Source organism: Megalops cyprinoides, chromosome 8, assembly GCF_013368585.1.
Source record: "Megalops cyprinoides isolate fMegCyp1 chromosome 8, fMegCyp1.pri, whole genome shotgun sequence".
Lineage (NCBI taxonomy): Eukaryota > Metazoa > Chordata > Actinopteri > Elopiformes > Megalopidae > Megalops > Megalops cyprinoides.
The window spans coordinates 31,698,407-31,918,255 of record NC_050590.1 but is presented as its reverse complement, the minus strand read 5'-3'; the positions used below and the strand labels follow the sequence as shown (position 1 = coordinate 31,918,255).

The 219,849-nt window shown below is 44.1% G+C and overlaps 1 protein-coding gene across 4 annotated transcripts; it reads left to right on the top strand.

The window, feature by feature from the left end:
* The first annotated feature begins 30,435 nt into the window (after positions 1-30,435).
* Positions 30,436-218,635, top strand: brsk2a (BR serine/threonine kinase 2a). Of its 4 annotated transcripts, XM_036535100.1 has the most exons (20): positions 30,436-30,846; positions 136,634-136,728; positions 160,301-160,386; positions 163,273-163,413; positions 173,752-173,868; positions 179,820-179,853; positions 185,426-185,494; positions 187,537-187,683; positions 191,870-191,901; positions 192,641-192,805; positions 193,711-193,808; positions 194,400-194,550; positions 202,955-203,015; positions 205,180-205,387; positions 206,099-206,147; positions 207,023-207,146; positions 208,193-208,373; positions 209,252-209,341; positions 211,901-211,948; positions 217,708-217,889. In XM_036535100.1, the coding sequence occupies exons 1-20, from the start codon at positions 30,534-30,536 to the stop codon at positions 217,887-217,889; spliced, it is 2,391 nt and encodes a 796-aa protein (XP_036390993.1). In that variant the 5' UTR covers positions 30,436-30,533. The 4 variants fall into 4 exon arrangements, with proteins under 4 accessions (XP_036390993.1, XP_036390992.1, XP_036390990.1 ...); XM_036535099.1 differs by lacking the exons at positions 211,901-211,948; positions 217,708-217,889 and adding an exon at positions 218,264-218,635; XM_036535097.1 differs by lacking the exons at positions 211,901-211,948; positions 217,708-217,889 and adding an exon at positions 218,264-218,635 and having other exon boundaries at positions 204,721-205,387.
* The last annotated feature ends 1,214 nt before the right edge of the window (positions 218,636-219,849 follow it).

Here is a 219,849-nt window from a genome sequence, read left to right as displayed (position 1 = left end):
CTTTGCTGATGCATTTTTTCTCTTACATGTGATGTACAAACCTACTGCTTAAGTAATGACATGTGTTGGGGTGTGGCAACGGAAGCACATCCATCTTGCAAAGTAAGGGTTAAGACCTACAACTGAAGTCTTTTGTTTCAATTCATACCTTACTTTGCACAGGTCATACCACCATTGCAACAATCCTCTGGGAGCCAAACTCATCAATTGTGTTGTCAATCACACCATCAGCCAAGTTAAAGTACACATCAAACCCATCACATTTGGCTTGTGCTGCTTTGCAAGGCATCACACTTGCAGTATAAATATTACAGCCACTATTCTATATACCTTTTCGTTTACCTTCCCTGACAACACTATTTAATTCTCATAGAAGCAGGTCTTAGATATGTTGGACAGGATTTCATTACATTTAGCCATACTGATATAATTTGTAGAACTCAATGAACAAGTTTTTTTCACCACTGACAAAATAAGACATACTATAAGCCAAATGCTACTGCCAGCCCATTACACACCACATCTTACCAACAAACCTTTAAAATAATCAGTCTTCGTTTTCAGAGAAGACACCTATGATGGGCAGGAGGTAAACGTACGTGGTGTTGATTACGTCCTGTTTTAAACCAAAAACTCTTGCTCACAAAATGACTTAATTTTGATTCGTACCGTCAATTCTGCCCTCCTGTGGTCAAGTGACACTGAAATGACTCATCGACGAGAGTTTTGTCTCAATGGGGTGGAGGGTTTCCAATGAAGCATGTCACGTGCGTTTTTATCCCTGACAGCAGGTGTGGACAGGAAATAGGCTCATCCATGATGCGCGCACCCCACACGTTTGCCATCCTCACAGGCAACCGCTGAGCTGCGGCTGGAGTAACCAAGGGGATTAATCAAACATTGTAATCTTAATCGAACACATTTCAAGTGTCACAATGTTTCTTTTCTATGCAAAGTGATAAACCCCTTCTATTATGAATGCCCTTTAGCTACTGCTGAACCTATGTCAATAGACGAACCCCCTGTATTTTATGTGTACCGCTTCAAATATATTGTGGTCTATTGTGCTCAGTGAATATGGACACCCCGGTCAAATTTACTGTAACTGTAAAATGCAGTTAAAATGGTTCGTATTACTGCATACGTCTTAACTGTTTTTGTTAGCATCATTCAATGATGGAATCCCACCAGTTCGCGGTAGTTAATCGTAATGGGTCTGAAATGTTTGTGTGTTTTTCACTGACACATTAATGATCTTTGTCAGGTAGCCTGATCTGGCTGCCATAAATTGTGACAACACCGCAAGTGTGACCAGTATACACTTGTATTAACATTTTGACTGCTAGACTGAAGGGCGAACTAAAGAAAGAGGAGGAAGTGGCAATAAAATAGAACCGATAAAGGCCGAGTGATGCTGATGCACTAACTTAGCGCTAGGAAGTAAAATTTAGCCAAGCACTAGCTCGCTTTCTGACCTGTCTTGTTTTCACTTGTAGCAACCACATTCTCGCCATCGCAGATTTTGGTCATAGGCCTACGCACGAACGTACTGGACAAGTATTGATCGGGGTGACGCTCTGAATCCGTACAATAATGTGATTATCATTTAATTAGGCTATACCCAGCAAGATCTGTGGTCTAATTTCTGTGGTTCAGCGCCAACATGTGAATTTTCAACGATTTTAATTTAAAATAACCCGCGACAAAGGATTGATCTCTAAAGGAAGGTAGTGATTGTCACTTTTTACTACGCGGTTGAAAAAGTAAATCAAGGGCCACCGGTGCGTAAGCCTATGTAAATGGTCATTTTGCAGAATAGCCTGTGTGATATTCAGACCGTTTTTCATTTTGTCTACCATCTAGTTTGCTTTGTATTTTTTCAGATCTGTATCGACTTTAGACAAGGGGAAGATAGGAAAACTGAATCACTTATGACCCACGACCACATCCTATGATTCAAAACGTAGCCTGAGTAATTTCAGGAAAACTGACATAGGCTTATTGGAATTTCCAGAACATCTTTCATAATGTCACATGAGAGTAAAGAGAAAAGGCGAATGCGTGAGATTGCACGACTTGAAACTGAACAATGAATTTTAGATAAAACTACAAAGCGCTACGTGAAGGGGGCATATGAATCTTTGGTTTATCTAAAACGGTCCTGGTTTTTAAACCCAAAATGTCGTTTCAAATACCTGGCTAACATTTCCTCATATAAATGAAATATGGATACAATAAAACGGAGTTTAATTAATCACGTCTCGCGTCAAAAGGCGACTCTCCCAACTCGAGCTCTGCAGCCTATCAGACTTGACGCTTAAAGAACTTAGAGCAGGATCCGCAAAGCAGCACCATAACCTGAGTTTTGCACAGCGCCGACTCAATTTCGGGCGTTAGGGCAGTGCTCCCGATCTCTCCAACAGCCTACCCAAGGCCGGGTGGCAGCATCCAATAATTAACAGGAGAATCGCCTTCGTACTCGCGACCTGTGAACACAAACCATTGGTCTCCTAACTTATCATGAAACACGTAAGGCTTGATAGAAATGTAAAGGAACACCACTGCAGCTTTCTAGCTGCCCTTATGTGAAGGAGAAAACTGTACCGCCGTGAAAACTCTTTAATTGTGTAATTGTTTAAATGTGTGCAATGATCCTTGTCTCTCAAAATCTCAAATTCACCTATAACTGACTAACATTTTAATCAACTGCATCCAATCAAGTCAAATTTTTAGTTGTTAAACGTCTGTAATTGTCACGGTCTCCTCTAAGGGTCAGCTAGCCTATTATTTAACGAGCCACACCTGCCTCGCTTCTACTAAGGGCTCACTTTTTTTCCAGCAGTTTAGCTGTGAGGTCAAGGGTGCATCTTGTTTTAAAACTTATTTTTAAAAATATTTTGTTAACTATTGTTAAGTATCAGACAGCTTCTCCACTCCTTCATTAGAAAGGCAATGTCATTTCGCTTCAGTTTTTTTAAATTCTCCCAGAACAGTCCCAGAAAACTGTCTCAAAACAGACACACTGCAATACAATTCAAACTTAGAGGTTTTGTAGGCTCCAGTCGCACATCAAAATACAAGGACAAGCAATCGTTACCTTATGAAGGAAGAAAAAAATCGCAACAGTACACAGCATGCTGTCTTGACAAACTGCAGATCCATGGTCTTCCTATTTAGTCATGGTGAAATAGCTCCATCTACTGTACTGATAACCACAGTTCATGCTATGTTGTTACATATTCATAAATGTGGTTATTGCATTATTATCTCACTACAAAATGATAATTTATACCACTAAAGCTAACGTTTAAAGCATTTCACATTCAGATATATAGGTAATATGAAAATTCTGCACGTGAAACAAGAATGCTTGAAATGGGACGATGGAGTGATGGAAATTAGATGTCGTTTTTGTATTTATAAAAGCGTTACAATTTTGGAATGCATCATGAAATAAACATGTATACAGGTAAAAGTATACAGGAAAAAGTATATCCAATAAAATAGACGAGATATTATTACAATAAAATAATTTCAGTATAGCGCAGGAAACACATTTGAATTATTTTCTAACCAATAGGGGGGGCATTGTAAAAGCTATAAAGAACCTGTAACCACTGCTTCGTGGAAATTCATCTTTAATGTTGCATTTACGTTGGACATAAATTTCGTTGTTCTTTCACTATTTTCTATTTATACCTCTATGTCTATTTATATCTCTCTATATCTCTGTTCTTACTATTCTCTGTTCTGTATATCTCTATTTATATCTCTCTATATCTCTGTTCTCACTATTTTCTGTTCTGTATATCTCTATTTATATCTCTCTATATCTCTATTCTTTTTTGTTTATTGTTTTTCTCAGAATAACAGCAGAGTGATTTTTTGTCTATTTTTTCCAAGCCAATCGCGTTAGAACAAAAATAATAGATTGGGTTCATCACATCGTCTCTCTCTACCAGAGCTACACTAAAAATGTAAATATTATTTTAAATGTGAACATGCGCCAGCTGTAATTTGAACCAGTTCCTGCAGTTTCAGGCTTATTACAACAAGGTGTTGTGACTGATGGCTTTTTGCTGGGCATTGCAATGTTATAAAATAGTACAGTTTTGAAACCCCTTCCTAGGCAAGTTAGCTCAGCAAAAATAATGTTCCCATCACCAAGGAACATGACGTTTAATTGCACTAATCAATTTTGCAATGACAACGTGTAGTTAACTGAACAAAAAAAACAACAACAACAACAAAAACATGCTTTATCTTACTGGTCTGGTCCTGTTGCTGCCATCCTGGTTGTTTCATAATCTGTGACACCAAATGAGGGCACTTTAACTGCAGTTCTATCATTTTAAGTCATAGATCATTTCTTGTTAGTGTTGTCTGAGGAGAGCTGTGTGAGGTAGCCACAGAAATGTCTGTGCTGCTTTGCCTTTGCCATGGGGCAGGTCTGTGGACAGCTGATGTGGAATTTACTGCATAAAGGAACACAGCCTGGTGAAATGAGATGAATATGTTCTGGCCCTCTCATAAACCTAAGGGTGAGTTCAGCGGGCGAATGTACAGTCAGATACTGCACAGAAGTGGATGGGAAGTGAAAGCCACATTCAGAGTTTGTGGAGTATTTTACACGAGCTCTGGAGCTCCTCATCAGCCCCTCTGTGAAATGTTGCGCAACATTTTTGTCCCATTTATCTCATGCCAGCTTTGATGACCGTTCCATCCGTCAGGGCCCAGCTCAAACGTGCTCTGGCGCCAGGCGGCCCCATCCCCTCCCGCTGAGTCTTGGCCTCATTACAAATCTCTAGATGGCCCCACAAATCATACAGAAGTTTGGGGGGAAGAGGAGGGCATTTGTGTTATAATGTAGCTGCAGAATTTCTTAACATACACAAAAAAGAAGAAGAAAAAGAGAGCACCCCAAACTGTTACTTACATGCTGGGGACCATGATTAATGTGCTGCCTGAAGGCCAGCAGGCCCAGCTGTCTGCCCTGGCCTCGCTTACAGTCAGTGCAGAGATGCCTGGCTCGTGTCCATGTGGGGAATAAAACTGCACAGTCAAGTATGCAGTCAGGGCAGAGATGCCTGGGTTGTGTCTGTCTGGGGAATGAAACTGTGCAGTTGACTGTGTCACTACGTGCTGACACACAACTGGGAGGGGGAGAGGACACATTGGGAGAGGTGGTGATGGTACACCTGCCATCGTGGGGCCTCAGGTGTCTTTGTAAATATATTTGCACTGCTCATTTTCACAGATCATACCAAAAGAAAAATCCTTCATGCGGCTATGCAAGGATGAAAAGTGTTACTTGCTCACTATTTTACACCCCGTGCTACTTTACCTCAACTTCCTATTTGCCTGTCCTCTGCATGCATTCAGAGCAAAGGGATCTTGCTAATTGCATCACCTCCTCCTCAGGACTATGTATTACTGTACAGTGGTGTGAGATGTCATCTCAAGATCTCATTCTCCCTCAAGTAGGCCAGCGGCTAATATCATGTTATTGTACAGAGCATTGGGACCTGAGCCCACTGCTGCACCTTATTGGGTTAAAAACAAATCACAACACAGGGCAAAAAAACCCTACCAGAAACAGAACGGAGCTGATGAGAGTCAGAACCCGAGTGCATTGGCCACCTGGAAAAGGCGGAGACACTCTTGATGTGCCTTTGCTGTCTCATGCCACCTGGGGAAAGACCCTTTGAAGTTTTTGCAAACCCTGTAGCTACTATCCTTGGCCAGTGAGTGTCTGTGTATCTGCGATTATGCAATAATGGTTCCTGGTCCATGTTCATTCATTGACTCACTTAGTGCATCTTATATTAAGCAATTATAGCCCAATGAAGCAATAATGGGCTATTTAGAGCCCAGCTGGGAGCAGAACCCAAAGATTCAGTGCCAGCACTCCAGGACCAGGAAGCACTGCTTCAGCTGAAGTTATCTGTGCTGACAGACCCTGAGGAGGCCTGGTTTTTTGGTCTTAATTCCCTGATCAGATTCATTATTTTAATCAGTGGTAAAATCAGTTATTCCCAGCACCTGCTCAGGTGGTAATGGAAAAGCACTGACATCACCAACAGAGGCCCTCTGCTGCCAGCTCCATGTGATGAAGTGACATTAACTTTTGCTTCACCATCATTTCCTGAGGGATAATACTAGACAGAATGGTGCCTGCTGTCCTGATGGCTCCTGACAGTTCCTGATAGGAGTATGAATATTATTTGCTGTATTAAACTTCAATTATTTAATTTCATTGTATTAATTAAATTTAATTCAGACTAATTGTACATTTTAAATGGTCATTGTAACTATATGAACTCTTCATGGCATTGATTTCCTTTGTCTTGTTCTAACTAGCAGACACTATTTTTTCCAATATTGCACAGTGCAGTGATGTAGAAAGGTTGACCATAACAAACATCTGTGTTTGAACAAAGAAAACTGTTTGGGAAAATGTTACATGCAAAGCCTCCAACAAATCTCAGCATTTGTTCTAAACAAATATTTCTGGTCCATAGAATTCTCTCTCTGGGAAATCCAAGCTCAAGTCGTGTACTTTTATTTAGCCATTATTTATTTAACCATTACCTCTCCTACCTCTGCAGTTTTCCCTGCAGCGTGCTAAAATGATAACTGCCTAGTTTTCTTCCCTGAAATAGCTAGAGAAAACAGATAAAAGGAAACTGCACGTGTCCCTTTGCCTGTGAGCTATGGCAGCTGAATGCAGAAAGCCTCTGTGGACAGCTGTGTGGATATAACCCATATTAATGACGAGACGGGTCTGGTATTTTCCCTCTTTTGTGTTTTTTGTTTGTGGATAGGGAACCCAGAGGGAGTTTACTGCGAAGCTGTTTGCCTGCTGGGAACACCCCTAAGCTCTCAATGTCATCTCAGCTTTTCCCAGTTTCTGGATGAGTGTAGAGGGGGTAGCTTGATCACCAACATGCTTTTGGAAGCATTTCTATTTGTGCCACATTTAATCTACCTTGGCCGACTTTAGGGATCACATTGGTGGCCATTTGCTGTTCTGTTAGAGATTAATGAACCCCCTTAAAATAAACCCTCCAATCACACAGGATTAGGGAATATGGATCTGAGCCCTGGAAATCTTTGGTTCTGACCCATATGCACCTCTTTGTTGCCTGCTCTGTTCCTCCAAATGTCACTGGGGATGGATATAGAGATTGTTTGATTAACTGATGAATTTTCTGATGCAGTTCCCATGAAATTGTGGTCAACGTGTTTTTTGGTAACTCTGAGGTCACTCTCTAGCATGACATGTGGAGACCAGACTGGCAGTGGCCCCCAAGTAAGGCACAGAGCCATGCCTAGGGGAAGGACAAATCCATTGGAATCTTCCTCTAAGGAATGTAGGAGCATCATACTTATCAGCATTCAGAACAATCTGCCTCATGATTTTATCTAGATTCTAGAATAACAGCAACGCACTTAAGAGAACCAATCTGCACTGGAAGCAGAGAGACCATACACAAACAGTGTATCCAGTCCAGTCATGCTGGGAAGATATAAGGTATAGTGGTTAGAGAGCTGGCCTTATAACCAGAAGGATGTTGGTTCTCTAGCAGGATATTGGGTAAATAAATCACTCTGCTTAAGGAGGTCTGTTAAGCAAATGAATAAATAAATGCTGGCCTGGTGGCATTTTCCTATATTGCAGCTGCATATTACAAGAGCATCATATCATAGCATGGCACAAACATCCTATCAAGAGTGTTTTGATATTATTTTCTGACAGAGATACTGCAGTAACCTGCTCCCAGGAGGTGAAATGAGTTTAACTGTTTTCTGGGGGCCAGTGCATCAAAATGTCTCACTCTGCACACACACAAGACTTGGAAATCAGTCTGTGCTTAATGACATTTCTCTGTTTGTTTTTTTTTTGGCACACCTGTGATTTTTCTTTGCATTCCTTTGGGAGGATTAGTGAATAGTTTATGGGCAGCGTGAATATTCCAGTGGAGTGTGGTTAAGGTTTCACTCCCCATCTGTGTCTGTGCCGCAGAGATCAAAAGGAGGGAAGTGGCAGAGAGCAAGGACCCCCCACCTTAAAGTTATTGCATGGCAAGCAAATGAAATATTCTCATATTTTGGTTTCCACTTTTCAGGTTTGGTTGCCATAAATTAAGCAGCAAACTCTCATGGTCCCACATTTAAAGTCATTTTATTTGCAAGCCTGGAATTCAAAATGAATTTAGAATTGTGGAGCCAAAAAAATGATCATTTGATGGGATTTTGATAAGTTGCACAAAAGGCTAAGCTAAGGTACTGAATGCCAAGCCTCTGCAAGGAAACATTAGGTATTATTATTCTTAGCAGGTTCTTTCGTCCCAATGTGGCTTCTACCTGAGCTATGTTACTGATGTTTGTCAACACTGCAAGATGGTCTCCCTTTGGTGCAGGCTTGAGTTATGAATGAGTTCTACCTTCACAGCCATGTGTTTCAAAAATGACTTTCTCACAATGATTGGGGCAAGACCCCCAGGGTGATTTGCAACAGTGGCAAAACTCACAGCAGCATTCATATGGATGTATATTGCTGTGCACACAACAGTATAAAAAGTCTCTAAATAACAGCCAATAAAAGTATTAAATTCAAAAACTATCACAGCTCATCATACCTTGAGCATGCTCATAGATCAGGCCTTTTTAAAGTGACCTTTTTTTCTTTTATTCCTTTTGTTAAATATACATAACATTGATGAACAGCAACAAGTTAAAAGTCTGTCAACATTACGACTGTAGTCAAACATGCAACATGGGTATCTCTGTCTTTTAAAGTTGGGTTTCTGCTGAGCCAGTAATGACTTATTTCCAAGGCTTGTGCCACACATTAAAGGGGTGTGCCACCATTTCGAGCCCCACAAACTCCCTCAGCTGCCAGCTTCAATTTTTTGCCTTGTGTCTGTGTCCTTTAATAATACATGTGCAAGCTCTGTGCCCTGATCCCTGCTTCGTTCTGGTGTGTGCACGTGCACTTCCTGGAATAGCTGTGTTTGGAAGGGCCAACATCCTTTGTGGATATGTAAAGCTAAATAAGACAATAAAGGAGAGGTCTTTGAGCCTCCCGTTGAGGGCAAATTGAGGGAGTCTCTTTTGAAGTGGTTCAGAAGCTACCTGAGCCTGATAGAACATTATGGAGGCTTGGATATGGATTACACAGCCTGTCCTTCTAAAGAGGCTTACCTCCTCCTAACGATCAGGCCCTCTTGGTTTGCATGTCATCATGTTGTACAGGGGGGATTTTTTTCTCTTCATTTAAGGACTAATGACACAAATGGTCTTCTAGTAGATTGATGTGATTAAAAATTAAATTGTGCAAAATGTGCAACTAGCCTGACTCAGGGGTAACTCCAATGAGCTGCAGCATCTAGCACCTGCACACATCACTTATTTTGCAGTGAAAAAAGAGGGAACCTGCTCTGTTGGAGAGGGATTAGACACAGGTTAATTGCAGCTGTGAGTATGTCTAGAGGACACCTGGCTGTTGCTGCAGAGGAATTGGGGGATGGGGCTGGGGTTTCAGGTAATGGTTTATTGGAACACCCCCCCCCCCCAATGATGCATGAGGAACAAGGATGGAAATGATTCATGTATAAAGGTGAAGTCCTGTCTCCCACCTCCTTCCATTGGCCCTCCCCCTCTGTCTTTTTGCTGTCCCCCTTTCTTGCCAACCCCGCTCATGTCCCCGCCTTTCCCAAACTTGATTTCACAGATGACAGGCCTCTGTATCTAATCCAGAAGCTGCCAGGGAGGGGAGGCCTGACCGACACAGGGGAAAATGACAGAAACTCATACAAGTCTAAGAACAATTGAAGATAAGTTTTTTGAATTGTGAGTGCTTTATTCCTTGTTTCAGAGTTCCACAGCAGCCATTTATTCATGCAATGCCCAGAAATATATGCTTGCTGCTCTCACCTGTCCCTGCCACCACTACCAGAACCTCTCTAGGTTGAGTTGTCTCTACTGAGTGCTTGTGTTTCTCAGATGTCAACACAAGAACAAGAACAACAGAAAGCCCATGGCCAGGAGTGACAAAGTGTAGCTTGGAGAGCTGAGGATCCCACATATACTCAAACTAACTGCTTTTGTGCTGTATGTCAGCATATTGACTCTGATCACAGAGGGTGCTTTGAGTGACGCATGTAGAGCCAGAGAAATGATTGCAGTGACCAATGGGGACTACTGACTGATCCCAACACCACACCCTCATCTTTTGTTAGCTAAATAGTTCAAATTGACGCTGACATTACAACATTGCATGGCGTTAAGTCAAATTCAGTGTCAATTGCTTCCATTCCAGTCTGCCCTCCAACTAAAATGTCTTGCTAAAACAGGTTTTTAAAAAAGTCACTGGTAAAATGGCAATTGTTCAGAAAGACTGCAGTGTTCCAGGCAATGAGATCAAGCTGGATTAGTTTTGCATGCTGGCCAGCTCTCTGTGTTTGTGTAGAGTGCTGTGGCTGTGGCTCCATTATTGGGAGCTTAGCTATGCTTAGAACAGCTTCGCTGGAGGGAGACATACACTTCCTATTCATGGCTTATTGTCATCATCTCACCTTCCCTGTACAAACCTGCAAAACTCCTAGCCTAATCATTGTTCACCTCTGACAAGAACGACAACTTGCTGTAGACATCTGATTGGATGAGGGCTGTGCCAGTCTGGGACAGGACCTAATGAGCTCAGAGAGAATAGAAAAGGGGGTGTTGCTGTGAAGTATGGAGGCACTGGGCCAGCCAAGGCAGAGACAAAACAGAGGGCAGTGAATCATGAAGTGCGGTGAATAATTACGGTGCCTGGTTAATGTAATTGAAGTGATTTTGTCAGGCTGCGGTTTTCAGCGCCACATTCTGCATTAGTGGCTCTGTAATTATTTAGGCACTGCAAACTTAATTATCCCTGCTAGCACCAAATTCTCCACTTGATTGCTAACAATTTGCATCTTATATGGCAATTATTTACATTATAATCACTGGGCTTTAATTACAAAGGAAACACTTGTTTTTGTTAGCACATGGAGTATATTTTTTCCTTTTCCTTTTACAAGTGCATTTTTATTGTGCTTTTAAACTTGTATCTGCCACCTCCTTTCTATGTCCCTCTGTGCACAGTGCCTAATTGTCATTAATAAAAAGCTTGGTAATATCTGATGCTTGTTCAAGCTGTTCTGTGCTGTGCCGGGCATCACTCCCATTTTCTGTCTCCTGCTGCACAGCGTGAAGGAAAAATCCCCTCCCCAGACACCAATTCTGCACTACATCATGTTTTTCTGTAACGATTAGTAGTGGCATACCTCCTCCAGAGCTGCTGTGAAAAACTGAAAATGCCATGGAAACGAAGAACACATCTGACCTTGGCGAAATGCGGAATGATCTGGGTTCGTCTAACAATTCTGCTTCTGACCCGTGGGTTCCATTCAGTGGCCTTTAACCTCTCCCGTTTCAGGAACTTTCTGCTCCTTGGTGGAGAAAAAACCAAAACCTGCAAAGAATACATTATGGTATGGGGTATGACAATGTCATTGAAATGTTTGTGAGACTATAACGGGACAATTCAGGATCTCTTAAATCAGGAAGGAGACCAAAAATATATCAGTGAGGGAGCCTTCCCTCCAGGAGAGGGTGAACGTTCTGGTGGAAAACTGTCCACATCTCACCACTCTCAATACACTTTCCCAGCCCCTGCCCTTCCATAATCACCCCCACAGACCCCCTGGTCCCTCATTATCCAGCCTGCTGAAGCTCATGCCATTCCAGCAGGCTCTCACTATGCAGTGCCTGCAGTAAGAATTATGAAAGGGTGTGGGGGTTAAAGACTGGCCCTTTGAAAACTGTCTTTCAAGGAATGTTAGTCAGAGCTTTTGGACAAATGCCCCCTCTGTCAAATATTTGAGCATCATCTCACACACACACTTACACACATGCGCATACACAGACAGATATGCACACGTATGCATGCATAAACACAGAGACACACGCAGATGCACACATGCATGCTTACACACATGCAGAGATGTGCATGTACGCACTCACACACAATACACACTAACTTATGCATACACATATTACATGCATACATATGCACATGTATACACCCACAAACACACACAGATACACACACACACACACACACACACTAACACACAGATATATGTGCACACCACACACTGCTGTAAAAGGGACAAGTTGTTCACCTGTTTTCTTTTAGATGTCCTCCAGAATGATTCATTGCAATGGAAATATTTGCTCCATGTCATCAAACTGATTTACTGCAAAGAGAGAGTAAATTTCCCAATTTACAAATAAGATTGGAAATTTAGCAGGAGCAGAATGTGTAAACAGATGAGACAAATGTCCTTGCTCCTTTGGCCATCACATTTCAGCCATTATAAGTATTGTGTTCACAGAAACAAATCCCTCTCTAACATTTACCACATTCAAGGCCCCCTATGTCACTCCCCCTTTTCTCTCCATTGAATCAGCTCCTGTGAGCGCAGTTCTACATCTTTCACCAGAGGGGGGCAATAGAACTACAGCAGCATTGCCCCCTCTGCCCTGCTCTCCATGATGAGTCTCAATGGGGGCCCTGTCAGCATGGCTGAGCTGGAGCTCAGTTAGCATACTCACAGAGCCTAGTGTCACGCACCTCACTGCAAAAGCTGCGCACCACTTTGTGAGACTAGCTAACATCCACCCATGTGTCTCTTTCCTCCACTTTGTCCCCAGATGTATCCTTCTCCGATCAGTGATTTGTAACAGTCACAAACCTGCTTTGATTTGCTGCACGTCACCCTCCTACTCTATCCCCATGAGAGTGTGATGTATGACACATTGTGCCAGGGGGCATTATCAGGCTGGAACACAGCTCCAGTAGTGCTGTGCGTTATTGGGAAATGCTCTATCAGTTGGAGAGGCCTGTGGAAATATCTCTGCTGTTGTATTTGCACAGGTTTTGGTCTTCTTGCTGCTCCTGAGCCCCCCCCCCCCCCCCCCCCCACACACACACACACACACACACCACAAACACACACACACATGCATACTCAGACACACACACACCCCCCAGCTCACATGCACTGAAACAGTTGCTGGAACTTACACCTGACCTCCCGAGACAACGTGGTCAATGGAAAATGCCTCTATCTTCATAAAAGGCAGTAAAAAAGGAGAGAATAAAAAAGCAAACCCTCAGGCGAACGGTAATTGGAACAGAAGCGAGGAACAACAGGCTCTCTGTGAGGCTGCTGTGTTTATCCAATACGCCTCTGCTTTCATTGCCCACTAATGTCCTCCCTCGCTGCCACTCTGCTAATATCTCTCCTCAGTCAGGTCGGACCGTGTGTCATCTCTGACGGCATGGTCTGCCCAATCCACTTCACCAAGCATTTCTTTTCATTATTGCCCCCTACCATGGACAACCTTCTGGAGCCCGGCACCTGACAGAGCAGCCACAGCTGTTTGGAGAGCTGGAGATGCCTACTACTGTTTTAGTGAATATACACAGGTGGCCATCTTTCCATTGCATGCCTGGGTTTTTCTGAGTAACCAATGAGAAACACGGAATGTATTGAAAGATGAGGAAAGGACATCCACCCCCTCCCCCTTTTTCGGTTTATGGACCCTAAAGGGTAATACAAGGTACTTTATGTATTGTTCCTGATAGGAGGCACATTTTAAGAGTTGCACAGATTTTCTGTATAAGTTAAAAGACCTGCAGAGTAAGAGGTTGATCAGAAGCAGACCTCTAGGGACCTCCAGGTAACAGCTAAAGATACCCAGGCTGGAATCAGAGAATGTTATACACATGTAAATGTAATAATCCTGCCCCTCCTGCCCATCAGATGAAGCATAATTGCCTGCAGTGGGGGAGAGTGTTTTAGTGGGAAAGTTGCACCCTGGAATTCATGGTTACTCCTGTGAAATAGTGGATAGGTGAGGGGCTGGATCCTGACAGACAGCGTCCAGCCCTCCATTGTGACATCACACCATGGGAACGGACTCCTGTTGTGGGTGGAGCCTGGCTGGAGCTTGGTGGGTTTTGGCAAGCTGGACAACACTCTGTGTTTCCCACATATTACTCACTCCGGATGGAGGAACCCCTATCAGGAGAGTTTGATAAGATGTTCCTGACAGGAATTGCATCTGGCTGGTGTTTAATGTGGATGAAGGTATTTGCAGTTTTGCTCTGTGTTGATCTATCCTTGAATTTGTGCTGTTGTGAGGGGAGATATTTCAGATTACCTCTGCTCATCTTTCCTTGTATGAGAAAGATAACTATTTTTATGCTGCCTACATGCTTCTTGATGATGGCATCAATGGGAGGCAAATGCTTTTTGTGTTTTGGACTCTAATGGGTTGTTCAAACGGGAATATATAAGGATATGAGGGGGAGAAAAAGAGAGAGAGGGAGGGAGGGAGAGAGAGGGGCTTTCTGAGAGTCAGGACATTCACTGCAAGTGAGGGAAAAACAATCCTCTAACAATATTGCCTATTGTGCTTTGCTTCAGTTAAGGCCTCCAAATGACTACCTGGCTGGGTTTACCTTGTGAGCACTGTAGGATTGCAACTGAGGAACTGGGGTAATAACCAGGAAGAAGTAGGTTCACTCTTTCACTCTGCATGAAGTCCCCTACATGAGCAACAATAGCAGTAGGCCTTAATGCCTTTGTGCATTTGTAACTATGTAATGGCAATAGGATTCCTGGAAGCTGCCTTTGCAATGAAGCATGAAACTCACTTGACTAAAAGTCTCAAAGGATTGTTTTGACTGGTCACATGCATATGATTAGGTATTTGGTGCTCCAAATGGAGGACAAGATCAGGGTAAAACCAATATCAGGTCATCACGTGGGGTTCCTACATGAGTAATGTGATTGGCTATTGATGACACCCATTCGTGGAAGCCAATTGAAAGTTGACAATGGAAACCCTGTTATATCCCTTGTCTAATGACAGATGCTGTTTGCCAGTGTGTTGTGACTGTTTTCACCTCAGTGCAGAGGTCTTGGCATCCACCCTTTTGTCTTCCAGCCCATAATCAGAGCGGCACCATGATTGTCCTCAAGGCACACTTCTGCTTGGTGCTCCCGGTTGCCAGAGAAAACAGACACACAGCCGGGAGACAGAAGTGAGGCAGCTCACGGCCCAACCAACAGTCCCTCCATCTCCTGCAGATCGACCATTATTGGTTCTGCTGTTTTGACAGATGATCACACATGATGTACCAATCAATCAGACTCATTATTCATCGGTCAAAGAATGACAACTGCATACTGTTGGGAGAGGCAGGTTGGGTGCAATATTTGTGAAAAGGAGCAATGCTGAAGTTGAAGTTGTCCTTCAACCACAGAAACGCAGGTGCCTGTACTGATTTGGATTTCTATGTATGCAGTACTTGAGAGTCTCACACCCATAAGTCTGACAACATTTCTCTAGTTGTGAGTTTGAGAGTGTTGGAGTGCACATAGTTCGCTTAACCCCCCTGATCCAACATCCACGGTGGGCAGGTGGCAAGCATGATAAACAGCAAAGGTGCCTGGGAAAGCATTCCTGAGCAAACTCTTCTCCTCCCCCTCCTTCACTTGCTCCCTCTCTCCTTCTTTCTCTCTTTCAGGTAGCAGGGCTTTTCCTGTCCTTCTGCCAGTCCTTGCAAAGTTGTAACAAAAAGTTACAACCTGACTCTACCTCTAAGCGGTCGTGGAACTCCCCTTGCTGTGAAACAATGTTCTGACAAATGAGAGAGGTGACCGTGCATGACAACACAATCCCAAGTCTGAGCCTAATGAGAGCTTGTCAGAGGGAGATAAAAATGGTTCATTCACAGGAAGGAATGCGACAGAATGAGGAAGTGGAGGAGTTCATAAAATGGGTAGACCATGACACAGGTGCAGTGCAGTTCCATATGCCTGATTCACAGAGAAGGCAGGCCGGTCAACGAGACACCATATGTGCTTCATGCTGATGTGTCTTTCCTGTGAGTTCATATGCTTTCTGTTCAGAGAGAACCATAGAGAAGGTCCCATCTCAATCTTCACAGTTTTGCTGAGATTGAATCAAAGGCAAAAATAGAGGTTATGGGACATGTAGTTCCAGGTATTTAAACTTACTGAATTGTTCTGATTAGAGGTGTCTTGCTCATGAGTTCTTAAGTGTTTAGCTGCCTCTCTTTGATTTTTGTCCTGGATTTAATACTGACAAGCTATTGCAGACTTGGTCCTGTAAATTCACTAAAAGGTACAGGGTACATGTGTCAAGAACATTTAGACCTCTATCTGCTGATGCGGGTACTCTGGCTTGTAACTGCAATTGCCAGTGACAATGGGACGTTCTTGATGTGGGCGTGTGATATCAATCTGAGGAGAGAGAACATGATTGATCTCACCAGAAGGTCACAGTTTGTGGTCAGGACAATAGAGGGAGGGTTGGGGGGTTGGATTCATTTCATTATGTGTTGTGAGTACTAAAAGGGAGCACTCAGTGTAAAAGCTCCCTAAGGTGATGTGTTTTCATGTGGAGATGTGCGTGGGGGGGGGGGGGGGGGGGGGGACTGGCCCCCACCCTCTTCCAGGGCTGGAACAAAAACACTGTGGTGGGACCTGGTACTGTTCATCGGTGGCTCCTCCTCTTCTATTGAATTTTTCTGTGGAGTCGAGCTAGAACCACAAAACACAGAATTGCTCTGCCTCGGCCACTAGGCAGACCAAGATTTGGACAGAATAATCACTGTGTCTGTGAACACAAAGAACTGAAGCTCAGGACAACAGCCCACCTTGCGCATGTCTCTTTGTCATAGGTAACAAATCATCAGACCCTCCTACTGAAGCTCCTCCCTGCTAATATTCTGATAAACGATGCATCATTGTAAGGTTTCTCCCCATGACCGGAATGCATGCCCGTTAACAGCTATGAGGTCACCAAGGTCCGGACCCCAGTAATTTTTTTAGAGCTAAAAATAAAATTTGAAGCTAAGTACAACTAGATAAAAAAATCAGTGGTTGAGAACTTCTCCTCCGAGACGAGTGCATGCTTAATTCAGTTTAGAATTGTTATTTAGTGTCTGCTGTGTGTGAGAGTTGTGAGAGAGGGCGTGAGTGCCCTTGCATCATCAACACTTACGGTTAACACAATTCCATTGTGTGAATAAAGAACAGCTTTTGTAGGCAATGGTATTAGTAATAGTAGGCCTACGAAACATTTCACAGCCAAATTTGGAAATGATTATAAGTGTATAATGATGTTAGCTTGTAATGGTGTTACTCACAAGCATTTTTCTTTTATTTTTATAGCTAGCTAAGGTTACAAATGACCTTAACTTAATTATCATGCTTCATACCGTAGACCTATGTATTTTGATGCTCTAGATAATGTTCTTATGATTTATTATTCATTCAGCAATGCATATTAATATGAAAGCTCCACACATGAGAGGTTATTCAGAACAATCCAATTCAGATGGTGTACCTTACAATTAAAACACAAATAAAATTTGTTTCTTGTAAATAGCAACAGGTTTCTTTTTATGTATGTGTCAGGAGTTCCTCCCGACATGACCGCGCTGCACTCCCTGGGAGAGCGAGGGGGCTCGGGATGGAATAATTGGTAATTGACGGTGTTCGCTGCCTGGTGTGTGCTCCGCACCTGTTGCCTGTCTGTGTGTAATTTTGCTGGGACTATTTAGGCAGGTGAGTGGGAGTAACACGCGAGAGACGCTAACGGAGGTTATCACACGGGATTTTAGCGTGGAGCCAGGTTTTTGATTTCTTTTTTTCCCTTTTGAACGTGCCGGCACGGCTGAGTTTAGGGTTTATTTTGGTTTGCTGTTTTTTTCTTTGAGCTCTGGGAGTCGCGACCCAGAGCGGGTTTTGAGTTTGCTTTGTTTAATTTCTTTTGGTTTTTGCTTTGGTGTGCGAGATGCGCGAGTGTGTTTGTGTGTTTTAGGCGGCTTCAGAAGAGCGGCGACCGAAGGGGCTCTAGCGGTGAATCCCTGAGGGAGCGGGGAAAACAACGCTTGGTTCCGGACGCAGCCGGGGTCGAAGGGAGCCCCCACCCCGTGGAAGCGCGTGCTGGGGAGGTGATCCCCTAGCTGGAAGGGAGGTGGCACCGCGAAACCTTCAGAGAGTGCGTGGGTCACCAGCACGGGGTGGAGAGGGAGGGCTGACCGGCTGCTGTTCTGTGTCTCCCTCAGTGCGATCCCGCGGAGCCGGCGGAGTTACTACCGGGGAGAAGACGTGGGTCGCCGCCGGAGCCGCCAGCCCCCGCAGGAGTGACGCGGGGGCCTTGTCTGGAGTTTATTTAATTTCTTTTGTTTTTTTGGGACGTAGGCGAAGCCCGGCAGTGTGGCGCGGGCTGAGCTACGTCCCCCCCTTATATTTTCGTTTCATTTTTGTACGTCTTGTGTGGTGTGCGTGCGTGTGCGTGCGTGTGAGAAGCCTCCCCCACAGCGGCAGCACTTCCCCCTCGGCAGTGAGATTGAGTAGTCTTCTCTCTCCCGGCGTCCAGGTGGGCGGGGACGCCAGATCACGGGTGTGTGCAGTGAGGCTAAGTGTGTGTGGGGATTCTGTTTTTTCTTTTTCTTCTTTTGGTGTGAGCGGCTGGGTAGCGTTCCCGCCTGTTTGTAGCCGGGGAGGGCAGACAGGGGTGGATAGAAGGATAGGGGGAAGGGCTTCGCTGGGAGAGGGATAGCGGCGTCTCAGATTTTATGAATTGCCTTAAATTTTGTGTTTTTTTTAAAAGAATAGTTGCTCCTACTCACCTTGTCCTGGCATTCTTGTGGCGGGCGGATCCCTAGGAGGGCGAACTACCTGGGCATAGTGTCACTCCTGACATATGTAGTGTTTATATGTGTATTTTTTAAAAAATTTTTTTCCATTTTCTCCCCAATTTGGAATGCCCAATTTGTCATCAATGTTCGGTCTCATTGCACAACCCCCACTGTCAATCTGGGAGAGCGTGGACAAGCATGTGCCCTCCTCCAAGACACGTGATGTCAGCCGCTGCTTCTTTTCGCATTGTGGTCCACAAGCTAAGCTAACACAGAGATGAGTCAGAGTAAGACATTTCATACGCAGCTTTGGCACATGGACCACAGGCTATATGTGTAATTTTGACAAAACCTAAGCCCTCCCTCCCCTGCACAACATTGACAAAACCTAAACACCAACGCACCCCGCCCGGACCTCACTATTTTTCAAACGCTGGTTACAGCCATGGCAAAATGTGAAGATAGGAGGTGTTTTTGTTGTTATTGAGGAAAATTTGAGGAAATGTTATTACAGTAGTTCCCGGTTTGCATCTCTAGTTCCCTCACCTCAAGCTCTGACAGTGGAAGTTGGACACAGGGGGAAGTTGGATGAGAGAGAGGAAGCTGCCTTTTTGCCTTGTTTGCATCAAAACAGCAATAAGCTCCTACTTTGGGATTTTCTTCAAGGTGGTTGCTCAAACAATATGAACTAAAAGAGTATCTCCTTCTGACTGTTAATCACTATGGTCATTCCATATGGCAGTTCAATATGATAGGTATAAAGGAACAACCAATCACCTGTCAGAGTTCACTGCTGATGGAGTCCCTGAAGGTGAGAAGTCTGTTTCCTCTTTTCTGCAATTCATTTTGTTTATGCATTAAATAAAGGGATCATCCTACTGATCGAGTGGCAGCCTTTTCACTTTTAATTAAATCACCCAAACAGGTGCTCCAATAAAGGTAGACATTTTTGAAAATTATAACAAGTGTGCAGTATTTTGGTCTTGTCAGTGCATGAAAGTTACATCATTATTTATAATGCTGTCTTGCCTTTTCACCGAACAGCAATGGCAACATTATTTACCCTGTTAATTTCTGAGGGCCTGTGGCTTTGCATACAGCTCCAGCCTCCAGGCATTTTTTAGACTCCGGAGCAGGAATAGACAAAGAGAGAGAGGAATTTCTTCACATCTTTACCCCCAACGTCAAACAACTTACAATTACAAATCTCTGTATTGCTTAACAAAGCAAAGAGCTTGTGGGGTGCTCACATCACAAATCAGCAAGTGCAAACCACACCCATTTCTTATAAGGAGTCTCTCCACAGAATCTGCAGAAAGGGAGCGAGAGAGGGAGAGAGAGAGAGAGAGAGAATTTATAACTGAAACTTTGTCACATCTTAACCCCAACTCCCTGGCAAGTCACAAATCAGTCAGTGTAAGAATCAACCATATTCCCTGAAAAAAACAGACAAGGAAAGAGAGAAAGAGAGGGAGAGGGAGAGGAAGAGGGAGGGGTGGGGTGTATGTGCACCACATGATTAGACACAGTAGGTACAGATGTTCCTGGTGACTTCAAAGTCCTGGAGTGGCTCTGAAGCAAGTGACCTGAGCATGCATTATTGAAACAGCGCCCACATGCTCACCCCCCCACGCCCCCCTAGCATCCCCACCCACTTGTGGGGGCGCGACATGCCCCATTCAGCTGCCTGATTGTGGAGGCCTGTGGAGGAATGCCCTCAACAGCTGACGCACCCAATCAGCAGGACCAAGTAGGACCGAGTGACAGCTGGGGGGAACCACCCCTCCTCACCTGGAGACATGGAGCCAGGCGGTGTGCTGACAGGATGTCCCAGTAAACAGGGGGCCATGGAATCAACTTCTGCTCAGGCTCCTTTCACAGACAGAGGATCATTTTTACTCTAACCTTTGACCTAATATGACAGTCTTGTTGATATCAACATGTGCAGAAGCATTCACTGATATGACATGGATGTAACTACACTAATACAGGGTTTGTTACAGATACACATGCTGGCCTCCTTGGTGATTAGATGCAGTACACTTTCAAAGGACAAGATCAGTCTTAGCGGTATAGAAGTGGGGTATAGAGTTATTTTCCTATCAGCCTCACTGTTTTGTTCTGCCAGAATTGTCTCTGTGACAAAAAAACCCCCAAGGCTCTTATTTCATTCATTTAGGGATGGAATACCGATTTCTCAAACAGCATGGAAAATGACACATTACACACAAGCATGTCACCACAAAATGGAAGATGTATTAGGGTAAGCTGATGAAGATGCATTCAGTGTGTGTTTGTATGTGTGTGTGTGTGTGTGGGGGGGGGGGGATTGTATAGAATTATCTTTTGGTGTGTCAGCCTAATTATAGTATACAAGTGTACTTATGGTACGTTACTCTCTCGTAAACTAAATATAATTTCAGGGAACTGAACAACTGAAATATATCCCAGCTAGTTTTTTGTTATTAGTTTGGTCCAGTTGTAGAATTCCCACAGTTCCGCACCAAACAGGTACCTACGTTATCCCACTACATCCTGCTTGTGGTCTGCTCCTAGTACTCACTTTACACACTCCGATTATTTTTGGGAGAGTCTTTATAGATGCGTGACGACTGCCACCATGCGCTACTGGAAGCAGTGATACTGTGGTGGAAAATTTTTGATAAAGTGTATACCCCATATGTAAATTATGAGTATTGCCACTTTCACCCCCCTCCCAGAGAAAAGCGGAGCTTGACGTGGTACGATTATACGCTTGTTACATGGTGGAAATAAGTTATTGCCAGCAAACACCATAAGCATTGCCAACAGATGTTAGCTTTTGATTTTAACCACAGTTATTGACATATTAACTGAAGTTATTGATATATTACATTAGCTATTTACTTTATCTTTACCGTACATGTGGAGGTCTAGAAGTGTATAAGGAAACCAGACAATCTAATATGTTAGCCTTAAATAATATGTATTCTATCATACTTTGTATAGTGGAAAATACTGTTTGCATTAAGCACTACTACTGAAAAGTAATATGATGTGATTCTATGCCTAAATAATGCTGGGGGTTACCCTAGGTTATAAACATTGCATGTAGGCCATTGTAAGACACCGCTAGGGAGGTAATCTTGGGGGCTATTACAGGACAGTGGGTGACCTTGGAGAAGGAACACTGCCTTCAGCATTGGCCCTCCCTGGAAGTCACCCAGAACCTTCATGCACTATGTTGCTGTTCTATAGTCATGCCAACTTCTATTGGTTCATGGTCTACGCTTATTGTATCTTTTTTGCCTTCACTTCTCCTATTGGTTTACGGTCTACACTTATTGTATCCTTTTTCTCTGACTCATAGTCATGCCACCTTCGCTTATTGTATCTTCTCCCCCTGACATACCCCTACAGCGTGTCAGCATTTTTTGCCTCCTTTTAACATATGCATCCCATTTTAGTTTTATATTTTCTTTTATGAGTTATACAGCTAGAAAATAAGAGCTGATTGCCTGCTTTGGCCTAGCTGACATCTACTGGCAAATGCTTGCGAACTGTATGTGGATTTACTGCAGTTTGTCATAGTTGCCCATTATAGTAGTGCTGAGCCAACGGCCCAACTTTGCGGGGTTTAATTCCTCTTTGTCTTGTTCCTGTGGCCCGTCTTCTGGGCCGTGTCCAGACGGGGCCTAGTTCTTACATTAACCCTTTGCTTTAAGGCCTAACCTTGTAGCTTATGGCACATAGATATCTGTGTGCCTTCTTACAGTCTGCAGCATCGCGGTCTGGCTAACTGAGTTACTTAACCTTTTTTATTATTTAAATGTGGGCCTGGAAATAATGGTAATATTCCAGGCATATATGCTGTGTATTATTTAATTGTGTTTAAAAATCATATAGGTGTGGAGTGGGAATAATGGGAAATTTCAGAAGTGTTATGTTTAAAAATAATATACAATTAATGACTATGGAGTTTATGGGACTTTCCAGGCGGGGTAAATGTGACAGCTTAAAAATTAAATAATGGTGTATTAAAATGGAAAATGGGATGATCTTGAAGGAGGAGCCTGGGAGGAGTTGGAAGTTGTGGTCTGGGATAGGAGGAGTGAGGAAAGGCATAAAGGATGGATGTAGGCTGAGGGGAAGGCGGAGTGATTGGGGAGTGTTTGTGAATGTATACACACCGCATATACACCTGTTGCTCCGCGGACCAACCCGGTTTACTGTATGTGATTGATCACCATATGCAATAAACCAAACAACCATGATTACATCAGACTCTGTGAGGACTTATTATTTTCTGGAAGGCATCAAAATGTGGAGGAAGACCCTCGGTCCATTTGGCCCAGACCAGGGGGATATCCACCACATTAATTGGCGACCCAGATGGGACAGGCTCGGGGCAGCCAAATGCCTGGATGGACGCGCTGATCCTTGGTGCAACAGCAGCCGCAAATAAAAAGTAAGCAGCGCTTTCTTCCAAAGTCTGCTAGTTTGTTGTATCCGAGAGCAGTGTCTCCACCCAGGCCAAGGCAGTGCTCGCCTCTCCTCAAAAGAACCTGAAGCAAAAGAAAACCTACTTTTATGGTAAGAGAAGTTAAAAACTAAATTTGTTAAATTGTTAAAAACTGGTGACCTAAATGTATATTAAGAGAAATTTAAAACTAAATTTGTAAATTGTTAAAAACTGGTGAAAAGAGTCTGATGTAATATTGTGTGCATGAGTAGCGTGGTGAAAGGGTATGTGAGAAGGCATGCTTGAGTGGGAGCTAAGAGAAAAAACAGTGTGTTGGTTTATTGCCTGTGTTGCCTTTGTAGGGGGTTTGGTTTATTTGTTATTGAGGCATCTCAGGCAAAAGTAAGGGATAGAACGGTAGAAGGGTGCACTGGTGCAGTTGTTAAAATGATCAGAGGAGTTGGTGTTCTATGTGAACTCAAAGGGGTTGGTGTTCTATGTGAGCAATACAAATTTTGGCAACTGTTTTGGGGTACTCTGAAGGGTGTTTTGGTGTGAAGTCCTGTGGATACCGCTCTCTCTCTGTGTTATGGTAACTGCCTTCTCTGTGTAAGGGAGGTGTATCAGGATGTGACAGCCTTTCCCTGTGTAAGGGAGGTGTATCAGGATGTGACATTGTCTTTCCCTGTGTAAGGAAGTGTATCAGGACGTGGCGTCGTCTTTCCCTGTGTAAGGAAGTGTATCAGAGAGAGGTAGTTGTGAAGTATATCAGAGGGAGAGGTCTGAATGGGCAGGCATTGTGTGTGTGCATGAAGTGTTAAAGAGAATAAAGAGAATAAAGAGTAAAAAGAAGTAAAGAGTAAAAAACAAAAGAAAAAAAAACGGGCAAATAAAAATAAAGAGCAAAGAATAAGAGTAATATTGGCCAAAAGTAGCGTATGAGTGTGCCGGCAATTATATGAATGGGTATGATTGAAGAATGAATGAGGAGACTTTGTTGTGTTGTCTGTCATATGTGTTAACTCAGCTGAGCAATTGGGCACTTGAAAACGAAAGACAAGAACCTGCATGGGTTTGGAGTCATAATTCAAATATAGAAGTGCATGCATGGGAATATTTTGAAATTGGAAATATCGTAATAATAAAATTAAGGGTTGAATTTGATCTAGATCTAGAAGTGTCGCTGAAGGTAGCGACGAGGAGAGCACACAGAGTAGACAGGGGACGTGTGATTAGGAGAACAATAAAGGTTGTAAAAATTTGTGTGGGGGATAGTGTAATTTGGAAAACCCATGGGAAAGAAGCAGAAAGGGAGCTGAGTTTACTGTCAACGGGTTATCCCAGCAAATTCTCATTTGAAACAGATAGTATACCTAAGTTACTGTTTGAACCATTTAGGTGTGCAGCACCAATAGACGGAAAGCTGTGCTTACCATGTGAACTAAAGTATCAGCAGTCTATCATTTAACCCCTCATGGACCCCTTTTTGGTAGACTGGGAAGGTGAGGGTTGGTATATGGCATAGAGGGGAGACAACAGTAGGATAAATGCTTTTTTGGGAATGGCAGGGTATTTAACCATGTTATTGAAAAGAGCAGTCGTAGCTGTATGCAAACTGCGCTTCAGCCTTGCCATCGAGGAATCTCTTTTGAACCATAAATTCCCTTTTAGTCTTTGTTAAGATTAGGTTGACATAAAAATACACAGTGATGGTTAGAAATAGGTGATTTGACTACTGAAACATTATTAATGTTTAACCCTATTGTTATTACTAAGTCTAGAATATTACCATGTTGATGAGTTTAAAGCTGTTCAGCAAATTTACTAGCTTTATAGCTTTGGAGTTATTCTTTTTGACGGTGGTTGATGTGCTTTGTAAATCATGTCCTGACCTTTCTGATGTTCCTCTACTTAACTCGGATCTTGACATGTTTGTGGATGGCTCTGCTCAGGGCTGTCAGGTGAGCGGGAGCGCTTTGGTGGCTTGTTCTGTCTGCACCGAACACACTGTGCTAGAAAGTGCTAAACTTTCCTCTTATCTGTTGACTTAGGAAACTGAACTATTTGCACTGACAAGAGCCTGCCACATAGCCAAAGATTAAGTTACTATATTTTCACTGACTTTAAGTATGCATTTGGTGTTTATGATTTTGGAACTCTATGGCATCAGAGGGGTTTCTTACTTCCTCTGGCAAACCTATTGCGCACCACACACTTGTGTTGAACTTATTGGATGCTATTTTACTACCTAAAGCTGTTTCTATTGTAAAATGTTAAGCTTACATGTTAAATACTGATTCTGTTTCCCTAGGTAATGCAATGGCAGATGAAGCTGCAAAAGTGGCCACAACCCCTCCAGCCTCCCCACAGATGGTGTCTTTTCCTGAACCGCTTAACCCCTTTTCTCTTAATGATGTTTCCGTTTTGCAGACGGCAGCCGAGGAACGAGATAAGACCTTGAGATGAAAGGACTGCATCTGAGATGAGGGCCATAAATTTTGGCCCAAAAGGCAAACCTGTTTTGCCGCGCGCTGCGTTTTCTTTCCTTGCTAGGTTTAGGCATGATCAGGACCATGTGTTAAAAGGGGGGTTTGTGTATAATATTGTAAATATGCATTGGTATGCATCAGGGTTTTTAAAATATGCTGAAAATTTCTCCTTATGATGTATGATATGTGTGACTAACAATGTGGGAAAGGGCATTTTTGTGCCTTTGTTGGTTCATCTAAGACCTGAGGGGCCTTTTGAACATTTAATGATGGACTTTATTGAGGTGACACCATGCTAGGGTAACTGTTATTGTTTGGTGATAGTAGACATGTTTTCTAAGCGGGCAGTGTTTTCCATGTAAAAGAGCTACAGCTTAGTCTGTGGCTAAAGCACTGATGAGACAAATCATACAGAGATGGGGCCTGCCCACAAAGTTGACAAGTGACAATAGCTTGCATTTTGTAAATACAGTCATACAGAGCCTTTCTGAAAGCCTTAAAATTGATTTGAAAGCCCACTGTGCTTCCCACCTGGCCAGTGGATGTACAGTGGAGCAGGCAAAACTAAACTTTGAAAATTAAAACTTACTCAGCTGATGGCAGAAACTGGACTGATTTAAGTGTTGCCTTTAGCACTGGTGTGCATGCGTGGGCAGCCCCATCGGATCACTGGATTAGTGCTACATGAAGTTCCTACAGGAAGACCGATGCGCATGATAAATACCCCTTTTCCCAGAACAGGTAAACGCAGACTGGACTGGATGACAAGATGGTACAGTATTGTAGTGCACTTAATGGTGTTTTGAATTAGGCTGGGTTGCTGATGTGGCTGGGGCCATACCAGGTGTTGCTGACGACCCCGACGGCTGTCCGGGTGGCCGAGAGAGATGCCTGGATACATGTTACTCACTGCAGGAAAGTCAGCTGTGAGGGGGCCACCTCGACAGACCCCCCTGAGAAGCAGTGAAAGGATGGGACCCTGGAGCCATGCGACAGGATTCCTGGTTGGGGCCCTCCTCCTATGGGCAATGCGAGCAGCGTCAGTCCAACAGCAGGACTTAAATAATAGCCGCTCAGTCCAACGGTGGGACTCTAAAGATAACCGCACAGTGATGAGTGCCCAGCCAACGGCACCACCGCAGGGTCGGAGTAGTACCCCAGAAGCAGATGAACCGAGGTGCACGGGCCTACTAAATGCAAACACACACACACACACACACACACACACACACACACTATGCTAAGTGGGAGAGAAGAGCCTTGAAGTCTCAACGTATATACTCACACACGGAAAATGACTGGTGGAACTGGTATAATCTGACTGCTCGAACATATCCTACAGTGAAAGACTCATGTTATGTGTGCACTTAGATGCCTCATTCAGCTCAGCAACTCTGACCTATGGCAGATAGTTAAATACCCACACATAGTTTTTTCCTGCACCGCTGCTGAGAAAAATCATGACCAGCAACGGCTGAGTGATGTGCTAGGAACTTCTCCTCTGTCCACTGGTCCAACGCCCCGGTGGGGCCTTGGAAGAAAAGATGATGTCACTCTGCTAAAGCTGTCTTATGTGATTTAATATTGTTTGCCTAGATTTAATGTTTAATACAATTACTCGGGTGATTTTACTACTGTGATTTGAAATGTGATTGATCAAAACTGATTACACCGTGGTTGGTCCCATTACTAATGTAACCATGCTTAGCAGGCGATTTATTTGATGTATTTTAGTATGTTTTTTGATAGCATTACAGTGCATGCAGGTCGGCCCACAAGCAAGCCTTGTTGAGTGGTACTGATGGCCATGATTTGCCCTGTTGCTGTTGTCCTGGGGGCCTCAGGTGGATGATGGCCAAGAGCCTGATGGCGGGGCGACAATTGCATCTGATATCCATGTGGAGGGGGGCCACATACAACATACTCTTTTAAGACACGGGGGCCATGCCCTGGCGGCACACAGCGGTAAAGCCTGCATCTGGCCTTGGTACTCCTGGGGGTCCTGGGTGACAACTGCTGGGCAAATCGGTTTACTGGTGGCCTATGTAAGTGGCAGGAAGGCCGATTAGGGAGTCTGCCTAGTTGTTTAACCCACTGGGGGTTGATTGGGGCTGACTATGTTTATGTTTTCATAGCTGACTGACTATATTTCAGGTTCTTATATCTGACTAAGTGTTATGTGCATTATGCCTTACTGACAATGATTTCTGTTCATTGATCTTATATGATTTAGCTTGTAATAACTCTTATTGATGATGATGTTGTGTAGGGACAGGTACACAGTGTGGTTTTTACCCGCGCCCCGCAGGGACGGGATGTTTTCCATTATGTGTTGCTTAGGGATAGTTTAATGGTGTGACTTATAAGTCACAAAGGGGGGAATGTGGTGGAAAATTTTTGATAAAGTGTATACCCCATATGTAAATTATGAGTATTGCCACTTTCACCCCCCCCAGAGAAAAGCGGAGCTTGACGTGGTACGATTAAGCTTGTTACATGGTGGAAATAAGTTATTGCCAGCAAACACCATAAGCATTGCCAACAGATGTTAGCTTTTGATTTTAACCACAGTTATTGACATATTAACTGAAGTTATTGATATATTACATTAGCTATTTACTTTATCTTTACTGTACATGTGGAGGTCTAGAAGTGTATAAGGAAACCAGACAATTTAATATGTTAGCCTTAAATAATATGTATTCTATCATACTTTGTATAGTGGAAAATACTGTTTGCATTAAGCACTACTACTGAAAAGTAATATGATGTGATTCTATGCCTAAATAATGCTGGGGGTTACCCTAGGTTATAAACATTGCATGTAGGCCATTGTAAGACACCGCTAGGGAGGTAATCTTGGGGGCTATTACAGGACAGTGGGTGACCTTGGAGAAGGAACACTGCCTTCAGCATTGGCCCTCCCTGGAAGTCACCCAGAACCTTCGTGCACTATGTTGCTGTTCTATAGTCATGCCAACTTCTATTGGTTCATGGTCTACGCTTATTGTATCTTTTTTGCCTTCACTTCTCCTATTGGTTTACGGTCTACGCTTATTGTATCCTTTTTCTCTGACTCATAGTCATGCCACCTTCGCTTATTGTATCTTCTCCCCCTGACATACCCCTACAGCGTGTCAGCATTTTTTGCCTCCTTTTAACATATGCATCCCATTTTAGTTTTATATTTTCTTTTATGAGTTATACAGCTAGAAAATAAGAGCTGATTGCCTGCTTTGGCCTAGCTGACATCTACTGGCAAATGCTTGCGAACTGTATGTGGATTTACTGCAGTTTGTCATAGTTGCCCATTATAGTAGTGCTGAGCCAACGGCCCAACTTTGCGGGGTTTAATTCCTCTTTGTCTTGTTCCTGTGGCCCGTCTTCTGGGCCGTGTCCAGACGGGGCCTAGTTCTTACATTAACCCTTTGCTTTAAGGCCTAACCTTGTAGCTTATGGCACATAGATATCTGTGTGCCTTCTTACAGTCTGCAGCATCGCGGTCTGGCTAACTGAGTTACTTAACCTTTTTTATTATTTAAATGTGGGCCTGGAAATAATGGTAATATTCCAGGCATATATGCTGTGTATTATTTAATTATGTTTAAAAATCATATAGGTGTGGAGTGGGAATAATGGGAAATTTCAGAAGTGTTATGTTTAAAAATAATATACAATTAATGACTATGGAGTTTATGGGACTTTCCAGGCGGGGTAAATGTGACAGCTTAAAAATTAAATAATGGTGTATTAAAATGGAAAATGGGATGATCTTGAAGGAGGAGCCTGGGAGGAGTTGGAAGTTGTGGTCTGGGATAGGAGGAGTGAGGAAAGGCATAAAGGATGGATGTAGGCTGAGGGGAAGGCGGAGTGATTGGGGAGTGTTTGTGAATGTATACACACCGCATATACACCTGTTGCTCCGCGGACCAACCCGGTTTACTGTATGTGATTGATCACCATATGCAATAAACCAAACAACCATGATTACATCAGACTCTGTGAGGACTTATTATTTTCTGGAAGGCATCAAAATGTGGAGGAAGACCCTCGGTCCATTTGGCCCAGACCAGGGGGATATCCACCACAATACTAGACCCAGCATGCGCTTCATTAATACTTAATCGATGTTCATAGTGTTTAATTGCCTACGATGACCAAACAAACAAATGGACCAGTTTGACAAACACTTACCAGTTTGACAAACACTTCAAAAAAGTAGGTCTGAGTCCAACGTAATGCTTAGGCTGCCCCAACTGCAGCTGTAGAGGAGAGCAGGGGACAACATGTCAAATTACATTTTACATTTCAAATTATAAATTGAAATTAAATATTTCGCGTTGTATTGCTCTGTGGTGTCGATGACCTTACATTAAGGTTGTGTAATTTCAATGGTTATATTTTGCTTACATGAAACGATTGTCTAAATATTCATAATTGCAACAATAGTAAAGCCCATATTTGCATAGACATGATATAACTTTATTTTAGAGACCTCGTATTCAGCGGTTGATTCCGCAGCATTTTTTAACATAGGATTTCAGCAACTGCTTTCTTAAATAGCCTACTCCAAACTCCAGGACCGAGCTGCAGCTTGCGGCACTCGTGGCGGGCTGTTGTTTGGTCGGATCCTACGTCAATCATTGTTTAGTACCGCGGACCCTCCTGTCTTATGTACACCGCGAATTCTGCGCACTGCCTGCTCCACAGCACCGACACAGGCGGAAAGAAGTCGCGCAGGTTCCCCAACCACAATGCTATTTGAATCCTAGAGCGCCCCTGTTCATCTGCAGCAAAAAGAGAAGAAATCGAGAGTGTGTGCATGAGAGTGAGGAGGGGGAGAAAACCCTACCTACTCATTCAGCGAGCGAGAGAGGGAGCGATAGATAGCTACAGGGGGAGAACGAGAGAGAGCGACCGGAGGACGAAACTGGGCTGGGGAATAAAAGAATTGTTGGACTTGAAAGAAAAGAGAGTTCTGCGTTATTCTCTGAATAACCGCAACTGCATTTTAGAACAGTCCTTATTGCGTGAAATAAAAATGTCATCGCCGGGTAAAGACAACAGCGGTGCTCAACATGCCAATTACGTGGGACCGTATCGCTTGGAAAAGACGCTCGGCAAAGGACAGACAGGTTGGTGTTTGTTGTAACGTATTTTCTGGCATGCTTATTGCGAAGTGGTGACACCGGTGTTGCGCTCTCTGACGAGGTAAAAACACGCCGGCTGGGTTGTGTAGTTTATCGCTCAGCGCATGTTGCCTTTGCGGGAGAATGTCTGCAGTTTTATCACGAATTTTTGGGAATTGGGATGTTGCGCTGTTGCTTGCTTGTAAACATGATTATTACTCGATTTTTCAGCGGGCCGAGGGGATTTGCATAATGTTTCACATTAATTGGTTTTTCTACAAGTGCTCGACTACCAGGGTGATCATTGCAAAATTAAACTGGCTATCCTTGCTAATGTGATTATTTTGAAGAAAATGAACTTTCGCCGTCCCCTGCTGTTGTGAATTGCTTGCTGCGTTCTATGGTTTGTATATAATTTTTAGAAATACTTTAAGCTACTCTTAGTGTAAGTTTCACTGTCTTTAGAGGCTCTTTATCGTTATTTTACCCTCAGAAGCAAAATGTTCACCGGCATGTTTCATTTGACAATGCAATCTTGCAGAAGTGGTTGTGTTGGAGTCGTAAGGCAATGTGGAGATAGCAGGTGCAGTTTCACTGATGTGCTGTACTCCTCAGTAGCGGTGATTATGATGTTACGATATGTATGAAAGCCGTTGCTGAACAGCCGTGTTGAAAGAGGAAAACAATACGAAATCTACCCAAGGCAAAAGGTAAAAGCTACATGCGTGGAACATTTGGTAGCTGGAATTTTGTGTCAGTGTTGCGATAGTTCTATGAAACACCAGTCAATGTTATATGAAAGACGTTTGGAAAAGTATTCTAATCTGTATTTACCGCTTGCCGTAGATGTTCTAAAAACCAGGATGTTCGTGGCGGCGTAGTGTAAAGAGTTAGTTCGTAGGAAGGCGCCCATTGCAGAGCAAAAAGGTGATGGAGCCCGCTTTATGCTGTTCCAAAAAGAGGTCCATACGCAGAGTGTGATTTCAGCCCATCTGTTGTCTAAAACGGCGACAATAGGCGTTAACTTCCCAGCCATTCCCAGCTGTCTCTGCTGAGCTAGCTGGCTGTATGAACACAAATTCTGCAGTCCGCCTTTTTATTCAGGGGATTTCGTGTGCGTGGTCTGACGCTGTGATATCCTCCGCCCAGACCATCGCCCCTTCTTAAAAAGGTAGCGAGTAGTAATAGTGCACGGGTGATGTAGACCTGTATCTGGCCGTAGTGCACCGGGCTCGCATTCGTCCCAGCTACAGATGGCCGTTTGCCGTTATTAGTCTGTCGTATAATGATGGTTTTTGGATGACATTGTTATGCCGCTCGATTTAGGACATGCTGTTAGGACACAGCGCCTGATTAATTGAATGCAGGACGTACAGGTAGGCCTGGAATTCGTATGCAGCCCTGAGGTAAACATCCCCTTAGGCCTCATTTAAAACAGGCAGAAACACACTGCAGGACTATAGTAAGCAAATCTGCTAGCTGTTCTTTCATTTGAATTTTTGCTTTTAGTTTGGAAAGTGTTACATGAAACATTTCAGGGTGATTATTAGCATATTAGGTTTTCTTGATCATGCTGTAGAGTTTCTGAAGTTAAGGGACCTTGCTCTACTGCCATAATAGAGACAGAAGACACTAAGCCTGGCTGTCTGCCTAACTGTCTGTCTGAAACCTTGTGATCTTCCAAAATAGCTCATACTCCCCTGTTCTCCCAGATCATGTCTGAGGATGAAAATATGGCATATTGAGTTAGCTGAGCTCTCCTCAGCACAATTGGAGTCATTTGAAAGGAATTAAGCCTCTCTTTTTTTCTGTCTCTCTCCCACTGTGTGTCTGTGTGTCTACCTGTCAGTTTAAACATCTCAGCACAACCGTCACTTCTGCAAGGCTTTTAATCTCCTCATTACTCTTCCTACTCTACAGCAGATATTTAATCACAAACACCTTTCAAGAAGGCATATGCAAACATTTGTCCTGGAGGGGCATGGTAGTCATTTTCTACTGCCTCTCTGTCTCTGTGTAGGACTGTGTGCATCAGTTCTTGTTGAGAAGGCTACACATTTGCCGGCTATACTGGCTGTTATGAGCAGGATTACAAAGAAGAAACCACCACAGAGAAGAACCAGACTTGATCAAGGCTAACTAGCTGTGATTATGTGCTAACTGCCATTCACTACCCTGTGGAAGCAAGTGCGGGTGAGTGGATCATGACCAATGGCTGCTCTTCCCGTGACCCTTCATGGCTGTGACGGGGCAGTTATTTATAGAGGGCAGTAGAAGGTCCCGGGTTGATCTGGTTGTCCGACGTGCGGCTGTGTTGATTATGGGATTAGGCAAACGCTCACACGCCGTGCTGCTGGCTGCAGCCATAATCCCTCCCTTCATGCGCTCATATGTGCCTGCAAGAGAGGGGAGGACGCAGTGGGGAGGAGAAATGAAATGATGAGTGCAGAGCCGCCTTGCATGGGCATCGGCAGCTCTGCCGGATGGGTCTTCATGGCCAGTCTTTTTTTAAACAAAGGTGTAAAGGAGGGACCTATTTAGGACAAACATTTAGGGGGCCCTTCAGAAGGCTTGGGCTGTTGTCCTGTTTGCATGGGCGTGTCAGGGCTGGGGATTCATAGGTGTGTACTCACTCTGTGACAGCTTGAGTGATGCCACTGATCTAAAAATTCCACCCTGACAATGGGGTAATTTGTGGGCTGACCTCTCAGATGCTAAGATGATGATTGGCTTGCAGTGGCAGCCGTCACATTCTCTGTCCTGCTGCTGGTTCATCTTCTCCTTTGTGGATGGATAGTGTACTGTCAGCAGTGCAGTCGCATGGTGCCAGGGAGAATATTAACCTTTGATTACGTAGTGGGGATAAGCCAAGGTCTTTGTTGTGCTAAACAGTCAACTATCGAAACTGTTCTCAGACCCCAGGTCCCTTGAGCGGAGATTAGGGATTTAGGGTGGCTGTAAGATGATATGTACCTTTTGAAAAATAAAGCATTTCATAACAAAAACATAGGTGTGTATTTGGTGATTTCTGGAACTGGTTTAGTGTAAAGACCCTAAAAGCTGTCAGGCAACTCCAGGCTACTGGCTGATGTAGTCATTCTGTTCCTGTGATGATATGGTTTCTGTTCTTTGATTTTTCATTTTACATACTCTCTGTCTGTCTCTCTCTGCTGAATCAACTCTGTGTTCTGTCCCACTGTGCTAAAAACTGCACAATATGCCTGTACCATTATTTGATATGCCAGACTGGAGTCTTTGAGTCATTGATGGAGATTCCTGATGGCAACTGGTCAGTTTGAAAGACAGCTTCTTTCTCCTCCCTCCTTTGCGTTAAGCTGAGTCATGACTGGGAGAATGTTAGACAGAGAGGACCCCAGATTGTGAAGCTCTACATCCAGAGCAGTGCTCTTTAACAGAGGGCAGGTTGACCAAGTGTGTAACAGATGTTGTAAGGAAGGGGACATGTCCCTAGAACTATGTAGGTTTCAGTGACAAGGTTGAGGCTCTCCCACTGCAGAGTGTTGTAAAATGAATAGTTTGTGCAGAGTGGGTTTCCTTGAATGTGGGTATCCACAGAGAAAATTGTGTAAAAATTATTTAAGGGGACAGTGTGCTGATGTAATAATATATTAAATACTCCTTTCTTGTTGCATGTGTCTCTTGCCTTTATGCTTTTTTTTTATTGAGAGAAAGAGAAATGTTTTCACATCGCTGATGCACTGGAGCATCCAAAGAAACATCCTTATCGTGAGATAAGTTTCAGCTGTTGTTGTGCCCTCAAGCTTGGTTGTTACTGTCTGAGTTGTGTTCTCAAGATGGACTTAACGTCTTGTTATTTATATATGATTCACCTGACAGTTGGATGCCTGAAGCGCTGCGCAATGGTATCCCCACTGCGACAACTATGATAGGTGGACTTTGATGTTAGGAGTAAGTATTGATATTGGCATGGCACTGGTCTGTCACGGTTTTTCTGCTTGGTGCTAATTGATTGAAAAGAAGCCAGCCTGCATAACTGGGGAAAAGTATTAATCTGGTTTTGATTGTTCAATGCTGATTCAAGTGTCAATTCAATACAAAGTTGAAAGATTTTGTTGTGACCTCATAGAGTATGTTGCACCCAATAGGATGGACTGTTTCTGATAATTATGTGTAAAAATCAGCAAAGCCTGGTTCATTTGTTGCCATGTTCATGGAAACTGACATCATATTGGCTGAGACTTCTATATTGACCGTGCACCTCTGACTTGAAGTTTATTTTGGTGCTTCTTGTTGAATGTGAAGTAGGTTGCTCTGAGTATTGTGTGTCTCACTGCTTATGAGTGACTGATGTTTCCCCCTGCATCTTGTAAACCTTTGATTTCTTTAGTGAAAGCCTGCATGCAGTTATTAGGTTGCCTTGGAAGTTTAGGCAAGGTCATTCTAAGGGAATACATGTCATAACAACATTGTACAAAGCAGCTGCTGTTTATTTTGTGATAAACCTGAAGATTGAGACCAGTGTAACTGAGGAATGGTGAGCTGTTAAGGCCAGATCAGTTGATGTAAGAGGTCAGATCTTAGCGATCCACAGCCCCGCATCATCCTGCCTGCCTGCCTGCCCGCCTGTCTTCTGCCTCTAAGTGGTAGTGATTGGCTCGCAGAGTCCCAGCATCACGTCTGAGCTCCCAGGCCCTGCGAGCATGCGTTTGGCCTCTTCTGCTCTGCTCCATCGCCTGGCCGTAGGGGGTCAGGGGTGGTGATGAACCGGCACTAAGCACTTGACTTTATGCTCTGAGAGGAATTCTGACTGCCGCGCTGGTGAGAGGGGGTCCTTGCGGCCAAGGTGTGTTGGGTGCTGTCCTTGTAGCTTCTGTGGGCAGGCCTGTGTGGTTGGCCGGGGGGCGCAGCGGTGGCTGGACTGCTGCACAATGAATAGGCTGCTATGCTGCTACTGTTGGAGTGAGCCCATATGTTGTGAGAGAACTTTATGTAGTAGAGGCGGGCGGGGGTGGGTAGAAAGGAGAGAGCCAGAACAGCCCCTACTCTTTATTCCATCAACCATATCCTATACAAAAGAAGCTCAGCCTCTTTCGTCACCCTCTCATCCACCTTAACTGCCTCTGTTCATCTTCCCCTGCATACTGTAAGGGCTGTAATGGCTTCACTCCAGTCAGCATTATTAATTTCTTGGTATGGGTTTGGCAGTGATGAACATATTCCCTCAAATGCATTTTTGGGGGAGGCAAATGGTTATTTCATGTTAACAAATGGGTGCAGTCAGTCCTCTTGCCATGTTAAACAATCCCAAGAGCGGGTGTTCACCTCTGCTGGAAGAGAGGTTGGTTCAAGCCTCACAAGCATTTCAGGCATTGAGGCCCACTATGGCTTCTCTCTTTGGTCTCACTGCTTCTGTTGTAAACACCCATAAGAGGAGAGGCTTGGAGGCTGCTAATAATGGCAGGTGTCAATTCAGGCATGCTGACCGTATGACATGCTGGTCAGTTGGGTGCCAAAGCATGGAAGTGTGGTGCCAATTATTACTACCTATTGCTGAGGAATACAGTGCCATCTCATCCCAAGAGAGCATGCCTGCCGTAGCTGGAAACTCAGGCACTTAGGCACTGACTTGTTTGAGTCATGTCATGCTGTTTTCATTGGGAAATCCCAGGGCACTTCCCTCAGATAGTTAATAGTGTGCCTCTTTCACTGAATACTCCTCCACCTACCCTAATTCTCCTCTTGCTTTTCTTGCCTCTGTCTACTTCTCTTTCCTCTTTCTCCATCCTGCCTGCCTAACCAATTGGGATGTCCCAAGGGTGACCCTCTATTGAAGCGCAGGAGTACCTGGGGTTTTCGGAGCACTGGGGCAATAGGCAGCAGCTGCATGGTGGAGAACATCCATGCGGAGAGACAGAGAGGCAGCGGTTGGTGGGAGTAGCGGGTGGCGGCACAGGTTGCTGGGAGCACAGTGGGGGGCCAACAACCAGCGCAGCTCATTGTGGTGTCAGTTTCCACCATATAATGAGATGCCATTCCACTGAAACATTCTGTAAAGCTCTGGAGTTTCAGCCCTCAACAAAATGTTGGTTAAATCATTCTTACGGAAATCTGCAGGGACCAGAACTGCTCAGAAGGTCTGTCTTGTGTTGGTGGCTGCCACAGCAGACTGGGATAGGTGTGTCACCTCTTCTTCCCTACTGCGGAACATACTGTAAAAGTGTCTCCCACTGACCACTGTCACCTCCCTGCAACTGCCTTTTTCTCCTATGCGATCAGTGATTTGTTAAATCGGTCAAGGGCCCCTCGTGGAACCACATTGACTGGGGAAAATACATTGTATCAAATCATTTTCAGAGGTTAATGATGAAGAAAGAGAGGGTGGGGATGAGCAATAGCACAAAAAACCCAAGACAGGCCTAGATCATCCTCAGTGCTGTTAATGACCCTCTGAATTTTTTTTAAACTTTTGCCACTTATTGGTCAATTAATATGTTCCTTTTCCTCCTGCAATTCCTGACCTAAAAAAGGAGAGACCAGGTCTCTGTCAGGGACAGATGTTGCAGTGCATGTATGTAGCTGTTCCCGTGTCTCACATTGTGCATGTTTCCCTCTCAGGCCCTGAGACAGACCCGTTTGTTATGGTAGGTATGCCCTGATGGGCTCTATTTGGGGTGTAACGTAGCGCATCCAAAATCGCGTTTCTCTCACTTTTTTGTATCGGTAAGAAGAGAAAATCATCCAGCATGATAGAACTGCCACGGTCAATTTTGCCTCAATTTCAGCCAATTTCAGACACTCCTGTATCCTCGCTTGTCACACTTTTGCCAGCGAGGCTTTTTTTTATTTTTCAGTTGTCTTTGTTTCTTTTTTTATTTAATGTTTTTCTCTCCTATTTTTCTTATGCAAGATAATGATGCCAGGTCATTTACTGTGATCCCTGGGATCATGCGAATGAATATGAGTGAATGTGCATGGCTGTCTCAGTAATATGTTGTGAACAATGGGAAACCCTCCTCTGAAAGACTGCCAGTACGTGGGTGTTACAAATGGCCGCAAATAATGGATGGTGTTTTTGTCTCAGTGCCACATTTAAGATATCCACCGCCTGGATATGTGGTCATGCTGGCTTTCTCAACAATTTGTCTCTGGGCCTTTTGAATGCTGGGTAAGAATGGATGGTTGTCATGGTTTCGCCTCCTTCCCAGTTCCCGCTCACATCAGAATGGCTGTGGCATTCCATCTCGGAGATCAGAGTGAGCCGGCGACAGCCAGGCCCTCAGATCCCTCTCGCTTACCCTCTCCTTGGCCATCAGACCAGCCCTTGGAGCTGTGCCCTCATTAAAAGCTCACAGATTAGTGGGAGCCGGGAAGGAACACTGCGCTCTTGTTGCTTTGCATTGTGCCAACCCAAACGAGTGTGCTTGCCATGGCCCACACCATGGCCAGTTGGTGGGACTAGAAACAGCAAGGTGAGGAGCTTTTTGATGATCTTTATTTCTTTGTTTTTTTTTTTTACATGCAGACATTCTTACCATATTGTTCCTTTATATACAATTATCTTGGGGGGGGGGGGGGGGGGGGCACAGCATTATTTGTAATTTGTACTTAAAAGGTATGGACACTGTTCAGTACCTGGAGTGCCACACTGCAAACCCAGGGCAGCAGCAGTTCTTCTGAGAGTCCCTAAATCTCTGGAGGACATCTGTAGTCAAAGATAAGTATGGCTTTTGAAGTTTTCATTTGCCGTTAATGTGAACACCCAGCAATTGGTGGAAATAATTGAGCTCCTACTCCCAACATGTCATATCCTATCCTGTGACTAGGAGAGAATGTACGGAGCTGTGATGGTTCATTTCTTGGTGCAGATAGTTTGGCAGGAGTAGAGCTGTAAACCTGATACTAATACAAGGCTTGCAATTCAGACTTCGTCTGGAGGAGCAGGCACTGATTCCTAGGCGATGAAACATTTTCATCTGTGTGTTTTCGCCTTTGCGCAGCTGAAATCCACCCGGGCCTCCTTCACTATCACTGTCACTGTCACTGTCGCTGATTATCTAGCCTTGGGGTGTGCCACTCAAACACACAATTACTGGGTCCACAAGCTCCAGGGTGGGGCTTCACTGCTTCAAGCTGTGTCACTCACTTGATCTGCAGGGCCACTCGCAGGTAAGGAGCTGTGTCCCATTACTCAGTAGTCGACCTTCCACGCGGTGAGCAGCGGCCTGCACTACAGAGACCAAATGGCAGAGAGAGGTCACAGTAGGGTCCCAATCCCCTCCTCCCCTGGCTGACACAGAGAGGCAGCTTGGGGATGGCTTCCTGACACATCAGCTCTGGAAGATGATGTTTCTTGCACTTTTCCAGAGGAGAAGGGCTTGATACCCTTTCACCCAGATGGGCAAGCATGTCCAGGAGGCCAAAGCTGGCTCTGGTGGAGCAGCAAGGTCGACTCGCCATTGTTCCTCTCATCTGCTCCGTGTCCTGCCCATAGCGGACTGCCATGACAGGGCATGCCAAGGAAGAGTTGCTCCCCTCCTCTCTGGGCAGGCTGCTACTTTCCTCGAGTAGCTCAGTCCACACAGAGACATGCATAACATGCATCGCATGAACATTTTTTTGTTTCTGTTACTCTGTTATATGTCCCTACAAAAATTACAGTAAACCCTAACAGATACTGCTGGTACCATCCTCTCTTTGTAGATAGGGTCAAAAGGTCAACACCTCTTTTGTGTGTGTTTGTGTCTGTGTTTAAACAGCGGGGTCATAAAGTTCAGAGTCATGGAAGCTGGACCCCAGGAGATGGAATGGCCTGTTTATTCACATTTTTTTCCACTTTTCTTTTTTCAATTGATCACTTTAAAGTGTGTGTATAGACTGAGAGAGAGAGTGAGAAAGATGAGAGCGACAGAGAGAGAACTCGAGACAGAAAGGGGAAAATTCTCTCCACAGATGGCCAGATTGTGTTCATCCCTGAAAGCTGATTAATTTTTGGTGGTGCTGCTGTTTCATGGATTCTCCCTCTTCAGCGGATTCAGCAGAAAAGAGTCATGCCTTTCAGCATGCAGCCAGGGAAATGACATCACCAGAAAGATGAAGAGGGAGAGAGAGATCAACTAATAAGAGAGGTAGAGAGGTAGGGAAGAGTTAGTGGGAGAGAGAGATGGGGGGGGGTCAGAAGGAGATTGTTGGTGAGTGAGCGAGATGGAGAGAGGGGGAGAGGGCTGAGTTCTCATGAGTGATGAAGATGGACTGAGAAAGAGAGAGAAGGATAGTGTTTGATAGTGTCTGAGTTAAAGAGAGAGGATGTCACAGCTCCTGGGGTCAGGCCCAACCTTATCATTTAAGTCCAGCATTTAGATCATCTCTCCTCACTACGCTTCACCACCCAGACTCCCCCACCCCCTGTCCCCCATCTTCTACTGCAGCTGAAATACGGCTTTCTTTGTGGCTTTAGTGCTATCTACTAGGGATGTAACGATACTAAAAACTCACAGTACGATAATATCAGAATAAAAAGTCCATGATACAATATTTATTGCGATATTAAAAAAGAAAAAAAAATGACTTGAAAATGTCCTTTATGAAATAATAAATCAGCATTTTTTGTTAGTATAAACTTTGTTTTTCCTTTTAACTTAAAGTGCTTCTGCTTTCCTTCTTTACTAAAATAAAATAAAGGTAGCCAGCCATAACCTAAGCACGTGCAAAAATTGGCATGAATTGTCTTTGTCAATGAATGATTGAACTATGTATGTACAATTCAGTGGCGGCTCCTGCCAAATCTCTCAGGGGGGGCAATTTTTGCAATGATGGCTAAGGTGACCCGTTCAATGGGTAAATTAACAGCTAGCTAGCTAGACATTGTCACATTGCATTGTGCAAATTAGTCAGCTAGCTAACTTGACATTGCCACATTGCCACATTGCAAACAAAGCCTGCTAGCCATGTTTTCCGCTTATACCAGCTCCCTGGTTATACGATTCCCTCCCCTTTGTAGATACTTGCTTGATGTTTAAATTTGGTCTGGGTGGTCCTAATTCTTTAGTTGCCAATTTATCCTGATTACTATGATGACTGAACGGTATTTCTCTTAATGACACGATTGAGTTCCTCAGAGTTGAGGTAACATTATCCCTGTTAACCTTGAATGTGACAAGATTGCTGGCTGCCTTGGTGATCCCTACACCAGGTTATGTATGACGAAAGCATGTTAGTGCAAGTCCACCTGGAACCCATACAGATATTGCATTGCAGTGCCTGCAGTTTGAAAAAAATTTCCTTAACATGAGAGTCTATCAGAGCGATCTGGGCGATTTTCAACCAGACTGAAATCGCCCAAAAGGGGCGGTACTCCACGGAACACGACTTGAAGCTGATTGGCAGGACAAACTGTCTAGAACAGTCCCAGCTAGGGTAACACTGTGGTAGAATGTGAAAAATTCCCTCCCTTTCCCCCTTTGGTGATGCGTCGCCTGACTGCCCTAAGCAAAAAACTGCCCCAGGTACAATTGCAAAAAAAAAAACAATACAATTTTCGACAAGGAGAGATAGTAGAACGCAGCTATACTAGCAAAATAACCTTGTAATATCCTGGTAGATTTCGTCACAGTGCCACGACGGTATCGAGACATTTTTTTATCGCAATATCACGAAATTCGATATATCGTTACATCCCTACTATCTACTCATTACCTTTACAAATGAGTTACGTAAGAAGTACAGGAGCGCCCTTTAAGAGAAGCAGGAGGTAATTCCCTCCAGTACAAACTGTGGGGGGGGGGGGTTGCAGGGGATAGTTCAAGTGTGTGTTGTGGTGTACCATCAGGGTTGCTGTAACAACAATAAATGCAGCTTGATGGACACTCTGTCCTTCCTCTCCTGGGAAATGGCGGGAAAACCGAGGTGTTTTCATGGAAAACTTGGATGCTTGTATGCAACCCATCCCCCTAGCTGAGGACATGTTGGGGATTTCCATGGTAACCCAAGGGGTGGCATCATCGTCGGTTGGGTGGATGCGTATGAGTACTGTGGTACATGTATGAGGGCCTGCCCAGAGGGCGTGTAAGCTACTGATCCCAGTGTTTTTCTGACTGAGCTGTGACAATCCTGAATGAGGACACCCTGCACCCCCCTCTCCTACCCCACCCCACTTTCCCTACCCATCAGCCCTCTCATGCAGACATAATGGTGTCTTTCAAGGGGCTGTCCTACAGAGGATTTTCTTCCTGAAAATTCAATGGATAATTTTGGTCAGGTAATTTCATAACGGGTGATTAGAGCTCACTTGCTACTAATGGGAATTTTAGAATTTTAGAGAATTTCTCTCAGCTCAATTCTCCTGCACAATGAAATGTGCTCCATTTTGCTAGCACTCCTTGTCCCTCCCCCAGCTCCTCCCAGCACACGCATGCACACACACACACACAAACTCTCTCCCTCTCTCTTTCTTTCTCTCTCTCTCTCTCCAAGCCTCAGTGCTATGGCACAGGTTCTCAATAATGGGTGTGAGATGGGGAACAGGGCAGGAGAGCTGACCAACCTCTCTGGTGTTGGCCAATTTGATGAGGGATGTGGAGATGACCTTAAACTCAGCGGGATGAGCTGGCTAGATGGCTTGGTTTAGTGACCCTCCGTGGGGTGCAGCACCCCATAGGATGAAGTTGTGGAGCCACAGTTAGAGTGACAGGTCATCATCAAAAGAACATAAGTGTAATGATAACAGGCCATTTAGCCCATCTAGTCTCATTATTTATCCAAAGAGCTGTTTGCTGGAAGAGACTCCTTGTGGTGTGTGGTAATCTGTCTGCAGTAGACCCTCTAGGGATTAAGCTTGGCAAGAGAAGACTGGTATTCAGGTACAGGGGGAAATGTCATTTTGGGTAGAGTTCTACAGGCATACATAGGGGTGGGTGATATATCGAATATACTCAATGTATCGTGGCTTCTTCTACGTGGGATGTAGTAAATTACTATATAGCAAACATCGAGTACAAATTGTCGCGTAATTTTTTTAAGCCGCCAGCTCCAGACTCGCTTTGGCGTTTCGCTTCTCTTGCTCTCTCCCTTTCATAGACACAAAAAGAAAAAAACTGTCACATACACTCTCCCCCCCATCCAGACCACTCTCCTGGGCGAGTGTGTGTGACGTATATAGGTGAGATGTATGTTTTTGTATCTGGAGGGAACAGGGAAAGAGCCTGGAGAGAGTGAAAGAAGTGAAGCGCCAAAGCAAGTTTATACGTGCTGAGTTCGGAAAGAGTAATAGAAGATGGAGATGGACAAATTGATTCCGAAAAGAAACAGCACTGGATCCATCGTCTGGCAGTGGTTTGGGTATCCAGGGCTCCAGACTGCGACCAAAATGGTCGCATATGCAACCATTTTTTGAGAGTGTGAGAGTTAAAATTTCACATAGAACTTTTTCTTCTTCACTGGCTCAGTCGGTCTCTCCCTACCTGCACTCCCCCTGCCTGTACACGCGCACTGATGATGAAACGTGTGAAACAATCCATTTAGCTGTTCCGTGTTCCAAAGATGAAGTGATCTGTAGCTGATTATTTTAACCCTTTTGCATGTAACTTATTTTATGCTATGTAGCGCGCATTACGTTACATGGTTCGTTATGTTTTCATTAGCATTATTAAGCTTCTCATAGTTTTCACCGCTGCATTTGCTATATTTTTTAATGTTAAATTGCTGTTTCCTCAAAGCTAGAATTAGCTAGATTTTTTCCAATCTATGCGCGAAAGGGTTAAAAACAAAATCAGGAGAGGGAGGAGGAGGCTGTTGGAGAGGGAGAGCCAAGGAGAGGTCCAGACTCAGACACAACTGATGATGAGAGTGCAGGTGCAGGTAGGGAGAGACTGACTGAGCCAGTGAAGAAGAAAAAGTACTACTTTCAACCACAATGGCTAACGTAGGACCCGTGATTGCGGTACGAAGGAAACTTAATGTTCAGATTAAAGTATTTTGCAAGTATCAAGTCTCGAGTCACTGTCAATCTTTACATCAATGCAAAACTAGGGTATGCAAATTAAGACAACTATTCATCAGCATGCAAGGTCATTGATTAATACCATGCTGTACCAAAAAAAAGGTGTGCAACCAAATCCTGTGCTGGTGTGACCCACTGAGGAAGTTGGTACCACCAGTGCTACCAGTGGAAAAGTTAGTCTGAAGCCCTGGTATCGCAAGGAAGATGTTGAAGAAACAACGATTATCTGCAAAATATGCAGCAAAACCAATGCCTGGTTTGAATATATACTGTTTTGTTAAATTTAACTTGGTTTAAAATTGTTCCAATAGAAACCACTAATGAATATAAACAAGAATGTTTTAATGCAGACATGTTGCAGGAACTACTAGAATCATCATACTGGTGTGATTGTATGCATCAAAGGGTTAAATCGAGCATTTATGAAGTGCTTTAGAGGAGATTTCAAAATATCGAGACATATATCGTGTATCGTGATATAGCCTAAAAATATTGTGATATTATTTATAGGCCATATCGCCCAGCCCTAGGCATACATCTTCAATGTTGCATGCAGTCTTGGCTTTGGCATGCAACACTGGGCATACCTTTGTGAATGAAATCAACTCACCTCTGAAAATGTTAAAGGCAGCTTTGGAACCAGTCAACATTACCCTGTACTTTGAATCCAGGCCTTACTGTGCATACCTGTGAAGAATCCTTTCTCTAAAGGAATAGTGTCACTTCCTCGTGTCGTAGTGTTAGGTGGATAGCCTGATCGGCAGTTTCTTAACATGGATCACATTATGCCATCTTCTTGTGAGAATGGCTGTACATGTGGAAGAGTCATCACCATAGAGACTGAACAAAAGTGGGCTGTGTGGTCACAGTGCCTTCATACCTCGTGTTTGCCATTGCCTATCATTGCTGATGAGGTGTCAGCGATGACCGATCATGGGGTTTGGGCTGGCATGCACACACGTAATCAGAAGATCATCTCCTGCAGTGACAGGAGGTTCGCAGATCACTGATCCCGTTACCTTACTAGCAGGAGAACCTTTCTACATCGAGATGTGCACCTCCACATAAATGGAATGCTCCCTCGTAAATGAAGAGGCGAAACTGCGGCCAAGAGGCTCCCCAGGTGGTCACTGAGATACTGGTGTCTTGCACTGAATTTTAAAAGGCAAAAGGCAATATTATACAGTAATCCTTCAATATGTAGTAAATAAAGGACACCAAACCTGAGAATGACATGAGAGGATAAGGTTCTGTTCTGTTTTGTTCTGCGTGGTAGCATGCCCCCCAGAATATGCAGTAGCTCTTTTTTCCAACCTGCTCCTTATCAAGGTGCTGTATTGTAAACACGGACATAAAGCAGCTGCCCTTTTCCTGCAAAGCATGGCAAATGCCTTGTCTGTGTAATTTCATGGTAATTTTTTGTTCAAATGGCATAATACATTAACTAATAAGCTGTAAATTACAGACATAAACATTTATTTAATGTTCCCATGTAACAATGGGTATTTCGTTTGGAGAGAACTACGAAAGTACATCTAATGGTTGTGCCTCTAGCTCATTTTATGGTGGAAATGGTAATTGCTTGTAAAAACTGATAGAAATGCATGAAGAATAGCAGCAGTTATACAATAGCTAAATGTTGCTGAATGCTAATAGCAGTGATTTTATGGCCATAAAGAGGCTCTTGGAATAAATCTGTACTATTTGTTGCTGTTTCAGTCTTGCTAACAGCATGCAGTGAAATTTTCTTTGTAACATGGGTGCAATGAAACTCAAAGCATGAACCAAAGTATGAATATCACACCTGACATTGTTTTCAGAAGTACTTAAACTGAGCACATCAAAAAAGAACAGGATGTAGAAAGGGGGGACAGAAGTTGTTCACCGGTACTATCTATAAAACCAAAGGTTTCTGTTCTAGATTTTTCCTCTCATGTATTTTTTTATTCATTCCAAGGGCTCAGCCAGTCACAAAGCCAATCTGTATTAGCTGTAGTATGTATTCACCCTCTCGCCTGTGGCTGTCTCATTAAATTTGAGACCCCCAAATCTTCTTGCTAATGAGATCCTAATGAAAAATTCAGACCTTTTCACTGGAGGTGAGTCTGGAGGTTTGTCATCCCTGCGTCCCATAGAGCTTCTGCTCCTGCTTAGTGCCTGCACATGGTTGATTCAACCATGCTTAAAACCAGCCAGCAGATTGCATGTTTGAAAGGCCCAGCTTATGAGGGCTTCTTCGGGGAGGAGTGGATGCAACATTATTAAAGCAATAAGGAATGTGTCACTCTATGCTTCCTGTTAAATATCTGTCCTGGCTACCCACTGTGTGGAACCTTTCTCAGTCTGTAGTGAAGAAGGCCAAAATCCCAGAGTTATGCAGTAAATCAACCTGCCTTTTTAATTAAGATGCATGTTTGTAAAGACTATGGACAATGCGTTACTGCCTAACTGACTGTTGTATGTGTCAGACTTCCAGTTGGGCCATTCTGTGTTTGTCCTTAACAGCTTCTGCAGAATATTGAAAAGGCCCCTGAATTGTAAGGAATGCATTTGCCCCAAAAGCACTTTCGAATGAGAGGTGCCGAGCCTAACCCTATGTAATGTACAGTGCAGCTACTTTTGACTCTTGACAGCGAACTTCCCCCAGTCCTCCATCTTTCCCCTACATTTCCTGATTAATTTGGTGAGCTCCTTGGTGTTCAGAGCCCCCCCACAATCCTGTTTTTTTAATGTAGTGTATGATGTGTATCTGTTGTCTGTGAAGGGAGTGCTCTCTTTCTCAAAGTGTTGGGCTCGCTACCAGATTAGAGAGGCCCCCGTCGCCTTGTTCTCGAGTGGAATATGAAAGTGTCTGTTTTGGCATGCTCTGTTTACTCTTCCCTGGCACTCCTCACGGTGTATCTCTCCTGGGGTGGCATGAAGAAGCAGAGGATGGCCTCTCCTGGTAGGTTCCCAGCTATCATTATGGTGATTTTGTCATTACTGCCAGTGAAGGCCCTTTGGAGGCGTCTGCCAATGAGTGGAATCATGGAGTGTCTTAATAAATGGAATTGGAGAGGTGGTGGTATGGTGGCGCACAGGGGAGCAGTACAACGCTGGTGTGCAGAATGCAGCAAGTACACCATCTTTGTATATAGAGAATCAGAATGATACAATTCTTAACACAATGGGGGCAAGCAGAAACCAAGGTTTAAACCCAGGCAATGGGGGCCAGATGTAAGGCATGCCCTTTCACTGATGGCAGCAGCAAGCTGCAGCATTAGCAGAACACTGAGACGACTGCAGGTCTAGCAAGCTAGATGGAAGTCTAAACCTCTATGCTATCACCTCAGGAGAAGATTAAAAAATATATCTGTTTGTCTTTATGATAAATAACAACGGATTTATTGTCTCTCCATGGTGGTGGGCATGATTGGCACTGTGGCTGTGTGATATTTTGTAATTTTTGTCTCCTCTTTGGCAACCACACCTTGTCAATTGCTCATTTTTTTTTTGTATTCCTTTAGGCTGTTTTTGGAGTATGATGGGAAAATGTGGGACACTCATTGTGCAAATTCAGCCATGGCTCTTTGCCCTTTCTCTCACAAGGGTGTTCCGTCAGAGAATGTTGAGTTTGCTTGCCGGGGGTGCCTCCTTCTCTGAAGCCCTCTACACAGATGTCTGCCAATGACATGGAACAGTAACAAAAAAGAAATAATAAAAAGGGAGTGATACATACTGAGTAACAGTCAGAAGGCTCCCCACATGCGCTGGTGGAGTGGTAGGAAGCTGGTTGTAATTAAAAAACGGGTGTGTTACAGGGATGGCTGACAGCAAGACGGCAGTGAAACGGCCTCCTGTAAGAGAAGGGAATCGCACAGGAACCTATAGGATGGGATGGTATGTCAGAAAAATAGTCTGTTTGTTTTTAATGCTTGCTTACTGTGGGTTCAGAGCTCCAGCGAGGCTTGGATCAGACTGATGAAGAGGTTTTGGTTTGCACATGCTAGAGAAGGTGTCGTACTCTTCACTAGCCTGCCCAGTAAACACATCCAAAGTACTATGATACCTCCTTCTCAGTCTGGAAATGGTCATCCTATTTGGGTTTGGCATTATGGTTCAACTCCTGGGCATTACTTATCTATGACAGGATTAACTTTTTCAGCTACTGTCCAATCATAACAGCTTAATTTCACCCTTTTCAGCTTCTTGTCCACCTTTACCCAGTGGTGTGTGTGGCAAAAACCAATCAGGCACCCACATGTAAAATAAAAGCAGAGAGTTTTGAAGGCCAAACAGCACAACCCTTTCCATTAAATAGGGTTGAATTGTCATATACTTTTGCAAAGTGGACAACCTTATTCATGTCCAGTTATAGTGAGTCACCTTCAGGGGCAACTTTGCTGAAAATCTAAAATTGAATAATGTTACCTTTGAGGTTAAGAAGTAGCCATTTTGAAAAGCTTGTATTAGTTTTAAGTACAAAGAACACACGCTAATTTGAAATGCTTGTATGGTTGACACACAAGGCTTCAGGCTATCTAACCCTCATGGTAATCCCAGAATCCTGTGATTCAGTTCTCCTTCTCTCTTAAAATCCTGCTGTTGTTACTCATTCTTTACAAAGACATTCTTGATCAATGAAATTCATATAGTAAGGAAGGAAATTGAGATTTCTCTCTTGTGAAGATAGTTCCTGGCTTTTCAATCTGCAGACTTACTTAACCTCTTAAATGCCTAACACTGCGCATAAGCTAACCACTGCCTAACATTTTGCATAGTCTTACAATGGCCTTGCACTTAATGGAGGCTAACTACTGCTCATAGGCTAACCATAGCCCTGTACTGCTGACAGGCTATCCACAGCCCTGTGAAGCACATAGGCTAACCACTACCTAACACTATGCATAGGCTAACCACGGCACCACTCTGCACATAGGCTACATCTACTCTCTACTGTCGGTATGTTAAAGGAGCTCAGCAATCTTTGGGCTCTATAAACAAAAGCATGACCGGTGAGTTTCTCCACCTATAATCTTCTCAGCATCTTTATCAGGAAGCACTTTGCCTTGCGGAGAAAGGCAGGATGATGCTAATCCTCTGATCCCAGGAGAGGTGTCATTATAGTAAAGACACAAAGAGCTCAAAGCTCTGCTCCCCCTATCCCCGTGTGCATGCAATGGGTGCTGGTGTATTCATGCATTTTATTCATTTATTTACTTTTTAGGTCAGTTATGTTCATTAAGAGGCAATAAGAGACTTAATGGATTGGATAAGGCTGAAGGTGTTATGCAGCACATGCTTCTCACTCTGAGTGGAAGAGCTGGGTGCGTGTGTGTAGTTGCGCAGCTGTGTGTGAGTGTGTGACCGTGTGTACTTGAGTGTGAGTATGTATGTGTGTGCATACACATGGGGGCTTGTGTTTAAATGAGCATGATTATGTGTGCATCATATGTGTGTGTCCTGTGTCTTTAATGACTCTGTTTGTGGAATGTTGGTAGTGTTCATTAAATCCTATGACCACAGCTGCATGTTCCCACCATTCCAAAAAAGCCCTAGAGACTAGAAGGCCTATTGTGCTCTTGGATTCCTATCTTTTCTGTTCAGTCACTTGGTTGTATAACATGGATATTGATACCCCAGTGAGAGCTGTTCACACTCAGGAACACAACTTCAGAGTGCTAAGGTGAATGGGTCAGCAGTGACTGTGCATCTCCCACTCTGTTAAAACGGTACAACTATCCGAACTTGCTGTCTGACAGCCTTCCCCCTTTGGCATTGGTGCCAACATTGCTGTGGTTTCCTGGATGTGTCCTTGTTTCCACAGCTCTTCGAGAGAGCTGAGGCTGGGCTGAATCCTCATGATGTTCTGTTCAACATGTGGAGTCCTTCTAGCCTTGAAGTGGAAGAGGGTGGGAGAGTGGAGGCAGGTAGGGGGGCTGGGGCCTTGAATGTGAATGCACAAGGTCACATATGAAGGTGATAAGGCGGGGGCAGAGACAGTGTAGGTGGAAACCATCCAAACCTCCCAATGAGGTTTGACCTTCACCTGTCCAACTCCCTAAGCCAGCCCACTGCATGGAGCGAGCCTGTTGCCGTGGTGAAGGTGTACAGATTCTGTTTGTACAAGAGTTCTACTCCACTTGCAGTGGACCGTGAAGGTGCACCTTGGCTGTTTTGACCTCTGACTCTTACTGACTCTCAGCTTATTGTTTTACATGACCCCACTTTCATGCAGTCTCATTCATTAACCTGACAAAATGTTCACTTTGGGTTCTGTCAGCAAAGCATGCCTTTGATGGTGGCTCTCGCATGTAGATACACAACTGGACACGATGCTTAATGCCGAAGGTGGCCATAGAGAGACGAGGCCAAAGACAGGGAATAGAGCACTAGTGATGAGCCTGAAATCTCCCCACACCCAGCGGAAATCTCACAGATGGATGTGCATAGCTTCTGTTCTAGCCTTTAGCCTGGGTGCAAACATCTAACCATGTGGCATGATCAGATTAAGGAGAGTCAGGAGAGAGGTGAAAAACTCCATTTATTTCCAGTTTGTTTGTCACAAAGGTGGGCATTGCAAGACGTGGAGAAGGGAGTAACTGAATGTCTCTCTGTGCCTAAGTGTGTGTGTGTGTGTATGTCACTGTGTGTCTAAATACGTATTTGTGTGTTTGGATAAGTACCTGCATGTTGTGTTTGTGTTTTTATGTGATTTCTGTTTATCATAGGCATTGCATTGTGGTTGTTTTTGTGTACAAGTGTGTTTTTTCTGTGTGCATATCTAGCAGTTGGTACACTAAGAGACCAAGGGTGTGGAGGCTGTTTGTGATCTGAGATGGTTATGAAATGCTGCTGGTTGACAGATGCCCTCTCAATCATGGTATAAAAAAACCAAAACATTAATTTCCTCTCTGTTCTCCCACAGGTCATGCCATAAACCCCTGTGGCTCTCAATAAAGTCCTGTCAGTCATCGCTAGTGCCTAATACCACTAGTCACCTGCATGGCAGCTGATATATACTCTACAGGCAGACATGTCCCCATATGTACATTGGATTGCATGTGTCTCCATACACAGTGCAGTATTGCATTAAGTTGTACTGTCTGTCTTGCCTTCATGGAAAAAAGAAAAGGGCATGTATTACAGAGCAGTGTTTGTAGGCATGTCCTTCTGTATTGGCTCCAGTCACCATGGTTACTTCTATCTATATATATATATATATATATACACACACATATATAATGTGTGAGAGAGAGTATGAGAGGGTGTGATGCAATTTGCTTCCAAGAGATGGAACAGGAGAGTGGGGTACACATCACAGGAGACATCCCATCAGGTAAACATCAAGTGATTCCTTTGTCAAATATCTTTTAGAATTGAATCCTCTCAAAGCTCTGGCCCTTTCAGAGGGCTGGGTTGTGGGGAAAAAAGATAATTTCACAGTGGCCATTAAGAGATAGCTGGTGGATATAGACATGAGCCCTTTCCTTGTTGAACAACATTGTCTTTAATCACACTGCGTTTAATTACTGAGCGCATACATTGATTGATTGGATTCATCATACGGGGACCTGGTGATAATTGAGCTGAATCACAGAGGTCCCTTCTTTACAGGTCTTTTGAGATTACTCTGAAGCGGAATTAAAAAAAGAATAAAACTCGATGGATGGCACAATGGGTTATGCTCGTGGGTGTGAGAGCCGTAAGGGAAACACCCTTGCATGGTCTTACCAAGCATTCCCGTATGGTGTGTCCTTCCAGCCCATGCTATGCAAACTGCTATTGGAAGGAATTCATCTCATGACTACTGTTAGCTATGGCCTTCTGTTTCTCTTCCTGCCTGTTGTGTAGAAATTTGTGATCATTAGCTCTCTTACATCAAGAAAGGTGCTGACTGTTCTTTCACCACCCTCAACCTTTCTCCCCTGATCTACCTGTGTTGCTCACACTCCCCTCACACTGTCTCCTAAAAGGTCTAGGCTTCCATCCACAGGTGGCGGAATCAACTCAGTCCGACTGTTCCCCCAAGGTAATGACAAAGACATAGGTCATGCAAAATAGCTGTTATCACGAGGGAGTGTCCTTTTTGTGGCAATGTACATATGCTGTAAGTTGTGCTATTTGGTGTCAGGCATTTCAAAGTCATACAATTAAAGTAGGCGCAGTCTTTTTGAGTAGATGAAATTAAAAGCTTTATGGGATTTAATTGGCTGTTAGGCTCGTAGGGAGTGTACTCTTCTTTCACTGGAGGAGCAGGTGAAAGCATGCGCACATATGTTTGTGGAATTTTGAAGGAGCAGGGCCTGGCGCTTTCTCTCTGCCGTGGCGTGTGTGTGTATGTGCATAGGAATTAGGCTCTGACTGGTAATGGAGATGCCAGAGGTGACCAGATGGCAGTCTGAGTTCATAGGCACCTCCTTCATCCTGCTAATCACCCCCCCACACACACTCACACATATATTCTTTCTGTCTGTCTTATGTCACATTGAGTTATGTACAATGCTTCCCAGAAGGTCTTCCCTCCATGTGTCCTAACGTCTCACCACATGCAACCAGGACTTACCATCAAAGTGCAGAGAGCAGACTTCATATGCACCCCCCCCCATTCATAAACAGTCTAGGTCTATGAAACAGCTGTACCATGCTATGCTATGCTACACAATACTGTGCTACCACATCACTGCAAAGCACCACAGTGCTGTGCTTGTCCTGTGCAATGCTTTGCTAAAATGAGAGTAGGATGTATGAGAACATGGCTGTTAGTTGTAGATAAGTACATGTGAAATGTATCTGGTGATCTGTATTATGACTGAACTGGAAATCTCTCAATTCTCCTGATGATGATGAGGATGATGCAGGCCTGTTTTCCTGATGCACAGGCGTAGTGGTCAGCAGGCCCTGTGACTGGGGACAGTGAGCAGACGGCTTGCCTGGTGTGACTTTGCCAGCGGCGTTTTGCCAGGCGAATCTGGGCAGAGGTGTGCCAGTGTCACAGACAGATGTCACCTCTGCACACCGGTGCCTGACTGATACACCTCCGTAAGGACAGAGAGCCCAGTAGCATTCCTGGCTTAGTTTGGCTGGAAGCCAGAGTGACATTGGCATTGCCCTCCCTCTGTGTGGATGATGCAGCAGTGACTACCTCTGCTGCATGAATAGCAACAACCGTAAGCACTGAAGATGTGCCTGTCTCAGACTTAACTCGTTCCTTGGGTGTGTTAGTCACACACTGGAATACTGTGCATAAAACACACACTATCACACTAATGAATCACCTGTGTCTATTGCTGATGACATTGTTGTTTGACTCCAGGTTTGGCTGAGACTCCCAAGTCCCCAAGCCAGCTCCCTTGAAATGGACGCAGTTGCAGTGCTCCGCCACTTCTGCTGCAGCCTGATGCATACCCAGAACCCCCCTCTCTCCATCTGCACAGCCAGGGTGCAGGAGTAAGAGGCAAGCTATGACTCGCATAACTACATTAAGTTTTTTTTCCATCATTGATTTACCTCTCTAGTGATTGTTTTCTGAGGGGTAGAGAGGAGACAATGCTCGTCTTATTACTTATTTATCCATACCTATCTCTATGCACATACATATTTATCCTTTGTTGAGATTAGCCATTGAAGCTGGCTCAAATTATGTTCTCTAGGGAAGGGCTGGGGAAGACAAAACCTTGAGGCAGTGGTGTGAGTGACATACGGGCTGGTGATGAGTTGATCACAGCTGTGATAATTGCTTTGGATTCCAGTGATTACCTGTGGGTCCCAACCATGTTTGGTCAGAATGATTTTGCATCATTACCGCAACCCCCTCCAGTACCTTTGTCTGTATATACCAAGGTTGGAGGGACAGGGGTACTATGACTAACCCTTTAACATAATGGAAACCCCCCCTGCCCCCCCCCGCCCCCCTCCATCTCTTTTTTTGACAGGTGAAAGACATGAGATGGGGGAGATGGAGGGGGTAGGGGGCATTAGCCTTTCAAAACAGGCTGTGGTCTTCCAGTTAGACATCTCATTTTCCTCATGGGCAGTTGTGGGGAAAGGAGACTTGACACACACTGCATCCTGTGGGTGCTGTGTGTTTTGCTGGTGGAACTGCACACTGCAGGAACCAAAATAGCCAATGACATTGGGCAGCATGTCCATGTGATCTCAGCAACATGACATTCATGAGGGTCCAGTAGGTGCCACAGAGGGAAGAGTGAGTGGCCTTCAGCAGAACAGTCAAATTAATCCAATCAGGGCAAAAGCTGAACAAGACTGATATGTACACACACACTTGCAGGCACAGAACGCACACAAACATGGATACACTCTCATGTGCACTTCCATATGTACGCAAGCACACAGAAAGCAGTAAAGGCTTAACTTTTCCTGGTGGCTCTCGGGATGATTCCCATCTTTGTACATCTTTATGCATTACCATGTGTGCTGTGCGGGACCCTGAATGCAGCAGCATGTTGCTGTGTAAATGAACAAAGGAGAGAGCAGGACTGGGATTGACAGAACAAATTTAACACAACCCTTATATCTGAAAACTGGAGGAGAAGTTTTTTCCTCCACATGTACTGTGTTCTGGTGTTTGAGTGGAATCCTCCACTGGGTGCATTTCCTTCTGCCGCAGCTCTGACTCCACTGTACTCACCAGATGTGTCATCAGGCAGTCAATAGTGAGGTGGTGTAAGACACCTCACATAGGAGTGGTAATATTGAACCAGCCTCAAAGTGTCTTAAGTGCTGGATTGATCAATGAGGATATGACAGTTTGAGGCATAGAGATGTCCTATTGGAACACCTTAGACTTACTTATAGTAAGATATCATATAAACAGTTAACTCCTGTGAGGGCAAAAACCCACAAAGAAACTCAACCTGAAGTGGAAGTGGAATTTTTCCCTTGTTTTTCCTGTTGAGTGATAAAGCTAGTGATAAAGCTTTAAGAACAAATCTGCTGTCTGTGTTGGTAGGCAACATAGTTGACCTTAGTTGAGAGGAAGCTAGGTGGTAACATGCCGGTGCCCATGGTATTATCAGTTATTAACAGCTTAATTTGAGTGGAGTGGAGTGGAGCGGGCCTGGGAGCCAGCATGGGGCCGAGTCCCAGCACCATTATTCCCCTCACCTGATACCCCAGAACAGAGTATTGAGCCTGATGGGGGTAGTGAAAAAGATAGCCAGGGGAATGAGATGCATGGGGAGGCTTATTCAAGTGCAAATTGCCATGACATTGCCTGCTCTCACTTTAGATTAAGGATTTGGGTCAACCTGTGTTGGTGTAGCTGCTGATTTTTGGATGTTCCATCTCTCTCTTTATATCATCCCGGTGCTAATAGCATAACCCCCTACTCCTCATCACCCACCCCCATCCCTGGGTAGTGTTTTTCATGACATAATGCTAATGACATAACCCAAATGCAAAGATGAAAGATGACTCATCTTTATACTGGTGTCTCAAGTTTGCGTAGGTCTTTGTCTGCTTTGTTAGGGTGATACTTGCATTTGGATAATTGAACTTTTGTTAAAAAAAAGAACAAACTTACAAAAAATGTTCACTCTAGAATTTAGTAAGCGCTTTAGGGTAACGTTGACCTGATTAAGTGTTGGTGTGGTGCCGTTTGGTAAGCAAGGAATATAATTGTATGCCAAGACACATCTGTTTCCTGAAGCATAGTTAGTAGAGTTTTGTTCATGGTAATGAATTGGGTGGGAATTGGACAATTTGTATGGCGCATGGAAAGACTAATGTGGTCACTGTGGTCTAAATCTGGGGGCTGACCCCACTCTAACCTATGATCCACCCTCCGAGTATAGCTGGGGTGTGTGTGCTTAGATAATTTTGCCTTCTTATTACCTGAGAAGCTAGGACTGCCTACAGAACTGCTGGTAGTTGATGGTGAGCTACACATAGGGTAGGCAGTGTACCTGTCTTTATTAGATAATGACACTCAACCTGTTTTTAATTTCTTTTGCATGACTACCTGGTATACCCATGTAAATAAAGATTATTCTTTAGCAGCTGATTCCTTTACCTTCCAGTACAGTTGCTTATCCAGAATGACTTGTATAGCTTACTATTTTCACATGTTGTCCATTTTATACAGCTGGATATTTACAGAGGCAGTTCAAGTTAAGTACCTTGCTGAAGGGTATAACAGGAGTGCCTCACTGGGTGATCAAACTGGCAACCTTTGGGTTACAAGCCCTTCTTTCTTACTTGACTGTGTTGTGGGTGGCCTCTGTGAACTTCACATGAGCTCATTTTAGCAAATTAAATTGAAGAAAAGCCTGATAATTTTTCCATCAAAAACTAATCTTCAGACTCTGTTATTAAGGTATTGCTACTATAATAGCTAGCTTAAAGTAAGAAAGCATCTGCCATTGATTGGTCATCCTCCTCCTTTAAAACAGTGAGTTAAGCTTGGTGCTTCTCCATTGTGACAGTGCTACAGGGCCAGTGCCTTTGTGCAGCAGTGAAGAGCAGTTTTTTGAGAGCTGCCTGGTGGGGGCCAGTTTGGGGTGGGTGGAGATTTTGGGGAGAGGGAGTTGCATTGCAAATAAGTGAAGTATGAATAGGTCTGAGGATTAGTGACTAGCAGCATTTGGGAAGGGGGGTTGTGAATAATATCCTCTGTGTAGAGAGTGACATAGATGGTGGCAGGGGGAGAGTGATGGAGGGGGCAGGAAGTGACAGAAGTGGCCTCATGGGTCACACAGCTCCCTGGGGGTAGAGCAGAGGAGCGGGGGTGGGGGCACTCTGTCACTCCAGCTGTGTGTGTGAGTGTGTGTTCTGTGCTCAGTGTGCTAGTCTTTACAGGTACAGGTCTTTGCAGTTTGAGAGTTGAGATCACTTTCTGAATTTCAACATCAGTATAGAGAGCACAGCATGCTTAGCTGAGTCCCGTCCCCTCCCTCTCACACTCTCAGGTCTCAGGTCCCCTCTGAAATATGCTAGCTGTCTAAGTGCGCTGTGCTGGGGCCTCTCACTCATGTCCCCTTCCGTTCTTGGAGGATGTCATTTGAGGCTGGCTCGTGCCATGGCCTGAAACACACCTGATGTTCCAAACGACCTGTGTTTCCCAGAGTGAAACAGCAGGACAAAATCATGGGTAAAGGGCAGTTCTATGTCAGGTTTTTCTCTTTTTTCCACCCCTCTTTGTTTCTCTGTGAGTCACAAACATCAAGCACTTCAAGGTCACAGTTCACCATTCTCTCCCTCCCTCTCTCCCTCTCTGTGGCTTTCTCTCTGCCCTTCCTTTCACTCCCATTGTCTCTCTCCCCCTGACCCTCCCTGGTGATGGATTAATCCAAGTTAAGCCTGGGGACTGTTTGTGGTGTGTTATGCCCCCTTCCCTCTCCCCTCTCCACATCACAAATCCACCACCTCTGACCAAACAGCACCGAGAAAGCAGAACGTTAGGGTCCCACTAAATTGGACAAATTACTTGCACAGCAGAACAATATTCATGCCAATTTAAGCAAAGTAACTGAATGTATGGCACCTGCAACACCTTGCCTGTGTTTTATAATGTCATAAATGAATGGAATTTACATTCATTCATTTGGCAGACACTTTTATCCAAAGTGACTTACATAGGTTACAGTTCTTTACAATGTTATCCATTTATACAGCTGGATATTTACTGAGGCAATTGTGGGTTAAGTACCTTGCTCAAGGGTACAGTAGCAGTGTCCCAGCGGGGATCGAACCGGTAACCTTTCGGTTACAAGTCCTGCTCCTTACCACTATGCTATACTGCTGCCCCAAATTGTACTGCATATTATGGATGCTGAAATACAAAGGCATTAATCCACCTGTGGTGCCCAGGAGCCAGGTCTCCAGCCCAGTCCTTCCCACATGCTGTTCTGCTGATCTGAGATCAGTACACTAGTACCATCTACACAGGATCATTTGCCTCACTGTTGCTCTGCAGAAATGGCCACATCCCTTGGATTGCTGTAAACTGATGCGTTTCCCCCCTCATCTGCTTCCAAGTTGTCACCCATACCTCCCCTCCGGCATCCCATATATTATGCCTTCATATGAAAAAGGGTGACTGGTGGCAGAAAGAGCAAGTGTGAAGTCTCTGGCACTTTAACACATGGATGTAAATCACCCACAAATGGGGGGAGGGGGGGTAGACGGGGCTTTTTTTTCTCTGTCTTCCTTTCGGTGAGCAAGAGGAAGAAAAAAAACACAGCCGAAATAGAGGTACCCGTATCGGCTAAGAAGAGTGGTGTGTTAAAATGTCACAGGTGTGAGTTACAGGCGCCCGTATTTCACACCACGCCCTCTATCGCTGAGGGCCTGCATTGCTGCTGCGAGCCATTGCTGAAGGAAAGAGACAGCTATAAGGGACTGTGCGGGGATAGCGTTTGTGGCTTTTCTGTACTGTGACTCTCATGATGGGCCAAACGGATCCCTTCCAGTAGGAGTCCCTGGAGGAGGAAAAAGAGAGTTATTTAGTGTTGGAAAATGGCTGTGAGGTGGAACGGGAAGGAGATCTTACTCACTTATTTACAAGGGCCTCTTCATTTCAGCGGCTGCATTGATTTCCATGGCCTTATTTATTTATTTCCCACTCCCCTGCCCTTTCCCTGGAAGTAAGGCCCTGGTGTTTATTGGTAGTCCTCCTGTCCCTGACTGAATGGAGGGCAGGTGTTCTTTGCAGGCAGTCCAAGGTGCGAATGGACGAGAAGGAGCAGGCCTTCTTTGGCTTAGAAATCATCCTCTCCAGCCTTCAGGGAATGGGGGTAGGTGCTGTTTCTTTGATATAATTTTGGTTGCTTGCTCTTTTCAAGAGGAAGTTTCAGGAGGTGCAGCTGGGAAAAATTAAAAAAGGAAAAAAATGGCAGGGCTGAGAAGTCTGACCTGGCACAGAGCACACTGAGTCGCTTCTGTAGCGTCGAGCCAGCGGGTAGATATTGATCCCCCCTCAAGGAGTGCTGGATCAAGACAGCCTTGGCTGGTGGGTTGTTTTTTTCTGATTTTAGAAAATCAGTCTCTTGTTCATGCCCATGGGTTGAGAGGGTTCAGGGTCTGGGGCCGAGTGAGAGCTGAGCTTCTCACATAACTCCTCCACATTCAGTGCCACACTGTGTGAACACTGAAGACATCCAGCAGCCTGCTCTGCAGGCGTTAACACTGGCTGACCAAATGCACTCAGGCAAAGCATTGGGGGGACTGTACACTGGCATGGGGACAGGTGGAGCTAAATGCTGCTGTGGAACGGCTTGAGCCTGAGTAGTGGAGGGGGGTGGTCGCGTGTGTGGATATGATCACCTTGCTGTAGGCTGGAGTATTCCCTTTGCTGTCCAGCAGGGGGCTGGTTGTCTTCCTCCCTCTCCCCATGCAGCCATGTCCGCCTATGCCGCCTCTGCCGCCCCTCCTTGTCCTTCACAATTGTCTGAGTGGATCTGCTAATGGGCCGATTGCAGAGCGCCAAGGTGTCCCTCTGCATCAGTGTCCTCTGGCAGTTTAAAAGCCTGTCACAGCAGCCGGAGAGCATGGGGACAGGCCCGGAGCACCACAGTGAACCTCTGAGAGAGAGTCAGAGTACGAGAGTCAGTGGGGGAAAGCCATAAGGAGATTGAGAGTGATAGAGTGAGTGAGAGTGGTAGTCACTGAGTGAAAGTGGTAGAGACTCTGAGTGAGTCTCTAGCCTGTGAGTCAGAGCAAGTGAGGGAGTCAGTGAGTGTGATGTTGAAAGAGGGAGACAGGTAAAGTGAGAGAGGGAAGGGAAAGAAACAATACTAATGTCTCAGTATACACTGACTGAGGATAATGTACATAATTACAGGGACCTGGGCCTGCTCTAGTCCTACTTGTTATCACTTTATTATTATGGTATAATGTCTACTCTATTCTATATTTTCTGATAATGGACAACAATGATTAGAGTAACGCTCCTGTATCACATATTAAGAACTAAGGGATCTGTGCTATGACTGCTCTTACCAGATCTCAATGAACAAGCTGGCTGACTCTCTCTCAAGGAGGCTGTTTACGGGGCAAATGATCTCAGGCATACAATTAAGGCAGGTTTGCTCAGTGTATGTGTCCCACAATCAGTGCAAGAAACAACTTTCTGAATTGAGAATGCCTTCTGTATTTCAACTGCAATGTTCATGTAGGTTGCACAACAGCATTCAAAAACAGCAGAGTAACTGCCATTCCATTATTTTTTAAGTCAACACATGCATACACATCAAAACCAGTAGGAGAAAGTATTTCATGCAAAACCCTCCCAGACTAATTTGACACTGTATTACAGTAAAACTGCTCCTGGATTTAATTGACATTGCCTCATTTATTTTCTTGTAATATGCTGCCAGACTAATCTGGAAAAGTTCATTTTTCTTGAAGAGCTTGAGATTCACTCTGTGATTTTTATTGAACCAGAGAGTAAGTATTCTTTCTGGGTGGAGTAGCTGCTCTGATGTGCACAATGCCCTGACCCACAGGTATATAGTAGGGATGTAACGATACCAAAAACTCACAGTATGATAATACCAGAATAAAAAGTCCATGATATGATATTTATCGCGATTTTAAAAACGAAGAAAAATGATAACTTGAAAAAATGTCCTTTAGGAAATAATAAATCAGCATTTTTTGTTAGTATAAACTTTTTTCGTTTTAACTTAAAGTGCTTCTGCTTTCCTTCTTTACTAAAATAAAATAAAATTAGCCAGCCATAACCTAAGCATGTGCAAAAATTGGCATGAATTGTCTTTGTCAATGAATGATTGAACTATGTATGTACAATTCAGTGGCGGCTCCTGCCAAATCTCTCAGGGGGGGCAATTTTTGCAATGATGGCTAAGGTGACCCGTTCAATGGGTAAATTAACAGTTAGCTAGCTAGACATTGTCACATTGCATTGTGCAAATTAGTCAGCTAGCTAACTTGACATTGCCACATTGCAAACAAAGCGTTAGCTACTTCGCAGCCTGCTAGCCATGTTTTCCGCTCATACCAGCTCCGCAAAAATCCCCGGTTATACGATTCCCCCCCTTTGTAGATACTTGCTTGATGTTTAAATTTGGCCTTGGTGGTCCTAATTCTTTAGTTGCCAATTTATCCTGATTACTATGATGACTGAACAGTATTTATCTTAACGACACGATTGAGTTGCTCGGAGGTGAGGTAACATTAGCCATGTTGACCTTGAATGTGACAAGATTGCTGGCTGTCCTGGTGATCCCTACACCAGACGAAAGCATGTTAGTGCAAGTCCACCCGGAACCCATACAGATATTGCATTGCAGTGCCTGCAGTTTGAAAAAAATTTCCTTAACATGAGAGTCTATCAGAGCGATCTGGGCGATCTTCAACCAGACTGAAATCGCCCAAAAGGGGCGGCACTCCACGGAACACAACTTGACGCTGATTGGATTGATATTCAGAGGCAGGACAAACTGTCTAGAACAGTCACAGCTAGGGTAACACTGTGGTAGAATGTGAAAAATTCCCTCCCTTTCCCCCTTTGGTGATGCATCGCCCGACCACCCTAAGCAACAAACCGTCCCGGTACAATTGCAAAACAAAAACAATACAATTTTCGACAAGGAGAGATAGTAGAATGCAGCTATACTAGCGAAATAACTGTGTAATATCCTGGTAGATTTTGTCACAGCCCCACAACGGTATGAAGACATTTTTTTTATCACGATATCGTAAAATTCGATATATCGTTACATCCCTAGTATATAGTGTTGTGTGTGTGGCATATAGCATTCCAGCATTACCCTCTCCTTATTTAGCTATTTGTCCAGACGTGCATTTCTGTTTGTAATCATTCAACATTGGATGAATAAACAAAGCAATTTAATGAAATTTAAAGCATTGATGGCCCCTTCTGTTTATCTCTTGAAAACACAAGGAGGAATAAATTTATTAACATTTCTCTCTGCTCTGAGAAGAATTTTCACTCGAAAAAATGAGGCCCACAGCCATGTGCAGTTGGTGAGAATGGAAGACTCCTTGAACAAGTATGTCTTGGAGTGGCAAGGAAATACAGACCTTTTTTCATTCCTCTTCGTCTTCATATCTTTCTGACCCAGATGTCAGCAGTGCAACGAAGAGGCAAAAACCTTCAGAACTTGGCAGCTGTTCATGTATCAGTATAACCCAGGATGTGTTGGATCACTATGTGTAATCTCACTCACTCACAATCAAAAAGGCCAGATCTGTCATTGGCTGAGTGGTGGTCTGTGCTTTCAGGACTATTAGTAAGAGTAAGATGCCATGATTTGATTCTGAAGTTGAGTTGTTTGTTTGTTTGTTTTTTTTTTTTTTTGGGGGGGGGGGGGGGGGGGGGGGGGGGGGTTGCTTTGTGTCCTGAACTAACATGGTTGACAATGTGAATGGTCTTTCTTCCTCTCCATATATATAGATGTCTGTTTCATTTATGTATGCAAATTGTGGCATAGCCTGCATTTACACAGGCCTATTTGTAGAGTCTCATAGACTCTTAATTTTGGTCACAGCTTAGCATATACTTGGGGCAGCTGGAACAGAAAAAGAGAGTGAACAGTGTGCTTTGAAGCTAACAAAATGAAGTGGATATGAATGGGTATTGCAGGCTTGTGGACGTTGTTGAGGAATGAGAGCATTTTGCTGGCACCTGTGACGGGCTTTGCTTCGGTCCTTTGGCTTAAAGAATGGGTCTGTTTCCTGGCAGACGCATGGCTACGCTACATCAACAAGACAGAAAGAGATTGTCAGAATTCATTGATTTTTTTTTTTTAGAGAAAGAGAAAACAACAACAGAACCATGACAAAGCCATTAACCCTTTCGGGAAAGCTGACAGTTTTTTGACAGGTGCAAATATGTCTGTTGACAGGAAAAATGGCTACTTTTGACACGATTTAGGAAGACCTGTAACTGGACAAATCAGAGTGCCTCTGAAAGCCCTCTAGCTTCACACTGCCTGTGAGATGGACATCTTGCCATGTTTGATGTCTTGCTAGTATCTGACAATCAAGTGGAGCAGTAGTAGAAACTATTGTGACAGGGAGGCTAAGATTTTAAAACAAAAATCGCACACAAAAATGATACCCTGCTACAGCACTAGAGTATTAATAAGACTTTGACTCTTCTGCACCTTACCCACAATACACTTCAATCCACAGCATGTTCAGCGGTCTTGTCTTATAGCATAAAATATACAGGATGAAGACAGTATTGATGAAAGAGTTTTTTGATAAATATATGGCCTGTGCTGAATAAGCACAGCTTGTTGGCAAAATTAAATTGTAATGAGTATTGTGCTGGTGGAATGAGAGATGTGTTTCCCCCTTTGTGTTTGGATGGAGTTGTCTGAACACAGTGCATGGTGACACAGAAGGATTTACAGTAGTTTACATTTCCCATTTGATAGAGGTATGTTTGGCCAGGGAAAAGAGTAATGCTTTTTTCCCTCTAGTCAGCAGAAGAATTAAGGCATGTGTAATGAAGCTGTGGCAGGAGATGGCCTCAGAGCTGTAAATTGAGCCCTGTTGTTACTGAGGAGCTGGTTAAATTGAAGTGGTTTCTGTCTGAAAATGGTCAGTTCTTCACTATCCATCCACCTCAGTGTTTTTGTTTTTTTTTTTGGATTTAGCGTCCCTTTGCTTTCTCCTTGTCATGTGTCAGAGAAAGTAATCCAGATGTCCTTTAAATTGAGCTAACCAGGAAGGTTGGGAACAGCAGAGTCTCCTGACTTAACTGGATGTGACTAAGGCAGAGGCAAGGACAGAGGAATGAGGAACATTGACACGGCATGCCCTTCTGAGCGATGAAAAAGCTTTTATTTTCTTTTTTTAAACTTCAGATCTATGTAGAACAGATTCTGTGTGGATTCACAGCTCTTTTAATCATCTGGATGGCTTGTCCTAGCCTCTGAGCCTATTCCATTAGCTGGTCTGCACACTGGAATGGTCATCAGATCTGTGCAAAGCTGATCCTGAAATATTGAAACAACAGAACAAAGTGTGGATCTCTCATGTGTACCCACCATGCACTGCTCTCTCTGATAACGTAACACCAATAGCTTCTCCAGGCCTCTCTTTCTTGGCCTGTGGGCCATGAAGCAGGGCTTTTAACCAAAAGGTTAAAGGTGGGATTCCCACAACACCACCATTGCATGCTTGTGAGGATTATTTACGCTGAGCTGCACTGGCAAATATCCAGCTCTGTGAAATTATTTCATGAAAATGTAAGCTATGTATAACTGTGTCTGCCACGCAGTTGAAGAATATGATGTCATGGCTGTGGGTAAACCTTTTTAGTAAATATTGAATCTATCTCTGGACCCTCCTGCCAGTGGATATTTGGCAAACTGCCTTCTCCCATGGTTCCTCTTCTTGTCGATCCCTGGTGCCTGTTTATCAGTCCAGCTCATATCCACGGCCCTTTGTTCCTCAGATAACTGCTGCTTCTATCAGCTAATTAAATCTCCACTGAGGTCCCCAAACAGGACAGATTAAGGCTGCTCAATGTTCTAATGTTGCTCTTCCCCCCCAAAAAAAAGTGTTGTTCTGGAATGCATGTTACATAACATCATAGAGTGCTAAAGCAATAACATGTTCTTAACACGGTGACTGCTTCCAACAGCTTTGAAGTCCTTAAGGTCCAGACTAAATGTTTTACCTAGATCTCTGCCTTATCCATGGTGGTGAATGTACCTCATTTTGTTCCATGTTACAATTTCTTTTTTTTTGATGTAGTGATGATTTTTATGATTTACAGTGAAGTTTTAAGTACCTTGTTCAAGGGTACGTACAAGGGTACTCCAGTTGGGTTTGGCTCCTATGACCCTCTCCTTAACCACAGCACTGCAAGTGTTAAATGTGCATAGTAAGACGTGTTTTCCCTTCGGTACAATTACAAGAGGATTGTGGATACTGTACTTTGTATGTATTGTGGAGTTTCAAACTAGGCTCATCTGTGTTTGTTAGTTTACATCCTCCATATATGGTTAGAGAAAAATGGTTATAGTTTAGATTTTATTGACAGAAAAGGAACAGATGTATTTTTTCTGACTCAACTGAGGGTTGGCAGTGACACTTCATATTGGTAAAGGTGAAGGTTACCACAGATATGAATGCCTGTGCGAGGTATAAAATATTTTATAGTTATATTTTATAGTTGTATATCCCAGTGTCAGCTGAATTGGTTTTTAATGTACACATATTAATGTCCCAGTCAGAAAGGAGGGGCAAGTGGCTATATGTAAAGCCTTCAGCTCCAACCAGTACAAACAGGCTGTTGAAAGGATTAGTTTATGTGGCACTTATATGGCACTTAATATGCCATCAAACAGGTAGTGAGGTTCCCTGATAATAGAAGTATCCCACAACATTAATTCTTGATTTTGATTTCCATTTCAAACAAAACCATGAATTTATTGATTGGCCCTTCATTTCTTTCACTCCATCCCTGGCTCCTCTCCATTCTGAAATCTCATTGACATGCCAGCCGTAGTGTTTCCAGTGTAAAAAAAAAAAAAGAGACAGTGGGAGAAAGAAATTAATGCAAGCAGAGCCTGTCTCCTAATGCGTCTTGTCTTTAACAGGTAAATGTTTCTGTGGAGGCCGGTTCCTCGTTCGCTGGCTCGACAAGCCCTTCCTCGATGGGAGTGATTTAAGATGAAACATTAGAAATTAAGCCTGGTTAATCTGTCTTTCAGAGTGAAGTCATAAAAGTTTCATTAGGCGATAGATCATGGGGTGAGCTGGAGAGGAGCTGGAGACGCTCCAGGAGTTTGGTCTGTGCCCCTGCGCCAGTGGATTCCCCATGCTCAAGGTCAACCGAGGTTCGCATGCCCGTTTGAAAGGAAAATGCTGACGAGGTGAAGGGAAGCGCTTAACACCCAGCCATCCCCTCTGTCAGGCTTTGTGTGCAACCAGCAATGGTGAAATTAGTGTTTTTCCCCCACTCAGCCTTCTCCTTCCTTGATTAAGCATTGAAGGATTCATTTATTTGCTCATTTGTTATTTTCTTCCCAGTTTTATTTCCTGCCAAGCGTTGAGAACCAAATTCAGATTATTCACTCTCTTAACAGTCTCTCTTGCTCTGTGCGCTAAATGACATCCAGCAAAGGGAAAAACTGTTCAATAAAAACACTTCACACACTATAAGGAATTATGAATCTCGTTCAGTTGGGGTTGCCACATGTACGTTACTGAGCTGGGGGCTTGTGCAATAACAGGAAACAGGCTGCATTAAAATTTCTTCCTTTAGGGCAAAAGTAAGAGGGGAAAAAATAATAATCAGCCTGGTGCATTGTGCATGACTTGAACATAGCAGCAGGCAAGCGTTGGAAATCCTCTCTGAGATTGCCCTCCTCATCCTGCAGCCTTTCTGCCTGGGGGAAAGGAGGCCCGGGGTTTTACGTAGAATTGCACTCCAGCTTTAGAGCTCATTCCGCCGCCGACTTCATCCACTGCCCAGCCTCCACAGGCAACGGGGGGAAAGATTAGTTAATCTACCCCTGCTTTGTTGGCTTTAGCTCACTGCAGCAATATATTTGCATTCTATCTGAGAGGGAAAAAATGAGTAGGGAAGGAAGGAGAGTAGGAACACTAATGGCCTCACTCTCATACTCATTTTCGACTCTGTTTCTGAACTGAATAACATACACCTGGGGAAGGAGACACCCCACCTCGGTCTCCTACCTACAAACGCCCACTGTTGGCATTGGGCCAGATAATTGCTTGAGAAAGCAGACTTGAGGGGTTAGAGTGTGGGGGAGGGGTGAAGTGCACCCCCCACCATACCCCCTTTCCTTAGTCACACTTACTCCACCCTCTTAACAGCACTGTATAGTGGAGGGGGGTTGGGGCACTGGACCGATTCTATACTGCAAATTGATTTGCCTGTGTGAGTGAATGCTTGCCGATTTGAAAACAAACACCCCCTTCACACACACACACACACACACACACACACACACACACACACACACACACAGCAACTCCATCTCCACATCTAGGACAATCAGACCATATTTCCCTAACTCTGACCCCAGCTTACAAACCACAGATCTGTAGAACAAAACCAGCTATCAGAACAGGACAAATGTGGTCTGAGGAAGCCACCTCAATGCTGCAAGACTGCTTTGTTGACACAGACTGGGATTTGTTTGCAGAAGGAACAGACCTTGAGGAATATGCTGGATCAGTCCTAGGATACATCAACTTTTGCACAGAAAATGTGTTAACACAAAAGACAATAAAGGTGTTTCCTAACCAAGGTCAGGTGACAAACAAGCCTACAGTGAAGCACGGGGGAAACTCAAGAGAGGCATCAGGGAGGCAAAGTGCAAATATAAACAGCACATTGATGATCAATTTGACAATAACAAACCCGCAGCATGTGGAACGACATCAAGGCACTGACTGACTACAAAACCAACAAGCTGCTGCCCAGTGATGACGCCAAACTGCCTGATGTCCTGAACCAGTTCCTTGCCCGTTTCGACACCTAGAGTGGATGGTCTGCTCCATGCGTCAACCCACCTGCCTGTCAGTTCTACAGCACCACCAGGTGAAGACCACCCTGAGGAAGGTCAATGCAAGCAAGGCAGCAGGCCCAGATGGAGTGCCCAGGTACTGAAAGCATGTGCCGATCATCTTACAGAGGTGTTTACCAAGATATTCAATCTCTCATTACAAGCTGCTGTTCCAACATGCCTTAAATCCTCCACCATCATTCCAGTGCCCAAAAAAAACATCTGTGAGGTGTCTGAATGGCCATCACTCAGTGGCGCTAACACCCATAGCCATGAAGTGTTTTGAGAAACTCATGCTTTCACACATCAGAACCATCATCCCACCTGATCTGGATAAGCACCAGTTTGCCTATCGGGTGCTCCACAGAGGACACCATTACAACAGCTCTCCACACCGCTCTGACACACTTAGAGGAACCCAACATTTATGTGATGGTGCTATTCATGGTCTTTAGCTCTGCATTAAGCACTGTTATCACCCACAAACTGGTCAGCAAACTGAACAACCTGGGCCTTGGTTCCTTGCTGTGTGCATGGGTCATGGACTTCCTCATGGACCGACCACAGCAAGTCAGTAAACACACCTCCTCCACCCTCATCCTAAACACAGGAACCCCACAAGACTGTGTGCTGAGCCCTATGCTCTTCACACTCATCCATTTGCCAGACCTCAGCGGTTTGAACTGCTGAGGTCTGGCAAATGGTTCAAGACAATAAAATCCTGCACCAAAAGACTGAGGAATAGCTTCTTTCCCAGAGCTGTGGCCTCCATCACATCCCTCCCTACTCAACTGCAGAACAGATACAGGAAGTGTGAGTGCACACACACACACACACACACACACACACACACACACACACACACATCAGGACTGTGAATGTATAAATATTATTTGTGACTTCTGTTTTTTTTAAACATTAAGCTGCTAATACCACTGTGTTCTTACATTAAGCTGCCATTACTGCTGTCTTTCTGGCACTGCTTTTATTTATTTGTTGTGTTTGTTTTATTTTAACTATATCGGGAGAAGCCATGCGAAATTTCATTGTACCGGAGTATAATGACGATAAAGATCATTCTATTCTATTCTATTCTATTGCAGGGCTTTGTGCATTGCCCTGAGTATTATTAACACAGGGAGTTGGTTAGCAGTAGTCTGTTGAGTAGTGGGGGGCAGGAGCTGAGGGACCTGTCACTAGCACCCCCAACTACCCCCTGTCCCCCCACCAACTTTGCCACCTCCCATCCAATCAATCTGGAAGCCCTCCCCTACCACCTCCACCCACCAAGAAGCTTGTTTTGCACTTACGATGTCTGTGCTTTCCCTACTGCACTTTCTTCATTGACTTTTAAGCACAGCTGCTTGTGCAACCATTCAGCATACCTCTAAAGAGGTCATGTGCATAAATGGTATCGGGTTAATTCATCATGGCTCAGCTATAATCATCTAGGCCTGAAACAAATTTACTGACAACTTACTGGTTGTACTCACAGCACTGCTGCGATTGGATGTTTCTTCATATAATTTGCTGTCTCTGTTGAATTTGGGTGCTTCAGAGTATGGTCCAAGGCTTCATTTGACTAGGGCAGTACACATCTTGAACTACTTATTAAGTACTGATGGATGCAGTCACCCATGCCCCACAGTGCACTTGTCTTTGTAGGCATCTGCCCTCTTATACCCTCTCTCTATGTTTCTGTCTTTCTCTCACTCCTTTCTTCAACCCCTCCTTCCCTGGGCCTGAAGTGGAGTGAAGTGAAGTGAAATGGGGAAGTGTGGGGGGTTTGAAGAATTGGGGCTGATTTGGCATGTCTCACAAATGCACTTCACACTTCATGTCCCTCACGGTGCAAGGCCTTCCGGGAAATTAAGCTCAGGCTGTTAGACTCCCTGCGATGCGAGGACTGGACAGGAGGGGAGCGGGCCCTGCGTCCCCCAGGAAATTCTGGAGGCAGGTTCTCAATTTCACTCTGTCACTGCATGACATCACAGTGACAGGAGGAAATCAATTCAGGGACTTGTAACACACTGTGTCCACCTTGCGCTGTTCAATTTGGCAGGTCCTGTGCCTGCAGGGGTAGCTGCCTCTTGACCACCCACAAGAGGTTGGATATATAAACTGCTGAAGCTCAAAACCATCTGCAAAATGATTTCTCAGGCTCAGAGGTCAGGTCCAATAATTCTGTTGGATTTACCTATCAGAATCTTTATCTATAAATGATTTGTTTGCAGTTGGAATTCGGTCACAATAAATTTAAGCCCCTAGTCTGAGCTCAAGTTCATTGGAGGGTAAAAAGACATGAGCATAGCATGGAATTGTTGGAGAGTCTGTGACTGCTTTACTGGTCTTTTTGCCTTCTAGTGGTAATCTGTAAATACTGCTGTTGATAGCTGAGGGAGTCGAGTGAGTATATCAGGATCTTTCTAGGGCTGCCAGTTGCAGCCACAGGCAATTACTATCTGTACAGAATTGGAGAGCCCCAGCTGGTGTCAGAGAAATCATCTTTAAAACAATGATACACCACTTTGAAACACACAGCTCAACGCATTTGTCATCCTACTCCAGCTGCATTTGTTTTTGTTTGTGGCCCAGGTGAAGGCTAGTTTATTTCTCAGAATGGGGCAGCATCAGGTTGGCGTCTATGAGCCTGTTGTTTCATAAGTGGCATTGAGGATTAGTTGCTGCAGGCACTTGCAGCCCAGACATAGTGGCTGTTGAATGGCGAAACATTTGGCGTGTGCAGTAGCATTGGGCTGCAGTAGCATCTTATGCCCACTCTTAATGGGCACTTCATGCTAAACTTTTAGCTGTGGGGCAATAATTTGAAAAGGTCCTTGTCTGTGCTATGCACTGTCACCTATGACATGAGGGTGAGAAAAAGGGTCTTGTGGAGTATTTGTCACCACCCCTCTTATCCTTTATCTGTTCTGTTACTTTTGGCTTGTCATGGTGGCCCATGTACTGCCAGGTCAGACCAGGGAATCAGGCTCACTAAAGTGGATAAAGTGTTGAATGAGTGTGTGAGGATGGTGGACAGCAGTGTGGCATTATGCTCATAAGGCTCATAACCGAAAGGTTGCTGGTTCGATTCCCTTTTGGGGCACTTCTGCTGGACCCTTGGGCAAGGTACTTAGCCCAGAATTGCCTCAGTAAATGTCCAGCTGTATAAATGGATAACCTGTAAAAATTGTAGCCTATGTAAATCGCTCTGGATAAGAGCATCTGCTTAATGACAAAAATGTAAAGTAATGTAATGGAGCGTGTTAGTGATGCAGGTACTCTGGAGCTTTGCCACAGTGAGTAACTGTGGAGGTGGTAGGAGGGGGGTGGAGGACCTGCCCAGGATTCAGTGGGGCGGGGACACTGAGACGGATAAGGATAAGTGCACAACATGAAGCAAAACATATGAAACCATATTTTATATCTATTTCATGTACGTATAATATTTTCATAGTCATAATTATTATTCATTTATTTTAACATGTTTTTAACATGTTATTTTCTGTTGAAAATAATGTGTGATGCTTGCTTTAATCATGTCCACTGTGACAATGAATTACATGTGCTGTGTATGAAGGACAAAACATTCCCACTGAGGAATGATAACATTTTTGACCCGACTGAGTAGGGATGGGACAATATAGTTATCTCACGATTCGATAGAGTCTAATAACGGTTCAGTGACAAAGTATGAATATTCAGAATTGATATTTAATTTTTAGCCATGCAAACTACAAAATAAATTCTCATTTGAGTAAAGTTCTTAACACATAAAGAGATCAAAGTAACAGAAATTCTCATACAAAAGTGTCATAAATACAGCAAATAAATGAATGAATACAAAAAAACAAGTACAAATAACAAAACAAAACAAGTAAAATAAACATTCAATAATAGTTGTGTACATTTAGGCTGATCCAGTGGATGGACACCAGTATCTCTCAACTATCTTCAAAGATAAAATTGTCCTGAAAAATATAAGCTTGCAGAGACCTCTGATATAACACACTTGGCAGCTTTGTTTGTTACATAATATGTAAACAATATGGAAACGTGATAAATACAGAAAACAGCAGAGAAAAGGCAACAGACAGGAGAGGAGATGCAAGAGCAGAAGAAGCCTAGGTTAGAAGGTTAGAATTCACACTAGGGGTCCAGCAGTCCCACAGAGCCTGAATTTTGTATGTTCAGTTGGAAGCTCTCACTCACACACTGTTATGTGCATGCATATCAGGGCTGGACAGTGCCATAGCTTTGCTTGCATTTGGGATTAAAAATTATTTCGTGCGAAATTAAACATTGATCACTCGCACTTCACTCACACCCTTGTGATTAGTTTCTGTAAGTGCCAGATTCATGTTGTTTGATATCAGAATATACGCATTTATTAAAATAAGTACTTACATGTAATTTGAACATAGTGTTCGTAAGTGACAGTGCTTATTGCAATACCCTTATATTTCGGTTGTTTACATGACTGGCGCATGTCACTTTAAGAGAAAGATGGATGTTGGTTGACGTGGTAATGCAATGTAGCAAATTTGTCAGTATTTTCTGTTTTGTTTACAGTGGAGCTGCACGGTTTTCTTACTCTGTCGAATTACAAGTTTAAGGAAGAAACAAGTAACAAAGTATAAATTTATTATATCTGTTTCTACTATGTAGTCTATTTGTTTTTGTATTTAAAAACAAATATTTAAAATATTTTAAAACCAAGTTTTATTTAAATCAATTATGCGTCAACCGGCGGCAGTGTAGCATAGTGGTTAAGGAGCAAGACTCGTAACCGAAAGGTTGCCGGTTCGATCCCTGCTGGGACACTGCTGCTGTACCCTTGGGCAAGGTACTTAACCCAGAATTGCCTCAGTAAATATCCAGCTGTATAAATGGATAACATTGTAAAGAACGGTAACCTATGTACGTCGCTTTGGATAAAAAGCATCTGCCAAATGAATAAATGTAAATGTAAACCTAAAGTTCATGGCTAGAAGTACATCATACAGTATCATTGCGATCTGCAAATTGGCGACAGAAATAAACATTAGCTACCTAGGCCTACTAGTCAAGGCGTTGTGGGGACATGTACAATGAGTGTCTTCTACACAACTTCATTAGCTACTAGTAAATACGTTGCCAAGGACGTGGTGGAGATACGGTCCAGTATGATAGGTAACGCAAAGACTATCTTTGGCTAAAGTTAACTCGGACCAAATGCAAAAATGAAAAGATATTTCTTGGTTGTGAATGGGCAACGAGAGACAAGTGAACTTGACATATGCAGGTAAAGCTCTACTTGCACTAAGTAGTTACTAGCGCATCATTGGGCAAGATTAGGGTACAATACAACGTAGCAAATATCGCGATATCATTTTCTGACTTACAAAATGGATCGTAATATTTTTCGATTGAGATATAAATTTCGATTTATTGTCCCATCCCTACGACTGAGTTATCGGTGGTCACATAATAGAATGTGAGGATGTTATGATAGTTAACTGGAAGGAACGATGATGTAAAATAAAAAATGGAACAGATGGAGACCAAGCATCCTTTATCATGATTACTATCTTTATTCCTCATAACATAGTTTTCCTGTAACTTGGGCTGGAGGCAGAAGCGCAGGGATTTTGCCTTGGGAAAACACAGACAGTAATTATATTCAGTTGGCCAATGGAAATGAGAAATATTCACAAGGGACACCTAGGACAAGGGATAGAGAGAAATATTGTCCATAAATAAATGATAAATGAAAAAAATAAACACTTCCAATTTCCCATTTTCGGTAACCCCCACCTGTATCCATCAAGCCTCAATCCCATAACCCAGTCCCGAGACTTGATTTCACACATGGCCTGTGGTGTTTTTTATTATTGCTGTTGTTTTAATCTTGTTACACCTACTGAGATTAGGTGGAATTAGAGTTGCCTCCTATGTGAGATAGGCAGTGTTTCAGTTATAAGGTCGTGGACCTGGTAGTCTGTCCACATCCCCCTCAGCACCCAATGACAAGAACGGATCATGCCAGCCAAAACACGTGGGGGGCATGCTTTTGGGGTTTCTGAAACAAGTAATGTTAGTAATATCAAGAGTAGCTTATACAGTATGTATAACCATGAGGTGAAGTAGATCAGCAGCTATGTATCCATTTACAAACACCTATGATAATTAAGAGAACACTGTCATGAAATGTGGCACAATAAACAACCCAAACTCACACCTTTTAAATGAAAGGAAAGTCATTATTGTTAGTGAATTGTTGCTGTATTTTAACCCTTTTTGTAAATAAATTAGCTCACTGTAGGGTTCTGTCTATCTTTCCTTTAGAGATTGATCAAGTGTTGCATTTTTAAAAGGATAGTTTATTCAGAATTCTAGTGTTGTGGTGCATTTGGTGCTATATGTAAGGTTAAGGAATGTGGAAGAGTGACTGAAGGAGGTCATTTGAGAATGTTAATGATAGACAACAGCGTAATTTAAGGTAAGACTTAGGTAAGATGTGATGAGTGTTTTTTCCATACTGCAGTTCTCTGCAGAAAGACAGACAAGACCGAGAAAGAAAAACATTTGGAGTCATTATGTGTGATCATGAGCCTAGTGTTTACCTCAGTGACAAACACAAACTGCACGTAGTGTGGGTGAAGTATGAGATTGATTGCATCTGGCAGTAATGGTTTCCATTTAACATGTACCTCAATAAAAATGTTTCTGGAACCATAGTCTTACTTTTCTGAGCTGAGCTGAGATGTGTATTAAATGAGCATCTTCAGCAGCATGGGGGGAAAGTCATGAGTCTGCACACCCTGAACTCCTGTATGTGAGCATGTGCCGGGAATGCTTGCTCTTAAATTTCTGATGAAGGAAAATGTTTTTGAGGTTATTACATTAAGCAGCAGGGGTGATATTAAACTATGCAGGCTGTGGAGCCCATGAGCTCGGTGAGGAGCATGTATTATGCTGGTTTGTTTTTAAAAGCGTCTTCATCAGCTTCGTTGTTTTGTTATTGCTTTGGTCCCCTGGAGAGTGTGAAGTGGAGAGTGCGTTGCTTCATTCCTGTTGGGCCCTGAACTGGGTTCATGTCTAACCCCCTCTTGGTGTGTGTGTGTTCATTCACTTTCCATTTGGGCAGTACTTTACAGTCATTATTTAGCAGTCACCCCAATCTAGGGCAAATTTCAGAGCTTAGATTTTTATTGCACAATATCTGTTCATACAGCTGCATGTATATACGCTGATGCAGTTATATGTTGGCACCAAGCTCAAGGTTACAACATCATTTCCCTGTGTTTTGGGGGGCATTGAACCTCCCTGTTGTTTCAAAACCAATCAGTTCATTACAAAGCCTCACTCAAAGTCGAAAACTGCATGGGAACCAAATAGTGTTGTGGCACATACATGCCATAATAAGGGTTTGGGCTAAGTCTTGTTTTCGAGAGATCACGAACAGCCTTTCATTTCTTGGGGGATTACAGTCTCCTTTTCTTTGTTTATATTTGGATGTATGGGATCCTTTTTTTCTTTGTGAGACAAGGGGTTGTTGGAACAAAATCAAAGCAGAATCACATAAAAAGGAAGCAATGTAAAGAATACGTTTTCCAGCTCTAAAAATAACTGTTTAATCCAGAGTCATTCCTCCTGTGAAGATCCCCTCAGCGTAAAGATGAGGGCATTTTCATGCCTTCCCCAGGGACATTCAGAAAATGCACTGGTTTGGGGAAGAGGGGGGTTCTATCCCTCATTTGTAGGGGGAATTTAGTATGTGTGCATGAGTGCACGCATCTGTGTGTGTGTGTGGGTAAGTGTATTTTATATATGTGTGTGCATGTTTGGAGGGGTGCTGCAAGTGTGTGTCATGATTGCAATGTATTATTTACTGCACAGTGGGCTAGACTCTCTAGATAGTAAATAAATAATTGTATGTAGTTTGTGGATTGTGTGTAGATTGTGTTTCATAGACGATCTGGCAACTTGGGTAACGTCAGACGAACATACAAAACTTATGGATGTATGACAATTATTCATAATAAAGTTTTCCATACAAATTACGGGAGTTTCCCGGGAGATTTATTTTGTGTTTACATCCCACTTTGTATGAAAAATAATGTCAGCCCTATGTTGGAGACAATGCAGAAATTTGCTGTGATTTCAAAACCGGATTACTCGACAACGCTTTGTTGCACAGAGAAACAACTAGTATCATCGGACAAGGGTAAGTTCTATTTATTTTGATATGCGGTACGTTGAAGCAATAGGGACTTTGTGACTTATTCAACCGAGAAACAGGAGTGTGAAAGTGGGTGAAGAAATTAGTAAAGATATTACTTTGCAGAAGTTTGATCTGTCTTCATAACGTGATTACTTCGGTATGTACAAATATGTGACTAGCATCATTACAAAGTTCCGGTTCTGCTCTTTCTTGTGATATGTGTTCCATTTCTATGCAACGATGAGTTCATGAGTGATTCAAACAAGATTAATGGGGTGGAGATAGCCGCAGAGCTGTATACAGATTACATAGATAGACAGACATATCTATGATTACATTTGATGTAAAAATTAGTTTTCTCGCCAATACTTTGTCGCATAGACAAGCAACTAGCATTTTTAGCGATGAATAGGCCTACTTCATGAGCAATTCAGCCGAGAAAAAGGGATGTGAATTTGGGCGCAGGCTGCATTTGTCGGGCTTTAACCCGTTTGGGCGTACGGTTAAACCAGTGTGATTAGCCGTTTAGCATGTATGCTAAAACCGGTGTGATTAGAACAGTAGATTGGAAAAAAAAAAAACTCTAGCTAATTTTGCTTTGAGGAAACAGCGATTTAACATTTAAAAATATAGAAAATGCTAACTGAAAACTATGAGAAGCTTAATAATGCTAATGAAAACATAAGGAACCATGTAAGGTAGCACACGCGCTACATAGCATAAAACATAAGTTACGTGCGAAAGGGTTAAGGGTTAAAAGACATTTTTAATGACAATTGCAAGTGACAAATAATTTTTCCAGAGACCCCCCCCCCCCACCCCCAAAATTTTTCTGTTGAGGCTTTCAGCGGGTCTCAAGTGTCAATCAAGGGATCTCAGGGGATCCCGTATTTAGCACCCTGCCATAACATCTCTGTCTCTGCTCTGTCCCTCTTTCTCTCTCGTCCTCCTTCTTTCTCTGGAATTTGTCTTGGGTCTCTCGCACAATGTTTATAAGATATGTTTGCAGAGTGTATGTTTGTCCCCTGCTTGAGTGTGCACTGTGTGCCTGCACACAGATTGGCTTCTGTGTGCACTTATCAACTCTGAGTTTTCCAGGAGAAATTGGAGTTGTGTGTGCACATGTGTGTGCTTGATGAGCTGGTGGCAGTTGGCTGTGATGTAGGTACGTGCAGCACAGGTTCACAAAATATGTGCATTCTAGTGTGTTTTTGGTGAAAGCAAATTCAAGCTTTAGCAACGTGCGGGTGCCTTTATATTGAATAATACTTATGAAGGAAATGCAATCAGTTGGGTAGATCTATATTATCCCTTTGACCCCTTCAATTGCCATGTGGGAAAATTTACAGGTAAGGACCTCTGTTAGTGGCTGACGTGCATGTCACCAGAAAGATGCCTTGCAGAAATGTCTGAGGCAAAATGTCTACAAAGGTTTTTTCAAAAATGACCAAATGTTTTGGAGAAAATACACTGAAAAAGAGATAGTGAGGAGAGCTGTGATGAGATTAAAGATGATTTGTTTGTCAATGTTCAACATCGATAGCAGGGTGTTGAAGAGGTGAGTGGCTCACCAAAGGAAAAAAAACCTCTTTTACCACCAGAATTAACAAATCCTACAGACCGTTTTTATGTTAATGCTGCTGAATGCAGTTCCCTAATCTCTTGTAATTCCCACGATGACCAGTATTACTGCTTAAGAACACCCTGATTACTTTCCAAATGCATATACATTAACTTTCACTCTTTCCATTAGTCAGCAGGGGGTAATGGTTTCTTCTGTGAAGGTAGGATGTGGAGTTAGAAAAAGGCGGAAGGGTTACTGTCCTATATGCCTCTGTAGGACTACCCTGAATTCCAACTGAATGTACACACACATCCCTAAAAAAAAGCAGGCTCTGAGAAAAAGGTGCATTTGAAATGAAGACTGAATCATGCCCATGCACTGGTGTAGCTCCCAAAACTCTACTTTAATATTGCACAGCAAAAAAAAACAAAAAAAACAAACAAGCACAGTCAAACAGCGGTTTAACCTACATGATTTTCAGGTGGAACAGTTGTGTTTGCCTGCTCTGCTCATCTGTAATACTAAAAGGCAAGCATTAGGGAGCTATGATATTGTGTGGGCACATTTTTTTTCTGCTGTGTAGGACTGCTTTACCTTCTTGTGTAACAAGGGACTTTCCACAAGGGATATTACAGACTTACTTGATTAGAGACTTTTTACAGTAGCTCTGTCTGATCTGCTGTGTACTTGTTCTCTCAGAAGATGCTGATGCGAAGAATTTGTGTTTGATTTTAAGAGCCAAGAGACTCTTGTTGTTGTGATGGCATGGTGTCTATTCGTGCCAGACCAACTCACGGAGAACATGGGCCGAGCTGTGGTAAGCGGGAGAGACATGGCTGCAGGGGTTGGGCAGGAAGTCATGCAGCCTGTGGAGACATCCTGATCTGGGGTGGCATTTCCTGTTCGAGCTGTCACTGCTTGGACTTCTCTGATGCAGTTCCTCACTACAGACCTCATTGGACTGTCCTTTGAAAGAACTACTGAATCATGTTTTATCTTTGCTTGTTTTTGTATACGCCGGAGATCTTACGTCGATTCCCATCAACAGACCTGAATGGGCGTCCACTTTGTCAGACTCACAGTCCCCATATTGTCTTTGTTGTGTTTAGCTTGGCATGACAAAATATTACACTTGACTTAGATGTCTAAACAGGTCCAAAAAGCAGTAAATCACAGACTGCTGTAAAAAATAAAACATAAATATGGGGCATTTGTTGCAGTACATTTCAGGAGACAACAACCCAAAAGAGGTGGTTGCTGAACTGATGTCTGTTATGGGGCTAGCCAGATAACTCTTATCTAATGACTTAATGAGCAGATGGAGAACACACACAAGTATAAGCGCAAAGGGCAGAGAAAGATTTGGCTGGAGAATTGGCAGCCCTGGCTGCTGCCTGTTCTGACAGGCCCATTTCGGGACCCGTCTGTGTAAGTGCTGGTTCTAAGAGTGGCTTTGATTTGGGGAGCAGACTCACAATGATCCCTACACAGACGTGCTGAAATGGCTGCTCTCACACAAAGAGAGGAACCCTACATGTTACCATTATTATGACAGTTACTGTACTTAATGTACACCCTTATTCAGGGCAACATGCACAGCTTTCATCCATATATTAATATCTCATGCCCATTGATCCTATACCCATTGATACAGATATTTACAGAGGCAGAGTAGGCTGATGGCCTTTCTCAGGTATCTGGTCCCACCCAAGATTTGAACCTGCAACCTTTTTTGCCCCCCCCCCCCCCGAAGTCCAAACATCCTTACCTTTTGTTCCCTCCTAAAGGTGCAGCCTTGTCTCTCCTTAGATCTAGACCCTAATTACCGCCCTAGTCCAGTCAGGTCCAGTCAGTACTGGAATGGACATTAGGCGTGGCCCTCCTCAGTATTGCAGTCAATCTGCAGTAGTGGGAAATGTGATCCCGGTGTCAGCCAGTGCCTTTTGTTCCCTCCATCTTCCTGTGGGATTCTTCTGAGAATGTGAGGTTGAGATGAGTGGAAGTGAAAGTCGTGGATGCGAGAGTGAGGGGCCAGGAGTGGTGACCTCTGTGTGCATGTGTATTTCCTGCCAGCAGCCAGTGCTGTTCCAGTCTTTCTCCACAATCACAAGAATCGAGTTGACATCCCCAGTGTTGACTGCCGTGACCATGGTGGCTGAGATCAGCAGTGTGCACACAGCTCTACCTCATAATGCTGTTTGTGTGTGTGTGTGTGTGTGTGTGTGCTGTTTATTCTCTATCACCTGAATCACTTCTGGTAATTCTTCATCTACAGTAACATTCAAAGAGAAACATACATAAGGGAAAATAGAGAATGCGGGCAGGAAGTTGCACCATACAAAAATCCCAGGGTGCAAAAACTGGATATCCCATTTGGGAAACGGGTTGGCATCTGCCAGCATGTGGCTATGATACAGATCTAAATGGGCTGTGTGAGGGAGAGAGAAAGGAAAAGAGGGAGGGAACAAGCTGTTTGAGATTTAAGGTTGTGGAGCTCGGGAGCTGTCTGAGGTTCTGAAACCGCTCAGCAGCCACAGCAGCTGCAGGGATCCACCTTGCCTAGGCTCCAGGGAAAGGTACATTTTGCAACATCACACAATATCACACCATCTCAGGCCATCGGCTGGGTCAACCCAAGGTTGACCCTGGGGTTAAGAAGGCAGCCCTGTAAAGTGTGCTGGGATCAATGGAATAGAGTGTTCTCGTCAAAATTAGTTGACAAACAAAAAATTCACAGAATAATCGACACCAATCACATAATTAGAATAAATGATTATGCTCATTAAACACTGCAAATTGCGAAAGCTACAGCATGATATTGTTAATTATTCAAATTGCCATCCTTGTTAATTAAAGTGGCAAGTAATTCCAAAGCTTTCTCTTAAATGTTTCACATTATAGCTTTCTTGTGTTACAAAATGCAAAATACAAAACGGAGCTAAATTTAGTTAGATCGATTTAAAGTACTGAGAATAAACTTTTAGGTTAGGCTGAGTGCAATGAACAATAACATGCAGAACACAGACCTCTCAAAAGCTGTGATGTGTCATGAGCATTTAACGTAATTTAAATCGATAAATACCATCCTTGTTAATTAAACAATCTCACGTTGCAGCTTTCGCAAGCACACAAACTACAGACAATCTGCGGTGTTTCGCGAGCATAATCATTTATTCTAATTATGCAATTGGTGTCGATTATTCTGTGAATTATGTGTTTTATTGTTAATCAAGGAGGATAAAGGGGAACAAGTGGAAAGTAATGATAGATTTAAAGGTAGTGTTTCCACTTCCCCTGTTTCTGCTCACCCGCCACCACTGTTCCGGGGCAGAAAAATATCACTTGTGTCTTTATGTTGGTTAACTTACCTATTAGCTTTGAAAAACACATAGCATATGTTTTCACTCTTTGTCGTTGTAGCCATGTGTTTGTATCTACCGCAGCATAGTGCTGTTGCTATGATATCAACATTGAATAGATACGAGTGGCGTTTTTTTCCCCTGGAAGCATTTCACATGGCCTTGGAAAACTGGAGGTGTGCTCCCGCATCAGGCATGAGTAAAGGGGAAACAATACGGGAAGAAACCTAACGCCACATACCGGGGATAGCTGTTATTGGGCTAAAAATAGCTATTTGATATACCGCAAAGGCTATACCGCCCAGCCCTACTTTTAACATGTCCTTATTCTGTGTGAGCCCTAAAATGGCACACCTGCCCTAATGTTAACATGGAGGCTAATAACTTTTTGAGTGTCATTTGATCACATTTTCCTGGTTTGAGATCAGGCAATTTGTTTGGACCTACATATAGGTCACTTCCCTTTGTCTTCACTCTCCGATGAGAGTTAAAATACTGCTGTGTTTGACAAAGAGGCCATGGACAGGACCTGTGTGGTAATGAAAAGCTTATATATGGGCCAGTGCTGAGCGGAGCCTGCCTGCTCATAAATAACCCTGCAGAAGGGCAATTAACACAGGCGAAGTGGGTCTGTGACCCTGCTGTGCCCTGGGTCCTACGCCTCTTCTGTTTGGCCCTCCCTCCCTCTCTCCCATGTGTGCTGAGTTTTGCTGCGTTTCCTAAAACACATGCCCCTCTCTTCTCATAGCTGTCCCCAGTCCCTTGCCACCTATCTGCCTGCTCCCCCTCCATTACACCCGTCTCCTCTCTGTCCTCATTAATTACAGCACAGTCGCTTTGGAAGGTGCCTGCTCAGGAGCTGTCATAGCCTGTGTCTGCACACACACGCACCCCGCACAGACTAGTACATACCTGCATAAGCACAAACACACACAAACTCTTACGCACCCATTCATGCACACATGCATGCTGTTTTGTCCCCAGTGCTCTCTCAGAACTTAAGCCAGATTCTTCGGCTCTGATGGGACAGCAGTATGAATCAGTCAGGCAGCGCCTATCACTCATTATTTTAATCATCGCTTTTGGCTGTCTCATGCAATTGACTTTGAGGACAAAAGGACAAGACTGAAGCCTCTGTTGATTTGCGTAAGTAGTGTTGGGCTGGGTGAGGGTTGGGTCTTGGTGCTTCGTCAACGACAGAGATGGGCGTCTCTCCACAAAACAGAGGGATGTTAGGGAGACAGAGGCTTATTAGAAACGCATCTAATGGCAGTGCTTTGAAGCTAATCAAGCTGACATTGCGGACTGCTCTCCCACAGTGAAGCATGAATGCTGTGTCTGAGAGCTCCACAGGGCAGCTGCTCTCCACCTTTGATCTGCTGCTGGCCAAGGGAGTCCCTCTGCCTCTCTGACTCTATGATTCTATGACTCTTAGTCTTTCAGCCTCTCTTACACTCAGTCTCTGTGCCTTTCTGCCTCCGTGGCTCTCAGTCTCTCTGCTTCTCTGACTCTCAGTCTTTGCCTCTCAGTCCCCCTGCCTCTGTGCCTCTCAGTATGCTTACCTCTCTGACTCTCAATCTCTGTCTATTTGCCTCTATGCCTCCCAAGCTCTCACTTCAGAAGGAGTAGAGCCTGGGAGGGGAGGGGAAGGAGAGCAGTGGGGATGATTTCAGGGAGAGAGGAGTAGTAATTGCAGTTAAAAGGCAGTTAAACACTCCCTTACACCCCACCCTCTCTTTCACACTTACACACACACTCTCTTTCTTTCTCATGCACATTCACACACACATACTTACACACATGCATTTTTTCTTGCTCACACACACACACATACACACACACACACACACACACACACACACACACACACACACACACTTACACACATGCATGCTCTCTCTCTTTCTCTCTCACACACTCATTCTCACACTCACACACTCATTCTCACACACACTCACACACACACACACACACACACACACACACACACACACACACACACACACACACACATACACACCACAGGCTAGCCCACTCATGTTTGCCCTCAGGCTGCAGTTTGTCTTCTGCCATATTTCCCCTTGAGATTATGGAGTTTATATAGATTATAGCTGGGAAAGTAGCTTTGGAGAGATGTCATTGCTCAGTGGTGATATCACCACCATTGGCTGCCGCTGGTTGTAATGGAGGAAGTTGTCATAGCCAGAGTGCTGAATAAGGAAAGGGGTGGAAAGAGAGATGAGATAGATGCATGTTGGTGTAAAAAGAACACATCAGAGCAGATGTTACTGATGGGACAGGGCTGTAGATTAGGGAATAGTTTACTCTTAGGAGGAGCTCACTGAATGGGTACCATTTGAAGGAGTTGGGAAGAATCATTGAATCGTGGGTGGGGAACAGACAGTACATTATGGCACACCTCACTGAACAGACGGCCAGGCAACGTCAGAGGTGCTTCTGCTCCTCTCTTTGTTCTTCCCTTGATGAAGGGTAAACATTTTATCATTTTCAGTGCACAAAATGTTTAGAAGTTAATTAACATCGACTAAGCCTTGTTTATGAAAGGCAGAATATAATTCATGTTGGTATTATTATCAGTGTTGCTATAACTGTTAATGTTGTGAATGTATATGCTATTACTATATCATGGAGCCCATATGGTCTATCTGTACTGTAAGTGTTCATTGAAAAAAGTCCTTGGTTTTACCAATGAAGGCAAACACTACGTCCTTTCCCAGCATCCTTTGTTTGGTCTTCAGTGTGATACAGCCCCTGGCGGAATAATTCCATTAACATGAGTGAAAGCCAAATGCACAAAACAGCAGCTTCACAAGTCAACATCTTTACATTTGCATCAAATAGCAACAACAAAGACATGCTCCCATTGACAAGCACACCATGTGGAGGCAGGAGAAATGTGTTATGTACTCATTTCCCAGAATGCTGCGTGCTGAGAGAAGCTGTCACTGCTTGAAGATGACCGACACAGCCTCTGTAAATGGCAGGAAGTGACAACATTTAATCAGTTGTTTTGATCTCCACCTACCTTTACCTCCTCTGACATGCTCCTGAAAGTGTTAACTCAGGATTTGGTGTTAATGTGCTTTAGACTTGTTCCAACGTTCATCTTAAGCATGTAGAGATACACCTACATCAGGCACATCTACCTCTCTGTGCTGGCCTATTTAATCTTTGAGGTGAATGACTGGTTACATGCCCCTGCCACACCCTCTACCTTAGCTCTGCCTTTAGGGGGACAGTGGACAACTGCGTTGGCAAATGTTCAAACGAGCAAGCTGGGATTCTTGACAGCTGGCGACACAGTGTGTGCAAGTGAGAACACAGTCGTGTTACTCAGCGTGTATGTGGGCATGTATGCACTACATGTGTGCAGAAGTTTGTGTGTGTGTGTGTGTGTGTGTGTGTGTGTGTGTGTGTGTGTGTGTGTGTGTGTTTATAAGTTTTCTTTATTCGGAATGTATCTAAGTAAAACGCACTTAAATGCAACTTGAACAAAGAGTATGTAAAATGATGATGTGATTGTTTAGAATGACAGGCAGAGAGTTGGGACAGCAATTGATCCTTTGAATAGGACAGAGGAATGACTGGGTGACCTTTTACAGATTTGCAGCTTCTAATACACAGTAAATACAGTTTTAGACACATACACTCGTAAATGCTTACTCACACACACACATGTACACACACAGACACACACCTGATAATACCAGTCATAATGGAACGCTTTATCTCCTAAAAGCCAACCTGATCGTCTGTCTTTGAATGACATTTCACATATGAAGTTTCCATTTTGAGCCCGTTGCTTAAGTGACTCCTGAGAAACTGGATGTTGTGGATGAGACCCTTAGTTCATTTCAGGTGTTAGCATGGGCTACATCGTTAACCGAGTGGTTGTATGGTCACGTCCTGCTGAAGCTGACCGTTTCTGCCATGACCCAGATGTCAGACAGCTGCAGGGATGTCAGCAGACCCTCCTGGGGGAGGTCCCCCTTTTAATAAATACACACCCAATAAGAATAGCAGGAAGAAGAGGAGCCCACTGCCCCGCATTATTCATACACCATAATAGAGGTTTGTGTACATTATTAAGAGCGGGGTTTCTTTAAAGCAGTTAACCTTGGACCTTTATCTTTAAAAATGTTTATGATGTGAATCTTTCACCTGGTTATCAGAGGTAGACAAACTTGGTGCAGTCTTTCAGGTGTTGGCATTTGTCTGCTGTTGTGTTGTGGATAGATGTACATTCTTTGATTCACATTGACTGTGGGCAGGTGTGTGTGCGTGCATGCGTGCTTGTGAGTGAGAGAGAGAGAGAGTTTTCATTCCCCTTTCTCTTTTACACACTCGTCCCTGTACACAGCCAAGCTACCCTGGGTCTTGTCTTTGCTCTCCCTCCAGCTGGGACCATCACCACACACACACATGCACGCGCACGCACAGTCCATCCAGCTGCATGTTGTCACTCCACACAAACACTATCCAAGAAGCTCCCCATTGTCACACCACATGTACTACACTGTCCAAAGTCATGCATCTTCCTTCCATCTCCTCTCATGCTCCAGTGCAGTGTTTCACTGTACAGACAAAGACGTGTATGGTCTGTCCACAGGGCCACCTCCCTCTGTTTATGGGTTGATGTCACCCATTTTTACATGGAGGGACATGGACACAATCTGTCATTTTTTTAACCACCTAATCAGTTACATAGATAGGGCCATCATGTGGGCCCTCAGTCCAAGACTGAGCCCTCATGGACAATTTCAGTCTAGTTACAGTTGCAAAACAGACTCATTATTATTCTCCAAGTGTCTCTCTCTGATTGTGTCCTTGTTCAGAATGACCCAGCCAAGCTTCAGCCTCTTAGTGCTGAGACCGGTAGGCTTTTATGAATGCATTTTTTAAATGACTGATTTGATGTCTCTGGAACACAAAAACTCTAGATGAGTTGTAGTTATCCGGGCAATATGAGCTTTGAGTCTGTCTGTCTTCGCTTATTGGTCGGTGCATAAAACGAGAAACACAAAATTACGACAAAATGAATAACAGAAAGTGGCCTCAACATTAAAGACCCAGTGCTGTCCGTTTCGTCAAGGGTAACAAAGAAACGATGGGCTGAGATGCTAGTTAGCAATCAGAGGCGTCTGAGCGGTTCAGTTTTATGGGTAGTGGGGGCTGTGAACTTGCCATTCTGTTGCTCCAGCTCTGGACAGCGAGGAGTCACAACTCTATAGGATCTTGGATGCATTTATGAGAGTGTCTGGGACTTCAGGAGAGGTCCTTGTTCAGAAACTCTCAGGTCTGCATGCAAACAGAGAAGCGGGATGGAGGTGTTGTGTACCTGGGAAATTCTTCTGCCTGGTCATGTGGCACTGGGGACATGGAGAGCTCCGCCCTACAGATGGCATGATGGACTCCCATCTGCTCACAGCGGGCCATCCACACTCCTACTCTGATCCCTTATTAGTTGTCCTGTATAGACTATCTCAGCATGCCTTTTAGACATTCCAGGCCATTCAAGTCATCACCTGGCCACACCCCTAGAGACTGAAGTCAACTGGCAGCCTCTCAGAAGCCGAGGCCCTGAGCAACGAATCTGATTGGCTGGCTAATGAGGCTGGGTGTGACTAATGAGTTGGCTGTGCAGTGATTTTTGTTGTTATTGTTGCTAAGGCCTGTGCAGATGGTGCTGAAGCAGCACAGTCAGAGAACTGCTGCTAATAAAATGGAGAGGCAAAGAGACAGATGTAGAACAATGAGTATGTCCCCCTCATTGCTTTGTGAATGTGTTTTACCCGATGTTGGGGCAGATCTAGCCGTTGGTTTGTCTCTCTGTGCATTTACATTGATCCGTATTAGAGGGGGATGCCTAATCTTCAGGGGTGATCCATGGTTGAAATGTCTGAAGTCACTCGTAAGGGGGCTGAGCCTCCAGCTTGCGGCTCTTGTTTCTCAGTCATAGTCCGCGCACTGATGCCTCCCATCCTGGGCTGGGCCTCTGGCTGTAAGCCTTCACGCTGTGTTCCTGGTATGTGCTAATATTATGCTAATCCTCTGCACACTGGCCAGAGAGTCAAAGGAGAGGTAGGTGTGTGCGTGTGTGTGTGTGTGTGTGCTTCCGTGCATGTGTGTGTGCGTACGTTAGGGTTAGGGTTAGCAGAAGAAAAAGTAAAAATTGTTCTAGGTGAGGGAAACATGGTGGCTTTGGCAGCAAGGTATGTGTCTGAAGTTGAGTAGATTGGTATACATATTATATTTGGCTTTGGCAATACTGTATGGTCATGCTAATAAAGGTTGTTTGAATTTGAATGAGAGTGACAGCCTCTCAATAGACGCATTCCCTCCTTTTTGTAGACTTAGGAACATTCTTTCCTCTGTGCTTCTGCCTTTGTTATTCCACACATTCTTATGGTCTCTCTAATTTTACTTCATCTACTCTGCTGTGCTTTCAATGTATTCAGTTAGTTTAGGCTACAGGTAACATACGAGCAGTTATCAGTATTTTGTCCTTTGCATGTGATGGCCTGTTGGGGCCATACAAAGGCTGTGGTGCTATGGTCTCCCCCTGTTAACGTCACATAGGGTTAAATTGAGTTTTTCATCTCCTAACTTTGTGGAGCAGTTAGGCTGGCAGCAAGCTTTCCTGTAGGTCTTTAACTGTGCATTGTTGCAAGTGTGTATATGTGTGTGTGAGAGAAAGAGAGACAGCATGTAGGCTTAGCAATGCTGTTGCTGCTGTGGTCCTCCAGGGAAATGCCATAACACACATATACAATGTTGCCTGTCTCACCACTGTGAACCAGTATAATGTCACAAAGGCCTAATCTGGAACCCAGACCTGCAGCTGGCTGCCTTTTTCTCTCTGTCTCTCTGTGCCTTTCTGCTCTCTCTGTATTAAAGCCCCATCCTGTAGCTCTTACATGTGTACAACAATGTTAAACTGTTGAACACCAGAGATATGAAGCATTTTTGTTTGTCTTGTACTCTGTAACTTATTGACCATTGCACCTTCCCTCTCTCTGACCACCCCCTCTCCGACTCATTATAACCTTGAATACACAATCATCTTCAAAACTCACCTGACATAAAGGAAAAAGAAAATTAATTCCAGTCAGTGATTGTTTCTCTGTGGCAAGAAATGTAAGCTGCAGAGGAGCTCCCCAGAAACTGAGGAAGTGTAAGAGAGAGATACAGGGAGAGAAATGAAAAAAAGACCAGGATCTGACATTAGAGAAACACCCATTTGCGCCCCCGTCACCACTGAACTGCTTTCCAGTTTGACAGCCAGAAAACTCCCTACCTGGACACCACGTAGTGGATGGCGTTTTGGTTTAAGCAGTCTGACCAGGAGGTTGCAGGTTCAGACCCTGAGTGGGGTACTCTGCTGTTGAGTCCTTGAGTAAGGCCTTCAGCCCCCTGCTACTTCAGTAAGCACACCCAGCCGTCCAAACAGATCACATTTAAAAATGTACATAGCCACTTTTACATAACATACGTACATACATACACTTTTACAAAGCCTCCCCCCCCACTTGCACTCAGCAAACACCTGTGTCTGTAGGGCTTCACAGTGTGCGTCTTCATCCCCTATCTTCCTGTAAGCCACATTAAAGATCTGGTGCGCATGAGTGGGAGGAATTTGTCTTGCCCCCCAGGTGTGAAATCGTACCACTGTATGGCCCTGGGAGATGTGAAAAGCCATACCTGCTTCAGTGCTGCCCCCATCTCACCACCCCCACCCAACTGTGGTGACATGCTCACGAAGATTAGCCCCGCCCGCTGGGGAAGCATTGGTGACGGGGCTCCATCTTTCCCTCAGCAGCTATGGAGGTAGTGTTGGTGTGTGCCCCCCAAATGTCACGCTGGATTTAGGCTCCCGGTTTTCTCATTAGGCCATTTGTGACGGTGTGGTGCAGAATGTGATGTGCCTCTGGAAGGAGATGTCTGAAAGTGCCTGGCTGTTGTCTTCATCTCTGCATCTTAACACAAGATCAAATGCAAGCCCAGAGATGTATATGCATGAAAACACATGCATACAAGCAGGCAAATACACACACACACACACGCACACACATGCGCATGCAAACACACATGCAAACACAGAAACACACATGCAGGACACACGCATGCATGCATGCATGCATTCATGCAGGTATGCACAGGTGGCACAGGTAAGAACAAACTAACAGTTGCCAGGGATGACACCCTTTTGGATTATTCCTGCACTTTGTTCATTTGCAAGGGCAGGTTGTTTCATGTACTGTTTTCCGGGGGGTTTGGGTTCCAATCTACATCACTCTGGAATTGGCAGGCTGATTGTTTGACAGTTTTTAACTCCACATCCCCTTTGTGACCTGATGGCAGTGATAAACTTGTACTGATCCATGAGCTCAGACCCTGAGAGTAAATATTCATTCTTGGAGCCCCAAGACCTCTAAATATGTTGGTAGAGGTACAGATGGGTCCTCGGAGCAAGTGTTACAGAGTTCTGAAATCATAGTCTTGGAATGCCTCAGTTCATCCACCAACTGAACTTTATGAAATGAACTGCTGCTACCATGGCTTTTGGGTGTTTATATTATCCATGAGATCTTCTAAGTATTAATGAGAAATCTTTGGTTTATTTACGAAAGTAAAAAAGTAACAGATTCTATACCAAGCTAGCAGACATGTTCACTAGATTGTAAAGAGATGACTTAAACTTTGACTGAAATCCCACAGGCAAGGGGTATGTGCTTACTGACACACATACACAGATACACACACACACACGCACACACACACCCTTGTAAGGTTTGGGAGCTCTTTGTCTCTCTCACTGGAGCATGAAGTGATTACACCACACCACAGCCCAAGCGCTCTGGAAACGTCTCTGCCAGAGACAAATTTATTCCCATTCTTTTTCCGCAGAGAGAGATATCAGAGCACATGAGGTGGATGTCCTGGTGTTTGATGAAGGCCTGAGGTGTGATAAGAGTAGATGGCTTTGAAGATCACATATTGGCACCACACAAAGGGCTTTCAAGGTGGCAAAAATCTCAAGTGGAAACCTTTGTGACAAATAAATAAGCCAATATATGAATATGTAGCGCAGAGCCCTTGACATTTGTTTGCTTAGATAGGCGTGAAGGAAGAGGTATGGTATGTTATTGGGGGGGGGGGTTAGTGTTGGAGAAAACAACCCATTTGTCTTGCAGTTTGTCTACAGTTGGGAGTCATGGGATGGCCCTGTTTGACTGCATTTGGTTTGTTTTTGCTCTTAACGAACATGAATCCCGCACTTGAATCAGGTAGTAACAGACAGGGTGCTCAGGCTGCTCTCTCATGTACAAAATAAAACTCTCTCTCCTTATTCTTCGTCACTGGAGCTGTGCTCCTTACCTCAGTGTTTGCTGATTCCAGAACAAGAGATGTAGGGCCCTCCCCCTGCCTCGCTTTAACAAACGATCTGTAACTACAGGATCTGCTTGGCCTCTTCCTTTCCTTCTTTCTCCTCTCTGACTTGTTCTCTTCTTTTTTCACCCCCCCCCCCCTCAGCCCTTCTGGAGTCCATGGGGATTTTGGAGGGAAATGAATGTGGGATAAAATAATTAAGTAGAATTCCACTGAGAGGGTGGGGGGGGGGTGTGTGCATGCAAATACTTGGATTTCAAAGCGGGTTGTACAGTGTTGACAGCAGACTGCTCAAGACAGCTTGACTGCAAGTGGCTTTTTTTTACTCTCTTTTTTACTTTTCTGTTTCCGTAAAAGTTTTATAGTTTTGAAAAAAGAGAAGAGGTGTGGAGGGCCTGATTGTGGAGCCAAGACTTCTTGGATCCCTCCTCCATCTGTTTCGTTCTCTCTCTGTCTCTCTCTCTCTCCCCCCTACTCTTTCTCCCTACATCATAATATGTCTGTTACCCAGCAGAAGTGTGTTTCTGTTGGCTGGGCACCTCAAGGGTGAAGTAATGCAACAAGCATTATGACCTTTCAAGGGCCACTAAGGTTGTTAGTCAATAAACATCAAACAACTGCAATAGAATCCACAGAGCACCCTTTGTAAATTGTGGAGTGAATCTGACTATAGCATTGCTAACCTTTTGTGTGGGTCGTTAAACTTGGTTGTAGAAACTGGTGTTGCTGTTTATTCTGTGCACTAATTTCTGCTCTCTGACTGAACACAATGTTTGTCACAAGCATTGCCGTGGCTACCTTTCTGCCAGGTCGAGGGTTAATTGGTGTTCTCTGCTTCATCCATGCATAATTGAACACAGGTGCTCCAATCAGATCACCTTTGTGTGTTTTGCTCCGCTTTGTTGACAGAGGCACTGCTGCTGAGTAGACTACTGCTACAAACGATTTAATTAATACCTCATCAGGTCTCATGTTGCATGTGCCAGCAGTCCTTTCATTATTTTTTCAGAGATTACAGTATGAACATTACTGAACATTCTCTGATGTGGAGGCTGTTCTTGTTCAGGATGGGGAAGGATTTATCCAGCTGTCAGTGTACGTAGATTAGAGGGGATGACTGAATCGATCTGTGCTGACCGGAGCGCTAGCAGAATAGAATGATGGAGTCAAAACCTTGGACTGGGAACAGAGAGGGGGGTTTAAGAGGACACATCAAACGTGGTAACATCAAAGGAGGTGGCCCCTGGAATGGGTCTCAACACATTGATTTGTTCACAGTCTCCATGGATGCTACCTGAGCTCAAGCATGGCTGTGCCTCGACCCACAATGAGCACAGCCACTTGAACACCGACACAGATGCAGCTTCTTTCATTGTTTTCCCCTTTGCCTGCTTGAAAGTACATTTAGTATTGCCATCGATAGATCGGTGCTTTTTAGTTTATCGGATTATGGATGGGATTTGGACACATGGAGCTGTCTGAAGAGAATGGGAAAATGGTTACATCATAGGAGTGCCTTTTAGATTGCTTTTGTCTTGCATTTCTCTAGGGACATTGGGCTGTTATGTAAGGCTACCTAATTACATGGGGTGTTGGGAGGACGTGTGGTTGATTGGCTGCTGCCAAAAGGGAAGAGTGGCTCTCATGAGGGTGAGAAGTCCCTCAGGGCAGGGATGGAGTTGGGTGTCACTGTAAGATTCGCAGATTCCATAAAAGTTGGAACTGAAATCTCCAGGATTTGTGTGACACCAGAGGAACAGTGTTGGTGTGCTGGCGACTAGGCTATTACAAAAGGGGGAGGGAAGGTGGGGTGATGTGGGGTTCATGGACAGGTGAAGCAACCAAGTGACATGTATGAAGATGTTTTTTTATCACAAATACATAGACAAACACACAAACACACACACTCACACACACAATTGTCTGTAATTCCATCCAAGCCGCAACACTCACCCCAAAGCACACTCACAAAGACACACACATACACCACCCCAGTCTTTCGTAAACACTCAAAAAATGGAGAAAATCCAGGTTGCAAGAGCTTAGAAACTCTAAGACACACAAATACTTCCACTCTCAGTTACGGTTCTTGCCACCCTGCTCACCTCTGCACTTAGAATTGAAAGCAGACTCTTCCCTCTGCTTTTGGGAGACACCTCTTTCCTGAAAGACAAACCTGCAGCCGATGGCTGCTTTCTTTAACATGATTTGTTGTCGTTGCAGACAGCCTCATCTTGGGAAACATATGTGGCTGACATCAGATGTATTTTATATCATACATTAGATATCAAAGGAATTAAGGTTAAACGCTGTGCTCAAGGCCAGAATAGTGACTTTCTGGCTACAAATCAACTTCCCTAACCAGTACTCCAGACTGCTGTGGAAATCATAATGAATCCTCTTCTACAGTATTAGTTCTAAGTGAATCCCACAGCAATTTATGTACCTTACATTACATTATTGTCATTTAGCAGAGGCTGTTATCCAGAGTGACTTACTAAGTGCATGTGATGCAAACTTGAAAGAGAACTATAGATGTATCATTATTAATGGTTCTTTTGACATACAAAGAACTGTATGAAGTAAGAACACTGTAAGAAGTTTTTAACTTGTGACTATTCAGCACAAGCGGCTCTGCAAGTGTAGTCTAAAGCTCACAAGGTTCAGTTCATTCAACATTTGTCATTAATTTTGACTGTTTGCACATGAATTCAAGTTTTACTTGTTTTTAATGAAAACACAATTTATTTCATTAATTCTTCCCACACAGAGCTGAGGGAGCTCAACAAGAAAGCCTAATGTAACCCTTGAATGTATGTGTGAGGTTTAGCACAAATGAGGCTTGGGTCTTGACTTCAAAATGACTCGAAAGCAGGATGCGACGACACCATTTAAAAGACCGTTTTTTTGGGAAACACAGCATTCATGCCATAACGTCTGTTCTTTAGATCTTCCGTTACAAGTCTGATCTGTTTATCTGAAAGAGAATTCCTAAACAGACTAGCTTGCTTTGTTGATTGACATTGCTGATGTGGGAATTTTGTGATGGCTACCTTAAGGAATGGTACAGTGGAGAGATGGGGTGTGTGGGCAGACATATTTTTTGGGTATCCTGTCAATGCAATAGGCCTCAGAGGGGGTGCACTGTGGTAATGATAAGGGTCTGCAGTGATTCACTCACTGATTCCTTTGCGATGGGAACTGCAGAGGAAGCTTGGTAAAAAATAATAATAATAAAAAAAACCATCAAATCAGCTTCTGACCTTGATCTCTTTGTACTTGAGAATACATCTGCAGGATCTGACACCTCATCCTCATGCTAAAGGGCTGTTTGGGCTGTTGTTGCTTCGTCACGATCAGTGTTACTGGCGTGCCATTGGGCGTCTATGGACTCAAGGCCAGAGCAATCGCTCACACAATGGCTGTGGAGTTGTCAGGTTGCTTTGTAACCAGGAAGTCTCAAAGTTTTGAACCTGAAGTACTCCTGTCAAAAATGAAAGGGCTGCTTATATCCTGATTCCTGCTTTCTCAGTCAAATTACAGACTTCCCTTAACATTTATTGACTTTTCCTTACAAATAACTTTATTGCAGTACAGTTCTTTACCCACTGTGGTTGTACATCAGTGTTAACTGTAAGGTAAATATCAGACAATGGCCCTAGGGCTTCTCTAACTCTAAGGCATTAAATGGATTAGCCCTGTGAAGGAGTGCTGCCATCAGGAGGGCCATGATCAGGCAATCAGCCAAGGACACAGTGTGGAACTGTGTGCTTTTAAGCAGAGTCTGTCAGGGTCAGAGGTCGAAGGTCAAGTGTTGATTTCCAGAGGCTGTGGGGCACAATGTACTGCATCTTTTTCCCTTCCAAGTGTGCAGCATGGCAACCCCCCATCCCCCAGAGGAAATGCTTAGGTGTTACAGATACTGATACCTCAGCTAATTAGAAGGGCATTATGTATTTAGACATGTCCCCGCCCACTTATTGTGAGAGGAAGAGGATGTGACTATCCCAGATCACCTAGAAACCTTCATCAGGCTCAGTCAGAGAGGGAAGCTGTGGGGGAGGATCAGAGGTCATTTGAGTGGCTGCCTATGATCTTCCCTCATCAGTGGGGGCCAGCGAGGGACACCAGGTGTTGTGGGGTGACTTGACAGCTTTGCAAAATTGCTACCCAACAACCTGTGTAAACCAGTTGCAAAGATTGACTTCAGTGAGGAGTGAATTTTGAAAAAAAAGGTTGTTTGAAACGCATACCACCAGTGCACATGTGCACTCTGATATGAGCAGCGGTGGTGATGTGAAGGCTGACAGCAAGCAGCAGCAGGGCTCTTTGGAGGTGAATGAAACTGGTGAATTTCCTAGACAGAGCAAAACACTACAGGTCAACTCTAAAAGCCGATCATTTTTCCAGCCTGTGTCCATGTAGCTGAGGAGTTATGCAATGCTCACTGCTGAGCGGGCGGTGCGACCTCGCCTTGCATTTTTGATGAATGAGAGAGCAAGGCCTGCTGGGTGCCCACACGCGCATTTGTGAATGTATGGATGGCTGGGGGAGGAATAGAGTGAGGAAAGGAAAGAGGGAGGAAGAAAGAACAGCAGGGATATAAAGAAGAAGGAGCAGGAGGAGGGAAGAAGGTGGAAAGGAGCGTGTGAAATAGAGTGCTAAAAATAGCACCTTGTCTCCTTCAGCTTTGTCACTCCAGCTTGCACTGCGCACCTCAGATTAGGAGCAGAGATTTTCTGTGTAGCGTCAGTGGAGAGTCAGAGATTATTTTCTTGTGTGTCTGTGTGTGTGTACGTGTGTTTGAGTTTACCTAGATAACTGCTTGGTGGGTATGTGTGTGCTGTATGTGTCTTTTGGCATGCATTTGCCTGTGGACATGTGAGTTATTAGTGTGTGTGTGTGTGTGTGTGTGTGTGTGTGTGCATTCCTACTGCATTTCCCCCAAGGTTTCTGTGTTTCTGTGCTTTAGTAAACATGACTCATCTTTACTGGTGGTGGTGGTGGTGGGGGGGGGGGGGGGGGGGGGGGTTGAGTGGTCTTTGAATACTCTCCCCAGCCTGTCTTTGCCCTTAGACTGGAGAATGAATGTGAACGTCACAGATGGGTCGGGGGGAGTCTGGGGGCATCTTTTCTGATAAAACATTTATGCGAGCCATTCATAAAACATGACATGCCGCTGTAGGGCCAGTGTGCTGATGCTGCTTCTGAGCACTTCTCAACCCAAACACGCAGGGGCAAAATTCAGTTAGAGTCTGTCAGCCCATCAGACAGCTGGGGCTCCCGTGGCCCTGCAGCCTGGCCCGACCATCTTCACACCAGCCTACAGAAACACAGAATTGCTGACTGGAGGTCAAACCTGCCATCCAATGCAGTTACAATAGTAATGACCACTTGCAGCCTGTTTGGGGTGTGAAAACAGCTCCCTATTTGAGGGCTTTGTCGATTATGCCATGTTGCGTTCTGTATCCCTCATTAAATATACAAGTGCCAGTTTTCAGTCTTGCTGAAAAACATATTTTGAAATAAAAGAATGAAAAATAATGCTGATTTGAAAGGCACTTTAGTGAAGAAGTTTGTTCAAAAGCAAAAAAACAATGCAGTTGTTGTGGTTAGGGTGTAAGGGTTAAACAGCCTTTCATATGCAGAGGGTTTATGGCCCATGTATGAAGGAGTAGCCCCACAAATCCAGCATGTAGCTTTGTCATCAGCCATCTCATTAGGCTAAGCTGAAGTCAAATTAAATAAAAGTGTAACTTAACATAAAGGCAGGATTTGAGATGTGCATACATACGTATCTGGGTTTGATGATCGGCTTTCACTCAGAATTTTGGTTAAGAAAGTGTATTTTTCATTTTTTATTCCTCTTTAGATCCATTGTTTCCTGTCATTGATAATTTCAGGTCAGTGATGCAGCAAAGCATTGATGTTGTTGTATTTTTCTGTCTTTTTTGCTTTTAATATCTTTTGCTTTTACTACCTGAGTCCTTATCTGTGGCATCCTGCTTAGAATGGAGTACATGACCCTGCATAGAGGGCATAATCGATTTGTTCATCAGCTGTTGAGTACTGCGTTGAATGCTCACACACACACACATTTGCACTGCAAGGCTGACAGCAGAATAGAGTTGAGCTGGAACGGGATACTCCCTAACAGAGCTTTACAGCTGAGCCCTCCATGCAGGATATTGATTTTTATGTATTTGGCTTTTGTGGCCTTGTTGTTTTGTCTGAGTGAAGCCGTGTGTGCAGTGTGTGGATTTTATGAATGGAAAGTCATGAAGGCAGCATAGCAGAATGCCCCTTTTACATAATGGTCCTTTCTCTGAATAGAGAAATTCAAACATTCATTCACAAGTATGTATAAGTATGTAAGTATGTACTGTATATGCATCTATATGCATACACAAACTTCAATGCACTCTATATACACACATACAAATCTCCATGCATAGGTACTGTACAGACATACACATGTATGTATATGTATGTGTGTGTGGGGGGATGTATTCTACATACATTGTACACATATATGTATTAATGTATTTCTTTTTTAAAATAAAATAAGCCAATAAGGCATATGTCTGCTGTGTAATTGCATTACAGTCCTATTTGATAAGACTTAGGGTCAGACTTATAGTAGCAACAGCATTATTGACAGTGATAGTATGACTCACTGCCCTTGTTGGTGGGCTGTTATAGTACCGTGGCTATATGTGTGATATGTATTCTAGACCTGCTCTGTGTTCACAGTAAGGCCGAGGGTGAGGTGGATGGTCATGGTCTTATCGTTTCAGGCTCTGTGGCTTCTCACAGCTGCCTGATACAGTGTGTCTGTGCCCCCTGGGGGGAGGGGGGAGGGGGGAGGGGGAGGGGCTGGAACACGTCTGTGTTACACCTCCTATCGGACCCTGAGAGAGAGCACAGGTAGGAAGGAGAGGGAGAGAGTGAGGTAGATATGTATACACACATGTCACAGTTATTTTTGGCATGCAGGCATGCACACTGTGTACTGTGTTTTGTAAGTTGGGTATGCTGTACAGACTGAATGAGCACACAAAGTGAGCTCTGGGCTGGAAGGTAAGCACATGATTGGGTCTGTATGGTAAAGTCAGATGGACATCTGGGACTTGTGTTTGGCATCTATTATGCAGCATTAGTAAGTCCTGATTGAATCAGGCACCAGGATATTTCCTTATATCTCTTCAACAACAGCAGGTCACTAGGAAATCTGTAATAAGAACAACAGATATGCATACATTTATGTAAATTTATGGAACAGATGTGGACATTTTCATGTCTAAACACATATGCCTACTCATATGCTTGCAATCATTGTATAACACACCCTACAGACACACACACACACACACACGCACACATATATATATAATTCACTGTCCTTTGTTGTATGTGTATTGTTTATGATGTGAAGTATGCTTTGGCAAGATAAATGCGAACCTTGTCATGCAGCATGTTGATTTAAATTCAGACAGAAAGTGAAAGGGAGAGACACACAGGAAGTGAGAAGAAGAGAGGGTAGGAGAGAGTAAGAGAAAGAGATTGAGATAATGAGAAAGGAGAGCAGGTGAGTTGAGTGGCAGTGACTGCGAGAGACCGGGCCAGTATGTGCTCACACCAGACTAAACTGTGAAACATTACATGTGACTTAGGTTGAAAGGCATCTATAGCCCCGTGTGAGTAGAAGGCCATCGAAACAGTGTTTTGTAATTTTTCCATTGTGCCCCTGCTGTTCTGCACACAAACCCAGTACTGTCAGTGCTCACAGTTTTGCTCTGCAGCTCCTTTCCAAAAGCATGGCTTGTGGGAAAAAAAATGGTTAAGCTGCTTTTGTGAAGCTGTGAAACACACAGGAGGAATAAAGAGGTGGGAGTTGGTAGTGCACTGAGAGTAGTCGTCAGGACAGGGCAGCGCAGATTCCCGGAGACGAGGCGGCCCCAAAAACCCATGCCACTACCCCGTGGAGGGCGGTAAAGCATTATGACCGCTGCTTCCCCTGCTGGCGGGAGTTGTGATAGCAAGCGGGAGCTGGTGGAACCCCTCTTGAGAGTCCACTCGAGCATGGTAGTTAGGAAATCTCTACTATGCTCCACGCTCTCCCTCACTCTCCCCACACTATAGTAAACACAAAAAAACAGTCTGCATGGGATTATGCGATTGAAATTGCACTGCTGCTGTGTAATGCCTTTTTCTCCCCACAGCTGAGCCCCTCCTCGCTCTCCCTACAATAGTCGCAATGCTTCTTGTATGACACTGTAGATTATGTCACTTTCACACTAGATTGTTGTTACACTTAAGATGACACTCATAATTATAACATTTTGTGACACATGTCCAGGCATGGTCTGTCATTTTCTGTATTTGTTGTTGATGTTGTTTTATGTACTTTTGTACATTTACTTTGTTAATTGCTCTGGATATAGGAGGGGCAGTAGGAACTGCAGGGGAGGTCTTTTGCCCTGTGGAGGCAATGGTGAGGTAGATGGGAGGCGTTGAGCTGGTCTGGAGAGGGTGTAAATGACAATGTGGCCTGAGGCAGCCCTACAGCGGGACCAAAGTGCTCCGCTGTGAAAAATACTGGCAGGTGGAAGAGGCTGCATCAATACCGCACTCATTCCATCCATAAAGATACTGCACTTCATCCAGGCATGGGAAACTCCACAGAGCACTGTTTGGCAGATCACTGAGCACTTTGCAGTTGTTGTTTATGTTTGTAGCTATGTTTGTAATGTTTATAATAATATTCAAGCTGAAATTCCCAGTAAGCACTGTGCAGATTTGCACTCTCAAATTAAGTATTACTTTGCAATGAGAGTGAGTAGGATATTGGTGTCATACTGTAGATCACAACCTGAGATCAGAAGAATAACAGTGTGTAATGTCTTGGTTGTGATGCAGTAGATCCAACTTCTAAAAAGACACAGGCTTGCAACCTGTTAGGAGACCCAAAGAAAAAAGAAACCAAGGCAGATGATTCAAAATAGACCATATTTAGGCACGTAAGAATTTTATGGTATATTTTTCTATGGTAATGTACCAGGGAGAGGAGGTTTTTTGCTCGCCAACTGCGTAAATGGATAAATTATTAAGTTGATGATGTGAAGAAAACTGTGTCTTTTTCGTCCCCCCTTACCCACCCACCCCCAGAGTTCCTCCAGCCAATAAGAGTGAGGCTTTGCTGTATTTGGGTCACAGCAGTGAGTGAGCAGAATGCATTGTGCTGTAATCTCCCCCAAAAAAGCAGACAGGGGAGGAGAGTGCTGCTTCCCGAATCTTCAGGCTATCACAGTTTTCTTCTGCTTTCATGGCATGATCCAGAAGTTCCATCTGCAGTTCTTACTGCACTCCACTGAATCAGCTGTAAAATATTTCCAACCACCACCACCACCATCACATGTGTCTTTGAGAAATGGAATTTAGTAACCATTGATTTTTTTATATACTATTAATATAATTGGTAATTACAAGACACTGGTGAGAAAAAAGCAGATGTCATTGGAAGTGGGCTTAGGGAGATATTGGGAGGGGAGCGTGCATTAACTGGGAGAGATAGAAACCGGGAGCGTTATCCTGTTTTTAATGGGGCAGAGTGACGTGTGAGGCAGGAACATGCATTTGAAGACTTCGCTTGATGTCTGTGACGCACTGTCACGGAGCAAATGATGGTGATGAGGGGATCGGGATAGGAATTCAGAGTTCAGAGTAGCGATCGGTGTTGACATATTCTCTGTGCTTCCTGTTGAGTGAAGCTGATATGTGTGTCTGCAGGGCCTAAAGAATCAAAATCAGAATCTGAGTCAGAATCGCTTTATTCACCAAATGTACAATGTACACCGGAATTTGACTTGGTGATACAGCACAGTGAACAAAAGAGTAAAAAGGAGAAACATAAGGGGGGTGGGATGAGGTGGGAGCTAGGATGAGTTGTTGAGGAGAGTGACGGCCTTAGGAAAAAAACTGTTCAGGTGTCTGGTGGTCCTGGTCCTGATGGAGCAGAACCTGCGGCTGGATGGGAGTTTTCTGAAGAGGCAGTGAGCCGGGTGCGATGGGTCCACCACTATCCTACTAGCCCGCTTCCTGGCTCTCACATCGTGCAGAACACTCACAGGCACCTGTTCCTGTCCTGTGAGCCGGCTGGCTGTTTGCACGATGCGTTCCAGTCTGTGTTTGGTGTGGGCAGAGGATGCGGGGTACCACACAGTGATGGAGAAGGTGAGGACACTCTCGATGGTGGCTCTGTAGCACTGGGTGCGGACTTTCAAGGAGATGTTCATCTTCTGTAGCAGTCTGAGGAAGAACATCCTCTGGTGAGCCCGCTTGATGACCTTAGATGAGTGTGTCTCCCATTTCAGGTTACTGGAGATGGTGGTACCCAGAAACTTAACAGACTCCACCACCTTTACGGCTGTGTTGTTGATGGGTAGTGGGGGATGTGGAAGTGGGTGTTTCTGGAAATCCATGACCATCTCAACTGTCTTGTTGACATTGAGCTCCAGGTTGTTTTCTGTACACCATGCTGCCAGCTGTGACACAGTGTTCCTGTTGGCCAACTCATACTAAAGGCATACATAGTCATATCATATGGGGGGCTTCATGAGGATAATGAATTGCGTTTATTCAGCACTTTTCATAGAATCAATTTATGTTGAGATTTGGGTGACTCATCTCAGCCACCACCGGCATGCACCGTCCACCTGGTTAATGCATAGCAAACACTCACCACACATCAGCTGAACAGGAAAGGGAGGCATTTATTTAGTCAATTAAGGAAATTGAGTAATTTTTTTTTTTTATTTAACCTTTATTTCACCAGGTTTGTCCCATTGAGATTAAAATCTCTTTTACAAGAGAGACCTGGCCAAGAAAAGCAGCACACCAAGTTTCAGACAAAACAAAAATTACATAAGCATTAAAAAATACACAAAAAGACAAAGGACAAGTAGAAAGTGCAAAGTGCTACAAGTGCAAAAGCAATCAATTTTTAAATATTTTAGTCCGTTAAATTAGAAGATAATTACAAGCAGGTGACTTTGTGCCTTGCCACAAGTGCTTTGGGACTAATGACAGCAGTGAGTTAGGACCTTGGGTTGACTACCTCCTGAAAGACAACAGTCTCCTATGACACAATGTCCACATCACTGCAGTAGTAAGTTGCTCGGTCGAGGAGGAAGAATGGGACCTGCCTGCCCACTTCTGTCTCAGCAGTGATTTTAGGAAATCCTCCCTAATCAACCATGGGTTTGGTTGCTCACCAAGTGGAGCCCCTCTTAGTTTCAGTCTCAGCAACTTTGTCATGCAGTACTTCTAATGTTGACTCTGTATGGTTTTTTGCTTGTGTTGTATTGTAACTCACTTGTAAGTCGCTTTGGATAAAAGCGTCTGCCAAATTAACAAATGTAAATGTAAACGATCTGCAAATCATAGTTAATCTAAGAAAATGTTCCCTGCTTTTGTTCCTCAGGTTATTTTTATCTCTCTTTATTTTAGACTCAAACTGTTTGTAAGTATTGGAAAAACACTTATGTGTCTGTACTAAATCTTTAAAACTCTGGGCCAAAGCCTCTTGCATCTGCATTAAACAGAGTCTGGACCTTCAATGACCAAGGGTGATTTCTCTGGTGCTCACTGGTCTAAGTTCAAAGCAGAATGTACTGCAGTGTACCGACAACGAAGTGAAGCATAATGGAATATCTATACACAATGTTATGTTTTATAGCTTGCTGATTTGCTGTTGCTTTTTTGCCATGTTTGAGGTGTATGTGGCTATTGCTGTATGTTCCATTAGAAATGAGTCAGTTACAAGAGGTTTCTCTGGGTGGTTATAAAGATGAGTCCCACTTTGACTTCCTCCACTCCAGGCAGGGACACAAAGACATGTCTTTTTTGCTTACAGCACTCTAGGAATGTGGGCTTTAAGAGCCCCCTCTGAATGTTCAAGTGCTGATTTCAAATCTCTTTCCTGCCCTCTCTCTTGCTCTTTCTGTGGTGTGTGTGTATGTGTGTATGTGTGTATGTGTGTATGTGTATGTGTATGTGTATGTGTATGTGTGTGTGTGTGTGTGTGTGTGTGTGTGTATATGTGTATGTGTATGTGTATGTGTATGTGTATGTGTATGTGTGTGTGTGTGTGTGTGTGTGTGTGTGTGTGTGTGTGTGTGTGTGTGTGTGTGTGTGCACGTCTCTCTACTCTCTCTCTGTGTTTGTACCTCTCACTCTCTCTCATTCTGCCTTCTTTCTCTTTCTCTCTCTCTCTCTCTTTTTCTCTATCCTCCTGTGCGGGTATCCATTCTGCCCCCCTCACCCCACCCCCACCCCTTCAACACATTTGTCACTCATCTCGTCTCATATTCATTACTCCACTTTCATCTACACTCGGCAGGGCACTTCATGTGTGGCCGGAATTAGCAAATGCTCTCATGGCAGTGATAATCATAATTTGACCGTTTGACAACAGCCACAGAAGAGTGAATATGTTATGGAGGAGGTGACAGCCTGTTATGTCCCTGCAGTAGTCACCCCCTACCCCAGCTCCCTGGAGTACCAGCAGGGTGGATGTCACAGTTTTTGCCTCCATGCATCATTGTGTGTGGGTAATTTTGGGGGTGTGTATTTGGGGTGGGGGGAAGGGTACATGAAGAAGTTGGGTTGTCACCTGACCCAGTCACCTATCCTGCCCGGCACTCCCAGTGCTGTTCATTGGACAGGCTTTCACGAATGTATTAATTCATAACATGTTCATTCAAGGGAAATGCTGTGTTGTCCAGGTGGTGTAATCTATCTAATGACGAAGCCTAGCGAGTTCTTAATCATTTGGTGTCATATCATTAATCATATTAATATATAATATTTTTGTTGTGATTTGGACCTTTGTCCTTGAGGTCCACTTAAAGATTATATCATCAGTTCTCAGGCCCATAGCTTGCACACTCCCGTGTGCGGTTAAGGTCCCGTGGCGAGGTTTTGGCTCCCATTTGAAATCCCTTAATCGTTCACTACATTTTGAACATCCCCCTCATTTAGTGTGTTTCAATCCAGGTCCTCAGTGACAGCTTGAAGTACCCCAAATGCCTTCTGATGGCCCCTCAGGATATGCCAACTCCAAAGTCAATCAAGAAGTGTTTGTTTCATGTTCCCTGTGAAAAACAATGCTGGGATACATTATTAAGATGGGAACAAACATCTTTAGATCTTATTGTGGAAACTGAGACAGTCGGCTCATTCTGGCTCCCATGTGACGGCGTGCGGAAGTGCCTGTGGCCAACTCTCCCTCCTCTCTCTCTGACGACTTGGGAGAAGTGGAACAGGCCACAGCTTTTGGGAATTAGCGTGCATTTTCCTTCTGCTCAGAAATCTCAGCACCTCCTCTCTGATCATGTCTGGCTGTGCTTCAGTTCCCACTCTGTTGGTTGGTGAAATCAGGTAGCCTTAGCCTGCCTGCTCATGCCCAGATCCAGATGATGGGGAAACTCATAAGGCAAGCCATCTGTTTAAAATAAAAAAAAAAAACTGGGGTCTTCACATGTTACGAGATGTTGTCTGTGGTCCGCTGTCGGGTGCTCAGACTCACTCCGCTTGTTGCTCCAACATGCCTGGGGGGGGGTGGGGCAGCCACAGAATCTCTGAATCTGCAAGTGGTTAAGTGCGAGCATGGGAGCTCATGAAGGGGGAATTGCTGAATGTCACTGTAATGTCACAGCAGAGACTTTTCTGCTCAAAGGGAGAGGGACAGCTCTCAAGCTGCCTTGCCCTTCAGCCACCCGCGCTAAAGTGGAGCTGTTTCCCTTTCATGTCTGGGGGCCTGACATTTTCCCCCTGCCCTTTGTCCGGCCTTCATATCTTCGGAGTTGGCAGACGGCGAGAAATTGTAAGCGCCGCCTGGAATCAAAACCCTCACAGTCCTTTTGTAAAAGAGCGCTTTCACATTTTTTTCTCTTGCATGTTGGAATGGAAAAAAAAAAACATAGATATAAAGATTGGATGTCCCCCAACAAAAGCTCGGATTTCTCTAATTAAATGGATTTTCATTTTAAAGACGGAATTAGAGGAGAGATCAGACACGTAATTTTCATTTAAAGATGTTATTGGGTCTGTTTTATCTGATCAGTGATGGTGATGAGACAAATTGCAGCCTACTACATTTTTTTGCTGCTTTCTAATCACCTGCACAGTGCAAGATAGCTTGTGGATGTTAACGGGGAGGCTGTATCTTATTATGCATCAGCGTGTGTTCCTTTGGTTTTGTTGAGGCGAGCAATGTAGAGAAAAAAATGAAAAAGAGTGAAAATGAGCTGAGCTCATCAGAACAAGTTCAGTGAGGGTACGGCCAGCGTTTTTGTTGAGTATCGCTGCATCATTAACAGCATCAGGTTGAAGTACCCTTGTCAAAATGTATTCACACAAACACACATTAGCACACACAAATGTAACAACAATGCTCCTATTAATGTGTTAGGGGCTGCAGTCCCACTATGCCTCCCACTCCCACCCATACCCTCATGTAGGGATTCCAGGCTTTCTGGCTGGTGGCAGTAAGGAGGTGGGGTGCTGGGGGAAGGGCAGAAGTGGGCATACGCTATGATGACTACACCACCCCACTCCATTGAGAAACTCCTCATGCAGATGACTGAATAGATGTGGACAGGGCTTCCCTGTGTGAGACCTGGAGGGGCAGCCCTACTGGTCTTCCCCCTACATTGTTGCTTCATGCTGCACCATACTGGGTTGCAGAGCCACAGATAATCTCTTGAACAGATAGACAGCTCTATGCACTTGATGCTGGACGATCTCACTTGTTGATGACGTAATAAGTGTTCTGGTTTTGCTTGCCATGAACATTGTTGAAGGGCACGGTCTAAAACAGAACACGCAAATGGAGCATGTAGCAATGGAGCTGCCTTCTGCTAGCCGGACCCCACTTGACAAGAAAGTACAGTTGATGAAAAAAATGCAGGCGGGGAATATCTGGTCATATTTGATAGTATCTGTGATTGCACCCACTAGAGAATGTAGAATGCCCTATAGAATGCCCTGGACATGCTGGAATGCCAATCCTGCTGGTTGAATGAGCCAAGGTTATGATTTCATGTTTAAGGAGGAGTTTTCTAGGTCATGGCCTATTCATTTCCAGTTGGCTGGCAAAGCAGGATGGCTTGGTTTCTACTTGGTTCATAGTGGTCAGACAACTGTCGAAATCTTGTCAATGCAAATAATTCCATTCATTTTTATAACCATTATACAGTGGTATTAAATATTCTTGCAGTGCAGGAAGAAAAAAAACACTGACATTCTGAAAATAACGAATACAACAATGTTGTGTGTTTACAGCTTATGTCAATGTGTTTTATAATAGAATATTTGTGTGAGACATGTTTGTATGTATTGTTTATTACTGTAGATGGTGTGTATGTTAATGTGTCTTAGTGTAGATGGCATGTGGGTTACTGTAACTGGTAGTTGTTAATGTGTGTTTGTGTAGACAGTGTATATGTTCATGTCTGTTTGTGTAGATGCCCTGTTTGTTTGGGTTTTTAAACACTGCTAAGGATTGTGCTTTGGGGCAGCAGTGTAACATGGGTAACATGTAAAAACTATAACCTATGTAAGTCACTATGGGTAAGCGCATCTGTATGTAAATAATGTAATGTAATGGATCAGAACTCTTATAGAGACTCTTACTGTGAACACCTGGGGACCAAAAAGTCCTCCTCCCCAGTAAACAGCTCTCCTACCCTTTCTCTGTAGGACTCATCTTGTGTACATATTCTCACGGCACCCTGCCGTTGGCCTGTAATTCATTATTACATGACTTCACATTACTCTGCATTGTGATACTGATGGCATTTCTTGTTGTGTGGAACAAACCTGTGTGACCCATTCAGGGCTCTGACAGAATGGTGGTGCCCCCCCCCAACCAAGAGGGGTGCAGTGTAATGATGGTTGTGTGTGTGTGTGTGTGTGTGTGTGTGTGCACGTGTGTGTGTGTGTGCACGTGTGTGTGCATGTGTGCGTGCATGCATGCATTCTCATGTATTACTTCAATTCATTCTTGCCTCCCAGTAAGAGCTGCAGTCATCAAGCAGAAAAGACGTCTTCCTTCATTAGAAGCAAAGAGCCTGACAGGCTAGTCAAGTTAAGGCTTGTAAAATGCAGGATTTACATAAAGCCAATATTAATTTGACCTATGTTCATGTGAAACTTCACCCTGACAACCTTTGTCTTTACTGAGGAGTGCTTGAATAATGGGCAGCTAGAAAAAAGGAATACAGTTCTAATCTGCAGTTTGTCCCCAGGTTATTAACGGTAAAGTGCTAGATTATTTGCTATCTAATGAATGGAATTGCTACACCGTTATGGGAGCTTGTCGATAACGCTACAAAGTTGAATACTGATTACACTCACAATTGCTACACCTCTCAGAGGGAAAACAATCACAGCGTGTGGTGTAACATTTTTTTATATGGTCTGTTATTTTCTGTCTTAAAAATGTACTAGCATTCCATGTTTTTATTTTTTCTGTTTTTTATTATTTATTGCATTTTCACTATATCCTTCACTTTGTGAGATAGTCACTGTTTTATTTTATTGTTACTATTATTATTAACAAACTGTCCGCTCCATGTCTGTTTAAATTCAGACTTCCGCAGATATTACTTGTGTTCCTCCATGATTCTCCACCAGCTAAAGTAAAGTTTACTCTCCTCTCTGTATGTTTTTTTTGTTGAGGCTGTGAGGTGCTTGTCTGTAGAAGGGTGTTGTGATGAACCTACATGGGAGCCAGTACTGGAGGGATGTTTGCCAAACCCTGCCTCTGGAGGAGGTGGCTTTTTTTCTCCCAGGTGGCGATTTCTTTGGGCAGCAGCCATAAAGAGTGCCAATCTAGAGTCAGAATGAAGGTCCCACAGGGTTCACTGTGAACTGGGACTGGGCCAAAAGAACTGACTCCAGACGTGAGGTGACTTCAGATGCATACATGTATCATGGTGTCCGGTGTCATCTTCCTCAAAGTGCATGTCGTACTGGTTTTGCCAGCAGTGGACAGAAGGGGAGAATGGTTTGGTCTGGTTTGACAAATTTAAGAAGATTATGTGCTCCCTAGGGGGATGACACAGTCATCCATGCATGTAGAGCACTTTCTTCATTACTTTTTCATTTTATTCTGAAGTGAAAGGAGCCTTCATTAATGATTAAGGCTGAACTTTGACCTGTGGCATCAGTGAAATATGTAGTTTTGTGCCTTGATGATTGAAGAAACATGTTGTGTGCTGGAATAAAGACAAATTTCTTTCTTATTTTCTATGCTCAGGGTGTATAGTGACTCTATAACCAGCCAGAACTATAATGCTGCATGTTTCTTTTTTTTTTTTTACTTAAATGAAAACCGAGTGGATTCATGGCCATACATCCAATTGGAGAGATTACTGGAACATGTGTCAACGATTTTATTCTAACCTTGTTATGTACTTACAGTCATAGGGACATCTGAAAAGGGTCAGTTGCCACATTGCTGCACATATTCAGTGGTTACACAAGGTTTGGTCTCTGTTCACTGCGTGCAAGCCACAGCTTCGGCTGACTGTGGTGTGGTTTGAACCTGCCAGGCCCTGGCAGTTTAACCTGCTTCTTCTATCATCCTGCACAGATCTTTGTTACAATATAGTTAATGGCAATAATCTTGCAGGGGGTGAAAGGAGATTGTATAAATTGGATTTCATATAAATCCCTTCGGTTCTTTCTCTTCACACTTGTTGGATTTGGGTTAAGAATTTGATGAATGAGCAATGGTTAAATGTGGAGCATAAATTGTGTGACAAAAGGCATTCATCTGTGGAAAATAAGAATTTGAGCTACTTTTTATTCTCTAAGTGGTGAATTAACACATTTGTTGAAGTGTATTTTAAGTAAAAATGCACTACAAGAGTACAGTATAATGAAAAGAAGACAAAAGTGTGGCTTTTACCTGAATTTACAGTGTCACAATGGGAACAGGTACGTTAGTTTGATAATGCCTTGTTCTCTTGCTTTGCATGATTATTCTCATCAAATCTACATACTGTAAAAGCATAGTCTGGGTGCAATTTAATCTGTCAAAATTATTAAAAGGAAAAAAATTGAGTTCCTCATTGGCTAGTCTGAAACCATAAATGTCACAAAATAAGATCAGCAAAGGAAGGGAGTCTCACACGTGTTAACTATGAAAGAGCCGTCACAGCTGGTAATGACTCCTGCCCCAGGTGATAGATGCTGAAGGTTGTTGTTATTATTGCTAACAGACTGGATCACAGATCCTAGGCCAATTCTGCTGCTGCAACGCAAGTCCATGACTCATCAATGACACACTTTGTGTTCGTCATGGCATTTGCCCATGCCCGCCAGACATTTAGATACTCTGAGGGCCGTCCTTGGGTTGAGGAGCCCTTCATTCTCAGCACACCACATTGACAGAAATCACCAATGCGCAGGGGAAACGTTCTGTTGGACAATAAGCATCTGAACTGAAATCAGCAGTGAGTCTGTACATTTTTTTGTTTTCATTATGCCTTTACCATTTTTTGCCAATTTGGAATAGGTAATCATATTACATCAAGTTTATCTCTTTGCCTTCCTGATACACACACGCAGAAGCACTCAAGTGAGGTGAATGCAGTCCTTCTTTGAAGATTGGTTTGATGCAGCTAGCAGCTGCTTTTTCACACTGAATGGACCATAGTGGACCAGGATGAGTGGATCCCCACTGACTGAAGGACTGCGTCAGCATTTCACAAGCTTTTAGAAGGCCCCCAGCAGAAAGAAAACAGAACCCTGGTGCACTGACATGGTCAGTTTTGAGCCCAGGCTGTAGGGCTGTGTCTGTGCTTGAAGCATGCTACAGCATCTCCTCTGCTCCTGTAGAGCAGTGGTCTCTGTACGTGTCATCCCAGCCAAACATTTAACCCTTTCTTTACAATACCAGTTTAATGTCCATCTCCAGTTCTGATAGTATTAGCAGTCTGAGGAGGGAGACGTAATGTTAAGCGCCCAGGAAAAAGAGCCGCCTGTTTTCTGTTCAGGTTCACACAGACATCAAAGAATGATGAGAGTCAATGTCTTACAAATTATCAGCATCAAAATATACATACTACCTCACATTACATCTTTAGACATGTTTTGCATTTGCAGTGCTGGCTATATACTGAACCTGTTCAGAACATGTACTTTGCTGAAGGGCATAGCAGCAGCACTGCTCCACCTTGTGAAAAGCTCAAGACCTTGGCCACTCCTTGGTTACCAGCCACTGCAAACCAATGAAAAGCATCTGAGTTTGCTGGTATGAGTCAGATCACATTGGATTGTGTGATTCCTACAACAGTGGATAGGGATGAATGTATGCTCATCCCTGGTCTTGACTCCACTGTCTGAGGTCATACTTAGGTCTGTGTGCTGGAAGCTAATAGGGTGTAGTGATGGATGGGTGGCACAAAGGTAACATAGTCTGTCTGAGTCTCATCGGACCACACTCTTTTACGTGAGTCTTCCTGTTGTCCAAGTGCGTGTGTGATGTGTCAATCTGAGAGAGGAGAGAACCTGTGTTTGTGAGAGTGACAATCTGTACAGTATGTGTGAGTGTGTGAGATTGTGTGGAAATGTGAGAATGTGTGTGTGAGTGTGCGTTGTAGTGATTGTAACAATGTGTGTATGTCAGTGCGTGTTTGGTCTGTAATGAACAGTCTCTGTGATCATTTACTTGTTGTGTACCAGACTTCCTTCGCCACTTATTCAGCTCAAGTTTAATCAGCACTGTATGTGTTGTGTTAGCAGTTGAATCGATTAGTGAGGAGGAAACTCACAAATTTGGTGCGATTAATATAAAGCCAAGGACAGAAAAAAAAATCAGTGTCATCATGGATGCTGGGCAATTTCTGAATTTTTTTATGAATGAATGGAAAATTTCCAGCTTCACAAAGCAAGAATTGCCCTTTAATACACGGTCTAGTAGGGGTAATCTACATTAGTGCGAGTCACTGGTTTACCCACTTTCCTCACTGCTTTCTCTCCAATTAAAACTATGCAGGTGTGATAATTCACTGTTATTGACGGAACACAGCCCAGATTGCTCTCCCCCCCCATCACCTATTTGCATTTAAGGGGAAGATTTTCACTGAAGACAAATGAATATGTAGATATTCATTCATTCAATATGAAATTGAATATAAAAACGATTACGCCAAAGAACAAATGCACGGTACGGGTGCTATTGCATGCACGAAGGCCCCTGTAAAAGCTGTTTAATTCACCATCTGTGAGGACAGAGAATGAGCTCTCTAATTTTTCACTTCACACCTCCCATTAGCACATCTCTTGCTGGTGGGTCTGAGACAATAGTCACCAATGAGTATTAGAGTCTGCTTGCTCCAGTATTTCATTATTGATTTTGTTTATGTGTGTGTGTGTCCCGGACAAAACACAAAAGAGTGAATATCTGAGACAAAAGCATCGCTGCTGAGATTCCAGAAGAAAAAGCTCTCAACTTTAATTTGGTGCTTGGGAATGCAGAGCACACACATGTACTCCAGTTTTATTACTCATGGTTTCCAGAAGAGGGAGGGGAAGAAAGCAAAACAAAGAACTCCCTCTATGCACTCACCCAACCCCCCCCCACACACACACACACACACACACACAGCTTGCTGAACCCTTGCTTGCACATAGCTGTTATAATGAAATTGTCATCATTGGTATACTTCTCATTACTGATGCACTTCAGTACACACACACACTATATATATATATATATATATATATATATAAACCTCATTCATAGTAAGGCTGCCCATCCCTCCTTACCCACTTATGTGCACAAGCATATGTGCATGCATATACTCACACACACTAGTGCACACATGTTCAGCTTCTATTCCAGAGCTATACGAGAACTGAACACTGACAAACACTGACACTGACTGTTTGGGACCTACCTCACCTCAGTACTTTAATACTTGCAGTTACATTCATAGTACACTGCACATATGTTTACATCTCAGATTGCACTACTTGAACATAGAGTCACTGCAGTTGCAATATTCATGCAATATTCCGATGCAATATTCCGATGTGCAATGTGATGTCTGCTGCTATTAAGTTTACCTACCGTACTGTTTTATATTTTGTTGTTTTATAGGTTCAGAAAATATATGCATTTTATATTTTATTGATATATCTAGCATTTCTTTAAAAATTAGTTTAGCTTGAACTCTTTTCTATTTTTCTTAATTGCTGTCTGTTATGTGTAAATGCATTGCCAGGATTTTGCTACACAATTTCGTTGTACTCTGTGCAATGACAATAAAGGAAACTTTATCTTTATCTTTATCTTCACACATAGACAGACTAATAGAGGGACATGTTCATGGACACAAATACAGAAACACAATACTCTGTGTCCCTCACATGCACATACACACACACACACACACACACACACACACACACACACACACACACATACTTGGACCATTGTTATCACACTCTTTTCCCAGTCAGGCCCTCTTTTTGGTGTGATGCTGAAAGCTTTTTTAATGAGTCCTTCCATAGGAGTGGCTTTTTGAGGACCTGCCTGATATCTAAGTAGAGGCTCCCTACTTTATTCCTTTGTCAGAAACCCATTAAAAACAATTAAGGAACAGTCAGTCCCCAGTTCCACCAGCACCACTGCCAGGAAAGGTCCTTACAGTGAAAGTGTGTCTTTACGTCCAGCTTTACTCACAAGGTGCTGAGATCTGGAAAGACATGAAATGCTGTATGCTTGGCTTGCTGATCCACAATTTGGTTGATGTAAACCTTGTTTCCACATTCAGCGCAATCCGAAGCACATTTGTACAAAGATTGAAAATATAATTTTTGAATAAGTTTTGACATTTCTTCAAAGCGAGGTGAGGATCACTGTGTCCCCCAGCTCTGAATAAGCATACAATATAAATTTCCCTCCACGCATTAGGTGCCACTTTCCCCTGCTCTCCACATGCTCCTGCAATTTTCCCGCTTGTTCTCCGTGGTTTGTGGAGATTCATCTTCTTGTGCGACTTTGTGTGCTGTCTGTACTGGATTAGCATGAGGCTGGTGAAATCTCATTTACCCAAATTCATTTCTGGACAGGGAGACCAAGAACAAAAATGTATTTACCAAGCTACACCCTTAATGTAATACAGGAAAAAAGAGAACTATTTCTGACTGTTATTTGAAATGAGATGGTTTTTTTGTGGATTGTTCATGCGGAGAAGTGGTATGGGATGCAGTGTGGGAACACAGAAAGTATTCCAAGGTACAGCCATTCTAATGGGGCCCCTCTCCCCTTGCAGCCGGCAGGAATATTTATACAGGTGCCTCAGCCATGATCTGATTTGTTCTCACCTCTTGTTGCGTGACAGAATCATATCAGACTTTGACAAAAGGAGAGCGAGAGACAGGTACTGGGTAAATGAATTGGAATAATGATGATAAAAGAGCGAAAAGGGAAGAAACGGAAAGAAAGAATTGCACTGTCCGATACTATAGCATTACTGTCAGGTGTAATTGAAATACAATCTGTGCGCAAAATGTGGCCAAGGCTCGTGCTTTATTCATACTTTAAAACTTTGGTGACAGAAGCTGGTGAGTTATGAGTAACTGAAAAGTACTGGCACATAAAGTTTGGTTTGTTAACCCCCCCCACCCCCTTTCCTCTCTCTTCAGGTAAAAGTTTTTGAAGCAGCTGTTTCAGGTTAATTAGATGTGAGCTGCACTATCTTTTCCTAATTGATTTATTTATTTATTTCTGGTGGTGAGATTAAAGGGGAAACGTTTGTGTTGGGTGTCTCTGTAACATAATGGAAAGTCCCACTGTGTCAGGTTAAAGCAGGGCCCCTGCATCACGACCCAGCCAAAGCTGATATGCCAACACTAGGTGGTATAAATCTTCCTGAAATCTGGAGCTTGGCGAGAGAGAGGGAGAGAGAAAGAGAGAGGGAGAGGGAGGGAGAGAGAGAAAGAGAGAGGGGGAGAGAGAGAGAGAGAGATGTTATGGGAGTCAGTGCTTTATTAATGGGGTGTCAGGAGACTCAATCCTAACAGATGGGGTGAAGATTGTGTGTGGTATACGGGAGCTGAACAGCGTTTGACAATGCAGAATGTTGCCAAAAACGAGTCTCTCCATGTATCATTTAAACCTGAGTGTACAGAATGGAAATGGCTGGGTAAAAAACTGAGTGGAAGGAGCTGGGTGGGGGGTGGTAGGGGAATGTATACCATGCCTGCTGCACAGCTGTGGAAAACAATGGAAGAAGGATTCTGGATCTAGAGTTGTTTGGACCCTTTAGAGAACAATTGAACAGTTCCTTTGAATGCTTGAACTTCTGCATGTAGGTCAAGCTTCAGGTTGAGCTGTAGTTTGCTGTGTGTGTGTGTGTGTGTGTGTGTGTGTGTGTCTGTAGCACAGCAGTGAGAGGAACCCCCTCTCTCAGTAGGCTGCTGTTTAGTTCAGTGGGATACAGTTGTTGCTGTGGAGGTATGAGCAACAGTGGCAGCAGCTGTATGTCAGCTGCGAGTCCCCACTTTTTTGTCTGCTGCACTACCCAGATGGATCCCTGAGTCGGCTCTCCCCCCACCCCTTGCCACCTTGCATAGGCTCCTTTCTAGTTGCACATGTGGCCCGTAGCCCCAGCTCTTTCCACAGCCCTGTGGATGACTTTGATACTGGCCACTTCAGAGAGACTGGAGTGGGAGGAAGGCCAGACACGCACACACCCAGCAGCCCCTCCACACAAAGCCGCAGTAGGCTAAATAGGGCACTTTCAGGGGTTTCAAGTGGCTGATGCACCTTCCAGGGAAGAGAGATACTCTGTGATAATCCTGGCACATAAATGGGGTGATTCACACATTTTTTGTGGGTTATGCATGGGTTTATATTTATCAGCACTTTAGTCACAGCGTGCAAGCTCTGAGCTAAGCTGACAGCTCGAAGCCAGCTTGTGTTTTTGTTGCAGCAGATTTTTGTTCCTGGTCATCCATATTTTGATGTGTGTGGTGGGGGTGGGGGGAGGCGAGGTAGAGGTGCCACTTTCATTCTTTTTGCACTTAGGAAGATGGAATGAAAGTGTACCATTAATGCAGCTCGGGAGTCTTTCATACGCCTGTTGTTTTTACATCAGATCAGATACACCAGAAATTGCCCACATCAGATTCGGGTATTACAATTAATCTCAGGCTGCTGTAGGAGAGCATGAGCTCCTTTGTTTTATTTGGTCTTTATTGAGTGTGGTGCCGTTTGGCAGCACTCTGTCTTTGTGGCGCTGAGGATGGTGGTGGAAGTAGGCTGATTCCAGACATTTCCTTGGTGAAGGATGGGTCTGTCCAGGGGTGGAAATATCACAGGGACTGGTGGGAAGGGGAACACATTCATCCGTGACAGAGACCATTAACTCAGTGCCTCCCTCTCTTGTGTAATGAATCTAGGTTAGACCTCTGAGCATGTGCTGGGTGCTTTTGTCATACCTTTAATAAGTGGGAGTGAGCCAGGCTCAGTATACTTAGTGATACAGATAAAATAATGATGTCTGGATGTCTGACTGTTATATTTAAATGCTAATGATATTGTTAGAAAGACAAAATGTGATAGAAATATACCACTGAAATCAGCGCTCTGCTAGACCTGTCCATTGCTGTGGACTCCTCTACATAACATTGGAATAGATTTTTGTGATATGAATGTTCCATTTGAACTAAATTGGTTTTGCTTTTGCATTGATTTTGTAGATTTAATATACTTTTAGTCATTGAACCTGGAAAAGCAGACCAACAACTGGCTACAAAGACCACAAACATTACTACTGCTCAGCAAAACTAAGTCATAATTTACATCAACGTCTACACACACTAATCGTAATAACAGTAATTTGTCAAGTCATTTGTGATAATGGAATAACACTTTTCTCTTCATCCTTTCACACTTTACCTATCCTGCTTCCTCTCCACCACAAGTTTCAGCAGTTGCTTTCTGAGTTTAATTCTCTCTGAGTTTAATTCAACTTGCTTTATTTGCATGATATTGCATTTGTTTTGCCAAAGCATACATACTACAACATAAACAATACATTAGCAAACCGACAACAAATAACAGTGAACAGATTTATATATACATATAAGTTCTATCTCAGTATATACCCTCTCTCTCCTCTACTCTCTGTTATCTCCTGTGCCATAGGAAGTTGTGTGGCAGCAGTAACAGTGATATGGTGATAGTCATATATAATCAAGGGGCATTGCTGATAATATATGAATATTATGTATATAAGTCCAAAGAAGTGTCTGAACTCATATTGATTATAGGTAGGTTTAAGTGCTGTCCATGGTGCTGAATGGTCAAAGAACTGCTTCTAGAGGTGAGACTGCTGGTGTTGCAATAGATGCTCACTTTAACAAGGAGGAGGGACCAGTTAAAAGCCAAAATCAGTCAAAAGCCCTTGCAGTTCCTATAAAGTGCTGGGTACTCCTTGGGCTGACACACTGTGTGCCTGCACTGTGAGGCATCTCTCATACTTCCCTCTCTTTTTTAATCACGTGGCAGATAAAATAGAGCACTCTTCCTCTAGTGAATTAATTAATTTCAAAGTCCTGGGACCCTGAACACTGTTATATAAAACCATAATTAAAAAAATACTTGGAACCTGTTCTTTTCTAATCAAGAGAGGCAGCACAGTGGCAAAGGATGCAGCTGTCTGAATTTTTGTTTTTCATTTTCTCTTCATGTGCTCATATTTATGTGGTACTTTTTCATGTGGAAATATTTTTCTATGACATGCTCCATAGGGTTGCAGGGAGCTGAACCGCACATGTTTCCCATAAGCCCCTGCTCTGGACTATAATCGGTTCCTTGTTGGGAATGGCTTGAGAGTAGTATCCTTCTTCACATTTTCTGAGGATTTCCATTGTGGTGTTTTCTGTGAAGTTTGGTTTGTCAGGATTAGCCACCCAGATCCCCCCCCCCACTTCTGTGCATTTGTTTTGTTTTACTCCACTGTGTGAGTGTGTGACCACCCTCTCAATCAGCAGTGTGAAAGATGGATTAATCTTTAAAAAGGAAATCCGGATTCCTCTTAATTGCAGAGATTTTGGCACCACACTCACTGCAAAACTCGAGAATGGATCTTTCTTCTCTTAATTATCTCTGCTGTTGTTTCTGGCCCTCTGCATCACTGTACCCCAGATTACAACCATTCCAATTAGTTCTTCCCAAAAATCATTGAAGGGGACTATTAAATGTCTTTGTTCCTTTCCTGGTTATATTTTGTGGCCCAGAGAAAAGTGCTGTTCACTGTTCATTTGCCTGGGGATCTCGTGGGCCTTTGTGCTGTGAAGAATTCCATTTAAGAAGAAGGGGATCAAAATCAAAGAAAGCTGAGTTTAATGTTGTGGCATTGCAATCACCAAATTAAATTCATATTCAGCTTCACTCTTCTGACAAAGTGCTCTAGTTTCACCAAGATGTGCTTCATTTGGCTTTCTCCCCTGCTATTTGTGTGCCCAGCTGATTATTTAACCTATAGTTTCTGGAGTACAGGAGTTAAAACACGTATGATCGACAGTACTGCAACATGTCACTCAAATGCATTCACCACTCTCAGCTATAGTACTCTTAACCATTACATCATACTCTTAACCAATGCACTATGTTTTGTCCTCAGCCTTCATATTATATGTTCCCTGCCTTATAGTTACCTCTCCAGTTAAGCAGTGAAATATCCATCCACCTCAGAGGGTGACTCTTGGAAGTGAGGGTAGTAAAAGTGAATTGCGTGCAGTGAGCAAGTGACCTTCTTGCTTGCGAAATAGCTCCACTCATGCATGCTGGGTCCAGAAACAGCCCCATTTGTCGTAATAAACCTCTTGATGGAGTGCACACTTTTTCAAGCTCCTTTTCATTTTATTGTCAGCTCGTTGAGGTGAATTAGGCTTGATGAAAAGCTGGCTCAGAAGCATCCCCCCTGACTCTACCTGGCTCTCTGTGTGGTCTCCCTGCCTAGTGCCAATCCTCACTCTGGCATTGATCGAGGAGCAGGCATGCTGACACACTTGCTTGTCCTCCACATCCAGCTGCTATCTCTGTACATCCGCCTCTATAAGGCTAATTGGAAAAAGGCTAAACAGTTTCCCTCCGTGCCTTCTCCATGATTGGTTTTCCTAGCTAATGTCTCTGAAAGCAATTAATACTGTGTCATTGGTCCACGGTGAAGGGGGCAGGGATGTAATGTGGACTTAAGTGCTCACTGTTGTTAAAGTTGATTTTGGGATGATACAGTTTCTGTTACAGACAGCCAGCCCTCACCTGGAGGCAGGGTATATCTTGAAATGGAGGGGTGTGTGCTCTGGGTTTTGTCCTAGGACCTCTTGCTGACTTGGATGTTGACCTCTATTCATCTTTCCTCCTCCTAAATGAAAATTTAATTTTAATTACCTGTTTAATAATGGCTCCTGCTCTCCCCTCAAGGACATGCTGTTGGGGGTAAATGGGGTGCAGGGCTCCAGGGAATGAAATAGAAGACACGTTTATCCATATCACAATATGTTTGTGTGTGTGTGTGGGCATGTGCAGTGCACGTATGTGTGTGTTCATGCTTATGCAACTGTATGTGTGCATTTCTGTATATGCATAGGTGTGTGGGTGTGTATGTCTGTGCATGTGTATTTGTGCATTTGAGTTTGTTAGTGTGTGCTGTAACACCAGAATCACAATGATGTACTGAGCTTGGTTTCATTGTTATTATGGATTGGCTATTTAATAAACATGGGTAAAGCATTACAAGTAAATGCTAATGCCATGGTGCGCAGGCATTTAAGTCTCTTAGAGTGTCTTGCGGGGATAGTGTATGAGAAGTAATTTTCAAAGTATGACTTTTTTCTTTAATTGTGCAGTTCTTTTCTCTGAACTCTCCCTGACAACAGCCTGTGAAGAATTTGGAAACTTTTAAGCCCTCTCTTTGTTTGTTGTTTTTGTCTGAATGCATCAGTTTTGACAAAAATGTGAAGCCATGTGGGTTGACTTTGCGATGGTAATTAGTCTGTTTTATTTGATGTTACGAATATGTTTTGTGTCCCACATGATGATTAATGAAAACTTCTGAAATTCTTGTACATGCAACACATTTTTGGGGGAATGGGTGGGGCGGGTGGGTGGGCAGGGGGGTAGAGGGGTTTTGAGTTGGGGAAAGCTGCCTTTCCCGTGGTGAAAGATTCTTCCTAACTAGTCTCTGTGTGAGGAGCATCAAACAGGCTTTGAAAGTCAAAAATCACTTTGCATTGGAATCTGCTGGTTGGTAAGCATTCCGAATTTAAGTCAGTCAGTCAGAATCAGAATCAACAGATGCATGAAGCTTGGTGGGCGGAGATAAATATGAGCGCGTTCCATCTTCACTCATAAACAAGGGCTACAAGGGTGGGTAGCGTGTAGGCCTGCTTTGAAGTGGTAGGGCATGCCAGACCACCAATACACAGCATTATAGATAGGGTGGGGGCAGGGGGGAGCCCTGGGCTCTTAGGGTTGTGAGGAATAATGTAGACGTTGTTGAATTTTTAAAAATTTTATAATGCAGTGAAGTTGATTCCAGTGGTATAATGTCCACCTTTCCCATTTACCACTTTCACAAAAAATTCCACCTTCCTGAATAGGAATCCACCAAATAAATATTTGTATTTTTTTAGCATATGGGGTGAAAGAAATGGAAGGATTGCATTCTGTCCCAAATTGATCAACTCTGCAATTACAACAGTTAAGGTTGCTGTTAGAGGGTATTGCTCAGCTCACAAATGAACAGTGACTGCCACTGATGCTGAGATGAAGCAATGTGTTCATATGTGTTCTGCTCTGTACCCATGGTAACTGCACAATCATTCCCAGCACAACACTCAGTCTTCCTTATGCACAGAAAGTGCTGACAAATCATCCTGAAAGCACCTTGTAGTAAGTATTGTTGGAGAGTTAAGAAACAGCTTTTTTAATGCAAGCTCTGAGCAAAGTGTTGATGGAAGATAAATTGCTGACCATGTCTATCTTTTCTTTTTCTCCTTTCCATGTCCTGCTTTCATTGGAATGATGCTGGTGATCTCCCCCCTACTCAAACTCAACTTCAGGTAGGGAACACTGCACCCCCCTGGAGGTGTATTTGGTGAAATGCACTTTCATTATACTTCATAAGGCCCTTATAAAACATACATGTCCCCCTCATTAGAATGACATTAGTACTTAAAACATTAAGCTGTAGCAGTGCTTTATGTCAACTAGAGAACAGTGATCTGGCCCATATAGTGTAAAAAAAAAAAAAAAACCATATGCTGAAACATGCTAGATAACTATACACTGTGATTTCTTATGAATGCAGTCATAATGTAGTGTCATTTAGATGGAAATTTATATATTTATGATTTATGAAGGTCTTGTTAGGCTGCATTTCAGTTCCTGCCATTAAAACTAAAAGGATCATTTACAGAATGGACCAGGGGCTTTTTGGAGCCCAAATCTCTTTTGCGTGTGACATTGCCTCAACAAGCCCAAAGGTTTTTTTCATTTCCAGTTTGTACTGCAAAGTGTGCTCATATGGTAACCTTACCTGTCTTTCATATAGTTCACGCTTCCAGGAGGCACTGGAGGCGCTGAGGTTTTTCTCCAGGCAGGGCAGCATGCGGAAGTAATCCTCCCCAGCCCTCAGGCTTAAATCCTGGTGATGAGCATTGCTGGTGACAGGGTGTTACTAGAAACGCGAGGCGTTACTCTCCGCTCTCTGTCACGTCGCTGTTCCACATCAGCAGGCCCTGAATGGTGCACACCTCAGGAAGCGACCAGGCTCATTTACCTGTGAGGTGACATTGTGTAAAATCACTGGCATTGCCGCGGTTTGTGCTGCTTTACCGGTGAACCATACTTGATAGAGTCTGGCAAAGCTCCCCCTCCCCTCCACATCTCCTCCTGCTAGAACCAGCTTCCCGCGGTTGATTGTGTTTGTGGGCTATGCGTGCCACGGCACAGATCTGCCCGTCCCTGCAGTTTGCTTCACCACTCTGTGCTTGCCTCATCTGGGCAGTATCTGCTGTTTATTCTTCTCTGTGTGTGTGTATGTGTGTGTGTGTGTGTTACTGCAGCAGAATTGCAGTGGCAGAGGGTGTAGAGAAGGGGTTCTGTAAGCTCAGTAAGTATGGGAGAGCCCCCTGCTGGCTGGAGATGGGACTGTCCCCTTCTAGGTTGATGCCATTGTACCTCTATCTGTTTTCCTCTCCCTGTGTAATCAGAGCTTTTGTGGTGGTCTTTTAGTGACTCTCGCACATCTCCCTACCATCTACACCAAAGCTGCACTCCTTGTAATGTATGTGTTTCCTCCTGATGAACATACATACGTTGTATATACACATGACCATCAGACACGAGAGTCGGGTTAACCACTCTGTTGAAGAAGGACATGTACCAGTCCCTGGAGATGCAGATCATGTTGTTCAGTAGCTGCAGGGTAACACAATACGTGTGAGGATCCCTACAGCCCAGCACGGGAAGACTACTCATTCCAGTGCAGAGTTCAGTGGGCATTCCCATGCAGCTGGCGATTTAATCTCAGGATTTTCTGAACATAGCCATGCGCTGGTGTTATACTAAACAAGTATACATGTGTGAGACTGGCGATTTGGCCGAGATCTCTGTCATTGTCCGCCTGTCTGTGGGGGCAGCCAAAGATAAAGGGAGGGGTGCATTGTGGAAAAGTCCGTATGCGTCACTGCGTGTGTGACTGAGACCTCCCGCCAGTGTTCCGCTGAGAGCGCTTCCTGATTGCACTCTGTAATTCCTCCCCCCGGAAGCGTGAATTCATGGGTGAGAGGCAACTGATCCCAAGCCAGCGTGACCGGAGGGTGGTCTGTCCATCTGCCTGCCCGCATTCCCTCCACTCTGCTTTTTCACCTGACTGTACCCGTGAAGCCTATCAAAGTGCCTGAATTCAGCTGCGTTTCAGCATGCAGTCATGGGAGAAGGAGTGAGAGAGGGAGGAAGGCAGACTGAGAGAGGGAAACAGATGGAAACATTGCTTTGGCCTTGCTGCATTTTTATGTACACTTCAATGAAGTCAGAGTTTATTCGGGGGGTTCTGACCGCTCACCAACCAGTCAAATATGACAAGAGTCTCACAGATATTGGTCACACATATTCACACGTGGTACTGTCTGTGCTGTAACACATGAAATGCAATGCAGACACTGGAATTACAAGCCCAAACAGTTTTTATTAGTTATCTGACAGCAGTTATTGAACATTACAGCACATTTGTTTCAAAGCCATATTGGTGTAGTACCTCATTGCTGGATTGATCAAGGTGTATCAGTTACAAAGCATTTTGATCTATCTTGCTCTTGTGTGGGGGATGCGTGGTTGCTAAAGTGGTATAATGAACATCCATTTAATTTATATCCATGAGGAGCTTTGTCCCATGCCGTATGTGGACTGGGTCTGATACCCATCTCCTGCGCTCTCCTGAATCTCATTCAAAACTTCGCAATTGCAGCCAATCAATACGAGCGTATTGGAAAAGTCATCAACGGAGGTCCATGATTGGGAGGGCCGTCAGAGCAATGCATGACTGTCACCGCATAAGCCCTAGAGGGGGGATGGCAGAGTGGTCGATCATGCCTCATCAGCAATTAGGGGTGCAAGGGTACGCAAAAGTCATGGTTCGGTACGTTTTCGGTACAGTGAAAAAAAAGACATGCAAAACATGAAATTTCTTTTCATGTTTTATGAATTTAACTTGTCAACATAAAAACTACAAACTTGTGAACAATGCCGGCACGCTGCCTTTGTCTTATCCACTTGTATTTGCCCATTGCTACTGTAGTTCACTGGAAAACCAAAATTTCCCAAACAGGTGACCTGAAGGATACGGAAGGGTCCTCAAGCTCTGGCCTTGCGGTGGCCATACTTACGAGGCTGCATCACTGAACATGTGCTAATTCAGTTGCTAAGTTACAGAGAGGAAACTGAGTTTTTAATTTTAGTTCCACACACAGAAATGTAGAAGAGAGGGCACACCGTATCTTGTTTCACTGCATTTGCTAATGTTTCGGTCGACTGACCATCAGAGCATGAAAAAGTTATGCATGTAACGTACGTGGTTAAAGCTAGACTATATTCACTCGGATCACAACGCGCACTGAACCGAACGTCCTGTTCCGAACGGTACGGTACAAATACCGTTACACCCCTATGGTGCCACTCTTCCTCCCTGGGTGTGTTTCTCGACTAACACCATGTGATGATCATGCAGATGTGTGACGTATGAACTGGTGTGTGAAGTGCATGATGGTCATATATTCATGTCCAAAGGCTGCGATGATACAATGGTGTGAGTCATGAGGTGGCCTTGTAGTGGTATCTGAAGTGTGAAGTGTAGTGATCAATGTGTGTGTGTGTCTGTGTGTGGTAAGTGATGGTCAGGTAGTTGTATGTGAGGTGTCTGAAGGTGACATAGCAGTATGTGAGGCATATGATGACCATGTACACTACAGTGTGTGGAGCGTACAATAGTCATATTACTGCCCATGTTACCTTACAGGGTATAGCATCATGCAGTTAATTAATTTGTGTAATATGTCCTGGCCGTTATGTTTGTGTGATCTTGAACAGATTCATACAGGGGTATTTTTATTGGGACAGTCGAGGTAAGGTACCCTGCCTAAGGGCCAGTAGCGGTGCGCAAAACACCACATGTGGTTGGCTGCCGCATGCAGGTTTTGACTCTGTCTAGCATGTGGGCTGCAGGGGACACAGAGCTGCAGCCACAGACTGAGCCCCTCTGTATGTGTGGATGTTGAGATTCACAGCATGTAATTATGCCTTAGGTCCTTTTCCATCTGACATTCAGACATCACAATAACAGGCCCCAGAAGTGCTGTAGAGCAGATGTCTCTGTTCCCTGGTGGTGGAGTGCTGGGGGATCTCTCTCTCCCTCCCTCCCTCCCTCCCTCTATCTCTGTCCCTGTCTTCTTTCTCCCAGAGCCATGTCAGATTAGGATACAGATGCAGCAGTGTTGCGACCCACAACCAGTGCATTGTGGGTAGGAGCGGGCCTTCCAGTGCACAGCAGATCTGAGCGGGGGAACGGCAATCGGCTGCTTTCCTCAAAAGCGAGGCAATCAGAGCCCTTTGGCGGCGCTCCAGAAACGCTGTCATCTCCATTCACCGCTGGGATATTATTCACTGGCAAGTGTGTCACACGCGGGACTGCCTCTGTCTACCTGGGAGGGGGAGGGAATACAGACCACGCCCCCATTGTTCCAAGTCTTTTTTGGAAAGGGCTTTTACTGTTTTTCCTTCCATCTTCCGTGCCGTGCTCTCATCTTCAGGCCTCCCTCCCTCTCATATATGCAGATAGAGACAAAGAGGGAAAGAGACATAGACAGGGAAAAAGAGAAACAAGGAGACAGAGACAGTGGCTATCAGAGAAAGAGAGACAGAATGAGAAAGACAGACAAAAGAGAGAGAGGTAGAGAGAGCATTTGCGATGCGATGCAGATGAGCTTTAAGGCAGGAATAGCTAATAGAAATTCCCTGGTCGGCCCATTAATATGCAGCAGACGGTGATATAATGAGCTTTCTGGCTCTGGTGGCTTGATTTAGCCAGGAGTTTCTGCTTCTTGAGAAAGACATCAACAGCCCCAACAGTGGCTGCTGAATTAATTACACTCCCTGTCGCTGCCCATCCCAACATAGACTTCCAGCCCCCCGCCCACTTGTCGCCCCCCTCCTCCCAAAGCTCATTGTGTTACTATGGCGGGGTAGTAATTGAGGGCAACAGTGTTTCATGCCAGGATTGGCTCTCAAGGAAGGTGGCATGGTGGCCGCACTCCAGAACAGTGTTGAATCTCACTAAAGAAAGAGAATGGGGTAAGAAAGGGAGGCATTTCACAGTCCAGTACTTTCCCGGGACTCTGCACCAGCTTCCCTACTACTGTTCTGATGGGGATTTTTCCTCATATTCAAGAATGTTTTCTTTTTTCCTGTCATTAAAGTCTATGACTTTAGTGCTTACTATATCACTATACTGCATCATTTATTCCCTAACCTGTAGCTTACCTGTATGTCAGCGATTTTGTACAGCTGAATTTTTACTGAAGAAATACAGGCTATCCTGAATGAATCCTACCTGAATCCTGCAGGATTCAGACCTGCAGTCTTTTTGTTTTTGATCCAGTCCCATAACTGTTATGCCACACTGCAGCATTGTATTCCCCTGTTACCCCAATAAAATGTATGACTGTTCATAGCTGCACATTGCATTGCCTGGGGTTCTTATGAGCTCTAAATGTTTTAGCTGCTTTGCCAGGGCTTTTGATTAAGGACACTAAACTCTGCTGTGATGCACATATTTTTTGGCATGTTGTGAAAAGCAGTTGACTCCAGTCCAAGATGCATGGGGGAGGGGAGAAAGCAGCATGTCACAGAGCAGCTCCTCGAAGGGATCTTGGCTTGGTCCTTTTCCTGGGCAAAGGCTAGCTCATTATTCAGAACTGCAGATTCCCGTATCCTGTGGTTCTGTCCACTTTAAAAAAACAGAGAGAAAGAAGGATCACAGGAATGAAGGAGAAAGTGTGCTTTTAAATCACAGCTAGGGGTATGAGGTCAAATTTAGCTATTAGCTCTCCTGGGCTACCTCTGGGACAGCGAAATTTTACAATTGGCTGTCGTAGACCTTTGAATTGTGCAGACCAAATTCATCAAGTATTCTGTTCATGCTGAGCTGAGGAGCCTGACCCATCATAATTAGGGGCCCTGCAGTCTAGTCGCACCTATTTCGGGTCCCGATCCTTGGAAATATGCCTTTTGATTTGAATGCATGTGGGATGTTTTGTACAAGGAGCTGCTGCAGCCTTGGGCAATATATAATGATCTACCTGTAATGGCTGCACCTCCGAGATGATTCTGAATTCATGCCCCTTTCTGCTTGCATTGTGCAGTCAATCCAGAAAACCTACCATGTGTTTTTACAGGAATTCAGCCCTCATGTGTTGGAATGCTTGGCCTCAGTGCATTAACCTCTCCTTTAGGACTCTGACCATTGCGGTGGTGTGGGCCACACACACAGATAGATAATGCACAGGAAAGAACATGCAGACAGCAGCGCAGTGCAAGTCTGTCTATTTTAAGCACTGTGCTTGGCCAGTCAACTTGGTGCATTAATGAATGACGGATGTGCCTGGAGCAAAAGAGTGAGGGATGGAGGGAGACAGAGAGATGTAGTGGGGGTTAGGCAATTGCAGACAACTTTGGGAGCATTTGCCTGTGAGTGTTTGGTGAGAGGTCACTGAGTAGCGTGGGCCTGGGTCCCTGGCAGAATGCTTGGGGCTTTTGGCCCGCCAGCCAGGTCTGTAGGCCAGCCCTGTTTTGCCTCCTCTCCAGTTCCTTTGTTAATTGTTTGCTAGTGGATTGCAAGACAGGGGAGAATAACCCAGATGCTTAGAAGACCTTATTCCACTGTGAAAGATTTACTCTACTCCACCGTCCTCTCTTGGGAGAAAGCTCAGAATCTCACTGAATTTTGTATGTCAAGCGTACATTTTAAAACAAACAAAGTAAAGCGAGAGAATAACGAATGCTGATGTGAGCCTCAAACAGCGTTTTTTTTGTTTTGCCCAGTCTGCCTACCGTACATTAAAAGATTTCATACTCTGAGCTTGAGATGACATTGCCCTTTTCCAGAAATTATTAACTTGATTGAACGTGTCTGACCTTCATGGCCGAGACAATGTCGTATGATGGTAAACGTGACACTCCTTTTGGTAAAGTAGAAGAAAGAGAGGGATGATGCCCCCTCTGCAGGGGGGCATGGCTGAAGGCCTCCTGATGGCTGTGGGTCCTGGCCATGTCCTTGTGTTATCCTTCAGCACCTCGCCCCTGCAGAGTACTCCCCACTGGGAGAGGGCAGACAGTTACTCTCCCCCACACACACATACACCTCTACTCAACAAGCAGCTGACATTTTTAGACATTCCCAAATCTGTGCCCAGTATGTGTCACACACAACCCAAGTCCAACCACCCCCAAATCTGTGATATCAGACACTGTTAGCCACCCCCCAAACAAATCTTCCTCCCCTGTCAAATCTGTGCTCATATTAGACACGGTTACCCAAAAGAGATGCATCTGTATTTACACCAAACAGTGTTAACCACAATAATACACACACACACACACACACACACACACACCTGTGCTTGAACATTTCTAAGTAATCTAATCAGATTTTTTATGTGTCTTATCCACATATGTGAAAAAATGACTACACCGCTTCCACACTCCACTTTCATTTCTGTGAAAACTCACAGTTTTGAAGAAGAGCTATACAACATTCACAGAGCGTTATCACATTAGTTCCTGTAGCCTATTGAGGGGTCTCCACTATATCTGGATTTTGAGCTGGATGTGACCATATTATGTGTGCAGGGAGTGTGACTTAGTGGGCTTATAACCAAATGGTTTTGCACGTTCAATCCAAGGGCAGCCACTATGGTTGCATCCTTTAACATTTGTTCAACTGTAGTAAATATGAGAGATGATGTGAGAAATGGATGCCATGTCAGTCATCCAGAATGACGACATCTGCCAAGAAAAGAAATATGTTATGTGCATGCAGGGTAATCAACGACCGAATCTGTGTTCTAGCTGTGGTTTTCAGGTTAGTCTCTTCACTTATTTTGAACAAGCCATTTATCTGGCATGGGGGGTGTTCATTGTGTTCTATTGCAACCTAAGTTGACCTCAGAGATTATTGTACCATTTTGCTTCAACTGGACATAATGTTTAGAAGTGCAGGATTTGAAAAATCATCTAATGTTTGACCTAGCCTTTAACCTATAACCTCTAACCTCTAAGTGTATATGTCTGTGCATTCATGTGGGTGTGTGATGGTGTGTTTATGTGTGTGTCTGTTCCCATGAGAGGCTTTCACAACGAAAGCAATGCTTCCTTCCGCTCCGTAGCCTGTTGTCTGTAAACCCAGCCTAAATTGAATCTCATGTTCGTTAATTAAATCGCAATCAGCCTCATGAAGACTGATTGAAAGTGCAGCGGTGAACGGGATCTCCTACATCACCTCGCATGGCATCTTCTTATCCCGGAAGCCACAGAGCCAGGGATGAGTTTCTCAACTGGGAGTGGAAAAAAACACCAAATGAGACTTGACTTCCTGGCTGTCTTGCTCTTGCGCTTGATGTGGTGCTTCTCATTTCATGGAGTCTCATCGCGCTCATCCCACATGAAAGGCATTAATGAGGCCTCACCTCGTTGAGTAGGTTTCGGCAGTTCCCTGCCGACTCCAAGACGTGATAAATAACTTATTTAAAACAAAGCGAAACACCATTAAAGAAACAAATAAATACGAATAGTGATGCGCCATGCTTGATTAATCTGCATGTCTAATGTGTGCGCTTTTGGGGTGGCATCAACCAGGGATATCATTCCTAATGCACCCCCCCCCACCCTTTGCCTTCGCATAAGCCCCCATTTATTTTCCCAGCATGCACGGGGCTAATTATTCACAATTAACAGTGCCCTCCTTTAAAGCGCAGCCTCCAAGCCTGAGCATAATTAAGGTGTTCTGTGTGGATCCGTTGTACCTTCAGCCAACACAGAGGATACTAAAGGATATCATAAATGCCTCATGTCTGGCACAGGCGGGGCTGGTGAGCAGAAGGACCATTGGCTTTGACTGGTGTCCCATTCCCCTGTCCAGCCTTTGCTCCTTGCCAGCTCCTGACATTACTGCCCACGCCAAGCCACTGCCTTGCCTGAACCCAAGCAGCTTCTTCTGTCTCCTGCGGTCCATGCTGGTGGGTGTAACAAGGGGGAGGGGGTGGTTTGATGTTGCCTGAGGGCTCCTCGCTGGGATAGCGTATTGTGTTTAGATGTTGATGTAAGCTGGTTTCTCATTTTATTCCACAGGCATGTTTGCTTGTTGCTAATTTAATGATCATTTGTAGCCGGCATAGATTGGAGGGCTAATGGTGGAGGGGAGCTGGAGATCCACAGCCGAGAGAGGCGGATACAGGGAGGTCATACGCCTGTCACCCAGGGGACCACACAGCTCCTTCTGAGTGGGTTTAACTCTGACCATCAAACCCAGCTGCACCCAGTATGTGCAGGGCAGCATGCAAGATCTACAACCAGCAGAAAAAGCCTGTGGGGCTTGATCACCTTGGTCTTCGGCGTAGCCGCTGCCTACACCTGCAACAACACAGGAGGCTGAAGCACACAGAGATTTGACTGATTTATGGGGACTCTGTCCTAAACCCACCACAGTCCCCACAGTCAATTGATACACTGACTTACAGTGAGTTTGTGTTTATCCCACTGCAGCTCTTGCAGCAAGCTGATACAGTGACATACTGGGACCCTGTTCAAATCCTGCTGAATCCCTTCCAGATGACTAATACATTGACATGTATGGACCTGTGCTTGTACATCTGTGGACTGACAGAACAGACTGATCTGACACATTTTAACAGTATCAACCCTTAGGACCTCCCAATTTCTCAGGTTATTGACAAATAAACAATAATATTCAAATATATATGTATGGATGGATTAGTAAGCTATTGTGTCATTGTCAAAAAAATTAAAATGATAAAGCACAAAATTAACAGATATCTGATAGAATATGTGGTATGTGCAGTATATTGTGTAATGGATGTAAAAACAGAAATTGCAAAGCATTGCAAAGCCAATTGCAAATCATTCTCAAAATGTGCAGAGCATGGAAAAAATTGAGCTTTTATGTTCCTTTTATCATTCAGAATTGATCTGAGTCAAGGCTTCTGAGCTAAGCCATCTCATTCGGTTTAGGAGAACTGGAAAAAAGATATCAGCTCAGAATTACTGTGAAATTATTTGGAACAGAAATCAAACTTATTCAATTTTCCAAATAAAATGACAATTCTGAATTTTAGGAGTTTTAATATATAGCTCCTGTATAACAATGGGATATTTTTCAGCTGTCTCTTTGCGGGTGTCATGTAGTCAAGACCGTCTCTGACAATAAAGACAGACTCTAACCATATGGTCTGATTAAGTCTAAAGTGGCTTAAAAAAGTGTTAAAAATAGCCCCCCAGAGTCATGCATGGCAGTGATAGCCACTCAGCAGCAGGCAAGAGATGGTTGAGTGGGTGGCAGCCTCCTAGCTAAAATAAGAAAAACAGGCTTAATTGAAAGGCTTCCTTCACTGAAAAAACACCATGAGAAAAACAATGGAAAAGTTGGTACTTGATATCTCCAGTGCTCTGCATGTGCTTCTGGGTCCGGCACTGCAGCGCCTGCACTCTTCTGAACCCAGTTGCCTCATACTGATGCTGTTGAAATGTTAAGGAAGACTGGAAACCAAAGACGCTTTTTGGCATGTTGTTAAAGTGCGATATGAAAACGATTTTTGTGATGTTACAGCTCTCACATAGTGGCAATGCTCGGATAACAGGACAGAAATTTCTGCCACTTTCATAACAGATGTTTGGAGGTAATTAATGCTAAAGTCACAATTCATTCATTTATTTTGAACAACTTTTATTTTGAACACTTTCACAGGTACGGTACACATCCAGATTGATGTGGGGATTGTTAAAAACCTAGATATACCCAGGAATCACAATGGCTTAATGCACAAAGAGGAAAATCACAAGAAATGGAACATAAAAGAAAGAATTTGAGATATGAATCGTTAAAAATAGTCTGTATAACATTGGACCGTGAAGCTGTTGCATTTACACTGACCCTATAATATTATCAAGGACTTCTCTAAAACATGTATATATAAATATTAAACCTCATTAGGTCACATCAGGTTAGCAGTAGCAAGGTTAACCTTCATCATCTGTGTAGACACACCTGGCGTGCCTCTTTAGAAGGAGAGTTGCTACAGAATGGAAGAACTGTGCTTTTCACAGTCACATCGGTGAATGGGGCTGAGCATACATGGAAAATCTGAACCAGGATGTCTCTGAAATTTAAAAATTTACTTCAAGTGAGAATCTCGTCTGAATAGACATTCTGTAATTATGCACTCTTAGTGCTGATGGAGAACTGAGGCATTAAAAATAGATCTGAGTGAAATGGCGGGTCCTAGCATGGCTTCTATATCAGGGTCTCTTCACACCCCCCAGTTACAAGCACTGCAGGGTGTGGGAATCCTGATCCAGATATTAGGAGAACATTGGTCTGACTGCCTGTCTCTGCATCTGTCCCAGTCCAATCTTAAGTGATCCCAGGGGTCAGAAGATTCCTACTGACACCCTGTTTGAGCTCCGTGCTGGCGATATCCATGATGGTAATTTAGATAATGGAGATACCCATGTGGTTAATTAAGATAATGGTGATGATGTCAAAGGAGTTGATCAGTGAAATATCCTTCTTCTACTACCTCATCCTGTGGCCCTCATGTCTGCATGAGAAAAGTTGCTGGAGTTTAGGAAACTGAAGTTAGTGAGATTTGTAAAAGTAATCTCAGCTGCTTTCCAACTTATTTTATGCTTAGCATAACATCAATAGTATGTGTGTTTTTGTGTGTGTAGGTTCATAGACATATCTTTGTTACCACTCCCTTGTGGAAGTGATGACATTTCAAGGAGTTGTGCGAAGACACTTGCATGTCAGTTAGAAAACACTGATGGCCATGCCTGTGTCCCCGCTCATTGGCACACCACTTCATGACTCAGCATCAAACGAGTGTTTTCCTGCAACTTCTGTTAATGGAACTCTGTTGATTTCTTCCTGTAGTGAATGGCTGTATTCTCTCTCTCCACATTGTGTCAGAAGCACTGAGATTTGAAACATTGGATGGAGCAAGGGTACAGGTCATGCTGTGTGTTATTCTCGTAACCAAGGGGGTGGTTTCCTGGATCTTCCTATGACCATCCCATCTATCACCACCCCCTGCTCTGTTTGTCTCTCTCCTCCTCTTCTTCCTGCATTCATTCTCTTTCTCATCCCCTCTCCCCTTCTTAAGCGAAGCGCTTGCTGAAAGAGAAAATGGAGGCAGATGCTGGGCAGATGCAGTTCCTCAGGGTGATGAGCTCTCCTTCAGTCCCAGGAGAGACCTCACTTTAACCCATTAACTCTCACTTACAAATCAGCAGAGCCATAACACTCCGGGGGTGGTGGTGGGGGGATGTAGACAAATGCATGAAAACAGATGTTCACAGCTGTGCAGATTAGTGAGAACTGTCCCCGAGGATTCCTGAGGTTGGTCACCGTGTTATGTAACCCCATCAACCGCCTCACGATTGAGACCCAGCGTGGGATGCCTGGCTGTCCCTTTCTCCTCCTCTGTTTCCCTAAACGCTGGGTCTCAAATACACACTGGTTCTTTTGCTCTCCTGTGTTATATTTCTGGCATCGGTGCCTTTTTCAATGTTTCCAAGAAAAGGAGTGGGGGTGGTGTGTGTGTGGGGCCGGGGGGGGGGGGGGGGGGTGGTGCTCGAAGGAGTCCATTGTGTTTCTTTCCCAGCCTTCCAGGACATGGTGGCCAGGCCACTGAGGGCAATTCCAGTTTTATAGAAAAATTCTACATAGTTCGCTATAGCACGATGCCACAGTAGACGGATCTCTTTTTCTTGTTTGCCAGCCCCTCCATCTTCCCACCTTTCCAGCACTGTCCCAGCTTTTCTGCGCAGCTCTGGACAGTTTAGGTTCTGCTGTAAGAGTGTGTAACATATAAAAGTATAAGCAAACAGGGGTGGGGGAACAATGCCACCCTTCTGTAATTTCACAGAGATAGAATTCAGACATATAAAATATGTATGAAAATCATCAAGTTCCCTAGGACTACTGTCAGTTCTAACATCAAGTATCAAGAGTGTTCTGTAGCTCATTTAAAGAGCATGCATTGCCTGTCTTATGATTCAGTTGAATAGCACTGTATAATTATTGAGAAACGGCCTAATGTTTTAACACTGAACACTTCCTAATCAAGAGCTGTGCGCATAGTTTTGCAGAGTTAGCAAGCAGGTGTAATTCTGTGAGGAAGGAGTGCTCGGACAGAAGAGAACTTTACTAGGGAGGCAGAGAGGTGCTGATGGGCGAAGAAGGGAGAGGGCGAGTTTGAGCTCCGAGGCAACATCAGCCTTTCTCTACTGCTCTCAGAGGGAGGTTCCTTGGGCTCTGTGAGGGGGCGTAATACATGCTCTGGATTTGCCAGGAGGGGGTGTGTGAAAATGAAAAAGAAAAAGAAGCAAGAAGGCATCACCATTTTTCACCTCATGGTTAAGTTTTTTGGGCTGAGGGCTGGGCTCTGTTTAGGTGAAAAGAAGCTATTGAATGGGGGTTCTTGCTGTGGGTGAGCAAGTGATTTCTGAAACTCTGGGCAGAGGCAGGCTTGTAATGTAAGCTATTTACTGGCCTAATGTGAGCTGTTTAGCATTGTCCTGTTAGGGTGGCAGTGTAGCATAGTGGTTAAGGAGCAGGATTTGTAATCAAAAGGTTGCTGGTTCGATTCCCCACTGGGGAACTGCTGCTGTACCCTTGGGCAAGGTACTTAACCCACAATTGCCTCAATAAAATACCCCACTGCATAAAATGGATAACATAGTAACATAATAATAAAAAAGAATAAACTGTAACTGATGTAAGTTGCTCTGGATAAGAGCATCTGCTAAATGCCAATAATGTAATGTAATGCCCTCAAGTAAACGGCGAGCACTGCCATTGGCATTGAAAGGATTACTGGGACACAGCGAGTGTGGCTACATGTGATTTGTGCTGCACTCTACTCATTCCCTGTTAATTCATTGGTGAACAAATAAGGTCCTGAGTGGCCTTTTGGGAGGTTTGAATATTTCCAGTCTGGTTCTCAAAGGTCACGCCCAGCCTGCCAGACTTCTTGGTATTTTTTAAAAAATGCAGGCTACTCCGCCTACATGGCCAACAACAGATCTACCCCTCTCACTTCATCAACAGCCCTCTGTGGCAGAGAAAAAGGCCTTGTATTGCTAAATGCCAGTCTAGGCTAATGGCAGCCCCGATGAGCCCTCAGTCATGAGAGTGAGTTGTTAGTGCAGCATCCATGACTCTAGTGCTAGGTGAAGGCCATTACGGGTAAACAGGTTTTTAAGCACAGATCAGTGTGCCCTCCATTTTTGTATTTTCATATACAGATTGCACTGTTAATATCAGCGGTTTTATGTACAGATCAGCATGCTGTAGACTGTCTGACTCCTTTCTCATGCTGTATCAGTGGAATGTGGAGGACAGGTGCCAGGAATGGGGCGAGGGATGGGGGTCACCCTTGTACATGCCCTGAGGGCCTTCCTCTGATCTGGGTTCTGAGCCTGAAGGGAAAACAAGACAGAAACCTGCACATACCTTATGCTTCAGCACTCTGTGTGTGTGTGTGCGTGCGTGTGTACGTGTGAGTGTGTGCGTGTGTGTGTGTGTTAGTAGTCCTTGACATGGAGAACACTCTGTGTTCTGGTTTAGCAAAGAGGGTCTGCTGACTACTGAAACTGGGGAGGATTTTAGGGAGTTCCTGTCTTGGAATGTTCAGTGGCCAGGACATGATTTTCTATGTAATTTATACAGAATTTGAGATCTTGTTACCTGTCTAGAGAACCTTTGGTAACACAGTGCACCCATCTGCAAAACACTGCATTGTGAGAAACTACAGACCACAATAAAAGATGGAAGTTCTGCTTTTGAACAGTGAAGATGTGGTTCCCCAGTTGTCTTAAAGCTCAGATCTGGGTTCAAGTTTGGCTGTCATTTGCTGTGTAATTTTCTAAAACTAACTGAGAGTCCATAATGACAGAACACAGTGAGCTTTGTTCCTCTGGGGTGAGGTGGGCTACATTGACCCAGGTTTTGCTCCACCCTGCTCGTGACATACTGTAGCTCCTCAGGCTCTTATCAGTTGCTCAGATGACATCAACAAGATATACCTCTCCTCTGTCCAGTGTTCCCTCTCCAGGTGAATTGTAGGATTTTTAGTGTGAATAAAGTCATTTTGGGCATGCGACTGTGCCGCAGTGCTGCTGTGTGCGTGGGGGGTTGCTGCAGTGAGATCAGCCTAATGTAGTTCTGACGATCACAAAAAGGCTGGGGGAGGGTGCATAAAAAAAGCAATGAAGGCACCCATCCACTTGCAAAGTGTCAGTTGCTTGGGCAACAGTGCTTTTGCCAGGTAACAGTTGACCTGATGGTAACCTCTGCAACCTGCAAGTCCCTGTCCCTGTGATTTTTTTCATACCATCTTTGATGGGTGAGTTTGTTATGCTATTGATTTAAAAAAAGGAGGGAGGAGGGGAAAGGGGATCAGTGCCATTGCTGGTTCACTAATGTGGCAAACACAGGTCAGCCATCCAAGAAGGATTTTGTGTGTGTGTGTGGGTACCTGTGCATGCATGTATGTGTGTCTGTGTGTATTCATATATCTGTGTCTGTGTATGTGCATGTGTATACATGTGTGTATTGTAAGAAAGACCTTACTCTGTCTGTGAGGGTTTTCCCAGCTTTTGGTGAAATGGCTAAAAAAGGAATATGCCCTGTACTCCACTTTCTGGGAATGCTAGATTCTAGTGTGCTTTTTGAGAGATTGGAACCATCCACTGTTCTGATGGATAGGGTACTTTCTAAAATTAATTCTTGTTAATAGGGAGTCTCTCCTGGGTCAGAGGAGGGGAAATAAGTAAATGGGCACTCACCTAAAGTAGTAATCTTTGCCATTCTGTTGTGCAGCACTCATCCCATGAACTTTAAGAGAGAGCAGCTTTGAACCCCTGTTTTAAAAAAAGGCTAGGCCTACATGGTATCAGATGTAGCCTATAGGCTACCAGGTAACATTTTATTTTCTCCTTTTTTTCATTGCGGCAAAGTCCTCTGCTGCCGACTTGAAATCAAACTTGTCCAATGTGTCTTTGCAGCCGCGTCAATCTCTCCTCCTCCAGACGACTTCGCAGCGCCGTCTTAATTCGATTCTGCTGAAAGAAGCCCCTTTCTGCTGGCACGCTTGACATGGGCAGAACACAGGCAATTTTAGCCAGTGTAGCCCAGTCGGGGTACAGCTCAGTGAACTCATAAATAAGCACGTTTCGCTGTCAAAACACAAATGTCCTGTTTAGGGATAGCCTTCATTATAGTTACGTTTTGTATGAGCATTATTACCAGACATTTTGACTGGCAAGTTTTTAATTTATTGGTTTTTTATAAATTTTACTCGGCAAAAACCGGTAATTACCGGCTAATGGAAACCCTGATATGTATGTGTCTGGGTGAGTGTGTGTGGGTGTGTGTGTGCATATTGCTGTGTGCCAGCGCAGTGATTGAGGACTCAGTATGCTGACTTGATTAACACGCCCACCTCTGCATGCTCTGAGAAAGGGGTCTCATTAGTGTACCAACACAAATGTATTCTTCTCATGCCACATTTCAAGGCAGAAATGACAATGGTATGGAAAAAAGAGGGGTGAGCAGACAGCAAATCAGCAATCAGTGTTGCTTTTTTGGGTGACATATATTTGTTCATCTGTGATCATTTACATGTCATGACCCTTTACATTCAAAGATGCTTGCCTTTACAGAGGGAACCCTTGTTTTCTGTTCACCCAAAGTCTCCATGTGTCTGCACCCTTTGGTCCTACACCTGGAATTGTAATTAGCTTTAATTATCTGTGCCCTGTGCTCTGAATAATTTGCTCTCTCCAGTGCCCCCTGGCTCTACTTAGCAAATGACGCCAACTCTTCTACGGACCCCCCATCCTTAAAGCTGTTGCCTTTGGCCTTTTGGCTCCATTCCACAACAGCGAAAGACAAGATCCTCTCACTTTTTATTTATTTTAAGCTGCAGGCTTTTGTACAAGTTCTGCCGCTGGTGTGGAGTCGCAGTTATGTCTTTCCTGCCATTACCGTTTCACACCACGTGTGCCTGTCTTAGGCAATTAGACTCAGATGAAATATTCATTTATCTTGTGTGATGCAAACAAGGAACTTCCAAATGAAAGCCTCTCCTAGTGCAGCAGTGACACGAACATAAACGATGCTGGGCCCGTCAGGAGATTATCCTGTTTTCAGTCAAACTACGCTCATAAAAGAGGAACAGGGACTGACAGGCCATTAAAGTGACAGTTTACTCCCCGCGTCCCAAAGGTTCACAGCATTACCAACCCTCCTGAGTAAACCTAGGGGTAAATCAACAGCAAAATACTCATATATGTTCCAGTGTAGAGATATGTATGTGTTTGTGTGTGCAATTGTGAGGCTTGAGCCAGGGATATGGAGTAGTAAGTAGGCTCGCTTTTCCCTGCGAATGGAGAGAGAGCAGAGATTTTCATTCAAGCTGTAATGACTAAAAACCTTCTGAGGGTTTGAACCATCGATTCTGTTTCGTGTTTGTGTTTATCTGTCTGATGACATTTACTTTGAAAGATGAAATTTTTGCCTTAGCCAATGCCAAGGGGAATGCTTCCATGTAGCGGTTTGCTGGGGAATTTGAAAAGAATGTTGTTTTTTTTCTCTCTTTTTTGCAACATGTCTAAAGTGAAACATGCTTCTTGCCTTATCAGGTTTTCATTTATCCTCTGCTGCTGTGAAGAGGAGTTGTGGTGCTTTGGGAACTAATGTGAAAGTAAACCCCTCTCTCACAGCCTCCCGCTGTCATAGAGAAGTGGGAGTGATTGATTGGATGAGCTGTGTTTGTATCATTTTGTTGAAGCCCCAGTCGGAATCATGGCTGTCTCAGTTAAGATCCTCTCTCTTCTTTTTTGTTTTTCAGGCCTGGTAAAACTGGGAGTCCACTGTGTCACCTGTCAGAAAGTTGCCATAAAAATCGTCAACAGAGAGAAGCTCAGTGAATCTGTGTTAATGAAGGTAAGACAGAATACCTCCTTGGTCCTCTCTCTTTATCTAGGTTCCAAACAAAGATGCCCGATACTGATCCTGTGTCTACGTGTCTGGGGTCTGTCTCTTACAGGGCAGTTTGGACCGGTTTTAACCATGGTATATGGGTTTTTTTCCATACAGAAGTGTTCTTTTTGCCCCTCTTGCCTCTTATATGTTCTCCAAAGCTATATTTGTCTGTGGAATCTTCATTTTTATAGCCCCAGAAACGATTTTTGATTACTGTGCCCACCCTAAGACATGTGGTTATGAAATACGACTTTGGTGTGAAACATACATCTTTGGTGCCTCCCTTTTTGAACAAAAATTAAGTTTACCTGTGTGAATCTACATACGGAGACAGAAATGCCACAGTCAAGATTCAATGCCCCAATTTGCAATTGAAAACCTGCCACCAGGATAGAGGAAGCTGTGGTAGTGGAAATGGATTACACTGATGCAGGCCCTTCCCTCTGAGAGCTGCAGGAGGAGAACAGCATTCCCACTTCCAGGATGGTCTTGGCTACTTGCATTGTGTGCAGCGCTTAGTACAACAGCGAAGGGGGAAGCAATCAATGCCACGATACAAGGAATCTGCAGAGGGATTGTTTTGTTACATAAAGCAGATTATCCGAGTTGTCTTTCATCTGTGATTATTACTTTTTCAATCAGCACCATCATTCGGATCGGCCTGCTTGTTGTACGTTTATGACATCCTTTTGATGACTGCGTCTTTAGAGGGTCATTTAAGGCAAAGGTGTTTATGGGGTGTGTTTAGGCTAGGCGTTTATGAGGTGTTTCCAGTTATGGTTATATTTATGATTTTTAGATTGAGTGCTTATAGGGTGTTTGTGGCCTTTTTACAGGTCAGTGGGAATGAAGTGTTTCTATCAAGATAAGTGTGGCTGAAGAGGCTTGGGATCCTCTGGTTTTGTTTTTCTCCTGAAACTGAATAATCGTATGGAGGGACTGAAAGCCTGTGCATGGATTTGACTTGCATTACAGCAGATATTGTACTCCCTTTCAGTCTGAGGTTCTATGGGAAGAGGGCACTGCAATCCGGGGTACTGTGAAACCAGCCTGCATGCAGATGTGGACCAAGAAGAAAAAGATGAAAGGACCAGTGTGTCTGCAGGGCAGCAATCAGTTTCATTACATAATATGCTCCTGATCTGGGATGAGGTGCAGGGGCCTGCAATGCTTTAGTAATGGTGAGAGTAGTGAAGGGGCTGTGACTGAATCTTTGATGATGTTCTGTGCTCCTCAGTGATAATAGATTTGCAGCAGGGACTGATGGATGTTTCGCTGGTCTCTGGTGCAGAAAGGGCAAGGTTACGCTGAGGTATTGCTGCACTGGAGACATAGTCTTGTTGCCCCAGGGTAGGAGTGGCTTGGGTACAGTCATATCATCAAAGTGTAACAATTGGAGGGGAGGGAATCCATTTAAGAGGCCACAGTTGCTTAGCTGTGGACCACAAAGCGATCATAAAAGCTTACTGAGAGTACAGTCCCTACTGAGACCACACAGAGACCACAAAGAAACTGAACTGCAACCATTTAGGGCCACTCAAAGACCACCCAGAGACCGCAAAGAGACCTTTCAGAAACAAAGAAATCATGCAGTGGATTGTCAGTCGGATCATGCCACTAGGATCATGTTTATGTCTCTGCAGTGTGGCTGTTCTCTGGTGTTATGTTCTGAAATGATCAGTGGATACAGGCTCAGATACACAGCTGTTTCATGGTGGATAGAGGGTTAGATGTGAATGAAGGGAAAGAATGAGGAGAGGATGGATGGACAGATGGACAGATAAATTCAAAAAAAGAGTTAGCATTACCGTCTTCTCAGTTAAACTATTTCCAAATGTTCTCCATAATTATACCCTCTGCTGAAGCATGCCTTGGGAATCATATGAAATTGAGTTGACTATAATCTGATGAAAGGTTATTGTCTTTCACGGGACACATGTAGTTAGATGAACCAATGTAATTTAATATACAGTCATAGCACTAATACATGATTGTTTGTGCGCCCTAGTAATTTTCAGCTTGCAAAAGTTGCTTTTTTAACACGTAATATTTAATGTGTTTTAGATTTGTTTTAGAACTCAATAGTGTATTGTGTTGGCACAGGGCAATGTGTGAAAAATGTTTGTTTCCTTATAAATCCTTATTAGGGATGCACAATGATATCGGTATCGGCTAATAAAAACTTAAGACGTTAATTATCGGCATCGGCAGCTATGAAAATTTCTGCCGATGTGCCTGGCCGAGAAGGTGACGAGTTAACTATGCGCACGTGATGACGCTAAATGTTTATTATGAGCACCAGCAACAAGCTTCAACATGTCAGCTGTATGGAAGTATTTCAAAGTATCTGAAACAGATAACAAAATGGCGATTTGCAATGCTTGTAAAGCTGTGTGCTGCTAAGCTTCTATTTGCTTCTGGAGGGGAGTGAGACCATTTTTAAATTACGCGGCATCTATATATGATATATATATATATATATATATATATATCCTTTACATTTCCATTTACATTAATTTATTTTGCAGACGCTTTTATCCAAAGTGACGTACAAAAGTGCATACAGTAAGTACAGCAATAGTACGGGGACAGGATGTGTACAGTTCTACAATGAGATAGTAGTTCTCAGCTGAGAGCAAGGTCTGTTTTAGGACACAGTACTATCCAATTTGTACAACTACAGGGTATAGGGCAACTAATAAGATACACCTTCAAACTTCAAACAGCAACTTCAACTTCAACAACTTCAAACAGCGCAATGAGTGCCAGAGTAAAGGCGGTGACAAGAAAACAATACACAAAAAGCACACAGCAATTTACAGCAGCAATGACCGGGGGGGGGCAACGATTGTGTGATGGGTCAGTCCAGGTAGAGTCTGAAGAGATGTGTCTTCAGACCACGTTTGAAGGAATGGGGTGATCAGTATTGGCATCGGCAATTGTCCAAAATGATTTTGAAAATATCGGCATGTCTAATATCGGAAAAAATCCAGTATCGTGCATCCCTAGTCCTTATGTATTAATTCTGTGTGATCTGTGGATATAAAGCTTATTGCTGCCATGATTGATGTCACTCTTTGCTACACTCCTTCCAAATTTCATTTGTGCAACCATTTGTGCTGTGGACAACAGCATCCCAGCATGCATTTGGTGTGAAAGAATGGCCCTGTTAAATAGCATGATTTACAACCTGAATGAAAGAAAACATCCTCAACTTCTAGTCCACCAGTGGGAAATGGTAATGGGTTTAACTGAACTCTGCACTCTCTCTTCACACTCGGAGGGTTACAGGAGACTGATTAAGGGGCATTGATTAAGCGGTGAAATGTGGGAACACGCTGGGAATCTCAGAAGACATAACAGAAAGAGGATGAGGGATTTCTGGTGGACCAAGCACACAGGAATGTTACACCCACCTGGTAGAGGCTGTTGTGCAAGGATGTGGTGTCATGGAGATATGTTGCTTTTCCTGGGGTGGGGTGTGTGTGTTGCAGGAGCTGTGAATTCAGCTGAGCATCCTCATGCCATTTCATTTTCCCAGTGTTTTGATCCTTAATGATCTTTGGTTGTGTTTGTTGAAGAAGAATACTTTAAAAAACTAACAGATCATGCTTTTCAGTTAATTATTTCCTAATTAATTGCCTGCTGGATTATTTCCTTCAGTCTGGCAATCAGAGTTTACTGCTGTGTGGTGGGAATTCTCCTCCATTATGTGATTTAGTTCTTCATTTTTGTTTATTTTTTTTGGTATGGGTGGAAGAACAATAAAGGGGGGAGAGGAATGTCTAGGAGGAGGAAGATGTACAGGAGGAGAATGACTGAGAGAAAGAGAGGAATTTCTGCTGGCTTCATGCAGTGCTGTCCCCATGGCGACAGTAGTCCTCTGTTGTCAGAGCTTTCATCTCCCTCTCTGGTTGCTGGGGCTCTTTTAGATTTATTTTGGCGGGGGGGTTGCAGTAACAGTGCAGAAGCCAAGCTGTCTCTCATCTGAAGTCTTCATAGGCATCACCATGTGTTGTCATTTTTCCAAGAGTACATATTGAATTAGGAGTAACCAAGTTCTCAGTCCTGGTGCTACATTAACTCTAATTTCCATTAAACTCAGAGAATGGGTTCCTGGGGGCAGATGCTCATTTCCAGAATGTTCACACGGCAGCTGTATCTAGGGCCAGCGCAGTGTGTGGGGAACTCCTCACAGCTGGGTGCAAGTCCTCTACCCCCTGGTCTCCTTCCCTGTTATTTTATATGTTCTGAGGGTATGTTGTCATGGGAACCAGATGAGACTGGAAGTGGTGATGAGAGTATAGAACAGGTCTGAGCAGCTGTGGAGTTACGGGCATGTGATGTTATCTTCAGCTAATGAAAATATGCTAAATAGGCAAAATGAGTATTTGACATATTTTCATTAGTGGCTTATCCCCATGGCTCCATCTCCACAGGTGCTCAGACAGCTTGTCTGTAAAACTATAGTTAAGTAAGTGTGTCAGTGAGAGAGAGAAGTAAAAGTGTTCTTTTATTTCTATATATTTAATAAATAAATAATATATAAATAAAATGACACTGACAGTCATTTAACATGTCTTGCTGCTGAGCTGCTCTCCTGGGTTAACTGATTCTGCATGCCTGTAATTCACATCCTGGCGTGTTTCTCCTCCAGAGCACTATTAGAACCATTTAGGTTGACAGAGAGAGCATGACAAGTAACAAGTGAGTTGTTCTGCCCTGTGCCAGCCTTTTCTTTTTCCCTGTTCCTTACCTCCCTACCTCCTCCAGTCAGTCTCTCGCTGTAGACTGTGGGTCTGGCCTGTCAGGCCTGATTTCCTCTCACCTTGAATGAATGGCACATTCCCTGCCTCTCTCTGGTGAGGGAGGTTTTCCTCCCCTGGATTTTGTTCATGAAGAGCAGCAGCCACTTATATTCTAGTTTCTTCTCATTTTTGTTCTGTTCTTGTGGCCTCTCGGTGAGTCGTCATTAGCAAACGGTCCTGGCATTTCCCTGGCGCGGTCCCCTCCCGCCGCCGTGTGCCATAGAAAGCGGGGAAAGGTGACTGCAAACGGCACGTGCGGATCAGAGCCCTGGCATTTTAAAACATGCTCCACGCAGAGCTCACCACCACTGGGCTTGACCCCTCCTGAGCTAATGAAGTCATCCCTGGCATTTAAGAAAAAAATCTCGTTGAACTTCCCTGGCTGCGGCACTAACGAGGGGCCCGTTGAGATTCCTGTCGTGTTTACTTTAAAGGAAAGAGCGGGAGCCCTCTGCTTCAGCAGTACCAGTGGCAGTGATCATTATTATTGAGACACAGGTGTGTTTAGTGGTCGCGGTGGACTGAAACGCTTCCTGTCAGCCTTTTGTTTTAGCTCCCCATCGTCCTCTTTATTCCCAAAAATGACTATCCACCTGTCAGGCTACCCACACACCTGGCATTCAGCCCTTCACGCTTGAAATGTCACCTTTTTAAATGCTAATGAGGAAGAGTCCCTGTTCAGTCATTAAGGGGTTTGTGTCACTCTTGGGCAGCTGACAGTGACAGCCCGAATAGGGTCATTCCAAAGACTGGCCCACAGGGCAGCGAGCAATCGCATATACGTGGAGTGCTCAGACCAGAATGAAGCTGGTCCACATTCTAATCTGCATGTCACAGTTAGTTGCACTTTGAATATCCTGCAGTGGAATAAATGTTTGAAAAACATGGCCCAAACAATGGAAGGCTCCTGTCTGTTGCTTTTGATAAGGCTGTTTGATAGTTTGCGTGGAACATTCTGGAGTGAAATGATAGCTCTATGGATGTGGAGTAGAGCCAAGTGAAGGCTCTCTTTGCTGGATTTGATTGGTTGAGAGGATTCAGAGGGCAGGGTGTGTTCTGGCTGTTCATGGAGAGTGATGGAGTGAAGGTTAGATGGCCTCATGTGATTTGGAGGGGGTATAGGACACGGTGATGTGAAGGAGCTCAGGGCTGCTGGGAGACAAGGCCTGCAGGAGGTGCACTGCAGAGAGGAAACAACAGAGCTGCTATGTACCATCTCCTCACAGTGATGTCACTGTGTATAAATGTGTGTGAGTATGTACTTCATATTCTCCAATATCTTAGTGGCACATAAAGTGACACAGAACTACAGTGTACAGTGTAACTACAGTGAGTCTTTGTCCAGTAGTCCTTGGTGTCCGTTCTCCATGATTCAGTCTTCATGCTTTGCGGTCCCGCCCCCTTCCACTGCTGATTCCAGAGAAACCCCACCCTGCGGGGTGGGGGACTAGCATCCTGGCACCTGGAGCACTTTCATCTGACGACCATGCAACACCGTCCCTCCTGCAACACCTGCTAGTTGCCATACCCAGGCAGAGCACAGTGCTCAGTATTCACCTTGACATTCATCCACCATTTGTTTCTGCAGGAAATCTGTAAAAGATTTACTGATGCTTGTTTGTTCCACAGTAGGAAACCATCTCCCTCCTTGCAGAAAAAACTCTGAATCTTGTCTCCAAATTGTTCTGAGTGCTGCTTTCATCTGTACATGCATTTGCTTGACTTGTGTATTTATAATCATCAGGTGTTTAATTTACCTTCATAAGGTATCCATAAGCATACATTACACCTTCATAAGCATGATATTACAGCTTTATACAGCATGTGCAGATTTGCAGGAAATTCAAAGGAGGAGACACTTCCACAAAGAGCAGTCAGAGTTCAATATCAACTGGCCAGCAGGGGAGCAGGCAAACAGAAATGGTTGTTTCTAGAGTCTGCAGTTCCTCCATATATACATAGAAGAGATGTCGAATGTCCTCAGACATCCCTAGACATGCCCATATCTCATTCCATGTGACACTGGCCTGGATGCCGTGATGTATCTATCAATGGTCATATATTCAGCAAGGCCTCTCTAACCATACTGCCTGGAATAACATCTACTCTTGGGACTCATTTTCTGCCACTCCTGCGACTTCTGCTGCTTTTGTGTGTGTGTGTGCGTGTGTGCGTGTGTGCGTGTGTGCGTGTGTGCGTGTGTGCGCGTGTGCGCGTGTGCGCGTGTGCGCGTGTGCGCGTGTGCGTGTGTGCGTGTGTGCGTGTGTGTGTGTGTGTGTGTGTGTGTGTGTGTGTGTGTGTGTGTTCATCCATGCTTGTATGTGTGCATGTGGCAGTCAGGCCTATTAGTATGTGTGCATCAGCCAAGCCTGTCTGTGTGCATGTGGGCATCAGTGTAACAGAATGTTCTTCAGGGCCTGCTCATTAGGCTGGCCCTCCAGACTGCTAACAGGCAACGGCATTTCAAAATCACAGTGATGTTCAACTTTATGCTGTCAGTTAACAAACTGTTACTATTAATTGGCATTGCATCATACTACCAATATTTGATTAATTGTGGTTTCTGTTTTCCCTACTACTGTAAGTTAGGTGTAAGGAAAAATTCTGTAGAAGATGAAAAATCACAGAAGAAAGCATGCCCTTAGGTGGCTCATGCCCCTAGGTGGTCACAAATCAGTGAATTTGCTTATTGATGCTTTATAAATTAGTAATGCCACATCACCATGTTACTGTAGATTTGTGATAGAGGCAGGTACCTTGGGACCAGCGCAAATGTTGACAGTAAAAGCAGGTGAACAGGTGCCCTCGTGAGAGGGAGCTGAAGTACGGCTGTCCTCGATAAACCAAGAGGTTGACTTCTCCCCAAGCCCTATCCCCTCAGCAGGTGTGACTCAGATCATAGGCTGATCTGCAGGCTGCAGGCTTGCATGCCGCCCAATGGGGACATTGCCTATTCATGAAACTGCTGCTTAGGATGCCAGTGACCCTCCCCCCTGGCCGCCTTGCCCTCCCGAGGTGATTGCTGCCAGAGGAGAAACCCAGTGACGTGACCCGGCCAGCGATTCGTTTGCTCATCCAGTCTGAAGATAATTAAAGTTAATTAACCGTGTCCTCTCTTCTCCCTCCAACCACAGCAAGCATCAACTGAGCCAGCGGTTCCCCCATAAGCTTCAGAGAGGGAAACCACATCATCACCTCCTGCGCCCTGCCCCCCTGGGTGTAGGGGACAACATTTGGGCATCATGTATCAACATCCTCTTGCTCTCCAGCAAGGCTTACATTGTATGCTGTAGTGAGGGTGTAGATCTTCTGTACCTCTGAGAATAGTTTTGAGCAGGGACATGACCTTGAAAAACAAATTTTGCTACATTCCCTTTTACGCATGTGCATGTGTGCGCACACATACACACAGACACACACACACACACACAATTTTAATGAAAGCATGCTCAGGCTCAACTTCAGCCAATTAATAGCAGGTCCTCTGTCTCTTTCACAGGTCATATAACATCTTGACATGCATACCAGGAGTGATGCAACAACATGCCGTCTTAACTATACAATAATTGCAACTGCTTATCATACCTGCCCTATAGTAAACTACAGTAGAACCAAAGCAGCAAGCTATATTGAATTTGGTTAAATCAAAGCAGACAAAGCGAGCCAAGACAGCAAAATTCACACATCGCAATCACTGTCAATAAAATGTGTTTGTACGGCGCATGAACATGTTTTAAAAAAATGCATAGACACTGTTTGAACCAGCATGCCATCAGTAATAGAAGGCTTTTTATAGAGCAGCATTGTTTGATCAGGGAGAAAAGCTTCTCTACCTTTTCTGTGTCAATGATAAGATTGATCTCAGATTTGCTTTGTCCTTTTTTATTTTTTTGTGGTTGACAGCTTAGCCTGACAGTTTGTTGTGGCGGGTTATGTGAGAAGAGGCACCAATTATCCCACCGTAATCTACCTCCATCAGGCTTGTCCTGAGTTTGCTGGGAGCCGTATTACACCTTCTCAGTTCTTCGTAACTCACCCATTATGCGCCCTCTTGCTTATCTGCTTTTGATCTCCAGCCCCTGGGTAATTGGTCTGAAAACCTATCATGGGAGCATCCAAACGGCCTGTGGAAGGTCTAGCCATAGAGGGAAGGATTATCACCTCTTGTTCGGTCAGTGCCTCATGGTAGATTCCTGCTCTGTAAATCTGCTCTTAATTAGATGGCTGTTTTTTGGTTTTGTATCACCCAATTTTAGTATTTGTTTGTTCCTTTTTTTCCAAAGTCGTTGGGTTTCTCTTGATCTATGAATCTCTTATCCTCAATGTTTTTTTATTCTTATGCTAATTGTGTTTTTGCACAATTGGTTTGGAGCCATTGGTCATTTTTGTCTGACCCTAGGTGGCACAATGTTGCATTCCTGTATTCCAAAACAGTTGTGTGTGTTTGTTTACTTGTTTGTATTGTGTGGGTGTACATGCATATCTGTGTGTACTGTATGTGTCTAAGGAACATCATCTTTCCATGGTAGGCCTTACCTGAATGGTACTGTTGAGCACAGACAGAGAAAATAAGGGAGGGTGGGAGGGAAAGAGAGGGTGGAGATTGTAATCCACCACAGAAGGAAATGTCTAAGCATCTAATGAGTCATGGCTGACCCTAATCTTGTTATCTTGACACTGTGATGACAGAGCTACCATTTTCTCCTGCTTTGATTTCTTTTGTTTCCCCCAAATGATTATGGATTGTGCATCCTTTCCTCAGCAGTCAGGAGGAAAGCAGTTGCATCGAGCTTCACCCCACCACCCCACCTCACTAACCCCCCCCCCCCCCCCAGCCATAGTTGGAGACACAGAATAAAATGAATTGCCCTCATACGCATAGGTTGTTCCATCCATCCATTTCTTATTCAGCTAAGATGGGGAGGCTCTGCTTAACACACACTTTGATCTCAAAGGGTTACTCCTTATGGCTGCTCACAAGCATGGAATTGCTGTCAGTCCATTTCTGTGTATTCAATGTATTTTTTACTTTCTGTCTTTCTGTCACCACTGCCCCTTGCTTCATGTTACTAGGAGTCATTGCTATCCCTCCCAAAGCACTGAATCAATAGATAGAAGTGTGGGGGGACCTGCAAGGTTAAAACTCCCAATTTCAATCCCAGTTTAATTTCCGATGGATGTTCCAAATCAATGCCAATTCATTTTATTTTTTTTCAACAGAGGTCATTAAAGTTAAAGCGTCAGTGTCGCCATATAGCAAGAAGGAATTGGGTGTGGATTTTCGTTAGCAGGAATCCCCCCCCCCCACTTCAACATGGACTCATTCATTCATGGACTCACTCTTCTTTCATACAGGTGTTTGCCGCAGTGTCCTGCCACAAATGCAACGTCTGATTGCAGCCATTTTCAATAATTTAAGGATGAAGGATTAGGTACGTAATTGGTTTAAGGTGCTTCTTAAAGGTTACTTCCAAAAAGGTGTCCAGTGCATCAAACAGTAACTGACCAGAATCAATGCATCCTGAGCTGGTTCTCAGTTCACATGCTGGGAATGTATGATACCATTTTTAATGAGCCTTGGAAGAACATATGACTTGCTGTATGCTGGCATGTCCAACTAATTACTTTCCCTGGGGTTCAACTTTTCCATAAATTGAAAATGTTGGCGCTTTTAATTGATAATAAGCTGATTTATTTGCAGAGGAAATTCATTGCGTTTTTTTCCAAAAAATGCCATCTATGGTGCAATATGCACCTACAGTAAAACACAATTTGTGTAACAGCCAGTAAAATAAAGGAAAAATAGTAGAGTGGCAAATTATATTTGGATAATTCTTAATAATATGCACACTGTTAAGACTGAAATCATGTCGCCTGCTGAAGCAAGAGAAGACACACATAATGTTATCAATGTACATATGGGCTGGTTAAAAAAAGAGTTCAGTGGTGCACTCTCTTGTGCTGTAATTTACATTTAATTCAACAGCAAACCAATGTTTTGCAATAAGTGGGGCCTTCATCATGTTACGCCTCAATGTTGGTTTCTTTTCCAAGCAAATGTAAGCTGGAGTGCAAGGGAGCATGTGACAGTCCTCATTTTTCTTTGTCATAACCCCATATAAAAGTGTATAAGAACAAATGGGGTGGCGTGTTGCTGGTCTTTGGCATTGTCCATGCAGCATGGTAAATTTGCAAAGTGAGGTGATGTATTGGTGCCCCAAATCACTAGAGAGTGAGATCTCTATGCAAAGGAGAAAATGCGTTGCAAAGGGAAGGCAGTTGCTGTGGAAACAGGCAGCTCCATCCATCACCTGGCTGACGAGACTTGTGTGGCCCACTCCCTTCCCTCCCTCATTTCAGAGTTCCTGGGATAGGAAGTCGTGAACGGACCACATGAAGTGATGCTGTTGCTGCATAGTGAAGCTGGGTGGAATGACAGAGAACAAGAGAGTAGCTGTAATTCCGTAGAGCCAGAGTAAGGGCATGATTTGTTTCCTCAGCTGGGTATGTAATAGTAAGGGTGTAATGTAACACCTTTGTGATGGTGTTGAGCCCGGTGAGCTAGTTGTCCCTCTTGATAAGTGAGCTGTGAGCATGGTGACGGATGCAGTACAAAACCAGTAACATGCCTACTGGTTTTGTACTGTAGACTGTACTGTAGCAATCTGTAGATCTCTGTCTGCAGGTGCCTCTGCTACCAACAGCGGCATCACACCCTCAGCCATTTGTGCCTCTTCCTGCACAAGTGAAAGAGCCACGGGTTCAGTTCCTAGTCTGGCTGCACCAGTGATACTGACACAGGCACTGTGCACCAAGCACAGTGGGGAGCACCTACGCATCTGTGAGCATGATGGACAAAGAGATGTATCCCACGAGACAGTGGGGCTGACAGCTCCTCTGTCTTCCTGACGAGCCAGAATTAAAAATAGAATAGTCCGAGCTGTAAGAGAGAGAGACTGGGTATTTATTTCTTTTGTACGTTCAAAGCTGCATCCTTGATAGGAGTGAGTGTTGGGCGAGAACATGAGACACTGCTGGAGCATTGGACATTGAGGAGTAAGGTTGTACAGGCAGGCCTGTGTGGGGTGCATTCAGAGGTTTTTGATACTTTATACTTCTTGTTTGTTTGTTTGTTGTGTGTTTGCTACTTTTATTGACTGCTTTTACATCTCTGATGTTCCTTTACCCTTTCTCTTCATCCCAACTGCTTTTGAAGAAGTGAAAGAATGCCTTTTGTCAGGTAGGCACATTGACTTGTGGGAATTTTCCTAGCAGAAAGCATAGGGACCTGGATGGTGAAAAATTACATGTAAAATACCATTAACCTGAGGTCTCCTTTTGTCTGTATCTTCTTTCTCATGTCTCAAATTCAAATTTGAATATGCTTTTCTGTTGGCATGACAATAAAAATAAAAATAAAACACAGTATTGCTAAAGCAGTGGATTTGGAATGAATGTAAGCAGTAACAATGCGGCTATGAATTATCTTTAAAAGGTAATACAGTGAACAGTCCCTTCAGTTTCTGTCTATACATGGAGACCCTGGCAGAGTGTATGCACACTTTTCCACAGACTGGTGGTCAGGCTTTTGCCCAGCCATGAGAGGTTCGGCCTGTTCCTCCTCTCCCAGCAGAACTGGAACTTAATGCCAGTCGGAATGGACAAGAAAGTCTCTTTCTCTCTCTGTATATCCCTTTGCATGTGTCTTTCCTTCTTCTCCGTCTCTGTCGGAGAGCTTGCATGTCACACAGAGACGGCGGTTCTGAGAGAGTCATCGCCTGTCACCCCGTACTGCCATTTGTCTTCTAAATCAGCTCAGCGCACCTGTGCCTCGAGTCCGCACTCATAGATTCAGTGTGTCCATGAGGGAGAAATGAGAGGGAGAGAGAAAGAGAGGGAGAGGCAGAAGGAAAAGTGCCAACATGGCGTGCCCACCAAACAGAGTGTTGTCTTGTCTCCAGTGTTTTTTTTTTGTTGTTGTTTTTTTTTATGAGCTGGACTGTGCTGTCATGGATGAACTGCTGGACCTCAACCTGTGAAATGATCAACCGAGCATAAGATACAAATGCCTTTGTAACTGACGGACCACAGAGTGCATAGGGTTAAAGGATGAGTGTAAATGTTACCTACTGCTCAGTTCACTGGTTCCTTTGCATTATGTTATTGCTCTCTTCTGAGCATGTATTGGCTTCCTAATTAGCAAATAGATTTGTCCCTGGAGACCCCCAGGATCTTGTGTAAAAAAACAAGGTAGTTCAATATCCCATGTATGAGTTCCCTTAGTAAAAATGAGTAACAGACTGGTTTCATTCAGAGCTACTTTCAGTTTTGCAGACATTCATTGTTCACAGACAGCTTTTGAAAAAAGTGTAAGACCTGCCACCTTAGGGATAATAATCCTTTTAGGGTGCACTTCAAATACTGACTCCAGTATATTGACCCAAGATTGTAGTGCTGCCTTTATATTCTAGGGAAGCATGTCCCCAAAGAATTTTTTGGTTGGTTTGTTTAAAAGGTAACCACAATGGATTTAGTACTCAGTAAAATGCAGGATGGGTTGTTGTGGGGCTTTGAGGTTTGTGGTGCCTCATCCCTTAAATTGTGCTAATAAGCAGGGCCAGCTGACACTCAACATGCAGATTGTTTGTGTGGGCATGTGTTCTCTGTGTCCCTGAGGAGAACCGTGCTTCTGTCTGTGGGATTATGACACTGCTGCTTTGAAGAAGACTACCATGAAAAAACGTAATACTTCAGACAGCCAGAGGTGCACAAGAGGACATTGCTGGGGGCAGTTTCCTCACCCCATGGTGTGAAATGTCAGTGTTGAATGGAAGCCCTACTCAGCTCACATCAGAGGTGACATCTCAGTGTAGTGGAGGCATATTTGCACAAATCTATGAACCTAAGTTAATAAAGATGTGCACTCCAGCATTTTGAATACTTTGCTGTGTTTCATGTGGAGATTGTGTTTTGCCATGTTGGGAGCAGAAAAGACCATCTTGCAGTATACCATATACATTCTTCTCTTGAAATCCACATCTAGCCTGATGAAAATCATGAGGGGGACAGATTGAGTATTTGTGTGTCAGTGTAACGGGCAGTGATGGCGAATGGCTGGTGTCGGTGTCGTGAGCGTGCCTGTGTGTCACAGTACGTGACAGCCTGCATGTGTGGGGGTGCCAGCGCTTGTGTCACATCCTGTGTGCATCTGGGTGTTATGCACTCTTGCAGATGCACAGCTCATGGCTTGCTGCTCCACGGAGAGGCAGTTCCTCAGCGTCAAACACTTTGATGCCACCTCTGTGTGACTCAGCCTGTGGGAACTTGATGATACCCAGGTGTAAATGTCACCACGGCTGTGAAGAAGCAGGCAGCTCACAGGAAACACTCATCCACTTTTGAGGAAACCATCTTCTCCAAGTGCATTCACAGGAACCTGTTGCCTGACAGCACACTTGGGAAAATCATCATCTCCCAGCACACTCACAGGAAACACATCTGCTGGCACACCCGCCTAAACTGTCATCCTCCAGGACATTCAAAGGAACCCATCTTTTCCGAGTGCACTTACAGCAACCTGTCATTCGCAAGCACACTTGTGAAAACTCTTACCTCCCAGCACACTCACAGGAAACTGCTATCTTCAGTCTATACTGGGTTCCCTTTCATTTGTGTTTGTGCAGGGTGAGGTTTTTATAGATTCAATGCACAGACAATTTCATGTCATTGGAAACCTTGCAGTAGAACCAACGGACCAGAGAGGAATCATAATTGTGTGTGTGTGTGTGTGTGTGTGTATAAACCGCAGTCCTATCAATGTACACTAGTCTATGAGTTTAATTTGAGGCTCAGCATCTTTGTAAATGATGCTAATGACAGGCTTGTGCAAAACCTGAGATTTATTTATATTGAGAGGTCAGTGATTGCAGCACTCAGGGCGTGACATTGAATGCTTTTAAATGATTCAATGCCAGTCACTTTGCCCTCCATGGAGAAATGGAATAACAATGTCCTCAAAAATCTCTGCAGTCTTGTCCTATGGGAGGACTTGAACGTTGTTTCCCAGACTGCACAACACATTTGTTCAGACGTGTTCAAGTGCTGGTGCTATAAAAGCAATTGAGCACCAATGCGATGGCTAGGGGGCTGCGTTACCACAGCAACAGGTGCCGCCTTGATTTAGAGACAGAGGTCACAAATAATTACCCTCCTCTCCACTCAACACATTTCAGAGTTTCAAGTGAATAAGGTTTTTTTTTGATGCTGCACGGTCCACAAATCAATACAGATCATTTTAAAACCAATTGATTCCCCATTAAAGGCAATTGATAAGGAAGTGTGTAGATGGCGTGGGTCAGCTTGTCTGTGCTTCGTTGCAGATGAAGTGTCTGTAATATATTGGGTTTTTATCTGAATGACTGAGATGTATCTTACTTTAAAGATTTTTTTCCTGCATGTCAACTCCCAGGTGAGGATGAGCTGGCTTCTGACCCCTTGGCTCTGTTGCTGGTATTGATGAACTGAATTCTGTGGTTTGCCAGTTGGCGAACAGAGGCCACAGAACTGTCAGAGAGGTGAGTGCATGGAACCCACGCATGAGTGGCCATGTGACTAATTGCCATAATTAGCACCTACAGTATGGCTACTATTGGTTTTCTCATTCTGTTCACTAGAGAGGACTCTCACCACACCACAACTCCAGGTTCCAACCAGGGGTTGTAGACCCTCACGAGCACCTGTTGCTGTGGAAACAAAGCAACTCCTGCTGCTGCTCCTCCAGCAGCAGAGATGGGCAGTGCAAGTGTGGGAATTGCCTGACTAAACTGGAAAAAAGAGATGAGCATCTTGAGTGATTTTCTTTTTTTTAAATATCCTGACTGGAATCAATGGAAAAACATAAGAAGGTGAATGAAATAAGTCAGGAAAGTGACATTTGTTTTCAAATCATGATGGATATATATGCAAGTATGTACTGTATACAAGTGTAAATTGCTGGAAGGTGCAATAAAACTCAGTGTTTAAAATGTTTCAGCCAAAGAAAGACATTAGTGCATCCCTTAAAAATTCACCAACCATATGTCTGTTATGATTTGCAGACAAGACAGATTTTGCTGTTATTATGTAGTTTCCTCCCTGCATCCAGAGCTGGAGTCTCTTTTTAGTCTTACGATGCTGGATCAAAGTTTATTTGCACGATTTGATGATACAGAACAATGATGCTGTTTCGTTCATTTGTTCTATTGATTTACCAAAGACAAAAATGTTTCTTAAAGAGGTTCTTGTGAATTACTGGGTGGTGACAGTTGGGATGATGACTGTGATAACTTTGTGACGAACCCAACCCACACCCCACCCCCAAAAGAATGAAGGATTGTGTGCAGCTTTCTTCGACAAAAAGAACAGAGGTGCCTCATTCTAAGAGAAATTGAATCTTGGCAGCAATAGTTTATAATTAAAAGACGATAAAATTAACAGACCATTCAAATCCCTAGTGCACACATTGAATAGGATAAAAAATAACCACAATCAGATCACATATTTATTTACAATAGGTGTCTCATGGGTGAAGCGTAGGCAAAGCAGATTACTAATTTGCATTATCATGTGTATAGTGATTATACTGCCAGCCAAATGGTGATTTTTTTTCTCTTGTTTTTTGGCATGATACGGCAGTCCAGCCACCTCAGGATTTAAGTAGGTTGCTAATTATCTTTCATTATGCAACACCTCAAGGAAAGTCTCATGCCTCAGTCAGGGAATGCTGAAAGTGCATGTTTTTGCACTATGTATGCAACTTGAGAGGGGGTGTATTACAATTCAAAATGGTCATGTTTTATTTGGTTGGTCTTGTTGATCACTGTTGTGGTCAGACCTTGGAATGAGGAAGCCCAAATGCATTTATGTCTCTTTAGTGAAGTCCTTTTTTGTTTTGGCTTTGCACCCATGGCCCAAGTTCAGCATTGCTTTGGACATAGGCTTTTTTCTTTTTTATTGGGTCCTTGGAATGACCCCTGACCCTTCCCCAACACCCGCCCCCCATTACATTACATTACATTAATTTAGTAGACGCTTTTTTCCAGAGCAACTTCCAGCACAAACAAACAGCAGTGTATCCATTCAGATTGAACGGGGTACAGTGTCAGATCAGACTAACAACACTCCCAGACCAGTGACTGTAAGGCTTACTACAAGTTAACTTGTGCAGCCTGACTAGACAAGGGAAGCTAAGTATACTACCATATATCACAGTCACTAGATCACAGAATCCAAAACACACCATGATACTACATGTAAAATAAACATCAAGTACTACAAGTAGCAGGTGTTTAGGGCGTGAGGATTGAAGTGGAACTGAGATAGAGTCTGAAGAGTGGGTCTTCATTCTGTGTCGGAAGATGGTGATTCCGCTGTCCTGACCCCTGTGGGGAGTTCATCCCACAACTGAGGGACCAGTACACACAGGGATCATGTCTGATTGGAGTGACCCCGTCTAGATGGGACAGTCAGTTGCCCCATGGTTGCAAAGCGCATGGTCTTGGTGGAATATATGATTTGAAGATAGGTTGTAGGTATGAGGGAGCTGTCCAATTCACTGACCTGTATGCCAGCAACGTAATAGAAATTGACACTTTTATGAGATCATGGAGCATTTTATTTTATACAGTGGAATCATGTTGTCTTACCTTAAACCATAACTGATTTCTTTCCAGCAAACGTAACAATTAAAGTGGAAATCAGGCATGTGATTGGTCATTCAAAGCAATCCACGGGGGGCTTATTAAAAACAAGTCAAGAAATCTGTTATTCTTTCCTGCAGTGGGATCTGAATTTCTCCATGATGGACTTAAATACCTCTAACCTCAACTTTACTAATCTTGGCTTAGTGCCAGCAGGACTGCCCAAATCTTATTGGTGCATTTAATGTTACGCAGATCTCAGAATCCTGTTTCTGTTTGCTGGAGTCACGTACAGCCTCTTAAGGGTGGGTTCAAGGTCTGGGGTAAAAACTCTGTTGTTGTTCCTGCAGGTTTTCTGCACGGGTAACCTCTCTGGCTTCGTCCAATGAATGTTCCCCATTTAAATGGTGGTAATCCATGGCCGCAGGCCCCCATTGCAGCCAATTTCGAAACCAATTTCAGCACTCCTCCCCCGAGACGACAAACCCTCTAGTCACGTGCACCCAGATTTTTTTCTGTCATGAAAGTCTGTCAGCCTTGCTGTCATAAATATTTAACCCCCAAGATGCAGAGGGCACTACAGAGGTTTAAACTATTCCTGTCACTCCCTTTACATATGTTGTGAGGCTGCTTTTTGATGATGGGAGGAGGGACAGTAGGGCATAGGACCAAACAGAATAAACATCTTGGGTTAAGGAGCAGCCCCTCTGCACTGCTGCTATCCAAACACTGCCTGTTTGCTGAAGGTGTGGGAGGGACAGATGCCTGAGTCAAGAGTGACACTGCACTGTAGGTGTCATCCTGTTCATACCTGGGGTCTCAAACCGTGAAGACCTCCTGAAACACTCTCAGACTCCTGTGCTCACCCTAGGGATTCTTTGAAGCGGGATTGGTCAGTTTACCATAGGACCAATCCTCAGAACATGGTCAGGACGGTCGCTGCTTGTGTCAAAAGAATCTTTGGGGTTTTTTTTTCAAATCTTAGGATCCCATAGGTGTGGTTTCATTTGGATTTTGCATTTGCACCCTACATGTTGCCTGCAATATGAATAGATACATCATTAATCACAGTGAGAATATGAATGGCAATTTAATGCAAAAGGTGAGGGACTAAGTCAGATTTGTGGTGTTAAATCTCAACTCCAGAAGTAGAAGCATAGTTTCTGGTTTGGCTGGGTATGGAACCATGCCTGTTTTAAAAGTCAATAGTTTAGTTACTACCCCTGCCATGCGCAGTCAATGATATTCGATTGCTGGCAAATTAAAGATTAAACTCTTATCCTGTCATGTTGCTGAAAGTATGAGGCGGAAATGACCTTGAGCAGAGAAAGTTGGGCTGTTTAAACAGGACTCTCCAGTGCACCCTGGGACCTGCAAAAGGTGCCTTTTCTTGATAATGTGATTAAGTCTGGAACGGAACAATCTTAGCATCCTGCGAACCCTTCAACCCCTTCAAGAGGTTGAAGATGAGTGTGTGTGTGTGTGTGTGTGTGATGAGAGAGTTAGAATGAGAGAGAGATTGAAACACGGGGCGGGGGGGTGATTTGTCTGTGCGCCAGCGGTGGACAGGCATCCCTGCTCTGAGACTGCTTATGTCACACCCCTGCCTTGTCACTGCCCCTCTGTGTTTGCCGTCATGTCTGCTGGTTCAGCCCTGTCTTCCGTGTGCCACTAAAAAGGTTGTGCTCCTTGCATGTTGTGTTAATTAGCTACAGAAACGCCGCTGGGCCCATGGGAGCTCCCTGGCCCAGACGCTTTCTTCATGAAAAGGGCGGATACAAGCAACCTGCCGCCAGTGTTTGCTTTGGCTTTTCTTCTTCTTGGTGATCTAACACGTGGCTGTGCCACATTTGAACTCTGGATGTACACAGTGAAAGAGGCCCTGTGGGTGGGAGTGCCCGGGTGGCCACTGGTGATGTTGCGCGTTCCCGCTCGGAGCCAGCCGCATCACAGGGCCATCTCTGGGCTCTGGCTGTCTCTGTGATGAGCCCAGGGGCTCATGTCCATGCAACCCCACCACATACATCTCAACCCTCCAGGCTATATAGAGTGACATCTGTCAGACACCACCTGGCCCTCCCATCATTCACCTCATACCTGGGCTGTGCAGAGAAAGCTGGCCAACCAAATGTGCTGTGATGCTTGCAGTCACTTGTGGACATGGCTAAGGCCATGTGTCATCATCCCCTCGCTAATGGACATCTTATCAAATTGTGTCAGGAAGCAAAACAAATGAGGCTAAAAAAAACTGAAGTCTCCACACTGTCACAGAGCGGAATGTCTTTGTCAAAGCTGGGGTAGTGACAGCGGGCTGTACTAGGGCTTTAAAAATTATTTTTAAAAAAATTCCCTCCTCCTTTTCCCCTCACAGCCATATTACTCCTTCCTCCCTGAGCCAGCTTGCAACAGCTGTGGTTACAGTAGACTGCCACGCTTAATTTATTTGAATGGGTTCTGTGACCATCCCTCCCGTGCACACCACATGTGACATTTTACTGGCCCATATTAACACACCATCTGTATCCTGAAATCGCACAATAATTGAGCATAATAAATTGTGTTAAATCCATTACCAAAAACTAAAGAAGAAGGGAAATTTTTGTTTACCTTGAACATGTGTTTAATTATATGCTGTTGCTTCCTGTGACAGACTGAGATGGGCTGGGAGTACAGGGTGAATATCCAGGCACTCTATACAGATGGTTGTCTCTGTGTTTTTGATGTGGAAAAGCAAGCTGTTACAGCTCATTCAGCTTCATTCATTGAGTTGGTCGGGATCGCCTAACATCGAAATTGGACATCTATGGACCAAGTGCAGCAGTTTCATACAGGGCACATATGAGCAGACCTTCAGAGTTTGATGATCACTGTTCAGCAATAACAACCAAGGTAATCTACAAAGCAAATTATCTTTCCATCAAATAACCAATTTGCATTAACGTCAGTCTGGCTTGGTCATGTGCCCTTCAATTTATGGCAAGCCAGCAGAGACTTTTTTTTTGGAAGGTTATTTCTCATCCCTCATGGGAAATGAGGTACATTTTCACTATCATTAGAAGGAAATGCTTTGCTACACTAATGGTAATTATCAGACAAGGAAACTCTGTGACCTGCATGAGGGGAAAAAAAGACTGGGACACAGTAGAGTGAACACCAAACAGGTCCTGGCTATTTCAGAACCTGGTCCCTTTTTCCCAATGCAGAGGAGGAGGTGAAGGATTTGCAAATGTAATGTTACAATCCCCCTAATTAAGCGTTACAAAGGAGGGAAGGACTAGTATGTTGAGTGCATTAATGTGAGTCTAGTCATAGGAGCAAGTGAGAGGGTCTGGCTCGTAGACAGCTGAGTAAGAGGGTCATAGCAGCACTGCACACAAGAGGTGGAGGGTTTCTACACACGTGGGGGAGATTCACTGTCTCCAGCTCTACACTGGTAACTGCCAACATGAGGGGGTAACCATGTTATAGCCTGGCCCATCTCCACCCTGGTGTTATTAATGAGATGGTAAAAAGGGTCACTTGTTTTTCCACTGGCACAGACCGATCTTGGCAGAATGATCCAAGGATATTCCAACAGACTGCATTAAAAAGAACGGCAAAACACATTGTAAAACACAATGTCTGGCTATGTACACTAAACCGCATACACACTACTGCTGTCCAAAGGTCACATCTGGCCTTGCTGGTGGAAAGAATTGTTCTCAAAAGAATGGCAGGCAATACATTGATATTTTTTTGTGTTGCACAGGGAGCAGACAGACCATGTTGTAGCACTGGTGGCAAATTGGTAGTGCCAATGTGTAAATGGGTGCCTCTGAGCTGAGTTATGAGCAGGGTTTCTCTGAGAACCGATTCAGTCTATTTACTGGTAGCTGGTGGGGGTGGACAGAGGGTGTGATTTTATACAAGTTTGTCTACCCCTGTGCAGAGCAGAGAGAATGACCAAAGGAACCCAGGGCTCGTCACCTTGCCTACATTAGCAACCCTGTCATCAACAGATAAACTATAAGAGCCATGCAGAGCTTTACAGAGCCGGACAACCATGTGCTTTTGAAGAAAAGAGGAAAAAAGGCACTTTTTCATTTAGATTTCAGCTGGAGACCTGAGTGGTGCTGAGAAAAGGAGAAGAGTGGGGAAAAAAGCAAGGAGAAAAATTGGCATGACTGAAGGCTGGGTCGGGCCACAACTGGGGTGAAGATTAAAGGGGAATGTTTCATTATTTATTTAGCTGTTAGTGTGTTTTTTTCCAGTGGCTGAAGTCTGGGTGACACAACTTTGAACATTCAGGGCTTTGATGGTAATGTTAATTTTTTTCCTGTTTCCACTGCCTTCTTACACTTTCCTTTCAGACAAGGGCAAAGAACATGGGCGTAGTTGTTGCCACAGAGATGGGGCATGGGCTGAGGAGAGTGCTGTCAGAGCATGATAAACATCACTTCACAGGCTTCCGATTGGCAGTCCTTTTGGCTTTTGACCTAGCCTCTTATTGGCGCTGCAAAGTGAAAAAATAAATGGTGAGCCATCTCAGTTGTGTGCATGGCTTGAGACTCACGCACTCCTCCCAGACAGAGATCACTTTGTGCTCACTTTAAGATGCATATGACCTGGCGTGGTGCGACTGAGACAGACTGAGAAATTAACACTTGGGAACGTCTGCTCCCAGAGTCAGTACTGAAGCAGCTTAGGCCTTCAGTGTGGGCTAGTGCCACATCAAGCACTGCTTACGTACTTGACACACAGGTAATAATGAGTGAGGTGTAGTGCTATCGATTGCTCTCATTAGGACAAGATTAACCTCATGCGCCCAACCTATAATTCTCACTGATATGATTCCACTACGGATTATTCCTATTAGCACACACCTGCAGCCAGTGAAAAGATAAGGCTTTCACAGCCTCATTCTGAAAGCAAAGGACTGCTCTCCTCTTCTCCCTGATTGGTCAACAGTGCAGGCTAGCCTACCACCTAGAAATTTAGGTGCATTCAATGTAGGCACATGGCAGTTTGTCCCCTGCTTTGAGTAATGTAGCAAAATTGTATAATGGCAAAATAATTTAACTTCAGTGATACTTGATATGCTATGTAAGGATTATAAGGTAAGTTTATTAACTCTTGCTTGAATTTGTTCACCCTAAAGTTAAGGACAAAGCAACCTGAAGGTTGATCGCCCCACCCCCACCCTGTTCGATTTTTGAGTGTTGTTCTTGACATCATGCATTCAGTAGTACAAATGTAATGTGACAGCAAAAGTACCATTAAGAAGCAGAATAACAGCATGCCATTTACAAAAAAAAGAGTCCTGCCGTGTTTGGCCTAGGTTTAGAAAGCGAGAGATGGTACAGGATGTTTGGGTCAGGGAGATAAGGAAACGTGGCCCCAGGCTCATTGCTCAGTGGTGATCTTCAGTGGCAGGTGTATGCACCAGGAACATCCAGTGCGGATGATGATGCATATTCGAGTTGAAGGCCTTTGTTACCACAGTCACAGACTTGACCCCGGATATGTTCAATGTAGCTGCTGGCCACTCATGAATGGAGGCTGTCCTGCACTGGCAAATGAGGAGCACCACTTGCGGTTGTGTTTACTGCTTTTAATTATGCCAGAATAAAACACATAACAGTCATTACTGTTATATTCAATATTTTCCCCATCTTTGCTGGAGAGTGGGGTGGTGAAGCTATAATGAGTCTGGGTGAGGCATGACAGGGAGCCTCCACACTGCGATTAATCAACGCTGCTACTGAAACATGCCCCTCCTACATACTGTGGCAAGAGGCAGGGCTTGGCACACCCGGAGAGCCTCTCTTCAAAAGTTTCCCAAGTGTGAGAAACATTCAAATGATGCTGTTAGAATGCTGAGGGTGCTCGGAGTGGTGGTGGGATACATTGAAAAGAGCAACATAGGTTTTAAGTGCTGAGATTGGTCTCATTTGAAATCTCTGGGCCTTGGTGGTTTCAGTGACTGAAGGTGATCCCTAAATAAATCAAGGCAGTAATCTTGAGTGATGGCACCTCACATGTTTTTCTCCCTTTCTTTCTCTCTTGTAGGTGGAGCGAGAGATAGCCATTCTGAAGTTGATAGAGCACCCTCACGTCCTAAAGTTGCACGACGTCTATGAAAATAAGAAATATTTGTAAGTATCTGCCTTAGTTCTCCTTTCAAGCAGTTCTGCATTCTGTTTGGGGGAGTGTTTACATTAGACATGGGGGGTTAGGGTCAGAGCAATAGGGCTATACTGCTGTAAGGTCAGTCTGTTGCCTCCAGGGCACAGTGCAGTGGAAAGATAGAATAGCACTCCTACCCATGAGAATACAGAGCTGTAGGCTTGTAAAACTGATAACTTGGAAGGGTTGAAAATTTATGGCCTCTGGGTGGTCACTCATAAAGACTCATTGACACTGATGGAGCTCAAATGCAGTATTAATGATTTCACAAAGCCCTTGTTTGGTCGTGCTTAATTGAAAACCATTAACGGAGCATGGAACGCTGTTGTGTGAACATGACAGTAATGTGCTTAACATTCGTCATCACAGTTAGATTTACAAATATTTGCAGTTGCAGACAGTATATCGGCATTAAATTAATCTGGTTTTAATGATGTGAGAAGTTGAGGGGTTGTTATTTCACTTGCATTCCCATTTCACTGGATTATTTGCTTTTTTTCAGACTCCTATCGCATCCTTTGCCTTCATCTGCAAATATTAAACTAGGATTTAATCACCTATGAGAGGTGATGCCTGCATCTTATATCAAGCGCTTTCACACAAACACCAAACACCACAACTCAAAATGCAGTGTATATGAGCTCTGTATACAGTCATAAATATGTCTACATGCATGCATTCATGCGTACACTGCCCAATATATTACCTTCTATGCTCTTCGTGCAGGTTTGCTCCGGAAATTGCGCTTGTCCTCAATAAATGATAAAGGCATTGAAGCCCAAGTCCCTTTTTAAAATATTCTAATGACAGACGGATCACCCCTCTGGCTGTATAAGTGTTTGGCTGTGAAAACGTTTCCACTCACAAATCATGTTTGACTCCCCTCACCTAATTTGAATAGTGTTGATGGGTAATCGCTTGAACATATCCCTTAATCTGCAAATGAATGAAAGGCTTGGGGGTGGTGGGGGTTTTATATATATATATATATATATATATATATATATATATATATATATATATATATATATATATAATGTGTGTGTGTGTGTGTGTGTGTGTGTGTGTTGGGGGGAGGAGTGGGATCTCCCATCCAACCATATGTGTGCCACCCATCTTCACCAATCCATCAGACGTAGCCCCGCCTTTTCCTTTGCGTTAGGTGTTAGGGACAGGTGGTACAACAAAGAGGACAGAGAGGAACTATAACCGACAGTCCCACACCCTTGTGTGAACCACACTACAAGCACAGCGGCAGCAGCTATAGTCAGAACTTCCGGAAGTGAAGCAGAATAACATTGTCTGGTAGCAAGGAGGATAGTAAACATTATTGCTGGAATGATGCTGTGTGACAAATTACAACCCTCTGCAGGTATAAAAATTCATGCCCCGCTTTAGGTTTTATGTGCGCTGTGAATAATTTAGGATGATTTCCACAAGTGCAGGCCAGGTGTGGGTCTTGTGCCGACTGTTTAATTGATATGGTTATTACTGCCAGAATTCTGTGGGGAAACATAGGAGTTCAACTGGCTTGAGATTCAATTTCACCAGTCCAGAGGAAGGAGGGAGCACAAGCAGCACTGGAGGATTGTACGTGGATGTACTGCTAGTGCCATTGTCATTATATACAGGTTGTCTACTTTGGAATGGTTGGATCCAAGGCTGACACAACTCACAGGTGTCAAAATCAGAGACTTGTAATATGTGTCACCACCTAAGGGTGCAGTTATGACTGCTACCAGACCTACTGTTTCTCCCAAGCTGGCCAGCTGTTTCTTTCTACTTATAATGTGTTTGTTGCGGTAGCTTGGTCTCTGCAGATGGAGCAACTAAACAGGTGCTATTTTCACCACAGGTCAATTACCTGCTCATGTTGCAGTTCTGCCCAGTGTGTTTGCCATTGTTTGTCTGTCTTCCACTTTTTTGCTGCTGCTTTCTTGCAGGAAAAGGCTTCTGGGCTTTTACATGGTTGATTTTTTTTTTCTGCTTGTGAAACCTGAAACAACGGAATTCTGGAGAAATTTTTCTGAACTGCCTGAAATTAATTCAGAGCTTATTGCAGCTTACAGGAGTTTTTATGTAAGCTTGTGAATACCTCACACCCAAGATCTATACTGCAAAGGCAATGTATGGTGTCAGTGTGCACATTTTGAATTTCAACCTGAATTCAACAGCTGTAGTAAAATCATAAGGGCTGTTGTCAATCTAGGCAAAATCAATGTGCAAGACTTTAAATTTCAGCTAGAACTTCTTAACTGGAACAAGCAGGAAGTGTGTAGCCTCCCTAGTGATTAACAGTTTTTGGACTTTCTGAAAACAAGTTGATAAGAGTCACGGAAGCAATTGTTTTTGAATCAGTGATACCATTCTGCGCTGCACTGCCTCAATGTCAGCAGCCTTAGCTTCTCAGCCTTTTTATGCTCTGCATCTTACTTACAAATCCCTCTGGGGTCACAGAGAAATGTTATACACAATGCCTTGTGCCTATGAAAAACTGCTGTGCTGCTGCTGGAGATCTCACTGGAGTATTGCTATAATTGTCAACACTGGAGTGTGGTAAGGGCTATTGCTCCATATCTTATGACTGTAGGGAATAGACAGGTCTTTAGGTGCACGGTTATCTGGGTCTGCTCATTTTAGTCAATATTTGAAGAGCTAGAAGCCAAAATGACTATCCTCTCCAAACATCCATGAGTGATACCCAGGAGGACAGTGTGAATCCTTCATGTGCATGCCAGCATGTGTGTATGTGTTTATCTGCAGGCGTGTGTGCTGGCATGTGTATGTCTCTATGTATGTATGTGTGTGCGTGTGTGTGTGTGTCTCAGCACCTTCTGCTCTGTCTCCCTCTGCAGGTATTTGGTTCTAGAACATGTGTCTGGGGGAGAGCTTTTTGACTACCTCGTGAAAAAGGGGCGGTTAACACCGAAGGAGGCTCGGAAGTTCTTTCGACAGATCATCTCTGCCCTGGACTTCTGCCACAGCCACTCAATATGGTGAGCAGAGTTCTCCCAATCACACTTCATCCCCCACCCCTTTACTGCATATTGACGTACCTGAGCCCCAACCCGTTTACTTCATATTAACCTACATGAGCCTTTTCTTTCTTCATCTCAACTCTACAGTCTCAGTAAAAACATCTGGAGGAATTTAGCACACTTTCATATCATTTACTGGGGCAAATAGTCTTTGATATCCCGGAATGTGTCTAAAATGGTCTAAATGAATTATTGTGAAAAACTGTCATTCATTACATTTGTGATATGTTGATGCAGGTGAAGTAACTGTAGCATTTGTGAGTATTTCAGGTTAAATGGTAAAATACCTTTGCTTGATGGAGGTCTCCCACCAGGATCTCAAACCTTTGATTATGAGACGAGACTTGTACCCACAGTGCTGCGATGCTGGCTTTTCAAGGCCTTACCTTAAATCTGACCTCAGACTGAGATATGGTTGCTTTGGCACTGGCTGTGAAAGCCTGCGCCCACCTCCCAGCAGCTTTTCAGCATTCTCTCCACATAACACTGAAGAGAACTTGATGGAAAACTAGCATAAACACTTTCCATCTGCTCTCTCTGGTAACATATTCACACCCTGAGGCTTTCAATTACAACCATATCAAGAAATCACGTTGCAGTTTCTCTAAAGAGGAGGCCTTCCCCCCACCCCCTCAACCTCAGTATCTAGATTTATCTTGGCTCAGAACCTTGTCAATGCTATTTTCCCATAGACTCAAAACCTTTTACATTTCATTATTGAGAAACTTATTATTTTAAAGTTTCACTTCAAAGTGTTTGTGTACATTTTAATTTGGAGGCAGCCTCATGGTTAACTCACCACTCTGGGTACACACATCTCAGCTCATCCATGTTGCAGCTATGGCTGTGAGTTAGCAGTGTTCAGGGAACTTTCAAGATTGCTGGTTTGAATCCCAGGTCTCCACTCTCAGTTTACCTTTTAGTAAGGTGCTAAATCTGAATTGCTTTAGTAACTTTGCAGCCACTGAAATGGATAAATGTGGTTATTGTGTAAAGTGTTATTTGTCCTAACATGTGCAGGTATTCTAATTAGTTTGTAGGAAAGGTGATCTGTGATGAGTGCTGTGACTAGGCATTTGTCAAGAGAGCTGATTCAAGTAAAGTCTGATGGTAGAAACAGGGTTGTCCCATTGACCTTTGATGAGGACATCTGCTAGGAAAAAGAAAATGATGTGATGCAACAAAATAATAATCTAAGAGATACAGAGCTGATGGAAATTTTGAGTAGGGTGGTGGCCGTGACCCTGTGGCTTGAGAGGGCAAAACAGCTGTGATGTAACATCCTATGTCTGCTGTAAACGAGCGTGCTTAGCCAGGCTAGGTGAACTGAGACAGGGCACAAGCTGCCACCTTCCTGAAAGCCACTGCCCTTGCCGTCAGGACAGGGACATCCCCACTTTGCTGTTTTTTAAGTGTGCATGTACTTATGGCCCTGGGAGTGAAGGGATGCCCGTTGCATGCATGTGGCAAAAGCTTGCAGGTACTTAGCTTCATGTGACCTTAAGCAGTATGCAGAGTAAATTTCCCAGTATGTTGGTATCACCAGCACCGCAGACTCAGCAACCATCACTCTTTATACAAGGCTTCTTTCTGCCCTCTGCCAGCATCTTCCAACAAGTGATGGATCACTTTTTGCCAGATAAAGCCCGCAAGCTAGAATCATTAGAATCATTTTACAATAGTATGCACTGTTAGGGATATAGTGTTCTTCTCCAACACATGTGAGGCAGTCAGTATCTGGTATATTCATATTGCTCACAGAACAGTTTATGTTTAATTCTCCTTACATGTAGTGACAGCATTGTTTGTGTGTTTTTTAGCAGATGGAGTTTATGGCAAGAATGTTTCAAACACAGCTGGCTTTAGTAGGCTTTTAAGCACAGGAAGTGCCTATATACCACTGCCAGATAGAGCCAGACAGTGCAGCAATGGGCATCTCTTGGCAACTCTCCTGTCAGCACCCCCCTTCTGTACCTATCACCTTCCCCTCCTACTCCTCCTCCTCCCCTTCTGGCAGGTTATTAGTGAGGGGTAATTCTGAGTGGGACACCAGGGGAAATTTGAACTCACCCCCCAGGCTAGTCTCTGGGTGGGTGGCAGACATTTCCGCAGGACTGCTGCAGCACAGATACCAGCTTCCAGCTGCCTGCCCCTTATACTGTGGGAGCATGTTCAACTGTGCCTCCTTGTGTGTATTTGTAGTCTTGTCTCTCCCATGTCTATGTCTGTGTGTGTGTGTCCGTGTGTATCCGTGTGTATGTGTGTGTGTGTGTGTGTGTGTCTGTGAGTGTGAGTGTTTGTGCATGTATGTGCACATATGCAAGCCATCCAAGTCACCCCTGACAAATGAAAGGAACCAGCTTACCTGAAGGCTGAATGTTATTAGGCTCTGTGGATAACAGATAATGGCAGTTAAGCCAAGCCCAGCACAGCTGACATTGAGCACACCCCTGCCACCACTACCGTCACCAACCCATGCACACATGCACACATGTACAGAAACAGCAGATGGATTTCATTTGAATATTGATGACTGGAGGAACCTTTGGTCATTAAAGTCAACACATGACAGCATTCACTTCTCAGGCAGGCAGACAGGGACCCCCATCCCTTGTTTCTCAGTTGCAAAGAGCACCACCACCCATCCACCCACCCAATAATCCATTAAGGACTCTGGGGCGACAAAAGCACCCGCTCCCTCTGCCTGTCCTCTCTCAGACCTCATGAGCTGGAAGGTGCTGCCCACTCTCCTTTGCACTTTGCACATCCCTTTTCTGTCAGAGACGCCAGAGCTGCCACAGCGTCCGCCACAGACCGGGGACCACCCCACTTGGCTCGTTTGCTTTGTTTTCTCGCCTCATTGTGGGTTTTCAATCCCCTCACAGCAGGTGATCTCATTTGGGGACTGTATGGTGAGGTTGGAGTGGTGGGTGGTATTTTTGGATCTCAGCAGCCTCCCGTCCATCTTTGTTCTTACAGATTAGAGGCATGTTGTGCCTGCACAGTCCCCTGTATAGAATCCATCAGCTGATTTGCTTTTAAAGTCAGACTGCTGTTGAGTTACTTTGTAGTGGCCTGATTGTCAGCACAAGAAAGGCAGGTCCATTCAGTCATCCAAAGGAGGGATACATTGTCATGTACAAAACAGTGTGAATGAGTTGCCAGATGTGATTTCAATGGGAAAATAAGTGGACAAATTGACTAAGGCTGCCCCCCACTGTCTTTACGATCATGTCCACCTGTTTCCTGAAAAGGCTGAAAATTTGTGTTAATGTGATGTTCAGTGGCCATTTTCTAACATCCTGTGCCCCACAAGTCTAAATCCCTTGTGGCATTCCCTGCTGTCAATGCAGAGATGTGTATACGTATGTATTTGTATATCTGTATACTATGCATGTGTGTGCATGTGTTTGCTTGTATGTACACTATATGGACAAAAATATTCGGACGCCTGATCATTACACCAACCGGGACTGTAATGACATTATATTCAAATACATATACTTTAATATGGAGTTGGTCCCCCTTTTGCAGCTGTAACAGCTTCCACTCTTCTTGGAAGGCTTTCCACAAGATTTTGGAGTGTTTCTGGGGGAATTTGTGCCCATTCATTCTGTAGAGCATTTATGAGGTCAGGCACTGATGTTGGACGAGAAGGCCTGGCTCGCAATCTCCATTGGAAGAATAGCATTGTCCACAATGTCTTGGTATGCTGAAGCATTAAGATTGCCCTTCGGTGGAGATAAGGGGCCTAGCTCAAACCCTGAAAAACAGGTGTGGCTAAAAACTTTTGTCCATATAGTGTATGTGTGTATATATGGTTGTGTGTGTGTGTGTTGTTATGGAGGTTGAGTGGAAGCCCAGTGCTGTTGAGAATATCGCTCTCCAGTGTGATTCAGACCTGACAGGGCCATCATCTCCACCTTTTATCGTAAGTGTGATGGCAGGAAGAATAATTTACAGGCTGTCGTCATTACCTGGTCCTGAGATGTGTGTATATATATGTGTGTGTGTGTGTGTGTGTGCGTGTGTGTGTGTGTGTGTGTGTGTGTGTGAGTGAGAGAGACAGAGTGCTGTCACTACGGTTGAGTATTGGCTCTGACTGGCATACCAACAAGCCTGGCTCTTTGGCGTTGCGGTCAAAGCTGCAGTTTGGTACCCCGTAGACCCTTGTTCGAGGCTGGGTGGGGTGACCGCTCTTGCCCTTTGCTACAGTGTGCCTGTGTATGTGTGTGTGTGCATTTCTGTGTATGAGAGACAGCCTGAGGCAGAGAAGGGAAAAGTGGCTCCAGCCACATTTTGGACAACCATCATTCTGTTCATAATTGCAGTGTTGCCCCCGCCGACACCTCTATGATGAAGGCAATTAGTAAATAAATGTTGCAGACAGTGAGGGGTAAATGTCTCCTTGTGTAAAAGAATGAAATAAAAAAAAAATTGTTTGTTGAGAACTTGTCAGGTTGGAGATTATTCTCCCTGAGAGTGTGAAGAGGTGAGTCTCCCCTGACTGTAAAGTCCATAGCTGTATAAAGGCAGTTTGTCACAATGCATTCAATGAGGTAAGTGGACTGAAAAGCCTGGAGGAGCTGAGTTTGAAAGATGCATTTGGGGTGCTCACCTTCAAAGTGTTCGGCCAGCAGCATACCATTTTGACCAACAGTCAAAATAGAGCTGCAGTCCACGTTCTTGCTCTTTTCTGGCTGGCTGACCTTCCAATGGAGCACCTGTGTGCACCAATGTGTGCTTGCTGAGCCAGTAAGACCATCCAATATCTACTGATTTACTCAACATATAACTTCATATTGTAAAAATGCATGCAGTATAGTATATGTTTTGTACCTGGAGTGAAAGTTTTGTCTCCAGTGTACTCATCTCTTTTCCATCCCAGATACTGCTTTGATTGACACAGCGGGATTAAGATTAGACTTGAAGGCTGTCAGGAGTCTGACTCTGACCTGCTGAGTAACCTCTGCTGACGAGGCTGCTCCCCATCTCACATTTGCGGTGCTGGAGTTGGGCTGTCTGCACTTTGCGTTTTCTGTTCTGCTTTGTGTTCAGCTAGCTCCCCCCACCCCCTTTGTACTGTGTTCCTCACACTAGGGACTGTTGGATTGAAAAGGGTCAGTGTGCATTATCAATTAGCAAGGAGCAAACCGATGCCCCCCAACAACATACAGGACACTAGCTGCTCCCACTCAATTAGCCACCAAACGCCATGCCACACTCACACGGTAACATTCACTGCATTCACCGTGGTACAGACAATGATCCACAGCGTATTCCTACTACTGCTCCCAGTGATGCTGCCATTACAGTTCTTTGCAGTGGGAAGGACATTCTTGTTTTGCACTGTATGCTGACCCACAGAGACACAGGGAACAGGCATGGGTGAAATGAATGCTGTTTGTCATGCTGTGCAACTCCCAGTGTGGACATTTGGAAGGGGTGAGGAGGGGGGGACACCTTCTGGAACTGAGTCATTGAACTCTTTACAAACAAATTAGCAGTGAAATTCTCTGGAACATTATCCCACCCCCACCCTTCTGCGCTCTTAAAACAGTAGAGCTCCTGGACCAATAAAGATCTCTAATGGAATCAAAGCAGGAGCCCTAACCCCATCTGCATCTTTATGGTCCCCCATCACCCTGTTTTGTGGCTTGCTGTCTGCTTTCTCCGTCATTCCCCACCCGGCTGTGATGGCGTACCCTACTCGTACCGCTCCAGGGAGGAAGGCTGTGGGGCTACGGGACTGTCACCATCATTATGAGCCGATTGTCTGAGAAAGCTGATAACAGAGGCTCCATTTCTTTTCTTTTCTCTGTCTTTTCTCAGAGCACATGCTAAAATGGTCTTTCTTCTCACCCAGGTGGTGTGTGTGTGTTGGGGTGGGTTAGGGGATCATGTGTACAGAGGGACAGGTTAAATTCCATCTGGGAAGGTTTTAGGCAAGGGCCACAGAGGCAATTGATGTGTGGGGGGTGGTGGGGGGAGCAGCTTCTCCATGGCTCCTCTGCAGTTGGTTGCAGCATTGCCTTGAGAGCAAAAATCAGCAGCTTACTGGGAAAACATTAGCTATAATCTAACGAAAAGAAGAAGTATGTAAACATGGCAACTGAGGATCTCTTTCCACCAGCTGGATGGCTGTTGTAGATGCCTCATTCTTATTTTGGAAAATTGATCTCATTTTCACTCCCTCCCAGTCCTTTGCCTCTCGCTTGCCTCTCCTATTGGCACAGTGCAAGATGGAGAATTCCATTCATATCCCTCCTTATTTTCCCAGTTATTCCCTGATTTATTCCCCAGGCTGCATGCAAATAAATACCGGACAATTGATAAGGCCAGTCACCTGCTGCTTTATGTGGAAAATGTGTGAGTTTCATGGGCAAATATCACATGGTGTGATTTGAAGAAGACAATGATAAGTCAAACTCTGGTCCTGTCATAGCACTAGATCATCAGAGCATTTATATGAATGCATTAATGTGAATGTGACAAAAGCAGCAGAAGTCAAAAGCATCCTTCTCATCATGTTACGGAACATTTATGAGGCAATCACCTGGACTAGATAATGAATTTTATCTTGTGCTCTCGTAAAGCACACAATTAGCTTGTTGAGTGAGTTCAGGTGGAGGCATAATGGAACAATTTCAGGTGCTTGTCCTGGGCCTTGATTGGGTCGACGAGATATCAAAGGTTTGAGAGGAAATGGACAACAAGAGGTGGAGCATAGTAAGGAAATATATCATTATTTAACTGTGGGAGTAAATGGCACTACTACATTTCATCTGCACTTCAGGTTTAACCCACTCCAGCAGCTGGCACAGCAAGCCATTTCTGCTCTGTGATCAAGTGTGGAGATTGCACTGTCGTTAGAGACAAGTAGGAGCCAGTAATACAGCCAGAGAGACACTTCACTCACAGTAATGTACTTTAAGAGCTTTTAAAGTCCATTGTACTTTAATTAACTACAACATGAAATGGCAGAAATCTCTGTTTCACATTGTGAAACTGCATGGTCTATTGTCAAAAAGGGAAAATATAGCAAGAATTTGACACATTTAAAAAGTGATATCTTTTAATGCAGTGCTGTTGGTACTAAAGGTGGGCAAAACAGCATCATCTGATAGAGAAACAGCATGAACTTATAATGATTTCATGCACTTCTGATATCGAGCCATTTTGAAAAAAATGTAGATGCTGAAAAAATACACCGATGAGCCAAAACATTATGATCACTCACAGGTGAACGGAATAACGTTGATCATCTCAAAACAAGGGTACATGTCAAGGTCTGTGTAGATTAGATGGTAAGCGAACAATCAGTTCTCGTAGTCAACGTGTTGGATGCAGGAGAAATGGGCAGGAGTAAAGATCTGAGCGACAAGGGCCAAATTGTTGTGGCCAGATGGCTGGGTCAGAGCATCTCTGAAACAGCAAGGCTTATGGAGTGCTCCTGGTCAGCAGTGGTGAGTACCTACTGACAGTGGTCCGAAGAGGGACAAACCACAAACCAGCGACAGGGTGTTGGGCGCCCAAGGTTCATCGATGTGCGAGGGGAACGAAGGCTATCCTGTCTGGTCCGAACTGACAGAAGGTCTGCTGTGGCACAAGTCACAGAAAATTTTAATGATGGTTACGGGAGGAATGTGTCACAACACACAGTGCATTGCACCTGGCTGCATATGGGGCTGCATAGCTGCAGACTGCTCAGAGTGCCCATATGACCCTACAAGCACCTACAATGGGCACACAAGCATCGGAACTGGACCTTGAAGCAGTGGAAGAAAGTCGTCTGGTCCGAAGAGTCCCGTTTTCTTTTAGATCACGTGGATGGCCATGTACATGTGCGCCATTTACCTGGGGAACTGATGGCACCAGGATGTACTGTGGGAAGACGACAAGCCAGTAGAGGGAGTGTGATGCTCTGGGCAATGTTCTGCTGGGAAACCCTGGGTACGGCCATTCATGTGGACATCAATTTGACATGTGCCACCTACCTAAACATTGTCGCAGACCAGGTACACCCCATCACCTTTTAGCAGGATAATGCGCTCTGCCACACTGCACACATTGTTCGGGAATGGTTTGAGGAACATGATGAAGTGTTCAGGGTGTTGCCCTGGCCTCCAAATTCTCCAGATCTCAATCCGATTGAGCATCTGTGGGACGTGCTGGACTGACAAGTCCAATCCATGGCAGCTCCACCTCGCAACTTACAGGACTTGAAGGATCTGCTGCTAATTTTTTGGTGCCAGATACCACAGGACACCTTCAGGGGTCTTGAAGACTCCATACCTTGGCGGGTTGGCACTGTTTTGGCGGCACACAGAGGACCAACAGCATTTTAGGCAGGTGGTCATAATGTTTTGGCTCATCGGTGTAACTTCAGTTCAGACAGCTTAGAACAGTGAAAGGTGCACATGAATGGCCCTTTGCTCTTGGTCTCTACTTCAGATCTCTGACATAGCCCAAAGTGGCCAACTGAGTGCCAGAGAGCTTCAAAAAGGACACTATATTCTGACTCAGAGCAGGGAACACATAAGAGGAAAGACTCATGGTTACAGACAGGATATCCTTTTAAAGCAAAATTACTGAATACAGCCAATTCTAATGGGTTTCAGAAGCTGTAATGACCTGTAACTGATGCGCTAGCCTTGAAATCTAATAAACCACTTCTGCAATTTGTCCCTGTTGTGTTTCTGAAGAACCAGTGTATCTGTTTTATTGCAGTCCCCTTGAGGTTTGTGATCATATTTGAGCATAATTTGTGAGCTGACCAACATAACCAGCTTGTGAGTGTCATTGCATTTTTTTTTGGGGGGGGGGGGGGGGGGTGACTATATTACATTAGCGTAACAGATGCTCTTATTAAAGCTCTTATTAAAGAGCAATATACATAGCATGTCATTTATGGGTTGGGTTAAGTCCCTTGCCCTTGCCCTTGGGTACAACAGCAGAGTCCTCACTGGGAATTATGATTTATGAGGAGTTATGAGTTATGATAGGAGTTATGAGCTGCCTGCTCCTCACCACTACAGCACTCCTTTGTCCAAAGCTACACTACTGTTGTGACAGTTTTTACCTCCTGAGCGATTGCATCAACTACTCACCTCTCCTTTTGTCCAGTAAGGCCTGGAATTGATTTTATGCTCCTCGAGCAGCGACCAAAATAGGATTAAAGTAACATCAAAGTCATCTGGGACACCGCCTTGTCCAGCGCTAAACCATCACACTTGGATTAGAGAAAGCTGCATGTATACTAGGTGTCCAGATTTGTCAGTCGATTTCCTGGAGGGTGTCTCACTGGAGGCGGGCAAAGACAGTCTCCCCCCCTCCTTCTGTCTACAGAGGTACAGTTTGACTCCCTATGAAAGTAGATTGTAATCTGCAGGTGACACTTCAGCATGGACGTATGAAAGGAAGTCAACATGCCCTGACTCCCGAGATCAAACGCCATGGGAATGTCACACTGGGGTGGCGTCTGCCTCACACAGGGATGCAGGGATTCTGGCTGGGGGGCTCCCTTTTTTAGGGGGTAGGGGCCCCTGAGAGACTCATGTCAAAGCGTGAGGGAGCAGGTCGGGGAAACAGTAAATTAGCTCGCCTGAACTAATGCAGGCAGGCCATGAATAATGCACGGGCCTCGACTGCAAATGCGGCACCGAGCGTCTGTGGCATGGGCGGAACTGCGCTTTTGGCAGGTAATCTGTTTGTATGTATTAGGACCATAGATGCAGAGAGGCAGGTCTTTCTCCCCAGGTGGCGCAGGGCCAGTTCTTCAGCAGAGCGAGCAGGCTTAGTGAACCTGCTGCATGCTTCCAGCTTTGCTCCACTCACACTAACTAAGAGGGGTAATCGCTTGGTGCAGGGCAGCATAACAGTGTTGACACAAAGGGACATCTTTTTTAATGCCCGGCTGCAGAGCATACACTGTACTGCAAATGCTTTAACTTAGGAAACGTTTGTTGTCCAACATAGGTTAGTTAAAGGACTAACATCAATAAATGTAAATTATTAAAAGTATTTTATTTGTGTGTGGACCCTGCTTTCTTTAGCACACAGCATCTCGTTGCAAAACTTTTGGGTAGGCACCACAGTAGGGATTCTCACAGCACTGAAATGTTGTGACTTAACCATTTTCTCTCTCTCTCTCTCCCTCTCTCTCTCTCCCCCCATTTCTTTTTCTTTTCTCTGTCTTCCTCTCTGTCTCCTCTCCCCTTCCCTCTGTGTCTCCTCCTTTCCCTCTCTGGCCAACTCTCTGTCCATCTCTCTCAATTTCTCTTTCCATCCCTGCAGCCACAGAGACCTGAAGCCAGAGAACCTGTTGCTAGATGAGAAGAATAACATCAGGATAGCAGACTTTGGCATGGCCTCTCTACAGGTCGGGGACAACCTCCTGGAGACCAGCTGTGGGTGAGTGGCACCTACCTCAGTTCAGACTGCACTCAAGAAAACCGGTGATTGAGTTTCAGTTAAGCCTGCAGCTGTGTACTACCCAAACCCCCTGCAGCCACCCTTCTCTGTTTGTTTCGAGGAGATGCCTTAAAGAGCACTATTTACAGCAGCTGTCTTGGATTATACATGCTGCCGGAGGACAAAGGAGTAGCCGGTTTTGTGTATCTCTGTTAGATAAAATATTGGTTTTACAGCTTTCCAAATCCTACTCCCAAGAAGTCTTTGTGTACTAACAGATAGCTTGCCAAAATGCATTCTGCTTCACAATCTTAAGGCGACACACAAAAGAAGGTTTTAACATTAAACATCAATCTGTTTGAATTCAGTGTGCATACTCTCATGATAACTTAATAATAAGCTTATTTACAATATTTTGGATCAGTTGCCTTATATCTCATGTCCAGCATTGGAATCACAATTATTGGTAACACATGGTGTAAACTCCAGAGACTACATTCAATTACCCTAATTGCTGCTAATCTGGAGGTTCCTGATGCTATCTCTGCTAACATAGTGCTTAATAGTCCCTACGCAATCAAGCAGTGGGAGATAATATGATATTGTAAAAGACCATTGCCACATGCAGATATTATTTTACATTTATTCATTTGGCAGACGCTTTTATCCAAAGCGACTTACATAGGTTACAGTTCTTAACAATGTTATCCATTTATACAGCTGGATATTTACTGAGGCAACTGTGGGTTAAGTCAGGAAGGAGTGATAGTCGATCTCAATATAAACAAATTAGTAAGCAGCTACTGCCTTAAGGGCAACTGTGAGCCCAAGGCAAAAACTGTGTATGGTGCAGCAGTAATGGAATGTAGTCAGCAACCTCTCTCTCTCCTTATTGCTCTCTACTTTATACTGTCCTCTCTCTAACACAGACACACAAAAGCACACATGTACATGCACACTTACTGTACCTCTCTCACACACAGGCATGGGCACAAACACACACCCGTGGACACAGAGGCACGCACGCACACACGCATGCATTCATGTGTGCACGCACCCATACACACACAGACATGGACATGCACTCCAGCATTTCAGAAGCAATAAAGTGGGCAGAGTGGAGTCTCATTATTCACTCATTGCCAAGGGCAATGGCTGATTCCAGAGGTGCTCAGTGGAGATGACAATAAACCTTGAATTGTGCCACGCAATATTACACTAAGGTTGCTGAATGGAAAACCAACCCAGAAGGGTACACAGTATGTTCTTTTCCTTTAAATGTGATTAGTCATCATTGAGGTGGGGTATCCCCTCCTCCCCTGCAGTCCAGACAAGAGGGAGGGGTAATGGGGTCACTGGTTGGTAAAGGAAAAGTGAAGATCAGTTTCTGTTGATCAATAGATTTTGAAGAAATGCCTTTTTTGATTGCAGTCCAGTTCTATCTGCAAATGAGAGTCATGGTCCAGCACTAACAGTCAGGGTGTCACTCTCACTCATTTTACAGGATTATGATATCTGCTGTGGGAAAAGCTGTCTTCTCGTAATTATACACATTAGAGTGTCAGAGCATGGATGTCCTCTCGTAACTTGTGGCCCAGCAGCATTCATTTTGAGAAGGTGCCATTTAGGGTGCTGAGTGGTTACAGAGATACAGGCATGCAGCGATTGAATCTGAGATCTGACATCACCTGCACTGCTCTGTGCACTGCTGCAGGAGCGACCCTCTCTCTACACGGTGACAGTGATGACAGGTGACCAGTGCCATGAAAACAGTCTGACCTGCTTCAAGGGCCATTCCATGTACAGTCATGTACTCCTCCTCACAGTCCTGTAGATTAAAGCTGAAGATTCTCATTCCATCATTCTGATGCTAACTTGGTTTAGGGATGGCTTGGTTCAGGCATTTTTAATCGTTCTATTTAATAATGTTTCCAGTTTAACTGGCTAAGTAATTCCAACTCTCTCCACCTTAGCTGATGTGTGGTTGGCATTCTGACGCCAAATGGCTGGCAGTCAAGGTGAGGTAACTCTCACTGTGGCATTGCCTCTCAGCAATGGATCAAATCTATGTAAACCACTGCCTGAAAAGGAGGTTTCCTAATTGCTAAAGGGATTTTGTTTTCAAACCAACCCAGAATGAAAAGAATGAACAAGTACATGCATTTTGCAGGTCTCAGTAATTCTATCATTTGCTTTCCACCCCAATGATTTTGGCTGGGTCTGTAGTTAATGTTCCCTTCCACAAAACCCCCATGGTCACTGTGTGGCTTTTCCCCTGTGTGATTGCCCTGCATTGGTAGGAATTCATCATTAGGCTTGTAGACCCACCCATTACGTTTCCCCAAAAAACAGGTGCTGTATGCAGACCTTGCAGCACATAGCAGCAGTCTTTAATGAATTATCACAGGGCAGCTTCAGTTTAGAAGTCCTCTGACAGCAAAATTCCATGTTGCTCACATGGAATGTTGCTGATGGAGATGCCCCTTGCTGGCAGGAAGATCTCTAGCTTGTATCCTGACCTCCAGTGGAGTACAGGCAGCAGCCAGGTAGATTACTGACCATAAATCTTTCCCTTTCCATGCACATTAGTGTGGGGAGGGGCTGCCATTCTGCCTTGTACTAAGGAGGTAAGTGAGGGAACTGAGCCATGGATAATAAGCAGGCATGTGGGCAGAGAGGTTTTCTCTAAGAAGTTTGTTCCAGGGCCCCTTTAAACGCTGGCTAAAAACTGGTGATGAGGTCTGAGCTTACCCTGTCATGTCCAACTACGCTCTGCTCTGTCACTGGCCCTTATCGCGGTCTGCCCAAAACTCTCAAGTACAGGGGATGCAGAGATAATGTGCCCACCATGGAAGCTGGGCACCCGGGGCCTTGTGACTCAGTACCATCAGGATCAGAGTGGAAGCATGCATGAACTCTTTCCCAGACCAACTTCTCACAATACTCCCTGGTGTAGGACGCCTTTTGACATGGAACATGGAAGTAACTTACTTCACTCACTCCATGTCATCTTGTCCCAGGAGCCACCATTGAGGGATCCACCCCCCCCCACCCCTTGCACTCCTGGCAACCCCACCTCTAAGCACAGATATGATACCCTATAATGAAACTCATTTGTCTCCTGCTCCCCTGGCCTCCAGTTGTGCGACATACAGTAAGAGTGTTCTAATAGCCCACGGCTAAATTAGAGGAACATTTTTTTTGCCCCCACTTGCTCAGAACTGAAAGCTGGAGAATACTCACCACCCTGTGGATGCAGAAAGCAGAAATGCATATGTAAACATCAATGATCATTTTTAACTACCAACAACACTAGTGGTGCATTGCATTAAGTCTCCATCCTTCGTTAGTGGTGAATATTAATAAGATTAATATTAATAATAATGAATAATATTAATATTGCACTGGGGAGCTGTGAAAGGATAAGATGATAGTCGGCTTTGATTCCACTCATGACAGACTCTGCACTGCTGCACTAAAGAAACTGGGTTTGGTCTCCAAAAGACACACTGAGCACATATCTCTATGGTACCTGTGGTACTATGTGTGTGTGTTTTTAGGGTACTGTACTGCCTCAGAAACCCCTACTTAAATTTGATAAAGTGGATGCATTTACATCTCTCACCAAACACCTGTAGATTACAAAATGAAAGAAGTCAGGGAAACTGTGTAACTTGATTTATCAATGTGTACTTCATCCAAACTTATTCCATGCTTGTGCATTTCCTGAAAATGGAAATGGCCAGTGTAAAGAGATAACATGGTATTATCAGCAACCTTTGTTTTACTAGGAAGTCGCTTTGAGATCTACAGGTGAGACCTAGGGCAAGGACAAAAATAGATATACAGATTCAACAAGAAACAAGAAACCATGCTATCAACACAGGTGGTCTGCTCCTTCATGGGTTAATGCAGTTATTTCTGTCCATCACAGTGCGTGGCAAGAGGCCACCAGTAGAACACTGCAATCTTCAGATCCTTCAGAAATGAATTTGTCCAGCATGTGGAACTGGCCCTGTTATGAAAGGTCTATGTTTCTTTCCACTTGCGGATCGACCTCAGAGCAGGCTCGCCTAAAGAGCAGGCTCGCCTCTCACACAAAAGCAGGGGCCCACGCGCGGCAGCATCTTCAGATGGTTTGAGCAGTTTGGTAGATGCAATAATGTCCCATCAACTCCCAACATTTCTCCCATCATTGATTTACTTTTTGCCGCGTTCCCCTTCCTGTGGTTGATGGGTTGCTGTGAAACGAGAGGGTAAATGAGCTCTAGCAAATAGCCCGCAGAGGATTGATAACACTCGTCTTGGCGCTCCAGGAGTTCCTCCCGATGAGCACATTTTTTTTTTTTTTTGGAAGGGGCGAGTGGGAGATTTGTCATTTTGTTTTTATTTACTTTTCAATTTTCCTTCATTACGCCATAAGCGGCATTGGTTTTACTTGTGTAATGCCTGGTTTTTCCCCTAAGCTCATTCAAAAAGAAAAAAGACCCACTGGTAGATTAACCTGAAAGCAGTTTTTCATGTCTGACTTGAACTCAGTTTCAGTTTATAAATTTTTCAGTGTAGGTGTATTTTTAATGGAGTGTGGAAGTGAGGGATTCAGTCTTCAAACTATGTTTGGCACAGTCTGTCCTGCAGTGTGAGCCAGCTGTCAATCCACACAGCAAGTCTTATACCAGAGTTCAGTGTCCAGAGAGGAAACTTGTGAAACTGTGCGTGTGTGTGTGTGTGTGTGTGTGTGTGTGTGTGTGTGTGTGCATGTGCATCTGTATGTAGAGGAAGCAGAATTAGAAGTAGCTTTATTTGTCACATGCATGTTGTACAGAATACCTCAGCTGTGAAATGTAATTGCAACACTCCAACTGTGCAAATAAGTGACACACAACACACCAGTAGAGAGATAAATAAAAATAGAAGAAATATAACAAAATATATATAAAAAATAGAAGAAAATATGAAAGAATAAGAAATATATACTATTTACACAACAGATACTATGTACAGAGCAGCTGAAGTGTCCTGAGGATATAACGTGACATTCATGTGCTGCAGAATAGGTTATAAAGCATTGTGCAGTGTCCATGCCAATGTTTGGTGCTCATGTACGAGAAGCAGTGGCTGTTAATAGCACTTGTGTTTGCTAGGTCTTGTTCAGATTCTTGCTCATGTGAGCTGTGAAGGTAGGAGATGGGCAGAATTTGACTAATGCAGAAAAACAAAGGCCTGGAAATCAGTTCAACATTGGCAGAGTACAGGTTCAGTGTTCAAAAAGCAAGAAACAATTAGGATTCAGAACAGGTGTCCTGGTGAGTTTGTAAATATGCTGTTTAAATTCAATTAGGTTCCTCCTGTGGTTTGTATGTTTTGACAGCTCATGGTTTTACTAGTGTAACTCATCCAGGATCGCATACATTTACATAATACAATACGACACCCACATTCAACAAACCTCCATTTGCAGAGGCATTTGTTTACATTATTTTGAGAATTCTGATGTGCCACCTAACCCTGATAGCGGATCACGTATCTCCATCAGTATTCATGTATATGCAAGACAACACAATGGCTAATAGGATGCTGTGTTTACAGGTCTTTAATAAGATGCCATTAAGATACAATATTTCAGGAGGAGATTATTCAGTGCAGAAACCAGGACAATAGATGGGGGTCTCATTGTAAGCCCAGAATGCATTGCATGCATTAGTTCCGCTCTCACCAGCATTCAGTGTCATTTCATTCCTGTGATGTGGAGTCCATAAAATCCATTGTGCTCTGTCTTCACATTTTCTGTTGCCTTTTCTCAGCCGATGTAGAGCAATGTCCATGGCTTGGAGTTTTCAAAAATGAATCAGCATACATTTGCGTTTCCTGTTTAGTGGTGTGACCCCACTCAAGGAGGAGGGCTGTGCCTTGATAAAAGAGTGACCCATTTCCTCTCCCTTTCTCTGCAGGTCACCTCACTACGCCTGTCCAGAGGTCATTCGGGTGAGTGCGCCATGACCAGCGCTCACTCCAACCTCTTATCTGCCCCTCTCTCTCATGTTCTCTGTCCTTTGCTCCATCTCTCACACTCTTCCATACCACATATCTTTCCCTCTCTCTTTCTCTCTTAATTTCTTACCACCTTGCCCTCTGTCTCCCTCTTTCTCTCTGTTTGTCTTTCCCTCTATTTGTGGCTCTCTTTTGCTCTCCTTTTTTCTCTGTCCAGTTCTTATTGTCTCTCCTCCTCTTTCTTACCCTTCCTTGGCCTCTCTGTCTCAAATTCAGATTCAAATTTGGTTCATTGACATATATGTATTAGGGCTGTGACGATAACCGCATCACCGCATTACCGCGGTCATGAGACGTCTACGGCGGGGTTGAGCTCATTACCGCATCACCGCAATTATTTATTTATGTTAGGACTGTCAACGTTAACGCGTTAATGCTCGTTCGCGATTAATCTGGAAACTTTTACGGCAAATTTCGTTTTAACCCTTTCGCATGTAACTTATTTGTTATGGTATGTACCGAGCGTGTCTTATATGGTTCGTTATGGTTATATTTTCATCTGCGTTATTAAGTTTCTTATAGATTTCAGTTTGCATTTGCTATATATTTAAATCGTTGTTTCCTCAAAGATAAAATTAGCTAGAATTTCTCCAATCTGGTGTTCTAATCGCACCAGTTTTAGCATATGCGCTAAACGGCTAATCACACCGGTGTGACCGTATGCGCGAAAGGGTAAAAACGAAATTTGCCGTTCAGCACATCTGCGTTTGCCACGTAAAATAAAAAGACCGTAAAATAAAGAATGAGTACATTTAGATTTTTTGCAGCACTTTATACAAGCAGTGATTGTAGTAGCCTACCGACATCATGAATGTTCAATTATGTTGCATGTTTAAAAACCTTTAGCCTAATGTTCCCTTACCATTACCAAGTAATTAAAACTGTTTTAATGCGGCATATAGCCTACCTGTTCATGCTGTTTCAGACGCCATCATTATATCGCCTACAAAATTATGTGAATTAAAATATAAAATGTTAAAATGTTAAATGTTAAAATTTAAACTATTTGTAAGTTTGAAAAAATCATTACCGTCACAGCCCCACGATGTGTGTGTGTATATATATATATATATATATATATATGTACACACAGGATTGGGAGGGTTAGTTTTAATATGTATTCTGTGGTGGAAAATTTTTGATAAAGTGTATACCCCATATGTAAATTATGAGTATTGCCACTTTCACCACCCCCCCACCCCCCACAGAGAAAAGTGGAGCTTGACGTGGTACGATTAAGCTTGTTACATGGTGGAAATAAGTTATTGCCAGCAAACACCATAAGCATTGCCAACAGATGTTAGCTTTTGATTTTAACCACAGTTATTGACATATTAACTGAAGTTATTGATATATTACATTAGCTATTTACTTTATCTTTACTGTACATGTGGAGGTCTGGAAGTGTATAAGGAAACCAGACAATCTAATATGTTAGCCTTAAATAATATGTATTCTATTATACTTTGTATAGTGGAAAATATTGTTTGCATTAAGCACTACTACTGAAAAGTAATATGATGTGATTCTATGCCTAAATAATGCTGGGGGTTACCCTAGGTTACAAACATTGCATGTAGGCCATTGTAAGACACCGCTAGGGAGGTAATCTTGGGGGCTATTACAGGACAGTGGGTGACCTTGGAGAAGGAACACTGCCTTCAGCATTGCCCCTCCTTGGACGTCACCCCAGAACCTTTGTGCGCTATGTTGTTGTTTCATAGTCATGCCATCCTCTCCTATTGGTTCCTAGTCTACGCTTATTGTATCTTCTCTCCCTTCACTTCTGTTGGTTCCTAGTCTACGCTTCTTGTATCTTCTCTCCCTTCTCTTCTCCTATTGGTTCATGGTCTACGCTTATTGTATCTTCTCTCCCTTCACGTCTATTGGTTCATAGTCTACGCTTATTGTATCTTCTCTCCCTTCTCTTCTTCTATTGGTTTACGGTCTACGCTTATTGTATCTTTTTCCTCTGACTCATAGTCATGCCACCTTCGCTTATTGTATCTCCTCCCCTTGACATGCCCCTACAGCATGTCAGCCTGTTTTTGCCCCTTTTAACATATGCATCCCATTTTATTTTTATATTTTCTTTTATGAGTTATACAGCTAGAAAATAACAGCTGATTGCCTGCATTGGCCTAGCTGACATCTACTGACAAATGCTTGCAAACTGTATGTGGATTTACTGCAATTTGTCATAGTTGCCCATCATAGTAGTGCTGAGCTAATGGCCCCCCTTTGCAGGGTTTAGTTCTTCTGGCCCATCTCCTGGGCCGTGTCCAGACGGGGCCTAGTTCTTACATTAACCCTTTGTTTTAAGGCCTAACCTTGTAGCTTATGGCACATAGATATCTGTGTGCCTTCTTACAGTCTGCAGCTCCGTGGTCTGGCTAACTGAGTTACTTAACCTTTTTATTATTTAAATGTGGGCCTGGAAATAATGGTAATATTCCAGGCATATATGCTGTGTATTATTTAATTATGTTTAAAAATCATATCGGTGTGGAGTGGGAATAATGGGAAATTTCAGAAGTGTTATGTTTAAAAATAATATACAATTAATGACTATGGAGTTTATGGGACTTTCCAGGCGGGGTAAATGTAACAGCTTAAAAATTAAATAATGGTGTATTAAAATGGAAAATGGGATGATCTTGAAGGAGGAGCCTGGGAGGAGTTGGAAGTTGTGGTCTGGGATAGGAGGAGTGAGAAAAGGCATAAAGGATGGATGTAGGCTGAGGGGAAGGGGAAGTGATTGGGGAGTGTTTGTGAATGTATACACACCGCATATACACCTGTTGCTCCGCGGACCAACCCGGTTTACTGTATGTGATTGATCACCATATGCAATAAACCAAACAACCATGATTACATCAGACTCTGTGAGGACTTATTATTTTCTGGAAGGCATCAAAATGTGGAGGAAGACCCTCAGTCCATTTGGCCCAGACCAGGGGGATATCCACCACAATTCCACTACAGATTACAGAATACTTGCCTTAAAATGTAATTTGTAACAATTCCGTTAGATTACTCAAGGTAAGTAACGTAATCTAAATACTTTGGATTACTTTCTGAACACCGTGTTTTAATTTTTAAAACTATGTAAGTAAAAGTGTGAATGTGGCATATACTAGTTGGGTGATTCTCACAAACTATGTCCAAGTGATGTCAAAATCTAAATAGCTAAACTTGAGTCATGAAAATTTTACGGACATGCACCAGTATAATTCTCATTACCGATATGTTTTATGATGAAGTGAAAAAGACGAATTAAAAGGTCTACTTTACTGAACTTTTCACATTTAGACAAACAGGTGCATGAAATGATCACATCAATACATTAAAAGCAGTTTTCAAAAATATTTTAATAGCTACTCGAAAGAGCAAGATTGAATCCGAAGATGTTCATCCCACTAAAGCTATGTTCTCACTAGCTACGTTTACATGCACACATTTTTTTCATTGATGATTCTGAACGTACTGTTTACATAAAAGCGATCGGATAATTTGTGCGCGTTTACATGTCACAAGCGTACAATCGGAAGATCGTAAAATCCCGCATCCAGCATCCCCGCGTAGCCGTCTTCAAATATGGACGTGCCGCGTAGGCTACTATAGCCAAACTTCTCAATTCTTTTATCAATTCTAATAAAGCAACAGTTCGAAATAAACCTCCTCTTCGTACAGATATTGAATGAGAGAATGGGAGTACGGGATGTTTTGCGCCGGGATACCGTCCTGTGCAAAACAGTACCTTTGCTGCCCATTCTGTCCGCCAAAACCAGACGGATGTGGATGAAAGTCCGAAGCAAGGACTGGTGGGACACAGTTGTCCTACATGCATTTACAGATCTGGAACGGAGAGACAACTTCAGGATGACACGACAGTCATTCATGAAGTTATGCTCAATGGCGGAGGGGTACATAGCACCATAGGAGGTTACAGTTAGAGTTCCCATTCCTATCACAATGCGAGTCGCAATTGTGCTATACAAACTGTGCAGAATATGTTCACGTGTACATCACACGTAGGCTACAGGAAAAATGCTAGTTTGGTGACGGAGGGAGCCATTGAAAAGTGATAGCGGCGGTGACGGCTGCACAAAATAAGGCGGAGCGGGCAAGCCTCCTCTGTCTCTGACCCTGTGTCATTATTATAAAACATGCACCGCGACTCCACGTTGTCATGTTGTCCTAAATAAGCAAGCCTATTTCGTTACCCTCCAATTTGGTTTGTTTAGTCAACTACTAGGCTACCTACTTCCGGGCGCAATGTCATTACCAATGTGGATATGACCAAATATGAGGATTGTCAGACCGGATCTGATCACTTGCAATATATAATGCGGACAGTCAATCAGGAAGATCGGATTCTGATCGGATATGCAAAAAATCGGATTTGGACTGACAGTGTGAACATAGCATAAGGTTCAGAACGGTTAGGCTATCTTTAGAATGTTCACTTAGCATTGTTGTGGTTAACATTTTGGCACCCCCATGTTAAAGTCTATGGGCATTTCTTCCCAGTTTCTTCAGAATTGTAAATGTTAATTCAAAAAACTGTACATTACACGAAAACACCAGTTAGAAAAGGTGCGAGCCACCCTAAATACATTGTGAGAAAGGAATATCTTAACAATTTAATGCACAATATGCGTAGTGTAATTGTTGGAGTAATCGCAGTTTTGAACATGTGAAATTTCACTTGTTTTGTCACTGTATCTACTCGTTAGCTAGTTGATACTATACCTACTAGCCTACTAGCTAGCTGAATAGCTAATCCAGTGCAGCCAAACTATGTAAGATAGCTAGCTAGCGATCGATATTAACTTAAATAATGAAAAAGAGAACTTACTTCAAGATGCTTCTTCAGGTTAGAGGTTGACTCTTTTGAATCGGATAAGCAGTTTGGTTGCTGGCAAACGCAGCTTGCATTGTATTGTTATGTTGCGACCTTTGTGAAAGTAAAATGGTCCCAGTATTTCCATGACATAAACCCGTTGCGCTGGTTGCTTTCTGTCTCACTCTGCATTCTACTGTCTTGTGAGTCAGGCAGGCTGCGCGCTTTTTCTTCTTCTTTTTTTTCCTGAGGGGCATATGGGAGATACACCCTGGGGTTGCCTATCATTGGATAGATTTTCATTTTCCAACTGAATAAACATTAAATGAAAAAAAAAAGAAATTAAATGGGGGAAAAAATCCAATGTAATCCCTTCAGTAATCCAAATACTTTTAAAATGTAACTGTATTTAAATGGTAACTGTAACGGAATACAGTTACTCGTATTTTGTAGTTTAAATACGTAACGCCGTTACATGTATTACGTTACTCCCCAACCCTGTATATGTGTGTGTGTGTGTGTGTGTATATATATATATATATCTGCATCTAAAAGATCTGCATTCCTTCTCTCTCTTTCTGTCCCGATGTCTTCCGATGTCTTCTGCTATTCAATTCTAATTCTGTCAATCTCCCTCTTTCACCACTCTCTCTCTGACAGGGGGAGAAATATGATGGGAGGAAAGCGGACGTGTGGAGCTGTGGGGTCATTCTCTTTGCACTTTTAGTGGTGAGTGTCAGCTGGCCATTACCTGCCTGCCACCCGGCAGGGCGATGGGCTGTCATGGCCATCACCCTGGTTAGGGCCTGAAGCACCTCCTGTCTCCCTGACGGTCCACACACGCTGTCCCTTTTACGTTTCCTTATTTACCTCCTTCCTTGTTTATTGGTCCTCTGCACTTGCGAAAACATTTTTTTTTTTTTTTATTAGTTTGACCCCCAAATGGCTTTGATATGTAACACTCCACATGATTCGGAGTAAAGAGAGAAAATTAGAGAAAACTGCGACCTATGATTCTGTTCCTCTCCACTAAGGACAGAATGTGTGCAGAAGAGGCCACACCAGTAGAATGCACTAGTGAACTGGAGAGTGAGGTTCCATGACCCCGTTGTAGGTAGAGCTACATGTCAGCCACCAATTTCAACTGTACAAACCAGTGAACCCTCTGCAAAACCTTATGATTGCTTCAGTTCAACCTCTTTTTGCCAGTTATTGATGCTTCTCTTTCCCATGTGTTGTAAAATAACCAAATATACATAGCAATGTTGGTGTGTGGGGCCATGCAGATTTCGTCATAATTTTTCAAGTCGAGAGGACACCATTTAGTCATTTCTTACCTGCTAACTGACCAGAGGAAAGGTGTGCAAGATTATAGTGTCTCTGTGAGATATAACGTGGCAACTTGTCAGTGACCGCACTAAGTTTGCAGTCCCTCCTCTGCGGCAAATTTAAACAAAATCATTCTTGTTTTTGTTGTTTTATTGATCTTAAATGTTATACAACTTCTTGTTAATGCTGTCATCTGGGTAGTTTTGTGATTTCTTACTTGGAAATCACTAAATAGTATTTTGAAATGTATACATAATTGCATGATTTCAGGACTACAAAAATTATTATTCAGAGATTATAAATGAATTTGTTGTGTCACAAGCTCTAAGTGCAGTTGATTTTATTATTAGAAATTCATTAACATGGATCACATTCCACAAATGATATCATGCGGGAACAAATTCCCTGTCATTTCTTTAAAAAGCATCTGCTATAGTCTGCAGCCAAAGGAAGCCCTGGTATTACCAAGCCACTGTAGTCCTGGTTATGGCTTTCCAAATCTGGACATATTTGCATGGCTTCTTTACTGACCCAAACTACCCACTGGAGGCTTGGGTGTGACCGGGCCTCCATGTTTTGGGGTTACTCACCCCAGATTCCCTGTGCCTTGGCCTTAGCGAGTAACTCTACCTCCAGACGTCCCTTTTTATTGGCCATGGCTGCTCATCTCTTCACTGCACCATCAAATATTCATACAAAGCTGGAGCAGACACAACACTTGTGGTGCCCGGCAACCTATAAATAACCACAGGCACTGGCAGTCTGCCTTTCGGCTACAGGGGCCCTCTTTTCGGCTGTTCAGCTGAGGAAAGCTGCACCAACTTGGCCCCAGTGGAGCTCAGATTGTTTCATTTGATCTCTTCTTATTTATAGTTTCTAGTTATTTATATATCCACTGTCCACCTCCCCTGTCCTCTTCCATGAAAATCACAACCAGAAACTCCAGCAGAGATACAAGTGTTTTTTCAGATGCCTCTGTCCACACCCAGCCCAGTCATCTGACATACAGTCTGTTTCATCTCATCAGATATATTCACTCCCTTGAAGTTAGGGCCCCAGTTAGATTGTCTGTTACAGGAGCCAGCTTTTCTCTGGTCTTTTTACCACCATAGTTATTTGTCAAAGACTGACATCTGCGTCGTGTCAAGAACACTGATAAACGCCTATGATGTGAGAATGATAGAGTACGTTGGCGGAAAACAAAGCTAATTATCAGGGGAAGCTGTTGCCTGTTTACTGTTTATTTCTTTTCACATCAAATGCCGCCAGAGAATCTCGTTAATGAAGGCATCGGCAAGCGAAAGAAAGTCCCCCCTTTTGTGAATTCATGTTGTATCCATCATTATTAGTGTCTGTTACTTTCACTCTTCCCCTTCCTCTTCATTCTGTAAGATTTTGTTCTCTGGTAAAAAGTTTTCTCTGCTCTCTCCTCGCCCCTCTAGGGAGCACTGCCATTCGATGACGACAACTTGAGGAACCTTCTGGAGAAAGTGAAGCTGGGAGTGTTTCACATGCCACACTTTATCCCGCCAGACTGTCAAAACCTGCTCCGGGGAATGATCGAGGTGGACGCCACCAAGCGACTCACGGTCAGTCCTGTCCGCCACATCTGGACCTGAGGACAGTTGGCCTCTTCATAGATGCCATTACCTACATGAATGCACAAATGACCATCAAGTGTCTGTCATCATTTAAGGCATTTGATATGGCTTTGAAATGCATTGTTGTTTCTCTCAGAAACAAAGTCAAAATATACTCAAAATCAAACTCAGGGAAGGTGTTTGCTTTGCTATATCTCTACGGGTCATAGGAGTCATATCCATCCAAACATTTCTCAATGTTAATTTCTTTTGTAGAGCAACCCATGGTGCTGTTTCTTGTAATTCGCCTCATTCTCAATTTTTATTGTTTTTGTAATCACAGAGAAACCTGGTGTAGTTTTCTGGCGTAGAGAGAGAGAGAGAGAGAGAGAGAGAGAGAGAAAGATGTAAATAATGTAAGTAGCCAATGAGTTCAGAGTGTAGAGGGGTACACAGAGAAGTGCGCTGTGCCCTTTGTTCTTATCCTGTGATTTCCTGAGGCAGCCTGCACTGGGAGATACATGTTTGATTCAGCCATGTCTGTCATGGAGTACATCACCCAGGCCCCCGCTCCTTTGTACTGGATCAGTGCTGGGGCGCTGTGCCCTTGAATGAATGGGAATATCACATTCCAGCATACCAGGGCCATCCATCACCATCATCAGCTGGGGACTAGCGCACACAGGGTGGGAAAGCGTGGGCACCCAGAACCATGTGAGTACTGAGAAAAGAGGATATTAAGGTGCTGCGGTGGAAGGAAGAGGGGCTCGGGCAGGGGCTGATCTCTACTCTGAAGGGAGACGAGAGGAGAAACTGGGCCAAGAGCAAACCACCATATCCGCAATAATGTTCATGGAGCCTTCCTCTGTTGATGATGTCACAATGAGGGCCATTCAGTGGCATGATGGGGTTCTGCTGTCTCTCCCACCCCAAGAGAACCTTAACCATCCTGTTCACCTCAGGGAGGGGGTCAAAGACATGATAAGATCAGTGCAACCCCAAGGGGGAGGAGTGAGAGCGGTAGATCTATTTCGCTCCTTTCACGTTCTTTCATTTTTATTCCCTCCATCTCTGTAGAATGACACTGACATACTGAATGTCATTCAAACCCCATAGGGGTTTTCCTGGAATTCAACATTTTGGGTAGGGAGAGGTTGAGTTTGTCCCATGGGGCCAGGGACAAATTGGAAATAACAGGCTTGGAGCGAGCACTCTGATGACATCGCACTGGGGTCTGACTGGTATTGTGTTTCTCTCTGGGTTCCACTGCCTCCACTGGCAAAATCACACACTTCCACTCTTGCTCTGGTGTGAACAGGAAATACACCCTCTGACCTCTGCAGGCCTCTGTTTGTGAGGCTCCCTATTTCTGCCACTGATGTGTATCTGCTGTGTCTCAGACATTGCGGACCAGCAATTTAAATCTTACAGTCTTACAGCCACTGCTGCTGTTGCAGTATCATTCTTTTCCGGCCCCTTCCAGGCAGCATGGCAAAGCAGGCTGTGAGCCCTGCAGACAGATGTACGTTATATACATTTCAGTGTGAGGGATCGCCTGCTTTTATAGTATTAGCTGAGGTCTAGACATGTTATAGCCTCACTGCGCCCCTGCGATAATCCAATTCAGCCTGTCTTTTCAGGCATCAGAGCTCGATTTCAAAAGCCACACTTTCGGGATCAAACATTTCTACTGTCAGCTTCCCCCAGCCTTCAGGAGGTGATGGCACGTATGAGGGCTTAAAAGATTACTATAATAAAGCACTTCCTAATTTCCTGCCACTGCCTGGGCTGCTTTCCAAGGAAACCACATGCCTTAAATGCTGGTTGCATCCTTTTAACAGCCCAGATGTTGGAAGAAAAAAAAAATGTACATCTTTGAGAGTTCCCAGTATGGCCATCCATTGTAATGAATCACATTTGCATGTGCTGGAAAGCAAAAAGTAGATTATCATATTTGAATAATAACTTTAGTTCCCAAAATTAGCAGGCCCAGTCTACCAGTGATAATCAAATGGTGTCAAAAATCTATTCCCCCCTTGACACACAACAGGCTCAGCCAACCACGCAGCCATGACTAAATCAGGAATTAATCTGGTACCTGCTTTCCAAAGAAAATATGCTGATCCCTCTCAGTCTTTTTTTTTTTTAATCATTTTTGTGTAGTTTCAATTGAAACGTGCCCCCTTCAGGCAGATCTTGTACAGTGCACTCACATTATCTTCATAATGCTGGCCTTCTGTAGTTCTATAATTCTTTCATTGTTTAGTTTGATCCCCCTTAGACAAGTTTTTTGTACAGTGGTGTGGTGCATCTCTGTGATGGCATCATGTGGGGATGGGGTGGGGGGGTGCGTATTCTTACTCCATTGAGGCCCCACTCACATCTCCCAAAACCTGGCCATCCCTTCCTGTGCAGCTTGGGGGAGGGGCTTTGTCTTTAGGGCCATCAGATGAGACAAGGGGACAAAACAAGACAGAGCACGTTCATCTCCCACCTGCATCTAGTGAAAGAGTAAATGTGCCTGAGTGTGTGAGAAAGAACACCCTTGTCAGACTTCAGTTGCATTCCCTAAGGGACTTGCTTTTATTCCCCACACGTTTTATGTTTTTTTTTTCCTCAAGGTTCACATGGACACCCCTGATAGCTGAGGTGAGCTGGCAGGATCTGTGAGGCTTTTGCCTTATGCGTTTTGACAGCATCCCAGTGAACAAAACTGATTGACTGATTTGATTCAGCTTTTCAAGTTAAATTACTCTGAGATTTAGAATCAAATGGCTATGCAAGATTGAAATATTAGCCTCAGGTTTAACCATAAAGGGCTGAATGAGTAAGTGTTGGGGGGGCTGGTTGGGCTGGTACTGAGCTGAGACGGGGTATCTTGACCCTTAGGCTGGTAATCACTCTGTTAAAAAAAAGATGATTGGAAACATTGTGTCTGGCATGACACAAGAATTACTACATTTACTACATTTTTAGTAATTACTCTGCGGATCTTTTGAGACACATAGCATTCACTCTCACAAACAGACATGCATGGGAGAATGGTGTGGAATTGTGTGCAGATGTCGAGGCTTACATAGTCTTGATGATCAGAGTCCTTCCAGCAACAAGCAGCGCGATCAGTCAGAATCAGCCAGCATGTCAGGCCAGTTCTAATAAGCCCCATGCTAATGGAGTTAATAGACTTTCCCTCTTTACTCCTACAGAACGCTTGCAATATCACTTCCTCATTCTGACAAGAACAAATCGACATTTCAGAGCAGGCATGTGACAGCTCCACCCCTCCTTACTACCCAGGGAGGTCATCTGTATCCCCATGTAAGAGGGCTCACCTCTCCCCATCAGAAATTCTAGAATAGTGGGACACCAGCAGCTTCATTACTGAAAGATCATCCCTGTAGTGCTCCTTGTTTCCTAAGAAACATTGTTGAGCCTGACCGAGCCAGGAATGGCGTGCACCCAGTTTGGATCGAGCCAACATCGATCAGGTCCCTCCTCTGCCTTTGCCACTTGAGTGATTCTTCACCGGAACTGTCGAGTTTTCGATTCCTTCTTTTCCCTTCTGGCACCTGCCAAGCCTGCTCAAGTCCTTGGATCTGTGATCAGTCTCCGGCAACTGAAAGAACTGGAAAACACAAGGACCACTGGACCTGAATCTCAGCCAGGAAAAGAAAAAGCCACTACACAACAGACACAGAGGCCTGACAGAAATGGTGCAATGTGTGAGAGACAGTAGGCTGGCATTCTCAGGTTACTGTTCTGCTGTTGAGTGGCCGTGCCATCTGTAATTGGAAGAAATTTCCATAGGCAATGCATGTCTGCAGTCCAGTCACCTCCCCCTCATCTTGTTTCCCTTTGATCCTGGGCCAAGAAGTCCTCCTCCTCTCATCACGCTGGGCATAAGGAAGTTCTCTCATTCTCATTCCATTCTTTTTCCTTCACTGTGCCTTGCTGATCACTTTTCCATTTGGTGTCAAGTCAAGGTGTCAAGTCTTCATTTACTGGGTGTTGTGATATATAGTCATCAGTGCTACACACACACACACACACACGCGCACGCACAAGCACAGTAATCAGATTTCAATATCAGTATTCCATTATATAAAAAGATATGGTTTACAGCATCTACTATGGTATTGTGTCTCAGATCTCTTACCTGTGTCTCTCTCTGTCTCTCTCTGCATCGTCCTCACAGTTAGAGCAGATCCAGAAACACACGTGGTACATGTGAGTATTCCTCCCATTCCCTCTGGAATCTGGGGTCATCAGTGGGTGATGATGATGAATTGGTCAGGGCTGCAGGCTGGGGGGTGGGGGGGGGGGGGGGGGGGATGGGGATAGGGGCGGGAGTGAGACAGAGATGGCTCTGGCTTTACTTTCGCCAGGTGGGAATGTGTGTGTGGAGCAGAGAGGGGGCTTCTTTGGATATGTGGTGGGCTGGACATGTCAGCACCAAAGGCAGCAAACGAACACTTGCATGTTGTCATCTGGCTTCTTAGAGAGAGAGAGGAGGGGGGGGGAGAGAGAGAGAGAGAGAGAGAGAGAGAGAGAGTTTGTTAGAGACTGTTAGTTTGACAGCAGACAAGAACATGTGGCTCATGTCTGCAACCAGGCTCGAAACAGCCACCCAACCCTGCCCCCAACAGCCAGCAAAGGGCCCCTGTTTTGTGGTCAAAGTGGGATGAAAATTGCAACAGTTCACAGTGATACATTGGGTGTACATGTGGTTTAGGGTAGAGTAGAAGAGAGGAAAATGAAAAAAAATCAGTAGCCTTTCATCTGTGGATCTGTTGAGAGAAAAAAATGCCTTTTGGAAAAAGGTAGTGTGCAGTGGAATCCCCCTTTAGTGTACCCTGTATTAGCTCTAGGTTCCTTTACAAGTGTCTGTTCAGCTCTGTAAAAATGAATATGCAGCACAACAACCTGGATCACTTTTATCTCTGTGATTATTTGGTCCTCCCACCAGAGGGGGCAAGAATGAGCCTGAACCAGAGCAGCCTGTTCCCCGGAAGGTGTCGATCCGCACCCTGCCCTCAGCCGAGGACATTGACCCCGACGTGCTGGAGAGCATGCACTCCCTAGGCTGTTTCAGAGACAAAAACAAACTGATGAAGGATCTTCTGTCAGAGGAGTGAGTCGGGGGTGGGGGTGGGGTGGGGGGCTATGGGGGTGGGGGTGGGGGTGGCAACTGACCGAGGTGGGGAGATAACACACAGGATGTGCACATTTGTAATATTTTCAGTACTGATACTCAGTATGAACAAATAAAAATCCAGCTATTCTCTAGGTTAAAAGCCCACCTTTAATATTAATTCCCCAGCTGGAACCAGTAGAGGCTCTCACCCTCCAGCTTAGATCCCTCTGACATTGTTTACGTTTGGAGACCAGTCTGTTTGTTTATATGCTTGTGTTCCTTTCTCTGAATTCCGCACAGTGGACCCTGTGCTGGAACTCACCCAGGAGCACCCATACATCATCCAAAAAGTAGTACAATTACCAAGAGCATTTATCTGTGGCTCTTATGGCTATTAGTGATGGATGGCCAGTGAGTTTCTCTCCTAATGCACCTGTGCCTCTGGTATTTCTCCCACAGATTTTGTTAAACATTGTTAAAGTAGTGTGGGAGAAAAGGGTAGTTGTGTCTTCCCTGATTGTCTTTGTGGCTGAAATTGGAAGACTTGTCTTCCCTTCCTCCATTCTTGGTCAAAGTGTCTATGTTAGGACTCTGGATGTTGGTCACATACACTAAGAACATGTTGTTTCGACTCAGTGCTTCAAAAGGCTCTACTTTGTTTCCTTCTTCATTCATCTTTGATGAGTCATGTGTTTTTGTATTTTGCATTATTTATGATCACGTATAATCTGTTTGCACAGCTTGATTTTTAGCAGAGCATTAAATCTTCAAAGTTTCAGCATTTGTGTGCTGGAAGTGAGATTGCCAAGGTGGTAATGGTCGTACAAAGACCTTCTGGTGGTGAAGCTGTTTCCCATCCTTGTCCCTCACTGAGCTCTTTTTCCACCATCTCGCCAATACAGTGATAATCAGGAGAAGATGATCTACTTCCTTCTGTTGGACCGCAAGGAGAGGTATCCCAGTCAAGAAGACCAGAACCTCCCACCTCGGAATGAAATTGGTAGGACCCTCTGAAAGGAACAAGAAGTGCTCCTTTAAGAGAAAAAGGCAGGGCTGTCCCCTACAAATAGACTGGCTCCATTCCTTACAAAAACACATTAATTTTCTTTCCTTCCCACTCTGGAGGTTCTCTCACTGCAGCGGTGCTTCAGGAACAGAGGTTCTGATGTGAATGGACCTGTGAACCTTGGACCTGGAGGGCATTGGTCCAATGATAGTTTAGAGAATGCATTCCACATTGAGCCATTTATTTCTAAATATCTCTTGAAATGTCATCTTGATTGATTCAGCCCCAGAGGAAATCGATTAGACGTCACGCTCGATTACAGATCAGTTCATACAAATACTTCAATTCCCCAAAGACCCAAAGATCTATTAATTGAACCAGGTGCTTGCTTTGTTGATCAATCATTTCAATGTGCTTCCAGTCTGTACTGTATCCAGATTTGTTGGTACTTTGTTGTACCAATACCAATGCAGTAAGCCATTTCTGTGTACACCATTTCAGTCTCTCCTCATAACTTGAATCATGGCCACTCCCCTGGTCTCCCTGGTTGGTCTTTCCCCTCACATGTCTCCTGTGTCCCTGCAGACCCCCCCAGGAAGCGTGTGGACTCACCCATGCTGAACAGGCACGGCAAGCGGAGACCAGAGCGCAAGTCCATGGAGGTGCTTAGTGTGACGGATGGCGGGTCGCCAGTACCAGCACGACGGGCCATCGACATGGTGCAGCATGGACAGAGGTACAGCACGCTTGCCCTCCAACCTCAAAACACCTGCAATCCATGTCAACACTCACCAGCGCCATATTGTTGTATGGCATACAATATGCAGCAGGGACTACCTCAGCTCCTCTGAAGCAGTCCCTCACAAAGCCACTGTTTCAAAGACTCAGAGACACTGAGGGTTCATCTCAGACTTTTTGAGGTTTATCCACCACCCACTTTCTGTTCAAACCCTACCTGCCTCCCTTGTCCACTAATTTACTCCTTTGTCACACAACTGACTTGAAGTTCTCTATATTATTGGTGTGGTGGTTTGAGCTTGGTGCATATTTACAGCAGGTCATTGCTGTGTGTGTGGAGACAAAACTGGTTATTTGGTTGGTTTTTGTGAATTCATACCTGCAGTTTGTGCCACCTTCCTTTTCCTCATTGCCATTGTCAGTCTCTTCCATGTGTATCATTGTCATCTTTTTCCCTTTTCTGTTCAACTCCTGAGAGGAGCATTATTCCCTACTTTTGTGCTCATTTAGTTAATTCTTTCTGCTTGAGGCTAGGGTAAACGACTAACCTTTTGCGGGGTATTCAGAGGGTTAAATTAGGACAGTCGCACTGTGCCTGTGATCCAGACGCACTCAGACATGCGAAAGAGCATAGGTAGTGATTGTCTCTCCTCTTACTGTCTCCTATTATAGTAAGACTGTGTTCAGTAAAAGCTTGGATATCTCCGAAGCCAATCCCAAATACAGCAAAGAAGAAAGGTATTCACTTTCTCTGCCCCCCTCCCCTTCATCATGTGTAATGCTGTGGCTTTTCCATTCACAGTGTTTCAAGTGTGGAAACAACTGACAGGACAGGATGGAAATGCAAAAAAAAAGGAGGAATATCTTGCACAGGCTGTTATTCAACTGGTCAGACACAGCTGTTCAAAAATGGGTACAGTTTCTTGTAAATAGTAAAAGCTTGCTAATCAGCTCAAAGATGATAAAAAGGAAAAAAACTGAGGAAAAAATGCAAAATGGTTCATTGAAATTCTGTTCAGTTTTCATGCTGACTATTTTTAACACCCACAGCCCACAGTCAGTCTGGCCGTTAACAAGATGGATTTTTAGAGCCGTTCTCTTTGGCCCAGAATCTACTCCCTTCCATGCTCATCTGTTTAACCTTATTCTCTGCATACAGAATGCTCCCTCCCAACCTGCCATTTCAGAATTTGCACAAGGTGCACATCAAGCATGTGACCAACCTACCGATGGCAGCTGAATTTGGTCACTGCATTTCAATGCCACTTTTCAGAATTCCTTCTAGGTTCTCTGATTTCTGTTTTCCCAGGAAACCAGTACTGCAAATGGGAATTTGCAGTGGAAGGGTTGTCAGGGGCTTCAGCTTCTCTGAATGATGCCTGATGATTACAGGCCTTTATTTCCTCCTCCTGCCCTGTAGGGCCAGGCAGAGAGGCAGTGTGCCTGTGGATCGATGGATTTGTTTTGCAAAGCCAACTGAGCAGGTCCTTTACTTGAAATCCTTTGCTTGTGCCGAATTCAGTGCCAGCACAGCAATAGGAGGCGAGAGGATGTGAGGGAGAGCAGTCTTACCCTGTTTGTCAATCCCTACAGTTTTCCAGGACATTGAGCCCCTCTTGCTACCTCTCCGCACATCAAAAGCATCTTACCTTCCTCTCACTCACCTTCGCTTCTCCCCCTACTTCGCCCCCCAGTTTGAAGTTTACCACTTTGTCCCATGGCAGATCCCAATTTTAGGTTAATGTCATTGTTTATTCTTTTTTTTTGTTCATTCACTCCATCTTTATTCTGTCCTCTCATGTGTTTGTTCAGCGTTGCACGCCCAATGCTTCTTCTGAGGTTGGCTTATCAATTGCATTGCTCTGGTCTTGTTTTCAAAGCCCTGTTTGATTGACCTTGCATCGTGGAGATGGGTTGAAAGATTTCACAGTCTGTCTGAAGATTAAAATTAATTATGTGAAGTGGAAGGATGGAAGTGGAAGGACACTCAGGGGAGTGTGCAGCACTGGCTTCTTGCTTAACACTGTGTCTGTCTGTGTGTGTGTGTGTGTGTGTGTATGTATTGTCACGCCCTCCCTGAGCAGGGATATTGCAAGCCTGTCAGCCTTGGCGGTCTACCTTCCTACAGATACGCTAGGCAATGTCGTTGTCTTAAGGGGTTATCACACTATCCCCGAAACCTCTCAGGGCGGCGTGCAGCTAGTACACATTCGGCTTGCTTAAATACAACAGAAAGAAATGAAAGATTGACGTTACCTACAGTTTCGGGACACGGACGCCAAAGCTTCGCCCTTTCCGTGGCCAGCCTGCACCAGTCGCCCCGCGACGGACAGCCCGGCCTTGGCGTAGCGAAGAGTAGCATTCGCTGGCCTTCTTGCGTTTGCGTCGTTCAGTTTAATATCTAAAAGGTCCCCGTTCACTTCTGTTTCAACTTCAACTATGCTTGGTGACGCTCTTTGGTTGGTCGCCTTCCCGGGACTTAACACAAAGAAAAGGAAATCGCGCAAAACGACGTCGCGGTAGAGTGGTCGGTCATAAACTGCAGTAGGGTATTCAGTTTTCCCGCGGGAGGCCAGCTTCAGCAGTCCACATCGATCCACAGTGGCAGCCACACCGGAAATAGCCTCATTCCACGTATCGCCCCGGGTCACAGGGTCAAACCACTCATTAATTAAGCAACGCCAACCCTCTTTTCATATTGTACCAAGCAAGCCGAAGTGTTTTAGGGACCCACTAATACTAACAATGAAATTTACTTAAATAAATCTGACAAAACATGTATCAATAATAATAACAGGCTCATCTGGGGACTAATAAGATCTCCGGGCACTCTCAAGGGTCATTTTAGATCTCAGAGGAAATGGCCTGTCCGTAACAGTACCCCCCCATAAGCCAAAAATTATCGGGAAAAAAAAACAACTGTAATTTTTTTTTTTTTCTCCTTTTTTTTCATTTTTGGTAAAATATAGGACGGACATTTCCATCTACCACCACTTTGAGGAACAAACACAGCACATCTAAGTAATAAGACTACATCTAAACAGTCATTGAAAATCAAGAAAAGTTTGCAGACACCAAATCTGCACATAGGCCCATAGCAGCAAAACCCCAGGCCAACACTGCACCTACTGAGCACCTAGTTGGGTGGGACTCACATCAACCAGAGTGGCTACAAAACCCTAGAGAGGCTGCTATCTCAACTCATATTCCACTCCTGGAGAGAGCGTCCGCAATAACATTATCTCTACCAGCAATATGTTTCACCTTCAGACCATATGGCTGTAAGATCAAACTCCATCTAAAGACTCGCGCATTTGAGCTCTGAAACTTGGCAAGGAATGTGAGTGGATTATGATCGGAATAGACCACCACATCACCCGCTACACTGGACACATACACCTCAAAATGTTGTACCGCCAGTACCAAAGCCAAAGCCTCCTTCTCAATAGTGGAGTAGTTTCGCTGGTGGCGATTAAACTTTTTTGAAAAGTAAGCCACTGGCCTCTCGACACCATTGCTTCCCGCCTGAAGAAGGACACCACCTACTCCTACATCAGAGGCATCCACCGCAAGGCAGAAAGGCTGGGAGAAATCTGGCGCCGCTAGTACTGGTTCACATGAGAGTATGGCCTTCACAGCGTCCAAAGCTGACTGACACTCTGGGGACCACACCCACTTGACCCCCTTCTGCAACAAGTCAGTGAGTGGAGCGGTCACGGTAGCAAAATTGGGAACAAACTAACGGTAAAACCCACACATCCCTAAAATTCTCATTAGTTGTCGGTGATTCTGTGGAGCTGGAAAATCCAAGATAGCCTTAACCTTTGCTGACCATGGGAGTACCTCACCACGCCCCACCCGGTGGCCTAGGTACGTAACCTGACCCTGCCCAAACTCGCACTTGGGTAGATTTACCACCAAAGAGGCCTCAGCAAGACGGGTAGAGAGCGCTCAAATATGTTCGACATGGCTCTCCCATGAGTCGCTAAACACAACCACATCTTCAATATAGGTGACCACGTGGTCCAGGCCCCTGGTCACCTGATTCATTAACCTCTGAAAGGAGGCAGGGGCATTTTTCATGCCAAATGGCAAGACCCGACATGCATACAAGGCATTGTGGGTAGTGAAAGCAGACACCTCCTTAGCATGTTCGGTAAGGGGCACCTGCCAATAGCCCTTAAGGAGGTCAAATTTGGACACCCACTGAGCCCTACCAATACAGTCGATACAGTCCTCCATTCGAGGAATGGGATATGCATCTGTACATGTTACAGCGTTGACCTTTCTGTAGTCAATACACAGAGGAGGCGCGCCACCTTCCTTCATTACCAAAACAACTGGGGAGCTCCATTCACTCACTGTGGGCTCAATAGCACCAATCTCAAGCATATAGTCTAGCTCCTGCTGCACCAAAACACGTTTGTGGGGGGCCAGGCGATACGCATGCTGTTTTATTGGGGTGGCCATCCCCGTGTCAACGTCGTGAACTGCCAACTTTGTCAAACCCGGTGTGTCTTTGAACAGCTCCGGGTAAGACTCAACCAAACTCACAACATCCTCTGCTTGGGACACGGTCAAATGAGTTAATTGATTCCGGAGGTCTCGCCGAGCCTCAGTGTTCTGAAGGCGAGCACTAATTGACTCACGAGGAATGAAGCCTGCCTCCATATCACTATCTACCACACCCTGTACCCTGTTAAAACACACTGGAGCCACAGTCTCCCGTCCCACAAATAGTTTGAGCAAATTCACGTGACACAGTCGCGTCTTCACACGGTGATCAGGAGTGCTGATGACATAACTACAGGGTCCAGCCTGCCTTACAACTGAATAAGGCCCTTCGAATAGTACACCCAGTTTTCCACCCCCTGCTGGCAACAGGACTAACACCCGATCCCCAGCTGCAAAGCTGCGTGGCTGGGCCCGCTTGTCATATTGATGTTTCATTTTGACTTTTGACCCCGCAAGCTTCTGCTGGGCAATCTCGCAAGCAGCCTGGAGCCGGTCAGTAAAATGTGCAACATATGTAAGGGGATCCTCCGGAACACTTTCACCCACTAATCGTTCCTTCAGTAAGCACAAGGGCCCATGCACCTCATGACCATAAACTAACTGAAAAGGTGTAAAACCGGTGGATTCGTTTACGCTATCCCTAACCGCAAACATTAGGAAAGGCATTGCAGTATCCCATTCCCCCGGGAACTGATCACTATACGCCTGCATACTATACTATACGCCATCTCTTTCAGGGTCCGATGGAAGCGATCAATGGCTCCCTGAGACTGTGGGTGATAAGCTGATGATGTAATTTGCTTAATGCCTAGCTGATTCATAATGCCCTGAAAGACAGTAGAAGTGAAGTTCGACCCACGATCGGACTGAATTTCCCGAGGAAGGCTATACCTGGAAAAAAACTGCACGAGAGTTTCAATTACTGTCTGAGCCCGGATGTTCCTGAGTGGGACTGCTTCAGGAAACCGGGTAGTAACATCTAGAATCGTTACGAGATACTCATTGCCCTTCTTAGTCTTCGGGAAGGGCCCCACACAGTCAACCATCACTCTTGTGAAGGGGGCAGAGAAAAGGGGGAGTGGCTTAAGAGGCACAGGTGGTGGCATATGCTGAGCCTTACCTGCACGCTGACCGGGTTCACACGTCCTGCAATACTCAAGTACACTCTTCCTCATGCCTGGCCACCAAAAATGGCGTCTGATTCGTTCAAATGTTTGATTCACACCAACATGACCAACCATGGATCCAGCATGACCCATTTTAAGCACACCCTCTCGATATCCGCAAGGCAACACCACCTGATGCAACACGTTCCATTCCTCGGCAGGCTCCCTTGGTGGTCGCCAACACCTCATAAGGACATCGTCCCGCAAATAATAGCCCTCGGACAACACAGCACCGCCATCTGGTTCCTCCACCAGACGGAAACACGGAGCCAAATCAGGGTCCGCTAACTGGGCCTCCACCAGGGCCTCCCGACCCAGGCGGGCATCCTCCTGTGTTTGCTTTAGGTGGGCCATAAAAGTATCAGACAAATCCACCTGATCATCTGGTTCCTCACAAGGAGTGGGACAAGCACGGGCTTTTGCTTGAGCACGCGTCACCACACATGCAGTGAATACTTCAGGGAACTCTCTAGCCAACTCTCAGTATCCACAACATTGCAGGCTTCATTTTGAACTCGGCCAAGCTCACTCAGTTGCCACTCGCTCGAAGGCTTCAAAAAACACATCAACCTCCTCCTCAATAAACTGAGGCAGGAGCTTCTCAGCAGAACTGAGATTAAAACTGGGTTCAGTCAGCACACCCTTTTCCCTGGCTACTCTCTCAACCTCCAATCTCATTTTCTCCAACTCAAACTTCTGCTCACTCTCACTCCTCTCAAGTTCAAACTGGCGCTCACGCTCCTCCTTTGCCAACCTCTCCTGTCGCTCCTTCTCTTCTTTCTGCTCTGCCCACAGATCCTCCAAACTGAACAACTCCTTCACTAGTGCTACCAACTCTTTTTTGGTCATAGTGGACGGCACCTCCATGCCATCCCGCTCAGCCAGTGCGGCTAGTTGCGCCCTAGTATAACTCCTAAACTGAGCAACAGTGGGCAGCTCAAACTCACTAACAGGGGATGTACTCCTCCCACTCATTGTACCACCGCTAGACATGGCACTACTCCTCTATGTAACACTGCCCACAACACCAGACTAGTTACAGCAACAGCCGGAACACAAAGCACTAGAAAAAAATATCAAGAGTACAGTTTATATTAGTTAAGCACATGTGCCAATTGCAATCACCACCAGAGGGCATTCACCTCAAAAAGAAAACAGGAACCACGTGTGCATCCTCTAAATCACCAGGTTCACAAACGGGGGGGAAGACCCACTCTTCAAGCAGGCTACAAACACCCCAGGGCAGGTTCTGGAGTGCCACCCACAGAACACTGTCACACCGCTCTTACAGAGCGTACCACGTGGCTACAACAACTGGCACAGGCATACAATTACCACCAAAACAGTTTGCAAACTACCACATCATCTCACTAGTTAGAAAAAAAAAAGAAACGTTTAGCCAAGTTATACCTAGCCTAACATAAGCTACGGCTAGTCTACAATATTACCTTTAACTAAACTAAGCTAAGCTTTACCCAACCTAGCTACCCCACCGGACCCACAATTCTTTGCTGCTCGGAGTGGTACAGCACGACTAATTCGCGCTTGGGTCTACGCACCCATACTAAACTAACTACCTACCCGTGCAATGTCCAGCCCTTTAGCAGGCTCAAACAGCCCCGTGTACGTTACCCAGCACAAAGAATTGCTTATCCGAAACTAACTAGGACACTACATATCCAACTAGATTTTAATACTGATTTTGCCGACAAACCTTATAAGTACAGCGAATGAACACAAACACTCCAGTTATAATAATAAATCCAAATGTAGCTAGATAACGCTGTACGTAATTCAGCATCCCGAGACGAGCCCCCACTCTGTCACGCCCTCCCTGAGCAGGGATATTGCAAGCCTGTCAGCCTTGGCGGTCTACCTTCCTACAGATACGCCAGGCAATGTCGTTGTCTTAAGGGGTTATCACACTATCCCCGAAACCTCTCAGGGCGGCGTGCAGCTAGTACACATTCGGCTTGCTTAAATACAACAGAAAGAAATGAAAGATTGACGTTACCTACAGTTTCGGGACACGGACACCAAAGCTTCACCCTTTCCGTGGCCAGCCCGCACCAGTCGCCCCGCGATGGATAGCCCAGCCTTGGCGTAGCGAAGAGAGTAGCATTCGCTGGCTTTCTTGCATTTGTGTCGTTCAGTTTTATATCTAAAAGGTCCCCGTTCACTTCTGTTGCGCTATGCTTGTTGACGCTCTTCGGTTGGTCGCCTTCCCAGGACTTAACACAAAGAAAAGGAAATCGCGCAAAACGACGTCGCGGTAGAGTGGTCGGTCATAAACTGCAGTAGGGTATTCAGTTTTCCCGCGGGAGGCCAGCTTCAGCAGTCCACATCGATCCACAGTGGCAGCCACACCGGAAATAGCCTCATTCCACGTATCGCCCCGGGTCACAGGGTCAAACCACTCATTAATTAAGCAACGCCAACCCTCTTTTCATGTACCAAGCAAGCCGAAGTGTTTTAGGGACCCACTAATACTAACAATGAAATTTACTTAAATAAATCTGACAAAACATGTATCAATAATAATAACAGGCTCATCTGGGGACTAATAAGATCTCCGGGCACTCTCAAGGGTCATTTTAGATCTCAAAGGAAATGGCCTGTCCGTAACAGTATGTGTGTGTGTGCGCGCGTGTGTGTGTCACTGAGCTGTCTGACGGCTGGGTCTTGTCCCGTTCTCTGGCTGTGTCGCCCTTCACTAAACAGGTCGCGTTCCATCAGCGGTGCTTCCTCCGGCCTTTCTACCAGCCCTCTCAGCAGTCCCCGGGTAAGTGCCACCCTTCCCCCTCCCTTTCCCCACACCCCCCTGCCATGGTGTTACCCAGGCAGCTCCCCCTGATGTCACTGCTTCACCTGTATTCCTTTTTATGTCAACAGCGCATACAGCAATATGCATGTCGCTTGGCAACAGTAGTCGCTATGAGTGCCAGATGCACTTCTCATTACACTGTGCTTTTTCTCTTCCCTTACTCGGGGCAGCACATAAAGCAGGGGACCATATAAAACCGGAGGTACTTGCTGAATGAATTCGCTTTAAGAACCCCCCTCCAGATAACTGTCAGTAGTCTATATAGCTACATGTATTTACTGAATTAACCTTGGTGCAGGCAAACGAACCTTCAATGCTCAGTTATACACCCAGTTCCAGATAAGATAAGATTTTAAAATGGTCATTTAAAGATACAACCTAGACCAGCAGAGCAGACAGAACACTAATTTTAGTCGTTTCCTCTACTTTTTGTCAAAAAACAGCAGTTCCAGAAAGAAGATGAGTATAAATTTCATGTTGAAACTCTCCTTGTGCCATAGAGAGATGCTCTCTGTTCTCAGTGGCCTGAGACCTGTGGAAATCCTGCTTAGGTAACACTGTGGAAAATCCTGCCTTTCTGATTAACAGAAGAGCTAGCAGCAAACCTTTACAGCTGACTCGTTTGAGAAGGCTTACAGAAGACAAATCTGCTCTTGACTCCTGACAATATGCTGTAGTTGAATTATGTGGAAAAGAAACTCGCTCATAAAAACATCTTCCCCAACGCCTGGCTCTGAAGCTAGTATGATCAAATATTCCACAGTTCCAAAGCCAAAGAAATCCATTGAAGTTTAGTTCCTGTTTTTTGAGAGGAATAACCTTGGCTTTTTAGAATCTGTGGGCCTTAACAGAACACCAGGGCTTTGCTGTGTGATATTATTAAATGTGGCTTGTTACAAGATATCAGTGAAGGATTTTTTCCAGGATAGCACATCTGTTTTCCTCCTTCACAGTGATAATTAGTTAATTAGTTTTTTGTGAGAGTTATTTATGTTAAATACCAAAACGAGTGCACCGACAGCAAGAAACAAGGTGGAGAAAGGCCAAGAGAAAACAGCGTCCATTGAGATTGAACCTGTGAACGTTACCCATCATGCTCTCTGAGTGAAGCAGCTTGACCATAAAAAGGGATGCCCTGCCAGTGTCCCCTGCTCCATCTCCATCTCATGATCCAGTCAGCAGTCTCGCTTTCAGCATTCTGTTCTGCAGGCACTCACTCTTGCGCTAGCCTTGTTTGTTGGTTCCTGCCAGCCATTGGTGGTGTTTCCACGAAGAGGAAGTAAAGCTTTTGTCCTTATTGTTCTTGTTTGCTGTTTTGCTTTCTGAATGCCAGTGATGTTCTTTTTTTTTTCTCACATTTGTTGCTGTTGGTCTTGTCGCCTCTTGACATGGCTGAGTGAGCTAACTGCATGTTTTTTCTTTTTTTTTTTTTTTTCTTTTTCGTTTCTATTCTGCGCTCCAACTGCTCATGGTTTGTTTCATCTGCGGCTCATCTCCCCGATCACTCCACCTCTCGCTGTTTGTGAGCCCTTGCTTTTCTCACTCCCTAAACCATCCGGGCTTTGGTGTTTCTGTGTCACGCTGTATGTTTCGGATACTCTATCCCCCTCCCTACTGCTCCCTCTGCCTGTGCACGTGCCACGCACTGCATGTCCTCATGTAGCCTGCCAGAAAGTTTTTTGTTCCCCCCCAGTCTCCAGACCTCCCCCTGTCACCCAACTCTAGCCCCACCCATTCCCCAGAGCCCCATCCCAATAGGACAGGAGCAATCACCCCCAACTCCTTTCAGCCAAAGACAGGGGCCTTACAGGCCAGTCCAAAGACGCAGACCCTCCCAGCCAAGTCCAAAGTGTCTGAAAAGCCCCTTCAGACCACCCGGTCCAACCCGCTGCCCAGCACAGCTGCCAACCCCTCCACCACCAAATCAGAGCCCTCCCCGCCCAGCCAGCAGAACCCCCCCTCTGTCCCCAACAGCCCCCAGGTACGGCGGCCACCTCGCACGGCCCCCACACAGCTATCTGTGCCCTTCACTCAGGTTGTACCCCTGTCCCCCATCCGGTTGCACCACTTCCACCCGGTGCCCGGCACTGACCAAAACACCAAATCTATCCCCATCATACAGGTGACCCCCCACCCCTCCCCTAGGGGGAGCCCTCTCCCCACCCCAAAAGGAACACCAGTGCACACACCCAAGGAGAGCCCAGCGGGCACCCCAAACCCCACGCCACCCCCCAGCCCTTCTATCGGGGGCATGCCCTGGAGGACACGCCTCAACTCCATCAAGAACAGCTTCCTGGGATCACCACGTTTCCACCGCAGGAAACTGCAAGGTACTTCTGAAAGGGGTTACCCATGATCCCCCCTTTCCCAATGTATTTAAGAAATGAGGGGAAAAAGAAGGTTGAGCTGAATCATCTTTGGCTGAGTGAGGACTGGAGTGTTTCTTGACTGTCTGCCACTGGTAGCTCTGGGGTTTTTAACACCACTCAATAGGAGAATGACGTGTGAGCATAGGAACCCATGTGTGCACACAGTTCTTTAACCAATCCTGTTGATTTTGACAATTCACATGGATGGCAATGCAAGCTCCACCTTCAGCTGAGTTTCTCTGCATAATGCATTAGGCAGATCCAAAGGTAGCTCTATGGGAAATGTCTAAATGTATGGATAGATCAGCTAATGATACATGTAAGTTAGGACTAATTAGATATGATTACTATCCATTTATCCTTATCATTAAAGAGATATATCTTCAGCCTTATAAATTCATTGGGTTGTTAATGCATTGAGTATGCAGATTTGGGATTTTTTATATGTCAAATAGTAAAGAAGTAACTTGTCATTCATTTTGCAGCTACATACTGCATCCAGCACTATCGATGCAAGTTGAGTCTTGAGCCATGTTACTGGTGTAGAGCCTCAATTATAAATGAGGATCAATGAGACATTGAATATGTTCATGAGAATGTATGACAGCTTGTGGCTTAATACTATGATGTTTGTGACCTCTGGTGGTTTAATCCATGTGCCTGCTTTTGCAGTTCCCACACAAGAGGAGATGTCCAGTCTCACCCCAGAGTCTTCCCCTGAGTGAGTAACTCATCCTACTTTTTTATCGATAGAGTAAGCATGACCCTAACCACAATGTTGTTGAACCCATTGGATCTAAGTCTCATCACAACTGCATGACTTCACCTTTAGATGAGCACTTAAATATGAATCTAATTAAAAGTGAATGACATTCACTTTATGTGCATAGTGATGCTATAATAGCCTAGGCCTGGGTGCATGCTTCTTCCCAATTAATTAACATTCATCGCCAGTTACAGCACCAGGCATTAGGGTAACAGCTCTCTCTTGATGAGGGTGTTGTCAGAGATTTGGCCTTCATGAATATTTCAGTATCTTATTTCTGGGTAGCTTCACTTGGATCTTGTTTGGGATCCAAGGCCACGTCTCAGTGCAGTTGACTTGCTATGGGGAACCTGTATGATGTCATCACTTTTAGGAGAGTGCATGCAGAGCACAGAGTGCACTGCCTACTAGTCCAGATGAGCTGGGACAACTCTGAGCCCCAAGCTTTGTGCTGAGACTTTCCCCACTGCAGTGCAGCTGCAGTGAAGATCACACACAATCTGGCACACCCAGACCCTCTAAGGTGCAACTTTTGGTATTCTTGATAACTTTTTTAAGTCACTTTCCCTCTGCATGCATTAAGAGAACAGGCAACTCAGGGGGGAAAAGTGGTTTGGCTGTACCTTTCAATTATGAATTATAGGCCACTTCCAACAATTGGGTGAAAAAGGGGAAAACAGCATACAAGAAAGAAAGTACAAAGAAAATTGTACTTTGTGTTCTGTATTTGCATTTCTTTATGTGAAAATTATGAACTTGTTGGATTCAAATGGGACCTAACTGGAAGTCTAACGTAATCTGTATCTTCTTTGCTTTTTTATTGCTTGTAGACTTGCCAAAAAATCCTGGTTTGGTAATTTTATCAACTTGGAGAAAGAGGAACAAATCTTTGTGGTCATCAAGGACAAGCCACTGAGTTCCATTAAAGCAGACATTGTGCACGCCTTTCTTTCAGTGAGTGTTTGCATCTGCAGATCTGTTTTGGTGTGAAATTACTGTTGTGAATCGTTGTCTATGTAAGCATATTGCTCTCATACATGTTGTCTGACTGGGGGCGGGAATTATAACTAGCATGTTGATTGGCTTTGCCGCAAGGTTGTGTTTTCCTGTGCATTAAGGCAGTTCTGATTTATGTAACAATTCAGTAAACTGCTAGTCTGCGGGCTTTCCATTTTCCTTTTGACTACCACTTTCATTCTAGGTCAATAGAATCAACACAGAGCACTGATCATTAGCATATAGATGTGCTCCTTTGAATGTCACTTATTGAAGAATTGCTTGGCCAGGGGCAATGTTAGCAGTAGCATAAGCATTGCATCAGTGAAGTTGCTCAGCGAGTTGTGAGAAGTAGTTCTCATGGCTCGGATGTTTTTTTTATTTTTAACTTGTAACCTTCTGCTTTGCCTCAGTGTCTATTAAGGAATTGTGAATGGATAGGTCATTGTTAGATAAGTCCCTAGCCCCGCCCCCAAGGCAACATGCTTGCCCCCAGGGATGTGATGTTAGAGCCTCAGGAGCGGGGACTGAGTCAGATTTTTGACATCTGATTCAACGGAGCCGTTGTCTCGCCTCATACTGTGGTGCTGAGCAGCTCCATCTCTCTGTCACAAACTGAGAGGTGATGACAACTGGAAGTGAGCTGACATATTAGTCATAGGATTTCTTCTCCCCAGAGACCGAAAATGTCATCTGATTTTTTTTGATAACTGAAATTGGTCTGAAAACCTTCTGGTGACAGTCAAGTATCATGAAGGTTTTTTTTAAAAAAAATAAAAATAAAGCTTTAGGCCCTTTAATTAATGGCTAGGCAATGGCAAAGAAATTGATGTTCACTCGTTCAACTGAAGCATGTGTATCCAAACAGCTCTCAATGTTATTTTGTTTTGGTTATGTCATTTCTTATGCCACAGCCACAATAGAGCACTCCCCCTTCAAGGGATACATCCTGACATTGGGTAAAATGTGTCTCACCTCCACCCCCACCCCTTCCTCCCCATCAGATCCCGAGCCTCAGCCACAGTGTGATCTCACAGACGAGTTTCCGGGCTGAGTACAAGTCCACCGCTGGGCCCACAGTGTTTCAGAAGCCCGTCAAGTTCCAAGTGGACATCACCTACACTGAGAGCACTGCCGCACAAAAAGAGAATGGCATATACTCGGTCACCTTCACACTTCTTTCAGGTAACCATGGGAGAGCCCCCCACCCCACTTCACTCTGACATCACCCACTACCTTGCCTCAACTAATCAGAGAGAAGCAATGAAAAGCAGAGAGAAAGAGAGAGAGAAGCAGTGTACAATTTCTTGGTCATTTGCCCCTCCACTCCCACTTGGTCTTTTAAAAGACATGCACAGCAGGTGCTTATTGAAAGAGAATTGATTCTACAGTAATCATGGGGGATTTTAAACCTGCTGGGCCTTGAATGTCAATACAGCAGAGACGATACACTACATGTGCCTGTGCTGTGAGCCCACCTGTGCCCATCTGCTGCTTCACCTATGTTAGAACTTCTCTGTCTCTTTTATCTTTTGGTTGCTCTTTCACTTTGTCCTAGCAGTTCAGGTACAACCTCGTGCTAATCTGGGCCTGGAAGCTGGTGATAGGCTTTAATAATAGGCTTTAATGCCCAGTATTTTCACAGTGTCCCCATACTTTCCCCTTTCCCTTGCATATGGCATCCTAGAATGTAAGGAAGCCAGTGTAGGATGGTGGTACACTGTTGTATTTTGAGCGAAGCTTAATAATTTTCCACTTTAGGGCTCATAACTGATTCACAATATTGTAATCAAGTATTATTTTACAACCCACCAAGAGAAAAGCACAATAAAACATTGCAAATGAATAAGTTCAAAATATTTAGTGTACCTCGCAACAATACCAGAAGCCATTCACAGTATCAGCATAGTTATAGTCAGGTGTAGTGAATAGTTGTAAACAACAAAAGAATTATTTCTGCATAGTGTGTGCTCCCTTCATTTGAGTGCTTGCTTATGCACCCTTTCATTGTGTCCGTGCTGATGTGTCCATTAATTGTGTCCCTCTGTGTCTTCCTGTCACAGGACCTAGCCGACGCTTTAAGCGGGTGGTGGAGACAATTCAGGCACAGTTGTTAAGCACACATGACCAGCCCGGAGTCCAGCAGCTCTCTGGTGAGTAGCCCAGCTGTCGCAGCTCTCCTCCGCTTTCTGACACTGCATTCTCTGCATGCATGTCCCACACTTCACCATGGCACAGCGTTCCGCTCCACACAGCACGGCACCACCGACTTCCTACAGAGAGGGGACGCTCTCTTTCCAGGGCTCCCCTCACCTCCCACTGTCTCCCACACGCATCATGGGTCCTTTAAGTGACCTGTCGGTAGCACTGTCACACGGGCCCAGGACCATCATTGGATGGAAAAAAAATATAATCTTTAAAAAGCATTGCACTGAGGGTGTCTGTGCGTGTCTCTAAAGGAGAGCGGTAGCTGAGATATAATGTCCTGAAAACAGACTTTGCTGTTTTATTGGGAAGGACAGAAGCCATGGACATACGGACAAACACCTACATTGCCATGCTGAGGGGTACAGCTTAGGAAAAAGCCAAAAATTATGGCCTCCTCAAGCCACTCCTTTCCATAGCAGTAATGCCTGCAAAGGGTTAGAACCGTGCCTTTGCTGTGGTGATTACATTGGGTTTAGATGGCAGTGAGTTAAACCTGTGTCCCACCTGGACTGCTCTCGTGGTGGTCTGCAGCAGTTCCCTACCTGACTTCAGGACTTCTCTGCCTTTAAGTGGCCAGGTTTTCCTAACACTTTGAGAAGAGAGATACCAGAGAGGCCAGACCCTTTTAGAAAAGAATTTTCCTTCAATTTCCCACTTCACATAAGCAAGTGGTAAACATCTGGGCTGTCTGTATCGTGAACCTGCAGGGCATAAGTGAAGAAAAGAAAAAGAGACCACCCCAGGCCAGACCTTTTTAGAAAGAATTTTCCTTCAATTTCCCACTTCACATAAGCAAGTGGTAAACATCTGGGCTGTCTGTATTGTGAACCTGCAGGGCAAAACTGAAGAAAAGAAAAAGAGACCCCCCCCCCCCCCCACCCCCATGTTGGTTTAGCACTGTGTCTGTGTTTGTCTTCCTGGTGAACATCCTGATATCAGCTCCCCCTGCTGGCGATAAAGGGCATGACCACAGTATAAATGTTAAAATTGCAATTGCAAGTAACCCATCAGTGAAACATTGTTCAAAGTGTCATAGGGAGGTTCTATCAGTGTAACTGTTTGATCATCATCCTTTTCTGGCATCAGTTTCATGCCACATTTAATGCTTTAATCAAGCTTAATTGATCATTCCTTTAATCTTGATGTCAACAGGACATGCACATCACAAGTAGATGGGAACTTGTATCAGGAATATTTAAGCACCAGGTAGACCCCCCCCTCCTCATATTGATGTGTCATCAAGTCTCTACAAACTGTGGAGTCCCTATGCCCCCCCCCCCCCCCCCCCCCCCCACTCTCTGTCCCACACTCATCACTTCATACCATCTTGCTTTTCACCCACTGCTGCCATACCAACGTAGGGCGTGAATTTGAAAAGCTAACCAAACCGTATGGTGAAGGTGATGGGCCAGTGGCCCATTCCTCAGGTCATGATAGTGCATGCAAGCACTTCAGTTTGAATCCTGCAGAACCTTCGTTAGCCTGGCTGTCCTTCAATTCTTCACACCAGTGGGCCCATGAAATGATCTATCATAGCAGTCAGGTTGGACCTTGCATAGAGGGAAGTCAAAATTGTGGGCGTGTGCTTGTGTGTGTATGTGTGTGTGTGTGTGTGTGTGTGTGTATGTAAGTGGGGGGGGAGTTGGAAGAGAGAAAGAGCAAGATCAGGTATGTTGGATTGACCTTATGTTGTTGACCTAATAGGTGTATACACTGAAATTCCTTCCTGTTAAAACCCACTGGTCATATCAAGGACTTTGCATTGTGTTACAAGTTTATATTTATTAGGATCCTAATAAAAGAAAAGGGTATAGAGTTGCTTTGAGTGGTTAACAGCAGTTGTTTGTTGTGGTATGCAGAGTTTGCCTTGCAGCAGTCATCTCCAGCTTCTCCCTTTTACTGAGCATAGAGGGCACAGCAGAGAACAAGGGGACACAAGATGTGTGCCAAACAGCTGCACAATGCAACTAATACAACAGCACAATGCCCTCTGGTGGCCCAGCACAGTCCTCCACCTTACACTAGCATATGTTGGATAGGAAGTTGAAGTGGCATCTTGTAATAGCTCACTTTTCTGGCATTAGTAGGAATGTTGTAATTTTTTGCAGAAGGATTTGGAACACTGCATTGCAGGTTAGCAGCCTCTTCTTTTCCTTGGTTCAAATGTACAATGGATTAAGTAGATGAATAAGAAATATCCCTTCCGCTCCTCCAGTTATCTTCAGCCATGGCAGGGAACAACACCTCTTTCTTTGTGAGGAAGCCAGCTTGTAAAGGGAGTGGTTTGCTGATGACAAGACAGTAGTTCCACGCAATCCCAGACCATGCTGGCCCACAGCTGTAGACTGCTTTCACTCTATGTAGAGAGACAGGGTAAAAAGCCAGCAGAAAAGCCACAGTCTGTCTTTTGATCCATGCCTTGAGTGGATGTGTGTTATATTTTGACAGCAGGCACTTAAAAGTAACAGGGAGATGTTGTAACATTTATCCCCCTTTAACTCTAGACCCCAAACACTGTTCGGAACCTTCAACTGTCAAGCTTTCCAAGGGTGGTAAGAATCTTTCAACCAGTGCACTATAGGGTCCTCACTACTCTGTGGAGTAGTGCTGTTCTGTCACTCCTCACTGCTCAATGTACTGTAGTCATACATTGGTATGCATGTACATGCACATAAACAGACACACACACACACACACACACACACACACACACACACAAACTAATTCTTATACACACATACTCTCATGCACTTGAACAAAGCCATTCTCACACACATTGCATGGACCTTGCAACCACTGGATACTTGGGTCTTCAGGAACATCACTAGAATTGGTGCTTGGACCACCTGGACCAACAGGTCACTAGAACAGACCCCTCACAAATTCAGAACCACAAAGCAGTATTCTGGAAATAATGTACACCACCCCACTCACACTGCAAGCTGAAAGAATAGTTTTCTTCACTGTGATGCCCACATTATGTTACTGTTTGCATGTTTACTGACTGGATATGGACTGTTTATGCATAATTTGCATGAAGTGATTCTTGCAGTTTGCAGTGTGCAAAGTCACATAAATACAATCTACTGTAAGTCTCTTAGGCATTTTCTTTTCCCTTATTACTGTGCAATTCATATATTATGTCATGTAATGTGCACGTACAGCAACTGCTGTTTGCAAATTTTGGTATTTTAAAGCTAAGAATATCAAGGAAGGCATAAATGAGACCATTTGAAAATAGTAAACAAGCATTAATGAGAACCATGACCAGATAATGTAGGAATGCTAGTAATTTTTTTTTTCAAAACCTTGTGGCCAGCGAGATGGGAGAGATTTCTTAACACCTTCACCACATTGTTTAGATGACTGTATTTTGTGTAAGTGTGGAAAGAAAGTTTAACTACTCGGACCATTAGTTTTTGCTTGGTGTGTGTAAATGCGAGAGAGCAATAGAGCAGGTTGAAATTGCTCTCTTGCCTTTACCTCCTCTGTCCACCCCACACATGTTTGGAGAAAAGCACAGGGCCAACCATTCCAAATGACAGAAAACCTGAAGTGAGGAAAACGAATGGCTATAAGAAAAATATGATTTTGCATAAAAAGACTACATCACACTACTACGCCCGATCATTTCCACCATTAGGTGATGAAAATACAAATTTGTGCATTAGCATACCTGCACAGAGCCCAGTAAAACCACCATAAGGGGTAACGTACAGGGTGCAGTAAAAGGGAGAGGAGAGAGGGCTGGCTCTTGTCAGGTACTGTGGTGTTTTCAGATGTATAGGGGGCTGAGTGGTGGGCAGTACTGCCGTCATGTGACCCAACTGTGACCACGCATGCTGGTTACATCACAGCAGCGAGTGCTCAGCAGAGTCCCAACCCCAGTGATCCTTTTGTCTGGAGCGACTGTAGGTGTTCTGGCAGATGCTGAGTGGGGATTGGCTACCGTCAGCCACTCCAGCCAAGTGATTAGTAATCCCTATAGAATCTCCCTCCCTCTGACTCCCATGTAAGAGACAAATTCATTTCTTAGATTTCATTCCCCCCACAGGCAATGATGGTGGTTTACTAGTTTTTGTCATGTTTGTTGACTTGTCCATGTCACCATCCTCTTTCCATTAGAGTGGCCATCTAATGTTGTGCAGAGATGTCAGAGATGGAGAAATAAGAGCAATCAAAGAACATCGGAGAGCAAGAGAGGAAGGAAGTAGTGAAGGTCCACACAGCACAGGGAGATAGGAATAGCAATAAGGATGGCCAAAAAGCCTTCCTACTGTAAGTCAAGAGATGAGAGATACCCCATTTAATGAGATTGACCTACAACAACACATTCACACCCTAACAAACACAAGCTACAGCACAATACCAGAAACTGCAGAATAAAAGGATCAGCAATTATCAATACGTTTTAGCTTTTATGTCTGAAGGGATATCCAAGCTTTGTGCCATTGCACAGTGAAGGTGGGAGTGAAAATAAACTCTCACTGGTAAGAAATGCAGATTTGTACTGGGGCAAAAGGAAGCCACTTCAGACCTAACATTATGGACTATTTCTTGAATGGACTCCCTTTTTTGCATTGTTTTGTTTGTTTGGAAAGTGCAGCTGCAGAGAATAATTTCCGGTTGGTGTTTTGAGGTTCTATTACCTCTCCTCAAAAGGCCTCATCCCCCACTGCAATCCAACAACATCAGTGCTGTCGTGAATTAAGCCAACGTTGCACAATCCTTTATTTATAGCCACTATGGGCATTGGGATTTCCTCTGATTTTCATGCTGTGTTGATTTCTTTCCCAGACACCTTTTTGCCATCAATCCCTTTGGACCCATATAACAAAGCAACGCACTGCCTTGTGTATGTGCACACAAGTACACAGTGCTTACCTGCCCTCCATAGCCCCCTGTTTAGTTACCCCACGATATGGACCAGGTGTCCATCCGTTACCATGCCAGCCACACAGGCAGTAATTTGTACTACTTCCATGCTCTGAGTGGTCTCTTATGGAGCTTTGGATGGCTTCCTTTGGTATTCACACCATTTATTTCAGTCCATATTATCCATTTACGCTGCTGGAACATTTGCTGAACTAATTAAGGTTAAGTACATCTCTCAAAGATAAAATAGTAGTTCCCAACCAGGGGAGTTTAACCTGTGAGTTGAGAGCACAGTTAAGTAACCATGATGAGATACTGATGTCTGATCCTGTTTAACTTTGGTGGAAGTTTGTCTTGGTATTGTACTTTTCCTGGAAGCTGTTGTTCAGGTGGTACTGGGAGAGGTCACAGGGATACAGGGATACCATAGATATTCTGTTTATTGGGACAGTATTTCAGAAGGTAGAGATCTAGTAATAAAGATTAGTGCTCACAGCTGCCATTTTAAACTGATTAAGACATCCAACTATCTTTGCTAACGGAAATCAGTTGTTCAAGAACTGAGCACCTGCACAGCATATTTTGGCAAAGGCTTATACCCCTCCTGGCTACTAAACATGGAAGATCTCTCCAGTAATTCACTTCACGACACTCCCTTTCCCATTGGTGCTATCATCACTATAAAAATAAGATTCCTAAAGTGCTCTGTGTGTCACATTCCTGAGCAGAACATTTACTCTCTCTGTCTGTGTTATTCATAGCATGGCAAATTAAGCACTTCTAGAGTCAGAAGCCAACAATTCTCAATGCACATTTGGTCATTGTGGAAGTGTTCAGGCATTAACATACTTAGGTGATGTTTCATAAGTAACTTTCTATTACTTTAACTCAGTTAAATCCAAGGAACCTGTCATTTAATCACACAGAACACTATGGCCTTTAGATATAAAGAGGGACATAAGATCCATAAATCAGAGCAGTTCCTGTGATGCATTCATGCACATGCTGAACATTTTGCTAACAGGCCCAGAGACTCAACATACACGGTTGGGCATGTCTTAAGATGCAGCCAATTAGTCTATAAACATCAGTGCCTTGCAGTTTGTCCATTCTCCCCTGCTGTTTGCAAGTGGCTGTGGATCGCAGAAGTTGGTGCTGACTAGCTCGTTTTTATACGGTCTGCATGTTTAATTCATGGGCTGCGATGTACGAGTCCTCTGAGGGACCATATGTTCCGCCCTTTCAGCTTGTCCTCAACAGAGGTGTGTTCATGACTGGATAAATATTGATTTTTTTACGCATTTACCACCTGAGTATACAGTATTTACAATACAGGTAGTTTCAGCAATGGGCACCGGTGACAGAAATTTTTTTGCCCTTGACTTCAACTTGTGTGATTTATACCCCAGTTGCTATTTACCCAAGTGGAAAATTCCTTCTTGACTCTTTCCGCCTTTTGACTCTGCCAGCATCCTTCAAGAAAGCAAAAGATGTGCAGGTGCAATTACATAAACCATTAGAGGGTTATCATCAGCCTCTTAAAGAGAATTCTCTCTGAGAATGTCTGATAGTATGTTTCAGCGTTGGTGACAGCCATCAGGTCTTCCTGTTAAGGATCAGGTTGAGGAGGCCCGTGGGACTCCAGGAGTAACTGTCCATTACAAGGTGCAGTGGCTTTAGAGAGCATAGTCAAGCAGAGAGGAGGAGAGTTTAGTCTGATTTACTGTACATGTGACACTGTTTCACACATGTATGAGCTGTTAGTACCACGGGGAAGAGGGTGGGAATCACAAGTGATCTCGTCTCAAGGTCACTGCCCTGGTTCTCAGATCCTCCACGAGATGAGAGAGAAGAGTGCGTGGATGAGGATGGTGGTTGAGATTTCTATGGCAGTCAGTGCCAGGTATTAGTATTTGCAAGGGGGTAGTATTGATACTGTTGTTGGTGTGACTCTTTATTGAGTTTTCTTTTGTTGTTTTGCTTGTGGCAACAGTTGTTTGTCACTTGAACTTAATCCTGAAACAATTTAAGGTAACAAAACCAAAAAAAACTGCAATAATGGAGCTTTTTCTTCTCTTTCATTCTAAATTCAGTCTTGTGGAACCATGGAAAAGACCCTTTGAATGGAAAAATGTAACTAGCCTTTTCTTCAGAAACTCAGCTATTATTAGATCAGAGAAAAATGAGTCAGTTTTTTTTATATAAAAGGACAGGGAGAGAGGGTGAGAATGTAACAGACTATGTTTGTATGCCATTGTTTATTAAAGACTGTCTAAAAAATAATCAATTTTTACATCAAACATGAAGGAAAAGTCCACTTCATTAGAGGCACCATCAAATTCACTCGGTTTCAAAAAAGGACACATTTATGTCAAATTTTGTAAAAAGTGAAAAGTTCTCTCCTATAAAAGGTGACATTGACAGAGATTAACTAGAAAGAATTTGCCTTGTAGTTGAGAGTGAATTTTTATGACAAGGCTTTGCAGTGGTTATGAAGTGGACTTTTCCTTCATGTTTGATGTAAAAATTGATGTAAAAATTGATAAGTTCCAGTGTTTCCCGGCCAAGCAGTGTAGATGCGACCTGCAACCCTTAGGGTATTTTCCTGTTCAAGATGGGACCCCCAGGACCGGTCAAAGCTTGTGTGTGTATGTATGAATGTGTTTGTGTGTAAGAGCACACACTTTTGTGACCGCGTCCATGCATGTTTGGATGTCCACACAAGTGTGTGTGTGCTTGTGTGTGTGTGTGGGCAATTTTTACTATGCCACCCTCTGCTGGCCATGATGGGTAGTGGCAATGAGAGAGAGGGACAGAATGAGAAAATAAAAGACAGGGTTCATCTTTCAAGCTTCCCATGTGACCTTTCCATTCTTTCCCATCCCCTTCTATCCAAGCCAGATAAAACTGAGACTCCGAAGCCATGCAAAGTCCTCCCACCACTAAGTGTTCAGTCAGTCCATACTGTTGATATACCAAGGCATCACCATATGGAAAACTATCCCAGTTCACAGTCTTATAGTTTTTGTAGTTACACTCTGTCCTGTGTTGGTGATTGAAGTTTTGGTTAGTAATATTTTTTGATTTTCCTGCTCTGATAAATATAATCTTTGTAATCTGATGATATTGATGGAACAGGCTGGCTATTCACTGCACCACCCATTTAAAAGCAAAAGAAAAACGGGAAGACCCATATGGTGAAGTTTAGCTGTTGAACAATGTTCACCTGTTGAACACTCAGCGTGTATGACATCTCAGCACACAAGCTGATGAGGCCCCACATCCTGGCTCCGAGTCTCTCGTTTACACTCACCCTCTCTCTGTCTATCTATCTATCTCTCTCTCTCTCACTTCTTCTCTTCCTGTTAACCCCATTGTTCATTTGTTTGTTTGTTCTTTCTCTCTCCCTTTCTTTTCTTCCCGTTTCTGCACCTAGGCAGCCCATTGAGTAACTTCTTTGACGTAATTAAACAACTTTTTTCAGACGAGAAGAGCAGCCAGGTTCTGCACCCACCTGGCACGCCCAACAAGCACGCAGCAAACAGCAGGGGACATGACCACGAGGCTAATGACTGTGGTTCTAGAGGCGACTCAAAGTGCCCGGCTGGCAGAGACTAAGCAGAGGTGGTGGTATCTGTTGGGACACAGGAGCAACCTTAAGAAAGGAGTTATGCTAGATTAGAGCAATTGAACCAATTCACAAATCAGTACAAGTCTTGCCACAGGTAGAAAGCTAGTGGTTGTCATTAGTTTGCTGTAAATACGAAACTACTTTGGAAACTGTCTACAAACTTTTGTATGATGGAATGGCTGTACATACAGAAATATTATTGAACATAATATTTTACAAGTAGTACATGTAGGCATGTATATCTCTACCCTGCCCCCCTTCCACAAAAAAATCAACTTTTTTACCCAAAATATTTTTCTGTCCATATTTTTGTCTTCACCTCCATTCATCTTTTGATGACTTGACTTGTTTCTACTACCAGGCATCATCCAGAAAACTTATTAAACCCTGCCTCCTGCTCCCTGTCCTGCCCCCCACTACGCACTACGAGATGGACATTTGTTGACAGAGGGCACTTTTCGAGGCAAGTGTGCAAGTTACCAAGGAAACGGACCCTTCATCCTCATGCATAACCCCACCTCCAACCCCTTCATGCCCCTAACACTGTTCCCTGAAAAGGTGCCCCTTCCTCACCCAGTCTCCTCACCATTTTCAACGGAAGGAGGACACACTGTAGAGACGAACCTGTGGAACCAGAGAAAAGCCTTAAGAAACATGTCCATTACATGCACAGACTCTCTCTCTCTCTCTCTCTCTTTCTCACACACACACACACACACACACACACACACACACACACACACACGCATATACGCATATATGCATACACATACACAGCACACTCACACACGCACTCACACGTATTCATACAAACTCTGGGATATCAGAATGACCACAAAACCACAAAAAGAAGAGAAAACCTGGACAACACAGGAGGAGGACAGGAGAGGGAGAAGTTTCTGGAGCGATGACATTTCACATGGACCCTTGCTGGATTGTACTGTTTTCTTTTTACTGTAGACTTTCTCTGTGAATAACTGGGTTAAAAACTAATTTATTAGACTCAGTGTCACTGCTGCAAATGGACTGGAATTCGTATTTCAGAAATGAAGGTGTTAGAAGAGTATCAAGGTTGGGCTGGGTTGTGGCAGGGTGGAAGAGACAGGGGGAGAGGTTACACAAATGAATGATTTATTCTGTTGTACAGACTGAATATGTTTCTTATGTATTAAATGTCTAGTTGTGAAACTATGTTTAGCTGTAGGGCCAAGTTGGAAAACTGTGTTGCCACAGGTGCCCCCCTAACTTTTTTCTTTCCAGTATTTTGTTATTTAATAATTTATGAAGTAATTTGCCCCTGTAGCATATTGTGTTAGCTACATACAGCCAGATTTATTTTCCCTTTCTTCTTCATTCTTCCAGGGCTTGTTTGTTTAAGTTCATATAAATACCTTAAGTTGGAAAATTTTCTGCAGGGTTAGGAGGGGAAAGTGTTAAATACAGATGTGGATATTTTTGTATCTTCCTTATTTATTCATTTTTTGTTCATTTCTTTATTGTTTTCTTAATTTATAAAGTTGTGGCTATTTATATAAAAGACATCTGTTAGCAGAGATTGTATGTTATTTATTTACTTTTCTGTGTGTTTGTATCACGGCAACACTGATGGGTTCATTTATCGATTTCTTTAAGTTTTTCATAATTTAACAGAAGTTATATGAACAACAACAAAGATTATTTCTCTCTCTCTTTCTCTTTCTATCTCTCTCTCTCCCAGCTTCAAGGAAAAAAAACTTCTAGTATATGTTTTAATTTAATTTACTGGTAATTTAAGAATGTAGACTAGCCTCTTTGGGAGGAAATTATCTTCTATTGATATTTGTCAGTTTCATATCATTGTGCGTGTACAACCGCTTAAGATGAAAAGAAATACTCCTGAACCACTTTTCTTGTAAATAGATGAATTTGGACAATGAACTTCTTACAAATACAAAGGGGATTCCTTCT

What these genes read in the sequence shown, in the direction of transcription:
- brsk2a (XM_036535097.1), top strand. Translation starts at nt 30,534, where the DNA reads ATGAGAGTGAGGAGGGGGAGAAAACCCTACCTACTCATTCAGCGAGCG. An exon ending in CAGAAACACACGTGGTACAT is followed by an intron (nt 191,902 to 192,640) that starts GTGAGTATTCCT and finishes TCCTCCCACCAG; the next exon opens with AGGGGGCAAGAATGAGCCTG. An exon ending in CGGAGTCCAGCAGCTCTCTG is followed by an intron (nt 209,342 to 218,263) that starts GTGAGTAGCCCA and finishes TTCTACTACCAG; the next exon opens with GCATCATCCAGAAAACTTAT.